Source organism: Trichosurus vulpecula, chromosome 4 (genome assembly GCF_011100635.1).
Source record: "Trichosurus vulpecula isolate mTriVul1 chromosome 4, mTriVul1.pri, whole genome shotgun sequence".
Taxonomy (NCBI): domain Eukaryota; kingdom Metazoa; phylum Chordata; class Mammalia; order Diprotodontia; family Phalangeridae; genus Trichosurus; species Trichosurus vulpecula.
Window position 1 is genome coordinate 397,992,499 of NC_050576.1, and position 288,358 is coordinate 398,280,856.

General features: G+C 39.1%; 2 protein-coding genes across 3 annotated transcripts; one reads left to right on the forward strand and one right to left on the reverse strand.

The window, feature by feature from the left end:
* The first annotated feature begins 19,084 nt into the window (after window positions 1-19,084).
* On the forward strand, window positions 19,085-165,852 carry UXS1 (UDP-glucuronate decarboxylase 1). Of its 2 annotated transcripts, none has more exons than XM_036757720.1 (15): window positions 19,085-19,299; window positions 69,698-69,728; window positions 71,380-71,428; window positions 72,866-72,909; window positions 94,421-94,481; window positions 98,964-99,144; window positions 113,795-113,899; window positions 115,836-115,895; window positions 120,978-121,099; window positions 131,726-131,845; window positions 146,124-146,167; window positions 155,925-155,985; window positions 157,909-157,966; window positions 161,942-162,045; window positions 164,978-165,852. In XM_036757720.1, the coding sequence occupies exons 1-15, from the start codon at window positions 19,203-19,205 to the stop codon at window positions 165,107-165,109; spliced, it is 1,269 nt and encodes a 422-aa protein (XP_036613615.1). In that variant the 5' UTR covers window positions 19,085-19,202; the 3' UTR covers window positions 165,110-165,852. The 2 variants fall into 2 exon arrangements, with proteins under 2 accessions (XP_036613615.1, XP_036613616.1); XM_036757721.1 differs by having other exon boundaries at window positions 19,142-19,299; window positions 69,701-69,728.
* A 37,272-nt stretch (window positions 165,853-203,124) lies between these two features.
* On the reverse strand, window positions 203,125-258,314 carry ECRG4 (ECRG4 augurin precursor). Its single transcript, XM_036756660.1, has 5 exons — window positions 258,177-258,314; window positions 215,916-216,051; window positions 210,591-210,638; window positions 208,225-208,382; window positions 203,125-204,309 (listed from the first exon to the last, which is right to left on the reverse strand). Exons 2-5 carry the CDS (start codon window positions 216,007-216,009, stop codon window positions 204,148-204,150), a joined length of 462 nt encoding a protein of 153 aa, XP_036612555.1. The 5' UTR covers window positions 216,010-216,051; window positions 258,177-258,314; the 3' UTR covers window positions 203,125-204,147.
* Window positions 258,315-288,358: the final 30,044 nt, after the last annotated feature.

Below are 288,358 nucleotides of genomic sequence, written 5' to 3' on the forward strand. Positions count from 1 at the left end.
TTTATTGATATTTTTTATTTTTACATCACCTAGATTTTGCCTCGTATTTCTACCCCTCCTACCTCACTGAAAGCCATCCCATATAACCAAGAATATTCTTTCAAAGAAAAGAGAAAAAGAAGAAAAGAAAAACAATCAGCAAAAAATGATCAATACATACAAATATTCTCAAGATACCTGCAAATGCCATGTTTATGGACCTCCTACCTATGCAAAGGAATCAAGGGAGGTTTCTTTTTTTTAGGTATGAAAATTTGATTTAATAGGTTTAAAAGAGGTATGAAGCAAGCGCCTTCTAACAGAAACTAAGTAAATGTTTGTAAATTGGATTTTTTAATTTATTTATTTAATTTATGTAATATTTTTAGTTTTCAGCATTGATTTTCACAAGAGTTTGAATTACAAATTTTCTCCCCATTTCTACCCTCCCCCCTACTCCAAGATGGCATATATTCTGGTTGCCCCATTCCCCAGTTAGCCCTCCCTTTTGTCACTCTACTTCCCCCCCCATCCCCTTTTCCCTTACTTTCTTGTAGGGCAAGATAAATTTCTTATGCCCCACTGCCTGTATATCTTATTTCCTACTTGCATGCAAAAACTTTTTTTTGAACATCTGTTTTTAAAACTTTGAGTTCCAAATTCTCTCCCCTCTTCCCTCCCCACCTACCCTCCCTAAGAAGGCAAGCAATTCAACATAGGCCACATGCGTATCACTATGTAAAACCCTTCCACAATACTCATGTTGTGAAAGACTAACTATATTCTGCTCCTTCCTACCCTATCCCCCTTTATTCAGTTTTCTCCCTTGACCCTGTCCCTTTTTGAAAGTGTTTTTATTTTTGATTACCTCCTCTTCCTATCTGCCCTCCCTTCTATCATCCCCCCTTTTTTATCTCCTTCCTCCTTCTTTCCTGTGGGGTAAGATACCCAATTGAGTGTGTATGTTATTCTCTCCTTAGGTCAAATCTGATGAGAGCAAGATTCACTCATTCCCCCTCACCTGCCCCCTCTTTCCTTCCTACAGAACTGCTTTATCTTGCCACTTTTATGTGAGATAATTTACTCCCTTCTATCTCTCCCCTTCTCCCTCTCTCAATATATTTCTCTCTTATCTTTTAATATGATTTTTTTTAGATATCACCCCTTCATATTCAACTCATCCTGTGCCCTCTGTCTATATATGTATGTGTGTGTATGCATTCCCTCCAGCTACCCTAATACTGAGGTCTCATGAATCATACACATCATCCTTCCATGTAGGAATGTAAACAAAAGAGTTCAACTTTAGTAAGTCCCTTGAGATTTCTTTTTCTTGTTCTTTTTCTTGATTACCTTTTCATGCTTCTCTTGATTCTTGTGTTTCAAAGTCAGATTTTCTATTCAGCTCTGGTCTTTTCACTGAGAAAGCTTGAAAGTCCTCTATTTTATTGAAAATCCATATTTTGCCTTGGAGCATGATACTCAGTTTTGCTGGGTAGGTGATTCTTGGTTTTAATTCTAGCTCCATTGACCTCTGGAATATCATATTCCAAGCCCTTTGATCCCTTATTGTAGAAGCTGCTAGATCTTGGATTATCCTGATTGTGTTTCCACAATACTAAAATTGTTTCTTTCTGGCTGCTTGCAGTATTTTCTCTTTGATCTGGGAGCTCTGGAATTTCGTGACAACATTCCTAGGAGTTTTCTTTTTGGGATCTTTGTCAGGAGGTGATTGGTGGATTCTTTCAATTTCTATTTTACCCTCTGGTTCTAGAATATCAGGGCAATTCTCCTTGGTAATTTCTTGAAAGATGATATCTAGGCTTTTTTTTTTTGATCATGGCTTTCAGGTAGTCCAATAATTTTTAAATTATCTCTCCTGGATCTATTTTCCAGGTCAGTGGTTTTTCCAATGAGATATTTCACATTGTCTCCCATGTTTTCATTCCTTTGGTTCTGTTTTATAATATCTTGATTTCTCATAAAGTCACTAGCTTCTACTTGCTCCAATATAATTTTTAAGAGGTAGTATTTTCTTCAGTGGTCTTTTGGACCTCCTTTTCCATTTAGCTTATTCTGCCTTTCAAGGCATTCTTCTCCTCATTGGCTTTTTGGAGCTCTTTTGCCATTTGATTTAGTCTATTTTTTAAGGTGTTATTTTCTTCAGTATTTTTTGGGATCTCCTTTATCCAGTCATTGACTTGTTTTTCATGGATTTCTCGCATCACTCTCATTTCTCTTCCCAATTTTTCCTCTACTTCTCTAACTTGCTTTTCCAAATCCTTTTTGAGCTTTTCCATGTCCTGAGACCAGTTCATGCTTTTCTTGGAGGCTTTTGATGTAGGCTCTTTGACTTTGTTGACTTCTTCTGGCTGTATGTTTTGGTCTTCTTTGTCACCAAAGAAAGATTCCAAAGTCTGAGTCTGAATCTGAGTCTGTTTTTCGCTGCCTGTCCATGTTCCCAGCCAACTTACTTGACCCTTGAGTTTTTCATCAAGGTATGACTGCTTGTAGAGTATAGAGTACTTTGTCCCAAGCTTGAGGGGCTGCGCTGTTGTTTTCAGAGCTATTTCTACACAGCAAGCTCTTCCACACCAGTGCTACTCTTCCCCCAAGAACCGCCAACCAGGACCTGACTCAGATCTGAGCTGGCTCTGCACTCCTGCTCAGATCTGCCACTTAATTTCTCCCACCAGGTGGGTCTGGGGCCAGAAGCAACTGCAGCTGTAGCTCTGTAAGCAGCCTCAGAGCTGCATCACCTCTGCTGCCCTTGGGGCATGGCCAAATGGAGAAGTGCCTTCACTCTGTCCCAGAAGCTTTTCTCACTAACCTTCTCTGTTGTCTTTAGTGTTTGTGGGTTGAGAAGTCTGGTAACTGCCACAGCTCACTGATTTAGGGCACTAGGTCCTGTTCTACCCTGCTCCCAGTCTGGTTGGTCCAGGAGTGGCTCACACTGGGCTCTGCCCCGCTCCGCTCCCAGTTCCATGCAATAGACCTTACCCTGCGACCATCCAGGCTGTCCTGGGCTGGAGCCCTGATTCCCTCTGCTATTTCGTGGGTTCTGCAGTTCTAATTCTAGACCTATATCTAGAGCCATTTTTATAGGTGTTTGGAGGGACCTGATGGGGAGCTCATGCAAGTCCCTACTTTCCAGCTGCCATTTTGGCTCCACCCCCTCAAGGGAGATTTCTTTAGACACATTTCATCTTTGGCGTTATGTTTGTTCTTTTTGTAATTTTAGAACATTCGCTATCGATCAGTTAGTTAGTACATTGCTATAGTCACTGTGAAAATGATTTTCTTGGTTCTGTTTACTCTCCTCTGTATCAGTTCATGTAAATCTATCCCTACATCTATATTTATCATATTTGTCCTTTTTTATAACATAGTAGTATTTCATTATATTTGTGTACCACAACTTGTTAAAAGACTGTACAGTATTTCCCCATAAACCTTGTCCTCCTTTTGACTCCAGTATTCCACTCTCTTATTATTTCCCCTTGTCTCTCATGTTTGAAACCTTGGAATTATCTTCAACTTTTCCCTCTCCTAACATGCTCAAAGAGTTACTAAATCCAATTGATTCTACCTTTGCACAGCTTTCTCATATGCCTTTTTCTCTCTCTACTACTTGAGTATCCCCACTTTCTGCCCATTCTCCAATAGATTTATATCTGCTTTATAGTTCTTGCAATTTTTTGTTACACCAAATCTGTTGCTATAATTATTTTTATGTTTAGAGGGACTTTCTTTGTCAATGACTTCCTTGGGATATGTGCCAATAGTGGAATCTCTGAGGCAAGCAGTACAGGCATTTTAATCTCTTTATTTGCATAATTCCAAATTGCTTTCCAAAACTGTACTGATTTGAGGCTCAACCGCCAATTGTCTAGTGTCCCTATATTCCTATAAAGCCTGCAACATTGACTATTTCCATTTTTTGGCATCTTTGCCAATTTTCTTGGTATGAGGTGAGAAAGTTCAGGGTTATTTTGATTTTTATTTCCTTTATTATTAGTGATTTGAGGCATTCTTTCATGTGTTAACACTTTTCAATTCTTCTTTTAAGAACTATTTGTTCACATCCTTTGCTATTTATATATTGGGATATAATTTGCATTTACATATACATAATGTGTGTAGATATACACATGTGTACATGTACACATGTTACATATACATACATACATATATAATATATAAAATAAATATATATGTTATTGTTCTGTTGTTTCACTTGTGTCTGACTCTTGGTGACTCCATTTGTAGTTTTCTTGGCAAAGATACTGGAGTGGTTTGCCATTTTCTTCTCCAGATCATTTTACAGTGTCTGAAGCTAGATTTGAACTCAAGAAAATGAGTCTTCTTGACTCCAGGCCCAGCACTCTGTGCACTATAGCACCACCCTAGTTGTTCAATATGATATGATATGATACGATATAATATGTATTTACATATAAATTTTTTGTATTTACATGCATTTATGTAATAATATTTACATATTTATATACACTTACATATCAGTAAATATGTTTGTGTTTATATAAAACTATCTAATTCTTCATCTGTGTATATATAGTGTGTGTGTAGCATAGCTATGTTATATATATACATACACACATATATTTATATGTATACACAAACACACATAAGTTTCTTGGCTATATATCCTATATGCCAGACTCTTATCTGGGAAATTTCATACAACACATTTCCCTGGTTCAGTAGCTTCTATTCTTATCTATTGATCTATTCTATTCTTTTTTAATTAGTTTTGTATGTAGAAATATTTCTATTTCATGTAATCAAAATGATCTCTTTTATTTTTTTATAAGGACTCTATCCCTTACTCATAATGCACGCTAAGGTTGGAAAAGCACGTCGTACACCTTACCACATCTGAGCCTCACAACAACCCTACGAGACAGCTAATACAGGGATTAGGATCCTCGTTTTGCACAGGAGAAAACTGAGCACAGAGAAGTTGTGACTCGCTCAGTTAGTGTCGGAGGCCAGATGGGAGCCTTCTTCCTACTTCCTCATCTGGTGCTCTCCACCTCACACCATGCTGCCTCCTTAAAAACAGGTGCACATGGAGTTTGTCTCCATATACAATTATAGGATTGTAGATAGAATACTGGGAAGGGACCTTAGAGTCCATCTCATTTAACCCTCTCATTTTACTGATAAACAACCCAAGGCCAACACTAAGTGACCAGTCCAAGGTAGAATGCATGAGAGGTAGAATTCGAATTCAGGTCCTCTGAATCCAAAGTCAGTGCTCTTTCCCTTGTAACTTGCTTTTCAAAAATGAGGAATTTTCCACCTTAACGGGGACATGAATCTTAGACTCTTACTTTAAAAAGTGCCTTTGGAGTTGACCATAGTTGTGATTTCAATCTCATTTCTCTTTGAGAGAACATGGAGTCTTGTAATGACTATATTCCTAGTTGCATCGATGATACCCAGTTTGCACACTGATCTGCCCTCCACAGAAACAGAAACTTCCCAGCTTCAATCCTTCCTCTGCCTTCACTCCCTCTACCCACCACCGCCCTTCCTGACCCTGGTCCTGCCAACTCCTCAAGGTTGGGAAACCTAGGAAGGTATCAGGTTGTACCTTAAAACAATGAGCCACAATTTGGGGCAGTGGTCAATCCCAGTCTCCCCAAGAATGAGAGGCGGTGGGGGGAGGTATTAGGCTGGCACCAAATAAAAAAATTGTGAAGAAAAATAAAGGTCCATTTAAAGGCAAACTGCCTACTTATTAATGTTTTTAAAAGAAGATTTATCTTATTAAATAATGAGTTGTAATCAGGGGTGGGATTCAAATGAATTAACAACTGCAGCAGCTAGGTGGAGCAATGAGTAGAGAGCACCGGCCCTGGAGCCAGGAGGATCTAAGTTCAAATGCAGCCTCAGACACTTAACACATTAACTGTCTGTGTGACCTTGGGCAAGTCACTTAACCCCAATTGCCCTGCCCCCCCCCAAAAAACCAAATGAATTAACCACCATTTCTCCATAGAGCCAAGCTGAGATGCCGCCTCCACTGCTGATGTGGCAGGCGCTAACAACCAGTATGCGGAACTCAACCTAAAATTAAGTACCAGTTCTACTGAATCGGTGTGAACCGGCTGAATCCCACCACTTGTAATACATCCTCTTCCAATTTCCTGAAAGATGGGATCATAAAATTATAGCACCTTTGATCTGAAAGGGACCTTTGTTTTTATCTCCAATACTCTTTATTTTGTAAATGAGGAAAAGGAGATCAAAGAAAGCAAGTAGTTCAGATCATATATCCAAGCAGTGGCAGCTTCAGAACTAGAACTCGGGGCTTCTGAGCTTCAATTTAATTTTTCTTTCCATTATTCCTCCTGCTGATATACAGAGTTAGTCCGATTGCCATTCTCCATACACAATATCTCCATGCTTCTGCATAAGATATCTATCTTTTGTGCTTAGAATGCATTATCTCCTGCCCTACACCTCTCAGAATTCCTAATTAACTTCAAAACTCAGATTGTGTCACTTTCTAAATGAGCCCTTTCCTGATTCCCTTAAATTATCCTATACTTCCCAGCTCCCAAATTACCTTGTATTTACTCACTTATAGATATTCACAAAAGCTCCACCTTTACAATGTAAACTTTCTGAGGGCAGGAATGGTTTCATTTATCCTCACTATCTAGTGTAGTACCTAGCACACAGCAGATGCTTAATAAATGCTTGTTGATTAACAGGCAACAGGCTGTCATAATTAGTGGGAGAAATTATTATTTCTGAGCCTTACAAAATTTGCTGCCATAAAAGGTGGCTTCCCCTTCCATCTTGGTATAATCATAGGACCTGAAACAAGCTCGATCTTGATTCTTTCCTGTTGAAGGATATGAGTAGGGCTGGCATTTCACCAGCCACACAACAGAATTTCAAGTTCAAGTACTGTCATAACATGTCAATCAGAGTCAGAAACCAAAATAGAGTGGTGATTTTTGAATGTTTACATTTTCCCCAGGAAATTCCCAAGAACTATATTTATATCCCTTTCAAAATACACGAAAAATGGGATAATGGAGTCTGTTGATTTCTACCAACGTTCTCCTCAATCTCCATAAAGTCTTGGGACTTACTGTGAAAATGTTATACATCTGAAAAACTAGTCTAGATACAATGTCAGCAGGATCAGACATGAAATTTGTTTTACTAATCTGAGCAATAATATAAGAAAGTAGGAGGACCTCAGAGGATGTGAAGGATTCCAAGAGGCAGTGGTAAAGAGGAAGATCATTCCAGGCCTAGAGAAATAGCCAGAACAGAAACACAGAGCTGGAAGATGGAAGAAGGTATGGGAAAGAGCCAGCAAATAATTTGTATTAGAATTGAGACTTGGTTCAGGAGAGCAATATGAAATAAGACTGGAAACATAGATGGAAACCATCTTGGTGGTTTTTTCTTCACTAGGAAAGAGAGTTGGCAAAATAAGAAGTGTTCAAATTAAGAAAGCCTAAGTCATTTTTAAAAAAGATATATTTCATTTTTCTTGATTACAAGTAAAAAATTTTTTTTTAATTTTGGGTTCCAAATTCTCTCCTTCCCTTCCTCCCCTCCCCCTTCCTTGAGAAAGCAAGCAATTTGATATAGATTATGCATGTGAAGTTATACAAAACATATTTCCATGTTAGTCATGTTGCAAAAGGAAACACAGACCAAAAATGAAGTAAAAAAGTATGCTTTGATCTCCCTCAGTTCTTTCTCTGGAGGTGGATAGCATTTTTCATCATGAGTTTTTCAGAATTGTCTTGGATCATTGTATTGCTCAGAATAGCCAAGTCATTCACAGGTGATCATTGTACAGTACTGCTGTTACAGTGTACAATGCTCTCCTGGTTCTGCTCATTTCACTCCGCATCAATAATATAAGTCTTCCTAGGTTTTTCTGAAACCAATCTGCTCATCATTTCTTATAGCACAATAGTAAGTCATCACAATCATATGCCACAACTTGTTCAGCCATTCCCTAATTGATGGGCATCCCCAAAATTTCCAGTTCTTTGCCACCACGAGAAGAGCTGTTATAATTTTTTTGTACATATAGGTCCTTTTCCTTTTTTTTTATCTCTTTGGGATACAGACCTAAGAACCATCTTGATTTATTCAATAAATATTTAAATGACTGCATGAAAGGAACTGTGCAAGATGGTGTAGAGAAATAACACCTTGCATTTATATAGGCCTTTATGGTTACAAGGATTATCTCATGTCTCCTGTGACAGTCCTACTTCCTAAAATTTCACAAATATGAAAAAAAGTATAACAAGTTTAGTGAATGCCCTGATTGCCTAAGATGGAGGCATCCACATGGAAGAATCACTGTTTCAAAGAACTTGAGTTGTAAAAGCAAACCAAGAGTGATCATATATCTCAGTGGCTTTTAGCAGTTTTACAGTAAGGAGGTCAGAATTAGCCTTGGGAACAGTGACCATATTGTAGGAAAAAACAGAGAGAGGAGCAGCAGGGCAAACAAAGAAGAATTCCATTTGCAAAATCCTATTAAAAGTAGCTTTTTGAAGGTTGGGGCCCAGACCTGGTCCTATGGTTGCATCAGCATTTTAGCCTGCTTGGGAAACGCCCTCCACCAATATGGATCTGTACTTTGTTAATTTAGAAAGTCGTGAAGAACATTGAGAAGTTAGATGAATTTTTTAGTCACATAGCTAGTATGAATCAGAGGGAAGATTTGCATTCAGGTCTTAGTAACTCCAAGGCCAGTTAGCTATTCACTACTCCAATAGTTCTCAAACTTTTTGGTCTCCAGACCCTTTTAAACTTTTAAAGATTATTGAGGACTCCCCCTTCCACAGAGCTTTTATTTGTATTATTATATCGATCAATATTGACTTATTTGAAATCAAATCATATTAGTATTATTATAAAAATCAAGGATCCCCTGAAAGAGTCTTGGGAGTTCCTAGAGCACACTTTGAGAACAATTACATTAAAACTGTTCTGCCTCTCAAAAGTAAATTTTGAAAATGATATCCTAGGAATTCTAGGATACTTGGAGTGGTTATAGTCTTAGGCAGAAAAGTCAGTCCTTAACACTAAAGGCAGGTGATTTTTAGGAGCCTTTTTTTCTGCAGAAAGAAGGAGAAAACAGGAAAATAAAAGATCATGATCGTAGGAAAAAAAATCTTCCTAACAATTTAGTCCAACTTCTCAAGTATCGCAGAAGCCTCTTTAAATAATCGTGCTAAGACAGGGAGAAAGGCGACAAATTCTGTTTTTTTTTTAAATTTTTTATTGTTCTGAGTACCAGCTTTCAGCTCCAAAAAGCTTTCTCTTAGAACAACTCATCTGAGTTGCCAAAAAGTCAGTTTGAGAGTGTAATTGCAAAGCATTTTGGTTACTTATTTAGGATTATAGTTAACTTGAACAGTCTTTCATACATACCCTAAGATACAACTGCTTTTGTAGTTATATATTTTTAAATTTTTTTCGTAATTATATTTGTAGAAGTCAAATTCCATTTTCAATTCTAAGTCAAATTCAATTTTCAAAAAGACTCAGTAAATATAGGGAGTTATAAGCCTGATTAAAGACATCTTACTCGGTTTATTTATTTTTAAATTTATTGAGTCAGGATTTTGAGGGGTTTTTTGTTTGTTTTTGATGCAACAGACACTCTCCAACAATGTACCTTGCCTAAAAATCACCCCATTTTTTAAAAATATAAAAGGCCACAGACATTGCATTTATATCTAAGTCTATGTATTTATAATATCCAGTATATATTTATCTATGATTGTGTTTTATCCTCCAGTAGAATGGGTAATAGAGCTTATCTGTGCTCATCACAGAGCCAAGGCTAACACACTAAAAAAAAATTTTATGCACCAAGGAGGGTGAATCAGAATATAAAAATGGGAGGATGGATAAAATATTCAATTGAGGGGAGAGGAATTGATCAGAAAACGAAGTGCTACATTCAGGGATTCTTTTGCCTATAGGGAACAGAAAAGACTTCCTATTTGGAATACTGAAGAGATGAAGTTCATTGGTTCCTTCCCCTTGGTTTGGCCACAAGGAATGGGAAAGGAATGGTGTTTGTGAGAGGTTCTTACAGTCATTCGTTCTCATGGGCCCTCTGGATATAGGTGCCGGAGAGGAAACAAATCAATCCACTCATTTCTCTCCCTCATGATGGAGAACAAGTCTGGCTCTCTTGAACTCTGTTCCTCTTTCTCTTTCTCTTCTTTTCCCCCAATTTTCCATGAACCAATTCCAGTCATGTAGGCCAATGCATAGCTTCTAGAGTTTGGAAAAAGAACTGAGAGAATTATGAAAAAAGAGTCAACAGTTTGGAAAAAGAAAACAACTACTTAAAAAGTAGAATTGGCCAACTGGAAAAGGAAATACAAATGTGAACTGAGGAAAACCACTCCTTAAAAGTTAGAATTGGGCAAGTAGAAGCTAACAACCCTATGAGACATCAAATCAATCAAACAAATTCAAAAGAATAAAAAAATTGAAGAAAATATAAAATACCTCATTGCAAAAACAACTGTCCTGGAAAACAGATTCAGGAGAGACAATATCAGAATGATTGGACTTCCCAAAAGCCATAATCAAAAAGAGGACCTGGACAGCATCTTCCAAGAAAATATGAGGGAAAATTGCCCTGAGATCCTGGAAACAGAGGGCAAAATACACATTGAAAGAATCCATCAATTATCTCAGGAAAGAATTACCAAAATAAAAATTCCAAGGAATATTATAGCCAAATTTCAGCATTATCAGGTCAAGGAGAAAGTACTGCAAGTAGCCAGAAAGAAACAATTAAATATCAGGGTGCCACAATCAGGACTACACTGGACTTAGCAGCTGCAAACATTAAAGGATCAAAAGTCATGGAATATGATATTTCAGAAGGCAAAGGAGATAGAACTACCACCAAGCAACTACCTGGCAAAATTAAGCATAATACTTCAAGGAGAAAAGTGGTAATTCAATGAAATAGAAAAATAGGCCAAAAAAAAAAAGCAGGGGTAGCAATCCTGATCTCAGACAGAACAAAAGCAAAAATAGACCCAAGTAAAAGAGATAAGGAAGGAAACTACATTCTGCTAGAAGGTACCATATACAATGAGGTAATATCATTACTAAATATATATGCACCAAGAGGTACAGCATCCAGATTCTTAAAGGAGAAGTTAAGTGAGTTACAGGAAGAAAATATAGAGCAAAACTACAGTAGGGAGGACCTCAACTGTCCTCTGTCAGAACTTAGTAAATCCAACCAAAAAATAAACAAGAAAGAAATTGAGGAAGTGAATAGAATATTAGCAAAGTTAGCTATGATAGACCTTTGGAGAAAACTGAATGGGAAAACAAAGAATATACCTTTTTCTCAGCAGCACATGGCACCTACCCAAAAACTGAGCTGGTAATAGGGCTATAAAACCTCAAAATCAAGTGTAGAAAGGCAGAAATATTAAATGTATTCTTTTCAGATTAAAATGCAATAAAAATTACATTCAACAAAGGGCAGTAGAAAGACAAATTAAAAATTAATTGGAAACTAAATAATCTAATTCTAAAGAATAAGTGGGTCAAAGAATAAATCATAGAAACAATAAATAATTTCATTAAAGAGAATGATAACAATGAGACAACATCCCAAAATTTATGGGACGTGGCCAAAGCAATACTTAGAGGAAATTTTATTCCTCTAAATTCTTACATCAACAAAGCAGACAAACTGCAGATCAATGGGGCACACAACTAAAAAAAAACTAGAAAAAGAACAAATTAAAAATCCCCAGTTGAAATTGGAATCCCCAAATTGGAAATACTGAAAATCATAAGTCAGACTAATAAAATGAAGGTTAAAAAAAACAATTGAGCTAATAAATAAAACTAGGAGCTCGTTTTATGAGAAAAACAAATGATAGATAAGCCATTGGTTAATTTGATTTAAAAAAAAAAGAAGAAGAAAACCAAATATCCAGTATCAAAAATGAAAAGAATGAAATCATTGCCAATAAAAAAGAAATTAAAGCAATCATTAGGAAATATTTTGCTGAATTATATGCCAATAAATCTGACAATCTGAGCAAAATCTATGAATATTTACAAAAATATAAATTACCTAGACTAATGGATCAGGAAATAGAATGCCTAAATAACCCCATCTTAAAAAAAGAAATGAACTCCCTAAGAAAAAAATCCCCAGGGATAGATGGATTTACAAGTGAATTCTACCAAACATTTAAAGAACAATTAATTCCAATACTATATAAACTATTTGGACAAAAAAATAGAAAAAGGACTCCTACCAAACTCCTTTTACGCCACAAACATGGTGCTGATATCTAAACCAGGAAGGGCTAAAACAGAGAAAGAAAAGTATAGACCTGTTTCCCTAATGAATATCAATGCAAAAATTTTGAACAAAATACTAGCAAGGTGATTACAGCAATATATCACAAAGATTATACACTAGGAACAGGTGGAATTTATACCAGAAATACAGGGTTGGTTCAATATTAGGAAAACCATCAACATAATTGACCATATCAATAAAAAAAACAACAGAACTGGTCTCAGGCCATGGAAGAGCTCAAAAAGGATTTGGAAAAGCAAGTTAGAGAAGTAGAGGAAAAATTGGGAAGAGAAATGAGAAGGATGCAAGAAATCCATGAAAAACAAGTCAATAACTTGCTAAAGGAGACCCAAAAAAATACTGAAAAATACACTGAAAAAAACAACACCTTAAAAAATAGACTAACGCAAATGGCAAAAGAGCTCCAAAAAGCCAATGAGGAAAAGAATGCCTTGAAAGGCAGAATTAGCCAAATGGAAAAGGAGGCCCAAAAGACCACTGAACAAAATACTACCTCTTAAAAATTATATTGGAGCAAGTGGAAGCTAGTGACTTGATGAGAAATCAAGATATTATAAAACTGAACCAAAGGAATGAAAAAGTGGAAAACAATGTGAAATATCTCAGTGGAAAAACCACTGACCTGGAAAATAGATCCAGGAGAGATAATTTAAAAATTGTTGGACTACCTGAAAGCCATGATCAAAAAAAGAACCTAGATATCATCTTTCAAGAAATTATCAAGGAGAACTGCCCTGATATTCTAGAGCCACAGGGCAAAAGAGAAATTGAAAGAATCCATCGATTGTCTCCTCAAATAGATCCCAAAAAGAAATCTCCTAGGAATATTGTTGCCAAATTCCAGAGCTCCCGGATCAAGGAGAAAATATTGCAAGCAGCCAGAAAGAAACAATTTGAGTATTGTGGAAACATAATCAGAATAATCCAAGATCTAGCAGCTTCTACATTAAGAGATGGAAGGGCTTGGAATACAATATTCCGGAGGTCAATGGAGCTAGGATTAAAACCAAGAATCACCTACCCAGCAAAACTGAGTATCATACTCCAAGGCAAAATATGGATTTTCAATAAAATAGAGGACTTTGAAGCTTTCTCAGTGAAAAGACCAGAGCTGAATAGAAAATCTGACTTTCAAACACAAGAATCAAGAGAAGCATGAAAAGGTAATCAAGAAAAAGAACAAGAAAAAGAAATCTCAAGGGACTTACTAAAGTTGAACTCTTTTGTTTACATTCCTACATGGAAAGATGATGTGTATGATTCATGAGACCTCAGTATTAGGGTAGCTGAAGGGAATATGCATATATATATATATATATATATATATATATATATATATGTTTATGTATATATATGTATATGTGAATGTGTATGTATGTATATATGTATGTGTGTGTGTGTGTGTGTGTGTGTATATATATATATATATAGGGAGAGAGAGAGAGCGGGCACAGGGTGAGTTGAAGATGAAGGGAAGATATCTAAAAGAAATAAAATCAAATTAAGGGATGAGAGAGGAATATATTGAGAGAGGGAGACAGAGAGAGATAGAATGGGGTAAATTATCTTGCATAAAAGTGGCAAGAAAAAGCAGTTCTGTAGGAAGAGAAGAGAAGTCAGGTGAGGGGGAATGAGTGAATCTTGCTCTCATCAGATCTGACCTGAGGAGGGAATACCATACGTACTCAATTGGGTATCTTACCCCACAGGAAAAAAGGAGGAAGAAGATAAAAAAAGGGGGGGAATGATAGAAGGGAGGGCAGATGGGGGTGGAGGTAATCAAAAACAAACACTTTCGAAAGGGGACAGGGTCAAGGGAGAAAATTCAATAAAGGGGGATAGGTTGGGAAGGAGCAAAATACAGTGAGTCTTTCACAACATGAGTATTGTGGAAGGGTTATACATAATGATACGCATGTGGCCTATGTTGAATTGCTTGACTTCTTAGGGAGGGTGGGTGGGAAGGGAAGAGGGGAGAGAATTTGGAACTCAAAGTTTTAAAAACAGATGTTCAAAAACAAAAAAAAAAGTTTTTGAATGCAACTAGAAAATAAGATACGCAGGCAACGGGGCGTAGAAATTTATCTTGCCCTACAAGAAAGGAAGGGAAAAGGGGATGGGAGGCGAGTGGGGTGACAGAAGGGAGGGCTGACTGGGGAACAGGGCAACCAGAATATATGCCATCTTGGAGTGGGGGGAGGGTAGAAATGGGGAGAAAATTTGTACTTCAAACTCTTGTGATAATGCTGAAAACTAAATATATTACATTAAAAAAGAAAAAAAAATAATTTCTGTGTATTAACATATAGCAAAAATTGTACATATCACAGACATTCAGAACTTGTTCACGAACATAAAGCACATCAATAAAATTTAGCAATTCATATCATATAACAACATTTCACATTAGTAGCAGATATATGGGATACCAAGTTAGTCTGTGAAAAAACTTCACACCTTCACAAAATAAATTAATTACTGGAAATAAAGTTTTTCAGGAATAGTTATAGGGAACATAATTTGACTACATAACCAAAAAATGAAATAAAATTGTCAATGTTAAAACAAAAACAAACCCTGCTCACTATAGGGAAAAAATATACAACAAAATTCGAGTTCTAGAATGAAGATGTTAACATTCCCTTCTCAAGCAAAATAACCCAAACAACATTTATGAGACTAAGAAGAACAAAGAAAATGCCGACACACAACAGTCCTGCTGGAAAAACAACTACTGTTGTACTATTGTACCACCAAACAATCTGGTCTCTCAAAAAAAAAAATGAGTCTAATGAAGTGATCGGTTCAAATAAAAACATAATAGCATTTATATTGTACTTTAAGGTTTAGAAAGCACTTTAGGTGTGTTAATGCATTTGATCCCCACAAGAATCCTGTGAGGTGCGTGCTGTTATTATCACTTTTGCAAATGAGGAAACTGAGGCTGAAAGAGAGTAAGTGACTGGCCCAGAAACACACAGCTTGTAATTGTCTGAGGCAGGATTCAACATCAGGGATCTCACTGACTCCAATTCCTTCACTGTATCCACCGCACTACCACTATTCCAAGGTGAAAAAATATAAAATTAGAAGAAGAATCAAAGAAGAGTGAAGAAAAGAAGGTGAATCTCACAAAAGAGTCCCCACATGTACCATAGCTTGGGGAGATGAACCTATGCCTCTCTTGGACACAGGGCAACCAGCGATTTTCTGACTGCAGGGAGCAGGAGTGGATGTCTTGCTTAGCTACAGAAGAGGTGAGCAGTTGATAGCACCTTCCCTCTCCATCTCGCTGAGAGAGAGAGCAAGGGAGAACATCTCCTTCACTCAAAATAGATTGAATCTGTACCACAGCGGATATACCTCCTACAGCCCAGAGGTCAGTTCTCAGAGTCTTTCTTATGCTAGTGCTGGGGAGGAAATAAGCCAGGGGTACCAACTGTACCCCACATGTCTCTATCTCTCAAGATAGAGGGTTCATCTGCTTCACTTGAACTCCATGCCTCTCTCCTCTTCTTAACACAGTTCTCCACCAATCAATCTCAGTCCTACACCCACACAAACCCTGGAATTTTCCCCATAGTTGTGCATTTTGGGAATCTGAACCTCCTTAAACAGGGGCTGCACATGTAAGCTCCTTAAGGACAGGGCTTGTCTCAGTGTCTGGCCCATTGTAGGAACTTAATAAATTTTTGTTAATTGATGGATTAAATTATGTGCCTTTGTCCTACACACAGTATACAGCTGTCTAAAGTGTACAAAATCAAACAAGGCAAACATAATCTCCAACCCCATAAAACTGTATTTAATATATCATATTACACAAAATTAGTTCAATTCCAGGCCCTTATACTAAAAAATAGAAAATATAGCAAAACTTTCATCAAGGTTATAGAATTCAAAGCTTTTCCTTGGGAAAGTTGTGATGGGTAACTTTAAGAAAACTCACTAAGGGAGTTAGGGTAGATGATCTGAAAGATCTCTCCCCATCTAAAATTCTATGATTCTAGACCTTGAGGCTATTCAATAGCTTCTTGAGTAATAGTTCCAAGGACATCTGTTTTGCTGCCATTTTTTCCCTCATTGTAAATTTTTCAGTAGCAAGCACAGATGCCAGAGATGGAGCTGATGATCTTTTCATGTTTCAGAGGGGAAAATCTTCCTTGTTTCTTGAGTTATTACCTCAAGAATGAAACAAGCTACTAACCTTACAGCCTTGATTTTATGCAAGGCATGACTGCCTTCAAAATACATTCACCAGCTTTGGACTGAATTTTCCATCCTATAATTTGTGTTGAAAGGTCTCAACATTTGGCTTAATTATTGACTTTACCTTTATCCCACATTCATAAATTCAAAAGCCCATCTCAGCCACAAGTCTTGTGCTCATCGTCTTATAACAAAGGTTTGTAAGCATTTAATATTTTTGTCTTTTTATCAGATGTTTTAAAAAGTTTTTAGGAATAGTGTGCTTCTGCAACAATAATACATTTTCACCTCGCTTACCAAAAAAAAAAAAGTAAAAACATAAGAGGCAGCTAGATGGAGCACCGTATAAACTGTTAGTCCCAGAGTTAGGAAGACCAGAGTTCATATCCCACCTCAGATACTGCTGTATGAGCTCGGACCTCTGTCTGACTCAATTTCTTCAACTACAAAATCGGGATAATAGTAGCACCTACCTTTCAGGGTTGTTGTGAGGTTCACATGTGTGTTTATGAAGCACTTAGCCCGGTGTTGGGCATATGGTAGATTTAAAAAATGCTTGTTCCTTTCCCCTCCACTTACCTATTCCCATGACTGTCGTCCATCAAAATAGTCACCTTACCCATAACATGTTTGGAGTTTCTTCAGAGTCAGTTCACCAGCCACACAAGAAAGTCAGTAATTTTCTTATTTCCCATATCACTTTCCTCTTCTATTTCTCTTTCCCTTAGGTATGCTCCTTCTCTCCCTTCTCTGTCTGGACCTGCACTTGATAGCAACAGGACTTCCAGGAAGAGACAGCCTGGAGAATGGAGCAATTGGCTCGAACACATCTGGGAGCCAAGCAAAAGCAGAAATGAGTGACTGTTTGGGGTGTATTTCTGTGCTGCCTGTTCCAAGCACCCTAAGTGAGTGATTCTAAGTGGCTGAATTCTAAATAGGAATGAATAGAAGTTGAATTGCTTGAGTTGCAAACATGAATTAGCAGAAGGTAGATTGCCATTATTCAGGAACAGCCCGGAGTATTATCAAAAGTCCCTTGATAGAACCCCCTATCTATGTACTTGAAATCTTCAGTATTTATACTATTTATAAAGAGATAAGGCAGAGCCACATGTATGAGTTTTGAATTATTACAGTTCTTCCACTCCTTGCCCTAATATTTATGGGGCACAGAAAGATTGCAGTTGGGCTTCTTGGGCATCCCTAAGTGGGAAGCCCCAAATTTTCAGCATGCTTGGGACTTGACAGTAAGACCTTACTTTGATCAAAGAGACAGATGGGCAAGCTAACATATAAGCAGGGGATTATTTGTTCTTAATAACCCATTATAACTCATTATCAGAGTACTGGGCTCTATGCCAGGGGGGTGCTGGAGCCAGGTCCGACCAACTCAGGAGAGCTAATTGTTAAAATTCTCAGTGTATTTGCTTTTGGTTTTTTTTTTTTGGGGGGGGGGGTTAAGTGACTTGCCCAAAGTCATATAGCTAGTACATGTGTCAGGATCTGAGGCCGGATTTGAACTCAGGTCCTCCTGACTCCAGGGCCTGTGCTATACTCACTGCGCCACCTAGCCGCCCCCATCAGTGCGAGTATTTGGAAATAGGCAAACTATACAAATTAGTTTTTGAATTACTGTTTTGTTGATTGTCTAAACTTAAGTGATGGAACAAATGTGAATAATGCTCATTAAACTCAAGGTGTCTAGTGTATATTTTTTGGAGAGTTAGTTGTTAAACATTTACAAACACACCCTTATCTCTATACCCCCAATTCCTGGGTTATTTCAGAGTTCAACCCTGACTAGCAAGGCTATCCTTAGTAAAACCATTTATACAGAATGTGATTTGAAGAGTTATAGATAAAAGCCCCTGTCCACAAATCACTTCCTTTCCCAGGCGCAACAACACAACTATACGTTAAATTCTAGCAGTCCCTGTGAAAAGTTTCATTTATCAACTGGGAACCGTGGACCAGATACGCTATGTGTGCCAGGCTCAGGTTTATCCTATTTATGCTGTTATGCTAGAAAGCATGAGGAAAATAATAAAACATAAAAATAAAAACTTTCCTGCGACGTTCTCAAAGGATATGAGTAAATTAACTGCAGAGAGAAGGGGCTATGCAAGGATGAAAAGCAAGCATGAATGCTCAAAAGCTCTGAGTTTCCTCGTGTCATCAGGGAGCATCTTTTCTGAAATTAACCAAAAGTTAAGCTTGCCAGACAGAACCCGCAGGGCTGGTGAAAAAGACAAGACCAGACAGATGAGAAGGCGTGGTCAAGAAGCACAGTTTTACGCATGCGTACACCACTTGAAGTCGGACACTTACCCGCTCCCAACATTCTTTGATGACCGGAGGGGCGGGGGAAAGAGGTGGTTCCTGCGCCTGCGGGTTGGGGGCGGGGAGTAAAGGAGAGGGAGGAACTGAAATTGCGCCTGCGTATTAGTGTCTATCGGCAGGAAGCCTCTGGCGCTGAGGGGCGGAGATTTCAAGGCTGGGTGGCAGAGGGAGGAGTTTACTCGGGCCGCTGCCGCCCTGCCGCGCGCATTGTGCAGCAGGCGGGTCCCCGCGCGCGCGGCAGGGTCCTGGGCTCTCGCTGCTCCCAGGGATGGTGAGCAAGGGGCCGCTGCTACGCCTGCTGACTACCGTCAACCGGAGGAGGATGAAGCTGCTAGTGGTCATCGCCTTTGTCGCCTACGTAGCCTGTAAGCGTGTGTTGGTGGGGATGAACCCCCATTCATTCATTGCTGGGCACTCGTGGATGGGGGGGAAAGGAGGCGGTGGAGGGGAGAGTGGTAGACGAGGTTCTCTTTTCCCCTCTGCTATGGGGAGTCCTTCTGGGCGGGGAGGGGGGAGGGATGGGAGAAGTGAGTGGCACTGCTGAGGCAGGAGGTAGTGTAGCTGTGGTTGCCTACACACTGCATTCTGAGTGGTGGTGGGGAGTGAAGAGTGTGTGTGTGTGTGTGTGTGTATGTGTATGTGTGTATATGTGTGTGTGTGGTGGGTGCATGCTTCACGGGTGCAGGCGCTTTTAGCCTGGAGTGTGCTTTTCCAGCTTTCTAAGGCTTCCTTAACACACCTGGATCTACCTGCTCTTCTCACCCCTCCCTCCCCAAACCTCCTTTCTCCCTCCTCCCCGCTTTCCAGGAGACTCGGCGATTTTTGCTCTCTCCAAGTAATCTGCGAGCAAACTTCAGCACTTCAGCCCAGACCAACTGAGACCGCTTTAGGCCCCGTAGGGAAGAATGCAACCTGTGTAGAGTTAACCGTGAACTTGAGACATGGAAAGGGGTGGGGGGGGAGGACGACAGACAGGAGGCGTGTCTGCATTCGAAGGGTGGTGGAGCAGGGTGCAAGTTGGTATCTAGGAGAGATGGACGCGGAATAGGGGTCATTTAGGGCCGTAATGGTTAGATAGGGGCTTTTTCTTCTATTACCTGGAGCCCTCTTTTTCGAGTATAGACGAATCCGATGGCCACGGAGGACTGAAATACTGTTGCCTCAAATTCCTCATTTTCTTGCTCAGCATCTCCTCCCGACCCCTCATCCCCTTTCAGGAAAGAGAGGGGGTGTTTTTGTGTGTGTGTGTGTGTGTGTGTGTGTGTGTGTGTGTGTGTGTAGAGAAGAGTCTGCTTACTGTGTGTGTTGAATGGAAGTCGAGCAGAGAGTAGCAGAAGAGGCTGGCAGAGCTCAGCTGCTCTGCAAGTGCCCGGTTAATGCCCTTTGGGAGTCTCTCTGGGTAACAGCTCAAAAAAGCCCTCCTTCTTTGTTGTTCTAGTCTAGAGAGAGTTGTGCGGCGCACAGCCACGGAACCCCGTAACACCCGCAGACAGTCATCGGTGTTTATTAAATAGGATAAAAATACTGTGCAGTTGGCAGAATCTACCGAGCTTAGTGTTTACACTGCAGGGAAATTACTCAGCATTTAACTATTCTCGTGCTAAATTTTACTCACCAAGCCGAACTCTCCTTCCTTCCCTGTTCTCTCCCCTCTGGGAGCCAGAGTGGATCACTAATGGTGTGTCCAACCTTTCCTGGATTTGATTTAGAGACTAGGTTGAGCCAGCTGCTAGTGTTACATGAGTATTTAACTTTTTCCTGGGTTCGATTCAGAGTCTTTGAGTTGAGCTGGCAGTTGTGTTACATGTGTATCCAACCTTTTCCGGGGTTCGAGGTAAGTCTCTGGGCTGAGCCGGCAGTTAGTGTTACAGAAATAAGAGTGTGGACAGGCTCTTAGTTCTTCCTGGGGAGCTGGGTTCCTCTATCTGAGTAGCTTTTTCATTGGGTGCTACCTGGTAAGTCCTCAAGTAAGAAAGGAAACATTACTTCAAGGACTATAAAGTGATGGGATTATTTTGATGAGAGATAAATCTTGAAAAAAGGAAGAGTGAAGAGTATTGGGACTGATCAGAGTGTAGGTAGGGCTTGCTTTTTTTTTCCCCCAGTGGCTGTGGTTTTAGTTTGTCATCAGTGTACAGCTCTGCTCAGGAAAGACATCCTGCTGACTTAAGAAATGTGACCGGGGTTTTTGTTGTTGTTTTGGTGGCGGTGGTGTATGTAGGGTATTGGGGGGTGGGGAGCATGACAGTATTGGTTAGAAAGCATTTTTTCAAGGAAGACATTTATCAAGCACCTGCTCTGTTTTAGGCACTCTTGTGGGCACTGGAGATGCATATGCAAAACCAAGAACCAAGAATGAAATGAAAGTAGTTGTCTGTAGTTCCCTTCAAGGAGAAACCACTAGACAGACACACAAACAGACATGAAACCACTTACTCTCCCAACCAAGTGGGTATGGTTCCAGGGGAGACTGCAGATTTGGGGAAGTTGCCTTTTTTGTGGTACAGCCTCTCATGATGGGCAGTGGACAAGATGTGATTAAATGTTCAATTGTGAGGTACAGACTAACCTCCTGTAGGAGTGAGGAGGGGGTGGTTGGAGAGACTTCAAGTCTTCATAGAGAGAATGAGAGGGCCCTGAGCTAGGCTTTCAGATGTGGATAGAAGTGAGACAGGAAAAGTAGAGCATTCAAGGTGAGAACTCCTAGTTCACTAAGGTTTGAAAACAGAAGAGTTTGTTTGAAGAGGTAAGAAATAGGGAGTGATTGAAGATATTGAGCAGACTAAAGTTTTTTTGGTACAGCACCTTGAATATCTGGCAAAAAGAGTTTGAGCTTTACTTGGCAGGTAATAAGGACCCTCTGAGGATTTTGGTGTGGAGGAGTGAAATGACCAGCTTTATACAAAAGAAGATTAATCTGACAGTGAGGTACAGACTGAATTAGTGAAGAAGAGAACCTCTAGTAATGGAGCTAGGCTGACTTTTAGGAGGCTGAATACTTATTTCATTAAATAATGAGAGCCTAGAGTTGGGTAGTGGCAATGTAGAATGTAGATGTATAGTGTAGAATGTAGATGTACAATGTAGAAAAAAATCGAATCTGAGATACATTTTGATGGAGAAATTAACAGGACTTGACAGTGATTGATTTGAAGCTGAGGTATGAGAGGGATGAGTCAAATGTCCAAGACAACAAAGTTGGGAAGGCAGAATCTGGTTTGGAGGAAATGATTTCAGCTTTGGACATATTGAGTTGGAGGTAATGGTGAGACATCCCAAAGGAAGTGCCTTTGAAATTTCATTAGCCATTACCTTGCTTTGACTCTGAATACAAAAAATTGGCAAGCACGTGTGATTCCTCTTTGTGTGAGAAGATCAGGGAGTCAGAGATTTGATAGCTGAGTTTATATCTTGTCCGTCTTTGTTCTTGTCAGTTAATAATTTGTTCCCTTCCTATATTCAAAATCTTTGTAAGGCCTTACTTGAAAACCTCCCTTCAAATACACAGATGACACATCAGTTTTCCTTCTCCTTTCTCATATTTCTCCTGTCCTTTGAGACACTGTTCGATATCATGTTGCCCCAGTGATTCTTTTGACCCACATTGATCTCTTTGTGTCCTGACCTTCTGTGGCACTTATGTGCTGTTTTTCTAAGAGCCTCAAGGTTTGACTCACCTGCTCACTTGAATCTTTGCTACCACTCTTTTGGGGGGGGGGGAACGCGGGGGGAAGCAATCAGGGTCAAATGACTTGCCCAGGTTCACACATCTAGTGAGTGTCTGAGGTTGGATTTGAACTCAGATCCTTTTGACTCCAGGATGGGTGCTCACTCCATTGCACCACCTAGCTGTCCCATGTTAACACTCTTTTCCACCTGAGTTTCTCAGAGCCCAGGTCCCCTGTGGAAAGGGTGACAGGTTTTCATTTCTCACATTTCATGCTGTCCCTTACAGAGACACATGACTCTTTTTAAGTTTTGTTTTAAGGATTTTTACTGCTAGTAGCTACAGAGAAGCAGAAGTTTTAAAATTAAACTTATAAGTAAACTTTTAAAATTGATAGTCTGAAAAGACTTCTTTAGTACATTATCTCTCTGGTCTCTAAGTAAGTTGACCTAACTTGAGTCACTGTCTTCCAGCTGCCTATTGGATGTCTTGAACTGGGTGTCCTGTAGATATCTTAAATTCATCATGTCCAAAACTGAACTCATTATCATTCTTCCAAAAAAAACTCTTCCCTCTTTTTACTCTCTAGGCAGTCTTTAAGGTACTGAGATTTCATCCTCATTCCTCACTCCCTCACCCCACTATATCCAATCTGTTACTAAATTCTCTTGATTTTTACCTTCTCTCATCTTGCCACCACCACCACTGGTGCAGACCAGAATTACATCATCCAATGACACTGGCCTCCTTGCTGTTCCTTACATAGGACACTCCATCTCCCTGACTCCTAGAATTTTTGTTGCCTGTCCCCTATGCCTGGCACTTTCTCCTTTTTTCCTGGCCTTCTGGACTTCTTCAGGCCCCAGCTAAAATCCTACCTTCTGTGAGAAGCCTTTTCCAAGATCCCCTTTAATGTTGGTGCTTTCCCTATGAGATTATCTCCAGTTTATCCTGTCTATGTCTTCTTTGCATGTTGTTTGCATGTTGCCTCCTTTATTGGAGTGTGAGTTCCTATTGGACCATGAGCAAGGGTTATTGTTTGCCTTTCTTTCCATGCTCTGCATTTTGCACAGTATTTGGCACTCAGTAGATGCTTAATAAATGCGTCTGACTTTCTCTGATTCAGTTTCTGGTCTTTGTTTTGTCCAATTCATCAAACATTTATTAAGTACTAATCCCAGTAAGAGCAAACACCTATTCCAGGTGTTTGAGATCTACAAATTTTAGAAAAGACATGAGCCACACCTTCTTCGAACTTAGATTCTCTTTGGAAGATTTGATATATCCAATGTAGCTATAACATAGAAGTTCATTAGAGAGGCACAAGCACAGTACTTTGTGAGAAATTCAAGGAGCGGAAGTTTATAGCTGAGAAAGTAGGGTGTGTGTGTGAAGGGGGAGGAGAATCAGAGAAAGCATCATAGAGGGGATGGACTTTGGATTAAGCTTTCAAAGAGGATTGGAATTCAGTGGTCAGGACTGGGTTTTGAATGCCTGGTAGAAGGATGATGGTAGGCAGTATGAAGCCACTGAATATTTTAAAAATAATAATAACATTATTATAGATCTTTTTTTATATCACCTACATTTCTCAATTGAATCCCCCACCCCCTTGGAGAGATACCCTCTAAAAATAAAAGAATAAAGGTGGGCGGGGGGGAAGTACAATAAAACTAACCAACACGTGGAAAAAGTCTTACATGCAGAGTTAAATACATCACATATATACCCTTTGCAACCTGGCTTATTTGTACCTTTCTGGTCTTATGTTTGAATCCTCTCCACTTACTGTATGATCCAGCAAATATGGACCTCCTCAATGTTCCTTGAGCAATATAAATATACTCTATTGAACTTTTGCCTTTTCGCTGGTTCTCCCCCATGCCTGGAACGTTCTCCCCCTTTATGTCTGACTACTAGATTCCCTGGCTTCCTTCAAGACTCAGCCCAAATTCTACCTTCTGTAAGAGATGTTTCCTGGTTTCTCCCTTCCCTCCTCTCCCCTCTTTGTGACTTCCCTCTGAGATTACTTCCCATTTACTTACATTTTATTTATTTTATATGTATATGATGGTTTGCTCCAAACCCCTTACTCCCCAGAATATGAGCTTCTTGAGGCCAGGGATCTGTTTTTGCCTTTCTTTTTATCCCTAGTTTTTAGCATAGTACCTGGCATGTAGTATGTGACTGACAGATGCTTGTTGACTGACTTTACAGCCTTACCTCTTCAGGAGAGGTACCTTCTCATAATCTATTTGGGGCCAAGCTTGGTCATTGTAATTTCACAGTATTCCTTTTTTGATTGTTATCTTGTCCTTATTTACATAGTTGTAATCATGTATGTTGTTTTTCTGGTTCTGCTTACTTAATATTACTTTAGTTTTTATAAATCTTTTCATGTGCCTCTGTATTCATCATTTCATGATTTCTTACAGGCTATTGAAAATTTTGGAGCAGAGGCCAGGTCTTTGCCTTTAGACTAGCAGTGGTATAAGAGATCAGTTGGAGGTGGGAAGGCCCTTTAGGCCTTCACTTATCTGGGCAGGGGGTAGTGAGGTCCTGTATGAGGGTGCTTGCAGCAGGAACAGAAAGGAGTCAGGAGAGTGAATGAAATTTCCATGGGAGGGAAAGTAGAGAGAGCCAAGAGATCCAAGTGAAGAGGCTTGGAATGGCACCCAGTCTTGATCCCTAAGGGACAGGGAACAATGAATCGAAAGCTAGAAAAGGGAGTATGGTGTCATGGAAGCCAAGGAAGAGGAAGATATCTTCAGTAGTTTGCTGATCTATTTATTGTATCTCATGAGGTCTAGTAGGAAGGGGACTAAAAAAAATACCTGATGACTATTAGATTTGATGATCAGGAGTTCATCTCTTCAAAGAATGGCTTCAGTGAATTGGGGGAGAGATTAGAAGCCAAAATGCCTAGAATTAGGGAGAAAGTAGTTAGTGAGGAAGTGTTGAATTTAGATGACTTTTCAAGACATTTGATTATTAAAGAGGAGAGAAATGGGATCCTGGTTGAATAAGATTGAATGAAGATTGTAGAGATCTAATGCGATCTAAGGGAAAATAAATACTTATTCCAGTCAGGGGACCTGAGTTTGATTCCTGCCTTTGACAGTTACTACCTGTGTGACCTTGGGCATGGTACTTAACTCCATAGGCCTCATTTTCTTTTTGTGTACAGTAAGGAATTAGAACTAGATAACTTTTTGAACCGTCTACCAGTTCTGCAGCTTATAATGGTATTACTCTATGTCCCATGTGTGTGTAGACAGTTGGGGAAGAACCTGTAGAGGAAGAGAGATTGACAGTGTGTATGACCAGGGAAGTGACTCCTGGAGTAAGGCCCTGGAAGAGCGAAACTGGGTGAGAGCAACAGTACAGGTGAAGGAATGTTCCTCACGAAAGAGTAGGGATTCTGGTTACTTACTTACTGTCCTTACTTTCTGAAATTTACTTATCAGAACATGTTTCCTTCAGTAGCTACTTCAGGGCCAGAGACCATTTCATTTATTGGTAAGGAACAGCAAGAAGAATAAATTACGCAAAGGGAAAAAGTACACAATTTCATGGACAAGGGAAGTAATGTGTAATAAGACTGGCAACAAAGAAATTTATATTTGCTTCTAGAAGCAATAGAGAGCCATTGGAATTTAGTGAATAAGGAACTGGAATGGTTAGAGCTACACTTTAAGAAAGTCACTTTAAAAGCTAGGTGGAGGATGGATTGGAGAGGAAAGCAACTTGAGGTAAAGAGACTACTTAGGAGGCTATTGTGATAATCCGGGTGAGATGGGATGAGCATGTGAACTAGGACTGTGATTGCAGAGAGACGGAATCGTATGTGAGAGACGTTCTGGAGCTAGAAGTGATAAGGTTTGGGAAGTTATTGGATATTTGAGGTGAGAGAGTGCGTGACCTTGGGCAGGTCATTTAGATCCTCAATTTCTTCATCTGTAACATGAAGTGATTGATTTCAATTTGGATTACGTTATTATTGTTCAGTCACTTTTCATTCGTGTCTGACTCTTCATGACCCCGTTTGGGATTTCCTTGGCAAAGGTACTGGAGTGGTTTGCCATTCCTTTTCTAGCTCATTTTACAGATGAGGAAACTAAGGCAAACAGGGTTAAGTGATTTGTCCAGGGTCACATGACTATTGTCTGAGGACAGATTTGTCTTCCTGAAACCAGAACTAGTACTCTACTGCATCATCTAGCTGCCCTAGATAAAGCATTTTCTCTAACTCCTATGTACTAGGTATTTATTGTGTTATGCTAGGGGCAAGGGGTAGTGTTCAGGGAAAGGGGAGGGGATACAAAAGCAAGTTAGCAGGACAGTCTCTGTCCTCAAGGAGTTTGTATTCTAATGAGAGAAGAAAGCACATAAGGGAAGGCTCTAAGAAGAGGTAGGACCTGAGGTCTGATGAGGAACAAGAAGAAGCAAAAGCCCTAAGGGTCCTTTTAGCTTTAAATCTTATTATCTATGAAATAATCAAGTTCTGTGTAGCAGGGATCTAATGTGTGGTCACGCTTGCATGTGACTGAGACGTATGAGGAGTGGAGAATTAATGTCTGAATGGCCCTCATCATAAATATTTGAGTCCTGGAGGATGAAGGCAGGCAATGGGGTAGAGAGGAAGTTGTGAACCAGATGCTAAAGTCATTTAGAAATGTGGAAGAATGAGTGACATGGATGTCAGTAGATGACAGAAATAAGAATGGAGAGTGGATGGTATAAATAGACTGGATAGACTTCAAAGGGGGATCAATTATTGAGAGATGTGGCTAGAGGAATGGATTGGAAGTGGGAGGCTGGGAGTTTGCCATTCCTTCTTCCTATGCCTTTGTGTGTAGGGGTGGGAAGTGGGAGGAGAAACCTCCTCTGTAAGTGTTAGAAAGAATGCAGTGTCCTCAAGGGATAGTTAATATTGAGGGAAAGCAAGTAGCTTGAAACGCTGGAGGACCTGGTGTAGAGTTTGAGAGTGAGGAATAGGCACTCATTGGGTCCTGGGTCAAAGACGGGGCTAGCTAGTTAGAATAGGGATGATGATTTGGGGATTCCTTAAAATTTAAGGAAATAAGAATGTATAAGTAGGATTCTGGAAACCGTTTTGGGGAGGTGTATTAGAATGGCCTCTTGGCAGTTGAAAGGAAATACTCTGTCAGAGAATTTAGACAATAGGGCAACTTGCAGTTAACCTAATCACAAAGTTCTAACAACTATAGAATCCTTGTGGTTGAGTTCCTGCTTTTGTCTTGACTGCATCTGTAGGGCTTCCTGGGACGGGAGGGGCTGGGAGCCCTACCCCCAGTGTTCTGTCATCCACCATTCTCTAACCTCTCCTACCACACCCCATCTCTGAGTGGTTCATCTGTTTCCTCTTCCCCAGGGTACTTTATTTCCACAGGCCTTTTACAAATACTCTCTCTGATCACACAAAGCCTTGGGTGAGTACTGTTGCTATCCCCACTTTACAGATGAGGAAAATGAGGCAGAAACAGATAAAGTTACCTGCCTAGGGTCATACAGCTAGCAAGTACCCGAGGCTAGGTCTTTTTGACTTTAGGCAACTCTTCCCTTCCCAGTTCTTTCTCTGGTGCCACCTTGCAGTCTCTAAAAGGGACCTTAGAATGTTTTAGTCCAGTAATTCCCCAGCTTGTGAGCTACAGGTCCGTTATTGCTGGACAGGTTCCTAAACCCATATATATACCGTACATTATCATTTTGATACCTATTTAAATCCAAGAAACTACACTATGTAACATGCTGTTCTAAACATGCATACTTCCTGTTGGTTGAATGAAATTATCTCAGTCATATAGATATTGCTGTTTTTTCAGCTGTTGTTCATAGGTATTGTGGTCAATGAAATATACATTTATTTAAAGGAATTACTGAATTCATAGCAGTTTTCCATCACTAAGGGTTCATTTTCTTACTCATTGGATACTAATAATACAGCTATTATTATTGTGGAGGTCCCCAAGGTTTTTTATGTATAAAAGAAGGTACATATATTCAAAAAGGTTGGTAACCACCAAGCTCCTTTTACATGGGGAAACTGAGTTTTCTCTGAAGTTAAGTGATTTGCCCAAGTTAGACAGGTAAATTAAGTAGCAGAATCAGAATTCCAACTCAGGTTTGCTGACTCCAAACCCGCTGGGGTGTCCTCTCACCTCAGTAACTGTCTTATTTATTTATCTTTGTGTCTGTTTCAGGTCCTTGCACCTCAGTGCCACTACCTAGTGGGTATTTAAATAAATGTTTGCTAAATGAATGAATGAGAGGGCAGCAGGATTTCCTAGGAGAGTTCATTTACATCTCAGACAGACTCCAGCTTGGTGCCTCATTCTCACAGCACATCCTGCTTCACAGAAGCAAGTCACCTTAGGTTATTCCCTGACATTTGGCACTAGATCATAGATATCCTCATGTTAGTCTCAGATTGTTTCATATGCATTTTTTCTCAGTTCTATTTGAGAGCAAGGCATAAGCCATTTTTGTATCCCCGCTGCATCTAGGACAGCATGTAGAAGGCACATATTTGGAGCTCAATAAATACTATTTGGATTAAGTACTAAAAGATGCAGTGTCCTGACTCTCCCAGTTTTCCTCTAATTGGTTCAGAATACTCCTTTCCACTAGCTTGTTCATAACACTGGGTCTCTGACATGAACTCTTGAAAAATGGGGATTTCATTTATTCCGGTGTGCTCATTATGCCCCAGTTCAACTATAAGAAAACAATTTGATTGCCTCATAGCATCTATAATGGAATTTTATCTGTAGCACTTTTTTTTCTTAAATTAAAAAAAATCTAATAGAAAGATTTTAATTTATTGGTCTTTTTTTTTTGCTTTTATATCATTCTCATTTCTAAATATATACTCACCCCCACCTCTATTCAGTAAGCCATCCTTTATAACAAAAAAATAAAGATGGAAAAAAATAACATTTCAGCCAAATTAAACCCATCTCTGCTAAGGAGGGAAGGAGTGAACTCCTTGTTCTCTTTCCTCTTCCTGTGATCATCTCCGTCATCTTACCTAGTTACTCTTTATCTTTCTTCTTTTTGAATCAATCTTAGTCAGACTTGAAATAAACAGAAATCCAAGCGTTGGTCCCCTCTTCCCCTGCTTACAATAAGATCCCCCAAACCTATGTATAAACTTTGTTCACTTTTCAGGAACATATGACTTGCACAACTTGATGTTTATCTGTATGTACTAGATTTTGGGGCTTAGTCTGTTAATTCTCCATTATGCATATTAATGGGAGTAGGCCCATAGTTAATCTAAAAGGCATATTTGGCTTTGGAATGCATTATAATTTTTTTTAAACTGCAGATGAACCTTTTACATTATGTTTAATTCATTAAAGTAAACTTATTCCTTGAGTACACACCAGCTGGGTGCAGAGAACATCCAGGCATAAACTAGATGGCATCTGGGATTTTGGAAAAAAATGCCATGGATAATCTACAAAGTAGAGGGCCTGGATGTAGGTTACAGAGATGAAATTCAACTAGGTTTGTGTGTTTGTTGTTGTTCGGTCATTTTCTAGTTGTCTAACTCTTTGTGACCCCCTTTGGGTTTTCTTGGCAAAGATACTAGAGTGGTTTGCCATTTCCTTCTCCAGCTCTTTTTAAAGATAAGGAGGCTGAGTCAGAGTTAAGTGACTTGCACAGGGTCTCACAGCTACTAAGTGTGGGTGGTTAGATGTGAAATCACAGAGATGAGGCTTCTTGACTCTAGGCTCAGCACACCTACAGCAACTGATGATTTTAAAAGTCTTACAAACATAAGCAGTGTAGGTCTCTTTTCATTTATGGTCAGAATTCTCTAGTATGTTTTGAGTAGAACTTTTAAATGAATAGTTAGGAATTTGGACACTGTGTACCCCATGTACTTGAGTCTTTTTATATAATAAAAGGTATTTAGTTTAGTATGTGATACACACAGGGTTTTTTTGTTTTTAATTCAGGGTCTGTGATTTCATCAATGGGAGAGTACCCAGTGTGGGAAACCCTCCATTGATGCAGGTTGGCAGGTGGCCAGTAATTTAGCTTTTTTTAGACACTAGGAACACTGAGAAGGTAAGTGACTTGCCCACCATCACAAAGCTAGTCTGTGTCAGTGGCAAGACTTAAATGCAGCTGTTCTTGATTCTGATAGTTTTATTAGATTAATCAGGTGTGTTTGTCCTACCTCCATTAAAGTTTTACTTAGCATATCAGTATATGGCATTCAGAGTGGGGCATTAATGTAAGTGAGGGGATGATAAGGGGGAGAACTGCCTGTGAGGATGAATAGTAATATTTTAAAAGAAGAGTTAGCAAGTCAGTCTGCTTACTGGAAAACATCATTTCTAGCTGTGAGCATCAAAATAACCTGATTCCTGTGGAGATGCAGATATTTCTCGATATGAATGCTAGTGACAAACACAAGTTGCCACCTTCTTCAGAGGATGGACCATTTTAAGCAGAAAGACCTTTTGGAATCTGTCTCCTTTCATGCAGTCTTTTTTTTTTTTCAGGAATGTTACTGTTTTTTTTTTTTAATGGATGACTTTTGTCTTTCTTTCACATTCATTTATTTTTTTTAACTTTTTTTAGTAGTATTTTTTCCAATTACATGTAAAGATAATTTTCAACACTTATTTTTGGAAAGATTTTGAGTTCCCAATTTTTCTCCCTGCCCTCCCCCTTCCCCAAGATGGCCAGCAATCTGATATGGGTTCTACCTTCACATTCATTTATGAACATATCTTCCTCACCCTCTTCTCTTTATTTAGCCTTCTCTTGTGCCTAGAATTTAAAAAAAAATGCAGCAAGATCAAACTGACCTTGTTTGACAGCATATATAGCATTCCACATCCGTAGCCTCCTCCCTCTCCAGTGAAAGGGGAGAGGTGTATTTGCTCATCTCCTCTGGGAATTATAGCTGCTGAGCACTCAATTTTGGTTTCATTGTTCCTTTCATTTAGATTGTTTTTATTGTTTTCACTGTTCATGCAATCTTTACAGAAGAGATCATATCTCACTGCTTTGGGCAGTTAAATATGTCATGGGGTTAGTGTGTCTTCACTCATAGGGTTATTTAGTGGGAAGTGGTAGTAAGGTGAGTGAATTATGAATATCTCAAACTCCACATACTTTCTCCTAGAACTCGGTTGGTATAGTGCAGTGTCTGATATTCCCTCCATTTAATTTTTTTTTAAATGACTGAGCTGAAATCAACTAAGGACCTATGAAGGAAGTTGCTATTCACCTTCAGAGAAAAAACTGATAAACAGAATTACACATAGTATAATTATTTTTTATTATGTGTGTGTAATGACAGCCTTAGGGTGGGGAGGGAAGGAGATAGTTTGGAACTTAAAATGTAAAAAAAAAAATTTAAATTAAAATTTTAAAAATTAAAAAAATAGCAGATGACCTCATTGTGCAGCGACAGAAGGTTATGAGGAACAGAATTTTGTCTCTATTAAAAAGTTTGTAAGAAACTTAAATTGAAATAACATACCTAAGAGTTATTGTTCATGCATTGGTATTTTATGAATTTCAACAAAATTTAAGTCCCTAATATGTTCAGGATATGCACAATACGGAGCTAGAGGGTGAAGTCAAGATGTGAAGACTCCTCTGAGGGAGCTTTGAATTCACCATCCAACTTCAGCATTTCTCATTAATAATGTCTGTAGGATTTAGAGTTAAAAGGAAGAGCTCTAGTTGAAACCAAAGAAACAGAGCTGGAGAGTTGAAGTAATTTACCCAAGGGGGGAAGGGTATAAGGAAAGGAATAAGCATTTACACCGCAACTACTACGTGCCAGACACTGCTAAAAGCTTTACCAATATCTCATTTGATTTTAAAACAAGCTTATGAGATAGGTGCCTGCATTACAGTTGAGAAAGCAGTTGAGGCAGACAAAGGTTATGTGACTTGCCCAGGGTCACACAGCTAGTAAGTGTCTGAAGATGGATTTGAATTCAGATCTTCCTGTCTCCAGACTCAGGGTTCTATCCACTGAGCCACCTAGCTGAGTCACACAGGTCCTAAGTAAACAAGGGTTGTAGCTAATCCAGGACACTTGATTCCTTCTTTTGTACAACTAAATCAGTTTCTCCCCCTCATTATAGCTCTTAATGTGAGAATTAGTGTCTAAAATAGCACTGATGTTCCTAGTTTTCTGGATGTTTGTATATAGCTGTACCTGTCATATTGTATACAGTTTATTACTGATCTCTCTCTAACTGTCATCTACACACAGGCTCTACCATTGACTCTCACACATTAAAAAAACAAAGGCCTAAGCTGCCAAAGAATAGCAGAGACTTTGGGCTTGAAGCTAGTCATGATGAGCCAATTCTGTAGGATTACTTAACTCTAAAGCTTGGGAAAAGAAGGGGAGAGGAGCCAGAAGAGCTAATGCTTCTTGGTGGCAAAGAATAGACACAGTTAAAATGGACCTTGGAGTCCCAGTTTATGGAAATCCGAGGTCCTAGCGGGATCAAGGCCATGGGGCTATGGTTGGGACAATCACAGCACAAAAAAATCTTCTTAATTGTAAAGCACCATGTCAACTCTTATTATTAGCCTTTGATCTAATGGGGATGCCTGAAAAACATAGAGGGAGGGGCTGAACGGGTACAGTGAAAAGACTGTAGCCAGAAGGGACCTCAGATTCCATTTAGTCCATTTTACAGATGCAGGAACTGAGAGCTAAGGAGTTGAGGTCAAACTGGTAGGAAGCCCAAGCCCTGCAGCCATTGCCTGGGTGAGAAAGCACTCTACTGTGCCACTTTGCTGCCCTCCCAGAGTCAAGAGGACCTAAGTTCAAATCCGGCCTCAGACACTTACTACTGTGTGACCCTGGACAAGACACTGAACTCTGTTTGCCTCAGTTTCCTCATCAGTAAAAATGAGCTGGAGAAAGAAGTGGCAAACCACTCAAGTGTCTTTGTCAAGAAAACCCCAATCATGGAAGAGTCGGACAAGACTAATTGATTAAACAACAACAACAGCCAATAATGTAATAAGCACTGTCCCAATCAGGGAACCTACAAATAGAAAAGGAAGAAGGTTCCTGCTATCAGAAGGACTCCTGCTTCAGCTGTGGGTTGAACCAAACAGCCTCATATAGGCCTTGCCACTCTTAAGGTTCTTTGATCTTCCTGTAAAGCCAACACTAATGGCTCATGGCATGGCGATGAACATGGATTCAAAAAGGTTTTTTTTGTCTGTGGAATATGAACCTCCAGCAGGTCCTTCCTACCTAGCTTGAAAGAGTAGGGGTCTAGGGATGTTCCACACATATGTGATCATCAAAATGACCAGCTGAGAGAGGTTTATCACCAGGTTGGCCACAAACTGTGTACTAAAATCATAGAGAGGTTTGAATCTGCATGCATGGAGGGCCACACTGATGTCATAGGCCTCTAGATGACTCTGTGAATAGAGGGCAGGACAGTGAATCATATCTGAGTTCCAGCCCTACCTCAGAAACTTGTTAACTGTGTAACCCTGGCCATGTCATTTAATGTCTCCTAGCTTCAGTTTCCTCATCTGTAAAATGGGGATTTTAATTCCACCTACGACACAAGGCTGTGAGGACCAAATAAGGTAATACGTATAAAGCATTTTGTAAAACACCAAGTGCTGCATAAATGCTGCATGTTATTATATTACTGATGAAATCACTGGACCTTAATGTATTGAAGTATCAGAGCTAGCAATGGACCTGACTTAAGAAGATCAAGGTTTTAAATCCTGGTGCTGTTACTAATGGGCACTTGGAGCAAGTCACTAGACTTTGATTTTCTCATCTGTACCTTGTACGGTAGTTGTGAGGTTCAAATGCATTACTTCTCTTTGGAAGCCATAAAGCCCTCTATAAGTGCCAGATGCATTTACAGATATATTTTTCTTTGACAGAGCTTTTCCCCTTCAGTTTTCTTAATGGAAAGATTGATTTTCTTAGCTTTAGGGAAAGTATTTTCTATTGCAACTGTACCAAATCAAAGGTATCATTGCATTTTGTATTTTTTTCCTCTTATCATTGTATTCTGAGGTGAATTTAATTTGAATTCCTTGTAACTAATTCTGTCTTCTCATGTATGTTTACATTTTTTGTTATCGGGAAGTGTTTTTGTCATTAATATTTATCTTCGAAATAAAGAATAGATTTTGTGGGGTTTTTTTTGGCAAAGATCAACAGCAGTCTGCTTCTTGGTCTCTATCACCAACGCAATATTCACAGCACTGATGGTGGCTATGAATATGGTGGCGTACTTCTGAATTGCAAAATATAACAGACTCTCTATATGGAAGACAGAACCAAAACATTTATTCAAACACCAGAAAGCCAAATTCTAACACCAGGAAGCCAAATCCATCACAGCAACAAAGAAGTCCATACACAATAACAATGCAGGGGGCATCACCATCCCAAGGCCTCCCCCGGTCCCCCCTCCTGCCCGGGCCTTCCCACAAACAAACACTCACAGATAGCTGCTGGCTTGCCTGCTTCCTCTCCCTCAGCTCTAACTGCTCTGACCAGCTTCCTCTGTTCTGCTCCACCCTTCCTGTTCCACCCATTCAGGCAAGCTCCTCCCACCACAGACTCATGTGACTCAGGCAGGTCACATGGGCCTATTAATGGAGGGAAAGATCTTCCCATTAAGCAACTCCCATTAAGCAAAAATACATTAACATACAGTCTCTTCCTGTCCTTTCCTGCCTCCTTCCTCCTAACTTTTATGCCTATTCAGATTTAGTGTTTGAGATAGGTTTTTGAATGTTCATTGCTTGGCCTCAGTTTTGTCACCTGTAAAATAAGCTTGAACTAGATGACCTCTGAACTCCCTTCCCTGTTCTGAATTTAAGATTCTGTGAAATAAATATTGATGCCTCTGAGAACTGGGGATGACATGTATGAGAGTGGAATGTGTTTGTCAAATGTTTCCTTGTCCTGCTGTGACCATGCAAAAGCTGGGGAACTTTCCCATGTGAAGAATTGCAAATAGAAGAGTTGCCCTTCAGTTCTGTTTATTTCAGGTTGTTTAGAGATCCTGTTCCCACACTGTAGTATGCAGGTAGTTTTATGTAAATCTTTAGTTAAACATTAAGTTGAGATGGAGAACTTGCTAGTCCGTAACAGTGTATTGGTTCAGGCACAGTACTGAGTGCCTAGGACATAGACAAAGAGGTACGCCATACCAGGAATACAGAAACTGCAAGGAAGTAACACCATGTTAGGGATACAGAATGCTAAAAGTGATACACTGTAGCAGGATACAGACTAGTCACTGTTTAGACCGTCAGGCTTAGGAGGTTCTAAGTATCACTGATGGTTTATATGTTTGTGCTTTATTTTTAGTAAAAAGTGGCTGTCTAATGGGAAATAATTACTTTCCATTCAAACTACTTCATAGTTGCCTGAATTAGTCCCCAACCTTCTCATGGGCATTTTAATGCACACTCTATAACTAAATATTCTGAACTTTCAACACATATATGATAAAGAATGGAACACTGAATTTTCATAATTGCCAAATTAAGTTCACTTCGGGTTATGAGGAAGTACTTAAGGTAAAGGTGTGTCAGCTGAAAGAGAACCCACCTTGTACAGTTTAATAAAAAAAAAAAGCAAAATTTATGTTAGTGGAAGGTGTTCCTTTAGAACAAGGGTTCTTTTAAAAAAATTGATAGCTTTTGTTGTTTATATTGCCAGAATTTTTCCCAGTATTCTTCCCCCTTCTTCTCCCATAGTCATCCCATAAAACAAATAGTATTTTTAAACAGAAAAAAGATAAAGAGGCTTTAAAAAATCATCAAAACCTATTATCGATATAGTGAAAAAGTCTGAAAATATAGTCAGTGTGCCACGCCAGTGAACTTTCCACCTCTGCAAAGGACTGGGCTAGGTGTGTCTTCTCATATCTCTTCTTTTGAGCCAAGCTTGTAGAACAGGGATTGTTAGTCTGAATCGATTTCAGAGTGTTTGTGAATTTGGAAGGGGGAAAATTGCATCTTTACTTCAGTATAATTTATTTCTTTTTATAATTCTATGTATTTTATTTTATGCATTTAGAAACCTTATTCTGAGAAGAGGCCCATAGATTTTACTACATGATTGCCGAAGGGATCCATGTTATACAAATTTAGATAAATGGCTCTCAAAGTCTGATCTGTGTTACTGCCAGTCTTTGAGCATTCCTCCAGGTGGCATTTGGTTTGGCTTGTGGGAGTAAAGTTTACAACATGATGTTTATTATTTTGATTTTAGCAAATTCATTTAACAAGTTTTTATTGAGCAGCTACTATGTTCCTAGTACCATTGGTGCTATGGGGCATAAAAAGTTATTAGATGAAGTCTCTGCTCTAAAGCAAACTCAGAAAGGTTAAATAGCTTTTTTTTTGCTAGGTGTTTGGTATTCATTATGTGTATACCTTATGTCCCCAGGTACCTGTCTCCCTGGCAAGGAAACTTTGATGATGTCCAGACCTTTTCTCCTTCCTCTCCTTTCTGACCCTTTTTTCCTCCCTCTCCCTTCTCCTCACCATCTCCCCATAAAACCTCATACAAACTTGATTTGACAGCTGTACAAGTTCAGTGGTCCATTCTTTATCAAGGATGCATGGAAGAGTCAGGTTGTTTGGAGTCTAAGTTAAAAATGCCTGAGATAATTTTTCATTCATCTAAGAAACTAAAGTATTTTGAAAGCTAGATCCTTTTCCTCTCTCTCCCGCGCTGCCCCACCAGAACAAGTATACACATATATATATTGTGCTTGAAAATATTATGTATATGCATGCATATTTATATCTATTTAGCAAAAATCAAGATATCAAGAGTTTATTTACATATGTATATATATATATGTGTGTAGTATGTATGTGCATGTAAATTAGCATGACCATCTTGGATAGAGACTGGTCTTTGAGTCAGTTTAAGTCACTCCTCTGACACATACTGGCTGTGTGACCCTGGACAAATCACTTAACCCTCTGAGCCCCAGGCAACTCTTGAAGACTTAAATTATTGAGCAAATAGTGCTCTTCATTGGTAGGAGTTTCCTTACGCGAATCTAATTCTCCCTTTCCCTTCCCCCCAAAGTGTGAATATGTATGTGTTTGTGTGTATTAGGCAAGAATGAGAGACAGAGCATAAGAGCAGCTACTATGTACCTAGTACTATTTAGGGTTCGATGAGGCATTGAAAAAAATTAATAGATTGGGAGCTAACAAGTAATTGGGGAGACATAAAATACACATAAGGAAGAGGCAAGCATGTAATGATTGAGTTGCTGGTTCACTATGCATTTCTTGCCTCCCTAACTGCCTAGCTAGCTAGAGTTTATGGCTGTATACACATGTATGTAGAGAGAGTAGCCACTATTCTGTATGTTTCTGTGTGTGTTTCCTTCTGTATGTGTATATACACATATTCACACATAGATATGTAATATAAAATACATTGCTAAATTATTTGGTAAAGAATAGAACAGTATGCTATAAGTTCCCAGTGGAGTGATTCAAATCGTATGTGTAAATGGAGTTACATGTTATATGCTACCATCCTCAGGGAATTCTTCCCAGAGTTACTGAGACTAGAGAGTGCCTAAGGATCTGGCTGACTAGAGGGGAGGAGGGTGAAGATATGAGGGTAAAAAATAATGGTGCAGCATGAATAAAAACACGGTGTGAGAGAGAACTCTAATAAGATGACCTGTCTGATTAGAGAGAAGAGGATGTGTTTTGGGGACTAGTGAAAAATAAGGTTGTATTCACAGGAGAGAGCCAGATTACAGTGGACATTGAAAGCAAGTAGGATTGAAATTTGATGTGCCAGGTAATTAGCAGCCTTTGGCAAGGGGAGTGAACGTGCTAAAATTAGTGATTTAGTTAAAAAAAAATAGATAGATGGATGGACTGACGTATAGAGACTGGCCTAAGAAAGACCAGACAGAAGGCAATTTCAGTAATCTAGGCATGAGGTGATTGGGCAATGGAGAATAGTGGTGGTAGGAATGGAATTGAAGGGATGAAACTGAGACATTTCAAAGGAAAAATCAACAGGACTTGATGACTAATTGGGTTGAGAGTTATAAAGAAGATGCAGTATTCCTGAGTTTGGGCCTAGGTGAAGAGTGATGTATTTTCCATTATTAACTCTTATGTTTTTGTGTTTGTTTGTTTGTTTGTTTGGTCTTTTGGTGGGGGTGTGGGGAGCGTTGCCCAAAACAATCAAGGAGGATGAGAGTGGAGCCTTTTGCTTTGTCCTAATAATGAAAATAGACATTTTATTAAGGAATTTTGTTAAGTTCTGGGGTGGGGGAATGAAAAAAGACATAAGACTGATGGAAAATAATAAAAAAAATTATTAGTGCATAAGAGAGAATTCAAAAATGGCCCAGGAGACTCTAGGAGATAAGCCTCATGGAGGAGGTGCCTCTTCAGCTGAGCCTTAAGAAGAATTTCAGTAGGTAGTAGTAATTGGTGAAGAAGAAGAAGGAGGAGTCCATGGCAAACAGAGGAGATTCAGGGCACAAAAACATGGCAGAGGGAGTAGGCGGAATAATAGCATGTAGGAAGGAAATTACCATGAAATAAGACTCAAAAGGTTGCTTCAAAAGAGGCTATTTGGGAAACTTTTCTTTTGTTATTTCAGTGTCAATTTAATTTTTTCTTCTAAATTTCCTTCTTTTGGTATTGATTTGACAAATATCAGCAAACATGAATATTCCCACAAAGAAGGGGAAAAAGACTTGTACATGAAATTGTAGCTCTCATTTGCATATAGATTGTTTCCTTTTTAAAAGCATATATTTAAATTTAACTTGTTACCCATACTGCCCTGCTTATCTGTATTCCTTCTTAACTTCTGTCCTTTTCTTTGCATTTTTACATATTCCATTGACCCCTTTCTATTAAAAAAAAAAACTATCATTGCTCCCCACAGTACTTCCCAACTAGAAAATAAAACCCCTGCTTTGTAACAAGTATGGGAATAAGGACCAGACCTGCACGTTCACTGATATCCAGATGAGGAAATTCTGAGTGGCACCTTCTCTGCCATTAAGAGTTGCCTAGGGTCATGCAGCCAGTATATGGGGTGGGGGGGTCGCATTTGAACCTAGGTATTCCTGGCTCCAAGGCTAGTTCCCCATCCACTATGCTGCACCGTGTTTCCTCAACAAATTTATCTAGAAACAAAACAAATTCCTGTCAGAAAACAACCCCCGCACCCAACAGTCTGTTGCCTCCTTGCCAGGAGGTAGAAGCATGTTTCATTGTTAGTCTTCTGGAGTTTCATTGTTAACAGTTCTTACATCTTTCCCAGTTTGCCTTTATAATGTATTCATTGTATAAATTGCCCTTCTGGACCTGCTCACTTTCCTGTGCATAAGTTCATACAAGTCTTTTCCTGGTTCCTCTGAATTCATCCTTTCCGTCATTTTTTATAGCTTAGTAACATGCCATTCTATTCATAGACCATCATCTGTTCATTCAGCCCCTAATTGACTTGTGCACCCAACCTCTACCTGGAGATCTCCAAGGAGCCCTCCACCTCTCCAAGCAGGCCATTTGACTTTTGGATAGCTCTAATTGGTAGGAAGTTCTCCGCCCCACCCATGTTAAACCTAAATTTGCTTCCTTGAAACCTGCACCTGTTGCTTTTGGTTCTGCCCCCAAGGCCAAAAGAGAACTGGTATGATCCTACCTCCAAATAATAGCCCTTCAGATACCTAAAGACAGTCTTCATATCTTCCCCAAATCTTCTCTTCTTCAGGCTAAACATGCCCAGCTCCTTAACTGATCCTCATATAATCATGGATTCAAAGGCCTTTCAGGGTCCTGGCTGCCTCCCTCTGAACACTCTAGTTTAGCAATGTCCTTCTTAAACGATGTCGCCCTGAACTGAACATAGTCATCCAGATGAGGACTGACAAGGCAGAGGTACAGAGGAATGCTTTCTATTCCTAAAAGTGATTACCTTGTTAATGTATTCCAAGATTGTGGTGACTTTTCTGGCTACCCTATCATGCTTCTGACTCACTGAGCTTGCTGTCCACTAAAACTCCCAGATCTTTTCCTTTTTTCTTTTTTTTTTCTAGATGTAAAAAAATATTTATTGATAACTTTTGTTTTAACATCATCTGCTTTTCCTGATATATCTTTCCCTCCCTTCCTCCCATCTCCCCAGATCTTTTTCAGTAAAACCGTTCTCTACTCATGCTTTCCCCGTCTTATATCTGGAAAGCTGTTTTTTTTTTTACATCACCTCCTCCCCCCCACCCCTTTCAGTTCCCTCTTATATGTTTTGCTTTTTTGGTTATGGGTTTCCTTTTTTTTAACCATTTGTCAGGCACTACATTCTAAGCACTGTGCTCAGTGCTAGGAATACAAATACAAAAAAAAAAATAGTTCTTACTCTCAAGGGGCTTATAATCTAATGGGGGAAAACAGCACGCAAAAGAAAGAGAGAAAGAAAGAGAGGGTATCCAGTGTCAGGGCATGTTGGAAAAGTCCAAAGCAGTGCTGGTGGGCGAGAAATGAGGAGATGCTTGACCTGAATGCCTTTATCAAATGTGGAGCCTGGGAGTTCTCAACTCTCCAAGCAGAGGGGCTCCTGGGACATAGGATATCGATGAGGTATAAGAGTTCCAGCACTGATGTGCCCTTTCAGAATGAAGTTTTCTGGAGTATGAAGGAAGGAGTGCAGCCAGGTGGGAAATGAATGTCAGCTCCTTGAGGGCAGGGATTGTCTTTTGTTTTGCTGAGTTTAGTCCACTGCCTGGCACATAGTAAGCACTTGACAAATGCTTGTACCCAATAGAATTTCATTTTTAGGTTCACCGAGTTCTCAACCCTATCCTCTTGGGAGGGAAGGGGGACAGAGTAGAGGGAGAAGGGAATAAGCATTTATATGGCACCTGCTATATGTCAGGCACTATGCTAGGCGCTTTACAAATATGCTCTCATTTGTTTCTCACAATCACTTTGAGAGGTAGGTAGTGTTGTTATCCTCATTTCACAGTGTAAGAAACTGAGGCAAACAGACTATAACACACAGCTAGTAGTATGTGTCTGAGGCTGATTTTAAACTGGATTTTAAAGCCTTCCTGACTCCAGGCCCAGCACTCTATTCACTGAGCCACCAGCTACCACTAGCCGGGCAAGATCTTTTTTGGATTCTGATGCTCCCAAGTTTGTGTCACCTGCAGATGTGATGAGCACCAGCATTAGTACCTCTATCCAGGTTTGGATAAAAATGTTAACCAGCACAGGGCCCATCACAGATCCTTTAAGGACATCACACCTTCTGCCACGTAGACATTGAGGTACTTGACAATCCTCTTTGAACCTGGCCCAGTATTCAATTCTGAATCCATCTGATGGGATTATTGCCCAAATCATTTCCACAAGAATAGTATGAGTTGCTTTATCTAAAGCTTTGCTAAAAATCAAGATATTCCCCTCATGTGCTAGCATAATAATCAGGAAAATGGGGTTGGTCTGACATGACCCATTCTTGATGAAGCCGATCTGCTTCATCTTTGTGATTTTCCGGGGTATAATTCCAAATCGCTTTCCAGAATGGTTGGCTCAGTTTGTGGAGACTCATGAATGCCAGGTTAAGTAAGAATCAGACAATAAAATGGCACAGAAAGAATCCTGTAGTTAAAATCATATGACATGAGTTCAAAGTCTCCTCTTCTGAAGTCACACTGTGACTATGAGGAAGTCAATTTCTGGGCCTCCTTTGTGCAGAATGGTAGTATTTTTATTGTATTCAATTAGCAGTAGACAGCTATTGAAAGTTTTGGAGCAAAGGGGTGATGTCACTTTATTGCTGTGACACTGTCTAGCCAATTGCTCCCTGATGTTTTTCCTTCCCTGAGTGCAGCACCCCTCAAGACAGCTAGAATAAGGACCTAGAATCCATCCTTTCAGTGCCCCTTTTTAGTGCCCCTTTAAAATTCTGGTTAGGCAGGAGAATCTCTAATAGACACTTATCTTTTTTATTAATACCTCAGAGTTTGATCCCTAATTGAAGATTCCTTCCCCAAAAGGAGAAAGTCACCTGTCTCCTACCCTCTCCAAATAGCATATTCATTTTTACTTTAGTGTTTAACTTCTTGGCCCTTGGCTTAGACCCACTATTTCACCACTTCCGAGTAGCGGTTCTCAAAGTATGGTATGGTAACCCCCAAGAGACAGTCCCCGAGATCTTTTCAGTGAGTCCACAAGGTCAAAACCATTTTCAAAATAATGCTGAGATGCTTTCATTTCCAAGAGATATAACTCATGTAAACAAAAGTTCCTTGGGGGTGGGGGTCCTTAATTTTTAAGAGTTTAAAAGGGGTTCCTGAGAATAAATGATTTGAGAACCAGAGCCATAGCTATAGACTTCTGATGAAGAGACACCCTTCACCAGTGCACAGCAGCAATTAGTCTGCAACTTTATAGTCTTAGAGTTGCCTGGGACATTAAGTTAAATGACATGCCCGGGGTCTTCCAGCCAAAATTGTGGCACAGGCAGTAAGTGAGCCAGACTGTGTGACTGGCCCTCTAGTTACTGCTCTAAGCTGCCTCATTGTTTTACTTAAGACAGAATTATTAAAATTAATTTATGTTCCCGCAACACAGCCCATTTAGAAGTAGCTCAGAAGTAAATGGGGATGGGGAGAAGGTAAGAGGATGAGAAGCCTGTACAAGATCTTAAAGGTAAGATCTTGTAGGTAAGAATCTGTTTTAAAATAAAACAATAGCCCGTAATTGTCAATGAGTAACTTCCTTCTGGGGCCAAACAACTAAGTGCATTGGACTGGGTGGGTGGGGTGGGGGGGAGGCTACCTGATAAACTGTTCCCCAAATTGATGTAGGAAGACTGTTTTATGTGAAATCATGTTATTAGGAAGGTTGAGAAGGGCATTATTAAAACTTAAAACCATATCCTGGAAATACTTGTCCCCTGAAGGTAGATTCAAGGGAGGAGATATGTTTTATATGTTGCTTGACCTTTAACTAATCTGAGACTCTTCTCTATCCCAAAGTAAAGAATCCTTTAAAAATCTCCAAGCTTTTAAATGTATCTTTTAAAGAAGCTTATTTGTATCGTACTTAATAATTATTTAAATACAGTATGCTTAGAAAGCTCCACAAAAACTCCATTTCACTCCATGGAGGTGACTCTGGCAGGTGGAGCCCAACCCTCTGGAAAACCTACTTAATTGGAAAGCTAGTTTATGCAGGATAGTGCTCTCTAGTTGGAGGATCAGTCTAGCTAACTCATTACCAGGTTGTCTGCCAGGTGATGGATTAACTGTTTGGCCATGGGAACACTTGAAAACTGTCTACCAAGTTATACAGGCTTAAAAACTTATATTGATGAGGAAGGGCCCAGTCCAATTAAATAAATGGTCTTAGAAGTACTGAAAGGCTGATATTTAAATATGCCCTTAAAATAACTATAATCTGTTATTTTTCAAATTACTTTATAATGGATTTGGGGGGAAAAATCCTTCCAGATGCATACATTTGTACACTTGTTTCTTTTAGTTGTAAAGATCTGAAGAACTGACAGATAGAAGTGCTCTTCACTTTAAGGAAAATGTAGGATCATGGAATCATAGATTTAGAGCTGAAAGGGACTTTAGAGGCCTCATTTTACAGATGAGGGAGCTAAGGCTCATGCATACCAATACACACATATATTTAAAATGCATTTAAAAGTTTAGCATTTAAAAGAATTTTATAATTAATTATACCATATATTATAAAAATATTGATATTTATTATATGTCTCAGATAATATATAATTATAATAAAATAATATATGCTATATAATATTAATAATATCGTTAATTTAATATAATATAGAATGGTATAAAAATATTAATAATAATAAATTAATTTATAATTAAAGTGAAAATCTACTACCCCTCACAAGTTCTTAACTTGTAAAAGTTTGTTTGAGTGTATACAGTATTGGTCTGACTGTTCATGGAGTCAGGAAAATCTAGGTTCAAAATTTTACATATTCTAGCTGTATGACCTCGGAAAAATCCCTTAACTTCTCAGTGCCCTAGGTAGATCTCTAGGATTCAACATCACAGAGAGTTACATTGTTGCATTTGGACAGGACATTTTCAGACCTTAATCTTCCACATTAAAGAAATCAAAGGGTAGGGGATCCCTCCCCTACATGAGTTTATCACCTCTCTGCTAGGAGGCTGGTATGTGCTATGTGTGTATGTGTGTATGTATATGTATATGTATATGTATGTGTACAAACATATACATATTATATATACATACATATGCATGCTTATATATACATGCATATATGTGTGTGTGTGTGTATAAATATATATATATATATATATATATATATATATATATATATATATATATATATATATATATATATGTATATATATACAAGTCACTTAACCTGTTTGCTTTAATCTGCTGGAGAAAGAAATGGCAAATCACTCCAATATCTTTGCCAAGAAAATCCCATGGTCCATGGGGTCAATATATTTGTAACCCCAGCACCTAGCACGGTACCTGGCACATAGTAGGTGTTTAGTGCATACTTGTGGATTGATTGAGTCTGGCTTATATTGCAGTGGTACTATTAGTATTATAGAGCCTTCTTAAATCATGCTTATCTCCTTAGGACCTGTAACTACAATATCTAGACTTAAAGCCAAGTTTGACGGATGAACCTGCTGAGTGTGCTACAAGACCAGAGAGGGCAGTGAGCCTTCCTTCCTCTGAGGCTTGTCCTAGTCCCTTAGAAGTCTTCTAGCAGTACCCTTTCAACTCCCCTCATGATCCCCAAGGACTGTTAGTACTTCATTCTGAAACTGTTCCCAGTTACAGAGGTAGCTAGGTGGAACTCACTGTCCTAGTGAGGGAATTAGGCAGGTCTTGCAGCCAGGAGAGGTGTAGATGTAAGAAGGGGGTGGGGAGTATGGAGTTCCAGTGAGAGAGCCCCATTCATGAGCCTCGTGGAAAAGTTGGTTTTGTCCCATTGGGCCATTCTGAATCCATGATCCTACTTTTCTGGGTTCCTTTTCAGTTTGCTATGATGTTTTTTTTATGTTGTGTGTCAGAAGCTCATTTATTTAAATTTCAGGAAAAAATAACACACTTTTCCCGAATGGGAAAAGCATGTTTTTATATGTAATTTCATGTGACTATTTTTCCTCTTTTGCATCCAGTGAATTTTGGCTATTCCAAGCCCATTCAAATGTGTAGCCAGATGGTCTCAGGGGATGTTCTGAAATTCCCATCAAAAACTTTTAGTTCTGTTTAATTTTTAAAAAAATCACATAATGGTTTGGGAGCAAGACAAACAAGCATCAGCAGGTGCTAACCCTCCAAACCAGTTAGGAATTACTGGTGTATATAGAATCATCCCCTGTTTCCTCCTAATTTTTTTCAGCAATGGGAAAATTTGATGTCTTTGAGCATCAGTGTTTTTGTTCTTTGCCAGATCTTGACTCTCTCAGTAATCTAGAGAGATCTGTTTAGCTCTTGCCTCTATTTCTTCCCTTTCAAAGCATAGTTTTCAAGAATTTTAAATGGGAGAATTTTAAGAATTATTTAATACTCATATATGGAAGAGCCCATTTTATTTGATGGTTGTTAAGTTCAGAATTTTTTTTAAAAGGTGAAAAAATATGTATACTGTCCCAAAAGTCTTGGTGCAGTTTTAAGCCATTAAAGCTAAAACTTTTGGAACACCTTTTATAATGGGGAAGTACTTTGGAACATTAAAAAATCCCAAGGTCAAAATGGTGACCGTGATAATAGACCACTGAGAAAGTATTAACTTTTTAAAGATTCTTTGAATTATAGAAAGAGGTGGGTGATGAGATGACAGGATTGATTTACTTAAAGCTATTTTAAGGTTTTTTTTTTTAAATTTCAGTATGATGGAGAGGAGGCAGAGAAGCTTTTAGCTATGGAAAATGATTTTTGTTTTGATCCATGTTCTTAAATTATTATGATAAAACTGAATTCTGTGTAATTCTGTGATATTCCTTGTCTACAAGGAAGAGATGAGAAAATGTACTTCTTTTATTGGCAATGTGGATGTCTGTGGGTATGGAAGTGACAATAGGGAGTTAGATTATGCCAATGCCTCCCGGCCCAGTGTGTCATCAGAAGGCATGAGAGAAAAAAAAAACCCAGTGGCACTGGAAATAGTGTTGAAGGGATAAGATGGGATTTCCCTGATCTAACAGTCTTATAGTAAGCCTTTTAAAAAGGAAATTATGTTTGTCTGGCATAATTTTTTTTTAATGAACCTATGCTGAACCACAGGGATTACCACTTTGAAGTGATCATAATCTACCCCTTTAATATAATGCATGGAAGAACCTTGCCGGCAACCGACAAGTTCTCTTCCCTCCATGGTGACTGGGCCTGGTGACTTGAATTCCTTGAAGGCACCTCTTTGCCCTTTACTATTTCATTTATCCTAGTCTTTACTCCCCTTTAACCATTTTTTACTCCATCATTCTCAGTCTTGATTATCATTTCTTTGATTGTAAAAAAAAAAAAAAAACAAACAGAAGCAAAGTTTTGATTTTCTTTCCATTTTTTTTCAGTCCTCTATCATTGACTAATCTTCCTTAAGTAGTAGTCCTAACCCCTCCTTTTTTTTCACCAATGTTCCAAAAATGCCTTATTGTGTGGGTGTTCTTCAGAGTGTTTCGAAAACTAATGTACGTTATTATTAGGATGATGGCATATAGTCACTTCTCTACCCCTTTATCCTCTTGCTTGTAATTTAATTTTTGGGGGTTGAGGAGAGTGTCAGGGGAAATATTACTACATTTTGGGAATTAGATTCAGGATACCTAAAAAGCACATCCCTCCTTCAGCTCGTTGCAGTGGGTTCCTACCAGGGAATATTTGTATTTGAGCTTGTCCCTTAAAAGAGTAGAATGTAGAACATTCACAGACTTTTTGTAGATTTTAAATGAGTCACAGTAATTCCTACTTAAGGGATTTTTGTGCTACTTAAAAAAAAATTGGTTATAGCAAGGCTTTTAAAAATAATTCCCAAGATTTTCTGTTTTAAAATGAAGTTGGAGTCATAATCTAGGTTTGTGGTTTTCAACCTTTGTATGAGGAAGAACTTGTTTTCATTTCTTGAAACCTCGTAGTCGTTGGGGATATGTGGGGGAAAGAGAGAAAAGCTTGCTAGTGAAGAACTGGGGTAGAACAAGAGAAAGGCTGTGAATATAGAGGTTTGCTCATGGATCTTGATTTGCTCTTCTTCGGAGGCACCTTTGTAAGGCATCCTATGACCTAATATTTCAGGATTTCAGTGTATAAGTGATTTTATTGGGATGATTATTCCCATTGGTGCAAGTCTTATCCCATACAAGTCTTCTTGTCCTGTGTGATTCTTGTCCTTCCATCCTCTAGAGGATCTAACACACTGAAGATGTTCCTCTGGGTCTTTTAATATTTCATGGGTACCACTGCTGCACTAATGCTGCCCATCTGTTCTCTATCACTATTGTGACCAGCCTACTTCCTTTTTTGGTTCCCTGATTTTTTTCCTAGTTTATTTCTTATGTACAAGTCACATGTTTTCATACTTCCCATTGCATTACCTGCAATTTTTATTCGTTGGGGGATATGGTAGTTAATGATTCATAGTCATATAGTATCACCAGGAGAATATTAGTGTTTTAATTTTTTATGTTTTGTTCTTGAAAGTGGGCTTTTCTGGTCAGAGAATAGCTTGGGGTCATTGATGGTACTCCACCATCCTAAATGGAATCCCGCCTTTTCTCCTCTTCAATTGTGAGTCCAGCTTATTGTCCTCATGTAGTACCTGTCCAAGACAGATATACTGATGTACAAACTCAATGGGCTGCCCATCCAACTGTGTATATGTAATATGTATTCTGGACAACGTGCCAATGTTACCTTTTTATTACGAACTTAATTATTGACAGATGTGTATTTCAACATGAAAAGAAGAAGAAAGAACCACGTATTAACAAAATGGCACTCTGGATTCCCTTATTAAATTTATTTTGTTTTGTGTGTAATTTAAAATGTTTTTGTGCTCTTTTTTTTCTTTCTTTTTTCCTTTTTAGCTTTTTAATCTGTTACTTCCCATTGATTCTTCTCTCCTCAGAAGTCCCCTTATGATGAAAAAAAAAATGTTAATACCGTAGTCTGTGTTTTAGGCACAAATCTGCCAGAAACAATTTTATTTTTTACTCTTGTATCTCCAAGTAATTTATAGTTTAGAGAAAAAAATGTTGAAAATGTCATAGGCCTCCTGGTGCTCTTAGATGTGATTCTCTACCCTAAGATTATTTGAGGTCAGGTTTTTAGGAATCTCGAACAAGGAAAAATTTATATGTTATATTAAACTATAGTTGTGAGCTAAACTTTTAAGTTTAAAAGTAGTCACTGCCCTTAGGTGAATTGTGGTGCCCACAAGGTGGGAGGCAATGATCTTAACTAGTGTTAGGGCTGCCTATAACCATTAATCCATTTCCCTAGAAAAGGCCTTCTTGTCTTTTCCTTCTATATACTGTCAAACAGGAAAAAGACTGGAAAGAGTTACCAGACTAGAGAAATATTTATGTTGTAATATCTTCAGTTGAACCAAAAAGGAGGTTCTTAACATGCTTCTACACTTACTAAATAAATGTGTGTGTGTGTGCGCATTAAAGCAAAATAAATCAACACACTAGCCATGTCTGAGAAAGTCTTCTAGAGTGGGGAGGGTATGGGAGGATGTGAGAGAGGAGGCTTGAGGAGGAGGTAGCATGCTTGATAAGTTTTCTGGAATCATTATTGGTTCCCATTAAATCAGAGTTCTGAAGTCATAGGATCTAGAGCTAGAAAGGATACAATCCAGTTTCCCTCAGTTTTGTAGGTGAAGAAACCCAGGTTGAGGAAAGTTAAATGATTTGCTCCAGGTGACACTGGTAGTAAATATCGGAGGCATAATTTGAACTGAGGTCCTTCTCTTTAACATTTGTTATCCTATAAATTGTTGTGGGCATCATGTGGATTGAGTATTTTTAAATATATATATATATATATATGTATAAATAATACTTTATTTTTTCTAATTATATGTAAAGACAATTTTCAACATTCATTTTTTACAAAGACTTTGATTTCCAGATTTTTCTCCCTCCCTCCCCGCTCCCCAAGATGGCAAGCAATCTGATGTAAGTTATACATGTGGAATAGTGTGAAACATATTTCCACAGTTGTTGTTGTTGTGAAAGAAGAAACAAAACAAAAGAAAAAAAAAAGAAAGTGAAAGTAGTATGCTTTGATCTGCATTCAGACTCCATCAGTTCTTTCTCTGGATGTGGACAGCATTTTCCATCATGATAGACTGTATATTCTTTATCCACTTTGTTTTTCCTGTGTAGATTACTAGGCTGATGATATTAAGGAGACCTTGTAGACAGCTAGGTGTCCCAAGTGTCACTTGGCCTGGGGTCAGGAACACCCGAGTTCAGATGTAGCCTCAGGCACTTAATAGCTGTGTGACCCTGAGCAAGTCACTTAACCTTTGCATACCTCAGTTTGCTCAAATGTAATATGAGGATAATACTAGCACCTACCTCACAGGGTTATGAGTATCAAATGAGATAATATTTGTAAAGCATTTAGCACAGTGTTTGGCATACTGTAGGCACTTTAAAAATACTTATTCCATCCTTTTCCTTTCCCTTGTAATTATTCCAGGGCTAGCTAATTTAATCACCACAATTTTATTCACAAACAGAAGGGTCTTGGAACTTTACTATCTTTAAGGAATTCTGCTTCCATTTGGATTTTGCTATCCCTCCCTCTCCCTGGAGCTCACCATGTTATCTCTTATTTACATCCCTTTACATAGGCTATCCTCTTAGCTTCCTTGAAGGCTCAGCTTGGGTGCCCTCTCCTGTGGGGAATCTTTCCTGATCCCCTAAGTGTTATTATTCTCTCCTATTTCAAATTACCTTGTATTTACTTACTTATTTGATATGGCACCACCCAGTAGAATATAAGCTCCTTGACGTCAGACATTGTTTTGTATTAGTCTTTGTATACCCAGGCTAACACAGTACTTTGCATGTAGAAGGCATTTAGTTAATATTGCAATAAAACACACACACACATACCCTGGTAAATCCAAGAGCTCTGGGAATGTCAGTACTCCCCAGATCTCCAGACCCTCCAGCCCATTACCCAGGAGAACAGCCTCTGGGGAGAAGGGGGCCAGCTGTCCCCTCTCACTGATGACCATTTACTTTTTACGGAGCAGTAAAGCCAGGCTCGATTAAGAAGCAAGGTATACAGTGGGAGAGACAGGAGCCAGAATATTCCAAAACAAGTCAAACCAATGCCTCTGCCTCGCCCACTGCCCAGATGGAGGTATCTCAGGACCTGGTGTCCAGGAGTCCTGGAAATGGCAGCAACCTCTAAATCACTGGCCCTGCTTCTGACCCAGTGTTCCCCCATCCCATGTGGAGGTGCTTTTACAAGCATTGCAATTCCTACCTGAGCAGCCACAACCACTGAAGACAGAGAAAACAAAGTTCTTGTCACCAAGTCCTTGGCACTGTCAAATAGTTCAACCTTAGAAACAAATATGGTGAAAATAACATTGAAGAAAATGAATTAGCCCGTTACTTTGGACCTAAGCACCATGGACCTTTCCATTAGTCCTGCAGCTAGAAGCTGACTGTTGTCAGAGCCTGGAACATGTTGGTAAATGGTAACAAACAGCTCTCCAAAAAAGCATGACACACTTTATAAGTTTAATCTGCATCATTAATATTTTCTCTATCACTTTCCTAAGTCAAGAGAGTCAACAAAACAATAAATCAAGTCCTGATTTGCAGCGTTTGCTAATTTCTGCAGCTCTCCAAGAGCTAACACATGTCTGGTTGGTTTCCCCATTAGAGTGTGAGTTGCTTGAGAGAGTGTGTGTGTGTGTGTGTGTGTGTGTGTGTCCGTGTCCATGTCCATGTCCATGTCTCTCACACTCAGTAAAGTGCTTTGGACAAAGTATACGTTTAATAGATGTTTTTTCATTCATTTTATTTCAGCACCTAGATAAATACCTAGGACAGAATAGGTTTTTAATAAATGCTGGTTGATGGACTGGCAAATGTCTTTCCTATTTTATACTTGCTTAATATTAATAATCAGAAAATAGCTGAACATCTAGAAATTAATGTTTGAAGAGTCTGACATTATTATCTTAACAACTCTTTAAAAACCAATGTCTTGTGTTCCTGATGGAAAGCAGTCTTTGTAGAAAACACAGAGAGAAGGCCGGACGCTTGGTGTGACTGGGTTCCAAATGGGCCATTCATTCAGAACTTTGTCCCCATGTATTCTATGGAGGATATCGTTACAGAAACTTGGAGTATATTGTGCTTTGATCATGGCTAAAGGAGCAAATAGTGAGGAGAGATAGGAAGAAAAGTGAGGAGGAAAGAAAAGAAATGGATTGGCAAGGATTTGTTTGCTTAAGCTGAGTGAGTGATTGGTAGAGAATGCCCAACCTGTCCCTCGATGGTTGTAATGCTTTAGGTCGCCTCTGCCTGATTTGTCAAGAGGCAGATACTGTGATACCTTCTTTGTATTTCCTAGCACCTGAGATATGGACAATTTGAAAAAGGTCCAGAAGCAAGCAGCAATTTTGCTTAAAGGGTTGGAAATAGGTCATTTGGTAAAACATGAAAGGAACTGGATTTTGTTTTGTTTTGTTTTTAAAAGAAGAAGAAAAGATGATTTAATGAAACAAACTTTGAGATCACCAAGGACTAACACAGGATATGTCAGCTGTCTAAGCACTTTTACAAATTAACTGTAATAATTATGTTGTGGTAGGAAGCCACTTAGTTGATGCTTTTGGGGATTCAAAGAGTTTGTGAACCTATCTAAGGCTCAGATTTAATTCTCAGCATCATAATTTTCATTGTGGTTTAGTTGTGTCTGACTCTTTGTGACCCCATTTGGAATTTTCTTGGCAAAGACTTTGGAGTGATTTGCCATTTCCTTGTCTTGCTCATGTTACAGGTGAGGAAATGAGGCAAACAGGCTTAAGCAAGTTGCCCTGGGTCACATATCTAGGAAGTGTCTAAGGTCATATTTGAACTCAGGTCTTCCCGACCCCAGCACTCTATCCACTGCACCACCTAGATGCCCAAACATCATACAGTGCAGTGCAAAGAGAAGTGAAGGACTTGGGTTTGAATCTTAGTTCTGCCACTTACTACCCTTGTGACCTTGGACAAAGTACTTAAACCTCAGTGGCCTTATGTGTAAAATAAGAGGGTGAGCTAGATGGCAGTCTCTAAGAAAGGTTCCTTCCAGTTCTCAATTTATTATCTTATTTCTTTACAACCCACTGCCCATGTCCTGTCAAGATCAATTGTTAAAGAAGACTGAAGTAGGATGTCATGCAATAGTTCTTAACCTGGGATCTGTGAATTCTCTCTCTCTCTTTCTGCCCTCTAAGCTTATCATTTATTTATTTTTAACGTTCTTTCTTTCTTAAATTTTGAATCCCAAATTCTCTCCCTCCTTCCAGACCCTCTCTCTCTTACCCGTTGAGAAGGCAAGCGATATGGTAGCAATTATACATGTGAAATCATGCATGCAGAACATGTTTCCAAATTAGCTATGTTGCAAAAAAGAAAAACAAGATAAAGAAAGGAAATTAAAAAACATTACACTTCAATCTGCACTCTTGAGTTTATTGGTTCTCTTTTGAGATGATTGTATTTTTCATCATGAGTCCTTTGGAAGTGTCTTGGATCATTGTATTGATCAGAGTAGCTAAGTCTTTCACAATTGATCATCATTACAATAATTCTCTTACTATATGTAGTGTTCTTCTAGATCTGCTCGTTTTCCTTTGCAAGAGTTCATACAAGTCTCCCCCGTTTTTTTAAAAACCATCACTTTTTGTAGCACAATAGTATTCAATCACAATCATATACCACAGCTTATTCAGCCATTCGCCAATTTATGGATGTCCCCTCGATTTCCATTTCTTTGCCACCACAAAAAGAGCTGCTATAAATATTTTTTGGTACAAATAGGTCCTTTTTCTTTTTCTTTGACATACAGACCTACTGGTAGTATTGCTGAGTCAAAAGAGTATGCACAGTTTTACAGCCCTTTGGACATAGTTCCAATTTGTTCTCCAGAATGGTTGGACCAGTGTGAACTCTCTCCCAGCATGATTAGTTTCCATTGTAATCCTATAGATTTGATTTTATGCATTTAAAAACATTTTTCTGAGAAGGGGTCCATAGGCTTCACCAGACTATCAAAAGGGGGTCATGACACAAAAAAGGTAAGAACTCCCAATGTAGTGGAAAGAACTTGGAGTGATGAAAAACCTGGTAGGTTTGAATCTCACCTCAATATTTACTAGCTTTGTGTATTTTATCTTATCATTAGTAAACACTATTTTCTCTTCTTGCCACCTTCCCACTATTTAAAAAAAAAAAAAGGAAAAAACCCCATGGAATAAATATGAAGATTCAAGTAAAACAAATTGCCACCTTGCCCAGATGTTCACACTTCAAACTGTGCTTTGCCCCTAACTCATTGAACTGCTTTTCCAGCTTACTCCTTTGACTTGCAATTTTCCCAGCTTTTCTTCCTGCTTTTCAGTTCTCTTTTATGTGTTGTTGGTTCCTATTAGAATGTAAGATCCTTGAGGGAAGGAGCTTATTTTTTTCCTTTTATCTGTATTCACAGTGCTTAATGCACAGTGAACACTTAATAAACGCTTGATTTCATCTAACATGTTGGCCCTGTCCAAAAATATCTTTCTCATCCAGTATCTCAAGGCCTTCATTTCCCTGTCAAGAGATAGGTAGTATTCTTCAACGTCTGTCCTCCATAACTATGGTTGATCTTTGCACATATCAGAGTTGCAAATTATTTTCTTGGCCTGCTTTCTTCATTCTGCATCAATCATGCAAGTATCTCTGGGTTTTTCTGAAGCCATCTCCTACTGTCATTTCTTTTTTTTTTTTTTTTGAGATTTTTTATTTTTAGTTTACAACACTCGTTCTACATAATTTTGAGTTCCAGATTTTCTTCCCTCCCTCTCCTCCCCTCCCTCCCCAAGATGGCATGGAATCCGATATATCTTCTACATATAACTTCCTATTGTCATTTCTTATAGCACAATTGTCGAAGGAAAAAAATATATTGCATTCTGCATTTTAGGCACAAGTTTGTCAGAAGCAATTTTATTAAATTTAACATTAATCTAACATGAGCATTTCTAGTTTGGAGAAGGAGATGTCCATATTGGTGTCACTCCACATGCCTGGGTAACATTTATAGGTGAATTAAACAAGGCGATCACAGGTTGTAAAAATGCAGAATTTCCATTCCCTCCTGGACCACTCCCCTCACCTCCTATAGTAAACAAAGAAGTAGCCTCCTACCTGTGATAGACATTAATGTCTTTTCTCATTGGAGAAGGGTGGTTCGTACTATTTCTTAATCGTTTTAATTTTGCAAAAAAAAGGGCATTTAAAAATACGCTTTCACAGCATTTATATACCACAATTTGTTCAGACAAATTGATGGGCACCCCCTTAGTTTCTAATTCTTTGTCACTATACAAAGATTTGTTATCAGCATTTTTTGTACATTTGAATCTTTTCTTCCTTGGATCTTTTAGGGGTATAGGCCTAGTACTGTATAGCTGAGCTAGTTTCAGACTGTCTCCATTTTCTGTCATATTCTAGCCAATCTTAACCTTTTTTCCATCTAACCCCTCTTCACCAGGCTAGTTATTTCTTATTAGTTTTGTCATTACAAGTCACTTGCCCTGTCTCTTTATCTCTAAAATGAGAATATTCATAGTACTTGACCTCAGAAAGTTACTCAGCTTTCTTACTCTTTTGCCTCAGAAAGTGTCAAAGCAAAGACTGACTGAATAAACGATTGAATAATACCAATTTATTTATTTTTTAAATTTATTTTTTATTTTTAGTTTACAATAATCAGTTCCACAAGCTTTTGAGTTCCAAATTTTCTCTCCCTCCCTCTTCTCCCCCCGCCCCCCTCCCCATGCAATCCAATATTGGTTCTACATATACAGTGGTAATATTTAAAATTGAGTTTTATATGTTATTAACCGTTTGTGGTTTGGTACTTTCTTTTCCCTATACTGCTGGTGACTCTTCCGACTTCATTGACCTCATGCTTAAATACCCTTTATGTGGTTTTGATCTTAACTTCTCTGGATCCAGCCAGCTTCCTAAAGTTACTGTAGGAGTAGGAGCCAAAAATACATATCCTCTCAGTGTGTGTGTTTTTTGTTTGTTTGCTTATTTTGGATACCTTGGAAAGCTCAAGAATTATCCTGAGAAGTGAGGAGACAATTCCACATGACTTCATTCAAAAACTAGGAGCAGGAAATTTATCTGAAGGAACACAAAGAATGCCCAGCTCTACCAGAATGAGCTTTGGGTGGAGTAGAGGAGAAAAGAGATCTGTGGATTATTCCCAGAGGAATGCCTGACTTTTAATGACACCAGCCCTCTAGGGACTGATTCTTGCCAAAGATGTCTACCTAGATAGAGGGACATGCTGCATTCCTTTAAAAAAAAATAGAAGGACCTAGGCATGCCTGTGCACACCCAGAATTCCTGCTGCTTGGGAAGGCCGAGGGGTCCAAACACCTATTTGGACATCTTCTCTCATTGGTGAGAGCTCTAGATTTCTGTGCTGTGGTAGGCTACACTGATTGACTATTCCCACTAGGTATTGCAGTGTGGTGACCCCACAGGAGGGATGATTGTATTGCCTTGAGTGGGACTCATTGGCTCAAGTCAGAAATTGAGAAGCCCAGAGCTCCCCTGGTGATCAGGGGTAGGACAGTGCCTGAGCAGTCCCAGCACTTCCTTCCAGTCTGGGCAAGAGAAGACACTTTCTTTAAAATTTTGTTTTATTTTAGACTCAAAGGCCAGAACACAAATACAGAATAAAGAAAAGGAACAAAATGTATCATAAACTTAAATATTGAAGCTTAAATACAACCCTCTTTTAAAAAAAAAGAAAGTGTAGGAGAGCTATTATTTCCATTAAAACTAGCTCTGTGTCTTTTGAATAAGTTATTCATACTACTAAGTTTATTTTAAGATCTCGTTTCATTTGTCAGCAGTGCTGTATCTTAAACTAAACTGAAGCAGTTGATTTATGATGGTGATGGAAGGAAGATTTCCTACTTTGTACTCATCCAGGCTTAGTTCCCTATAACCATGCAAATATAGAGCAAAACACTGTTGAAAAAGGAAGAGATTCCACAGAATTCAGATCATGGAATTTGAGTTGGGAGAGATTTTATAATGTTAACATTTTTTAGAACTTCCCTAATTACAGAATGCTTTACATTATATATCTTTTTTGAATCTTATAATAGCCTTCTTACTTTGGTAATCTCCCTTTAAAAAGAAATCTTAGTTTTATTGATATATTTTGTTTTTATATCATTTTCATTTTTAATATATTCCTCCCTCTGCTGCTACCCAGCGAGCCATCCCTAATAACAAATGTTTATGGAAAAAAAGAGGGGGGAAAGGGTAGGTTAGCAGAAACAATTAACATATAAGTCATGTCTGTACTACATGTCTGTAGTCCTTAATCTCCACAAAGAGTGCATTTTCATAACATAATATAATAAAAAAGATGATTGTACATGAAACTGCAAATCTGTTATCCACAACTTGCTATTCCTTTTAAATCTGTAATGAAGTTATCATGTAAATTTGTCCCCCCTTTTTTTCTTCCCTCCTCCAGTGGTAGAGATATGGCTACCATTAGATATGTTCATTTTCATATTTTTATTCTTTTTCCATTTACATTCTTATATTGTTTTACTGTTTCTACTAATTTCACTCTTGGATACATCAGTTCATGTAATAGTCACTCTTAGATCCATTTAATAGATGAGGAGAATAACGCTTACAATTGAAACCGCTTGCTCAGGGACTTGGCTAAAAAGTGGCGGCACAAGACTCACTCAGGGCCTCTGACTCTAAATCCAGTGCCCTTTGATATCTCATGACACAGCTGCCTCCCCTGAGATCATCTATTTCAACTTCCCAGTTTTACAGAAGAGAAAACCAAAGCTCAGAGGTATTGGTACAAGGTAGTTAGTGACAAAGTTTAGATAAGAGCCTAGGGCTTCTAACTTCCAGACAGACTTTTCTATAGCCTCTAGGTTATTCAATCCCTGTCTTCAAGTTGCTTACTTAACTACTAAAAACTGGAAAGACAACATACATACAATGAAATGACACAAAGCAAAATAATTCTGATCTCTTGTCCACAGGAGAGCCCTTTAAATACTAGCAAACCGCTATCACTGTCATGGTATCAAATTCAGTACCATCCTGACTGCACTGTCCTTCCTCTTGCCTTTCTGAACAACCCATAACTGAACATACTAGTTCACATACAATCTGACCATCATGGGGCAGGAAATCCATTCAGCCTAGCAAAAAGTCACTACTTTTGGACACCATGAGGGGAAGATGGGAGGTTAACATGTGCCAGGCGAGTCAAACCACCACTACAATCACCACCGCCGCTTTGATCATTTTCTCCTCTTAGACTTCATGCAGACAGCCCAGGTCTCTGAAGAGAAGAGCCTTTGGAATAGGAATGTTTCTAGCCCAGTGTGAGATGGTTCAGCATTAGAAACTGATATGATTTTTTCAGTGGAAATGACATTACGGAAGAGGTATTACCATCTCTGCCTTGAAGCTTCACCCTAAGGTCTCTGCAACCTTTCCATCTGACTGGCACCTTTTTATATGTTGTCTTCCTTCCACTAGAATGTAAACTGGTTGAGAGTATAGTCAGTTATACCTTTCTGTTTGCATCCACAGAGCTTAGCACAGGGCTTTGCACATAGTTAGCACTTAATAAATGTGTGTGTGTGTGTGTGTTTTAATCCATTCATGCATTCATTCATTCATTCACCCTCTGCCAGTACTTGGGAACTCTCATTTCCTTCATTTGAATGTCTGATTGTGAAATTGCCTAGAATTGACCTTGACTTGTATCAGGCTTCTCTATCCTACTCACTTAAATTAACTTCTTAGAAAAATTAGAACTCAAAGTAAATCTGTTCTTTTCGAATGCCCATTCCTTAAATTCTCATTACAAAGCAGCAGCATTTAGATTTGGAGTTATGCAAATGAAATCAATCACTTTTCCAACAAAGCTTAGAGAGCATGTTTTATTTGGGAATCTCATTAGCTCAGACTAATTGGGTTCTAAATTTGTACGATTTGTACATGGGGCTCTATAGACTATTAGGGTTGTATAAAAATAACATAGTCAAGAGGCAATTAAAGTGAAGTTTTAAGTATTGGGGGAAGGGGTCCTAAGCAGAGGAACAGTTAATTAGGGAGCGTTTCGTAGAGGAGGAGGCGAGGCTGAGGAGGGTTTTTGAAGCTTACTAGTCATAGATGGAGTGAAATTTGGAACCAAGACACTGAAGCATGAATCACATACAGTAGAATGCAAACAGGTTAGCTTGATTGGAACCTAGTTTCTGAGGGGAAAGCAATGTGTGGTACAATGAGAAATGTTGTACGTTTGAAATGAAAGAACATGGGTTCAGATTCTGACTGTGACTGGGAAATGGGTTCAGATTCTGACTGCCACCTAATAGCTGTGTAACTTTGCCCAAATCGCTTAATCCCTCTGGTCCTCAGTGTGGTTTCCTCATTTGTAAAATGATGGGATTGGATTAGATTGCCTCTGAAGTTCATTCGAGCCCTAAATCTATGTTCCTATAATGAAGAAAAATATGAAGACCTAGACAGAGGAGTGAAAGAAAGGAGTATAGCTTCATAGTCTCTGAAAGCCAAATTGAGGATTTGGAATTTTAAGATAAATTTAAAATAGATTTTCAATGACTGTGTGAAGCCATCTATCTTTTTAACTTTTTTTTTTTAAAGAGAAGAGAATTCCTGGCTTTTCTACTGCAAAAAATGGCTTAAAGAAACTTAATTTACCTGTTGTGTGAATCAAGAAATAGCATGTGTCACGTTCTCTCTGTCCCTAGTAGCATCTTTATTGTGTGACTCTTCCATGGTAGGAGCTCAATAAATAAATATAAATATATGTGTATTTTTCTTGAAGGGGCACAGTTGGGCATTTGTTGTTAATTTTATTTATATATGTATGCATATGTATAAATATATAGTCATAATGAATAACAAATGCATATTATACATAATGAATAATATATACATATATATGCATTTGCACATAGCGTTTAATAAATTATTTAAAAAAATTTATTCACTTACTGCCAATATTTGGGAGCTTTTACTTCCTTAATTTCAATGCCTACGTATATGTATTCTTTATTCATTTTGTATATGTGTCTATCCATATATATATGTGTCTCTGTCTTGCTTTCTCCATATATATCCTTAACTCTATCTCTAAGGAATAACAAAAGCCCAATTATGCCCCACTAGGAAATTTCCATTTAAAGGGAAAGAGGGAAAATGACTAAGATGAACCCTGTAATTTCATCATAGCTCTTCGTTTTTCAAAGAATAAAAATATAGCTGCCCGAAAGGAAGGAAATTATTTAAGAAAGAGTCCTTATGTCTGCCTCTCCCTTTGGCCAGTTGATGTTTAATTGATAAAACAGGTTTTAGACTTTCTGTCACTGGCAGAGTTCATTTAAAACTGGTTAATGTCAATGAATATGATAATGGCCTTGAAATGTTTATTTGGTCCGCAGTCTTCTCATGGGGTTAATCAATAAAGCGCCAGCTATGAGAGGCTTGTCCCACAGGTTCACACAAATTGTTGACTTGTATATTCCTCTTTGGCAGCAGCAAAAGAGGTTTGATGATCATTTTTCATCATTTCCTTAAAAGCAACAGTGAGTGATAGGTCATAACCATCAACTGACTAAAGATGTAGTTAATTCACACTGTCCTTTCATGTAATCTAGAGAGTTTTCATTTCATTGATTTAGAGGTGTCAGGGATCTTAGTGGTCATCTAAACCTCTCATTTTACAGAAATAGAAAACAGGGGCCTGGAAAGGTAAATGACTTGATTAAGATCTCACAGGTTATTGGGGTAGCCATATTTTAAACCCTGGTCCTCTGGCCCCAGTCACCACCCTCTCTCCCCTCTCTCTACAGCATCATTTCCTTTAAATGAGTTGGGAACAGACGTGCACCTTTCTGGTGCCAGTCTGTGCTATTAAGGTATCTACTGCATGTCATTTTATCCTCACAATAACCTTGGGAGGTAGGGGACTGCCATTACCTTCATTTTAAACCAAGCTACGTAGTTTGCCCAAGGTCACACAACTAGTATGTGTTTGAGTCAAAATTTGAACTTTTTGTTGTTACTGAGTTGTTTCAGTTGTGTCTGACTCTCCTTGATCCCATTTGGGTCTTTCTTGGCAAAGATACTGGAGTGGTTTGCCATTTCCTTCTCCATCTCATTTTACAGATGAAGAAACTGAGGCAAACAAAGTTAAGTGACTTGCCCAGGGTCACACAGCTAGTAAATGTCTGAAGCCAGATTTAAACTCAGAAAGAGTCTTCTTGACCCCAGGCCAGCTACTCTATCCACCACAACACCTGGTTGTTTCTATATCATAAAAAAATGATTAATAAGTAAGTCAGCTTTGAGGACATAGAGTACTTAACACGTACCCAGTACAAGGAGTCCTTAATTTACAGATGGGTCATGTTCCCAAAAGTTTTACTGTAAGTTGGTTGTTTTGAAAAGGTAGTGGGTTTTCCTATAGAAACCAAGTTTTAGATATTGTTCAATCACTCTAGATTAGCAGAGATATTTATTATACATTTATAAAGAAAAACAGTCAAAAATACAGCATAGCAGAAAGAGTATTGGATTTTGGAGTCAGGAGGCCTCTGTTCAGTTCCTCACTCTGCCTCTTATTTCCCATGTATCTTGGAGCAGGTTTTTTCTGTTCCCTCTTCCATAAAATGGGCGGCTGGATTAGCTGATCTCCCAAGGCCTAACTTTAAATTCTATGAGAATACTGTACCAAATATGTAGCTATGCTTGATCTCTGAGGTCCCTGCCAATTTTAAATCTGTGACTATTAAGAGAACCTATGACATATTTTAGTTAGAAGATCAGAGATCTAATCTAAGTTCTTAACCTTGTTTATGCTATGTACCCCTTTGGCAGTCAGGTAAAGCCTACGGACTTCTCAGAAGATTGTGTTACATCTGTAATTGAAGACTGAATCAGTCAGTAAGCATTTATTAAGAACCTACTTTATGCCACACTGTGCTAAATGCTGAGAATACAAAACATCTTAAATTTCAGCACTGAGTGAAAATAACAGGTTCCCTTGACTCCACAGCCAGTGGTGTTCTTTTCATACTATGTTCCTGCCTTTTTTACCCATAGGGGTACAGAGTTTCTTACCCCATCTAGACAATTTCATAGTAGCTCTTTTCTAGAATTGATAAAAGGTAGGGGACATTACTTATTGAACCTTATTTGGGTAATTTATCTTGGAGGGCATTGTAAAAAGGAGAGAAAAACCATTGCTGTGACAGCTCTTTATACATAGTAGGCACTTAATAAATATTTAATGAATCGTGGAATGGACCACCATATAATGATAGCCAAGGGTTGACTGTTTTGTGAATTTTTTCTATCAAGAAGTCTCTTACCTTTTTGGAGGAGAGAAGAAAGGAAAGGGGTATGTGTGAAATGGCAGTTAACAGATACTTTTGAATCTTGAATACTTGTGGGCTTCTTCAGCTTGTGTTTTTATCTGGGACACTTCATAAAATGGTCCTTTTGGCTAAATGAAGAGATATCTAAATGTATTAAATGATAATTAATCTTCCTGGATTCATCCACAAAGTAACCTGAACTCTTAAAGAGCAAATTGGGAATGGCACAGGCTTCTCTGATGGCATTGGACTGCTTGGATTGGCTTGGGCTTTTCTGGACTGAACCCTCAGGACATGAGTTTGTTTGGACTGACCTTATATTCATATCAACCTGAACAGGCATTTTACTTGCTTTATTCAGCCCTCTGTAATGTTTCCATACTTACCTTGTTTCCTGCCCCCCAGAAATTTTCTTGATTAATTCAATCATTCACTAGGTGCCTATTATGTGTTAGGCATTGTGTTGGGTGCTGAGAATTAAGAGACAAAATAGTGCCTTCTCCAGGAGCTTGTCGAGGAAGCATTCAGATGAGTAAATATCTGATATCAAATATGAATTTTATATAGAGAAATACAAATATCTGATAAGTAAATAAAAATCAGAATTCAGACAAGTAAATGCAAAATACATATGAAATAAATACAAAACAATTTCTAGGGAGTTGAGTACTAGCAACCAGTGAGATCAAGATAAGCTTCATGTAAGCGGTTAAGGATGCTGTTTCCTTGAGAACCCTTATTGTGCTAGAGATTCTAAGAGGCAGAGGTGATGGAGCATATTTCAGGCTTTAGGAGATAGGCTGTAAATCCTCTTGGCTGAAGCCTGTTAGGAAGCCTATCCAGGTGAGAGGCAGTGGGGGCCTAACTAGGGTGGTGGCTATACCAGGAGACAGAAGGGGATAGATGTTATGGAGGCTGAAAATATATGACTTGGTAACTGATTGTTGTCCCGCTCCCTGGGAGGGGTCTCCGACCGGCGGGACCCCCAGTCAGAACAATGAAGAGACAGGGAGATGAGGATGAAGAAGTCTCGTTTATTTTAGGAAGTAGCAAAGCTTTATCGCAAATTCTGCCAGTCATATGCTAGCTCGGCACCTGAAAGGAGGTGTGTATCCGATCATGAAAAGGTTAGTATTGTGTATGTCCTCGTGGACACCCCGTGCACGGTCGCCTGTCTTAGGCATCGCTGAGAGTGTGGAGACCCGACCCAGTCTGTTTGGTCCTAGTGGAGGACTGAGGCAGTTCCTCTTTTCCCACAGAACCGACCGTGAGCCTCAACAGTACTTAACAGATTGTGGGAGTTGAGAAAAAGAGAAGAGCACAGGATGATTCAGGTTGCAAACCTAGATTACTGAAAAAAGAGTAATCAACAGAAAGAAATAGCGAAGTAAGAATGAGGGAAGAGTTTTAGGAAAAGATGAGTTCTATTTTGGACATAATTAGTTTAGAATACCTATGAGGCACTGAGATGGATATATCCAGCAGCAGGCAGTTTATGATATAAAACTCAAGTCATATAGATAGTATAAGGGATGGAGCAGGGATTCGAACACATCTTCTGACTCTATGGCAGCTAGGTAGCACAGTGGGATGGGAATCAGGAAGGTTCCTCTTCATGTGTTCAAATCCAGCCTCAGACACTTAGTAGCTGTGTGACCCTGGGCAAGTCACTTAACCCTGTTTGTCTCAGTTTCCTCATCTGTAAAATGAGCTAGAGAAGGAAATGGTGAACTACTCCAGTACCTTTGCCAAGAAAATCCCAAATGGGGTCTCAGAGAGTTGAACAACAATGGCAGCTTCTAACTCTTAAGTTGGGTTCTCTTTCTGAGCTGTTACATTCGATAACGAAGATTTAGGTCTTATGACAATTGCGTCCATCATTATTTAGCTTCTTACTTAAGTTAATATAAGCAATCCGATAAGGTTTAATTTTTTGGATCAATATTTATTTCTTATTTTATTATGAAAGGAAACCAAAGCACAGAGGTTAAGAGGTAATTTAAAACTCAGAGAGCAAGTCAGTCATCACAAATGATGCACACACTTGGAAATACTTAAGGTGTCTTAATTTCAGAATTGCAGTGCTTATTCATGTGGAATGGAGAATTTTTAGAGGGTGACAGAGAAAAATGTGGAGTGACAAAGACGTAATACAAAGAATATGAGGAAACCTACTTTGTGTTTGGAGATCTTTCTGACCCTTGCAATAGTTGCTTAAACATTATGAAATCATACACCTTAGAGACAAGACCACCTGGTCCTCGGGCACTTACTAGCTATGTAAGTGAACTTGCCAAGTCATGTGTAAAATGGGGATAGTAGTATGACCTATCTCTAGAGACTATTTTGAAAATCAGATGAGATGATGCTGATAACTATGAGCACTGATACTTCTGAAGGGAAAGCTAAAAGCTTTTGCTAAGGTGATTTCGTATATGAGTCACCCAGAGATCTTTATTTTATTCAGCACTGATGGCCCAAAGAACAAGGAGTGGTCCTTTGGGACTCATCCCAGGGTAGCAGAGTTGAGTGCATTACTAGGATGGGGCACAGTTGAGGCAAAGGTTAGGAATCCTTTCTCCCATATCCCTAATGCAGTATTAGAGGAAATATTTAGGTATGATTTGAATTAGATCGTTTCTGAGGTCATTTCTAACACTAAGATTCTACAATATCTATTTGGTCTCTCTGCCTTAAGTCTCCCTTCTCCCAGCTGCCAAAATTATTTTCCTAAAGTACAGGTCTGAATGTCACTCCCCTTCTCAATAAACTTCAGTGGCTCCCCACTATCTTTGGAATCAGTTTTTAAAATCCTGTTTTATCATTAGAAGCTTTTTCCAGTCTGACTCCATTGTACCTTTTGTCACACATTATCTTCCCTCCCTTCTCTTCCCTCCTCCCCTCCCCCTAGCCCAACCCAAGTGGTTTTTTCATGCGGTTCTTAACATGACTCTCCATTTCCACCTCCTATCTCTGTGCTTTTGCATTGAATTTCCCTCATATCTAGAATGTATTCCCTCTTGACCTTTGCCTCTTGGAATCTTGTCTTCAGAACTTATTTCAGAAGCCACATTCTATACTCTCTGCAAATCACCTTGTGTGATTGTACATGTTGCTTCCCTGATTAAATCTAAGTTCCCTAGGGGCAGGGAATATTTTACTTGTTTCCTTCCCCCATCCCCACTTCTCTTCCTAGCTCCTAGCCCAGTCTGTACCTGGCCCCAAAATAGGGGCTTGATAACTGCAGGGTGGTTGATAGTAGAGATAGTCTTTTATCAGGCGGGAGATTTGGACCAAGTAACTGCTAAGGTCTATTCCAAATCGGAGGCTCTTTGTTGAAACATTTTTCACTTGCCCTCCTGACATGCCTAGAAAGCTCTTGGAATGCTTTTGCCACATACTCCCAGGTGAGTACACATTAAAGCCTGACATCATTCCAGTCTCTTCTACAGTGATTTAATACACAAAGGATCTACGATTTTCATGAGTTTAGGGAATTGTAGTAGATAATGGCCTAGGGAGTTGCCTGAGAAACGTAGAGGTTAAGTGAATTGCTGCATCATATAGTTAGCAAGTATTGGATGGATAAATGATTCAGTGGATGGATGCAGAGAGTACTTACTGTGTGCAAGGCACTATGCTACGAATACAAATGGAAACACAAGAGGTGAGATTTGACCCTACAACTTCTAGAGTCAACAATGATACACATTTATTAAGTGTGTACCGTGTGTTAGGCACTGTGCGAAGCTCTGGGGATACAAAGAAAGACAAAAACATAGGCCCTGCCCCCAAGAATCTCACATTCTAGTGAGGGGAAATTTCAAATAACCACGTACATATAAGTTAAATACGGTGTACATTCTAATAGGGACCAGACAATATACGTGGGGAGGTGGTAGCAAGAGAAAAGGGGGTATAGGTGTTTTGGCTTGGGAAGCCCCAAGGATTTTAGGAAGTGGAGCCTTATGGGAATGGATTGAAACCATGATGGTATTGATTTAATTTAGGTTATTAGAGCAAAAGGCAGAAAATGGATGGGAGCAGAGTGAATGGCAGGGGAGGACATGAAGAGTATAGAAAATTCTACTTCCTACAGCTTTATTTGGCTAGACTAACAACAATGATATGGATCTAGAAAGAATACACCAAGGAGTAATACTCATCTCAAAATGTGAGGCAGGCCACATGATCACAATCAGCCCTGCAGGACCCTAGGTCATGTTTGGAATTTACTCTGAAGCCTTGATTTCCTGATAAGTGAGAAAGTAGATGAACAAACTCTGGTTAGGTACTTTATCTACCTGGCCCCTTATCATTGGTTCACCCTAGCATTCGTTTTGCCCTCCTCCCAGCTCCCATTCCCACCTTTCTACCACCCCACACCCTCATCTACCATCTTGCTCTGGGATCTTTAGTGATATAACACTGCCCTTGCTTCTGGAAGGAGCATGTCTGTTGACTACCCTAGGGCTCCACTCACCACTCCGGTCATGTGCTACATCTGAATACCCTTCTCTAGCTACTTCTCTCCCATATATGTTTTCTTCTCATTAGAAGGTACTCTCCTTGAGAGAAGTTACTACCTTTTGTATCCCCAAGACTTAGTACTATGTATAATATAAAGTAAGTCCTTACTAAATACTTTTTTATTATTCATTCATTCTTTCATTCACTTGACTAAATTTAATTTTTAGCCCTTTAAATTTTATTTTCATTTCACTTTTTATCCTGAACTTAATAAATACCAAATAAAATTAGTATTTCTATATAGATTATAGACTAGGAGAGGATTGTACATTAAATTGTGAGTTTCCATTACATAGAGCTTGTTTTTCTTTTAAAGTATATAATATGTCAAGCAAAATAATTTTCTGTATTTTCCGTGGTCCAAGAAATGTAAGTCTCATTCTGTACCTTGATTCTGCCACCTCTCTGTCAGGAGGTAGGTAGCATGTTTCTTGATCTGTCCTTTGTAGTCATGATTTTTCATGTCATCTCTTAGAGTTCTTAAACCTTTCAAAGTTGTTTTTCTTTACAATGTTGTTTATTTTATGAATTATCCTCTTAGTTCTGTTCACCTCACTTTGCATCAGTTCATACAAGTCTTTCCAGGTTTCTCTGACACCATCCCTTATGCCGTTTCATACAGCAAAATAAAATTCTGTTACATACATGTACAGTAATTTGTTCATACAGTCCTAGTTGATGGATACTCAGCTTGACATGTTGATCAATCTTCCTGAAAAGACTTAAATCAAAGAAATGTTTTTTAAATGTTAGGATATTATCTAACCATTCTGTATTTCAGTTTTAAATTATTCCAAAAAAGTAAATTGTTCATACTCTTTAATCCAGCATCCCACCGTTGGGTACATACACTAATAAAGTCCAAGACAGAAACAAAGGTCTAATATATACCAAAATATTCCCACCAACACTCTTGTAACCAAGGACTAGAAACAAGGTGGTCACCTGTTGATTGGGCATGGCTAAAATAACTATCTGAATGCAATGGAATAAAATAATGTAAGTAATTTTTTAAGCAAAATTATAAATTCAGGGAATATTGGTTTGAATTGATGCAGAGGGAAGCAAGAACCAAAAGAATAGTAGATGTAATGATTGTAACAATGTAAATGCAAAGCCTACTGAAAAGAAGTTGAACTCTGGGTAATGGAAAAACCGGTGAAGATTCTAGAGAAGAGATGACTACTCCAACGTCTACTAGGACGAGGACAAATAATATAATACATTGCTAGACACGTCTTCTGTGTGGCATGTCTTTGCCTTATTTTTCTTTGTCATAAAAAGAGGGGCAGGTATGAGTATAAAATGACTGACAGAATAAAAGGCCAACCAATAAGATATTACTTTAAAATGTCAACATATGGATTGTACTGTCTTAAATTAACTCTGTTCCTCAGAGAAAGAGGGAAAGTCTAATCCAGGACTGAGCGAAACCCCGCAAAAGTGTAGTTTCAGAGAAACTAAGAGGCCCCAAGAGATATATGCAAAAACAAGTGAATCTAATGTCAGGTTGCTGTTGTAAGACTGATCTTAGCAAGGCAGAAATACCCAGAGGCTTCCTTCATTGGATCATCTTCTGTCTCTCTCTACCCCAATCCCCACCCGCACCATGGTTCTCCCTTTTCTGCAGATGCTGTTATCCATTCCATCTCAAGAAAAGTATTCCTTTGGATTCCACCAGGCATACGCCTCCTTATCAATCATCTTAACAGAAAAAGCCTTCCCTTCTTAACCAGGGCAGTGCAGCACCTAGGCTGCCTCTTTGGACACAAGACCATGGGAGCAAAGTCACTGAAGTCTTAGGGCTTGGATTTAGATACTATACCTGATTCCCACTACTTGTAGTTTGACATTACTGGGCCTCAGTTTCCTCATAAATAACACGAGAGGAATGGAGTAGAAGATGGTGGCTAAGGGGTCCCTCCTAGCTCTTGTTTTTAAGTATTTCTTTCCAGTTCCTAGGCAGCGGAAGTTAACAGTTTGTTTTTCTCTCACCTGCCCAGGAGAAGTCATTAGTCACAAATGCTCACCTGTTTAGAGTTGGAGTTAAGATCACCTTAAGCTGGAAGGCACCTTAAAGGCCATCTTGCCCAACCCACTCATTTTTACAGATGAAGAATCCATGACTCAGAGATAAAATGACAGAGGCAGCTGAAGTGGTGCCATAGTGCACCAAGTGCTGGGTCCTGAGTCAGGAACACCTAGGTTCAAATCCAGGCTTAGACACTTCCCAGCTGTGTGACCCTGAGTAAATCTGTCTGCCTCAGTTTACCCAATTGTAAAATGGGGATAATAACGGCACCTACCTCCTAGTGTTGTTGTGAGGATCAAATGAGATGATATTTGTAAAGGGTTTAGCACAGTGCCTGGTACATTTAATAATATGTTTATTCCCTTCTCTTCCTTTGCCCAAGGTCACTCAAACAGTACATGGCAGAATTGGTTTTGAACACAGGTTCTCTGACTCCAAAATCCACAGTGTCTCTACTATATCTGCCTCCCTTGGTTTATTTGATGTGCAAGAGTCTAGTTTGTTATATCACTGTATGATGCCTTCACCATAAATAATTTTAGCCAATGTTATGATGTCATGATATTGTGATATCATACATCAATTACTGTAAATAATATATGTTGAGGATAATTTGTAGCTAATCAGTGGATTGTATATTATAGTTTTCCATGTAGATTTGTTTAAAGGACAGTTTTCTTGAAGATTTGACTTTTTATCTTCCAGCACTGTAAATGGTAAATATTGCATACTTTAATGATTTTTTTTTCCTTTTCTTTTTTCTAGCAGCTGTTTGGGGCAACTTCGTTAACATGAGGTAATTAATTCACTTCACTATCTGTCTGCTGTGGAATTGTGCTTTATAACTAATTTTTCAATTAACCATTTTGTAAATTTGCTGAAAGAAACTTTTAATCTTAGATGGGATTCTCAGTATCTAAGCTGTCTTCTCCATTGTCAGTTGGTATGTGCTCTGGGAAATCAAGCTAGTATTAGTCTCAACATGAAAAATACATCACCAGAAATGAGCAGAATGAGTTATTTCTTAAAAAGCCTAACAGGGTAGGGAAGCGGGGTAGGGTGAGAAGAAGAGCTGACGTGAACTTTTGTATTAATTACCTGCTGTTCTATATTATGCATGGCAGTGTGCGTAACTGAGAGTTTTTAATGTAGGTTATCTTTCTAGAACATAAGAGGAAAACCTTGTAGTTGGGATCGATTTTTTTGTGGTTATTTATAATTCAGGCATAACTTCATACTCTCATTACTATATCTGAATATAAAATTATAAGTTTCTATAACTATAAAGCAGGTGACATTTTTGCTCATCTTTCTGAAATAAGATTTTGAAGATGTGTTCAGATTTAGCATGGTTTCAAACATTATAATTGGTGGGTAAAATATAGATTCTATGTTTAAAGGGCTAGGGGGAGGGAAATATAGTGTTTTGTTTTTTTTCCCAGAAGTCCATTTCACTGATTTAAAAGGCCTTTTAAAAATCTGAATATGGGGAGGGGAAAGAGGAGAAGGGAGGTCTAAAATTGTTTAAATTGCATCTTGTCAGTGCCCCAAATTATATGAGCAAATTCTTGATATATGCAATGATAATACTATTCATCCAGTTTATATTACTGTGTACACTTTTACTGTTGATATAGTGTTTTAGTTAATTAGTAGGCTATTTCCAGAGCTTATGTGGTTATGTATGTATGCCCTTGCATATATATGTGTATTTAGGGAGGAAATGCTGTGTTTTGTTGTTTTAAACATATTTTAGGTTTTTCCGGAAAGCCATTTTTAAATTAGAAGGAAATTCTCATTTCCACGTTTCTTTCTTGATTTTTGAATTAAAGTTAGTGTGGTTATAGTAACCCTTGCTAGTTAAATAAGAATTGATGTTTTTCTGTTGCCTTTGTAGTGACACGTGTAAAGTCTCCAAAGACAAGAGTATTCTTTTCTAACTCAAGTATTCCTTTTTTTTTTTTTTTTACTAAAACATTTTTCCAAAGTGGGTGGGGGAAATGTTGATGTGATTTCTACCACTGTGGCATACGTATATTTCATCAACAAAGAAGCTTCTGTGTGTCTAGGTGTGGTGTGTGCTGATCTTATGTAAAGGAGCTCTGTTATGCTACTTGAAAGGCTCCATTTTGTCTTGGATGCCCAAAAAAGCTCTAGTATACAGAACTCACACCCATAAATATAGTGAAGGGTCCCATAGCATATCTTTTTATTTTTTTTTAAACTAAGTTTTGCTACTTAACTTTTAATTTAAGACTTAGTTGTGGGGGTAATGGGATTATTTAGATTAGGTTAAAAACTTGTAAATTAAAGTAAATAAAGCCTCTATTTAGAAAAATGGCACAAATGACTATTAAGGCTCTGGTAATTTAATTTATACTAAAATAATTGTTTGAAATCATGAGATTATTCAACTGACCTCAGCTTTATAACTTTCTCCTCCATAGGTCTATACAGGAAAATGGAGAACAGAAAATTGAAAATAAGATAGAAGAGGTTAGTTTACTTTCCTTATTCCTCTGATAATAGGATCATAAGGTTTTTTTTAGCTAAAAGGAACTCAAAGGCTGTTTGATGCTGTTTCATTTTACCAGTGAGGAGGCTGCAGCCAAAAGAAGTTGAAAGACTTGTTCAAAGTCAAGTTCTCAGACTGCAAAATCTTAAGTTTCTTTTTAGAGCTCGCCTTGTTATCTTCACTGTGATGGGATCTGGTGGTCCATGCCATTTGGGTTTTTGTTTGTTTGTTTTTTCTTCTTATCCAGTCATACCTGAAGAGGTCATAACAATCAACTGGATGGAAGAGATTTTTCTAATTCTTACTGTTACACTACAAATGATAACCTCCACTTTTAATTTTTTTTAAAAAGTACAGGTTTTAAAATTTTTATTCTTTGGGACTAACTCAAGGAAAATTTAATTCATCACCGTTCAGTGACATCCTTCCTAGGCAGCAAGTGAGAGAAGTTGAGGAGCGAGAGAGAAGGGCAGGGAGGAGAGGAAAAGAGAAGGAAAGAGAAAAGGAAAAAAGACAAGGCAAAGAAGAAAAGGAGGAGAAGAAATGAGGAGAAGAAAAGAAGAAGAAGAGGAAAAAAGAAAAGGAGGAAAAGAAGAAAGAAGAGAAAAAACACAAGGCTGACTTTAGTTTGCCTTCTTGCTTGTTGGACAAGCCAAGGCGCCTACATGATACAGACACTAGAAACTCACATTGTTACATTTTAAAAAGATTTGTGTTTTTAAAAAAATCTATAATTCCTTCACTTAAGGAATTGCTGGGTAGATGAGCATCATTTTTTTGAAGTTTGGTTTGAGGCTCAAAGGGAAGAAAAAAGAATTACAAGTATAAAACAAATCCTTTCTGGAAGACCATGAAAATTGTCCTGACTCACCCCAAGATTTAATGTTTAGCAACACAACACGTGTGAACATGCTGGGGGAACAACTTCTCAGTTGCTCAAACCAAATCACTTGCACAAACAAAATGTTGATCGTTTGTAAGCCAAAGTAGAAAAAAGCTGCTTTGTTAATAAGAGGATATGGCTGGTGCCTGTCTGTTTGGTTTTGAACCTGAAACTCCCCTTCACTGCCCCTGGTGGTGGGTAGATACAGATATTATCTTCTACCAAAGCCCCAGGCATCTCAAGGAGTAGCAGCACCATATGCCTGCCCCTTATTGTTTAGAGTAACAGCTGAATCCAAGTTGTAGTACATTTAGATTTCAGACTGAAAACGAATAGTGGAAAATAATGTTAAACTTCTGTGTTATGTCTACAAGACATTATGCTTACTTGTAAAAGAACAGTCTGTGTTTCAGGGGTGGGGAAAGGTCTTGAGTACTTTAAAATTTATTTCTATCATTTGTTATAGGCTGTTGCACCATTAAGAGAGAAAATCAGAGACTTGTTCATTAAAAATTCATTTCTGTCATTGTTATAGGCTGTCGCACCATTAAGAGAGAAAATCAGAGACTTGGAAAAAAGGTAAGAAAACTTCTATCAAATAAGTTTGACAGTGGAATTATGACTTAATAGTATTGAGTATGTGCCAAGTATACAATTATTAGAAAGGTACCTAGTATAAACTCAACAGTTAAGGAAATATTTCTAAGTGTGTGTGTGTATGTATAAATAAAATATTTAGAGTAAGTTTCTTTTGTGTGTGTGTGTGTGTGTGCGCGCGCGCGCGCGTAAACATAGTCTTATGCTGTCTTGGTATTTCCCTTTTCCAAGGAAAAATGACAAAATAATAATAATAATGAATTACTGAAAGAGCTAACTTGCTAGGCTCTTGGGGGGGGAGGGGAGAAGGATGACAATAATTATAAAAGCAGCAAACATTTTTATACCACTCCCAGTGTGCCAGGCACTGTGCACATTCTTTATGATAATTAATCATCCTCACAACAACCCTGGGAAGTAGGCAGATGCTATTCTAATTCCTGTTTTACAGATGAGGAAACTGAGGCCAATAGAAGTTAAGTGGCTTATCCAGAGTCACCCAGCTAGTAAGTGCCTGAGTTCTGCTTTGATCTTAGGTCTTCCTGACTCTAGGCTTGGTGCTCTACTACACCACCTACTTGCTCCAGTAGAATAGAGAGGAGTGAATAGAAGGCTGGTTGCCAAGTCAGGAAGACCTCTGTTTAAATACTTTGATCCATACTGTATACATAAACCAGGGCAATTCATTGAACCTGTCAGAATCCTGGGCAACTTTCTTAAGATTAAAAACTGCGGAGTACAGGCTAATCTCTGAGTAGAGGAAATTTCTTTCCTGGGCATTCCCTTCCAATTAATGAATTCACAAGTCTTATCCAAAATAATTGTTTGTGTGTGTTTGTGATAGATGTTTGCATGTGTTTAAACATATATCTCTGTGTGTATTACACCCATACACACACACACACACACACACACACACACACACATACACACATACACACACACACACACACACACACACACACACACACAGATGTGGCTTAGCAAAAACAAAATGGACATTGTTTCTCTCCAAACAATGACTCCTAAGAGAGTTTTTCCTTGGTCAGTTATAAGAAAGTTGTCTTCCATGAGAAAACGTTTTAACTTTTTAAATATTAGGGTGATATATGTTTAGTAAAAATAGCTTAAATTCTAATCTTCCTGTTCTCATTCTTCCCTTAGTTGACCATACATATCAACTGCTCTTTTCTAAAAAAGCTATCCCCTATTTCTTCACCCACGTTAAATAATGGAACCTTCTGTAGGCTATGACTAGAATGAATGGCTATTACCTGCTAAATCAGAGCCCTGAGCCAGAAGATCAGACTTACTGATTGACCTCAAATCTTTACTTACTAGATTTCCAACCTGGAGATCTGCTGTTGCCGGGTTGTCTGTCTGACTTGGCAAAATCCTCAATGTGGAGTGTGGCAAGCTGAAGACTGATATTTGCCTTTTTTTTTTTAATTCCTGAAGTTGTTTTCCTTTTTTTTTTTTAAATAAAATTTTATTTTTTCCAATTACATGTAAAGACAATTTTTAGCATTCATTTCCTATCTAAAATTTTGAGTTCCAGATTTTCTTCCTCTGTCCCTAAGACAGTAAGCAATTTGATACAGAATATGTATATATATATACACATATATATATGTGTGTATATATATATACATATATATATATACAGTCATGTAAAACATATTTCCATATTAGTCATGTTGTGAAAGAAGAGACAGAAAAAAAGGAAATATGAAGAACAAAAAATTAAAAAAGTAAAAATAGTATGCTTTGATTTGCATTCTGACTCATTAGTTCTTTGTGAATAGCATTTTCTATTATGAGTCTTTTGGACTTGTCTTGGATCATTGTAGATTGATATTCATCTTGATTCATTCCTTTAACAGATATTTACTGAGCTCCTACCACGTGGGAGGATGCAGAGAAAAATTAACCATGGTTCCTCGTCTCAAGGGGTATGCAGGAAACAGCTTGAGTATAGAAAATTACAAGGCATATTTGGAAGTTTGTGAGAATTAGTGAGAGATAAAGCTAGAAATGTGGATTGAAATCAAGACTGTTAGAAGACCTTAGATGCTGGACTAAGGAATTTGTACTTTATTTAGTAGTCATTGAATGTTTTTGAGCAGGTCTGTGATGTAATTGTAGAAATGATAGGAATCTGGCACTGCTATATAGGAGACACTGGAGGCCAAGAAGATTAATTGGGAAACTACTGGAATAGCCTAAATAAAAACAGTGAAATACTGAATTTGGTTAGTTTCAGCATCATACTCAATATTCTTGGAAAGGAACTTGTAGGCATCATGGCAAATTCCTAAAGCTGATCGCAGTATTAATTCAGACCTAGAAACATGGCTTATTTTTGGGATAGCTAGCTTTGATGTAGAGCAGCCCTGAGTCATTCCTAGGTGACTATCTTTTATTTTTTTGGCCAAGGAGTGGGAGGTGTTAGATTAATTCTAAGTTGTGTCAAGTCAGCAATATTGATTAATCACTTGCTCTGTGCCAGGTTTTATACTAAACCCTGGGAAGATAAAGAATGGGGGTAAAAATGATCTCTGTTCTCAAGGGCTGTGCAGACAACTATATACGTACATGATGTACACAGAGAAAATTAGAGCTAATAGAGGGAAAGCATTAGCATTGAAGACCTCTGGTAGAATGTAGGTTGAGCCAAAATTTGAAGGAAGCTGGGAAGCATGGGGGTCAGCCAGGGAAGGACAAAAAAGTCTGGAGATGGCATGTATGAGAAACCTCGAGGAGGCCCCTGGCTTCTAGAGTACCTTGAGGGAAGTTAGGAAGGGACCAGGTAGTGAAGGTCTGTAAGTTTCCAAAAAGAGGATTTCATATTTGGGTCCTGGAGTTGATCAAGTGGGGCGGACAGATGACATGGTCAGACCTGCGCTTTGGGAAAATCAGTTGACATCTGAGTGGAGGATGAACTGGAGTAGGGAAAGACCTGAGGCCAGGAGACCAACAAGAAAACTATTTCTTGGGTTTTTTTGTTTTGTTTTGTTTTGAGGGGGGAAGGCAGGGCAATTGGGGTTAAGTGACTTGCCTAAGGTCACACAGCTAGTAAGTATGTTAAGTGTCTGTTGCAACAATTCGGCTAGCAGCTGCTGTGGGGGTGAAAGACCAACACAAGCCTGACAACAAGAATGCTGCCAGCACAGATTCTTTTGATCTGCTTTACTAGGGAAAGTAGCGTTAGGGAGTTAACAGTCTTATTTCAAACTAACACACAAATGTTGTTCACTTAGTTTGGGGGAAAAAAGCCAGCACTCTGAACTTCAGAGCAAATATAAACAAATTACAAACACACGTTATAAACAGACCAAATACAATTCATAGTTACCAAGAAGTCATCAACATCTGAGTTCAGGAACCCGGAAGCTCATAACAACAGCTGGCCCAGAGTCACACGCCACTCCTCCTGTGGCTCAGAGCCCCAAGAAAATAGCTCTGTTCTCTCTTTTTATACAGTCTTTGAACATCATCAGACATCATCTGAGCAACCAGAACTTAGGTGCCTACTATTGGCTCTAGTCTTAGCAACTCCCCTGAGTGCCCTGAGGGCTTCATGCCCACATAGGCTTAGCACCTAGTCTATAGGGGTTTGGGCCTAGGGCTTAGCACCTAGTAAGGCTCAAAGAGACTTAATTTATCGTTCTAAAACAGTAAAAAGTCCCAACTTAATTGCTATTACAGTGTCTGAGTACGGATTTGAACTCAGGTCCTCCTGACTCCAGGGCCGGTGCTCCACTCACTGGAGTAAAGACGTAGCTAGGTGGGGCAGTGGATAGAGTGCCTAGCCTAGAGTCAAGAAGGCCTGAGTTCAAATCCGGCCTCAGACACTTACTAGCAGGGTGACCCTGGACAAATCACTCTTCAGTTTCCGCATCTGTAAAATGAGCCAGAGAAGGAAATGGCAAACCACTCCATTATCTTTGCCAAGAAAGCCCCACATGGGGTCATGAAGAGTCAGACAAGACTGAAACAAGTGAACAATAAAAAAAAGTGATAAGGGCCTGCCCCAGAGTGGGATGAGAGAGTGAAATGTGTTCAAGAGATGTGGCCTTGGAACAAACTGGATTTGGGTGGTATGTTGGAGTGAGGAATTGAGGATGACACCCAGCTGTGTTGGTAAGCAAAATGGGCTCTTAGCACTTAGTTCAACCAGTGCCCTGGAAGCGTTTGGTTTGTTTCCTTTGAGTAATTCAGCGTATTTCATTGAGCCTTACTAGGTGCTAAGCCCCAGGCCCAAACCCCTATTAGGTGTAAAACCTATGTGGGTGTGGATTGGTAACTAAGGTGGGACCCAAGGTGGGACTAACTAAGGGAGGGCCTAGTTTACAAATGAGTTTGAGTGATAGGTTTGGGACAGCAGAGGCTCTTAGACCACGTGGGTTTAAATCGCCTCTTTGTGACGATTCTAGGTCACATGGGTGAGTCGCATGTGTAACGCACCCCTGATGCTGAAAAAGACATAAAACCAGGGGTTGGCCTTCTCTTCTTTGGAGCTCTTTCCCACAGCAGTGGTGGCGCGCATGACTCTGGGCCAGCCCTTGTTCTGAGCTCCCGGGCTGAACCTAGATGTTGGTAACTATGAATTGTATTGGGTCTGTCTGTTGATGTTTGTACTTTGTTTGTATTTTGCTCTGAAGTTCAGGGTGCTGGCTTTTTCCCATGAACTAAGTGAGTGATATTTGTATGCTGAATTAAAGTAAGCTTGCCAACCCCTTAACCTTGCTTTCCTTAGTTAAGCAGATCAAAAGAACCTGTGCTTTTGCAGCGTGCTGGTAGCATTCTTGTTGTTGGACTTTCACCCCCACCACAGCTGCTGGTCGGATTGTTGAAACACCAGGTTATAAGCCTGGGTAACTGAGTGGATGGTAGTGCCTTGGTGATAATAGGAAGGTTTAAAAGAGAGGAGAATTTGGGAGTGGCAGGAAAGATAAAGAATTTTATTTTGGACATGTTGTGTTGGAATGTTTGTTCAAGATGTCCGATAGGCAGTTGGAGAAGTGAGACTGGAGGTCAGAAGAGAAAGTAGTGCTGGATAAATAGATCTGGCAATCATTAGCCTTGAGGTACTAATTGAATAGAATTCAGTTGGGTTGGAATAACCTTTAGCATTTACATAGTACTTTTAAGTTTGGAAAGCACCTTGCAAATGCTGGTTATTTCCATTTTACATGAGGCAGAAAGAAATTAAGTCATTTGCCTAGGGTCACATAGCTAGTATTTGAGTGAGGCTGGATTTTAATTCTGGTCATCCTAATTCCAGGTCCAGCAGTCTTTATCTCCTGTGCCACTCAGCTGCCTGGAATGGGATAGAGTAGTTAGCTTTGGCAAGGAGAAGGGCCACCTCTTCCTGTAAGACAGGATCTGAGTGATAGGAGAAGAGGGAACTCTTGGTGAGTAGCCTCAATTTATGAGTCAAGGCCCTCAGCTCAGAGGGGAGGAGTGCCATGGGGGGGAATAAGGAAGAATGAAAAGGTAAGGGAAAGCTAATGTGGGGAACGAGACTGTGAAAGGAGTGCCTTGCTGCAGTGAGGTCCCGTGTGAGATTGTGTAGCATACATTTTCAGTGGACTCAACCCAGTTCCATAATTTTCTCCTTTTTTAGTTTAGCAGCAAATGAAGTGAAGGCTGCATATGATTCAAGAAATCCAATATTGGGGCTTGGCAAAACATAACATACAGTCAATAAAGGGGCAAGACACTCCAGCTTAGAGGGTGATGTAGAGTTGAATTGGATAACAAAGAGGTCAGGATAAAGCAGGAGAGAGAGTTTTGCCAGTGCAAAGAACTGAGGGGTAGAAGAATTGAATGAGGACCAAGAACAGAGTTAGGATAATACACATAGGGAAAGATGAAAGGATAAGAGTTTATGAACATGGAAGTGGAACACTTGTGGGCGATGACCGAGTCCATGGTCTAACCTCGGGGTGGGAAGCCTGCGGCCTTAAGGCCACATGTGGCTCTCTAGATCCTCAAGTGCAGCCCTTTGACCAAATCCAACTTCACAGAACCTCAAGGCCACAGGTCTAATCTCTCTGTGTAGCTGAAATAGAGTGGAAGAGTAGGTCACAGGAAGTGAGTAAACTGAAGAACTGAGAGATTAGGGTGTCTGAGGGAATATCACCTATGTTATGTTGAAGTCTCCTACGGAGAGGGCAGGATTTGGATTTGTTCTAGGTAGTGTGTTCAGGGGAGGCTTTGGAGGTAAGGTAAGAGAGGGAGCTAAATTAGCTTGAATCATCAGATATCACCTAGAAGAAACCTTAGAAATGCAGCTATCCCTTCACATCATGACTTTCCTCATCATGGGGTGGCATGAGAAATTAAATGGGAATTTTGGGGGGAGAAGCTGCAGATGACACAGGATGGCCAGCAGACAACACAGAATAAGTTTAGAAACTCAGAAATGCATAAAATATATGTATGGTATTGTACAATATCAGCATATTTTATCTTTTCATACCATAATAATTCAGACTTCTGGTATGAAAGGAGGACCAAGAATTTTTACGTAGATTTTCCAGATCACAGGGGTGCCATGTCATGGGAAAGGGTGACAGTAACTAGTTCAACTCTTCTTACTTTACATTTGAGCAAACAGGCCCGGAGAGGTTAAGTGTGTTCAAGGTCACACAGCTATTTAGTATCTAGTGTTCTTTCCTCTACATCCAGTAGGGAGGATGCTCCGGACTACACTTGAATGTGCTCATCAGAGGCCAGCACTGTATCCCTGGCATTCCCCTCAATTTCTGTTTACCTTGATAGTTTCTACAGATAAAATCCATAATGCAAACATTACAGAGAGGTGTTTTGTTAAATTTCCAAGGCTTGGCAGAACCTGGTTTGCCAAGATTCCACATGGGAAAAGGTATCTTAGCCAAGACTGGTGCCCCCCTTCTCTCTCAGATGATTAAGTTGATTCATTCATTCAGCAAATATTTACTGAACTCCTGCTATGTAGAAAGGACTATGCTACGGGTGCAGTGGAAGATACAGAGATGAGCCAGACATTGCCTGTGGCCTTTAAAAAAAATTGCAACGTAGAAGGAATCTGAGGCATATACACAATTAAGTATAATTCACAGTTCTTTTCGTTGTTCAGTCATGTCTGACTCTTCATGAACCCATTTGGGGTTTTCTTGGCAAAGATACTGGAGTGATTTGTCATTTCCTTCTCCAGCTCACTTTACAGATGAGGAAACCAAGGCAAACAGGGTAAAGTGACTTGCCCAGTGTAACACAGGTAGCTGCCCTTTTCAGTTCTTTAGGATTTGGCAAACTCAGAGTAACACTGCTTTGTTGATCTGATCACAGCTGAATAAGCAGCATGGTGTTTATTGCAAAGAATATAAGACCTATTATCTAGACCTGACCATCACCCCATCATCCCTCTGTGACCTTAGACTTAACCTCCCACAGCCTTGGTTACGTTGATGATTATTCCATCATGGAAATAATATCCTTGACTTACAGCTCAGTGGTACAGTGGAGAGCGCAGGCCTGAAGGCAGGAAGACTCATTTTCCATAGTTCAAATATGGCCTCAGACAATAGCTGTATGACCCTGGGCAAGTCACTTAACCTTGTTTGCCTCAGTTTCCTCATCTGCAAAATGAGCTGGAGAAGGAAATGGCAAACCATTCCAGCATCTTTACCAAGAAAACACCAAATGGCATTATGAAGAGTCAGACATGACTGAAACAACTGAACAACAGCATTATCAAAATAATAAACCCAGCCCTGATTTGTACCATTTGCCTATTTCTGAGGTGCAAATCATACTCAAAACTTAACCTTTGACTCTTTACATGTTCAAGCTGGCTCTAGCACACCTCTCGTTTTAGGGCAGGGCAAAAATAGCATTTTTCAACTTTATGGGAATTATATTTTATCAACTCCAGGGTTAAAAAGGAAGAGATTGAAAATAATCTTTCCTTTTGTTTTTCTTTTTGCTCTTTTGGCTAAATGATTAAAGGTAAGGAAGGTTGTAATTTAGTTTGAATGAATAAATGAAAAAACATTAAGAGCTTACTGTGCTAAACAAAAGGATAGAAGCACAAAGCAGATACAATTCCTACCCTCACAGGACTTCTGTATTCTAATGAGAGGATATATGTGGTAGTTGTGGCCTGGAGAGGTTATTCTGGTTTGGAAAGTTAAGTTGGTCTCAGTAAGTGGATGTGAGTAGTCTTGATAATGTTGCCTTTTTGCACTGAATTAAGAATTTAATCTCTCCCTGGAGCAAAAGTAGTAAAATATTTTATTCATATTTAAGGATAGTAGCTCAGGTATTATCAATGGGAATTTTCCTGTCATGACTCATGAGTTATTGAAACCTGAACCATTTTGGCCTAAATCGAAGAATAAGCTTCTTTGGAAAGAAAGAAACCACGAATTCAGCAATCAGAGTTTTCTTTGCTGCATGAGCAAGATCAATGGTAGCTCATGTTTTATTGCTTGTAATGAAAAAGAACAGGCAAAACAAACAAAAAAAACCCAGAATGAGATTTCCTATGTCAGGGTATATATAGCTGAGAAAATAAATCTGCCCATCTGTGCTCCTTGTGTTCTTGTCTAGAAATTCCTTTAAGTTTGCGAAACAGTGAACAGACAAACCAGTCATATATCTCTCTTGCTTTATTAGACAGGAAAAAAAAATTACTGCAAATATGAGAAATGGAACATTTCCTTTTATTCTTCTTTGATGACGATCTATATGTTGTTGAAGCCACAAAGATATCTATACTTCTACATATTTGATCCCTAAGGATCTATCATTGACTAGATAGAAAGTCAGCGAGCGGATTTAAGTATTGGCCTTCTGGCAATGAAACACTTTATGAAACACTTATTTTTCAGGTTAACTGAGCAGACATGGAGGGGTGTGTGTGGGCTCAGGTGTGTGGATGTGTGTGTGTGTGTGTGTACACACTCAAGTAATGTGACAAAAAAGACTAACTGCCAGATTATGTGACTGAGAGCTGTACTTTTTTATTTTCCCTGCCCTAGAATCATGGGAATATTTTGACAATGGGTAAATGAAAGTATAGGTAGAAGATACATTTGGCTATTAGATTTGGCTTCTATGTTTATTAACAGAAAAATATAATAACCAGTTTTTAGAATTTGCCTAACCACAGTAAAAAGCAAGAAAAAAAGAGGGTTTTAAAAGTAGAGATTAAGAATTACCTATCAAGAGTAGTTTTAAGGTTAGTATGCTGTATTTTTTTTAAAGTTACTAATAATATCTGCTATTAAAATAACTTCAAATATTTTTCAGTTGTTCATTCATTTTTTAAGGTGTGTCCAATTCTTCATGACCCCATTTGGGATTTTCCTGGTAAAAGATACTGGAGTGGTTTGCCATTTTCTTCTCCAGCTCCTTTTACAGATGAGGAAACTGAGGCAAACAGGGTGAAGTGATTTGCCTAGGGTCACACAGCTAGTGAGTGTCTGAGGCTGGGTTTGAACTCAGGAAGACTCATCTTCCTGACTCTAGGCCCTGCATTCTATCCACTGCCCTACCTAGCCGCCCCTAACTTCAAATAACTCGCACCTGGTAACATTTTAAGTTACTTTCTGATGGTTTAGGGTTCAGGGGTGGTATGCAGATAACAGTAAATTAGAAAACAACTGTGACATAAGGAAATGATAACAACCTGAGTAGCCTTAGAGAAACTTGGTAGATCATATATCTCAAACTGCTGACAGAATGTACTTGGTTCTCTGCTCTTCTCTAGGCACTCTGCCATCATCTTCCAAATATTTAACTTCAACCTTGACCTCTTTTTCTCTGAGCCCCAATGCTGTACCCCCCCACCTGCTTATTCTAAAGGTACTATTTTCTTCTACATCTTCTCTGACCTTAAACCTAAATCTTGTCTTCCTCTCAATTCAGTTCTTTCTCCCAGCTTCTATTTTTTTTTCTAATTATCCAGGACCTAAATGTGGTTATCTTTGGCTGTTTCCTATCTTTGCCAGGTATCTTTCCTCCCTCTAATATCCAATGTCACCTAAATCCTACCAGTTTTTTTTTTGACACACACACACACACACACACACACACACGCATATATCATGCGGCCATGCCTTCATTCATGGTCTTGCTCTCTGCTCAGGCCTTAGCTTCCCTAATAGGTTCTAAATGATTTCCCTGCCTCTGTGGTAATTGGCCTGGTACAGTGAGGAAAAAGATGGAATTATTATTTTTACTTATTAGTAACTTATTAGTTGTATGACTCTGTAAAGTCATTTAGCATTCCTGGACCGCAGCTTCTTTATCTTTAAAATCTGGGACTGGTTGGCTTCTAGTTTGAAATCCAGGATCTGGGTTCCAGGCCCAATTCTGTCATTACTTCTGTGGTCTTAGACAAGATACTTACACCTCTAGGCTTCATTTTACTTGTCTGTAAATAGGGATACTGGGACTGGGTTAGGTAACCCCTAAAGCAGGGGTGTTGAATTCAAATGGAAACAGAGGTCTCCAACCTAACATTTCAACGGTCTAAGCCAGGGCTGTCCAACCTTAGGTTTTTATTGAAACAATAGAAAGTATATTTTGATTTGCCATTTTAGTGAGAGCTCTGCGGTAGCTCAGCTTCATTTACTGAAGCATTTATGTAGATTTCTGTGCTTGTGAGTGGGCCGCATAAATCACCCTGTGGACCACATTTTGGACAGCCCTGGTCTAAGCAAAACGAAGTAATGAAATAGTTTTCATTTTCTAGACATTTCTATGGAATCATAAGGATCCCTGCAGGCCGTATAATGACTTAGAAAGCCACACATGTTTATGTAGAAAATGTGTATGATTATGTATTTATTTTTTTTATTAATATACGAAGAATTAAAATCAGATGGGAGATACATTTGAATCTGGTTCTATATGTACTTAGGAACGTTGCAGCGTATTTGACATCTTTGCCCTAAAGTCTGTCTTAGCGCCAAAGCTATGGTCTTGGTTTCTGTCCCTTCAGCACATCTTGCATGGTGATATTAGATTAGTCTGACCAAAACTCTATTTTTGATCATTCCATTGCTCAAAAATCTCTAAGTGTTCCTTTCAGAGTAAAATTTAGACTCTATGGTATAACTTTCAGCATACTCCGCAGTATGGCTACAACTTAGCTTTCAAGACTTTTCTTCTTCTGTTCCTTTATAAGGAGATAGAGCATTGGGTTCAAAATATAGTTAGTTTTTCACAACATGAGTATTGTGGAAGGGTTATACACAATGATACGCATGTGGCCTATGTTGAATTGCTTGACTTCTTAGGGAGGGTGGGTGGGAAGGGAAGAGGGGAGAGAATTTGGAACTCAAAGTTTTAAAAACAGATGTTCAAAAACAAAAAAAAAAGTTCTTGCATGCAACTAGAAAATAAGATACATGCGCAATGGGGCGTAGAAATTTATCTTGCCCTACAAGAAAGGAAGGGAAAAGGGGATGGGAGGGGAGTGGGGTGATAGAGGGGAGGGCTGACTGGGGAACAGGGCAACCAGAATATATGCCATCTTGGAGTGGGGGGGAGGGTAGAAATGGGGAGAAAATTTGTAATTCAAACTCTTGTGAAAATCAATGCTGAAAACTAAATATATTAAATAAATAAAAAAAATGAAAAAAAAAAGGAATTAAGGGGAGGTATTTCAAGCCTTTGGACAATTCTATGTTATTTGTACTACAAAGAAGTTTAAAAATTCAGGCTCACAATCTAGGTGGGGAGATAAGTTAATAGGACAAAATAACCAATAACACAGAATATTACAAAGTAAGTAGTCAATTGAATAAGATAGCTAGTTAATATGAAAAGGAGAAAAGGAGAGGGGAGGGGAGGAGAGACAAGGAGAAAGAGCTCAGAGGAGAGAGATCACTCTCTCAGGTAAAGTCTATACCAGCAGAGTATTTCAAAGCTGGGCTCTGAAGGATATACAAGATCCTTCATGAGATCTTTTCTATCCTAAGGATATATAAGATTAGGGAAGACAATGAAAGATGCTTTCAATTTAAATGGAGAATTTGGAGGAACATTCTGAGTAGAGGCATGCGGACAGATAGCAGACAGGCATACTGTCAGGACAGTAAATAGACCTGTTTGGTAAGAGCAGAGGGTTTCTTTTTTTTTTTTTTTTTGCAATAACAGAAAAAATCATAAAGCTAACAACAACCAACAGCAGCTCACATGTATCTAGAACTTTACTTTACAAAAAGTTAAGTGACTTGTTCAGTGTCATATAGGTAGTCTAATAATTTTTAAATTATCTCTCCTGGATCTATTTTCCAGGTCAGTGGTTTTTCCAATGAGATATTTCACATTGTCTTCCATTTTTTCATTCCTTTGGTTCTGTTTTATAATATCTTGATTTCTCATAAAGTCACTAGCTTCCACTTGCTCCCATCTAATTTTTAAAGTAGTATTTTCTTCAGTGGTCTTTTGGACCTCCTTTTCCATTTGGCTAATTCTGCCTTTCAAGCCATTCTTCTCCTCATTGGCTTTTTGGAGCTCTTTTGCCATTTGGGTTAGTCTATTTTTTAAGGTGTTGTTTTCTTCAGTGTATTTTTCAGTATTTTTTTGGGTCTCCTTTAGCAAGTCATTGACTTGTTTTTCATGGTTTTCTTGCATCCTTCTCATTTCTCTTCCCAATTTTTCCTCTACTTCTCTAACTTGCTTTTCCAAATCTTTTTTGAGCTCTTCCATGGCCTGAGACCAGTTCATGTTTTTCTTGGAGGCTTTTGTTGTAGGCTCTTTGACTTTGTTAACTTCTTCTGTCTGTATGTTTTGGTCTTCTTTGTCACCAAAGAAAGAATCAAAAGTCTGAGACTGAATCTGGGTGTGTTTTTGCTGCCTGGCCATATTCCCAACCAACCAACTTGACCCTTGAGTTTTTCAGTGGGGTATGACTGCTTGTAGGCTAAAGAGTTCTATGTTCCACGTTTGGGGGGGGATGCGCCAGCTCTGTTACACCAGCACTCCTCCTTCCCCAAGAACCCCCAACCCGGACTGGACTTAGATCTTCAGCAGGCTGTGCACTCCTGCTCTGATCCGCCACTTAATTCCTCCTACCAGGTGGGCCTGGGGCCGGAAGCAACTACAACTGTACTTCTGTAGCTGTCCCACCTCTGCTGCCCCTGGGGCAGTCGCCGAACTGTGAACTCCTTCCACTCCCGCAGCTTTTCCCACTAACCTTCTCTGCAGTCTTTGGTGTTTGTGGGTTGAGAAGTCTGGTAACTGCTGCAGCTCACTGATTCAGGGTGCTAGGGCATGATCCACCCGGCTCCTAGTCTGGTTGGTCCGCGCTGCTCACGCTGGGCTCGGCTCCCCTCGGCTCCCCTCTGCTCCCAGCTCTGTGCAGGATAGACCTCACCCAGAGACCATCCAGGCTGTCCTGGGCTGGAGCCCTGCTTCCCTCTGCTGTTTTGTGGGTTCTGCAGTTCTAGAATTGGTTCAGAGCCATTTTTTATAGGTTTTTTACCTCCTCTTAATTCTTCATAGTTTTGTAACCTTTGGCCAATTACTAAATATCTCTGAGCCTTAGTTTATCTGTAAAATGGGGGTAGTTTCTGTTCCTTCAGCCTCACAGAGTTGTTATGGGAAGGAGCTTTGAACCCAGAAAAGTGCCGTGTAGATGAAAGATAGTATTTTTATTAGTGGTAATAGCGTTATTAGCACTGAACTCTACATACTAGAGTTCAATAAATGTATAATATGTAATATGCATTATATTATATACGTTATGTATATAATATATAAGATAATAAGATATAATAAATATAATTCTCTTGCTTGGACTGTCAGAAGGCCAGGTACATTCCATATCACCCTTCCCCCATGGTTCTCTCCCCTTAAGTGGATTGGGAGAGGTGATTACATACTTCAGGGATGATTTCTATAGTGCATTGCTAGAAAAACATGGTTGACAGCATAGCATTAATAGAAATCTGTGGAACTCAGGTGACCACCTTTTGATTTCTGCAGGGCCTATACTGGAAATCGAGAGAAATGTCTTTTCACTCTGATACTCTCTTTTTCTTTGGTTTCCATGAATTTTTCACTCTGAGTTCTCCATTAGTGTGTCTTACCATTTACACTCAATCCCTTTTGCCGGATCCTTGCCCCTTTGTTTTTCCTAAAAATAGGTGTCTCTCGAAAGTCAGTATTGGGCCCTCTTCATACATATACAAAAGAGAAAATATTAAATATGTGGGAGGGAGAGAGAGAAAAAGAGAAGAACAAGAATCAATATGTGTGTTTATGTATATATATCTAATTTAGTGAAGTCATCATCTCCCACCAATTTAATATCCTGTCTATTTAATTGTATATCAATCTAATATCATGTCATAGGTGATTTCCAAATCTATATACCTATACAGAAAAAAAAATCACCTGTGCCATAGTGTTCCTCCTACCAATTACCTGTTGGATATGTCTGCCTGAATGACTAGGCATTGCAAAGTCAAATGTCCAAAATGGAACTCATCCTCTTTCCTCAAAATTTCCATCTCTTCTTCAGACTTCCATTATTGTTGAGGACAAAACCACCCTCCCAGTCATTCAGGCTGACAACCTTGAAGTTATCTTGAATTTTCGCTCTTCTCCACCCTCCATCTCCAATTAGTTGCTAAGTCTTACTGATTCTGCCTTCACAACATCTTGCTTCTCATATATTCTGTTTTAGTTTAGGCCTAATTAAGTTATGTCTAAACTATTGCTACGGCGTCTTCTCTGATCTGTTTGCTTCTCATCTATCCTCTTTCTTCAATCCATCTTCCACAGCTGACAAATTGCTATAACTAAATCACTGATTTGACTGGGTCATTCTCCTTACTCAAATTTTCAGTGTCTTCCTGTTACCCCAGGATAAAATGCAAATGCCTCAGTCTGCAGTTTAATGCCTTCCATAATGTGGCTCTTTTTTGATATTTCCAGTTCCTATTTCCAGTTTTTCCTTTTCACACTTTCTGTTCTTGTCAAAATGTGCTGCTAGCTGGTTCCTGTATGGCATTCTATATCCCACAGAATACATCCCTTCTTGACCTTTTGTCTTAGAATTCCTAGCTTCCTTCAAATCAAAGCTTTGTAGCAGGTGCTACTTGCTACACACATGAGGCTTCCCTGATTTCCTTCAGTTATTAGCGTAGTGTCTAGCACATAGGAGGCACTTAATAAATGTTTATGGATTAAGTGATTGATCATAAGTGCCGTGTCCTTAAAATTACTTTGATAAGTGCTGTGTTCTTCCCAGTAGTTCATTGTAGGCAGGGAGCATTTTGGCTTTGTCTTATTGTATCTCCAATATTTATTATCTTGTCTGCTTCATGAATTGAATCTTCCTTATATTTTTAAAAGAATTATCCAGAATTTATTTTAATTCCTGCTAATTCACTCCATTCTCTTTTTCAGGGAGTCTACCACTTTGATAAGGTTTTTCATGTTTTGTTCTTCCTTCCAGTCTTTTTTCTCCAGAATCTAACTTCGCCTGTAATTTCATTTTTTAAATTTCCTGCTTCATTCTTTCCATCTACTCATGTAGTCCATGGGGCCAAGTCATTGCTTTTGGAGGCTCTGTGTGTACTTGTTGTGAAGTTACTCTCTTCTTCTGGGTTTAATGCTTGGGTTTCTCTTAGCCTTTATCATTTCTTTGTTTTGATTGCTTTCTCCTGCTTATGTTTATTTCCAGTTTCAGTTCTTAGATTGGGACTTTGTACTTTAGATGGTTAAGCCCTGTTTGGTCCTGTCACCTCAGTGGTCTGCATGCTGCTGCCACTCTAGTTAGGGTGGCTGATACTAGGCCCTACTCTCTCCCTCAGTCCTTGGCTTCTGTCTCCATTTTTTGGTAGTAGTGGTTCACTGAGGGTTCTAGTTTGGACCACTGTCTCTCTTGAACATTCTGTAGTTGGGAGTTGGTTCTGATGCCTTACAGGCCCCATTTGGAATGTTGGAGATCATGTCAGTACCTGGGTTCTTACAGATGACTCTTTCCCCTCTCCCCATCCTTCCTCCCACATCCAGGCATTGAGTTGGCCCTTCCTCCTACTTAGGCCTCCCTGTGCTCCAAGGCACACGCAGTAATGTCCCGTCTCCCTGCTCAATGACCTGTGAAGGATTTCTGTGTCCCTTACTTCTGTTCTGACAGTTCTGACAGGGCCAGTTTCTGGCCTCAGGCCAGCTTGTGCTGGCTTACCACCTCCCCCCACCTCTTTCCCAAGAGCATCAGTGGCCATTAGAATCATTTATAGTAGCTTACATAGGCTTCCTTAGCGTAGTTCTTCTCCCAGAGCTGACCAACCTAAAACCCATTATTTCCTCGCACTTGCTTTGGGTTTTTTGGATACAATTCTGGTTTAGAAAAGGGACTTTAATTTTGTTTCTCTGGTTTTCTTTACACTTCTTCTATCTGGAGCCCTTTTCAGATACTTGCTGGGATTTACCCGTAGACCTAAGCTCTTTACTACCTTTCAATCACCCTCTTAACCAGAAGCCTCTCAATTCCCTCTCATTTAAAAGATAAATAGAAGTAGTTTTCAAGAGGTTAGACAATGAAGTGAATAGTGAGAGGGCTGCAGCATTTTTCCTCAATATTAACTTAAATCCTTGGATTACAATACAAAAAGAGCAAAGGAAAATGTGATATAATGGGGAAAAAAAATTATTTCTAGGTGTCCAAACATTTAGCTGCTAGCCTAGGCCCTCCTGGTGATTCTCTGTATGACTTTGGGGAAGTCACTTAATCTTTAGGCCTCAGCAGCCTCATTTGTTTAAAAGAAGAAGTCTTAGAACTCTAGGTTCCCTTTCAATTTGAACATCCTATGGATCTAGAAAAATAAAAAATGCACTTATAAACTGTATTACAAATTATCACTCTCTTCACTTCTGTCTGCCTCTGTCACTTAACAAAATGGGCATGGCTCCAGCACATTTATTTGTACAATGACAGTTGGACCACATGGCCTCTCACATCCCTTCCAGCTCTAAGTCTATGATGTTATGATCCAGCCCCAGCATTTGAAAGTGTTAGATTGTCTTGAGCAATCCTGTCTTTTCACTGTCTCTCTTTTCTGAAAGAGGTGTGTAGCCAGCCCATTGCTACAGGCAGCATATGCCCTCATTCCTTCCTCCCTTCATGTATGCAGCCAAGGAGGCTGTGAGCATGCTGCTAAAGAGCCTGTTCTGCATGGAAACACAGTTAAACAAAAGCCCTTCAGAGTGGAACCAGCGTTCCTCTAAGCATTATAGATCATTAATTTGGAAATAAAATGCTTCCCCTCATAAAACCCCAGGTCTTTTGCATGCTTTTTGCCTTTCTATTGCTTTTAAACATTGTTAGAGTGGGTTTGAGATTTCTTGCCTTCTCATTGGGTGGGGGAAGGAGTGGAGAGGAGAGACTTTATAACTGAAAATCAAGAATTTAAAAAAAATAATCATTAGAGGCACACTCTTAAAACAAGGGAAATTAGGATTCTTAGGTCATAGTTAGTCAGTAAGCACCTTGTATGTGCCAGGCATTGTGCTGTAGCTCTAGGGATGCAAGAAAAGGCAAAAGACAGTCCTTGCTCTCAAGGTACTCATAGTCTAATGGAGATAACATGAAAGCATCTATGTACAAACAAGATATATGCAGGATAAATGATAAATAATCAACAAAGGGAAAGCAACAGCATTGAGGGGGGTTGGAACAGGTGGAATTCCAGCTGGGACTTGAAGAAATCCAGAAGGTAGAGACAAGAGAGAGCTTTCAAGGTCTGGGAAATAGTCAGTGAAAGTGCATGTGTCTGGAGATGAAGGGTTATGGGTGAGAAGCAGCAAGGAGGCCAATGTCAGTGGATCACAGATTACTAGGTGGGGAGTATAAGGTATAAGGAAGGTAGGAAAGGTTATGAAGGGCTTTAAAAGACAAGCAGAAGATTGTGCATTTTGTGCATTTAATCCTGGGGATTATTGGGAGACCCCAAAATTTATTGAATGGGGGAGAGGTAGCAGGGGGGCTTTGTGTGTGACAGCACTTTAGGAAGATCACTTTGGTAGCTGGATGATGGATGGACTAGAGAGGGAGAGATTTGATTCAGGATGCCCAACCAATAGGCTGGTACAAAAGTCCTGGGGTGAAGTGATGAGGGCCTGTACCAAGGTGGTGATAATGTCAGAGGAGAGAAGGGGGAGCATATGGAAGAGGTGTTAGGAAGGTAGAACTAACTGGACTCGGCAAGAGGTTGGATATAGTGGTGTTGAGAGAAAATAAGAAGTTGAGGATGACACCTAGACTGTGAACCTCGGTGACTAGGAGGAAATAATGTATGTAAAGTGCATCACAAACCTATAAAGTGCTATATGGATATCAGTTGTTGTTTTGGCCCAGACCTGTAATTAATATAGGCAACTCAATGTGAAAACTCCTCTACAATTCAGTTTTAGAAAGCATCTTTGACCACTTGGATAAGTGACTTGGCTAAGTCCACACATCCACTATATGTTAGAAGTAGGTCTTGATGCCACATCTTCCTGATTTATTACCAATATTTCTTCCACTATATGGGGACTGAGAGTGAGGAGTCTGACATTAGAGGTTGCATGCCTTTGGTGACTAGTAAGATGGTGGTACATTTTATAAAGAGTATGGGAGAAGGGAGGGTTTGAGGATGGACGGGGGCGTTAATGAATTTGGTGTTGGATATGGTGGGTTTAAGATGTATATGGGACAGCCAGTTTGAGATACCCAATAAGCAGTTAGAGTGTAAAACTGGAGGTCAGGAAAGAGCTTCAAACCGAAGAAGCCAATTTGAGTATCATTAGCAGGGAGATGTTGATTGAATTCTTGGGAGCTGATAAGATCACCAAGTGAAGAAGAGAGAAGACATAGGACAGAGCCGTGAGGGATACCCACAGTTACCAGCAATGAACTGGATGAAGATCCATCAAAGGATATTGAGAGGAATGACCAGATAGGCAGAAAGACAAGTAGGATGGAGTAATAATAGAGAGAAGAGTGTATCAGGGTGAAAGGGGTGGGTGATTGGCAGTGTTAAAGGTTTTGGAGAGGTCAAAAAAAGAAGATTTGAGAAGGACATGAGATTTGACAATTAAGACATTGGTATCTTTGAAGAAAGTGGTTCTGGTTGAATGATGAGGTCAGAAGTCAGACTGTAGAGAATTAAGAAGATATAGGAAAGATAGTGGAGGGCTTGATTGTAGATAGGCTTCTCAAGAAGTAAAGTCACAAAAGAGAGGAGAGACATAACCTATCAACAGATAATTTAAGTATGGAGCAGGAAGGAGGGTGCCCCAGGCTGGAGGGAATCGCTTGAGCAAAAGCAGGTGGGCAAGAATAACCCTGGTGTGTTCCTGAGACAGTGAGCAAATCTGCTGACTGGAATGGAGGGCGTAGGTTAAGGTGTAGTGCAGAGTAAGACTGGGGTGGATAAGGTAAGGCCAGATTATGGAATGAATTGGTGCTGGACAGAAGCAGATAGTAGGGAACTGTTGTAACTTGTCATGTAAACCAGGCCCAAGGTAGTAATAAGGTTTGGAGAGTAGGATAGCAATGAAGAAGAGAGGGTAAATACAAGAGATATTTTGAAAGAAGAAATGTTGGGACTTGTTTATAAATCTTAACTGTAGGCAAAGGAAGAAAGAGAAGAATCGAAGATGACCCAGTTCATTCAGTATTTATAAAGTTCTTACTGTATGCAAAATATTGTCCTGGGGAAATGCAAAGATAAATTAGACATACTCCCTGCCTCTGATGTTGGAAGAATAATGATACTGTAACAATCAAGTGAACTTAATAGTAATTTACTAAGTGCCTAGTATGTGCTAGGCACTGTGCCAAGTGCTGGAAGGTGGTCATTGAAAAGAGTTTTGGAGGTGATGTAGCAAGTAATATTTGGGGACCTAGTTTGAAGGTGAGTGCAGGACACCCAAATTGATGTGTCCTGCTCAAATGTTAAATGACTGTGTGGGCTCATTGATTTGGGAGTTCCCCCCAGTAATGCTGATTATAGCCTGTGCACACCTTCCCATCTTATACCGCTCTGGTCCATGTTCTCCCATAAGTTCATCGCAGGGAATCCAACACGCTGTTGACTTTCTTTGATTTTTCCTGATTTTAGGAGGATACGAATAGAGCCCTTGGTTCCCTGGTGGCATCATTTACTCCAGTTCAACTTCCAAGTTCCATATTTGTTACATGCTACATTCTGCCCACACCGCTAACATTTTTCTCTGTGACCCTCATTTTTAATTCCTCAGATTCTGGTTTCTCTTACTCATAGCCACAACAGTACTGATAATCCTTTTGCTTCTGTTAGGAGTTTGGGTTCTTTAAAGGAGCTGTGCAATTTCCTATAAGCAATCTAGCCTGCTTTCCTAGTCTGGTTCAGTTACGTGCCCAACTTCCCATGGTATATTTGTGTCTTCTCTCCAGAAGAGGGTGTGTGTGTGTGTGTGTGTGTGTATGTGTATGTGTGTACCCACAACTGTGAGCATGTATACAGTGTGTATGTCTGCTGTATAAGTATGTGTTTTGTGTATACAAGTGTATATGTGTTATATACATGTTCTTACAAGAGTTTCTCCTTGTAACAACTATGTGTTTTTTATCTATACAAGTGTGTATGCGTGTGTGTGGTGACACACACAGTGATAGTCAAGCTCTGTAGCAGAAGGTTTGTAAATTCTTTTTTTATCCCCACGTTTTGATAACTGTATTTAAACTAGCTGTATTTATTTCCTTTCAACCCTATATATTTTCTTTTATGCATTTAAAAATATTGTTCTGAAATGGGTCCATAAGCTTCCCCAGACTTTTATGATGCAAAAAAAGAAAAAAAAGTCAATTGTTGCCCTATAGGAAAGCAGCTGAAACTACAGGAATTAGTTGAGCTTTCCGGGACTTCATACTACCCAGGTGGGCTGGTGGTAGCTGGGGAGGGGAGAAAAAAATGAAACAGGGATTGTTTTAAAACAACAAATAAACTTAATTGGGGGGAGGGAACTAACATTTAGAAAACTGAAAAGAAACATTTCTTTCAATATTCTGTTCGACACAACTTGGTGTTCCTGCCTGCCCTGAGAACTGGAAAAGGATCACTGCTGTTTTCTCCTGTCCAGGCTTATCCAATACCTTGGTCGCACAGTTATTTTAGTGTGTAATTCTCTTGTGTATTGCCTTCACTGTGCATCATGTAGGTGGCCAGCTTCAGCTGCAGATTGACTCCTTGGTGGAGCCCCAAGTCATGCCCAGTTTATTTGTGGACCAGCAAGTTAAATAACATTTATTCAGTGAATTGAATGAACTGTAGAACTCCATATTGGAATTGCCCTAGGTCAGCTCTCTCATTGGCCATTAAGGCTAAGGGCAGAAGCAAAACGTATTTGTTCTGTAGAACTGCTGCTCTTAGTGATTTGGCAGTTAACAAAGAATGAATTAAGAACCCTAATTCTGGCTTTCCATATTTTTGTGTGTCTTCACATTTTGTAGCTTTACCCAGAAGTACCCACCAGTGAAATTTTTATCAGAAAAGGATCGAAAAAGAATTTTGGTAAGTTTGCATATATTTATTCTTCATGCACAGTGCTCTTTTTGATAAAGGAACTCCTTTATCCTGTTAATCTATTATCTTTGACGACTTCTGAATTATAACCCTTCCCTTTCAGGATACTTGAAATTCAATTTAGTACAAGTTTTGTTCAAGTATTTGCAATAGCCCAGTTTGTAGAAACTTGAAAAGAAAAAAAGGAAAAGGAGAAAACCTTGTAAGAAAAATGTTACTTATCTTTGAGTAGCAAACATAAACCATCTTTACATAAAAACTCCTTTTTCTTAGAGTAGACAGATTGGTCACCTCCTGCCTTTTCTGACGAGTCACATAACCCAGATCCAGAGAAAACCAGAAGCTTCCCTTTCAAATGTCAGCTCTCTGCTGGGGTTATAGCTTCTTTTCATAAACTCACCAGAAATATCTGTGGCCCCATCTGAGCTTGAATGGAGTGACCCATGATGAAGTGGCACAGGGCAATTATTTCTCTCCAGTCTTCTGTAGCCATAGGACTAGATGCTGAGTTTTTCTGACTAATGGCATAATCAAGACCATTTGATAATCTTGTGTAAGGTTCTGTAGGAAGGACTAATAGTTTTGGAGAAGCCTTTATTTATACATGATGTGGCAAAGGCCACGGAGTGATGAATGGCAGCAGAATTTATTTTGTTTTACAAATAACTGCAAGGTACTGTCTTTACTGTTTCTAGAGCAATTGCCCTAGGATAAGTTAACTGTGAGAAAAGATAGAAGTTTATCTGTTTTTTGTGGGTTCAAGTTTAGAATGATAGTTTAAGCTTTAAACATCAGCGTCCATTTATATAGTGACCAGCATTTATGAAATGGTTATACACCTTTAATTTAAAAGTTCTTTAGCACTAAAACTTGGGGCCCTTTTGACAGAGAGGGTGTTGGAATTTTCATACACAAGAATGGTCCATTGGCTTAAGTTTTGAAATCATTTTTCCCTATTGCTGAGCAACCTTATGTTTAAATGCCAAGCTTGAACTTAAGCATTTTAGCTGTTTTTGGCACCCTGAACAAACATTAACATTAATTCATCAACTGGAGTTTGTATGTGGAAAACACCCAAAGTTGTGTAAACTCATAATCCAATTTTCAGTGTGAAAGATAACAAGACTTTTCTGCTGCTACCTTTAGATAAATTTACCAAGATTTGTTTCTTATTCATTGTTGACTTCCTTTTCCTGGTGAATTTTTTTTCCTCCTCCGGAAGCCCTCAGCTTGTATCTGTATTCCTTCTATTAGGAATGCTTGCTTAATGGGCTGAATATGATAAGAAGAAAATATTCTGGCTGCCTAGCTAAGTAACATAAAGCACTAAGTGCTCCTGATAGAGGAGAATTACTCCATTAAAGCAACTTTGGTGGGTTACCGCCAAAGCTAAGGGACCTTCTCACAATTTCATGCCACTCCTGAAGTTAATGAAATGCAGAAAGCAAGGCTGTATAGTTCTTAAATACAGTGCATGGCTTCAGGCTCTAGGCTGGTGACTCTGCAGTTTAGATGAAAAGATGATGGTATAATGCAAGGCAGCTAGGTGGTGCACTGGGTAAAGCACGAGGCCTGAAATTAAGAAGACCAGAATTCATATCTGACCCCAGACACTTACTAACTGTGTCACTCTGGACAAGTCACTTCACCTCTCTCTGCCTCCATTTCTTTAGCTGTAAAATGGGCATCATAATAGCAAGTACCTCCCAGAGTTATTTTGAGGATCAAATTAGATTATATTTATAAAGCACAGTGCTTGGCACACAGTAAGTGCTTAATAAACACTCTTTCCTTTCCTGTTCCCTTCTCCATAGGATAAGTGTACATTCATTGCCTAGGCTATTTTTAAAGGTTTGGGAGCTGGAAGAGACCGTGAAAGTCGTCTAATCCAACCCCTCATCACTTTAAAAAGGAGGAAATTAAGACTTGAGGAGAATAATTCCCCCCCACCCCCGCCCCAAACACACACACCATTTACATAGGAAGAAACTGAAGCCTGGAGAAAATGCACACAGTCAGACAGATAATAAGTGACAGAACCAGGATTTGGGCCCAGGTCATCAGACTCCAAATTCAGCACTCTCTATGTGTTAGGGGAACTAGCCATATTATTATTAAACCAGGCTTATTATCTTTTAGCCTTATTTTAAAAAAAGTGTTAAAGTGTTAGACTTAACAGGATTGAAGGAGATTCTAAGATCATTTAAGCAGAGGTAATAATTCCTGCCCTATCTCACTATGTAGATACATGGATGAAATGAGGTAATAAGTGTAAAAGTATTTGGTGAACTTAGAGGGACTGAGACCAAAATAGCAATTCCTTTCCAAAGGTTAGTGTTTTTTTCTTAGTAATCCCTTTCCAGTTACTTTTTTAATACTTCTGTCCCTTCATCCATCACCCGCCCCACCCCACCCCACCCCACCCTCCTCCAAAGTATGGACCAGTAAAGTTAATTCAGATAAAAGGAAGACGTGATCGAAGATCCCAAAATGTGCAGCATGGTCGGGTGGTGAAGGTAGCACTGCACTGGGAACCCAGATCTCATAGACTCTTCAGGCCTTGGTTCTTCAAATGCAGGACTAGATAATGCTACCTTTCCTTTGTATATCTCTTGATGGCTTAGAAAGTGCTTTTGTAGTCATTTCCTTGTATCCATCCCATGAGATAGTCAGGGTAGAAATTACTATGTCTGTTTGGATGAGCCCAACGGCTCTTTCAGCCATGTAATTCTATGGTTCTAAAAGGTTACTGTGAATGTTTTATTAATAGTGAACAAATTTAAGCACATTGAAAGTTAACCTCTCTAGACCTCCGTTTCTGCATCTGTAAAATGCCCCATTTGGACTATTTGCCCTCTATGCTTCCTCGTGTCATATGGTGCAATGAAGAGCGCTGGATTTGGACTCCTTTCGATTTGAACCCTGGCCCTGTAACTTACTACCTATGTGACCTTGGATAATTCACCTAACCTCTTTGGGCCTCAGTTTGCCCATCTGTAAAATGAAAGGACTAGACTAGATGGTCACTAAGATCCCTGTGAGCTCTAAATCTCTGATCCCTTTCCCAGCTCAGGCATTCTATTGTTCCATGATTCTAACATGTGAGCAGTCAAACTCTATGCCCTCTAAGAATGATAATTCAAAATCATTAATAAAATATACATTTATTAAGACTTAGAAAAATGCATAGGCCGTCTGCTTTCTTAGATATTAGATTCACCTGTTCTTCCTCATCACCATCATAAAATAGATGACAATGCTTTGAGATTTGCAAATTTTTTTTTCACAACAGCCATGTGAAGTGGGGAATATGAGTATCTTTATCCACATTTCACAGAAGAAGAAATTGAGACTACGACATTTAGTGGCATAGCTAGGAAGTGTCTGAGCCAGGATAGATAGCTTTTCTAACCCCAAGATCAGTGTTATTTGATCTATACCAAACTACCTTTCATCTTTTTTGGGGGTGGGGGGGATTGCCAAGAGAAGGAGAAGTATTTGAGAAGGGATGGATATTGAGTAAGTAGGAGGGGCCTAGGTGACCTAGAAATTTTGTCTGGGAACTTTTAAATTAAACAAATGAAACTGGTGTTCTATAATAGAATGGAAGTCAGAGTAGAACATGGCAATTTTATTCTTTTTTATGTTTATACCTGTCTGTCCCCTACTTTGTTCCCATACCTCCTTCCCAATCACAAACACACAATATGGTATTAATAGCATCTTTTCATTCAAATATTTTGAAGGGAATTGGCCCTGTGTTTCTGGTGGCTTTTAACTTTAGGAAATTGGCTATTACCGAAGCCCTGTCACAGCACAATAACTACATAATTATATCACTTTTTAAGCCACACATAGTTAGATTCTACATAGGATTTACCTTGTCATGATGATAATCAAGCAGTAGGTTTTTTGTTTGTTTGTTTGTTTTTGTTTTTTTTAGGACTTCAGCCTATGAATAGTCCTTGTTTGTTTATCAACTTGTTCTTAATTTTTTTTTTCTTGGTGAATTGTTGTAATGGAAGCCTCTGTTTACCTAGTACAGACATTCATTGCCCATTCTATGCCTTCTAATGAAAATAATTCTGTTAGGTCTCCTCCTGATGGTTTTGCTGTCCCAGTATTACTCAGGGTATCTCATGTAAACAGAATGCTGTCATGATGTAATGTTCTGTAAGAGAAAGATATTTTTGAATCTGTAACACCTACCTTCCTGAAAAATTGCCTGAGTGATATCTTTTGGTTGTTTTAGAGATTGTTGAGATATTTATGTTTGCTTGCTCTGGAGTAGAAGTAAAGGTATTACCTGAAATATCTTTACCCTCCCATCTTCCCTTCCCACTTCTCCCCCTTCCCACCCCTACCCATCCCCATCCCCAGCCAACTGCAAAAGCCAGTTTGTGAAATCTGTTTTCATCTGATTTCTTTGGTGTTTTCTGTAAATATTTCATACAAACTGTCCTAATGCAGATAACTGGAGGAGCAGGGTTTGTGGGTTCTCATCTTACTGACAAACTAATGATGGATGGCCATGAGGTTACAGTTGTGGACAACTTCTTTACGGGCAGGAAAAGAAATGTGGAACATTGGATCGGCCATGAAAACTTTGAGCTAATTAACCATGATGTTGTAGAGCCCCTCTACATAGAAGGTGAGTGACTATGTCTTATGGAGCGATGCTTCTGGATAGAGTTTTCATTTGGGGGGAAATATTTATTGATGTGTGTGCATCCATGCATCTTATCCTCTTGCTAACTGCTAAAAAGCATAGGCAAGTTTATGTTAAATTTGCAGTTAATAAAGAGGTTATTTTTAAATAGCCTGTCACCATATTCTGTGAAAATATAAGTTTCTGAACAGTAAGAATTGTTTCTTTTTTTGTGTGTTTGTAGCCTAAGTTCCTACACAGTGTCTGGCACATAGACACTTATAAAAAATGCTTGATATGGTGTTAGTAAAGTAATTATAAAATAATAAAATAAACCAATCAAATAACTGGCAAATAGAAATTTGTGGGTTTGTGTGTCATGTAAGATTTGTAAATTGCAACCTATTACCGATGAATAATGTTTAGAAAAGAATCAGGAGAATCATGGTGATTCAGATTGATTTCTTAGCTATTTGTGTGAATTCTTACTCCATTTGCCATATATTGTTATAAGAAAAAAATATATTTGTGTTTTTTTGTTGGCTTTTTCTCTTCTCTTTTCTCTCTCTCTCTCTCTCTCTCTCTCTCTCTCTCCTCTCCTTCTCCCTCTCCCTCTCCCCCTCTCTCTCTCTCTCTCCTTCTCCCTCTCCCTCTCTCTCTCTCTCTCTCTCCTTCTTCTCCCTCTCCCTCTCCCCTTCTTCCCCTTCCATCCCTCTCCTCCCCCCCTCAGCACTTGAAAGAAATAGGGGTTTGGGATATGTCCTAAATAAGTTTTTCAATTCCTTTCAAAAACTGCTAACAAATGATTAGTGGTCTCTTTAGGTTAGCACAGGCATGGTGCAATGAAATATGTTGTAGCTACCAAAAAGTTAGCACTTTCAGATTTATTTTGACAGCTGATGGTTTTGCTTTGTTCGTTTCCTTCGTCAGGGTGGGAGAAGATTGGGAAGTAAAGGAAGAAAATCTTGTCTCCTCCACCCCCTAAAAAGAATACTTGTAATTAACAATATGTTTTTTATAATCCTTTCTTTGCCCTTACAAAAACTAGCATGAGCATGTTTAAAAACATTCTTTAGCCTTGAAAGGTTTTTAGAGTTTTTTTGTCGATGTTTGTAACTTGTTTGGATTAATGAGGTAGTAATTACACTATTTTGTTTTGGAATATCCAGAGCACATGGTTCATGCAATTCCTTCTGTGAAGATTTCCTTCAGCCATGCATGAAGGCCATTTATAGATGAAAAGATGTCTGGAATTTTAGGACTTACAGGTTATTACAATTATGTTTCAAAAGCAAAGAAATTAGATGGATTTCTCTTTGTTTCTTTTGATTCCTTATTGTACAAAGAAGGCAACAGCTGCACTAAGAATTTGGTGTGGAATCAGAAAAAAGGAATACTTAATTAGGGCCTTGGTAGGTAGAACAGGGTTTTGGTGACCGAGTGAAGGTTGGTAAGGAATTAAAATAATTAATTTAGGAGGTTAGTGATGCCGTTGTCTGATCTCTGCTCGTTGCTGAGAATTTGAAGATGAAAAAGACATAGCCCACTCCTCCTTTCAAGGAGTTAATAGTATAGTAGAGCACCTAAGACAGACAGGAATCATAATAATGAAGGTTTGTTTAAAAGAGCAAGTCAGCTAATATATGATTAGTTCATAGGAGAGGACAGAGTAAGTTTTATGATAGATTTGAGAAGGGAGAAATTACTTGAAGTTAGAGGTGGATCTTGAGGAATGGGAAAAGTATTTACGAACAGATGTTGGGGGGTAGAGTTTGGAAAAGAAAGGGCAAGGCCACTGCAGGCGTGAAGGGTAGTAAATGAAAATAGACAGAGAGGGTGGGATGAACTTGAGAATGTTTGGTTTGAAATGTTGGGATGGAGAATAACTGGAGGGCAGTGATAAGCCTGGAAACAGGATGGAACTCCAGGAAAAGTCCCACTCGCTCACCGTGGGTATTGTTATAGAATGAGGAGGGTGTGTGTGTGTGTGTGTGTGTGTGTGTGTGTGTGTGTGTGTGTGTGTGTATTGGGGCTTGCATTGTAATTGTTAGTGGAAAACCACCATGGTCTTATCAATGGAAACAAGAAAATGGAGGTGTAAGTGAAGTTAAGGAAGATACAGTGGGAGATGTTAGCCATTGGAACTGTATCTTCTTGGAGAGATAAATACATTTAATCTATAGTAATCTGTGGACATTGGACCTAGAGAGAATAGAAGGGTAAAGAAGTTATTGACAGTTGTTTTAATCTTGTTCTCATCTTCCTCATGTTTTTTAGAGCTGTCCCAAAGTAACCAAAAGAATTCTCTTGAATCTCATTCTCTTTCATTGCTGACCTATGAGACGATCAGGGCAAATAGGAATATTGATGAAAGGCTTGAACTATTAATACCTGAATAATCATTGTAGAGGGCCAAAAATAGTGTTGCCAAGCAAACCATAATATGATACTTTAAGAGCCTGAGTTGTGCTCTCTCATTGAGCTTGTAGAGTAGAAAGAATATGAGACTTCAGTGTCGGAATACAGGGATTGGAAGTCTGCTTCCATCACTTGAGTCACTGTGTGACCTTGGGCAAGTGACTTCATTTCTTGGGGCCTTAGTTTCCTCACCTGCAAAATGAAGGGAGATCTCTGTGATCTCTTCCAGCCTTAAAGTGTATGATCTCGTGCTATGATTTTAATCATTTAACTTGGGGATTTCTTAACTCTGATTTTCACATTCCAAATATGAAGCACAAAGACCAGTTGTTAGAAGGCAGAGGTCATATCTTTTTAAAATCTTTGGATAATAAAATGTTATAGCTTAAAAAACCTTAGAGATGATGTCCTCCAATCCCTCAAGAACCAAAATCCTTTTCTCTGGTAGATGTGAACTAAGTTCCCAGAAATTATTGTTGTTAGCATAATTATGAAAAAATTATTTAAATGCCTAATTGCAAAGGGTACCATGTAAAAAATAAATAATTTTATCCTCTGTAAAACGAGGACATTGGACTTGATTTTATTTAAAGATCCCTTTTTTCTGATTCTGATATTCTGTAATTCTAAGTGAGAATTGAAAACTTAACAGCACTGAAAGGTGGTCCAGTGGTCCTTTTCGTATTCAGGAGATGTGAACTAAGGTTTAACTGATGTGAAATCAAGCAGTCCCAAGTGCATAGAATAATAGCTCTGGAGCCGGAACGGCCCTTGGAGGCTATCCAGTCATAGGTCAAAAGATGTAGCAAAGTATATCTCCTTTTTGCCAAAAGAAGCTTAGTTTTTCCACTACCTTACAAGTTCTCAAAAATACAGGCGTTGCCTTCTTTCTTCTCAAGACTACTGTGGGGCTTTTGGTATTAGCACAAGGGAGTGGGGTGTGTGTGTGTGTGTGTGTGTGTGTGTGTGTGCGTGCGCGCGTGCGTGTGCGCATGTTCATAATTTTGGACCGGAACTATTTCATTGAGATGCGAACTTCTAACGAGGAAACTCCCTCTCCCAATGTCATATCAGCTTTTTCTCTAAACTTACATCTTGGGTAGTTGCTTGGGACACAGGGTAACAGAGCTAGGATACATCTTTGAGGGTGGTTTTCTATCTATGACTGTGCCATACTGGCTCTGACCTGTGAATATACAGAGATACGTGTATATTCTTCTGTGGATGGTAATGCTGCGTTAGTGGCCTATCTGAGAATGAAGTCTCTAGATTCTGGGGTAGTTTTCTTTCTCCCACTCTTTTATTTTTTAAAACTTATGATGCTGTATCTTACTCTACATTCAGCCATTCATGAATGGAACTTACTGGATAAGGGGAGAATATGATACTGTTCCTGTTTTCTTCCTCATTCTCAGGGGTAAGACATCTCAAATTTTAATTAGCTCTCTTGCCATGGATGTAGAAGTAAAGTAGCTTGGATGTCTGGCTAGAGTTTTAATGGCCTCTGGCGCTGGGGCTGAGTTAAGGCTTTCAGCAGAGAGGAATCAGTGGGGTGTTGTGCAATAGACCATCTATTTTTATGTGCCTTCTTCTTGCATGGTAGGAAATAAGCTGATTTTATTTACGTTCTGGACAGTAGCTGTGGTGGGAAACTTGGAGAAATTTTCCTCCTTAGTTTTTTGCTGTTTTCTTTCCAGATTTTAATAAATGTTTTGTTTGCATAGACTTCAGGCATCGTGAAAGCATACTCTAAAAAGAAACCACAAATAGTCCATATATGGTTAGGCCTCCGTGCCCTCCCCCTGCCCCCCTCTCCCATTTATTGGCAGTGCCTTGCAAGGCATGTTTCTCATATCTGTGTGGTCTACACCATCCCTTTTTCCTTGCTTCCTCCCATTCCCTTGATAACACAAAGGGAACAAAACTCCCGTGTTCTTACAGTGTTTTCTGAGCTATTTTTAGCAGTTCATGAAAAGGTAAAAATAAGCATGTCTTTAAAAGGGGTTAACTAAACTAATTTAAAATTGTTCAGGCTCATTCCCTGAGGGTCATAATTTTACTAGCTGAGATTGCCAGACATTGCAAATGGGCAGTGCTTATGGAAGGTTCATTTAGCGGTCAGTATCATTAGAGGGAAGGAAACTTGTAGCGAATGACTGGTACATACCTGTCTTTTGCCTTCCACTTCCGTCCTTCCCTGCTCCCCACACCCCACCCTCCACCAACCCACTTCAGAATCATTTTTCATTTATATTGCAGGCTGAAGTATAAACAGTCGACATGCTGTGGAGCTAATTCTAGACTAGCAGAGTTAACATTGCTGCTTTATTTACATTCCAGCTCATTGCTATTAATATGATTTAGTGCTTACATGGAAGCAGCTTTCCTTAATGATAATTTGAAGGGTTTTTTTTTCTTTTCTCTTCTCATTTCTCCTCTTCACAATCCCTTAAGAAGTTAATTCAACTACAGCTAAAACAATATCCTTTTTAGGACAGGACTTGGGGTAAGGCTGTCATTTTTTTGCTCTTTTATCTATAAAACTACAGAGGCAGAGAAAGTTGCTTTAGATAAGAAGGCTCGTAGTTGTTGCTTGTCCTTCATTCTGGAAGAGGACCAATGACATCACGAGGGCGATGCCTTGCCCCTATTTTGTCCTAAAAATAGGTTGTATGAAAAGGAAGGGGGTGGAGAATACTCTTTATATTTATCCACCCAACTAGGTACTCTAAGAAATAACTAAACTGAAGGAAGATTAGCAATAATTTCCACAATTTCCTAGGAAGCTCATGCCCAGGAATTCACAGGAGACAAAAATCTAAGAAAAGAGGCATCAAAAAACAAGAAAGGAAAGAAAAAAGAAAGTAAAGAGGGAGTGTGGACAGGTGTCATTGTGGCAGTGGAAAGCGTACTGGGGTTGGTTGTCATGGTGTCACTAGGTGATATGATATCCCTAGGTAAAGTCAAGTGACTTCTCTGAGCTTCAGTGATGATGGCAGGATCATAGATTTAGAGCTGGGGGGCACGTCAGAGACCCACCGATCCAACCCCTTCATTTTACAGTTCAGGAGGTGGTGACCAGTGTCAGGTTATCCAGGCAGCAAACATCTGAAGTAGGTTTAGAACCTAGGTCTTTGCCTCTCCCTAGTAATCATAGCACTTATCTTGCAGGATTGTGAGGATCAAATGAGATGATGTGTTTTAAAAATCACTTGGCCAACCTTAAAAGTGGCAGCTTTTATTTGGCAGGGGCGGGGGGTGTTGCTTCCATGATGCTTTCAGATTCCTGCTTGAATAGGGTGGATAAAATTCATTCAGATTTTTGGAACAGTGCCTTCTGCAGTAGTTAGGGAGCACCAGCAGTAGCAGCAACATTGCTATTCTGCCCGCTAACAAATACAGGGGTGAGAAATCACGACTTGAAGAGAGTGTCAGCTGAAAAATTGCCATTCTACAGTTTATGCTCAAGACTTGTTCTTCAAGATGTCAAATGATCATACGGTTCACCCACACTCTTGAGGGCAGTGTGTCAATAGTCTGTCACCAGAGTGATGTTTAGGGGAAAGTTTTATTCCCAGCAGCCTTTATTCCTTTGCATGTATTATTACTCTAAACATGCAAAGGGTATTTAATATTCATTCTCCAATAGTAGTTCTATAAATCTCAAAATCTGAGAGTTGGAAGAGTCCTCAGAAGCCATCTACTCCAACACTTAGATGAAAGGAACCCCTGTCATTAACATATCTTACAAGTGTCATGAAGCCTCAGTCATTTATACAGAATATCAGAAAACCTTTAAGGGCCATCTTAGAGGAACAGAAAGGAATCACTTCATAAAATAGGATGGGAAGCAAGCCAGGTTGTTAGATCTGCCTTAATTTTATACCAAGATATATCATTAAGACCCATGATAATTTAAAAAATAACTTCAACTACAGATTCAGTTTATATTAAGAGTCCCTGAGAGGCATGGCAAGTGAGAATGATCTGGAATATTTACTGAAACATTGTAAAGGAAGCTACTTATATGATGAAATCAAAATGCTCTAATACTCAAACTTATTTTTAATTATCTATACAGTTAAGCGAAGCAGCGCAATAGATCTGGTGCTGGACCTAGAGTCAGGAAGACTCACCTTCCTGAGATCAAATCTGGCCCCAGCTGTGTGACCCTGGGCAAGTCACTTCACCTTGTTTGCCTCAGCTTCCTCATCTGTAAAATGAGCTAGAGAAGGAAATAGCAAACTATACCAGTATCTGTCAAGAAAACCCCAGATGGGATCACAGAGAGTCAGACACTAGTGAAAAATGACTGAACAGCAACAAAAGCCGAAGAAAACAGATAAATAAAACTTGTATTCACCCCATAAGCTGAAACCAGCCCGCTTTGGAAGAAGCCAGTCTGTTAGCAAATAACCTTCAGAATTAAGTAAGCCAAAGTGAAACTCCATGAAATTTAGTTCAAGAACTTTCAGTCAATTGTTCTTGAACTTGGTGCCTCCCTCCCTTTTTTTTTCTACTCAAAAAGTATTATTTTTTAATTTTATATAAAACAAAAAAAGTATTTTTACTGGAAAAAAGTATTATTCAGCTAACCTAATTGGGCTAGCTTTTAAAAGCCCCATTTCAAAATTTCTTGCTGTGCTTGGGCAGGTCCTGAGTAAAGAGTTTGAGTGTGGGCTGGTTTATGCCATGGGGAGACTGGATTTTTTTACTTGGTTTCTAATGAGCAAGAATTTCATATGAAAATTGGTTCTGCTCTTTGTTTAGTCTAGAGTGGTAGCTTAAGAACTCTGTCATATTTCATGGTTCACAGATTTCTAGAGGAGGAGTAAATGGATCCAAACAAAACCTTGGCATTGCCAATTTAAAATAGAGTGAAGTCTTTCTTTTGATTTTAAGTTTATTAAAATTTGTATCCATGTAATCAGCCTTATCCAGAATCTTTGTCTTTAGCTTTGACTTTTCGGCATCCTCTTGGTAATTCCATCTAACATGAGGTAATGAGCATGTTGAATCTACTGGCTGTTTTTCTTAAAAAAAAAAATTGTAGTCCTATTTTTTGGTCTATCACTGTATCATATTTGAGCATCACTTCCCAAACTAATTTGACCACAGAAGAATATTGGACTCAAATGTATTATGGTAGTGTGGCCTAATGAAAAGAACACTGTTGTGGCTTTTCAATTTCCTCCCTCTGTGACTTTGGGCATGTCGCTATCTCTGGAACTCATTTTCCTCAACTGTTAAATTGACTGAGTTGATGACCTCTGAAGTTGAGATGAACCTATGGTCCTCTTAGTATGAAGACCTGGGCTCTGACATTCATATGAGCATGGGAAAGTTGCCAAAGTTCTCGGGGCTTCAGCTTCTTTATCTGTAAAATGAGGTTGTTGCTTTCTGTGAAATCAAATGTCCCTTCTAGCTCTAATAACAGCCTGAGAGAAGAGATCTTGTAAAGCTGGTCAATGGGTTCTAGGAGAATGGGAAACCCTTAATAAAGAGGAGTTCCTGAAATTTTTAGATCAAAAATTTTAAAATTAAGTTTTTTTTAAGTGATAGATCAAAAAGATCTATACATGATAAAAATTTTGGCGCATATGCAACTTCCTAGTACCTTAGAGATTAAAAATGTATTGAACAGCAAAATTTTTGCACTGAGTACCAGAATTCCACAAAGCATGGTTTGGAAATGTTGACCTAAAGAACTGAAAAGAGCACTCATTAAGACCAAAATATACTCAACAGATGCTGCCAATGGAAGAAAATCTGAGCCTTGCTCTCTCAAACATCAAACTCCTAGGTACATCAGTGAGTTCAGGAATTGTGGGCCTACCCCATCAGGTTCTTGTGGTCATTTAGTCCTGAAGACCTATTCTCAACTAGGTTTTTCTGTATAATCACATGTCCCAGCTGAAGTCTCACCTTCTCCAAGAAGCTTTTCCTAGTTCTTCTCAGTCTCAAGATCTTTTCTCTAAGATTATCTCCAATTTATCCTGTATATAACTTGTTTCTTCATAGTTGTTTACATGTTGGTTCCTCCATTAGAGCATAAACTCCTTGAGAGCAGGAACCGTTTTTTGCTTTTTTTGCATCCCCAGTATGTATCCTGGCACCTGGCGCATAGTAGACACTTAATGAATGCTTTCCCTACTTGAACTTGACTTAGTAGTAGTAATAACAATGAATAATAATGATAATAGCTAACATTTGTATAGTACTCTTGGAGCAGCTGTGTGGATAGAATTCCAGGCTCTTCTTGCTGAGCACAAATTGCTGGGCAAGTCACTTAACCCTGTTGGCCTCAGTTTTCTCATCTGTCAGATGAGCTGGAGAAGGAAATGGCAAACCCCTCCAGTGTCTTTGCCAAGAAAACCCCAAATGGGGCCACAAAGAGTTGGACGTAACTGAAAAACGATTCAACTAAATATAGTCCTCTACAAATATCACCTCATTTGATTCTCACAGCAGCTCTGGGAGGTACATGCTATTATTGTCTCCACTTTATAGTTCAGGAAATGGAGGCAAACATAGTATTGTCTGAGGCAGGATTTGAACTCGGATTTTCCTGACCCCAAGCCTATTGCTTTGTCCACTGTGCCACCCAGCTGCCTCAAGGATCTTTTATTTACTTGGGTGATGTGAGTTCTTTCAAATACTTAATTACCTACTTATGTGATGCTCTCATTGATATGGATATTCTCTTTCCTGGTGCAGACTTCAAAACCTTTATGCTTTCTCATCTTGTGTATTACTTGTCCCTGCCTTTCTGTAAATCCTCCATAAAAGTTCCACCCAACATACCAGAGGCTTCCCTCATGCCCTTTCAATATATCAAGGCCACCAGTATGGCTTTCAGGCTATGTCCAGGATGCCTCATTGTAGCCCACCATGAGCTCTGTGGAAATGCTTTTTTTTATTTTTTTGGTATGGTACCAACCGTACTTGTTGTCTGGGGAGCAACCTACCTAAATGAGAAGAGGCCTATCACCCTAACACTTAGCATAATACCTGGCACATTAAAGAATTATGTTTATTGACTGACTGGGTGTTTGTCAAACAATCAATGAAATCAACCCCCAAAATCATGGAATGCAAATATCTGAAGAGACCTTAGGCTGTGACTATTGGTTGCCAGTGGAAAAAATTTTAAGAAGCCCTACTTCATACAACATCCCCCTAAAGTGGTTCTTCCAGCCTCTTTCCTGAGACCTCCAACTAGAGGAAGCTTTTTTTTTTTTTTTGGTGAAGCAATCAGGGTTAAGTGACTTGCCCAGTGTCAGATGTCTGAGGCCAGATGTGAACTCAGGTCTTCCTGACTCCAGGGCCAGTGCTCTATCTAGCTGCCCCTTCAGTTTTTCAATAAATTAGTCCTAAATCTCCCTCTCAGCTTGGAGGTTGCCTCCATTTCTGCTTCCTAGAACCAAGCCAAATACTGAATGAACAAATGAAAAGGTATTAATTAAGCACTTACTATGTGCCAATCCCTGGAGATGCAAATGCAAAATGAAAGACTGTTTTCACCCTCAAAGAGCTTACATTTTAATAAGTAATGACATGTATACAGAGGTGGTGACCAGGAAGGTACATCTTCTTTTAAAAATTTTGTTTTCACATTAGTCAAGTTGTAAAGAAGAATTAGAACCAATGGGAGGAACCACAAGAAAGAAGAAACAAAACAAAACAACAACAGTACAAAAGTGAGCAAATAGTATGCTTCAATCTGCATTCAGACTCCATAGTGGACAGCATTTTCCATCTTGAATCTTTTGGAGTTGTCTTAGATCCTTGCCTTGCTGAGAAGAGCCAAGTCTGTGAAAGTCAGTCATCACACAATGTGGCTGTTATTGTGTACAATGTTCTCCTGGTTCTGCTCACCTCACTAAGCATCAGTTCATATGTCTTTCCAGGTTTTTCTGAGGTCAGCCTGCTCATCCTTTCTTATAGCACAATAGTATTCCATTACATTCATGTACCACAACTTGTTCAGCCATTTCCCAATTAATGGGCATCCCTTCAATTTCCAATTCTTTGCCACCACAAACAGAGCTGCTATAAATATTTTTGTACATGTGGGTCCTTTTCCCATTTTTATGATCTCTTTGAGATACAGATCTAGTAGTGGTATTGCTGGGTCAGAGGGTATGCACAGTTTTATAGCCCTTTGGGCATAGCCAGGAAGGTATATCTTGATTTGGAATGTCACAGAGATGGTGAGTGAGTGAAGGAAATTGACATACTCTGGCCTAGAAGCAAGGACCATAGATCTGACTAAAAACTGCGTAGAGGGGAAGAGTCAAAGGATATGCATGGAGGCTGTGAGAAATCTGTGAAGTGAAGTGAAGCATGGCTGGAGCTTGGGCCTTGAGCAACTGAGGCAACCCCTCCTCAGGATAGTGGGGACTCCTGGGTAGGAATTCTGAGATGTGCAAAAGTTAAGTGCTCCGTGGCTTAGTTAGCATGGTAGTAGGTGAAGAGAAGTCCTGGGAGTGAAGTCTACTCCCTTTTTTATCCAGCAGTCCTTTAGGCATTGGAACACAATGATTATGCCTCGTAAGTCTCCTTTCTTGGGGCTAACCATTGACTTGCTTCAGTCAATACACATATGGCATATTCTTTGGCCATTGTAGTCACCCTCCCTTGAGTAAACTGTAACTCACCTGTATCATCTCCAAAATGTTGTGGTATCCAGAACTGTACAAAGTATCATAGATGTGATCTGACCGATAAGATATAGTGATGTGTATTGCTTGTAACTTAGGATAACGTTCACTCTTTGGGCTACTAAATCATACTACTGAGCTTTCTCATTGAACCCCTCTCTCCCCCTGGATAATTTTCATTAGGATGGCTGTCTAGCCACATATCTGACATCTTATATTTTTGAAGGTGAATTTGTTCATCTGAATCTACATAGAACTTTCACTTTTATCCCTCTTCCATTTTATTTTAGTCAATTTAACTCATCATTCGAGCCTGTCAGGTTCTTTCTGAATCTTGATTCCCATATCCAGTATGTTAGCTACCCCTCCTAACTTTGTGTCATTTGCAAATTTGACAAGCATGTCATCTGTGCTTTCATCCAATTACTAATTGATAAAAAATGGTGAAGAACACAGGGTCAAAGACAGATCCCTCATATGTTGTAGGAGAGACCACCCTCCAGTTTGACATCAGCCAATTAATGACTGCTTTTTCAATTCGGAAATTCAACTCGTTGAAATTCACCTAACCGGTTGAATTTCCAAACTCAGAAGGTACTATTAGCCAAACCACACAGCTCCATTTTGCCCACAGGAATAACAGGGCAGGCTTTGTCAAATGCTTGGCTGAATTCTAAGTGTACCATGTCAATAGCATGCCTCTTATCTTCCTAGTCTAGCCACATAACACAGAAGAAAAGGAGGGGAGTCCAGTACAGCCTGTCTGTCCTTACTCATAACTAGGAATTTTTGCAACTAGTGCAAATACCACAAGCTATGCTCAGCATGAAACAAATGGCACAAAACCTTTCCTCAGTTACTGGGGAAAGTATATATAAGAAGAGAAAGAATGCATCCTACTAGATGTTAAGCTCTGTTACTTCTACACTGCTGAAGGACTATGAGGGGTCTCAAAAATTAAAAGCTCTCCCCTCCTGCCTGTTTTGGACAAAGTCATGCAAGTTTTTATTCATCAGTGCTTTCTTATCTAAATGCTCACAAGCCATACCTTTAATAATTTTTTCTTTTTTTTTCAATTTTCTATTTATTTATTAAGTCTTTTTTAATTTATTGAATAAGGCAAGCATTTTCATAACATAGTAGAATAAAAAAGATATTTGCACATGAAAATGCAAATCTATTATGTACAATTTGCTATTCCTTTTAAATATATTATAAAGTTATCATGTAAATTTCTTTTTTTCTTTTTTCCTATTTTCCTTCCCCATTACTCTACCCTGGAGATGAGTACCATTAAACACCAATAGATATATATGTAAAATTAATCCATACATACTTATATTTAGAAGTCAAAGTCACTGGCTTACAATTTTGCAGATTCCTGCCGCTTGCTTTTGTTTGAAAATCTAGACATTTGCCCTTCTCCAGACTTGTGGTAACCTTTTTAATTCTCCATATATTTCAGAGATCACTGACAGTGACTCAGCAGTCGTATCTCCCAGTTTTTTCTCAGAATATAAAATGTAATTTAATATACCATTGCCAGGAAACTAAGATGGAGGGTAATAAACAGAGAAAACAGAAAAGACATGATAGAAACCTGCATCCTGACTGTGGAGCTATTATTTTCTCTGTTATCTGAGGATAAACAGTTGGCATATGGTAATCATTGCTGTGGCAAGAGATGTGTTTTTAAGCATTGAACCCTATTTGTTTGCAATGCAATTTCAGAGATTAAGAGTATTTTTAGAAGCAGACTGTGATTTTTTTTTGGTTGATTGTTATGTGAAGGAAAGAGGAAGAAAAGGTGAATATGTTTCAGTGAATTCAATGTCATTTTTGTTTTCATGAAAATGTCCCCAAAGTCTTAGTACAGTTTTAAATTTTAATATCTTAAAACTGCATTAAGACTTTGGAGACACACTGTATATTATAACCTGAATGTAAGTAATAGAGCAGCTGGAAGGAACAGGACTGGATGAAGTGGAGGTGATGAGGAACAGGGATAGGAAAGCCTGAGACTTCTTCATGGGGTGGCAAAGGGTCAGGGGTAGCCTTGTTTAGAGTTTAGAAAGATAAGCTGGAGAGGTAGCATAGCCTTAAGCACAAGCCTAAAATGTTTGGACTTTTATTTGTTATGGCAGTAGGGAGCCTTGGTGCAATGGAAGAAGCTCTGGCTTTGGAGTTGGAGGACCTGAGTTCAAATCTTGGCCCTGCTACTTACTATCTATGCGACCTTAGATAAGTCACTTAATTTCTGTGAACCTCAGTTTCCTGATCTGTAAAATGAGGAGGAAGGGGTTGTTGCACTAGATGACCTTTCAGAGTCCCTTCCACCTCTAAGTCTGTGATCCTGTGATTTTGAAGTGATTTGATCAGAACTCTGCTGTGCATTAGAAAGATGAATTTGGCATCACTATTTAAGATGAATATTAGAAGGGGAAGACTTAGAGGCAGGTGGGCCAGTTAGGACTACATGGTCCAGGGGTGAAATATCGAGAGGTTTGAAATCCGAGAGATGACCATTGGTGGGGTGTGGGGGGAGAGGTGAGGAATAGACATGAGAGATGTGAAAGAGTTCACAGATATCAGTAAGGGGATATAAGGAGTGAGGGAGAAGGCAGAACCCAAGATGTTTCTGATGTTGTAAGAGAGAATGAGAAATGGTGGTGCAGTTTGTAGAAATAGGGAAGGATCAGAGGTGTCAAACTCACAGTCACTTGCTAAACCGGCCAGCAAAATTTCCAAGTGTCACCAGGAACCAGATTAAGGTGTAACTGGGAAATGTTAAACAAAATAAATGAAAATATAATACAATACAGATGATGTTAATTTGTGGTTTTCTAAGTCATCATATGGCAGCAGGGATCTCTTTCGATTTGAGTTGGATGCCACTGTTGTTGAAGGAATACGTCATATTTGGTCAGCAAAATCCTAACAGATAGGTACTAATACTACTTCTGATACTTAGTGGTGGTGATTTATTGGAGTAATAAGCTGATAAGATACAAAGCAAAATAAAAGTGTAGAATACAGAATTAAAATGGTCTTGGCATTTATCGTTTTATAAGTCATCCTATCTCCTAACAGTAATCTCAGTCTCCCCTTTCATGTACAGAATCCATTTAAATTGCATTAAAGATTATTATTTCCTTTTTATGTCTATTTGCTTGTCCTTTTTTCTTCACAAATTGAAAGCACACTTCCTTTTATACACAAGTGACCGCTGCTGTGTCTGGAAAATCAGTGTTCTTTCTATTTCAAGCATTTCTCCTCACCTGGCTTTAAGAGTATTCAATCAAAAAAACACACAGATTATCCAATTGGCTTCAGTTTCAGAAAAACAAGTCTTTTAAAACTGTGGCATATTCAATAAGCTTTGGTTGGTGACATTTGCTTGCTTGTTTAAAACATCACTGTAAACACATAGTTATTTTTATGACTCATAAGATATTAGAGAGTACAGTCTTGACAAAGGGATTAACCAACTTAATGATCCTGCCTTTGTTGTAAAATCTTGAGATTTTTATAGGTCTCTGGAAATCATATTTTCATCATTATATCTCTCATAGTGGACCAGATTTACCACCTAGCATCTCCTGCTTCTCCTCCAAACTACATGTACAATCCTATCAAGACATTAAAGACCAACACAATCGGGACACTAAACATGTTGGGTAAGTTGAAGTTGGTTCCTTGTTTCTTTTATCAGGAATATTTATTTATTCGACAAGATATGAATACATATCATGCGCTCTTGCACTGGCCATTTATCTCAAGCTTGGAATGGCTTCCCTTATGCTGTAACTTCTGAAGGGAGCATGCCCAGTACCATGGTAGTTAACTGTCTTGACTGCCAGCTTATCAGCTAGGACTTCTTTAGTTCTAATGTAGTCCCTAGGGGCCTTTAGTTCCTGCAGTGTCTTTCTCACTGAGTAACCATTTTTATGGTAGAGCAGGTGGCCAGCGTTCTAAAGGTAGGTGTTTTACTTGCAGGGTGTCTCTGCAGATATCCTGTGGTCTCAGCCATCACTTTCCCCTCTGCAACTCTACAGGTCATTAGAGAAATTATCCAGTGCTAGAAATGAATCCCATGCCTTCCATCTTAAAAATTTACAAAGAAGTACTCATGACTTTGAGCCTCAGATCTAGATTGACACAGTACCATGGGTGTGTGGGTGTTAAATGGGGATTACTTAAAGTAGGGGAGGAGAAACTGTCTGATTGTTAGGTAGGTTGAAACTGATCTGTATTACCCGACTCTAGACTAAGCCACAAGATTCATATTAGAGGTAAAGTACCCTTAATGGTGATATTGATGGTGTGCGTTATGGGAGAAAGATGACTTAGCATTTTTGTAAGGTCACATATGGTGCTGAGTGTGCCTGGTTATAGTGTTAATATATTAATGAAGAATTAAGTTATTAGAGAAGGGTTGTTGCTGCTTTTTTTTTTTAAAGGTCTCAGAAACTAGGGTTTCCTAAATATCTACAAAACAAAATTCCTTAATAATGGGTTTTTTTTAATTAAAGTCTTCGGAGGGGAAAGGCAAACTAAAAATTATAAAAGTATTGACAAAGCAGATATAAATACATATACATTTCAGGTCCAAATAGGGCCGAGTGATTTGTCCAAGGTTACATAGATAGCAAATGGTGGAATTAGATTAGGACCTAGGCCCTCTGCCTCCGAAAGTAACAATTTTTTCAGTGTACTACAATACCGAGGTTTGATTTCAAAGGAAGGGTGAGAAGGATGCTAAGAGCAGTCAGGAAAAAAATGGACCTTGATTTTGCTAGATAAGAGATTCAATATTTTTGTATTGGGTTTAGTTAATGTGAGTTTCAGGTGATTTCCCTAAACTGGTTTCTCCTTCAGGTCAGTGCCTGTGTAGCCAGAAAAAAAAAAAAACCTTGCCATTTAAAAAAAGCTAGCTTTTTTTTTTTTAATGACTAACTCAGGAAATGGAGTTCACCATTCTTTTCCCTGGGAAAATAGAAAAGAGCTTTTGTTTTGTTTTGTTTTGTTTTTTAACTTAATCTTTCTATTTGAAAAAAGGAATTTGAGCAGGAGTTATCAGCCCCTTCCACAGGAGCCAAGTAAATCAGAGAATATGACATGATTTCCTCTGTCTACTGCCATGTCTGCTCAGTAGTGGAATGGTAGAGATGCCTCAGCCTTATCATCCTGAGCCTAGCATGCAGCATAAGACTACTACCTCTGAGTTAGGAGCTGTTCATCAAGGACATGAGCTTTGCTATCCCAGCACTGATAATGGGTTACATATTATTCTCAAGAGCAGGACGTTAAGTTCTGGATGGATATAATTACTAATACATAAACAGGAGTTTTTGCTTTTAAGGCAAGGCTAGTTGCCCCCTCCCAACATGGCCTTTTGCCTTCTACTGAACCATTACTACCCCATCTCTAAATGAAACCTTTTTGATTTAGCTATATGGTCTCTTCGCAGCCCGACACTGAAATATGTGTACTTTGTGATAGGACCATCATTTCATTGATTTCAGTATAAAAAGTGCTTGTCTTAATGTTTCTAGAGTTCTGCCCTGTCATGTCAAAAACCACAGTGATCCTTTTACATGTTCACATTTGTAGGATTGGCAAAACGTGTTGGAGCGCGTCTTCTTCTGGCCTCTACTTCGGAAGTATATGGAGGTAAGACCATGGCAACTTGTCTATTGGGGCTAGTGGGGGCAATCCCCCTACCAAAACTTTATAAAAACTTTGGTAGGAGAATTCTAAGGTGGAACTCTGAGGTTCCATATGAGAAGGATGGAACCTGCATTTTCTGTTACTGTTTTATCACTATTATCATTGGTCACAGATAAGTAAGATTGGTAAACAGATAATAGGCTTTGAAGGTTTGACAGCCACCCCAGAAATAGTCTTGTGGCCAGAAGGGGCCTGATTTAAAATATGTCTACTAGACTATCCCCAGTGTAGATTCCACCATTTCTAAGCCTAGAGCAGAAGGGTGTGGATGAGCAAGGAGCCTGCTGTGGGATGGAAAGCAGGAGGAGAATGCCCATAGCTTCTCAGGAGTCCTTTATCTCTAAGTCTCTCTCCTCCTGCTGCACCCTTTTCTTGTTAGACCTATCCCCTAATTCTCCCTACTTGCACCCTTTTACTGCTTCTTTAACTGAATTCTGGGATGAGATAAAAAGATATAGAAAAGAGGAGACTCAAAGGAAAACAGGACAGACAGGTTGTATGTATTTACTTGTTGAGTGAGAACCTAGTAATAGTGGAGAATAGCCCTTAAAAATCACCTTCATAAGAGGGATGGGAGAACCTGGATACATCATCAGGCAGTAGGAATGAATCTGTCTCCACTTTATCTCTCTTTTAGCTAGTGGGCATGGGCTGGACACTAATCAGCATCATTTTATCTAGAAGCTTAATGCCTTCCACCTTCCCAGCCTTAATAGTGACTTTGTCCTTCCAATTTCCTGCCCTGCATTGGTAATCCTTTCTCCCTTATTTTGGACTTCACTGGCACATACCACATCCCTGGATCCAGTACACTTCTTTTCTCAACATCTTTTCCTAAAATGTTCTTTTTCCATAAACAAACAATTGATAGATTGATTGATTTTGGCAGAGGAGGAAGGATTAAAACTCAGCTCCAAAGAGAAATACATTGACTGCTTTTTAAAAATTTTTTCCTGTTGTTCATTGGTTTCAGTCACGTCTGACTCTTCGTGACCCCATTTGGGTTTTTCTTGGCAAAGATGCTGCAGTGATTTTCTATTTCCTTCTTCAGCTCATTTTACAGATGAGGAAACTGAGGCAAACAGGGTTAAGTGACTTGCCCAGGGTCACACACAGCTAGTAAGTGTCTGAGGCTGAATTTGAACTCAAGTCTTCCGGACTCCAGCCTTGGCTCTCTATCCCATGTACCAACTAGCTGCCCAGTGTGTTCTTAGGCATGGAAGTTTCTGACGAAGTATAGTAGGCCCTTAATAAATGCTTTGTTGATTGATTGACTGACCATCACAAAGGGAGAGCCAGACTTGAACTTGGGAAGATGAGTCTTCCTGACTCTAGGCCCAGCACTCTATCCACTGTACCACCTAACTGCCCTTCAGGTGCTCTAAGATGTCTAAAAAGAACCTTCCATAGATTGCACATCCCAAAAATCTATCTCATAAAACTGTTATTGTCTTTTGGTTTGTTTGTTTTTAATTAATTAATTTTTTATTTTCCATTTACAATACTCAGTTCCACAAGTTTTTGAGTTCCAAATTTTCTCTCCCTCTCTCTCCTTCCACCTCCCTCCCAAGATAGCATGTAATCTGATATAGGTTCTACATATACCTTTGCATTAAAATTATTTACACAATAGTCTAATTGTAAAGAAGAATTATAACCAGTGGAATGAATCATGAGAAAGAAGAAATGAAACCGAAAAAGGAGAAAAAAAAAAGAGACAGCAAATAGTTTTCCTCAGTCTGCATTCAGACTCCATAATTCTTTCTCTGGATGTGCATGGCTTTTTCCATCATGAGTCTCTTGGAGCTGTCTTTGAACCTTGCATTGATGAGAAGAGCCAAGTCTATCAAAGTTAGTCCTTACAGATACTGTGCAGTTATCATGTATAATGTTCTCCTGGTTCTGCTCCCTTCACTCAACATCAGTTTATATACGTCTTTCCAAGTTATGATGAAGTCCGTCTGCTCCTCATTTCTTATAGCACAATAGTATTCCATTACATTCATATACCACAATTTGTTTATCCATTCCCCAACTGACGGGCATCACCTTGATTTTCAATTCTTTGCCACCACAAAAAGAGCTACTATAAATATTTTTGTACATGTGGGTCCATTCCCCACTTGTGTGATCTTTTTGGGATACAGCCCTAGATGTGGTATTGCTGTGTGAAAGGGTATGCACATTTTTATAGCCCTTTGGGCATTCATAAAGGTGTTTTACCCAGCAGTAGCATTCTCATCAGCATTGTCACAACAGTGATGTATGTAATAGACTATCAGAGAGAGTTGCATTTCAAATTCATAGTAAAATTATCCTCCATGCAGTCCTATACTAATGTCTCCTCATTATGTGTGTGGAGGTGACCCCTGGGTTCCCAAAGGCTACATCAGGGAAAGCATTTAGCTGCTTCTCCTGAACTGGAAGGGTTTTAAGTATGAACCTAGCAACAGACTGTATGTCTATCGTCCAGGGACCAGATTTGCTATTTAGAGCAGCTCATCACCATGTTGGTTTCAAAGGTGATAAATTATTTTGGCCATAACAACTCACAAAGAGTATATTTACTAGAGCATAGAAGAGTACAACTTGCATCAATGGATAGAAGACTCACACCACTGAAACCATGGCGCTGCAAAATATTCAAATTAAACGCAGCATGTGTGCAGGTATTAAATATCAGAAGCAATCTCACTTAGGTTTAGCGTGAGACTGAAGGTCTCTGCGGTATGTATGTCATGGTGCTGCTCTAGATGAAGTATTGAGAAACTACACAGATGCTAGATGGGGAGAGGATAGGGACATCCACATCTGGAATGAAATCTGGGAAGTATAAGGCCTTTGCTACCTAAACAACTCTCTACCCACCCCATCCCCCAAAATCAAGTCTATGTATAATTTTATTGTTTTACAACCCAGGGAGTAAATGTTATCAACATTTTCCCATAAGCTTAAGGAAACTATACCCCTGTTCTTTCTTGATTTGCTTCTTAAGAATGTATGGTACAGATGAGACACTGCAATGTTCTGCCTTCTATCATATACCTTTTCTCCCCTTCCCCTTATTTTATTTTTCCTTCTTCCTCCCTTCCCCCGCCAATCTCTGAAGAAACAGTGAAACATCATCTGTCCTGTTTGGACAAATGCATAAATGACTGGCTGCTGTCCCTTTAAATTGTCAGGTGTTCTTTTCCTCAACCTCAAAGGCGACATGATACCTTAAAATACCATGTCCAAGAACTGTGCTCTTCGTTCCAAGCTAGTATGCCCCATGGGCTGAGCACTGTCTTAAAAGATTAAAATATGAAGGGAATCTCCCTTGTCCTATCCAAGACAGCATGCTTATAAAGCCCGTGCGGCCTACCTTCCCTTTTCACTTGAATAGCATGTTTGTTGGGAGTTTGTTTTCATGAGATTATAGAAACAATACATTTTCTGAAATGCACCAGCTGTTCCGTTTCATACTTAATTTTTAAAAAAGCTTTCCTAAATATTATTTATAGTGCATCTTTTGTATATAGTATCTCAGAAAGCTAGATAAGACTGTTGTATTGAGATTTTTATGTGGGCATGTCTCCTTTGCTTGTAAACCTTTATTTGGATCATAAATAACACGGAAAACTATCTCGTAAATGAATCTTTCATGTTGGCAGCATTTATCTTGAATAGAGAAATCTTGAGTACACAAGGAAATATTCTTCTGGTATTTGGGATTGTTCTTTGTAACATGATCTTTTATTACTTGATTATTCTGGGATGCACAGATGCCTATCACCAGGAACTTTTCTGACATTGATTCTAATAATAGAATTAATTGGCTTCTACTGCATGAAACAACAGGGCTATTCTGTACAGGTAGCCAGGTCCTCAGCAAAATTGTGTTTGTCTTCATCCTTCTGAGAAACCAACTTGATTTTGTTCCTGTTTTGTTTCCTATATATGGAGTCCTTCCTTTTAGTGTCTCTACTTCCTTCTCTCTATGAAAACTTATTTTGTAGGGGTAAGATCTGATTCATACCTTAGTTCTGTGACACTGTGTTCTTAAGCACACTCTTCTTTCCCTGACGTATTCGCAGGTTCTATTTGATATTTAATTGTGGAATGAAAGGCTTGTCCCTAGGTGATCTTTTGTGCTCCAGGGATACCCCCTCAATAAGTGTCTTTAATGCTTTCTTATTCATTTAAATAATCATACGGTGTCTCTTAATATTTGATTGTTCAAGTATCAGCTGTTACTGAGGGCTAGTTTTTGATTTCCTTCTGACATGCATCTGAACATTTTTACATTCATTCTCATTTGAGTCTCATGATGCCCCCTACAAGAAAGATTGCAAATTTGTTTTCATTTTTCTTTTCTTTTATTTCCATTTACCAGTTAAGAAACAGACTTAAGCTGGTTTGGCTAAGAGCATACAAATAGCAAGAGGAGGCACTGGATATTGACTCCGGTCTTCTGATTCCGAGCCCAGCATTCTTTACATTGTACTTGTCGATAACTACCTTTGGGTAGGTCCCACACACAAAGACATCAGAAATTTTTTTTTATGTGATCATTTTAGATGGAAGCAAAACTCCATGAAAAACATAACATTTGTGATTATTGACTTTCATATAGAAGTTTAGCTTTCTTGGTAGAGCTTTAAGAAAAGTGATGCCCCATAGAATACAAAATCAAATATCCAAGATAAATAAAGTAGGGCACAATTATTCATGTTACCAAAAACAAAATAATTTACTTCAGGTCTCCATCAAAATACTTCACACGTTTTCCTACACTCAAGAATATGAAAACTGCATCTAAGGGGAAAGAGTTCTTACTATACCATCCCAAATTTGTTTATACTATCCTATTCTGCCAGTATTCTGCCCTTCTTATATATTTCTTAATACTTCGGATCAGTCTTAATATAAAAATGTAATACCTTGCCCATCTTCCACACTCTCCTTTTTTCAATGTGAATTTGCCTTGTTTGTAAGCTTGAAATGAGGAGCAAGACAAACCAGTCCTATGTTTCTCTCCACTAGATCCAGAAGTCCACCCCCAGAGTGAAGATTACTGGGGCCATGTGAATCCAATAGGACCTAGAGCCTGTTATGATGAAGGAAAGCGTGTGGCAGAGACCATGTGCTATGCCTACATGAAGCAGGTATGCCCTTGGTTTTTCACAGTGCTTTCTAGTACATGTTTTATTCATTTGGTATTTATTTTATTTACTAAGTATATATCATTCAGATCATGTTTAGTTTAGGAAATTGATCCTCTGGGGGTGGACATGTGATAGGAATTTAGTCTGTGGGAGAAAAGGTATTTTTTAATGTTGATTTTTGAATGCTGTGGGTTTTCCTGATCAGTTTTGAAGCATTTTCCCCCGTCACGTGTATTCACCATTATCTAATGGGCTGGGAGTGGGAAGGTGGTGGGTGTGTTTGTTGTTGTGGGTTTTTTTATTTAATATACCTGCAGTCTTTCCCAGACTTTAGGAGAAATGAGCTATTCCTTTGTCCCTTTGAATGTGATCAAAAGGAAACAGATTTTTTTTTCTCTAATGAACCTGGCTGTTGAAGTAAGAATTTGGAAAGTATGTCAAATGAACTTTGTAAATTATTTTCTTCATGTTCACTTGCCCCTTCATAGTCAACCGAGTCCAACCAGGGGTTACAGAGTGCATGAGACTCACAGCAGGAAACTGTGGGCTTTTGTGAATGGGATGTGCTGGCTTCCTCACCTTCCAAGCCTTATGCCCTTACTCAGCTTCCTCTATGTCTTTAAAATCTGCTCTGATGCCAACAGTCTTACTCGAGTTTCAGAGCTCTGAATAGTTGTTTATAGCCTTGGGGCTGAAGTGTCTTCCCTTGATGTTGTTACTTAGAACCAGAACTCCCTGGCATGCTTGCACATTTCAACAGGGATGCCATACAGCCTGGTAGGTAATGCCAAATGAATGTATGCAGAAAAATCTCACATCCAAATTATGTGACTTTTTTTATACACTTTTTTCTTCATCTCAGAAACCTTTTTACAATGAGTAAATCGTGCCTCAAAAGGTACTTCCAGACATATCAGAATTAGATAGATGTTTGGGCCAGAATGAGTTAACTACTCATAGAAACATGGATTTAAGGTTGAAAGAATTAACCTGTCATTTGTATGCCCAGCACTTAGCACAGTGCCTGGCACGTAGTAAGCACTTAATAAATGCTTATTGATTGTTTTGTTTTCCAGTTCAATTCAACAGATAGTTATTTAGCACCTAACACATACAGTGTACTTGGTGAGTAATGAGGATACAAATACAAAAAATTAAACAGCTGCTGCCCTCAAGGTACTGCAATGGAGGGGGAAAAACCCTAAACAAATAATTAAAAAAACCAACCACAGATCCAGCCCCTACACCTATAAATGTCATTTACTATCATTGTTGGTTATGGTGTTACCTTGCTCAGTGAGTCTTCAGATTCAAAGCATCTTACCTCAGCATCTCAGGCTGGGTGTGACTGTAGAGCTTCCTCCTCCCCTGCACCCCAGCCCTCTCAAAATTGCTTGCAGGTATTTTCCATTTTCATTTTCTTATTTTCATTTATTTATCTGTGTACGTGTTCTATTTCCCCTCCTTGAGGGCAGGTATTATTTCATTTTTGTCTTCATATCTCTAGTGCCTTAAACATTATTGTTGAGTCATCTTTCAGTCACGTCTAACACTTTATGACCCAATTTGGGATTTTCTTGGAAAAGATACTGGAGTGGTTTTCCGTTTCCTTCTCCAGCTCATTTTACAGATGAGGAAACTGAAGTCAACAGGGTTAAGTGACTTGCCCAGGGTCACACGACTAGTAAATGTCTGAGGTCACTTTTGAACTAAGGAAGATGAAACTTCCTAACACCAGACCTGGCATTCTCTCCACTGCATCACCTAATTTAGACATATTAGGCTCTTAATAAATGCTTATTGAATTGGATTGGCTATCTAGTCTGAAACTCCCCCACCACACACACACACACCCCAATTGTATAGATGAAGAAACAGTCTTTCTCCAAAGTCTCACGGTTACTGTAGTTACGGATAGATTAAGAAACAGGCTAGTGAGAAAAAAAAATATTTTTTCCCAACGTCTCCGAGATAGTATAATATCCATGATAAAGTATCTATCATAACTACATGGGTACATAGTGACTGCCAGAGCCGATACTAGATTCTTGCCTCTCACTCGTACTTTTTCCCCCATACACATTTGCCTAGAACATCTGAATTAGGTCACTGCAGAGTAATGAAGCACGTGTTGAGCTTGGGGGTGGCACTGGGAGCGGGGCAGGGAATGGAGTGGGCAGGGGAGGGGTTCAGAATGTACCTAACATCTAAAGAAATCAGAATTGTCTGTGTGTGGCAGCCACAATAATTTGACTATCCCCAGAGTACTGGCCCAAAGCCTGCATTTACATAACATTTGTTACCACTTCTTATTCTGAAGATTCATAACAAAGTTGCCCTAGAAATACCATCTGCTACTCCAAGCATTGAAGTTTTAATCAGCAAGGCAGTAGCTGGCTCCTCTACTAGGATATTTTTGGCCCTTGTGTTTCCAGTCTTAGACTTAGAACACAGAAAGTGTTCATCAAATGATAGGTGAAAGGTGAAGGCATTCAGTAGATCGTGATGGCTCTAGTTTAAAGAAAAAAGATCAGGAAGGAAGTATTAGTTCGGTGGTAAACCAATTGTCATTGGAGCTTTTTTTTGTTCTGAATGTCAAACTCTCACATCTTTGGATTGTTCTGAAGCATAGGCATATCATGTGTACATGGGGACATTCTTCGGCTGCTATCTCTGCCAGAACACAAGCCCTTGTTTTATTGTACAACCCTCTAAATGATGTACAGAGCTGCCTTGCTTTAAACACACCCAAGATGAGACAATCTGCAATTCTTTCTGCCATGAAGACCAGCCAATGTTATCCATTGGGGTTTCTTCTGAACAAGATCTTTCCCTATCCCCTCCTTCTTCCCAATTGTGAATTTAGAGCTGGCTGATATGCCTTGATATTTTTGGTTAATAGTTTTTTTCTTTCCTGCCCCTCCCCTCCCCGAAAGGCCCTGTTATATTTAGAGTTTATTTTAAAATTTTGTTTTCATTTTCTTAAATTTATTTGTTTCCATGTATAAAAATCATCTCTTTCTCTGTCTCCCTCTCTCTCTCTCTTCTACGTCCTTCTGCTCCCCCCCCCCCCCCACTGAAAAAAGGGAAAAACAAAACCCCGGTAATAAATATGTACAGTCAAGCAAAACACATTCCTGCATTGAATATGTCAAAAAAAAGTATATGTCTCAATCAGTTTCTGTTATATTTCATATTTACTTATTGCCCTCCCCCCATTAGAATGTAAGCTGTGTGTGGGGCAGAAATATTTTCATTTCTTTGCCTTTATAACCCCAGTACCTCACACAGTGCATGGAATGTAGTAAGTACTTAAAAATGTTTATTAAATGAATGAATTTAAATTAGCTTGGTCTAAGTATGTTACAAGTTATTATGGATTGTTCCAACCCACCCAGATCTGCTGCATGTGCCTGTATTCAGTTGGGAACAACAGATGTGGAAAGGAGGATACTGAAATCTGCCTCTCTGTCTTGGCTAAACATCATCGAAGTGTAGCTACTGTTCTGAAAGACCTAATTTTTCAATCTCCTTCAGAAGCCAAAATTGTATCCCTTGTAGCTAATTGGCTTTTTGTTTCCCCTTGACTTTTCATAAAGGTTACATCCACTACAGGAAACTTAAGCAGTAAGTGACATTCTGAAGGAAGGGCAGACAATACACTTAGAAACTTCACTTGATACAGTAAGCTTTCCTGAAGTTATGTGTATCAGCCCTATGGGGAAGACTAATTGTCCATCTTATTTTCAAGTTGCTATTTTTCTGGGTGACCTGACAGTCGCATACTCTCAGACATTCAGTATTATTTATTTTTCCCTTGAATTTTTTTAAAAATGTGATGTCTAGAGTGAGATGCCAGTGACTCATCCCCACAATGGTATGTAGCCGCAGAACCCAAAAGTGAAAGCTAGTCATTAGTAACAGTGATTCAGCCATGAGCCTCCTGAATTACTGACTTGTGGACTCCAAGACCTTGGTGAAGAGTGTAAATTTACCAGTGTTGTAGTCAGGAGGGGGTCTGCCACTATAAAACACAGGCTTTGAGGTATGATTCTGGAGTAGTTAGGTTTTGATTTTTTTTTCATTTATTTTTGCCAGAAGGTTTAGAATTGAGAAAGAACAAGGAAAAACTGAATAGAGTTGTCAGCTCAGCATTACAAAATTAATTGCAGGACTTCTAAGAAATGGGTTTTACTGCTTTAAATTGGCCTGTAAAGGAATTTTATTGTTAGCAGATATTTATTATTAGGAGATATACTTTGAAGAATTTGTCAGGTAGTTATGATAACATTCATAAAGCTAGGTGATGTAGTGGATCAGAATGTTAAACTAAGAGTTAGGAAGACGTGAGTTCCAGTCCTACTTTAGACACTGTGTTACCCTGGCCAGATCTCTGCCTCAGTTTCCTCATCTGTAAAAAATGAAGATAATAAATAGTAACTACCTCCCAGGGTTATTGTGAGATTAAAATAAGATAATTGTATTTACTTTGCAAACCTAAAGTGCTATATAAATTCTAGCTATTGTTGTTATCATCGTATCATCATTATTACATTTGCCTACCCAGTCAGTCCTTCTGGTGATCCCTCAGCCCATGGATGATACCGTGTGGCTGGGAAACAGATATCCTCCTTTGTGAGCCTAACTAATCCACCTGGGCTCCAACCTGTGGTGTTGACTTCCTAAACATCACCACACTCTAAACACTGAGCGAAAACAAAAATAACACACTTTAGGGGGGGTCATTTTGTTTTTTTCTTAATTTTTTTAAAATTTTCTGCATAAAATGCCCTGCTTTTTTTTTTTTTAGTATATTGGTTAGTTTTACAAAAAACGTTTTTCTCTTTATTCATATTGGGGTGAAGTGATATGAAAATAAAAGTTATTAATGTTATTCTTTAAAAAGAGAGGACAGTCTGTTCAACTCAGAAAATGACATTGGTAAAGCAGAGAAGATGAAAAAAATGCATTGAAGTCACTGGGCCATTCAGAGTGAAGATTCTATTTTGAATGAGTAGAAACTAGGAAGGTAGTTTTGAGGTTAAATGATTTCCAAACTGAGCCCTGAAAATCAGGGTCCTTCCTCACATAGTAAGTCCAAGAGATTTTAAATGGATAGGAAATATGAGGCAGCTTCAGAGAGAGTTTAGACCTATATTTCTGTTCCACATATGGGATTTAATATTGGGATGTTCTAACCTCAGTGGTAAAATGTTCCTCTGAAAGCCTGAATTCTCAGAAAAAACTAAGCTGATTCTACTGTACGTGTTGAAAAGGGATTTGCCATTTTAGAATCTTAAATCCAGATTTTAAAAAGTGACTATCCTTGAAGTATAGGGCAGTCAAGTAGCACAGTGGATAGAGTACTGGGCCTGGATTCTGGAAGACTCATCTTCCTGAGTTCAAATCCAGCCTCAGACACTTACTAGCTTGTGACCCTGGTCAAGTCACTTAACCCTGTTTGCCTCAGTTTCCTCAGCGGTAAAATGAGCTGGAGAAGGAAATGGCAAACCACTCCAGTATCTTCTCCAAGAAAACCCCAAATGGGGTCACAGAGACTCAGACATGACTGAAAAACTACTCAGTGACAACAGCTATCCTTGAAGTGCTGATCTTTCCTCCCATCCCTTGAGGAAAAATGAGGACCAGAGAGTATCACAATAACATGAGGATAAGGGCAGACCACAATCACCTGTTTCTTAAGTCTCAGAGCTCACTGAAGGATTCAGCCTCCCTTTATTTTAGGCCCCATCTTTCTCCAGAGATGCCAAAAAGGAGAAATGTTCTTTTATTTATGAAGATTTTTTTTTCCTATCAGTCAGTTAAATGATGCAGTGGATAAGAGTATTAGACTGAGAGTCAGGAAGACTTGAATTCACATTCTCCTGCAGGTACTTACTAGCTATGTGACCCTGGACAAGTCACTTAACCTCTTTCTCTTAAGAAAATGGGGATCATAGTAGCAGCTACCTCACGGGGTTGTTGTGAGGGTCAAATGAAATAACATGTTGTAGTAGTAGTAGTAGTAGTAGTAGTAGTAGTAGTAGTAGTAGGAGTAGTAGTAAGGTTTAGTAACCTTAGTAAGTAGTAACCTTTAGTAAGTTTGAGGCTAAGCACTGGCATCCTCCTCTCAAGTCTTGTTGTAGCATGGAGATGACCCTGGGCTTTAGAAAGCCTTGGAAGTAGAATGTAAACTCTGACAGGGCCTTTCAAGTTAAAAACACTTAGAAAATTGAACATGCCCATATGGAGCACCAGCCTAACTTACTTCAGGCTATCCAACGAGGTTGGTTGTGCAGTGATGAATTTTTCATTTAAGGCAACATCTACTAGTGAGCAAAAACAACACTAATTCTGGAGATAGAACCTGAGTTCAGATATCAATTTCTCCAAGGGACTCCCTACTCCAGTCTCTCAGAGAGAGGAATCTGACTGTAAAAATCCATCTATTCTCTCTCCCTTCCCTGTGATGGGAAGGGAATACTTGTGTGATGCTGGGCCTCAGTTTCCTCATCTGTTAAAAAAAATGAAGATATTAGCCCACGTGGCCTCTGAGGTCCTTTCCAACTATAGATCTAAGAACATGTACCACTGCTAACCTCGGTTTGTTGCAGACTTCCTGGGAGCTTGGTATGACTTTTATTCTGTCAGACACACTGGTTTGATTTGTGTAAACTTGCTGAGATTTTATATTTTATTCCTAGAATAAAGCTGCATTCACTGCCCGTTTCTGTGTATCCTTCCTCCATTCTATTAATAAAACTGAAGTTGGTGACTTTTGAGTTATTTTCTATTGAGATCACCATCTCTAGCCTCTTTTTTTTTATCTTCTGTGACTTGTTTAGTGGGGAAAGAGTTTATTTGTTTCTAGGCTACAAATAAAACCACAAGCCTTAGTCATCAACATTTGAGTACCCAGCAAGACAACAATATATTCTGTGTTGGGGGGTTGGGGGGGGAGAGTGAGTGTGAGTCTGTGTGTGTGTGTGTGTGTGTGTGTGTGTGTGTGTGTATGTGTGTGTGTGTAATTAAGTAGCTTTAAGGTCCTGGTTTTCAAGGCTTTTACAATCTAATAAAAGAGACACAAGGACTTTAAAACTCCATAAATACTGCCTAGACTTTAGGCTGAAGTTTGTTTATGCAGTCTCTGAAGAAAGAGTGTGGATTTTTGTTTGTGAAACTGATAGGGAAGCTGCATATTATAGTGAATAAGTGCTGGACTGAGTTTGAATCCTGCATCAGTACCTGTGTCACCTTAACCAAGTCATTTAACCTCATGCTTCTATTTTTTTTAACCTGGAAAAAAGAAGTAGTAACAGCACCTATAGGCAGGGTGTGTATAACGTAGGCTGTTAGGACTTGGAGGAGTCTTCGAGATAATTTAGTTTAATCTCATTTTACAGGTAGGGAAACGGAGAACCCATAGATCTTAAGTCACTTGCCCAGGGTCACTCAGGTTAGTGAGGAGCAGAATTTGGATTCAGTTTTAGGCAAGGGCTGTGACTTCACTTTCAGCACTGTTTCCACATTTTTCCTCCACTCCAGCCATTTTGGATGAGGAAACCGAGGCCTAGAAAGAAGTGACTTGCTCAAGATTAGACATCTTAGACAGCGGGTGTGCTGAAGCTTCTCTAGAGCCCTTTTCATGGTGCCTTCAAGAATATTTTGGTCAGTGAAGGTACTCTCTCATCCATGTGTAGGCTAGACCATTTCCCCCCTACTCTGCTTTGCCTAAAAACGGGGTGTTCCTAACAGTCTCCCTCTTAGCTCCGTGGTCATAGCTTAAGCTTTGCTGGCTCTCCAGAAACAACAGAAATAGAATCAGCAGCTTCTTCACCATCCCACGCACAGCTTGCTGGCTGTATTAGACTCCCTCACTGCTGCTGTTGCTGGCTGCAGCTGGAGCTCGACAAGGTAAGGAAAACAGAGCCTTCCCAGTTGTTCTAAGGACTGCCGGCCTCCTTACAGTCTGTCAGAGAGAGAAACCTGACTGTTAAAGCCAGCTAGTCTCTCCCCTGCATCCCTGAGCTGGGAAGGGATCCCCAGCAGAAATCCCCCCTCCAAAAAGTTGTTTGCAATTATTTTATTTGGTTCTAGGGATCCAGATGCCCCTGGGACTACTGCTCAAGGTTACCACAGGAAAATTTCTGATGCTCTATGTTGGAATAGAAAAAGAGACAAGGGAAAGGCAAAGGAGGATGGAACCCCTGGAGACTGGGATTTTCAAGCTTTCTAGCTGAGTGAGGAGCTATCCTAGAAATGGACTAAAAGGGATCTGAAGAGGACAAGGAAGAAAGCCCAATCTGGATCAGCAGCTTCCTCTTCAGATGGGAAATGCCTACTAAAATTCATTCATTCAGCAAGCATTTATTGAGTGCATCACTTATCCCAGGCATGCCAGAGGAAGGAGATAGCCTAGATGAGTTTTCAGCCAGATTCCTCTTTCTAGGAGCCAGGGGCAGGGATACAAGCTGCCCCTTAAAATGTGCAAGAGTATGCCTCCCATACCTTGGCGCAAGCAAGGGCTACTGCAGGGGAGGCTAGCAGAGGCAGTGTTAGGCCCTTTGTTCTTGGGTCCTAGTACTCTTCTAAACCAGGTGGTACTGGGAACTTTAAATCAGCAAAGACTGGGGAAAAGAGGCTATGCATGAGGTGGTTAGGGCTTGGGCTAGAGTTATGACTGTGGGAATTAAGAGAAAGATGTAGATCTGAATAATTGCTAGGTGGGGGAAGACAGCAGAGAACAACAGACCAGGTTTACTGGACATCACTCACAACTCTTACTTCTTAGAAATGTGTCCCTGGTCATATCACTTAACATTTGGGCCTTATCTTACTTGTCTGGAACATGATAATTGTCCCTGCCTTGCTGTAAGAATTGTATGATTTATAGGGGAGTGCTTTGAAACTCTCAAGTACTGGGCAAATATAAAGTGGTATTATTGATACAAACTTGGTGCTATTAAACAGAAAGAAGTCCAAGATGACCCCAAGAATAATAGGTAATTACAACCCAAGAGTACACCTGTGCCTTTGATCTTCCAGAATCTGGAAGGGCGATGTATTTAGAGAGGCTAATGAATTGGACGAAGTAAAAAGAACCAGAAGACCTGGTTTCATGTGCTGAATTTACTACTTATAATCATGCAACTTAACCTCTTATAACTGCTGTAAAATGGTGATATTTTATATACACATATGCATGTGAGTGTGTGTGTTCAGTTGTTTGTTTTTAGTTGTGTTCAACTCTATGTGAGCCCATTTGGGGTTTTCTTGGCAAAGATACTAGAATGGTTTGCTAGCCATATATACGTGTGTGTGTATGCATGCCTATGTGCATGTTACATGTATATTCACATATATATACAGGTATGTGTGTGTGTGTATGTGAGAGAGAGAGAGAGAGAGAGAGAGAGAGAGGACAAGACTTTCAATTTCACTGGTATAAGGAACTACAAGGACTAAACTCCCTTTACCCATGCAGGTCAATAAATAGCAACTTAGAGTCTTAGAGAATTGACTGGGGCAGTGAGAGTTTAAATCACTTTACTCAGTGAACATGTGTCAGAGGCTGAATTTGAACCCAGACCTTCCCTGAATTCATGTAAAAGGTGGCCCTTGCGGTGAGAATTGAAGGAAAACAGAGAAACCAAGAGATGTTAAGGTAGCAGTAGCTGGAGGGGAAAGAAAGGCCTCCTGCAGAAGGTACGATGAGCTAAGTTGTAAAAGTAAGCCAAGAAACCAGACGGTGAAGTGAGAAGGCAGAGCATTCCAGCCTGGAGAGCTGCCAGTGGAAAGGCACAGAGACTGGACATAGATTGTTGTGTTGGGTGAACTGTAAGTAGGCCAGTGTGGCTAGATCATAGAATGCTTGTGGGGGAGTAATGTGTAAGAAAACTGGAAAGATAGAAAGGGGCCAAGTTTTGAAGAGCCATAAATGCCAAACAGTAGAACTTTTATCTGGAGGCAGCATTTTGTAGACCATAAAGTGTTACGTAAATGTGAACGGTAATTGTTAGTATTATTCATGTGTTCTATTTTAGATAATGGTCCTAAGAGAAACTATCCTGTTGATGGCTAAAAAGAGATAATCAGAGAGAGAACATGAAGTTTAGGGCTAGAGATATAGATCCGAAAGATATCCAGGTGATTATTTAAGCCATGTGAGTTGAATTCCCTGCAGTGGGTATAGAAAGAAATGAACAGAGAATCCAGGGCAGCCTCAGGGCATACCACAGTTAATGTGTGGGCGAGTAGGAGTGCTGATGGACCTGTAAAGGAGCAGTCTGTAACGTGCAATGCTTAAAAAACATGGGAAGGAAGAGACAGACTGGTTCACAGTCTCTAAAACAATAGAAAGGTTAAGATGAGTAAGAAAGCTGTCAGATTTGATTATCTCCACACTTAAAACCCCTGACAATGTCAAGGGATATATACACGAAGAGAAGAAGGTAGTGTGTTAGGTAAGGCATTTTACTATAATAAAATTTAAAATAAAAGCCTGTTGTTCCTAGAAAGAGATTATGCTCTCTCCTTTCCTCCCCCTCCCATTTGTTTTGCCCTTACCAAGAATACAGATGAGAAAGTTAAACATACTATTGCTTTTTCTCATGCTCTTCATTGCAGGAAGGGGTTGAAGTTCGAGTTGCTAGAATATTCAATACTTTTGGGCCACGGATGCATATGAATGATGGCCGAGTTGTCAGTAACTTCATTTTACAAGCTCTCCAAGGGGAGCCTCTCACAGTAAGTATTTGCAACATTATTCTTCACTTTGAACTTTTGTAAGTTTAAAGCTTTTAAGTCACTAGGAGGTCTCTATTTGGAATTTAAGCTACACTGTAGAGGAAAGGAAATTTTAAATTAAAGATAGATATCCCTGAAAAAATATACACCCTGGTGCATAATTAAGCAAATTCTCCTCATCAATTGCTGCTGATTAGAGAGGATTTAGTGTTTTCCACAGAAGCAAACCAACCACTAATACTGAAACCTTTAGACTTTTTATTATGGATACATAGGCAGATAGTTAATTTTAGATAGTTGGACAAAGAGAAGAGGGACAAGGATGCATTGGCATCTCTTTTGTCTAAGAGATGCAGGCATTTAATAAGTGCTTATCCTAGGCACTGTGCTTTGCTGCGGGGGAAGAAAGAAAAGGCTGAAGCAATCCCTTCTTTCTAGGAGTTTACATGCTAATGTGGGGAGGAAGGGGGTGGAATGATGGAGCAACATATACGTAATTGGTATCTATAACATAAATACAGAGTGCATAGAAAGTAACATTAAAGAGAAAGGCACACTGTGGTGGAGTCAGGATATATTAGGTCTTGGCCTTGAGATCATCAGATTTGGCAGGATGAGAAAGAGATTCAGGTGCCCTCCTGCCCTGGCACCAAGGTTGAAAAAAGCTCTGCCACTCCTCTAGTTCTTGGGTGCAAAGCTGCTAGGTGGTCCCACCTAAGAGAACAGGTACAATATGGAAGACCCTTATGTGTTCTCTAGGGAGGGGCAAAATTTCACCCAGATGGGTCATGAGTGGAGGAGGTAGGATGTCAGTCAGCATGGTTGCTAGAAGTTTCCAGCAAGGAAGATTGGGGTGGGGAGATTATTGTGTGTGACGAGCTATCCCAGAGGTCTCATGGATACTTGACAAGTAAAGCAGAGACAGCAGCCAATCACATAAAGTCTAACCTCAGAAAACCGAAAGCTTTTTTTTGGTCTACCACATATCTCTGTGTATATATTTATTCATATATATTCACTCTCAAATCTTAATTATCCATATCAGTAAGAGTTAGCACTGGTATGTATAATTCAAATTTGTGCATAAATGTGTCACACAAATGTGTTTGCAGCAAATTTATGTTCCTAATTGGATCTTGCTTAAATTTAAAATTTAAAATCAGTCTGCCTTTTCTGAACACATACATCAGCTGACCTGCATAAAGAGGTGGAAAAACTAAGCCAGTCTTCATCCTAAAATTTCCATGGGCTATTTCACATGTTGCTAATCAAGCGTTGCCTTCGTATTTATCAGATTATGCGCCTCAAGGTCTGGATATTTTAGGTCATCATGAAAATTTATTCGTTTGGCTAACATTGGTTAGGTACCTACTGTGTGCAAAGTACTGTGAAAGAGATGTAGAATTCTAAAAGTCACATTTCCTGCCTTGATGGAGCTTGTAGTTTATTATGGTGATGTCATAAATACATAGAGAGGGAGTGTGTAGTAATGGGAAGAGCAGAGGACCTGGGTTCAAATTTTGACTCCACAACTTCTTGTTCAGTACATTCATTAGGACCCTAGTGCTGGGGCTGGGGACACAAAGGTAAAAGTGAAGTAGTCCTTGCCTTCAAAGAGCTTACATTCTACTGAAAATATACAACATAATCCACTGAAAAGTAAATAAATAGGAATTACTTTAGAAGGGAAAAAACGCAGACTTCTTGGGTTGGGGGCGGGCTTTTCAGAAAAGGCCTCCTTGAGAAAGTGGCACTGGAGGTGAATCCTGTAAGAAGTAAATATCAGGGATGAACATATTCTAAGGCTGAGAGTTAGCTGGTATAAAAGTGCAGAGAATGGCATCGAGGTTATGACTCTTCTTATAACTGGCTAAGGTGGAGGGGAGTTAAGGAGAATCACCAGTATATGGAATTTGCCATTTAACTGAGGATTAGGTTTTAAATTTGTATTTGTATTTGATAAACCCCACTCACCTCCACATCCCCATTTCTCTATCTCTTCTCACAGTATATTTTGCTGTTTCCCCCCACTCTTCTTTGTCTATGTCCCGTTCTCCTATGCTTCTCTCCAGACACTTTCCTAGACAACATCATAGCTTATTTCTAGCACAGTGCTCTTCTAACCATTGGGGTTTCAGCTGTTCTGATAGTCTTACTCTTCCTACTTTCTACCCATGACTGTTGTTTAAAGATTGTTAGGCTGCATTATCAGAGTTGTATGTTGGTAATATATATATGGTGGGAATAAAATGCTCCTTTGCTTGAGTTGCCTGCCAAGTGAGACACAACATATCCGTTTCTTTTATTGCTTTATTAAATGAATTTTTTTCATAGTGGAGCTTCTTGGTAGTTGAATTGACACTTCTTCAGGGGAACTAAACCAGGGGTTCTTAACCTGGAGTCCCTGAATCCGTTTTATGTAAGTTTCCTTTGTAACCCTATGTACTTAATATTATGCATTTGAAAACATTATTCTGAGAAGAAAGGAATCCAGAGGCTTTACCAGACTGCCAAGAGGGATTTATCATACAGAGAAAAAAAAGTGAAGAACCCTTGATGCAAAAGTCTTGCAGAGCTCAGGAAACAACTAAAGATCACAAATCATCAAAAGTATTGAACTGAGCACAGCACTGAGTTCTCTCAAGATTATGAGAATGGCATATTTCTAAATGGAATCTAAACTAAGCAAGGCTTAAATATGCTCCCGTGCTATTGTGAATGTGGTATTGGACCCACATTGATGAAGAAAAGCATTTAAGCAAATTGCTACATCCAAACCATGGGGAATGGAGAAAAAATACAGTCACCTACCCACAAGGAGAGTTTATATTCTATTTGAGGAAGTGGTGATATATAAATATAAGTAAATACAAAGAAATTTCAGCAGGGAAAGAACACTAAAAATTGGGATCAGGAAAGGTTTCTCATAAGACTACTCATCTGAGTTGAAGGAGCCAGTGTGGAACAATTTGTTTTTTAAAGTCCTGGCTCTGGAGTTAGAGCCAAAGCCTTTGTCTCATGCTTACTACCTATGTGACCTTAGGCAAATCACTGAATCTCTTTAGGCCTGTTTCCTCATTTGCTAACATGAGGGGATTGGACAGGACAGCCCCTATGGTCCCTTCTAGCTCCAGACTAGACTAGTTGGACCCTGAAGTCCCTTCCAGTTCCAAATCTACTTATCCCAAAATAAAGCTAAGCTTTCTAAGATGCAGAAATGATGAAGGATTACCTTCCAGGAATGAGAAAACTATGCAAAGGGAGGGAGGCAATAGTTGGAATGTCAAGTGCAGGGAACAAACAAACAAGTAATCCACTCTGGTCAGAATGTAGAGTATGGGAAAGAGTGATGGGAAATAATTGAGGAAAGGTGAACTGGAGCTGGACTATGAAGGGGCAGTAAGTGCCAAGCTGGATAATTGGTGGTTTTTATGTATATGAAAACAATGGCCAAGTCCCACTGTGGTAAGCCACATCTCAGAAATGATTTCTACTTTAAACGTACTGTTACCCCAAGGTTTGTGATCATGGTCTGTTAGGGAAGAATATTAAGCAATAAGAATGAGTTTAGATCTGTTGTTTTTGTTTGTTGTTCATGAATAGCATCACTAGGTCTGTGCCTTGCTCCAGGGCCTGGTTGCTTGTCTCTATTACCTGAGGCTAAATCACTGTAGCTGCCTTCATAGCTTCTTTCCCATTTGACTTTTCTTAGAGGTTCTGAGCCACCCTTGAATAAGGGCTCTATTGGTCTTTGGTGCCACATAGATCACCAAGTAGACATTCCTTTTTACTTTTTTTCCCCTCATTCTTTTCACCTATTATATACAGAAGCCCTTCTTTTTATGAGATCAGAGCTATTTGGTTTCAAGAACAAACTGCCAGAGATCTTCCTAGAAGCATGGTCTTGATTCATTAGCCTCCTGGCAGCAGTCAGAACCCAAGTGCTAGGCAGCCAAGAGAGCCTCCTGGTGTGTCACAAGACTTAAGATCTATTGTTGGCAGACAGCGATAATTCATGTGTTGTCTTTGTGCCTGGAGAGCTTCCGTAGCGAGGAAGCAAGGATGGCTGGTGCCATCAGTGAGTGCACTCCCGTTCCAAAGCATTCAATAATTTAGTCTGGAAAGGTGAAAAGAAAGCTAATCATCAGGAAGATCATTTGGGAGAGGCTTGCTTTCTTTTTTTTTTTGCCTTTGGATTTTTTTCATTTATCATGATACTTTCCTTCAGAGTAACTTTACAGTATGGTGACTTTTCAAGTAATTCTCTCTCTCTCTCTCTCTCTCTCTCTCTCTCTCTCTCTCTTTTCAAGTAATTCTCTCTCTCTCTCTCTCTCTCTCTCTCTCTCTCGCGCGCGCGCGCGCGCACACACACACACACACACACACACCCCTCTCTTTGAGGTATCGTTTTGGCAAACTCATGCCAACTAATTCTTGGACTATTATCTTGGGAAGGATTGAAGGTAAACCCTTCCCCCAATCCACTTGAAAAAACTTAGTTCCTTAGGGGAAGGAAAATAAAGAGGCACACACATCCTTTCTTTTCTCATGTGTGCTTTCTAAATGTTGTTTCTAAGGGAAAAGGAATATTTAGTATCGATACCAACTTAGCCTCTTTAATTGCCCTTTACAAAGTCACCTGTAAATTATTTTCCAGAGGCCCAATTTTTAGGTCATCTCTTGGTAGTATATCATAATGGAAAAAAAAAAGATATCATTTATAAGTCCTTTTAAAAAATTCCATAACCAAATCACATATTTTATAACCAGGAATTTGAATGGAATCAACTATTTTAGAAATTTCATGTGTGTATGTGTCTCTATATATACATATATACGTATTATATATAGACACACATATTTGATTTTTAGGAACTTTTTAAAAAGGGGCAATAGTTTTGTTTTGTTCTGTTTTTTAACTGGAAGGGTTATCTATTCTGACCCCCTGATTTTAAAGATGAGAAAAATGGCCCAGAAAGTTTAAGCAATTTGCTTAAGGCCACACCAGTAGAGGTGGAATTTGAGTCCAAATTCCGTGATTCCATCACTTTTTCCACACGAGTTTAACTTGTTTCAGATTCAACTGGTTATTCAGTAAAGTTTTAGAAGAATTTTTCATTCATGCCACAGTTTCGGTTTTGAAAAATAAATGGCAGACTGATGTCAGTAGTTCCAATTTGAGGGATAAGGTATGTACGTGTGACTGATTTTAGCCTTTCTTCAGGAATTATCTTCATTCCTTATTTTTGAAAATAAAAATTAGGTGGACACTTGAAGGTACTAGTCAGCAAGTACTTATTATATACCCATTATATTCCAGGCACTATGCTCAGAGCTGGCAGAGAAAGGCAAGACAGTCAGTCCCTGCTCCCTGAGAGCTCACAAGTCTGAGGAGACAAAATGCAGACAACTTTGTGCAAACAAGACATGTGCAGAGGAAAGGCAGTCGCATTAAAGGGAGTCTAGAAAGATGCTTGATGTTACAGTTATTTGATTGGGCAGCCGACTTTTTCCAATTTCTAAATTATAGCTCTATCAGAAAAATAAAAGTTTTTAAAATGGAAACCACAAATGGAAAGTGGCAGCCTGTGGGAACCAGCAGGAGGAGGCAACAGCACATGTGAAAATAATGGCTGAAGCATAACCCCCTGTCCTGGTCTTCACTGTCCCACTCCTCCCTAATCACCTTTAAACTTCGTCACTTACTAAACAATTGCACAGAATGTAATCACTTCTTTCCTCCAGAATCTCTCTTCATTTTTACTTCTCAAAGACGAAATAAGGCAGAATCTTACTGTTAGTGACCTCAAGGATCAAAGCGACATCACCATGCTAGAGTCAAGTTTCAATGTATCCGACTGTGGCTGATCAGACCGATACAAGCTCAGGAATGCTCTACCACAGGTCGGGCACAAATAGTCCGTGTGAACATTTGGGGTGGATACTCCTAACTTGCACATCCTGCATTTCCTTTGAGCTGTTTCAATTCTGCTTTGCTCATAGAGCACAGCACCTTCTCTGATGTGGGCATGCCATGCCAAGCAGTCCTGTGCCAGTATCTCCCATGTCACCCAATCAATTCCAAAGTTCTTAAGAGAGACCTTGAGAGTCTCCTGTACACTTACTAAGGCAGAATCTACTAAAATTTTCACCTCACTGTTGGCATGTTTAGAGGAGAAAATTGGCACATGGTCCAGTCTGACTTTTACCATAAGGCTTTGTGTGTATTTATGCCTGATGTCCCTGCCCCTCAAGCACTCTTCGATTCCTACACATAGAAAGCTTGTGTGTATGAGTTGGAGCAGAGAAATTCAATTAAACCTTTTTTTTTCTCTCTTCTCCCTCTTTTCATACAAAGTTCTTAGCACTCTCATCTTGGTTGTAGGTCCTTGGTTGCCATGGGTTGTTGCTCTTTTAACATTAAGCATATGCAGTTGCTGCTTTCTGGTGCAGGGGGGATTTAGGAGGAAGCTTTCAGACTATAGTTGTGTGAAATGTGTGCAGTTGTCAAACATATGTATGCCAAAGGGACATTCCTATGGGTGATTTACAACAAGATTTGAACAAAGCACCATGCCTGACAAAAAAACATAGCTTTTAGGGATCCCTAATAACAGACAATTTTGCTTTAGAAGTTCTTCTGTTAAATCAGAGTTTGGAAGCTTCTCATAGAGAAATATGTTGTTCTTAACCTGAGATTCATGGATAGATTTTAGGGGATTCATGAACTTGGATGGGGCCAAAAATGTCACCTTTGTTTTCATTAACCTCTTACTGGAATTTAGTATTCCTTCTATTATGAATGTAAGCAAGAATGTAAGAATAATTTGAGAAGGGAGCCATAGACTTCACCAGACTGCCGGAGTGACCCAGGATTCAAAAAAACGTTAAGAATTCCTGCTGTGAATGATTGAGAGGTTCCCTATGGGTGCCATTTAAGTTATATACTATTACTGATCCATGAACTTACCTACCTTTTGTATTGTTATTTCAATGGGACAGTGAATTTTACATTTTAAGTGCAAATCCCTTCCCTACTTCCAAGTTGTAAGGGCAGGAGTTTTCCCCTCCACATATATATATACCTACACCTTTTATGCTGGTCCAAATCCATTGGCAGTGGTGCTCAAGAGACACCCAGAATAAATCATGGAATCATAGAACCATAGATTTAGAATTGAAAAGGATCTTAGCCATTGAATCCAACTTGGTCATTTTAGATTAAGAAACTGAGGCTCATAGAGATTAATTGATTTAGCCAGGGCCACACAGCTAGTAAGGCCATGTGGGATTTGAACTCATCTTTCTGACTCTGAGTTCAGGGCCTTGTCTACTACACCAAAGTGGGGTAGGTTTCCAGAGGCTTCTAAAGAACTGGTGCTTCAATAGGTAGCAGTTAGAATATGGGGGTTCCTAAAGCAACCCTGATAGAGATGGGGTAAAAGCTCAAGTGGGAGAGGGTTATTAGAGACTATGAGGGGGTGGGGGAACAGATGAAGTATTTCTTCCCATGATAGCTGGGTCTATCACTCTATCAGAAATGGACAGAGTGGGACAAGGAAGAGGGACGTTGAGAATAGAACCGAGTGGCCATGCTTGTGTATGAATCATCTGTAAGTTGACTGTTCCTAGATAGGAGACTGCCTAAGTCTTATTGCTTGGCCATAGCATTGCCGATTAGTGCTGTCTTATCCAGTCCTACACGTATGCCCTTTATGTATGTAGATTGACATATGCTGGCGGTGTGACCCAGGGCACATTGTTTAGTTTCTGTGGGCCAATTTTGGGGGGGGGGGGTGTGTCTCTGTGTATTTGTGCATTTGTGTGTGTCTTTGTTTTGTATCGGTCTTGTGATTTCATCAAAGTCAGAAAGCTGTTTTGCAGCTTGTAGCTTTAAGGGATTGCCAGGGGCACTGACAAGTTAGATGACTTGCCCTGGATCACACAGCTAGTAAAGGAAGACTTTCAAGCCCAGGTTTTCGCAACTCCAAAGGCTCTGTGCACTGCACCATGCTGTTTCTCTGTCCTAATGTAAGAATAGCAAATGTTGGGACAACTAAAAATCCTTAGTGATATTTTGCCTTATTGAAGGCTTTAAACCTGCCTTTAGGGGTCCATGAAATTGAAGCTTCTAAATAGCATTTTAGTTTTCTTTTTTCAATGGAGCCCATGGAAACATGCTCTGTACCAATATAAGAAAGGCAAATGTTGGAACAATTAAAAATCATTAGTGGTATTTTGCCTTATTGGAGGCTCTAAACCTGCCTTTAGGGATCCATGAAACTGAAGCTCTCTAGGTAATGGGCTTGGCCTGCTTATTTACAAAGCGTAATCTTATCTGCCCCCTCCCCCCACCTTAAAACATTAACGATGTGTGTCAGTAATTAAAACAAGTGACCACAATATGCAGTCTGAATGTGGTCACCCTACAGGCCAGCAGCCACCCTGAACAATACCACGGCTAAAGGATTGTTTAACATCTTTGGGCCTCAGTTTACACCTCCATAAAATGAGGAGGTTTGTGGTCTCTTAAATTCCTTCCAGCTCTAGGCCTGTGATACCATAATGACCTAGGTTCCATGACCTGGAGAAGCTGTCAGGTAGAGAAGAATACCCAGAAACATGGTATTCTACAGAAGGCCAGCATAGAATCATGTCAGTCATTCTCACGGCATATGAGTGTCCCACACAGAACTCAACGCACAGTGGATGCTCAGTATGTACTGCCACAAGGCAGGCAGCCCAAAGGAAGAGACTGAAGGCCACATGGTGCAATGGAAAAAAGAGCGGATTTTTGGACCTGGGCCCCAGCCCTGCCACTCAGCACCTGTGTGACGTGCGCCACGTAACATCTCTGGTTTCTGAAGAAACCTCTCGGTTTCTTCACCTCTGAAATTAAGGAATTGAACTAGATGGCCTCTGAGATCCTTCCGTGACCCTTCCATTCCTGCCCTGAAAGTTTAGAGCAAACACCAATTAATAATAATGATAATAACCAACATTTATATTGGGCTTTGAGGTTTGCAAAGGGCTCTTTACATGGATTGTTTCATTTGGTCCTCACAACAACCATCTATCATTGCCATTTACCAATGCAGAAGCAGGCTCCACAAAGTTAAGTGACTTGCCTAGGGTCATATAGCTATGAAATTGCAAAGGCAAGATTCAATCTCAGTCCAGCATTCTCTCTAATGCAATTCTTAGTAACTGCCAAAGATTATTGTTGTTCCTCCTTTGTTCTTGAAGAGGACTGATGACATCCCGAGGGTGGTATCTTGACTGGTAAGTTGGATTTAAGTGAGGGGGGGTGGTGCAAAGTTATCAGCCTCACTCTCTCCTCTGGAGTCATCGGAGTCCAGTGACAAGACATAGGTCAGGATGAAATCGTGGCCTTTTTAAGCAGAGGTTTTTCCCAGGTCTTAGGTTGTCTGAAGCAAAGCCCATTCAAAAATTAAAGGCTAGGTGAGAATTGAGGCAAAAGATGGCCTAGTTTGCCTTCACGAAAGAATCAGTCTGGGAGAGGAAGACCCTCCCAAGTTTCTGCCCTCAACAGAGGCAGTTGCTATTTATACTCACTGAGCCATCAAAACTCAACACACACACACACACACACACACACACACACACAGCAAGTTGTGACATCTGGAATGATTTGAGGGACATTGTCACGGATTTAATTAGGATTAGCAGACCCTCTTACCCTTCTCCCCTGAATCGGGGAAGAACCTAGGGAAGGTCATGGAATCGCTCAGAGTCAGGGAGGACCATTCCCCATTTCCCACGTCTGACTTTATGGAGACAGCCTTCACTCATTAGGCCTGTCTTAAACTAGGCCTATAGCTGCAGAGACCCTAGGATATCTAAGGCTAGTTCAGATTCCTGAGTGAGAACTGGAAGGGGGGGTGTAAGAAGGAGGACTCTGAGAGTCCAGTCATGGGGATTGGTGTTCATAATGAACTTCATAGACTCCAGGGCACTTTGACTTAAGCCTTAAGTGCCTTTGAAAGAGAAGAAACCTCCAGGAAGTTAACACTGTCTTCTGGCTGCCTATTTCACAAAGCTTGAGTCCGGCAGGACTTGTCTACTGCCCCTTCTGAAAAACAAGAGAAGAGTAAGTTAGGGATTTTACGTCTCAATTCTTACAATAGAGAAAAGCAACAGTTGAGGATTTCAAGTAAAAAAAAAATAGACGTTTTGCTGTGGGATTACACTTGTCAGGATGACAGAGAGTCTACCATAATTGAACACTAATTGTGCAACTTTCTAGTCCTCTGAGGCCAATGTTATGCAAATGAGTGTCCCTGGATGGGGCAGCTGGTATACTTCTTGTAGTAGTAAAGCTTCCAGATAGAACACAGAATATATCATAGAAAGCATTAAAATGTGCTAGCGATACCGGCTATCTATGTGCATGTATGGACAGCTAGGTGGAATAGTGGATGGACTTGAAGACCTGAGTCCAGATGCAGCCCCCTGACACTAGCAGTGTAACCTTGAGTGAGACACTTAACCGCTTTCTTCCTCAGTTTCCTCTTCTGTAGAATGGGGATAATAATAGCACCTACCTCCCAGGGGTGTTGTGAGGATAAATGTGATGATATTTATAAAACATTATGTAAGCCTTAAAGCACTTTATAAAAGCTAACTCATTGTTATTATTCCTAATTGGCTGGCTAACTTAAATGTATTACTTATTATTAAATCTACATTTGAGTTACATGGCTTTTTTTTTTAAACAGATTTGCTACTGTTGCTATAGGGCAACTAGGTAGCACAGTAGATAGGGCACCAGGCCTGGAGTCTGGAAGACTTCTTGTGAATTGAAATCCAGCCTCAGATGCTTAGACCCTGGGCAAGTCACGTAATCCCATTTGCCTCGGTTTCCTTATCTGTAAAGTGAGCTGGATAAGGAAATGACAAATCAGTATCTTTGCCAAGAAATCATCAAATGTGGGGCAGCTAGGTGGCGCAGTGAGTAGAGCACCAGTCCTGGAGTCAAGAGGACCCGAGTTCACATCCGGCCTCAGACACTTGACACGTATACTAGCTGTGTGACCTTGGGCAAGTTGCTTAACCCCAATTGCCCTGACCTCCCCCCCCAAAAAAAAGAACTCCCCAAATGGGGTCATGAAGAGTCGGACACCACTGAAAAAGACTCAGCAACAACAAAACTGTTATTAGTAACTCTTCGAGCTTGTATTTATGCATCTGTGCTACTTCCTTTGGATCTCACAATGACATTGTAGCATCAGTCGTCTAAGCACTGATCCTCATTTGCCATCCTCATTTTATAGATTATGGAATTAGGGCTGAGGGAGTTAGTAACTTGCCCAGAGTCACACAAGTATTGTCAGAGCTGGTATTCAGCACTAGTTTTCCAGCTCCAAGTCCTTACTTGTCCCATCCTGTTCTGTAGGGTGTAGATTTTTGAGTGTTCAGTTGTGTCCCAACTCTTCATGACCCTGTGGACTATACTGTCTATGGGGTTTTCTTAACAAAGATAACAGAGTGGTTTGCCATTTTCTTCTCCAATGGATTAAGGCAAACAGAGGTTAAATAATTTGCCCAGGGTCATACAGCTAGCAAGTGTCTGAAGCCAGATTTGAACTCAAGTCTTCCTGACTCCAGGCCCAGCACCGTCTTCACTGAGCCACTTAGCTGCCTCCTATGGGCTCTTAGGTAGACCACAAGGGCCAAAAGGAAACTCAAATAGGTATTACCAACTGTTTTCCAAAGTGAAACTCCCAAGAATATATAAAATATTTTTTAAATGTTGGGATGCATGATATTATGGAGGGAACACTGGACTGAGAGCTAAAGAAGCCTGGGTTGGAATCAAGGCTCTCTGCTGCTCACTTTCTGTGTGATCTTAGGAAATTAATTCACTTTGTTCCTTGGCTGAAGAAGGAGAACGTTGGGTTGGAACAGTTCTTTACCTGTCTTTATATCGTAGATCCCTTTGGCCATCTGAAGCCTATGTTTTTAAATGCATAAAATAAAATTCTTAAGATTATAAAGGAAATTGATTATATTGAAATGTAGTTATAAAAACAAGTTGATGGACCCAGATTAGGAATCCCTACATTAGATCATTTCTCCTACTCCTTCCAACCCTCACATTTTTTGATCCAGCATGCAGCTTATTCTAAACCACTCAGCCCCACCAGCTAGCCTTGAGCTCCCTAGAAATTTGGGTGGTAGAGTGAGTGTACCTGTGGCAGCTGGCTATCCCTTCAGAGCTAATGACTGGGGAACAAGGGAGGCTATACCTTGTGGTCGTGGTACTACTAGGAGGCCCTACTACTGTGCGTCTGACAATATTGCTGCTGTGGTTGAGAGAGGAGCTGGTCCCACAGACAATCTTTATTAATAGCCTTCTACTCCCCACCAAAAAACAGAAAGCAAAACCTTTTCAAAGTTGGCCTGAAATATGCTTCCCTCTAAGAATCCTTTAGATCCTTCTGTCCAGTCCAGTGTTCTCTTCACAATATCACACATCCCACATTTAAAGAATATTTAATATATTCTTGGGAATTTCACTTTTGAAAAACAGTTGGTAATACCTTCTTGAGTTTCCTTTTAGCCCTTATGGTGTACCTAAGAGTCTATTGGCCACAGCCAAAGATGGAAAACAGTTGCAAGAAACCTTAACATTGATCTTGCTTTTAAAAAAAAATGTGTATTTCAGGAATATAGCATACATGTATTTAAAACATTTATTTTCTATTAGCAAACATGTACTTTCTCTCCCTCCCTTCCACTCTAACCCTCATGAAAAAAGAAATCTTTCTAACAAATAAAATGCAGATATTTGGCAGAGAAAGTGATTTATCATCATAATACTACTCTACCAAGATGATACCTGTCCCTTCCATTTGAAGACATTTATTTATTTACCATAAAGAAGGCCATGTGGTACAACGGAAAGAGAGCTAATCTCAAGTCTAGAAAAGCTGGGTTCATATCTCCAATGAATACTGATTATATGACCCCTGGCATTTATTAAGTACCTACTATGTGCGAGGTCCTGGGCTAAGTGCTTTTACAGATGTTTCTTCATTTCATCCTCCCTTGCTACAAGCAGTTTTCTAAGATAGTAAATTAGAGAATAGTTGCTGATCTGAGGGTTTCCCTTTACCAATGAAATCACAAATCTGAACCAAAAAAAAAAATTAAGCTGCTACATCATCTCTTGCCCCGATTTTTTCCCCCTTGAGGTTAAATGAACCATTTCATTTAGCTTTTCTTCCTGCTCTATATTCCCAAAATTTCATAAAATGAGTGTTTGAGGGCTTACCTACTATATGCAAACCACCTATGCTAACACATTCCCCTTCTACAGTTTTACTTAAAAAAAAATATTTTAAAGAATTTATGGGCATTTGCAGTAAGAATTTTCTGATCCCCAATATCCTTCTCACTCAAGACTGAAGTATAAGGAAGCAATCATAACCCAATCCAGAAATGGCAAGTGTTGGCTGTCTGGTCTCTATAGTCTTGGCTAGTTATGCCCTAACCGCTTAAAAATAGAGTGCTAAATGTCAGTGCTAGAAAAGGTAATTAAAATAAGAGGACTGGAAAGTTCACACCATTTCATCGGGGAGCCAAGAATGTAATGACCCAGTTTCTCAGCAGTATATAATAATATTCTCAGGTACAAAACATTCTGTGTGGGCCATCAAAAAGAGTACCACCCTGAGGACAGTTCTTAGGGCTGTTTTTTGGGCTGCCTTTGCTAATTACCAGTCAACAGGAGAGAAAGCATGGCATAGTCGATTTGGGTACTGGACTTGGAATTAGGAAGACCTTGGTTCAAATTTCACTTTGTAAAGCATTAGGTAAATGTGAATTAATATTAGCTGCAGTCCTTTTGTCATGGGAGAAAATAATAGAGAAAAACTTTGGTTGAGAGTAAAGAAATCACATCACCAACACTTAGGTGTATTCATTTCAAGTTTAACTTGTGTTCTTTAGAATTTGATCCTCTCTGTTCCTTCTGGAGTGATTTAGGGGTGTATTGGAGCCAAGGCAATTGTTAAATTTTCAGGGCAAGCATTTGTACCTCTAAAATAGATAAAAGCTATAAAACAAGGCTTGACTTACTGTTTTGTGGATTACCTAGACTTAAGGAGGTAAGAAAATGTTAATGAACATTGAACTCAAAGCCTAAGATTGCATACTTTTTTGTTTTGTTTTGGTAGAGCTGGTTGTTAAACATTTACCAGCCCACCCCTGTGCACCATTATGTTCCAAACAAGCTTTCTATTTCTTTTCCCAGGTATACGGTTCTGGGTCTCAGACTCGAGCATTCCAGTATGTCAGGTAAGAGCATATTTGTTTTTTGTTACATGTAATTAATTTGAAGGGTCTGTTATCCAGTACTGGTGTTTGGAGACAGATAAGATGGGGTCCTGAGGAATCTGCATCTTCACTTTGTAAAGTTCTAAGATACACTAGGAAAAGAGGCAGTTTAAAAGATCCATTTCCCATTTTAAAATAAATTCAGATTTTTAAGATTTTTTTTAAAATTGAAAACCTCTATAGATCTTGTCTTTCAAATTAAATCACACTAAATCCAAGTTTTGTGTTTCTCTGTTAGTAATTAACCCACTTTCCCTAGGTTTTTCTCCTAATCCATGCTGCCATCTAGTGTTCCTTAGTTGCATTTGTCAAGTACTAGGTATGACTTTTAATCAGTGTAACTTCTGGCCTTGGCTTTAATGATAAAGGTTTGTTGAATGTCAACAACAACAACCTTGTTGAATGCAGCATATCAACAAATGCTGTGCGTATTATGTCATCCTTTGGACAAGACTTCCTTGGTTTGGATGAGGTAGCCACAAAAACTCTGTAAATTTGACGTTAAATTCGTTATATTTGCAGAACTTGGGCAAATGTTTTTAACCTCTGAAGACCTTATTGTTTGGATTGAAAAATAGTTACATACCTACTTCTGTCTTCAAAAAGCTGCATTTTTCAATGGTTTTTGTGTCTCTGATAAAAAGATACCAACAAAATAGCGTGTGAAAATGGTCACTGAGTATCGTTTATTACTTATAGCAAATAGCCACTATTAAAGTTTTTAAGATCCTAGATTGATTAAAAAAAAACCCACTTATAACTTTAGATATTACATTTTCCCCCTTTGAGTGTACAACAGGATCTTGTAAGTCCCATGTAACCCAAGATTACTAATAAAAATAAACTTTATTATCATTTTTAATCTAAAATAAATCAAAGTGTTTTGCTGTTCATATAAATAATTGTCTCTTTGCCCTTTCCTATGCAGAGAAAAATCAGAAAGTAGATATAGCCAAAGGGTTCTGATTTTCGTTGCCCTATTACCAAAGAATATAAGGTGAACAGAATTCTTAGGAATTATTTAAATAAACAATTTAGTGTACTTGTTTCTTCTTTGCTTCTGGGAAGTCTTTTGCCATTATTCCTAACAAGCATACACAGATTTTCCACCTTGTCAGAAAAATAACTTAGGAGTTTCATAGATCATAACATTGTTTATGTTAAATGACCCTCTTAGCATGTCTCCCCAGAGTTGCTCTTAAACTTATGAATCCTTGGTGTATTGTAGAAGTTCCATCAAAGATTAGCTTTTCATCACTTCCATGTTTTTAGTCTTCCATTTTTCCTTTTCTCTTCCTTCCAATCAACTCTTACATTTTCCTAGGAAACCTTACAGAATTTGGGCACACCAAACTTTTATGAAACATCTAAATGAATGTCTCTCAATCTTCCCTCACTTTGATCTTATGTTGGATACCAATGGAGCTTTGTAACCCAAAGGCCTAAGGAGAATGCCTTTCAAAAGAAAATAGGTTTCTATATATTTATTTTGGAGATTTTAAACAAAAAAAATTAAAGTGGGTAAAAATCTTCATCACAAAAAATATAGAGACCCAGACCTGTGTTTTCATCAAAGTAAGGAACTGCATCAGTACAACAGCAACTCAATCTATAACTTATATAGTTTTAGAGTTTTCTGGGGCACTGAGAAATTAAGTGTCTCGTCCAGGGTAACCTACTTAGTATGTACTGAATCCAGGTATCCCTAACCCTATGGCTAGATTTCTAGCAATTCATATCTTAGTAGATGATTAGATAGATAGACACATACATATATACACACTCCTTCATATATAATTATTTTCTGTCTTAGCTCATAATAATTTTTAAATTATATTGAGCTCAAAGAAAATCTAACAAATTCCATTAATTTTTAAATTTTGTTTCTACAAAATCCTGTGGATTCTGTGATGCTGCAGTTTGCTGATGGTATTTGGTAATTCACTGCATGACAAGACACAGTGTCAGTCATGGTGCAGAAATGACCTTTTAGGCCACTGACACAATACTTCCAGACTTCCTCTCTCTTTTGGTCCCAGCACCCTCTTCCCTCTACAAGCTCTGTAAGAATACAGGCAGCCCAGCAATGACAATCAGTAGCATAATGGAGAGAATACTGGAACAAGCTCTAATTGTTAGCCATATGACCATGAGCAAGTCTTTTAACCCTTTTCTTTGTTTTTGGGGGGCAGAGCAATTGGGCTTAAGTGACTTGCCCAAGGTCACACAGCTAGTACATTTGTCAAGTATCTGAGGCCTGATTTGAACTCAGTACCTCCTGACTCCAGGGCCAGTGCTCTACTCACTGCGCCACCTAGCTGCTCAACCCTTTTCTAATAGTTTAATAAAATCATAGGATTTTAAATCTTAGAGATCATCTTGAATCCCACAATCTCAGAGTTGGAATGGACTTGGGATGTCATTTATTTAGAGTCAGGATGACCCGGGTTCAAATCCTACTGCTGACATTTAACTAGCTTTAAGTCACTTAATCTCTATAAACCTTGGTTTCCTCATCTATAAAATGGGGGGGGGAAATTACCTGTAGCACATACTTAAAGGTTTTCTTGTGGCTCAAATGTGGCTTTCCAACTTTATAGCTTTATATAAATTTCCATCATCATGATAGTGATTTAAGGATCCCTTCCATAATAGCCCTGTAAAAGTAGTCATATACTTGAAGAAATTAGTCCGTTCAGTTTTTGGTTGGCTATATGCATAATGGGCAAGACCATTCCTCCAAACTAACTATTTTATGTTATATACCTTCATATAAAATATATTTTCACAAGTTACACTCTCCCCTATGTATGAAAATTTCTCTAGTCAATAGGCTATGCCCTCTTAAAAGATTTTCCAGTAATTTTATAGCCATGACTATCATAGGATCATCTTCCGAATTTGACCAATGAAGAAACTAAGGCCCAGGGAAGTTAATTGTCTTGGCAAAGGTAGTCAGAAGCAGAATTTGAACCTAGGTTCCCTTCTCCCCACCTCCTCAAGGCAAAACTGTTAATTGGATAGACTTAACCTTTACTCTCTCCAGTGGTCCCTTTTCCCCAGAAGTGAATTTGTACTTTATATTCTCAACGAGTATCCGGAGTACTCAGAATCAGGTCCTGGCTGAAAGTTCAGGGAGAATTCTGAGACTGGGGAACCACCCCCTCACCCACATACATAAATGATCTGTGACCTACACTCTTGGAGTTCACGTGGCAAAGGGATAAGAGCTCCAGGTTACTGGAAGTCCTCTCCCATCCCACCCCACTTTACAAGGTGCTCAAGATGTTCCCCTCCTTGGCTGGGACTTGAGGAAAGCAGGTTTACGTAATGTCGAGGCCATCATAGTGACAAGGAAAAGTTGGTTACAAGTATAACTTAGTGCCATTCCTACACTACTTTCTCTTAGGCTAATAGGCTTGCAGATAGAGAATTCTAAGAGACCTTAGAGGCCATTGGGTCTATCCCTTTCCATTTTGCAGATGAGGAAACTGAGGACTAGCGGAGTGAAAGTGACTTATGTAAGGTCGTACAGCTAGCATAAGTATCTGGGGAAGATTCAAACTCAGGTCTTCTGGATTCCTAAGTACAAAAGAATGACCTCAGCATTCTAGGAAGGGAAAAGACCTGTCTACCAGGCCTTTCCAATTTGGGAAATTCTGGAAGTCATTCCTTATTCTTGAGCTGTTTCAACAATCTGGCTAGCAGCTGCTGTGGGGGATGTAAAACCAACAACAACCAGCTCACAGAAGGCTGCAAGTCCAGGTTCTTTTGATCTGCTTTACTAAGGAAAGCAACGTTAAGGGGTTAACAAGCTTACTTTAATTTAGCGTACAAATATCATTCACTTAGTTCAGGGGAAAAAGCCAGCACCCTGAACTTCAGAGCAAATACCAACAAATTACAAACATCAACAGACAGACCAAATACAATTCAGTTACCAACATCTGAATTCAGCCAGGGAGCTCATTACAAGGGCTGCCCCAGAGTCATGCACACCACTACTGCTGTGGGTCAGAGCTCTGGAAAAAGAGAAAGCCAACCTCTGGTTTTATATCTTTTTCAGGGTCAAGGATGAGTCACACATTCAACTCACCCATGTGAGCTAAAATCATCACAAAAATGAGATTTAAACCCACATGATCTAAAAGCCTCTGACGTCACAAACATATCGCTCAAACCCATGTAAACTAGGCTTTCCCTTGAGGCAAAGAGGTTGTCAAGGACTCCTAATCTAATCAAGGAAATAAAGGCCAAACTCTTCAAGGGCACTTGGTTGAATTAAGTGCTAAGAGCCCATTTTGATTGCCAATACATGAGCCTCAGCTAAGAGATTGTTTTTTGGGTTTGTTTTTTTGTTTTTGTTTTTGTTTTTTGGAGGAGGGAGGAAAGGCATTCGGGGTTAAGTGACTTGCCCAAGGTCATACAGCTAGTAAGTGTCAAGTGTCTGAGGCCGGATTTGAACTCAGGTCCTCCTGACTGCAGGGTTGGTGTGCTATTCAGTGCACCACCTGGCTGCCCCTTTTTCTACTTCTTTTTTTAAGAGACTGTTTTTAAAAATTTGTTTTAATAATATAATTGGAACAGCCCAAGACACATATAAAGTAGAGTGAGTGGTAAAAGGACTCTGGTAGTAGTAATACTACTGTTTAGTACTGTTGAAGTATTATGAAATACTGTTTAGTACTTCATAGGTTTGGAGATAAATATTGAAGTAGGAAATTCATCACTTTCACCCATTTTATTTCCCCTCATCCCACCTTTTTCAGACATCCTCATCAAATCAAAGTCTAATGATACTAACTAACATTTATGTAATGCGTTATGATAAAGGTGCTTCAGATAGGTGGTACAAGTATTACTTCCATTTCACATATTAAGAAAATTGAATACCAAAGAGTTGAACTAATCCTGGCCATGGATAGCTAAGTGGTACAGTGGATAGAGTGCCTGGCCTGGAGTCAGGGAGACTCATCTTCCTGAATTCAAATCTGGCCTCAGATACTTAACAGCTCTGTGACCTTGCGCAAGTCACTTAACACTGCTTCAGTTCCTCATCTGTAGAGTGAGTTGGAGAAGGAAATAGTAAACTGCTCTAGTGTCCTTGCCAAGAAAAGCCCAAATGGGATCACAAAAAGTTGGAAATGACCGAAATGAGTGAACAGTAACAACAAAGGTCATGGAGCTACTTGGTGGCAGCTCCAGAACAATACCCCAAATCTTCTGATTCCAGTGCCATTTTTCTTTTCAGTAGAACAGCTCTTAAATCATTTTGATGCCGTCATCTCTTAAAACCATGCCAACAAACCAAGATCTTCTTAGTTTACCCTCTTTATATTCAGTGGCATTCTATTTACATTTTTCACCTGGTATGTTTGACATTTTAAGTCTTCACAACATTGAATCAATTGGTAGAAGAAGAGAGTCTTTTTTATTTTTAAAGAAATAGTTTTCTTTCTTTGATTTCATCTAACTGCCAATGTAAAAGTATGACTCCTGAGTGAATGAAGAAATTCTGGTGTTGCCTCATTTTACAATTTACAAATGCTTTTGTCACAAAAACCCGTTCTGTATAATACCCATTTTACAAAAGAGTTTTAAAAACCTAGGCTCAAGATTGAGTTTTGCCCATGTTCACATGACAGTGACGGTGATAATATTCATGAGCGTATAGAAGATGAGCTTTACATATTCAGTGTGTTAAGTTTTGCTATTTCTACTTTCCCAGAATCTCTTGACTCCTTCCCCTCCTCACATAGTGGTCACCCTGCTGCACCCTCATGACCCATCCTGTTGCAGTAGCCTGCTAGTTGATCTCTGTGCCTCAAGTCTTTCACCACTCCAATTCACTCTCTAGTCAACTGCCAAAGTAATTTTCGTAAAGCACCCATCTGATGATGTCAATTCCTACACCTCTCTACCTCCTGTAATTGCTGTTCTTCATACAGGACCCTATCCCCCAGGCTTGAAATGCTCTTAGTCCTCACCTCCACATTCTTGCTTTTCTGGCCTCATTCAAGACTCTGCTTAAATCCCACCTATTGAAAGAAGCCCTTCCCCATCCCCACCACTGCTAGATCAACTCGCATTTATTCTAGACCTGTCTTGTATATATACATAGTATTTTTGCATGTTGTCTCCCCCTTATTAGAATGTGAGCTTCTTGAAAAGACCATGTTTTGTTTTATTTGTTACCTTTTTTTTCCTGATCTCTAGTGTTTAGCACAGTGACTGACATATGGTCAAGTGCTGATTGAATACTTACATTTATTCAATTACAAAAAGGAATCATACTACCTACCTGCCCACTGAAATTGAAGGACAGTCATATGGTAGTTAACTTTCCTAGGACTATTGCTATTGGAACTCAGTTGAATATAAGATAAGGAGAATGGTGGTGATCATGATAATAACGACTATGGAGAAGGACAGTGTGAACCATAGCTGATAGAGAGCTAGCCTTGGGGCAGGGTGAGCTGGGTTTAGGTCCTATCTCTAGCACAGATTGGCTGTGTGACCCTGGGAAAGTCACTTAATCTCTAAGTTGATGATTTGCAGGGCAGTGGTGGATCTGCATTGGTGAAGGGAGTTTCCTCATCAGGAATTAGCTATATTGTGAAATCATAGATCAAATCCAAAAGATGATGATAGTGATAACTGACATTTATGGAAAAAATTTTATTTTTATAAAGATAACAACTGACATTTATATAACTGACATTTACATCCTTTATCATTGACTCCTAACTACAAGCTTGTTAAGGTGGAATTGCAGATATGTTATCCATATTTTACACATAAATAAACTAAAGCTCAGAAAGGTGGACTTGGACATCATCTTATAGGAACTGAGGTTAAAGGAGCAGGATTCAAAATTCATGGTCCAGTGTTCTTTCCACTATAACATACTGCCTCTAGCCAAAATAGTAAAGTATGCCACTCCTTTTCAGGTTACTCTATCTTGAGTTTGCCTTTCTGTTTTAATATAGTTTTTATACATATATACACACATACATACATACATAGTTATATATATTTATAGTTTTAGTATAGTTCAATATAGTTTTACAGTATATTATAGATATAAATATTTAGTTTTAGGGGATTATACTTACAATAAATAAATAAATGAATAACTCAAGTAAGCAAATAAGTAAGAGTTTTAAATGTCACCCCCCCCAGGATAGGGCTCATCCAGTGTAATAATAACAGATGAAATTTATATAGCGTTTTAAAACTTATAAAGCCCTTTACATATGTTCTCCTTTAAGTCTCACACCAAGCCTCTAAAATAAATACTTACAGGTATTATTATCCCATTTGGTAGCTAAGTAAACTGAGGCTTAGAGACATTAAGTAGCTTCCACATAGTCTGTCACCATCACACAGGTAATAAGTGTCAGAGATGAGATTCCAACCTAAGCCTTTGTGGCTTCAAATCCATTGCTTTCTCTCTCCTAGGCCAACTTGCCTCTTAAAATGATAATAACTAATATTTTTATATAGCACTTTAACATTTGCACAGTGCCCTACCTATATCATCCCTTTGGGTCTTCACAATAACTTTTTTCAGTAGGTACTGTGGATACCCATTTTACACATGAAACCTATGTGAGACCCTTGCTCAGGGTCACAACAGATCAGAAATGGTATTTGAACCTCTCTTAACCTTTGTCTCGTCCTCATTCCAAGTCCATTTTGCTTTGTATTTTGCCAAGCCTCATCTTTTAGAAGTCTTTATATTTCAGGGCATTCTCTTCTTTGGAGGGATCTAGCTTCATAATTTTATCAGTATAGGGCACTTCCGGGAAGGAAACTCCTTCCAATGAAGATCAGAAAATTTCTTTTAACTTAGAGGTATAGAGAGTTTTCTTTAACTTACAGCTATAGAGACTTGAGAAGGTTAAGTGACTTTCCTGGGGCTACCTAGCTAGCAAATGTCAGAGAAATGACTTAAATCTAAGTCTTTATGCATTTAGGCCTACCCTCTATCAACCATACCATCCATCCATCTCACATTTTATATTACAATTAGGACTGGCTATGTTTATTACAAGAGAAGAAACTATATAGAAACTGAGAAAACCTCTAACCAACAGTCTGTCGTTCTCACAGTTTGCTGTTTCTGACTTTTGGGAATGATGTTACCTAGTCATTATAATGCAAAATTAACTTGTTTTCCAAAGATGTGTCATCTAAGTAAGGGATATCTAATAATCCAAATGATCATTACCATTGACATTTTACCATTGCTGTGGATGATATTGTCATGATCGGGTTATGTCCTCATATACATTAAAGCCATGTTATTTTTAAAAAAAAGTCACTTTGTCAAAATGACACTTGATATAGAACTTTAGGTTAAATATAAGGGCGATCTGTGCAGGGTTGACCTTAAAAGTTGCCAGTTTATGTTCTAAATGATCTGTCATTCAAAGCATGGTGACCAGAATCCTGTTAGCTTTATTATTTGATAATAACTTGAATAGCTTTCCGTCTCTCCCCCACTCCCCCTCCAGTTTCAGGCTGATTACAATAGATAGTATTGAATGGCAGCTTTTAATGTCTGAAACTGTGAATCTTTTCAGGCCACTTTGCCATAAGAAAACACATCCATTACAAAGAATGTTATGATGGTACCATGATGCAAATGATTCACTGCCATAGTGATGAAGTGACTTTTTTTGGTCAGTTTCTCTACAATAGAGAAATAATCAAATGGCTGGCAATTATTGGCATGAGTGCTTGATTTGTGAGAAAAGAATGATTTGATTATGTTAATGTAAATATGCCCATTGGTTGTAAATGGAAAATTGAAAAGCTTGCCAAAATAGCCCCAAAAGAGGTTCCTTTGTTTAAGAGAAAAAAAGCAAGACTGTCGATAATTGTCTTTTGCTTTATACAATTACTTTATTTAAAGAAAAAAAAACCTGTAACATGTCCCATAATGCCCTGCTCTTCAGTGGTAACAATGCACAGAGGAGGATTGAAATATTTTAAAATTTGCGTCAGTCAAACCTCCCATGCAGAACTGAGAGCTTTCTCTAGGGATATGCTGTCTCTCAAATAGGAATAGGGGACATGTCTTTGTGTAGCACTGAGGTGTCATTTTTACAGAGTAACTTTTTTTTAACAGAGCCACACTTTAAAGCTTCTGAAAATAAGAACCAAATCTTGGTAAGCGGAAATTTGCTTACTTCTCTTCACTTTTCATGGACCAGTCAATCACAATCCATCTGAAACATTTGCAGTTTTCTGACCTTTTTGTGTGGATGTCTGAGATTGTTGGTTGGGGAGAGGGAGGAGGCTGGAGTGTTGGAGAACAAGACATAATCATATTTCAATGACCAGGATTATTTGATTTGTCTTTGTAACATGCCAGTGTGGGGACCTCCATGCTTTGCACAATTTTTTCATCTCAGCAGGCTTTTATTTATTAATAACATTCATCTGGGTAAAAAAAATGATCATCAGTGTCCATGGGAGCCAGATGGCTGGGGACACATCAGACATGGACTATAGGGACTTGTTCGTGTGAACATCCATCTTAATTGCAAGATTTGGTTTGGTTTTTTTGTTTTTTTTACATTCTTCATTTTCCAATTTATTTTCTTTTATGGAAGGGAGGGATTGAGGAATTGTTTTTAAACTTGTAAAGTGTATTCAACCATCATTTATTTTGAGGAAAAAGACAATGTGGCCTTTCCTTCTTTTGCAGTGATCTAGTAAATGGACTTGTGGCCTTAATGAATAGCAATGTTAGTAGTCCTGTCAACTTGGTAAGTCCTTCTTCCCATTAGTTAACAGAAGTATGAATTTCTGGCAGAGGTCCTTTAAGCTCTTGAGTTGTAGTGTCGACCTTTTCTATCAAAAAATCTGTTGGGACCTAAATGGTTTTTGGTTGGTGAAGATGCATTGAGTAAGAAAGTTTTACAAGCAAAGAATTTCTGCAAAGATGTTTTACAAAAAACCAGAATGAAGAAACCTAGAACTCCTAAGTGAGATAACCTAGACCTATTCAATTTGTGCAGCAACATGCATAATCAGTCACTATTAATAAAAGCTTTTTGATAATACTTGTAATTTATGGAAATTACATGGATAAATTTGTGTGTCCCTGGTTTAGTGCATGAATGTCCCTTGTGTAAATATCCCTGAGTGGTAACATGGAAGAGGGAGCTTTTGCAAAGAGAATATCTCACTGGTGAGAGTGGTTATAATATAATTGTGAAAACAGCCTTCTTGCCACCTGTAAAGCTTCTGTGTTCAGTAAAAAAAAACATTGGCTGAGGAATCAGAAGACATGGGTTCAGATGCCAACTCTGATACTTGCTACCTGTGTGATTTTGGGCAAGTCATTTAGTTTGCTGGGACTTCAGTTTCCTTAGGGCAGTTAGGTGGTGCAGTAGATAGAATATTATGCCTGGAGTCAGGAAGACTCATCTTCCTGGGTTCAAATCTGTCCTCAGATACTTATTAGCTGTGTGACCCTGGGCAAGTCACTTAACTCCGTTTGCCTCATTTTCCTCATCTGTAAAATGAGCTGGAGAAGGAAATGGCAAACCACTCCAGCATCTTTGCCAAGAAAATCGCAAATGGGGTCACAAAGAGTCAGAAACTACTGGACAATAACAACAGCTTCCTCCTATGCAAAGTAAAAGGGTTGGACTAGCTGCTCTGTTGAGATCCTTTCCAAGTGAACATCTATGATCCTATGAAAGCCTGTTTTCTCTATGATCCTTGGGCATTTTTAATTATTATCAAAGTAAGGCCATAAGATGCAGTTAAAATTCATCAAAATACCCTTCAGAAATATCAGAAATTACTAGAGATATATGGAACTTAAAAGTTTATTTTCTCAGATTTAAAAAAAAATCAAAAAATTCAGCTTGCCACCTTATATTTAGAGATTCCATTTTAAAGCAGTTAATGAAAGTGGACATGATTTTTCTTATCTTTTCATTATTAGATACAAAGTCTGTTTGGGTTTGGTTTATTTTTTTTTTGGAAGGATTCTAGTTATCAAATAAATCTCCACATCTTGTATCAGCGTAGATTTCTGATTCTCTTTTATGTGGACTTCTATATCCAGTGTGTTTGACATTAGATATTATCTGATTTAAGCAGTAGGTTTTGCTTGTCTCTAGTATTTATGTCCCTGCCCTCATTTAGGGGCTATTAGCCCATCAGAATTACTTTTTATAGCAAAGGAGAAAGGAAAGGAATAAGCATTTATTAGTGCCTACAGCATACCAAACAATTTGACCCTCACAACAAATCTGGGAGTTAGGTGCTATTGTTACCTTTATCATACGGTTGTGGAAACTGAGGCAGACAGGTTAAATGACTTGTTTGCAGTCCCAGTAAGTGACCAGTAAGCGTCTGAGACTGCACTTGAACTCAGGACTTTCCGACTTCAGGCTCAGCACTGTCTCTATAAGCCATCTATATACAGTGGTAGCTGCTACTATCATACTTGGAAGGTGTGGTAAATAGATACAATGTATCATCTTGCCAGATTCAGTAAACATGATTTTGATGTGTTAACATCCCTGAATGAAAATTGCAATGGTGGTGAAATTAACATATGTATATCCTAGAAAGCCTGTTGCCTTCTTCTGTCAGTGAGCCTATAAACATCTTACAGAAGATTAATGTGATTGCTTAATTACTCTCATAACCAGTAACCATTTCTTCCTTAGGGGAACCCAGAAGAACACACAATTCTAGAATTTGCTCAGTTAATTAAAAACCTTGTTGGTAAGTAGGATAAGTCATTTCACGGGTGAACTTCAGCATGAATGTTTCCTATCAGTGGTTAATTCCTTGATTAGTAAATGTGTAATTAATATAAGCTAATTGAATTGGATAAAAGCAGCGCTTTTATCAGAGACGTTTGTCTTCTGATGCTCTAATTAAATAACAGCAGGAGAGAGGGTGTCTTTGGTTTTGTTTGGGATTGTAATTGTAGGCTTGTTCCTGTGATAGATCTTTTTTGTTCCCCAAAGGTAGGTCATTCTGTGTAGGTGAAAATGATTTGTTCCAGGAGCCTTTGCTGGGTGAGAATGGAATTTCAGAGGGTGAAGGAGAGTCGCATAAATTGTGTATTGTTTGGTGTAGAACATATCACCCAATTCTAAGTACTATTTACAATTCTGACCAGCTTTACTGTGAAACTGTAAGAGTCAACATAGAAATCAGGGCAGGAGATAATAAGCCAGCCAATTGCACCACATGGTGACCCAGAGCTTTGTCTGATTCCAGACTTAGTTTGGGCCCAAGCAATCTCTCTCCTGTAAACATAAGTTTAGTCCCAACCCTGAGTAATCCTTCTCTGAGAACCCATCACTGGAATCTCTGGAATTTTTTTCCCAGCCCTGTACACATATGTATAGGGAGACTAAAGATTTATGTTGGACAGAATATGGCGCTGAAGTAATTAGGCTTTGCTGACATCAAAGCTTTATTTTAGAGTCACTTCTTATTAGCCACTCTTAGATATTCCTGAGGTCCTGGAGTTTAGCTGCAAATGAATTTGACTTGGAACCAGAGATAGCCAAAGACGGGCCTGCACAACATAACGGCCTGCCAAAGGATTTCTGGGGGGCCCATGAAAAATGTAGAGGATATAAAAACTAAAGATGTAACAAGTGCTTTGTCCATGCCCCACGTGACCCCCCTTCCACTAGTCACTATCGTGCCCGTCATGTAACTTGAGTAGGTTGCTACTGCATACTCTCTCCTGTTTGTCACATGACCTGTGGCAACCAGCCATCTTCAGTCTGTCTCTAGTCTTGAGAGGAGCGATTTCATGATAAAAATCTTAAGTAATAAGTGTAATTAATTGATATTAATTGAAATTTCCCCTTTTTTATATGGCTTATTTGCATAATAGTTTAATCATTAATTATACCTCTACTTGGAGAGTGCTAAAGACCCATCTGCAGCCTGAAGAAGTTTAGCTATTTTAATTTTGGCCCCTACCCACTGCCAAGTTGTGCAGGTCTGGTCTAAGTTTAAAACAAAGGTCAGTGTTGTCCACCCACCTGATCTGAATTCTTGTCTTATATGTACTTGTCAGCAGCAAGGCTTTAGAGCTTTGGTGCTGAATCTGACCTATGAAAACTTCAAATCTCCCTATGTTAACATGCAACCATTTTGGAATTTTGATTTCCAGTCTAAGGAATGCCTCTAGTGTTTTCCCTGTTGGCCAAGCTGAGGAGATGAATGGGTCCCAAGCTTAGTGGCTCAAATCGCCTGCTTCGCTCAATTCCTATGTATTCTCTGATCCCTCAGTTAACTATTCCCTCCCTCTTCTCCCCAGCATCCAGCATCCAGCAAGGAGTCTTTTTTTTAATTTAATTATCATAGGATCAAAGATTCAGAGCTAGGAGGAAACTTAGAGGCATCTAATCCGACCTCTTCATTTTACAAATAAAGAAGAGAGGTCTAGGGACATGTCCAAGGTCACATAGGTAGTAAATAGCAGAGATGGGATTTGAACCCACATCCTTTGACTCCATATTCTGGATCCTATTGACCACACTGCTCTTCTTCCTGAATCCTTACTTGAATTTTTCAGTATCAGAGTTACATAAAACAACAAAGGTTTTCACCATCAGTAAGAAAGAGGCCATTTTTAAGTATCTCTTCTCCGATACGTGAATAGATGTATATGTGTATGTATGTATGTATGTATGTATGCATGCATGTCTGACTTCTAGCAAGTCACTTAACCTCTCCGCCTCAGTTTCCTCATCTGTAAAATATGAAGTCGGACTTGGTGTCTTCTAAGGTCCCTTCTGGGTATACATCTATGATCCTATGACCCCTGGGAGTTGCCTGCATGCCACAAGGAGGCATTGGAGTTAGACTGTAGTGTGTAACAGAAATAAGTTTTATTTCCATATTTTTAAGAGGGCCAAAACTTCAGTTTCAGTATCGGGAGGGCTAGGTGAGGACATCACTCTAGCCATGAAGATAAGTACTTGCCCTACAATTTGCAGACTTAGAGAATTCCCTGAGTGGCCAAAAAGTCAAGTGACTCCCCTAGTCTCCCAAGTGACTTATCTAACTGATAGCAGTATTCATAATAACCTTCATTTAGCTTATAAGAGGTTGTTATTTAAATTACTTCCAAGCAAAGTGATGACCCTAGGGTATGCAAGTGGAACAGAATTTATGAGGCCCTATCAAAATGGAAGGTCAAGCAGCCTGGGCCTGGAGTCAGGAAGACTTGAATTTCAATCCAGCCTCAGACATTTACTAGCTGTGTGACCCTGGGCAAGTCACTGAACCCTGTCTGCCTCAGTTTCCTCATTTGCAAAATGAGCTGGAAGAGGAAATGGCAAACCACTTTAGTATCTCTGCCAAGAAGATACCAAATGGGGTCACAAAGAGTCGGATATGACTGAACAACAACAACCAAAATGGAAAAGCTTTTCATCACAGATGCTGAAAAGGTTTGAGTTTAGATTGATGGGAAATTATGTAGGAATTCTGGGTGCTGTGGGTAGAGAGAAATAGCTTAGTATAGAGGATAGACATCTGGTCTCAAAAGACTTCCATCCCTGCCTCTCACCCATGTTGGCTGGTCATTTAGTCTTTGTGCCCTTGGTAATTTTCACAGACTATAAATCACAAAATTCAGCATTAATAGAGGGAGATTCCTCCCTAGGGATTTTTCCTACACCAGTAAAATCATGTGTCTGCCAAAACTTTTTTACTCATAAACAATAATGATGATAATGATGACGATGTTGATGAGATGATAGCGAGCATGTATGTGGCGCTTAAAAGTCCACAAAATGCTTTATGCATATTCCAAGTCCAGCAGTCCATCCACAGTGCTACCTTAACCTTCCTGGTGCCCAGTTGCTTCATCTGTAAAATGGGGAAAACATCTCATGCATTGTGGGTTAAAGGGAGAGCTTTTGTATATTTTCTTGCTGTTTGTTGCTGTCGATTCAGATGTGTCTGACTCTTTGTGACCCCATTTGATGAGGAAACTGAGGCAGATAGGGTTAAGTGACTTGCCAAGGTCACATAGCTAGTAACTATCTGAGGCTGGATTGGAACTCAGGTCTTCCTGACTCCAGGCCCGGCTCTCTGGCGCTTTATCCACTGCACCAGCTAGCAGCCCTCACATATCTTAAAGCCGTATAGAAATGAGAGTTACTGTCCAGGAGGCTGTTGTCATGTAAAAATGGTGCCCTAATTTTCTTAAGCCTTGGGAGGAGGCAGGGAAAGACCCTTTCCTAATGTGGCTAACTGGTTTAAGAAAATATATTTCTGCTGATCATAGTGGTACTGTAAAACTTGCTGCTGGGAGGCTGGCCTATTGGATCGCTTGTGCGTGGGAGTTCTAAACTGAGATAGACTAAACTACTCAGTTGTCTCTACCGAGTCCTGCACCAACGTGGTGGGGGTACAGGAAAGGAGGGTGGGCTACCTAAGAAGGGGTGAAGAGTTCCAAGTCAGAAAACAGAGCAAGTCAAAGCTCCCATGTGGAGGCCCATGAGAAACCACTACTGACTACACTTACAGCCTGGATGTGATAGGGACACCCAGTCCTCCCCCCAAAAAACCTCTAATCATCTGGGCCCCCGACTCTGAGGCAGGATTCGAACTTTTGTTTAGTTTTGTTTGTTTCATTTTTAAATTGTCCCACATCACATTACAATGATTTGTTCTCTTTATATCTGTGGTTATGTTTTGGTTTTGGTCTTTAAACAGGTAGTGGTAGTGAAATTCAGTTTCTCTCAGAAGCCCAAGATGACCCACAGAGAAGAAAGCCGGATATCCAAAAGGCCAAGCTAATGCTGGGGTGGGAGCCTGTGGTAAGTGAACCTGAAGGAGAGGCGGTGTCCCCTGGAAAAATGAGTACCTCTGTTGTACATGACCTTCGCCACTCCCCTCCTTTTCTGTGTGTTCCATTCACCAATGAAGAGCCACACCAGCTGGATTCAGGCAAGGCCTGGGCAGGCAAAGGGGAAGAAGGGGTGGAGTTTTCCTCGCACCATTAAGTGACTTTTCATGCATCATTTGAAAATTGCTTTCTGTTACCAAGGAAATAACTTTAATGGCCCTGCCTGGGCCAAAAGCAATGATATGCACACGGTTGTACTTCCCCTCTGCAGACACCTTGGCCAGGGGCCTGTTTGGACCTTATAGACGCATCATGACGTTTGTTGCTGTTGCTTTCTTAGATCCACGTTTAGAGTTTCTAGTGAAGCAGAATGCCTCCATTTAACTCTGTCTGCACCCTTTCTTGGATGCATGAAAGCTTACCTGTAAGGCTGCATAACCTATTTAATATCTATGAATCAGAGAGACAGCAAATTCATAAGCCCTAGGTAGGAAAAAATTCTCATGCTTTGGGGCTTTAACTAATCTATAGAAGATAACTGCCCCTTGCTGTGAACTCCCAAGTTTGTTATTGCAGCTTGGGAGGAAGGTTGCTATCTCCTTTGGAAGCATGTAATGTTGGTAGCTTTGGGGCAAGAGGCTGGTGGCGGAGATGATGAGGGATGCCCTTGTTGTCACTCCCACTCATTGGTCTATCCTGGACCCCAGCTGCCAAGGGCACTTATGAGGGTGGGAGCCATATAGACTTTCCTCAACATATTGCAAGTAAATCCTACTCTAAAATGAATTTCAAATCCCCAAAAGCCAGTCTTTTGTTTTACTTCCATCTAACAGCTTACATTCCTGGCTGTTGTTTTTTATTTTGTTATAAGATTTTGAGTTCCAAATTTTTCTCCTCCCCTGCCCTCTAATTTCCCCAAGACAATAAGGTCTGATGTGGGTCATACATGTGCAATCATGTAAAACATATTTCCACATCAGTCATGTTATGAAAGAAGAAACAGAACAAAAGGAAAAAGAAACATGAAAAAAAGAAGTAGTAAAAATAGTACGCTCCGATCTGCATTCAGGCTCCATTTTTTCTGGATGTGGACAGTGTTTTCATCATGAGTCTTTTGGAGTTGTCTTGGCTCATTGTATTGCTGAGAAGAGCTAAGTCATTCATAGTTGATCATCACACAGTGTTGCTGTTACTTATATTTCCATTTTTAACGATTAAAGATGTGCTTTTCCTCCCTTCCCTTCTCCCATCCTTTTCCCTCTTTTCTTTTCCTTGCAAAATATCTGCATTATATGAAAACATTCTAGGATGACTTCTTACCTCACAAAAGGATTCTTTTTTCCCCGAAAGGATTTTCTCTGGGGTTTCCACATTAAATAGCAAGCTTTTCTAGTGCTTGTCATTTGATTCAGTTTACAAAAAAAAATTTTTATTTACAACACATCTATCGCATAAGAGGAAGCATGGCATAGTGGAGCGGGCTGGCCTTAGAGTAAAAATGACCCGGCTTCAGGTCCCGACGAACATTTTAGATCACTCGGCATTGTTGTGGCAAAGTTGCTTAACATCTCAGTTCCGTAATCAGCTCCTTGAGGCTAAGTGTCACAGACCAATTGCCAATCTCTGCATTTGTAGAGAGAGAATCCGTCCCCCACCAAAGTCAGAAGTTCTAGTCTCCCCCTTCCCGTGACATGAAGTAATAAATCCAGACATTACGTATTCTAAAGACTAGAGGCAAAATTAGGTATTTCTAGTTGAAGGCTGTGTAGTACAGTGGGAAGTATATTGAATATGGAGTCAAAGGACCTGTGTTCAAATCCTACTTCTGATACCCCTCTCACCTTGGGCAAGTCACTTAACATTTCTAGGCCTCAATTTTCTCATCTATAAAATGAAAGGGGGTCAGACTAGGTGATCACTAAGGTTCCTTCCCCTTCTAAATTGATGATACTGTGATTCCAGGGACCCATCCAACTGTCCAATAATTACCAGGTTCCTTTTTCTCTCAAGATTTCTTGTCTTGTAGGGATTTTGAAGGGAGCTATGCCAAAAGAACCTTTGGGGCATGTGCCACTTCCACCTTACCCTCTAGGTTCATAAGTGAAAGCTCAGCTGTTATTTAAAGCGAGCTGATAACTAACACTGAGGTTAAGATAATTTTAAGCTGTACCATTCCAGGTCGTTTTTCAGTATTCTGTCCCTTCAACCAAAAGTAGATGAAAGTAGCCCATCCAGCTTAATGTGAAACATGTACAGGTGCTTGGTACATAAAGGGGCTCACTAGCAAAATGCCGACTGTATTTTCACGTATGCTTTCCCTATCCCGTGGCCTTCTTCCAGAATCAGTTCTGGAGGTAGAAGGGAGCCTGGAGGCAATCCAGTCAAATCTCCTCGTATTCCAAACGAGGAATCTTGAGTCCTTGAAAGGTCAAATGACTTGCCCTTTTAAAAGAAAATGAGTGTCTCCCCAAGTGGCATTTTTTTCATTGTTTAATCAGGAATAGAAACTACTAGGTAGAAGCAAAAAAGAAGGAAGGAAGGAGAAAGAAAGGAAAAAAAGAAAAGTAGGTCAAGAGTTTCAGGATTTGACATTTGTTTTAGAGTAGAATTTTACTTATGATAAATAAGCAAGGATGAAATATAAAAACAAAACTGTATTGCTGCTGCTGGACTCAGCCACATTGTGAAAGCAACAAGCAAGGTATTCTGTTTTTCTTGGGTTGGCACTGGTCCTATGGCCAGTGTGTGGTGCTGTGAGCGTTCCTAGCAGACACTTCATGTTGAAAACCAGCATTTCCTGCAACAGTAAGCCCCTGAGGATAAGCACAATTATTTATTTCATTAGAAAAGAAACCCGGTATTGATGTGACCTTGTCTCTCTCTCTCTCTCTCTCTCCAAACAGGTCCCTTTGGAAGAAGGCTTAAATAAGGCAATTCACTACTTCCGTAAAGAACTTGAGTACCAAGCAAATAATCAATACATCCCCAAACCAAAACCTGCGAGGATAAAAAAAGGCCGAACACGACATAACTGAAGGAAGGATTTGCTTCTCTGGACAGGAGAATTCCCTCTTTTACATTTGACAGGATGTAATTTTTTTTCCTTTTCCTTTTTTTTTAAAAGAAAGACTTAAACAGGTGTCATGAAGAACAAACTGGAATTTCATTCTGAAGCTTGCTTTAAGGAAATGGATGTGCCTAAACCCTTCCCCAACACACACACACACACACACACACACACACACTCAAAAAAAACTGCAAATCTTGCCTTGCACTTTTTAAAATCTGTCTTTTTATGTACAAATAGAATAGAAACATCTTTGAGTATTTTCAAGTTTTTTATCTTGCTGTGAGATCCTTTGTTGTTGACTGTCACTGACAGTTTTATTTACTGGTTTCTTTGTGAAGCTGAAAAGGAAGATAAATGGAATGGCAAATGCCAATTTTATTTATAAAATATGGGTCCCATAGTCATACTATGCATAAGAGAAGAACTTAACAGTATTTTTGGGCAAGTAAAATGCTGGGATTGCGTCTGCAGGAGTATATGAGAGAATTCTGTTTGAAACCTTTATGTTTCTTTGGATTCAGAAATTTTTCAAGGTTTTAGTTTTAGTTGCTCACTTGAATTGGAGATATTTTCATTGATTATCATGGATAAGGATATTTTAAATCACTACTGTGTTGTGCTGCGTACTCTGGGAAAAATAAAAAAGTTATTGTATTATTGGTTGACAGTGGTTGAATATGCTATTTTAATAAAATATTATAACTTAAACTCATAGGCTTTTCAATTTTTAATTAAAGTGGACATCTTGTTTCTGCACAGTGCAGATAGATGGTGGAAAAAGGGAAAAATTAGTTTATGTATTTGTACAAGTCTATTGAAAAACCAAAGTTATTATATATGCTACATAATTGAGAATGATGGCCTTTGAATTATTATGTGCAGCCCAGACCAAATTTACAGAAATAATGAAGGGCATTCTGGGAAGACATTAAGCTTCTTAAAGGCTGAACTAGAGTTTTATCTTGTTCTTGTACACTCATGAGCATATTGTGCTTCATGATAGGCATATAGTTCAGTAAATTTTTATTGATAAAAGTATGGAGACCAGAAATGGACCATTTGCCTTATATGGTATGATTTGTTAGACTGATTGTATTTTTGTGGTATTTTCCCCAAGGAAAAAATGAAGCTGATGAGACCAGAACTTTTCAAGCCAGAGCATGCATTTAAAAGTTAAATGAAAAGAAACAAATCTATAGCCCTCCCTTTCCCCATCTCCTCACCCATCCAAAAAAATAGACAGTGTTTCTTGCATTTATGTAATTTTTTTAAAAAATGAGATTGTGATGTTAAACAGAGATGATATTTACAGCATGGTAAAATAGAACTCTGACCCTTAGAATTCTGAATCACAAAATATCAGAGGTAATCGAGATCTCTGAGGCCATCTGTTATTGTTGTTCAGTCATTTCAGACTCTTCATGACCATATTTGGGGTTTTCTTGGCAAAGATAATAAGAGTGGTTTGCCGTTTCCTTCTCCAGCTCATTTTTACAGATGAAGAAAATGAGGAAAACGGAGTTAAAGACTTGCCCGAGGTCACACAGCTAGTAAGTGTCTGTGGCTGGATTTGAACTCAGGAAGATAGTCTTCCTGGCACCAAGGCCATCTAGTCCAGCTTATATCTGAACAAGCATCCCCTTTCAGATGTTCCCAGGAAAGGAGTCAAACAGCTTCACTTGATGTCAAAATGTTGTTCCAATTGGAGTCTCCCTCATTATACTCTGATCTAACCCATATTTCTCTACCTTGTCCCCAAATACAGTATTTATCAAATATTTTGCTGATATGTAAGTGACTTATAACTACAGTATTTCTTTTTGATGTGACTACCTAATAATCCTCTCAAAAAATGAACGCACTCTTTCTGAAACTTTGCTGTCTGTCATTGCTTATTTTTTCTAGCTATTCAGTAAGCATCTAGAACAATCCTAGACTTCTTTTTTAAAAAAAAGTTTCATTTTTATATTGCCTAAATTTCCCATCCTATCTTTTTTTCTTCCCGGAAAGCTATCCCATATACAAGAATTTTTTTAAAGCCCAGAAAGTCAAGCTCCTTGATGCATCATTTGCACCTTTTGCCTCCTTCCATTTTTATTTTCAAAAACCATGACATTTGCCCTTCTCCAAACCTCATTGCCCCCATTCTCCATGATCTTTCAAAGTCATCCCACAATGGCTTAACAATCCCATCCACCAACTTTCAGGACCCCAGTAATGTCCTAAATTCATCAAAGACAGCTAGATACATGCTTATTTTCTCCTTACTTATCTTGGGTTTTAACTTGTTACCCATTGATTTTTCTCTTTGGTCCAAGAAATCAAACAAAATAGCAACCAAGCAGTTCTGTTTTCTCTGTTGGTCCCATCTACCCCAACTAGTAATCCCCTCTCTTCTTTAATCCTACCTAACTTACTCCTTATATTGATTAAAAGCCTCCTTTGTTGGTCTTGGCATTCCTCATCAGACTTGACCAGTTGCATGTTTTAGCAATACCTATACCAGATCATGACACTTTTGCATTCATCCCATTACCTGTTCTTCATGCATCTTCTGAACATCTCTTAAAAGGCAAAATTGGTTTAAGAGCAAGTTCCATGCACATATACAACAGTCTGTTTTAGAGACCACCTCAGTATGATGTGTCTTCAGAATTTCATTCTTGAGAGCATTCCATCTCTCCTCAGCTAACTTGCCCTGTGCAACTTGAGGCCTTAGCATCCTATCTGATCTCTTTCTGAACCCTTTGAAATTTGCTCACCCCAAATCTAGGATGCAGGTCAGGCTATGCTCAGTTTTGAAAGTGTAGTCTGAATGTTCTCTGCGTAATAAGACCCAAGACTTACCTTATACATAGGAAGGGTAGAAAGTTGACTTCATTCCATGGTTCAAGGAGCACATAAAAAGCTCTATATCTCAAAGATAGTTTTCTCCCCATATATTGGAATATGAAATTTTATAATAACAGCTCATGTTTACATAATGCTTTACAGTTTATGAAATACCCTCCTCATGGCCACTCTATGTAGATATTTTCCCGATTTTACAGATAATAAATATTTATTAAGTGCCTACAGGCTCAGAATAGAAGTTACAGTGGCAAATTTTGGTTCATATAAGACAGATCTTTATAATTAAATCTTCATGAAAATTGAATGGATGCCCATACAGGTAATAAGTTCCCTATCAGTGGGAGCATTTAAGAGAAATTGAATATGTTGTAGGGTAGATTCCTGCATGGAGTAGGAAGCCAACTTCTGTGACTGAAATCGGGTGAAAAAAGACCTCAGAAAGGAAGGTGAAGGATGCTAAATGTAAATAGCTCTGTTCATAACTGACCCCAGGGTCAGCCATTATTTAAAAACACACACACACACACACACACACACACACACAATACAGGAATAGGTTCCAATGATTGCGTCATAACCTAGGCTTTCTTGATGTGCCTTTCTGGGATAAGAATGGCACATCTTTGTGCCAAATAGAGGAATATGGCATCCCCATTACAGTTATTCTGTGTGTTCTCATGGTTGGAGGGCATGTTTCCTTAAATCTAGGGGTTGCTATCTTAATGTATTTGTGGATGTGGATCCCAAGCCATTGGCCCTGAGTATTTTTTTGAAACTGGCCTTGAGCAATGCCTTTGATTCTTGATCTGGCAAAGATATGGGTTGCTCTCCCTACTTAGTGGGGTAACTATTTCTGGGTAATTTACCAGGATAGTCCAATGGCATTTTATAGGGGTGCATAAATTACTTCAAAAGAGGGAATATTCTCCAAGTGTGGATTTGTCAACTATACAGTGATGTTCAAGGGTCAGTTGGATTTGTCTGTGATAACAGCTTTTCTGCTTTCTTTTCTTTGAATTCTCTTGGGTTAATTGCTACAGTTGGAATGTTCTGTTATCATGAGCACTGTTTGAACGCAAATCTGTCTAAAAAAAGTTATTTATGTGAGGTGGACTTTATCTCTCATTTCCATGGTAATCCAATTGGGTTCCTCAATTTAATTGATTTCTATAACAAAAATACTCAATATCGTTCAATTACCTGAGTCAGGGAAGGAAAAATGGTGAAATTCTTGTTCTCATCTTGACTGTGAAAGCTAAAAGAAAAGAATTTCATCTTCACAGGCTATAATTTGTTCTTAAGATGAACCTTTGTGAAGAGTTGACACAACTGGGAGCATAGCCAAGATGGTGAAATAAAGACAGGAACTCCAGATCTCTCCCTCAAACCCCTCCAAATACCTGTAAAAAATGCCTCTAAACAAATTTTAGAGCAGCAGAACCCACCCAAAAAGCAGTGAAACAAATGTCCAGCCCAAGACAACCTGGAAAGTTGACAGGAAATATCTGTTGCACCAGGCTGAGAGAAGAGTGTAGTCCAGCGCAGACCATACCAGCACAGATTCAGCCCCAGCAAAACCCAGAGCAGGCCTCAGAACTGAATCACTTGCAGCTGTGGTTGGTTTCCAGACTTCTCAACTCATAAATGCCAAAGACAACCTAGAAGATTAGTAGGAAAAGGCTGTCGGACCTAAGTGAGGAAGGAACACAGTCTAGCCCCAGTCCCAGCACAGCCCCAACAAACCAGGAACAGGCCTTGGGAGTGACTGAATCAGCAGTGGCGGTGGCAGCAGCAAGGGCTGTTTCTGAAGCTTTCAACCTACAGAGGGTAAAGAGATCAAACAACTGGTCAAAAGGACATTAAAGGGATCTCTTTGCTGGCACTGAGGCAGGACTCTGTTGCTTTGCCCATACTTGGATCTAGGTCGCAGTTCTGGGGCGAGGAGGAGCACTGGCATAACAGAGCTAGTGGCAGCAGTGGAGAGGGAACCCTCCTCACAGTTCCAGGGCATGAAAGAGTACTTGTGGTCACTCACAGACCAGAGCATAGGCCAGGAGAGGACACCTCTCCTTAGATCATACCACCTTGGAAAAACTGAAAACTTGCAAGTCCCTAGAAGTATCTAAAAACAGCTGCAAGAAACCCCTGAAGCATGGGACAGTGTGCCTTCCACCCTGGAAGCAGAGTCTTACTTTAACAAAGAGTTAAAAGTCAAGTAATAGGCTGGGAAAATGAGCAAACAGAAAAAAAAAACCTGACTATGGAAAGTTACTGTGGTGACAAGGAACATCAAAATTTACACTCGGAAGAAGACAACAAAGTCAAGGCTTCTACACCCAAAGACTCCAAGAAAAATATGAATTGGTCGCATGGCCATGGAAGGATTTTGAAAATCAAGTAAGAGAAGTAGAGAAAAAATTGGGAAGAGAAATGAGAGTGATGCAAGAAAATCATGAAAAAATGAGTGAACAGCTTGGTAAAGGAGACCCAAAAAATACTGAACAAAATAACACCTTAAAAATTTGACTAACCCAAATAGCAAAAGCGGTCCAAAAAGCCAGTGAGAAGAATAACTTAAAAAGTAGAATTGGCCAAATGGAAAAGGAGTACCAAAAGCTCACTGAAGAAAGCAATTCTTTAAAAATTTGGATGGAGCAAGTGGAAGCTAATGACTCTATGAGAAATCAAGAAATTATAAAACAAAACCAAAAGAATGAAAAAAATAGAAGACAATGTGAAATATCTCATTGGAAAAACAATTGACCTGGAAAATAGATCCAGGAGAGATAATTTTAAAATTATTTGACTACCAGAAAGCCATTATCAAAAAAAGAACCTGGACATCGTCTTTCAAGAAATTAATCAAGGGAAACTGCCCTGATATTCTAGAACCAGAGGGCAAAATAGAAATGGAAAGAATCCACCGATCACCTCCTGAAAGAGATCCCCAAAAGAAAACTTTGAGGAATATTATAACCAAATTCCAGAGTTCCCAGGTCAAGGAGAAAATATTGCAAGCAGCCAGAAACAATTCAAGTACTGTGGAAGAGTTGGTACAACTCTAGAACATTCAAAATTTTGTTTCCTAAATAATAATTGCCTTTAAAATTGGTTATTTTTAACAGTACTTAAATGGATTTGTGTTCTCACTATGGAAGTGAAGGACCTCTCCAGGGTTGCAAATCATATTACTTTTATCCTTATATATCTGATGCAAATTTTTCCCAAGGGATCCACTTAGCATGCTGTGGTCCTTTCTTGATTTCTCCTGACATCACTCAAAGATACTAGTGGAACATTAGTTATTCTTTGATCTTGCTATGTGGCCTTTCAATAATTCATTTCTTTTACTCTTAACCATTTTTCATAGTGCCTTGTTTATTATGTTAAGGATAGCCTGCTCACACCCACCATGCATGCTTCTAAATGATAGTTCTTCTAAATGCCTTCTAAATGATAAGTCAATTTTAATTCTTCAGAGATCATAGTGTGTGCCATGACATATCCATTCAACAATCCTGGTAGAATATTAGCTTTTAAAAGATGACGTCAAGGAAATTTAGGGGTCACTAAAGGAATTTTCTGCACTTTCTGATGAGCTTTCCTGCCTTCCCACCTCCTCCTGCATAATTCTGGACCCAACTTATCCATTTGCGTTCTCTGTCCCAGATGTATTGGCGAATAAGCTCTGTAAGTTATCCATGTAACATCATTATCATAGTGGACAATAGACATTCTTCAACCAATTGGTTGTTTTGGTTGTTGTTGTTGTTGTTGTTGTTTGGTGGGAATGGTAAGGCCAAACTATTCTGAGTGTTGATAAGAGCTCATCCAGGAAATGGTGTGGTATCCTGGAACTTGATCAAAACAGTACAAGATCATCTTCAGATAGGACCTCCTTTATGAAGTCTTTTCACAACTTTGATTCTAGACTGATTCTATCCCATGACGATGTCAAACTCCTTCAGCAAGCATGTGTTTTATGACATCAAGAAAGATGGAGCCACCACATTGATGACCACAGTCCTAGATGTTCTTAAAAAGAAGTAGAAATTGAACAAAGATGGGAAAAAGCAGAGGGATAGAAGAGATCTAAATCAAGGTCATTTGTGCAGGAAGCAATACAATTGTGTGTGCACTGAAGAATTCATTCACAAGTTTTCTGATGGAAGAGAAGATACCAAAGGTATGGAGAAAATTCCCAAACCTTATGAATACTCAAAAGAGAGCACCTCAGAGAACATCAGCTTCTGTCTTCTACACCTATTTTCCCACTGTAGAAGAGAGAAGCTTCACTCTGCATTTTGGTTGGTGTCTGTCAAGGACAACCTTCAAATTAAAAACATTTGCAGAGAAGGCACCAGTTGGTCTACAGGGTTGATAAACCGAATGGGATCTACCTAAAGTAAGTTCCAGCCAGCATTTTATTAATGATGATATTGCATAAAACGAAGCTATATCAGCATTACATAAATGAGGTAACAGATAATGAGATAGGATCTGCAGTTGTCAGAAACTATTTTGATCCCTTGTGTCCTAAACAGTGATTAAGTGTCTGGCTCAGTCAAAATTTCCTGATCCTCCCAAAAAGCTATTAATGCCCTCCCCCCAAAAATTTTCTTTGTTTTTAAGTAATATGCATTTATATAAGTAATCATAACTAACATTCTATACTACTTTACATATCTCATTTGGTCCTCGAAAGTACCTTGTGATTGAGATGCTACTCCTATGCTCATTAGACAGATGCATGTATCTCCCCCAAAAGAATGTACCAAATAGAAGACCTTTGAGGTCAGGAACATCAGTTCAGCACCCAGCACAATGCCTGGCGCCTATTGGACACTGAATAAATGCTTGTTCATTAATTATATTTCCCAAAAGAGGACCACTGATAATGGAAGCAACATTGATGAGGCATCAGGAGGTTTTGGTTTATCAGAAAGGCAAGGATACCTATTCAAACCCAGAGTGTTCACAGCACTTAGAGGGCTCAAAGATTTTAAAGCTTCGTCGTATTTATATAAACTCATGTTTATACTATACACTTTTTGAAGGCATCTTTGATGCAGACTTTAGGAGGGAAAAATCAGGCTTTTTGAAAGTGACATTCCACAGTTAGCCACGACTTTACCATCACACAGTTGAAATGTGTTGAGAATTCACCTTTCCACTATGCTTATTGTTTTTTAACAATTTAAAAAAATAAAAGCTTTAGGTTCAGTAGAACACATTGCCACCTAAAAGTCTCTTTCAACAAGGTGTCTCATAAATGCATAATCATGTATGGTATCATTGACTTAATTCATTAAATTAAAAAAAATTTTAAAAGATTTCAATGATACAATTTGAAACTACACAGCATAGGTGTGAACTAAAATGGATGAGTTAGCAGCTCCATTTGAAGTTTTCTTCTGTCACTTTGGGCAGCTAAGTGGAGGATGGAATGAAGTGATGAAAACACTAGACAGGGAAACCAACCAGCCGGCTATTACAATAGACTAGGCATCAAGTGATAAGAGCTGGCAACAGGATATGGCAGTGTCAGAGGAGAGAAGGGGGCACATATGATAGTTATTGGCAAAAGTAGAATTAACAGAATTTGGAAACAGATTGGATATGTGGGATGAGTTAGAGGAATCAAGGAGGACACATTATGGGTCCGGGTAACTGGGAGGATGGTGGTACCCTTCTTAGTAAAGGGGAGTTTTCAGTATGATCTGCATGTTGAGTTTAAGATATCTACAAGCCATCTGTCCAGCAGGCAGTTGGAGACATAAGACTGGAGGTCATGGTTAGGGCCGGACACAGATCTGAGAATCATCTGCATATAGATGGTAATTAAAACCATGGGAGCTAATGAGATCACTAAGAAAAATATTAGAGAGAAAGAAGAGCAAAGGACCCAAGACAGAGATGGGGCACACACAGGCAGGCATATCATGGTAGATAAAGGGCCAGCTCCAGAGTCAGGAAGAAATGGGTCCAGATCCCACCTGGGTGACCCTGGGCAAGTCACTTAACTAACCTCTCAATCACCCAGACAACTCTTTGAGATTATAAAAAACAAGGTGCTGATCTTCATTGTAGTTAATGAAATTACAGGACCAGCAAAAAAAAAAAAATTTACTTGCTCATCAGAAATTAAAAAAAAATTGTTCATATAGCTTTGTTCTTTCTCACTCTATCACCTGAATCATCCATTTTTGCATTCTGTCTATCACCTGTCAGGTAGTAAGAGATAGAGTTGGTCTGTCTTCAAGTTGGTAAAAGCACCAGTTCAGCACTCTGAATCAGTCTTTGGCCTCCCTTCAGGATCTGGTTATGCTCAGTGGCACTTTCCAGAAAATGTGCTTCTCAGCAAGAAGGGAAAGGGATGGAAGCAAACAGAAATAGGTGTAGAAACTCAGTCAAATGGCACTGATCTATTTCAAATGGACTTGAGGTCCCCAATAATGTTGCCTCACACTGCCCTTCACGAGACACCATCAGTTGTTTGCAGGGTCACAGCTGAGCACTTTCTCCTGACCATTGAGGAACAAGGCATCACTCTTCCTTGCCTCCCAGGATCTCTCCCTTAAATGAGTGTCTTATTAAGAAATAAGAGCAGAAAGGAAAGTGATTGAATTGTAGAAAAGACAGCATTGGAAAGACAGGAGCCCCATCCTCTTCCTATAAGAGGGCTCTATATATTTATCAGAAAAACGTATTTTATTTTCTTTCTTGCACTAATAAAATTGTTGTTTAGTTGTTTCTGACTGTGACTCCATTTGGCGTTTTCTTGGCAAAGATATTGGAATGGTTTGCCATTTCTTTTTGCAGTTCATTTTACGGATGCAGAAACTGAGGCAAACAGGGTGAAGTGACCAGCTAGTAAGGGAGACCAGATTTGAACTCAGGTCTTCCTGACTCGAAGTCTAGTGCTCTATCCACTATGACGTCTAGCTGCCTTTAATATTAATATTAATAATAGATAATAGCATGTATATAGTACTTTGTAAAATGCTTTATGTATGGTATCTCATTTGATCCTCATAACAACTCAAAGGGGTGGGTTATTATCTCCCATTTTATAGGAAACCAAGGCAGATAGATGTTAAGTGACTTGCCCAGGGTCACACAGATAGTAAATGTCTGTGGCAGGATACTAATTCAGGTCTTCCTGACTCCAGCTCCAACTTCCAGTTCCAGGTCCAGTCCTGTTGGACTCCATGTACAATAACAATGTGTCTCTTAGCTGCCCCATAGACAGGCATGAGGATAAGGATATGGGATGTTTCCCATTGCCCAAATGAAAATTCTCAAAACTTTCCTGGCTAACAGTGTGACATTAGGCAATCCATTCCTTTGGTTTTTAGTTTCCTACTAGAATCATACTATTTTAAAACAGGAGCAGGAACTTAAAGATTATTTAGTCTAGCCCTCCATTGTTTACAAATGGGAAGGTAGATTTGGATTGGTTTTTTTTTTTCCACCCTCCCATTGGTTGCTCACACACTCTGTAAGGGTCAAGTTGCAGACTACCAAGTGGCCACAGCCAGCAGGAAACAGGCCAAACAGGTGACTTGCGCATGGTCACGCATTTCAATAATGGCAGGGCCGGAATTAAAATTCAGGTATCCTAGAATTATAAGCTTTGCGATCATAGATCGCAAAGTCATCTAGCCCAACATCTTCATTTTACAGACGAGGAAACTGAGACCCAGGTTCAAGAAACCCCTAACTCAAAGAAGCTGAAAACAACCAGCTTCATGGCTCTGTGAAGTAGTGGAAATGGAAGGAGCCGAAAAGTGAGCAGGGAAACCAGAGACAAACGAGAGGGAATAAGAAGTCAAAAAACCAAGGCCAAAGGAAAGAGCCTGAATAAAAATCTAGTTAAGTGACTTACCCAAGATGACACAGGTAGGACTCAGATCCTCAGACTTCCAAGCCTGGATTTTTTCTGTTGAACCACATTTCCTCCAACAGATTAAGTTGGAAGAGAACTCAGAGGTCTTTCAGTCCACCTGAGCATGAATCTCATGTATAATGTCTCAAACCAGTGATTATCCAGCTTCTGCTTGAAGACTTTCACTGACTAGGAGCTTATAACCTCATAAAACTCCCCACTCTACTACTGGATATGTTATAGGAGAAATATCTCCTTTCTGAGTTATTGTGGTAGGTAATTGCTGCCAAAATTGATCTACTGCAATGGAGAAATTATAGAGGGAAGAAAAACCTAGGTTTTATTATTATGCTTAAGCATAGGTTCAGATCTCAGACAAAAAAATAAATCTGAACAACCATTAGGATGCTAAGAAGGCCTCATATAGACAAAAATACATCAGAGTGACAGAGAAATAATTCTTTTACATATTGCAGTCTTACACATTCCTCTTAGGCTGTAAAAGTTAAAGAAAGACAAATTCATAATCCCATACTTTCTTCAATATTATAAAAGTTGAATCAACTTAGCTAAACAGACTCATAAACTCACAACTAACAAACCCAGTTAAACAGACTCTCTAGGTAAACTAATTCAGGTTATAGATTAAACTACATTCTTGACTTTTATCTTGCCACCAGACTTCGATGACTCTGGAAGAGGGGGTGAGACCAACAACTTCCTGCAACTTCCATCAACTGGCTAAGGAGTTGATGCATACTTGATTGGTCCTCTTCAAAACAAAGGTTGAACGATACATATCAGCAGTCCTCAAAGTGGAAGATGTGACCACTTGACAGTCTGCAAACTGATCCTCACAAAGTGTATGTGCAACCAGGGGGAGGGTGGAAAAATCAATCCAAATCCACCCTCTCACCTCCATAGTCCATCATGGGCTTTCAACGATCACTTCCCTGGTTCTGGTAGAGCTGTTCACATATGGTGAGGCATATACCAGAGTGAATGAGAGAGTAAACCAATTGGGCTTTTAGCAACAAGAGTCAAATGGGAATCTGTGCTTTGCATCTTTAAGAACTGTTCTCTGAAGATGATAAATGTAAAACTGTCATTTATTGAATTTATATAACTCTTGTATTTGGCGATGATAATGATCTCCAGAACCACCTCTTGGTCTTCCCCAGGAGACCCTTCTAGAGACCCTTCTAGAATCAGAAATATTCATCCTAGTTAATCCTCTGAGAATGGAGGGAGAGAGGAGGAGAAAAGAGTGGACTGCTATATCCATTTAAAAGGAGAGGTATAGTCTGCATTCCTAGGGACTGAAACTCTTCATCTCTTCTGTTTTAAACTTCAATTTTAAAATTCTGAGCTTAATACCAAATGAAATCATCATTTGTCTCCATATACAAAGGAAAACAGAAAAAAAAAAAGGCTTGTATAGGAAACTGGGAATCTTGATTGCATACAGCTTGCTTTTCCTTTTAAGTATATAATAAATTCAAAACGTAACTTTCAAAGCTGTCTTGCTTGTGTGTATTTCCTTCTAGCCTTCCTTCTAGCCCCTACCCTGCATTAAAAAAAATTAATGACCTTCTTTCTTATTTGGGGGGAATGCCTATCTAGAGACTCCTTTTTCCTCCTACTCCACAATCCAAATTAAAAAAATAAATAAATAAAACACTTGTAACAAATATGCCTACCCAAGTAAAACAAATTCCCACATTGGCCATGTCTGAAAATGTAAGTCTCTTCCCAGCTCTTGAGATCATTACCTCTCTGTGGGACCATCAAGAGGTGGGTAGCATATATGTAACACTTTTCACACAAATAAAGTCAGATCTAAATAAATGGAAAAACAACAGTTGCTTGTGGTTAAGATGAGCTAATATAATAAAAACAACAATTTTATCTAAATCAATTTACTTATTTGGCACCATACCAATTAAATTACCAAAAAATGATTTTACGGAGCTGGATAAAATAATAAAAAAATTCATCTGGAAGAACAAGAGGTCCAGGATATCAAGGGAATTAATGAAAAGAAATTCTAGGGAAGGTAGCCTAGCCATACCAGATATTAAACTGTACTATAAAGTGGTAGTCATCAAAACTACTTGGTACTGGCTAAGAAACAGAGTGGTAGATCAGTGGAATAGGTTAGATACACAAGACACAGTAGTCAACAACTATAGCAATCTACTCTTTGATAAACCCAAAGAATCCAGCTTCTGGCCTAAGCATTCACTATTTCACAAAAACTGCTGGGAAAATTGGAAAATGGTAGGGCAGAAACTGGGCATAGACCAATATCTTACACCATATACCAAAATAAAGTCAAAATGGGTTCATGATTTAGGAGTAAAGGCTGATACTATAAGTAATTTGGGAGAGCAAGGAATAGTTTACTTATCAGATTTATGGAAAAGAAAAGAATTCATGACCCAACAAGAGATAGAGAGCATTACAAAATGTAAAATGGATAATTTTGATTATGTTAAATTGAAATGTTTTTGTACAAAAAAAGCCAAGCAACAAAGATTAGGAGGGAAACAGAGAATTGGGAGAAAATCTTTACAACCAGTGTCTCTGATAAAGGTCTCATATCTAAAATATACAGGGAACTTAGCCAAATTTATAGGCATACAAGTCATTCCCCAACTGAGAAATGGTCAAAGGATATAAACAGGCAGTTTTCAGAGGAAGAAATTAAAGATATCTATGGGCATACGAAAAAATGCTCTGGATCACTACTGATCAGAGAAATGCAAATCAAAACAACTCTTAGGTACCACATCTCTCCTGTCAGATTGGATAACATGACAAAACAGGAAAATGATAAATGCTGGAGAGGACGTGGGAAAATTGGAACATTGTTACATTGCTGGTGGAGTTGTGAACTGATCCAGCCATTTTGGAGAGCAATCTGAAACTATGCCCAAAGGGCTATAACAATGTTCATACGCTTTGACCCAGCAATACCACTTCTAGGGCTGTGTCCCAAAGAGATCACACAAGTGGGAAAAGGACCCATATGTACAAAAATACTTACAGCGGCTCTTTTTGTGGTTGCAAAGAATTGGAAATCAAGGGGATACCCATCAATTGGGGAATGGCTGAACAAGTTGTGGTATATGAATGTAATGGAATACTATTGTGCTATAAGAAATGGGGAAGATACAGACTTCACAATAACCTGGAAAAACCTGCATCATATAATGCTGAGTGAATGGAGCAGAACCAGGAGAACATTGTACACTTCCACAGATGTATTGTTTCTGTGGTGACTAACTTCGATAGACTTTGCTCTTCTCAGCAATACAAGGTTCAAAGACAGCTCCAAAGGATTCATGATGGAGAGAGCTATCTACATCCACAGAAAGAACTATGGAGTCTGAATGCAGATTGAGGCATACTTTATGCTTGCCTTTTTTTTCTTTTTTTTCTCTTTTTTTCGGGGGGGGTGTTGTTTCTTCTTTCTCATGATTCATTCCATTGGTCGTAATTCTTTACAACTTGACTAGTGTGTAAATAAGTTCAATGCAAAGTTATATGTAGGAGATATATCAGATTCCACGCCGTTTTGGGGAGGAGGGACAGGGGAAGAAAATCTGGAACTCAGGATCATGCGGAACTGAGTGTTGTAAACTAAAAATAAAAAACCTTAATTTAAAAAAAGAGAAGTGGGTAGCATAACTCATCATCAGTCCTCCGGAATTGTAGTTAATTATTGCATTGGTCAGAGTTCTTAAGTCTTCAAAATTGCTTGTCTTCGTAGGGTTGTTGTTGCTGAATAAGCCGTTCTCCTGGTTTTGCTCACTTCACTTTGCATTCAATCATATAAATCTTCTCAGGTTTCTCAGGAGCCATCTCTTTTCACTATTTCTTATGGAATAATAATATAACATCACATTCATATACAATAATTTATTCAACCATTCCACCATGTAACTCCCTTTCTCTCTGAGACCCCTGGCAGCAGTTTAGGTCTCAGGTGCCCTCTGTTATCCTGGCAGAAACAGTGGCCACATCTTTTGTTGTGTCTCTTCTCCTGAGGGTAAATGGAAAATCCTGATATGGACATTCCTAACCTCGTGGCAGCCTTATAAGTTTGAGAATTAGAGCTCCTGGGACCCCTCAGTCAGAACAGACTGACAGGAGGAATTTCATGTACCAGGGTGTCCACTGAGAGGAGGAGCCTAAGCCTTTACAAGAGCCCCTTAGAGTTGCCTGAGCCATCCCACATGCCTAATTTGACCATACCAATGTGCCCACAAGACACAGCCCAGGATGAAGGGCAATGCTAAGTCTGGCACTGGTGGGCACTGGGAGGCCCCACACAGGGGGCAGCATCATGGAACCCAGTGACAGAAAGCAGGAGAGCAGCTTAGACTCCAGAAGCAGCTGAGCAGGCACTAGTATGGACAGCAGTTTTTGCTGACTGTAACTTGGAACCGATACAGCCCCTTTACATTGTTTCTATAGACATATAATACCTAGTGGTCCATAAACAACCACCATTTGCTTTTTTTCTGGTGGGAAAGAGTGAATGACACAGGATGAGCAGGCTTGGATGTGTTGTGATTATCTGTCCTCTTCCAAAACTTCCTGTTTCAGGTGAAGGCACCACCGTCCATAGGCTTGCAACCTCAGTGTTATTCTTGGATCTCCATTTTCCCAAATACCCCACGTATTCAATGAGTAGTCACATCTCTTCATCTCTGCCCCTCTTTTGCATCTGCCCCTTTCTCCCCTCTCATACAACCACCACTCCAGTTCAGCGCCTCATCACCTATTACTGAGCCTGCTGCAACAGTCTCCTCAATTCTCTCTCCTCTGTAAATCATCCCTTTGTACATCTGTAAGATTATTTTTCAGAAGCAAATATCTGACTCCACTACTCCCCTACTTAGTAAACTCCAGTGGCTCCCTGTTCACTCTCTGATTAGATATTATTTCATGTTTTTAAATTTCTATTTTTGTATAAGTTTTACAATGTCCATAATTATTAGGACACTAGCACATCAATGCGATTCACAAACAGGTAAATACACACATTGGGATTACAGGATCAAACATTTTTACAAATGGGGTACATGATAAAAAAAATTGGCAATCCCTGCTCCACTCTGTTCTGTTCCCTAGTACTCACTACAGAACTTAGCACAAAATAAATGTTTCTCTTCCTTCCTTTCTTCCTTCCTTCCTTCCTTCCTTCTTTCCTTCCTTCCTTTCTTCCTTCCTTCCTTCCTTCTGTCCTTCCCTCTTTCTCCCCTTCCTTCCCTCACTTTTCTTTTTCTTTCTTTCTTTCTTTCCTTCTTTCTTTCTTTCTTTCTTTCATCCTTCTTTTTTCTTTCCATTTCTTCCTTCCTTCCTTCTTTATTTCTTTTCCTTTCTTTCTCTCTCTCTTTCTCCCTTTCTTTCTGTCTTTCTTCCTGTTCTAAACTACTATATGCTATTTTTGTGTTTGTGTTTTTTCTCCTTATGGCTTCCCTGGAAGCCATTGGGACAATCTCTTCAAAGGAGCATTCTAAAGGGAAGCCACTTTGTATAATAGCCTCGGGGATTCTGTAAAGTTAAAAAAAAGGGGGGGAGGGAGAGGAAATAACTGCATGCAGAAATCAAATTAGTGAGACATTTTCTAATTAAAACTCAGAAAGAAAGCGTGAGGAGATAGTCTAGCAACTACTGAGATAATGATGTGAAAACCATTTGTAAGCTGTCAAATGCTATAAAAAAACATAAAGCATTATTACTGCTGGATTAGGAGAGGTCTTGGAGGTGAATGGAAAATAGAAAAAGTTAATGACTTTTTTCTTTTCTATGTAAGCCTATCAACTCATAGCAGCTGACTGATAATCAGTATCATTGTATCCTAGAATCTAGGATTTAAATTCCAGCATCACCTACATCACATGTAAAGCTCACATGAAAGCAATGAAAACTGTTTTATGAACTATAAATTTAAGCTATTATTTATTAATTCTGAATTAACCAAATAAATTGATACACTGACAGCCATGTACCATGACCCACAGAATCAAGAATGCTCTGTCAATTTATCAGTGATTTCCATGTCCATACCGGGTAAAGTTTCCTTTATTGAGCTAGATTAATCTATAGACATAGCGAATAGTGAGCCAGGAAGACCTGGGTTCAAGTTTCACGTCTGACACATGGTTGGTTGGTTGTTGTCTTTCATTCTTGAAGAGGACCAAAATGACATCACTATGCTAGTGTAAAGTTTTGGTGTGTCCGATTGTGGCTGATCAGACCAAGATGAGCTCAGAATGCACTACCACAGGTTGGGCACAACCATGTGAAAATTTGGGGTGGATACTCTAAATTTCCACATCCTGTGTTTCCTTTGAGCTTTTTCAATTCTGCTTTGCTCATAGAGCACAGCACCTAATGTATCAGGAGGGCAGAGTTTATAATCTCGAAGAGGATCATAAACATGTCTGAAAGGTTCGGAATCGCCGGATATAAGAAACTCTCAAAGTAGAAGGCAGAAGAATCAAAACATTTATTTAGGCTCCACAGTAACCAACCCATGAACCAGCAGCCCCATTTTGATATGTTGATCATAATCTTCCAGGCCCAATAAGTACGCCTTGCAAGAGTAACCAGGAGGCTACAGAGAAGCATGATTGCGTAAAGCAAAATCATGCTTCCCCCTCGATGGTAATAAGATTACCCACTGGCCTGAAGTCTTTGTTCAGCTTCCTCCCGTAGATCAGCTCTGCTACTGGCAGCTCCTGCCTCAGCTGTGTCTGTGGCTGAAACTGACGTAACTGTCGTAACTGCCTCTGTAACTGCCTCTGGCTCCAACTGTCGCTGTAACTGTCGCTGTAATGGCCTGAAGTCTTTGTTCAGCTTTCTCCCGTAGGTTAGCTCTGCTACTGGCAGCTCCTGCTTCAGCTGTGTCTGTCGCTGTGGCTGTAACTGACGTAACTGTCGTAACTGCCTCTGTAACTGTCGTTGTAACTGTCGCTGGCTCCAACCGGAAAAGGAAGAGAGAGTCTTCAAGCTGTCCTCTCCCCTCTTATAGGGTTTTTGACATCATCAAGCTCCGCCCGAATGACCAGGGCCGATTGGTTCCTGAGTTGGCTCCTCCCCCTAGGGTAGACCAGGTTCTGGAGCTAACACCTCCCCTCAGCCAGCCCCATGACTCATCACACAGGAAGTTCTGGTCCTGCCCCGGAAGAGCAAGCCCCAGCGTCCAGGGAAGCTCAATGAGGTAAACTGAGTCATTCAAAGAAAACAAAGGCCATTCTGGCTACACTCCACCCCTTGTTATAGGATACATAATCTAATCAGCCATGTATCCTAGAACATACATTGTGATCCAATTACAAAGGAAACTAAAACATATCATTCATTATAAAGCAAAACATATCATTCAGTGACATTCCCAAACATTGGTTTACGATTCAAATGTGATCCACCCCTAGGTCCCAGCAAGATAATCTCTTCAATCAATCATCCCCAAAATAATTATTAATAATTCAAATGTCCACCCCTAAATCCTTGTATCCATTACATAGGATCAATAATATCATAACAATAAAACAACACAGCAAGGATAACACAAAATAAGTAAACAGAACACTATCATCATTTCCACCCCCCTTGAACGATTTGGGGCTCAAAATCTTGGGGTGAGGGGTGAAGGTCTCATTTTCCATAGCTTCTTCATGCTGAAATTGGATGTAGAGATGGCCCTGCCCCCAAAAAGTCCCATTCCAGAAGTCATTTCTTTAACAAGCTGGCAGGAATTCCAAGAATGCTACATGCTTAGGCAGTCACCGGAAAGTGCAGGGTGCTTAAGCCTGAAGGAAACAAAACTAGCAACAAGGTTAGCCAAAACAAAGGACAAAAAGAATAGTCTGTGAATCTATTATTATAACCTATTCACGGTAAAATATATGGTTCAGGGGTACGATTTGGTAATTATTTTCCCCTGAATAAACAACTGTTACAGTGTTGTCCTTCCCATGGGCTATAACTTCTGCAGCCTTTGGAATATCATCTGGCTTCCGTTTTACCCATACCTTAGCTCCTGACTTTATTCTATCAATGGAGCAAGACCCTTTTGCCCCTCTAGTAGTTATTTTGGGAGGAGGGTTAGTTTTCACAAAGGGTATTTTTTCACAGGGGATAATAATGACTTGAACCATCCTATCATTTCTACAAAATTGTACAGGTTTTTTACCCATATTCTGGAGTGTCACAACAATTTCTTTTTGATAATTAGAATCTATCACTCCAGCCAATACATGTATTCCTTGAGCCGCTAATCCTGGTTTAGGTAATATCCATCCAAGATGATTCTTGGGGATTCTCATACATACTCCAGTAGGGGTTTTTCTTATCTCTTTCCTATTTAACCTAAAATTCTCTATACAATGTAAATCATATCCTGCTGAACCAGGTGTTCCTGGACTTGGTAGTGGGACATCTTTCCTCACAGTCCAAAATTCAATGTTTTGGATCTCACATGTTTGCTGTTCTCTGATCTGCAGATTTGGGGTCATCATTCTGGCTAGAGGTGTACTCCCCCCTAAGGGCCTATTATTCAAATTACGTAAGGCAATAGACAAATTATCCTTCCAATGTCGATATGAATTATTTGAGCTTAATTTTCTCAGCTGTTCTTTCAACAATCCATTCATTCTTTCAATTAGCCCAGATGCTTGTGGGTAATATGGAATATGATATATCCATTCTATATTATTCAACACACAATATCTTTTCACTTCTTTGCCCTTGAAATGCGACCCATTGTCACTTTGAATCTGCATTGGGGTTCCATAATATAAACTTACAATATCTAGAGTTTTACAGGTGTTTTTCTGAGTTGCGTCTTTATAAGGACAAGCCACTAGTACACCTGAATAGGTGTCAACACACGTACATACATATTTACATCCTTTATCCTGGGGTAGTGGGCCAATATAATCTATCTGCCAAATTTGGGCTGGAACTTTTCCCCTTGCTATTTCTCCAGTAACTATCCTAGGAAGAGTTCGTTCTTTTTCTAATTGGCATATACAACACTCCTCTGTTATTTGTTTTAACAACGCATGAGAAATACTGATACCTCGATCCTGTGCCCATCGATGGGTGGCCTGGACCCCTAAATGGCCAGCAGTCTGGTGGACCCATCTTGCTAAGGCTGGGTCATCAGTTGGAGTTGGAGTAGGGACAATACATTCAGTAGCAATCTTTGCTAGTCGATCCGCATGTGCATTGTACTCACGTTCTGGTGTGGTCAGTGTTGCATGAGCATCAACATGAAAAACTGACAGATCTGTAACCAAAGACATGTCCCATATATTTTCCCATAACTCTTTACCCCAAACTTGTTTGCCATGAATCTCCCAATTCTGATTCCTCCATATAGGCATCCACGTAGCTAATCCATTAGCTACCGCCCACGAGTCAGTAAATATATGACACTGTCCTCCTTTCTCTGCTCTGATGGCCTGATGCACTGCCATCAGTTCAGCATATTGGCTACTTCCACCTATCCCAGAACTTTCCAGAGTTCTCCTTGTACAGGGGTTATAGGCTACTGCTTTCCAATGTCTCTTCTGTCCTAAATATTTTGCTGTCCCATCAGTAAACCAAGCATGTTTCTTCTGTTCTTCATTTAGTCCGTCATATCCATTATTCCATTTCACTAAGGATGGTACCATCTGTTGCTTAGATTCAAGGGGCTTTTCATTGCTCTCAGTATCAATGTTCGCCACAGATTCATGTAGAGCAGAAACTCCATTTTTGCCTGCTCTGGACCTATTCTGAATATACCACTTCCATTTGATTATGCTTGCCTCTTGTGCATGTCCAATTCTGTGAGAAGCTGGGGTACTCATTACCCAAGTCATAATTGGAATTCCAGGCCTTAATACCACTTCATGACCCAGAGTTAGTTGCTCAGTTTCTACTAAAGCCCAATATGCAGCTAACAGCTGCTTCTCAAAAGGTGTATATTGCACTCCAGATGAGGGCAGTTTCCTTGACCAAAAGCCTAAAGGTACACTTCGGCTTTGTTGTTTTTGCCACAGACTCCAATTTGCATAGTCATCTTGTACAGTCACTTGTAACTCCACTGGCCCATTTTGCATAGGCCATAAGTCTAGAGCTAATTGAATAGCAGCCTTTGCTTCCTCAAAAGCTCTACTTTGTTCAAGTCCCCAGTCAAATTCATATTTCTTTCTGGTGACTTTATACAAGGGTTTTAAAATCTGTCCCAAATGTGGGATGTGGTGTCTCCAATAACCAAACAGCCCTATGAACTTTTGGGCCTCTTTCTTATTGGTAGGGGTGGGAAAATCCTGGATTTTTTGTCGAGCTTGTGGGAGAATTTCTCGCAGTCCTCTATTCCACTGTATCCCCAAGAATTTTACAGTTTGAGCTGGCCCTTGAACCTTTGCGGGGTTGATTTCCCATCCTTTGCTTTTCATATGGTCAATTAATAATGCTAAACTCTCCTCCACCTCCTTTATATTCTTTCCCTGTATCATGATGTCATCTATGTAATGTGTAAGCTGTACACCAGGTAACTTTAATTCATCCAAATGTTCAGCTACAATCCTGTGGCAAATAGTTGGGCTATGAATATATCCTTGCGGCAGGCGTGTAAATGTATACTGTCGGCCTTGCCAAGTAAAAGCAAACTGATTCCATTGCTTGGGGTCTATTGGGATTGTAAAGAAGGCATTGGCCAAATCAATAACTGCATACCAAGTCCCTTCATGTTTTTGTATTCTCTCTATTAAAGTAACCGTGTCTGGGACAGCAGCATACAAGGGAGGAGTCACTTTGTTCAGCTGTCTATAATCTACTGTCATCCTCCATGTTCCATCTGATTTTCGGACTGGCCAGACAGGGTTGTTCCATTGAGTAGTTGTAGGGACTAACACTCCTGCCTCAACACATTCTCTTATAGTGTTGGCAATTTCATCTTGCCCACCTGGCACACGATATTGCCTCAAAGTAATTACTTCAGAAGGTTCGGGCAAAGTGATTGGATCCATCTTGATTTTCCCCACTAAGACTGCATTAATGCCTATTTTCCTCACAGCAAATTGGTATTTCCCTTCAGGTAAATTTAAGGTCATACCCTTCAAAATGTCTATTCCAATGATGTATTCAGGAATAGGCACAATAACCACACTATATTCTTTCTTGGGCAACTGTCCAATTTTCATCATCAATTTAACTTGTCTGGCTGATATTTCAGTCCCTCCTAGTCCTGTAATGGTAATAGGAGTTCCATGGCTGAACTTGTCTGGATTTCCATAAATAAGGGTGGCCTCGGCCCCAGTATCTATTAATGCCTCAGTTACCGTACTTGACCCATTTTTCCAATATATGGTCAAGTTAATGTGAGGTCTGCAATCCAGCCTGTGTATTTCCTTAATTTGGGCTGGGGCCTGGCCTGTTCCCTAGTATTCCCTTTCATGTGATTCACTTGGGTATGAAGGTTCAACATCTGTAGCATTTGCAGGAGCAGTTCTGATTTCCCTATCTCTCCTGTTATCAAGGCCTTTATCTCTGTACATTCTATATAATTCATTGGTTGGAATTCCATCTATCATTTCAAAACCTACCCCTGCTCTCAATAAAGTAGTAAACATTTCTTTCCTTGTTACTCTCCTTTGGCGCCAAGTTTGCTGGTTATTCACCCTTCTCTCTTGAGGAGATCTATCCCTTCCCCAGTCACCTAAGTCATATAACTGTAAAATCTTATTTATCACTGTTGTAAGACGGCTCCCTACTTCTCCAAGTAATAAATTCAAAATTAGTTGTTTATAAGCAGGGGGAGCTGTCCTAATTATTAAATTCCTATGAGGCAGTTCCATTGAATCATTGTAATATTTGTCTGCAGTTCCTGTCATAATGGCAGTCTTCATTACCTCCTCCTTTAGTCTCATGATACAATCTCTAAGTGAATACCAGGGTCTGTGCTCAGTGGGCCACATAGAATCAGTAGCATATCTCTTATTGCATCCCACAGCGGCTAATGCCAACAGAGTAGTCCCGCTATCACCATCTCCTTGCTGATGATGTTCCCTAAAAGCTTGTTGAACTAGAGGATCATGGCTGATACCTATGAATCTCATGCAGTCTGTCCCATCTACTGATATTCCACCGGCCCCTTGATCACTGAGTCTTACCATCCAAGATATCAATGGTTCTCCTATTCTTTGGCTGAATCTACTCAAAATATCTGTGACCTCTTGCGGTGAGAAATCTTCCTGAATTTCCCTTGTAACTGAATCTTCACCTCGGGTTTCTGTCTTCCTCCTTTGTATGGGTCGAGCCCTTGTCTGATCATTTAACCATCTCCTATTCTCTGTGTGAGGCACATCCTGAACCCCAGTAGTGTTTTGTGCCTCAGCCCCTAACATTGTCTCATTCTCTCCCCACTCACTTCCTCTGCCACCATGGCTAGGACGAAGCAGGCAGTCAGGCTCTTTCTGGGCTGGGTTGAAATGCACTCTGGGCTTTTTTGGTCTCCTGTTGCTCTTAGCCACATTAATAGAAAAGTTCTCATTTGAGTCAGTTTGGTCTTCTGCTATCTGAGATTCCCCTTCTTCCTGTGGGGTAGGAGTGCCCCCATGTCTTTCACTTAATCTCAATCTTTCGTATACTAGCCGGTAGGCTGATAACACTATCCAGCTTTGCCTAGATAGTGATGCCCCTGACTGAATCCCAACTTCTCGTAAACACTTTTCCAAATCCCTAGGATCTCCTTTCCGTAGCCTTGGTTCCCAGTTTTCACAGGGTCCAGCTTTTTTAGCCAATTCTTTTGCTAGGGAGGAATAAAATGGATCCTCCCATCCTGGGATATTCATCTCTTCCTCTGAAATTGTTCTGCTTCTAAATAGAGATCTTATACCTAGCGATCCTGTTCGTGACGCCAAATGTATCAGGAGGGCAGAGTTTATAATCTCGAAGAGGATCATAAACATGTCTGAAAGGTTCGGAATCGCCGGATATAAGAAACTCTCAAAGTAGAAGGCAGAAGAATCAAAACATTTATTTAGGCTCCACAGTAACCAACCCATGAACCAGCAGCCCCATTTTGATATGTTGATCATAATCTTCCAGGCCCAATAAGTACGCCTTGCAAGAGTAACCAGGAGGCTACAGAGAAGCATGATTGCGTAAAGCAAAATCATGCTTCCCCCTCGATGGTAATAAGATTACCCACTGGCCTGAAGTCTTTGTTCAGCTTCCTCCCGTAGATCAGCTCTGCTACTGGCAGCTCCTGCCTCAGCTGTGTCTGTGGCTGAAACTGACGTAACTGTCGTAACTGCCTCTGTAACTGCCTCTGGCTCCAACTGTCGCTGTAACTGTCGCTGTAATGGCCTGAAGTCTTTGTTCAGCTTTCTCCCGTAGGTTAGCTCTGCTACTGGCAGCTCCTGCTTCAGCTGTGTCTGTCGCTGTGGCTGTAACTGACGTAACTGTCGTAACTGCCTCTGTAACTGTCGTTGTAACTGTCGCTGGCTCCAACCGGAAAAGGAAGAGAGAGTCTTCAAGCTGTCCTCTCCCCTCTTATAGGGTTTTTGACATCATCAAGCTCCGCCCGAATGACCAGGGCCGATTGGTTCCTGAGTTGGCTCCTCCCCCTAGGGTAGACCAGGTTCTGGAGCTAACACCTCCCCTCAGCCAGCCCCATGACTCATCACACAGGAAGTTCTGGTCCTGCCCCGGAAGAGCAAGCCCCAGCGTCCAGGGAAGCTCAATGAGGTAAACTGAGTCATTCAAAGAAAACAAAGGCCATTCTGGCTACACCTTCTCTGATGTGGGCCCACCGTGATGAGCAATCCTGTGCCAGTGTCTCCCGTGTCACACAATCAGTTCCAAAGTTCTTAAGAGAGACCTTGAGAGTGTTCTTGTATCGTTTCTTCTGACTACCATGTGAACGCTTGACCTGTGTGAATTCTCCACAAAATAATCTTTTTGGCAAGTGTATGTTTTGCATTCTGAAAACGTGGCCAGCCCATTGGAGTTGTGCTCTCTGAAGCAGTCTGAATGCTTGGTAGTTTAGTTTGAGTAAGGACCTCAGTGTCTTGTACCTTATCCTACCAGGTGATCTTCAGAATCTTCCTAAGACAATTCAAATGGAAACTATCCAGTTTCCTGGCATGGTGCTGGTAAACTGTCCAGGTTTCACAGGCATACAACAACGAGGTCAGCACCATGGCTCTGTAAGACCTTCAGTTTGGTAGTCAGTCTAATACCTTTTCTCTCCGATACTTTGCTTCAGAGCCTCCCAAACACTGAGCTAGCTCTGGCAACGTGTGCATCAACCTCATTATCAATGTGTACATAACTGGAAAGTACACTACCAACGTAACTGAACTTATCCACAGCATTCAAAACTTTTCCGTTTACTATAACCAATGGTATCAATGGTGTGGTGGTGGCTGATGGAGCACCTGTGTTTCCTTGGTGTTAATTGTTAGACCAAAATTAGCACAAACAGCAGAGAAGTGATCCATACTTTGTTGCATCTCAGCTTCAGAGACTGCATTGAATGCACAATCATCTGCAAGCAGAAAATGATGCACCAACGCTCCCTTCATTTTGGTCTTGGCTTGTGGCCTTTTCAAGTTGAAGAATTTACCATCATTGTGGTAGCTAACCTTGATGCTGTGTTCATCTTCATTGAAAGCATTTGACAATGTGGTTGAAAACATCATGCTAAAAAGCTTGGGAGCATACACACAGCCTTGTTTCACTCCATTGGTGACTGGGAAAGCACAAGAGCATTGTCCATTATCTAGAACCCGGGCAAGCATGCTATCATGAAATTGACATACAAAGCTGATAAATTTTTCCAGGCAACCAAATTTTGACATAATCTTCCATAAGCCCTCATGACTAACAGTAGCAAAGGCCTTGGCCAATGCCTGTGACACATACTGGCTATATGACCCTAGGTTAATCACTTAGCCTCTCACTGCTATAAACAACCCTTTAAGACTGTAAGTTACAGGGATCAGAGTGGGGGGGTAGAGAGGGAAACCGCTTAATCAATCACCCCAAACCCATTTAAATTAATGAATAAATCCTCTAGCCCTTAAAGTATCTATCAAAATACTCTAGCCCTGATAGCTTTACCTACACTCTGTTGAATCAGTAAATCAAGGGCATTGAACTAAGCGCAAACAATTTAATTAATTCAGTCAGAAAGCATTGCTTTCAAACACTGGAGGAAATGAAATGACACTACACCAGAAGTGTATTGAGATTGGTTGAAGAAATGGAGTCATACAAGTTAATTCAAAAACCAGGAATCAAGTGCCTGGTGGTAGAACCTGTTACAGATAAATCCCTGAGAGGAAATAACTTGCCAGGAGTGGTGAAGGACAAGAGCCTCTGCCTCTACTCCCCAACTCCCAGATACCTACCCCTACCATCTTGACCAGAGGAAGATGTTTCGTACTTCAAAAACTCTGGAAGACATGGACCCCATGGGCATCCAAGCAGTGTGCTAGGAAAGGTGGATGGCAGTGTCCAAATCAAGAGTTGAAGACTAAATAGAAACACTGAGGAAAATCAAATTTGGGACCGAAAGAAATTATTATTAAATAAGCAATTATTGGGAGATCCAGGGTTTTTTCCCTTCCTATTTCCTTATTCTCTACTAGGTCAAGCCAACTTCTGAAGGACATTTTTGATAGCAAGATTGGATTGAGTTTCTCCTCAATCTTGTTCAGACCCCATCCAAGTGGGGAAGCCTATTGCATTCTACTCAGGCTTGGGGGGCAGGGAAGGGGTAGATCTTTTGTCTAGATTGTGGGAGCTAAGAGAGTGGTCTGGAAGTAAGAGTGTTGGGAATCACAACTCCCAGCGCCTCATTAAATAGGTCCACCTCTCATTATAATATTCATTCTTTTTATTAATTATTAACCAATCAGAGTTGATTGCCACCCTCAGGAACACCCACTCTTCCAAGAGCATATAAGCATTGAGTGGGTTGTTTGCTCTTAGTCCTTAAAGAGGACCATAACATCAGGAAGATGATGCCATGACTTGCAAGTAAATTGGATTTAAGTGAGGGAGGACTGTGGAAGGTTACCAGCTTCACTTTCTCTTCTGGAGCCATCTGGGTCCAGTGGCTAGATATGGATCAAGATGACTGGAGATGACCCACTTGAGTGGGTTCCATGAGGGGTATTTGACATTTGAGAGTGCCACTGACCTCTTTTATTAATTATCTCCTAGTGTAATTAATACCATGATTAATTATCCAGAAACTATGTCTCTCGAACTTGTTATACATCACAGGATTCTACATGAAGCTTAGTAGAAAGCTATACCTTTCATGAAGGGGAAAGAAAGGACTTCCCCTTTGCCACATATATTCTTTTTTTTTGCAGGGGGGAAGGCAGGGCAATTGGGGTTAAGTGACTTGCCCAACGTCACACAGCTAGTAAGTGTGTCAAGTATCTGAGGTCGAATTTGAACTCAGGTCCTCCTGACTCCAGGGCTGGTGCTCTACTCACTGTGCCACCTAGCTGCCCCTGCCCCATGTATTCTAATCTTGATCTTACTTCCCATTGGACTTTGTATGTACGTAGGGAGGAGTATGCCCCTAGTGTGGGGAAATGTTTTATACCATCTGTCCTTAGTATGCCACCTTAGTAAGTAGCTGTTTATGAAAGCTAATTGTCTGCCTGGCTAGCTGATATCAATGGATAATCATTTGGGAAAGCATAGTTGTGGAGGCTTTCCACTATGAATACCACAATGAATAATAGTGTTAGAAATAGTGTCCTCTGAGTTACTCCTAGAGTCCTGAAGGGCAAAAGTGACCCTTTAAGTGACCCAGTTTGCCAGTGCAAAAGGAAATTGGGATAGTATCTGCAGAGGCTGTCCTTTACAGAGAATGTGCCAACCTGTGTTGCTATAGGGAGTTTCCACATCTGAGAGTTCCCTAGAGTAATGAAATAGGAGATTCTATCTCTATTCTATCTCTATTCTTATGTATTCATTCATCCAACAACCATTGATTTAGGACCATGGTGCAGAGCACTGTTATAGTCGCTTAAGGAAATGAAAAAATAATTAAGATATGGCCCCTGTCCATGAGGATCTCACAGTGTAGCAGAGGGTATATGACATCTCCATAAATAAACTTGCCATAGTTACAGAATAATGGTGAACCAGTGTCTAATAGAAAAGTATACTAAGATATAAAGCTCTAAGGGAGGCTTAGGAAAAGATCATTTTGTGATGTATAAAAACAGGCACTTTTTATACTATTTTCTGGATTTTTGCACCTAAAGAAATATTAAAGGTAAGGGATGAGTGACCTTGTCCCATTCTAACCCAAATTTCTCAACTTCTGTGGAGCTTGTTGTCGTTTGTTTGTTCTTTGTTCTCAAAGAGGACCATGATGTCGGGAAGATGATGCCATGACTTGCAAGTGAAATGTATTTAAGTGATGGAGGGCTGCGCAAGGTCACCAGCCTCAATTCTCCTCCAGAGCCATCTGGGTGCAGTGGCAAGATACAGATCAGGACAACTGGAGATGGCCCCCTTTTGTGGGGCTAAATCTCTGATTTAACTGCCATAGGGAATTGGGGGTGATTTAATTGGTATATGAGATCCCTCTATCAGTGCAGACTCCCTTGTGTTCTCTTCCAAATCATCTCAGAAAATTGTCTTAGACACTGTCCACCCTCTTCAAGGAAACAGAAGTATATAGTAAATGCCTAAGGGTTACCACTGAGCTTTGGATTATACCACCCTATTCAAAAAGATTTCCCAGTCAGATGTCACTTAAGATTTCTGTCTCCCTGCTTATGGTTTCATATTAATTTTTCCACCAACTGAACAAGGAAAGCTACAGAACTGAGAAGGATAGCCTCTGTTCATAAAGTAGGAGGTAATCAGTTTCATTTTTTATTCAATCAATTGCCATTAATGGAACTGGAGCTAGGCAGCCAAGAAATGGCTAAAGCATTTCCCAGATTGCAGCACCCAGCTGACTGGCCTGTGCTTTTACTTTCATAAATATCATTATGTTAGGGCTTACAGATGTGAGCATTCAGAATTACTATTTGCAGTTTCTCCTCAATTCAATCAGAATTCACTCTCTACCTTCTTCTCCCTATCTATGAAAAAAATCACACAATCAAAATCAGGTTATTCTAAAAGCCATAGCAACTCTCCTATCTGAGACTACAATAAGAACTGAAATATATTGTGATGGTTTTAACAAAGGTTTACAAAGCATTTCCTTCTGATAATGTGGATGATTTCAGAAAAACCTGGGAAGATTTATGTGAGTTGATGCAAAGTGAAGCATGCCAAACTAGAACAATGTACACAGTAACAGCAACATTGTAACAATGAACACGACTTTTCAAAAATATGGATATGATGTTAGATTGATGAATATATAGGTTGAGATCTTCCGGCTCATGACTTGCATAGTCCTCAGCTTGATTTTATCCACTGCTAGTGGTCTGGTTATTTCTGAAGCAATTCCAAAGATTCCTCCCCTTCACCTCAATCAGGAATGCTTTTACAAATACGTAGAAAATGAAACAAGACAACACAGGTTCCTGAAGTACAGGCAATGCAACTCTCTATACTCTTTTATTTGGTGACATCTGGTTTCATGGGTTCAATCATCATCTCTGTGCAGATGACTATCAGCTCTAAATACCTAGCTCTAGTCTCTCTCCCCGGTTCTAGTCTCATGTCACCAATTGCCTCTTGGATGTTTCAGACTGGATGTCTCCTAGGCTTCTCAAACTCAACATATCCAAAAAAGCACTGACACACATATGTAAAAATACACGTGTGCATATCTGTACATGTGTTTGTATACATACAATATGCATCTATACACAAAAATATATATTTTTTAATCAGCATCTGCCTTCTTACCCTCCTATTCCAAATGCTCCTACACACGCACACACACACACGCACACACACACGCACACACACACTTTAGTTCACAGCTCCATCTCAACAGTGCACTAGTGTCCTTGTTTTCCTACATCCCTTCCAACATCTATCATTTTTTTGTCATATTAGCCATTCTGACAGATGTGAGGTGGCACCTCAGAGTTGTTTTAATTTGCATTTCCCTAATCTGTAGTAATTTAGAACATTTTTTCATATGACTATAGATACCTTCAATTTCTTTGTCTGAAAACTGACTGTTCATATCCTTTGATCATTTATCAACCGGGGAATGACTCATATTTTTTATGAATTTGACTCTGTTCTCTATATATTTGAGAAATGAGCCCTTTATCAGATATACTTGTTGCAAAATTTCCCCCCAGTTTTCTGCTTTCCTTTTAATTTTGGTTGCATTGGTTTTATTTGTACAAAAACTTCTTAATTTTATATAGTCAAAATTATCTATTTTGTATTCTGTAACGCTCTTTATATTTTCTTTGGTCCCAAGTTTTTCCCTTATCCATAGATCTGATAACTAAACTATTCCATGCCCTCCTAATTTGTTTATGGTATCACCCTTTATGTCTAAAACACGTACCCATCTTGACCTTCTCTTGGTGTACAGTGTGAGATGTTGGTCTATACCTAGTTTCTGCCATACTGTTTTCTACTTTTTTGAGCAGTTTTTGGTTAAATAATGAGCTTTTGTTCCAAAAGCTTAGATCTTTGAATTTATCATGTACTAGATTATTGTGGTCATTTACTACTGTGTCTTGTGTACCTAATCTATTCCATTGATCCACCATGCTATTTCTTAGCTAGTGTCAGATTGTTTTGAAGACTGCTGCCTTATAACACAATTTGGGATCTGGTACGGCTATGATTTTCTTTTTAAACACGTTTAAAGCTATGCTGGCGATAGGAAAAGAGGAAGATAAAATAATACTAGGGTAGCATTTGCCTAGCCCTTTAAGGTTGGCAAAGCACTTTACAAATATGATCTCACTTTATCCTTACAACAACCCTAGGAGGAAGGTGCTATTAACATCCCCATTTTGCAGAATAGCAGATTGAAGCAAACAGAAGTTAAGTGACTTCCCTAGAGACACACAGCTAATAAGGGTCAGGGGCAGGATCTGAATTCAACTCTTCCTAACTGCAAGTCCCATCCCCTATCCGCTGAGCCATCTTGGCCGTTTAAATTAGAAGAAAACATAGGACCACTGTTCATTTGAATGGCACAAGGATAGTAGGTATTTGGGATAGGGAAGTGGACTTGGATTCAGGAAGACCTAGCTTAACCTAAACCTGTACTTAGTATCTGGGTATTGGGGTATGGAACTCACTTAACCTTGTATACCTTAGTTTCCTCATCTGTAAAATGAGCTGGAGAAGGAAATGGCAAACTAATCCAATATCTTTGCCAAGAAAACCCCAAATGAGGTCATGGAGAGTTGGACACAATGGATAGCAGTTAAACACAAAACACTGGGCAAGGCACATAACCTCTTCTTGCCTCAGTTTCCTTGGCTGTGAAACTTAATGGCCTCTAATGTTCTTCTCAACTTTAAAGATATGACCTTATCTATGATGGAGAGAAGATAAATAGTGGGAATCAGACTAGTCATAGGATTATAAACTTGGAATCAGAAGGTCATCTAGGTGAAACCTTATGTTTAACAGATGAGGAAACTGAGGTCCAGAAAGCAGAAAGAACTTGCCTAAAGATATATAGGTAGTAATGCATAGTACCACCATTCAGTGGAACTGTTTATGGACCAGCTTAACTGCCAGTGCAAGTAATAGGGTATTAATGCTGTCCTGCCCCATCCATTCCCAGCCAAATAATCCCGAGGGACAGCTCCAAATCCACTTATTCCTGATTCTTGGACTCAAACATCCAAAACAGCATTCCAGGTGTCAATGTTGTCAGATTCATAGGCCTCCTTGACCCATTAACTTGTTTCTAGGCTTCTCTCAGAGAAAGAGAAAGTGTCCCTACAGCTCTATGCTTCCCAGGTAATAGCTGAAGCAGTAGACGGGGGTCCCTTTTGGACCACATTGGTACTGTGGGAGACTAAGCCCTCATGGGTCAGAATAAGGAGTGAGTACAAAGTGTTTATTCCAAAAGTAACCCATTTCCCTTTCTCTCTTAGAATTCTTAGAATCCATTGGCCTCCACTGCACAATCCAGCCACTGTGCAGTTCTTGGGGGAGGCCAATTCCACAACCAGCATTGCTGGAATAATAGTCTGAACAGGCGTGTGCCATATTTAACAATGGCTCCCAGTCAGTCCTGGAGCCAAGAAATGTCTTTAGTGTTGTTGGAGTGGAAAAATTAATTCCAGGTAAGCCATAAGATTATGTAAGTAACTTAATTTTAAAGAGCATGGGACCCAATTTGGATATGGAAATTAAGACAGTCTTCCAAACCAGTATTTTTGTTGTTCAGTCATTTTTAGTTGTGTGCAACTTTTTGTGACCACACTGGGAATTTTCTTGGCAAAGATATTGGAGTTTGCTGTTCCCTTCTCCAGCTCATTTTATGGATGAGGAAACTGAGGCAAACAGGGTTTGCCCAGGGTAACACAGCTAGTAAGTATCTGAGGCTGGATTTGAACTCACAGAAAGGAGCTTTTCTGACTCCAGGCCCAGCACTCTATGCCCTATGGTGCCACCTAGCTTCCTCAAACCAGTATGATCTGTATGAATAGGATCCTAGTATGTAGGATCATAAGCTAATAGTGACCTGAGAGACCATGTAGTCAAAATGCCCCCATTTTACAGATGAAGAAATTGAGGCTAAATGCTTGGGCAAGGTCGCACAGGCAATAAATAGCAGGACTGGAACTCAGGTTTTTGTGACTCCAAGTTCAACTTTCTTTCCACTCTGTTGCCATAGAGAAACAAACAAACATAAAACTGGCCAGTTATACAATAGTACACTAGCTGCAGTTTTCCAGATATTCATGAACTCAGCATTTTAAGCATGATTGGACTCAGACTGCTCCCTCATCTTGATTCTATCTTCATTTGCTTCCTAGACCCCACTCAGTATGTGAAGTGGGTTTAGGCCACCTTCTAGTGTCCGCATCAGTGCTAGCTATTTGCTTACTTGGGGACAGATCCATTTGAGAAGGAGGAGATAATGTTTCTGGGGTATAATGGTATAATGAAAGGACAGCTGACTTCCAAACCAGGAAGAGCTGAGTTCAAGTTCTGCCTTTGACACACTGTCTGTGTAACTCTGAACAAGTCTTCAAAACCATAAGTGGCACCTGCACTAGAAAAGGAAGTTACTTCCTGGAAGTTCCTTATAACAATCACAGGTTAAGTCCTGATCGTTATAGCAGACTGATGGAGAGTTCAAATGAATTTAACTAAGAAGAAAGTCACACTACCATGGTGGACCCCTGAACTAATGAAAGATTTAGTACCAATCCTCAATTCCACAGCATACAACCATTGCTTTGTCCCCACGTTTTCTCCAGCTGAGACAAGCCAGTGCTTTCTAAGAGTCATTGGAAATGAAAACTGCCCCCTGAATTCCAAAATTTGGTGAGAAGTGTTGACATGAGGAGGGATGCTTCCCAAACAGTGGGGGTGAGAGTAGGCAAACAAGACTGACTCCATCGTCAGGCATTGATATGAAAATAGATTCATTAGGATAGTACAAGAAGGACAGTATTATCATAACCCCCTTAGAAACTCTTGGTGTGAGAAGGCAGAGGTTATAGGACTTAAATGTCCCCAGTAATGTTTATAGGAACACTCTGACCTTGCTTTCAAACGGCATACACATTTGGTCCAAGGAGATGCCCTAGAGTGGTCTCGTCTCGGGGGTCTCAGCTTCTTTTCCTCTCAGCTACACTATGGAAGATGGGGCTACAGCTGTGCTCAGAGGGAATCACAGGAAGTGAAGCTACAGAGGATCACTGATCAGAGTCTATGAAGAGCGTACACCATCTGCTGGAAGCTAAGGGGAAGAGGGGGAGAGGGCAGAAGAGAGAGTTATAGGAAACAGTGACCAGTCATGCCCAGTAAGAAATTCCAGGGAAGGAACATGAAGGGGGCCTGATAGAGAGGCTTGGAAGGGAACATTGACATGGAGGTTCAGACATTGGTTTTTTCCCCATATAGGGCAATAATACACGTCATGAGAAGGGTGACTGGCTTTCTGTAATCTCTGACAATGTAACTCTACACCTGGGTTGTGATACTGCTGGATTTTCATAATGAATTTGCTTCTATTCTAGGGGCATGACACCATTTTGGTGGTAGTATATACTGTGACCAAGATGTCTCACTTCTGCCCCTTTGCTAGAACTTCTGTCACTGCTGATGAGACCCTCTTGTTCCTGAAAAAAGTCCTATCTCCCTGGTATCCTGCTTCACAGTCATTTCTGCCTCATAGTCACTGCTTTCCCTCTTTTTTTTTACTCCTCCTTTCTTCTTTCTTATCCCCTCTAGAGGCAACCTCAAGGCCACATGTGGCCTTCTAGGTCCTTGGGTGCAGCCTTTTGACTGAGCCCAAGTTTTGCAGAACGAATCCTTTTATTAAGGGAATTTGTTCTGTGAAGTTCTGTGAAATCAAATAGAAACTGAAATTTAAAATTCTATTGTTTTACTTCCACCAAGGTCCTAACACAAAGCCTGATTATGGTGTGTACGCAACATAGGTGGGCAGCTAGGTAGTGCAGCGGATAGAGTGCTGGACCCTGGACTCATCTTCCTAAGTTCAAATCCTGCCTCAGTCACTTACTAGCTGTGTGACCCTGTGTAACTCTATTTGACTCAGTTTCCTCATCTGTAAAGTGAGCTGGAGATGGAAATGGCAAACCACTCCAGTATCTTTGTCAAGAAAACCCCTAATGGAGTCACCAAGAGTAGCACTCAACTGAAACAACTGAACAATAACAACAAAACAAAAACACAACAGTGGATCAGTAAAGGCTGTGCCAACAAAGCACAAGCCTTGGGTAGCCCTTCTGAGCTTGGAGGACTCTGAGAAAAAGAAAAGATGTGGAATGCAGGACTATTCTCTCTAATGGGAATATAAGGGAAACCCCCGATTGACTAGACCGAAAGCTGTATTGAACTGGAGCCACTCCTGGGGAGACATGTGCCAAAGCTCAACATTGAAGGACTTGCACTTTGGAATAATCCTTTGTTAATCCCCTTGGTACTCTTATAAAAACATGGTTGTGCCAAAGTCAGTTGGAAGATCCACCTAGTATTCTTTAAAAGAGCTGACCTCATGGGGGAGAAGAGGTGTGGGGTGGTACATAACTCATGACTTCTCAGGAAAGACACTGCTTCTCAGCTCTGGACCACTATTGTCAGCAACAGAAATTCCCAGCAAAGGTGATGCACAGCATGGGAATAGAAGGCACAGTCCATTGTGCTGGCTGGCCATGGACTATGACACCCAAAACAGAAGACGTCCCTGCTCCACTTCTCCAGAAGTATCTCTGACAGTAAATTTCCACCCACAAAAATGATGAATTCTGGGGTTGTCTCATGTCTTTATGGCAACTCTTGCAACAGAGGTGGCCTAGAAGGTAAGGGGTCATATGAGGATGAACTTACCTACGATAAGAAAGTCAAGTTGGCTGTGAAGAGGATAATGAATTTTTTAGCCACAGCAACTCGTGTGGACAATCTACTGAGGCACAGAGAGCCAGTGAGCTATAGTAGGAGAGGGCATTGGACTTGGAGTCAAGAAGAACTGAGTTTAAATCCCACGCCAGACACTTACTAGCTGTGGGACCTAGGGCAAATCACCAATCCTTCTTCACTTCATTTTCCTCATTAGTTAAATGAAGACACTGAAAACTCGGTGGTCTCCAAGGTTCCTTCCAGCTCTAAATCTATGAGCTTCTAATCTTGTAGTGATAATGTGTGACAATGAAATATGCACCTGCCCTGACAAAGTCACATATGTTTGGAAGTATTGTCATTATATGTATATGTGTATGTATTTATATACAAATGTATGTATGTATATAGAGTATATGTGTATATGTATACACAAATACATGTATACATATGAATTAAATACAGTTGCTTGTTCCCTTTTCTTAATTTCAAAATTTAGTTTAACCTTTGTTATGTCTCCATTAAAAAAATGAAACCTAAAATAGATTGATTTTTATTCTCATATAATCCTAGATCAGTGTTTCTACTCTCTTGCATTAGGAGCCATATTTAGAAAAAAGCATCCCCATCTGCCGTAACTATTTATAAAAATTATCAAGGATGTTGTATTTTCTTGCCCTTCCCCCAATTTGCTAGGTGACAGATCAGAGAACCATAGGATCATAGATTTAAAGGATGTCAGATTACTAAAGAGACTTTTCAGACATGTACTTTTCTAATCCTCTATTAATTCTCCATCAAGATTTATTAATTCTATATCTAGCATGGGCTATATGTGAGTCTAGGCCTAAAACCAATGAATCATCTCAGACTATTTATATAAAAGCATCATTCCAGGAAAAACTCACCGATGTTTCCGGTTGGGAGAAGCCGGATTAGAGAAGCAACAAAGCAATGAGGAGAAACATTTTAGGAATGCTTCTTTTTTTGTGAAATGTCCATCTTTTCATTGGTGATTAGACTAAGGGTTTGCAGAACCACCCCACCCTGCCCCCTGCCTGTCTAACTATTTCCTCCACAACCAACTTCCCAACCCACAAAGAAACTACAAACTGGAGAAGCTTCCATTCTAGAGTACCATTCAACTATGTCAGAATAAGCCCCAACTATCCTTCACTTTACTCTGACCTCTCTGGCCAGCTCCTCCATAGCTTCCTCAATCAACTGACTATCAAAGGTATTCTTTTCTCTCTAATGTCCTCCAGGTGTAGAACCATGAACCATGATCCAATCAGTTTTGCTCTTATTCTTACATGGGGTGAGTCGATTTTTTTCCCTATGCCTTCACTTACTGTCCCAGGAACATTCTTGGACAAAGAGCCCATCCCTGGCCACCACTCTCCTATGATTTCCTCCATTAGAAAGTAAGCTCCTTGAAGGGAGGGAGTTTTCTTTTTAATATGGATCCTTAGCACATAGTACAGTATTCATTTATTCTATCTAGCATGGAAAAAACAGCATAGTTTGGATTTTAAAGTCAACTATTAAAGTGAAGAATCTTCCCATACAACACTCTATGTGTAATGCATTATGCTGAAGACTTGGAAGCATATAGGGGAAATCCTAAGTGATGGAATCCTAATAAAACTGCCCCCAGCCCCAATATTTTAACTTCCTTATTATAGGCCCTACTGAACAGCATGCCCACTGCCCCTATCTAGCCACTCACACCTCCCCACCCCCACCCAACACACACACACTCAATATCGCCTCACTGCTCACTAGAACAACAGGTGTGTCCATGAACTCATATTTCTCATAGAACAGCAGGCATGTCCATGTGATGGGATCCCAGCCACTCCCTCTAACTGGCCACTGCCCCCAGACCCATTCCTCATATTTCCCACAGAAGCAGCAGATGTGTCCATGCACTCAACCATGACCACATCCATCTTGTCTCAGTCAGGACCACAATTCTTAGCCAATCAGAAAGCAGGACCACCAGGATGCCCAAGCAGGATGTGGACGCCGAAACAATAGAAGGAACTTTCCCTAAGTACGCACCGGTGCAGTAACAGTAAAGAACTGACCTAGAGCGAACTTATTACATAGAGATACTTATTATAATATCATTATCATACATACATACCCCCCCAATGGGTTTTTCTGTATGCCTTGTGGGTAATTGCATGCACAGTTCCACTGTGGCTAGGACCCTCCCCTATTACCTAATACCTTAACAAACCTCTACTGCCTTTTTTAATATTCATAATTTCTGGTATGTAATTACATCTTTACCGTATAAAAATCCAACTTGCTTTCTCTGAAGTTACTGGTTCCTCTTGGAACTTAGCCCACTTCATGAGAGGCGCCAATCTCAATAAATACCTCTACTTGGATTAGAGGTGGTCTGACTGAATTCTTTGAAACGGTTCCACCGCAACATATCATGAAACAGCAACAGTTTCTGGAGTCCCTGGGTGTGCAGAGTTTAAATTTCAACAGTTTTTGGTGTCTCTGGGTGGGCAGAGTTGAAACCACAACACTAATCATAGAATGGGAACAAAAGAGTCTTGACCTGTTGCTGTGGTGTCCCACAGCCATCTCTGAAACTTCTGAAATATTGAATGAATTAATGACAAAGTAATTAATAATGAAATGAACTAGATTTTTAACCAAGTGAAAGCAGCAAAAAGCATTTTTAAGCAAAAGTTTATTTCTGGTATAAGATATAGGATATCAATACATACCTACATCAAACTTCAGATGACATTTCTATTATTCTTTAGCAATTGCATTAGAGTCATAAACAAAAGGATATACATGGATTAAAATAAAACAGAATCATAGCAGGAATTAGAAAATACATCAGAATGGATTATGGTACCATTCAGAAATGACAAGTATAAGAGTACAAACATGGCAAGATCTATAGAAAGAGATGTAGAATGAAGAATACAATATCAAAACGAGTACACTTGCTATGATTATTTTTTTAAAAAGGAGCAACAAGATCTGATAAAAGATACACACAAGAAATAGAGACACAGAAGCGAATAAAATACTACTCAGATTATTTCTTTAAAGTTAATACACAGGGTGTCCCAAAAAGTTTTAGGGCTGTATTAAGATGCTGCCCTAAGATTTTCTGGCATCCTCTGTACCAGCCTTGATGATTGTTGTTTGTTTGTTTTTTGTCTTTTCTTTTTTTTTGAGGGGGGAAGGCAGGGCAATTGGGGTTAAGTGACTTGCCCAAGGTCACACAGCTAGTAAGTGTGCTAGTAAGTGTGCCAAGTGTCTGAGGTCATATTTGAACTCAGGTCCTCCTGATTCCAGGGCTGGTGCTCTACTCACTGTGCCACCTAGCTGCCCCTGTTTGTTTTTTAAATCAAACTTTAGACTTTTTGCATAATTTCATTTCTTCTTCCATGACAGAAAAATGACAGTTATGTGGAGTGGACCCCAACACTGAACTTATAGAAGGACATGGACAAGTTTTTTTTTTTGTTTGGCAGTGACTAAATTTATAACAAACAAACAAAATCTCTTTCAAAATGCACTAGTAAAATAGGAATAATAGCTCACAGTTATATGGTGCTTATGGTTTGCAGTGCTTGACACACACATTATTGCCGTTGATCCTCACAACAACCCTGTGAGGTAAATTAAAAACTTAAAAAAACAACCTGGTGCCTTATCCAGAACATCAGAGAAGGCACTCAATAATCGTCATAGTTGACACTGGCTCCGTGCCTGTATACGTGGGGATGCCGAGGTCCAATGGCTGCATCTTCATCATAATGACGCTGGTAGTAACCTCCATAGTAGTCATGGCCATCTCGGCCTCTGTTTATCCAATATGTAACATCATCTTCAAATTTCTGAATCAAGAAGAATTTCAAGAATATTGAATTGGGCTAACATAAGAGCCCCCTCCAGTTCCTTTCCCCTTGAAAACTATCCCCCATCAAATTCAGTGATTTCTCCCAGGTATTTTTCCAAAATAAGGTTCTTTAATTTTTTTTAATATTAAAGACTAGCACTGATGAAAAACATCTGAAAGTACGCCATTATTCTTGTGCTCAGAAGTAAATAATAACCAACTGAGAAGGAATTTACTTCAGCATTTTTCAAATTGTCTGTTATGAGGACCAATTTTAAGTCCAGTGTTAGATTTGACTTTTTTTTGACACCGTTGTTAATATAAAATTCTGGGAGTTCATCAATATAACAGTAAACTCCCAATACCAATGTAGGCAAGTGCCTGGTCCTAGGGCCTCAAGCAGCTAAATGACTCGCCTTGGATTACACAACCAATATGTGGCAGTGGCTGGGTTTGAACTCAGGTCTTTCTAACTCAGAAACTTCAAGCCCTTCGTCAAACACTTTACCATGACTGCCAAATGTTCTACTAGCTAGGACAAGGTGGGGGAAGTGAGTGTTCTTTGCCATCATTTTGTCACTTGTCATGGACAAACACTGTTTTGAACTTAGAAATAGGGTTCTCGTGAAATCCGGGAGATAGGATCAAGTCGAGTCAATGTGGGATTATTAAGCACTTACTGTATACTAGGCACTGTGCCAAGTGTGGGATAAAATACAAGGAAAGTGGAATACAAGTGGAATTAAAATACAAGGAAAAATCCAAGTCTTGCAAATAGCATTTTAATTCTCTTTCTAATGAATTATGGTGGTACTCCAATCACGTTAATTCTAGGTTCAAAAACCTTTAATAGTTCCCCTTGCCCATTACACTTAGTCTTAACTCCTCTGTGTTACTCATGGTGCAAATCTCCTTTTCTAGCCTTCTCTTTCTCATTGTGTTCCCATCAAATTCTGCTATGCTTCACTGTTTTTTAAATTAGTCCTGATAACTTTCTCACCTCCATACTTTTACTTACATTCCTTCCTTTGCCTAGAAGAGGGCACCTTTTATCTCAACCTATTGAAATCCAATTCATCCATAGAGACTCAGCTCAAATAACACATGTTTCACGATATTCTCCTGGGTCCCTTAAATCACTATGAATTCTTGTTCCTAAAAATCTTGTGACACTCTCTACCTCTCTATGACATTCTTCATTCTGCCATGTCTATAGCTATGTGTCCCCTTGTCTTATTCTCCTCACTCAAATGTAAATTTCTCAAGATCAGGGACCATTTTTCTTATATTTGCCTTTACCAATGTCTTGCATACAATAAGAGCTTGAAGTTCTTTCTTGAATTGAAGTAAAAATTAATAATAGCATACAAATAAGTGATACAAGTGTGGTATTGGTTGAGGTAGCTAGGCGGTACAGTGGATTAAAGTGCCAGACCTAGAGTCAGGAAGACTCATCTTCCTGAGTTCAGATGTGGTCTCAGATACTTGCTAGCTATGTGACCCTGGGCAAGTCACTTCACCCTGTTTGCCTCAGTTTCTCATCTGTAAAATGAACTGGAGAAGGAAATGGCAAATCACTCCAGTATCTTTGCCCAAAAAACCCCAAGTGGGGTCACAGAGTGGGACACAAATGGGGACACAACTGAAACAATTGAACAACAACAAATAGGTTACACGTGTTATGGGAAATCAAAGCAGGAAGATATCATTATAGGTTGAAGTACAATTGTTGGATATCTTCATAGCATTTTAGGTCACTGGAGTAAGTAGGTCTTGAAAGAGATTATAGAAGTTATGTAAAGGACATCAGGTATATCTCTCTAGGAGCTTGATTATAGAATCATAGCTAATGAGCTGCAAGGGACTGTAACCCCCTCATTTTACAGAGGAGGAAATTAAGGCTCAAAGAGGTTATGACTAACCCCAAGCAACAGTGGCACAGCTGAAATGTGAACCCCAGTTCTCTGATTCTAAATCCACTATTCCTTCTACTATACTTTTCTGTGCTTTTCAGAACCTATGTAAATGTGAGCTCTTGGATCTTGCTTTCTTTGTGGCCTTTTCGGGGGTATCTGGAAGGAAGCAGGGAAGTGCTAGCTCTCCCCCCTGTCCCATGTTTCTTGGCTGTTGTTGAGTCATTTTTCAGTCATGTCCAACACTTTGTGACACCATTTGTGATGTTCTCAGCAGAGATACTGGAGTGGTTTGCCATTTCCTTCTCCAGCTCATTTTACAGATGAGGAAACTGAGTCAAAAAGGGTTAACTGACTTCCCCAGGGTCACACAGCTAGTAAGTGTGTGAGACAAGATTTGAACTCAGATCTTTCTGACTCCAGGTCTAGCTCTATCTGCTGTACCACCTAGTGGTCCCTGTACCACGTTGCTGCCCTCGGTTAATTTTGCTATGTTCCAGTTTGGGTCCGAAGTACTCATAAGGAAAGAGAAGTGGTACAATGAGGTAAGTCACTCTTCAAGATGTCCTGGTATCCTCTTTTTTGTAAACTGTTTTTTTTGCACAATTGCCTTTTATATCCTCATTTAAATTTAAGCCTAATCCTTGTTTTTCTCATTCCTAGGCTTAGGTTGGAATTTAGGTTTAAAATACATTTTTTTTCATCATTTCTACTGAGTACTTATGTTGTACCACCCACTCCAAAATGGGAGTCAGATTCTGAGTTCTCCTGTCGAATATTTCCAGTGGCTCCACTCAGAGAGGCCATCCATGGAGGCAAAGGGCATTCAGTTCCATGACTTTCCTCAGTCTCCCTCCACCTTCTACTAGCATTAGCTAGAGTTTTTCCTATGAAGACTTCCTCTACAAGCCTAACAGTGTTTTCCATCTGATGTATAATATGCACAACTCTAATGATGCTGAGTTTATTTTTGCCAATTCATTCTCTGCCAAAATATTCCAGAAGCCAGGAGGAGCCAAGTTTTTAACATATCTCTAACTTTTCCCTGCTACAATTATTCTTTTAAAAAGTTCTAAAATAGAGGATACCATGTATTTATTTTCTATGCATGAGGCAAATATATATGTTATGTCAGGGAATCTTTCAGCTACAGACTATGTGTAGATGGACTAAAAACTGCTTTTACTACAGCCTTTCTGGAAACCACCCTGTAAGCAGCTATGAATGAATCCCTGTTTTCTTTTAAATGTCATTTTCTCTCCCTCCCCCATTCTCACATCCCATGGCCCCAACTTTGTTGTTTTTGACATTTTTGAGGTGAAGTTGGAAGACTTTTTCATGCTCATGATACTAGATACTCTCAGGAGATCCAGGCAAAGACTGAGAAATGGAGGTAAATGCATGCCTCAGCAAACCTCCCTCCCAGACATGTTGGATGGCAGTGTCTCCTGATCTAGACAGACCAGTACAAAGATATTACTCTATTACCAAATCACAGTTAAAAGCTCCAATTGAGAGTCTTACATTGTTAGGAGACAAGTGATTTGTAGAACTTAGGTTAAAGGCAATAGTCAACATTAGTTCCAGAGGGTAAATGGAAAACATGCACACACACACACACACACACACACACACACACACACACACACACACCCAACACACACTTCCCTTATTTGGAGAGAGATGTGGGGGATTACAGATGCAGAATAGGGCATCTGTCACATCAGACACAGTCCCTATTTTGCCCAGTTCTATTCAACTGTTTTTCCCTATGATAAGGCAAGACTCTAAAGATAGAGAGAGAGAAATATCAGAAAATGTCTCATATAAAAATTTTTTAAAATATCAATAAAACTTTTTTTTAAAAAAAAAAAGCAACATACACAAACTAAAGAAAACCAATAATTTATGTTCTGGATCCTCAACACCCTCATCTCCCCTTTCCCCCATCCTCTATATGAAGGCAGAGTATCCCAGAGTTAAAAAAAAAGTATACCTACAGTTTCATCAAAACCCATGTAGAGAAATTGCTGATACCACTGCTGCACATCTGGCTGACTTCGATCCCACAGCTGGCGTTTCTGGCGTTTCAAGTTGCTTAAAAATTCCTTTGCTTTGCTTTCACCTACTGAAACTTCTGTCTTAGTTGGATCAGATGCTGAAATGATCAATTCCCCCCATCCCCCAAAGTACATGACATGATTTTTCTCCCTCCTGGCATGAATCAATATAAAAATGCATTATATTTCCTTCACAACTCCATTCCTACCATGCCATGCTGAAAAATACAGCCTCAATATTCATGACAAATGGTTCCATCACCTCCATGCTTCTACATGTTGGTCTATTAAGTCATATTTCTTTGGAGGACAAATTGGAGAGGTTGAAGGGAATATATGTCACTGAAGAGCTTCCAGGGTCCAGGAAGTCTTCAATCCCTGGATAGAACTGCTATTCCACTAATGATCCCAGGGGCCTATGCAACAAAGCTTGACCACAAGCCTTCTGCCACCATAAATGAGCTACATTCAGCCTGTGGGCACAAAAAACTCATTAAAGGACAAGCATGGAACCTTTCAGTTACAGGCATAGTGCCTAACCAAGTACTTTGTAGGCCCATGTCTTTCTGCCCAGGATGCAAATCAGAAGAAGCTTCTTCTCTTCTAAGAAAGCAAAAACACAATCCAATTCAATCCAACAAGAATTTAAGTATCTGACAGGCACTGTTCTGCGGGGGAAGCATGAATAACTAGGGGAAATTAAGACAGGCTTCCTATAATAGATAACACTTGAGCTGAGCTTTAAAGGGAACTAAGGACTGCAAAATTTGGAGGTGAAATAGGAGAATATTCCAGGAAACAGTGTAGGGAGTTACCTATACCAAAAAATAAAAATAAAAATTACAATCTTTTAAGGTATAATAGGGGTTTGGCATCCATTTAGATCACCCAAAATGATTTCATCCACCCTGCTTCCCTAGGAATTGCTAATCCTCCATCATAGATATGTTTGTAATATAGGACAAAGATCACTGATGTCTAGAAGCTTAGAAATATAAAATTTTAGGCCCGAAAGGAACAATTTCAGGGCTCATTGGGTCTAACCCCAATTTACAGATAAGGAAACTCAGGCCCAGGAATGTGGGTGGCTCTCCCAAGGTCATAATAGAAGAACTAGGTCTCTGGATCTAGAGGTACTGCAAGATTCTGAATGAGAGAAGAAAGATCTCACTATCAGTTAATCAATAAGCATTTATTTAGCTTCCACTATGTTCCAAGGACTGCACTAGGTACTGAGGCTATGAATATAAAAAAGTGAAATGATCCTTCACCATATTATATTTACTAAGCCATAAAAGACTTTAAAGAAAAGCCTTAAAAAAAGATATCAAGATTGCTTCCAGTGTTTTTTTTATTATTATTACATTACTGTTACTGAGAATCTTTGAGCTCTTGTTTTTTATAACATTTTTAGGTTATATTTCCAAACATAGGGAAGTGGTTAAATATATTGTGGCATTGCAGAACAATTAAATCAAATAAGTCAATAATTATGAGAGATACAAAGAAGACTCAGGGGGAAATTTTCTTTGAAATACTGCAAAGAAAAAAATAAAAAAGGAGAACCAGACAGAAGAATGGAATACACGTTACCTATGAACAGAGGAGGAAAAGTGAATGAAAGTGAATGTATTGATGGAAGCCTGGCAGGAAGGACTGAAAAAAATGTAATGAAACTTTATGAATAGAAATTAATTTAGATGTAAATGTCACTAAACAAGTATAGTTTATGTTGCTGTTTAATGCTGTTATTTCTTTCTTAACTGTTTTTAAAATATATAAGACTAGATGATCTCTCAGGTTGCTACCAGGTAAAAGCAATGTGATTTAAGGAATATTTTCCATAACAATGGCTGAAGACAAAAAAGGGTTTTCTATTTAATCTTCAGCTCATAGAAAATTCAACTAACCAGAAAAGCTGCATTCCCTAAGTATTCCATGAGATTGAAATTTTATTGCACTTTAAAGAACAATAGACTAAAAAAGAAATATACTTGAATTCAAAGAGACACACCCTAAAATGTCCCATGGTTTTAAAAAGAATCAAAATTCAATTAACACTGAAACATTGTGGTTCCTTTTTTCTCAGTACACACTGGCAGATTTCTAGAGGAACAACCTTTATCAATTTATCGGCAAGATTATTAAGCTAATATAACACTACATACACACCTTCAAATTGACTAAGCAGAAACACTTTTGATTTATCAAAAGCATGTCTCCAGGTGAGAGAGCATTCACAACTTTGTTTTGATATGCTTCAATCCTGCTAAGAACACAAAACTTGAAAATTTCAGTCTATTTACCTTCTCGTTTTTGAAGCATGAGCTTGAGTTTGTTTCCTCTTGTGCCATCTAAAAGGAAGAAAAATAAATATCAGCTGCAGGAGTGCATGGTCCCCTTTATTTACTCTAAAGCAAAGATCAAAGCTTGGAAAACAGAGGGGGCAGCTAGGTGTCAAAGTGAATACAGTGCTGGACCTGGAGTCAGGAAGACCTATCTTCCTGAGTTTGAATCTAGCCTCACACAGTTACTAGTTGTGTGACCCTGGGCAAGTCACTTAACCCTGATTGCCTCAGTTTCTCATCTGTAAAATGAGTTGGAGAAGGAAATGGCAAAAGACTCCAGTAAAGACTCCAAGAAAACCCCAAATGGGGTCATGAAGAGCAGACACAACTGAAATGGCTGAATAACAATCTTATTATGAGTCAACAGTCTGACATAACAAACAGAAAAAAAAGTAAATTCAAACTTAGAATGTTTTAAGAGAGATGTGATACACGATATAAAGGAACGGGCAGTCCTACAGTACTCTACTCTAGACGGACCACATATGGGGTATTGTGTTTGAGTCTGGGCACTAACTTTTGGGAAGGACACTGATCAACTACTAGAGGAGAGGTGGGGAACCTGTGGCCCTTTTGCAGTCTTTTGACTGAGCCCAAGTTTTATAGAACAGATCCTTTGATTGAGGGATTTGTTCTGTGAAGTTTGGATTTGGTCAAAGGGCCACACTTGAGGACCTAGAGGACCTCATGTGGCCTTGAGGCCACAGGTTCATCACCCCTGAACTAGAGCAAGTCCAGAAGAGGGAGACTAGGATGGCTAGGAAACTGGACATCCTGCCATAAAAGGTCCCCTTAAAGAAACTGGAGATGTTCAGCTTAGATAACAATTAGGGGAGACAGGACAGCCACCTTCAAGTATTTGAAGGGCTGTTATACAGAAGGTGTGTTAGATCTGGGTTTGTTCCCAGAGGAAAGAACCAGAGGAACAGATGGAAGGTGCAAAGAGGCAATTTTATGCCAAATGTCAACAATCCAAAAAAGTAGAATGGGTTACCTTGGGAGGCAGTGGCTTTACTGAAAGCCTTCACACAGATTGAATGACTACTTGTCATGGATTTTGGAGAGGTGGTTCCATATAGGATAAAGTTAAATTTGATGACTTTTAAGAGCTGTTCCAACCGAGATTCTGTGAAAAGAATTATCTTCCTGATCCCTTCTACATAGACAAGCAGCAAGGAGCAAATGTTTCCAAACAGGAGTGTACCAATGACAAGAGTCATTTAAGGCAGAATATATTTGCATCTTATTATGGATCAGGATATTTTCATGAATTTTTCTCCAGGTGGTACCTTTCCCCGCTGTCTTTCATTAAAATGATAAACCGATTTTTTTTCTCCCAAGTTTTTCAGAATTTTTCTTAAAAACAAAGCTTGTTTTTCCAACTTCTTCTAGCATGTCACTCTATCTGATCTTTTCTTAGGGTCAGAGATTTAAAACTGGAAGTGACCTTAGAGACAATTAAACCCAATCCCCTTATGCTACAGTTGAAGAAACTGAGTCTGAGAGAGAATGAGTAACTTGCCCAGGGTCATGCTGATAACTATCTGAGGGAGATCTTTCCGACTCCACACCCATCACTCTGATCACTATACCAGTGATGTACCATATTTTGTATGTTTATCCTGTAGTCAAATAGTGTTCAAATAAAATGACAGGGGAGATTAAATTGGGGAAAACCATCGTTCTGAGGTCACTAAAAGTTTTATTTAAGTTTGCCAGTCCTGAGACAGGCTAGGACAGCTCCAACAAAACATTGATTGCAGTAATGATTGCCAGAATTAGTTCAGTTCTGAAGGTGTTTCTAGGTCCTGGGAACATTTTGTTAGGAAATAACAGGCCTGGCCTGATGGAATGATGTCCAAGAAAACATTTAGAGGATTGGTACTATAATTTACTTTGAAATGTTTGACCAAGTCCGCACAGTCTGGCTTTCGATCACCCACATGATAATCCATCAGCTTGTCATTTAACAGATCGTGTTCACAACTCCTGGGTTGACATATATACAAAATTAGATGGCCCCAGGTACTGTTCACTTCTTGTGTGGAACATTTGAAGATTAAGGAACAGGACATAGTCTTGATTTTCAAATTTGACCTGGTTTTAGGGGCTGATGATTAGGTTGTACTTTCTTAAAATTAACATAGAATCACCTGCCAAAGAAAATGTAAGTACTGAAAAAAGCACTAGACTGGCAGTTGCTTTGGGTCACATTTTAGCTCTGTTTCTTAGTACTATATACGCACAGTATATAGTACTCTGTTCATATACACATATGTAAAAATATACACACATATAATGTATATTTTAAGATATTTCACTATAACTTATTTCCTTGATAATCCTTTTTGTTATTTATAGATACATAGAGAAATTATATATAAACATACATAAACATATATATATAATTATATATTTAAATAACCATTTCAAAATAACTGACTTCCTTTATAATCAAACTTACTTTATGTTATTATTATGCATGTATGCATATGCATATGTATACATACATATATATACATGTACAATGTATATACATTTTATCTAAATATACAGAAATTTGGACATATTCAAATTATTTATTTTAACAGCTATTTCAATATAATTGATTTTTGTAACCCTATTTACTTTGTTACACACACACACACACACACATGCACACACATTTTTCATATCCAAGGTTAAGGTCTTCTGGATTCAGTGATGTGTTAAAGATCTCCTAGTTCTAAATTCTATGATCAGTTTAAATCCCAAGTTCTCAAGTGAACAGTTATTATCTTTACCCTCATTCAATCAGTGCAAAGTGAGCTATAAAATTCTATCACAGGTAATTTTAATTGAACGATATTTGTCATAAAGAAATGAAGAATAAATAATATTAACTATTTTTCCTCTGTATCACAGATTTCCCATCTCAACACTATTTGTTAATGTCATCAAGGGTGGTGGCAACTAGGTGGCACAGTGGATAGAGCACTGGGCCAGGAGTCAAGAAGACTCATCTTCTTCAGTTCAAATCTAGCCTTGGACTCTTGTGACACTAAACAAGTCACTTAACCTTCGTTACCTCAGTTTCTTCATCTGTAAAATGAGCTGGAAAAGGAAATGGCAAACCACTCCAGTATCTTTGCCAAGAAAACCCCAAATGGCACCAAGAAGAGTGGGACAGGACTGAAAAATGACTCAACAACAGAGGAAGATGGGATATGAAGAGTCAGACATAGCCAAACAACAGCATCATTGAAGTAGGATAGTAAAGCATTGTCATCTTCGTTGGCATTGAATCTCCCAAGGAGTTCAAATTTACTTCTTGGTGACAGATCAATATTAATTGTACTAGTAGGTTATTCAAGTATATGTATATGTAAATATAAATGCTCCCAAAGATTTCTGGGAAATGTAGGATAGACCCTTTTAATTTATAAATATATGGGAACATTTCATTACCAAATACCGAATTTTTTGCACTAACTTAACAAATAACAATTATTGAAAATAACAACTCATAGCTAATATTTAATCAAAATAGCCTCTTTTTAAAAAGTCAGGGAGGCCAACTATATGAGGAAATTCAAGTATTAATAATGCTGGGTGTCTTCACAACCCTCTTTGAGTTCCAGTGTCTCCAACCTATCTCATGAACTTTGATGAGAATGTTGTATAGTGAAGTGAGCATGGGGTCTGGAATCAGGGATCCTGGGTTCAAATCCTACCTCTGACTGTGAGGAAGTCACCTCATCTCCCTAGGTTTTAGTTTCTCTCACTAAAAAGTGAAGTCATTAGACTACAAAACCTCTGAAATCACTTCCAGCTCCAGAGCTATGGTCCAATGTATAAAATCTCAAAATAGGAAGCAACCTCCAAAGTAATCTAATGTTATTCAAACAGGAACAACATCCATGAGATGTTGTTATCCAGCCCCTGTCAGAAAACTTTTAGTGATGGAGAACTCACTGCCTACCAAAGTTGTACATTCTACTTCCTAATTGAAAGAACTTTTTCCTTACAAGGAGCTGAAATCTACTTTTCTGCTCCACCCACTGATCCTAGCTTTACCTACTGGGTTCAAATAGAACTTGAATGGATTCTCACTCTTCTTCCCAGAGGACTTTGTTCCTGATCTCCACTTGGAACACAGCCCTGAAGTTCAGACCAAGCTTGTACTGTCCACTGCCTTGTTAATTACCAAATATATTTTCATAGCTTCTTTCCTCAACTAGGCAGAATGAAAAGTAAAATGACTCTCAGAAAGCCCTTGTAAACCTCAGACTTGGGCTGCTACTAACCTGTGCTACAGAAATAAATTTTTGTATGACAAAAGAAATGAGGAACCCCAAAGGTGATATGATTTTACCTCCACTGTCACCCACTCACTTAATGACAAAATTCTTTAGGGGCACGTGGTGTAAGAAGAAGAGGGGAACAATGGGAAGTGTCCAAACAGGGAGTGATTCTCAGCATCTCCACCTGCTCATGAACATACACACCTGAAAACCTAAAATGGACTCCTAAACGTTCCCTCATCTTTGTCATCTTCTGTCCACTAGAAGACTCAGAATTGCCATACACTTTTGCTCACTTTCTTAAAGTTTACAAAGAACTTTCCTCACAATGACATTGTGAAGCAGGTAGCACATTACCCCATTGGGGCATTCTGGGGAGTGGATTGTGGACCTGAGATTTCACCTATGTTGAGAACTCCTGCTCTGCAATTTATCATTTTAGATAGCCATCTAAGAGCAGGGAGAAGTTAAGTGACTCACCCACAGTCACCCAGACAACAGGAGTCTGAGGCAGGTCTCAAACTTAGCTCTTTCTGATTCAGAAGTGGACCCTCAATCCACTCTGCCACCTGCCTCTTACACTCAGATGAACAAAACCAAGGGTCAGAGGTGTTAAGTCACTTGTTTGTGGTCACACAGGCATGAAGAGTCATATCTCTTTCATGGCTCTTTTCTCTACAGCACCTGCTTGTCTAACCTAGACCCACTTGCTGATCTAAAGTTGTTGCCTGAGCTTTCTGTCTTTTCTCCCTCCCACTCTGGGCACAACATAAGGAGACTGTCTTCTTGACGACCTTTTCCTCCCAATATTCCACCCCACCCCACCCCACGCCATCCCATCCTATCCCACCCCATCCCACCCCATCCCATGTCCCTAGCACAAGCAGCTTCCCAGGTTGCAAGGTCAAGCGCAGTGCTATCGGGCACTCCCTCCGGCCCTCCTGAGTCTCTCCGCTTCCCAGCCCCGGACAGCGCCACACAGTGCAAAGGTCTCACTCACTTGGCCCCAGGCACAGCAGTAGGACTAGCGCCAGGGCAGCCAGAGCTAGTACCCGGCTGGAGGTGAGCTGGGAGCTGGAGGAGGCAGAACCCATCTCTGCTGGCAGCTGCTCGCGGCGATGCTCTCGGACTCTCAGCTGCAGGGACAAAGCGAGGTGCTAGTAAGGGGGACGGAGAACAAATAGACTTACACACGCGATCCCCCCCACCCTCCCTCCTCACTCCAAGACCCCCAACTGGTCAGACCCAAACTGGCCGGCAGTCATAACAGGAAAGAGTATTGTGCAAACACGCGCACAAACCCAGACATACACCCGCGGCTTCTGCTGCTCAATTAGTTCTTTTCAGCTCCTGCCTGGAAGTTGATTGAATAATCCTCTAGGCTCCCGCTCCAAACAGAAAAATTGGCCCAAAGCGAAGGGGACCGTGCCAAAGTGCACACAGTAGTACATAGTGGTCCACTATTCCTTTCCTCGCTGAATGAAGCCTTTTCCCTCCTAGCCCTGTGGTTGTTTTTGAGTTTTTCCCCATCTTTTGCTGTACTCTCTCTTGGCAGTGGAATTCCAGTAGATTTTTTTTTAAAGAGCATAACTGCAAACACATACTGTAAGGCTCAAGCTTCAAGAATACCAAGTCTCCGGGTTATACAAAGTGGTTCCCTACTCCTGCTTCCCCTCTGTCTCCCTTTTCCTATCCTCAGGATCTAGAAACAGGCAGATGCCTAATTTATACCTTCTGTCCCTACTGCATACCTGGCCATGAGAGTACTTATGTTTTACACCTGTAAAGAGGGTCCCTACACCAAAGAAATCCAAGGCGCATCTAAGTAAGGATAAGTAAGAAGTACACTTGTGTAGTGAAAAGAGCATTGGTCTAAAGGACTGACCGATTAATCAATTCCAAATCCAACTAACTTTCTACATTTAGTCCACTAAAAATAAGGAAATCATGAGAGAGTTGGTCAGATCCATCCAGAAATCCAGGAATACTATGTTTTTCAGCTAATCAATCAATAAGCATTGATTAAGTGCCCACTAGAGTGTAGGAAGTGATGTGTAATAAAGTTAGAAAGGTATTTGGGGCCCAGATAAAACAACAACAACTGAACAGAGGATGTTCCTAATGGCCATAGGCAGTCATTGGCATACAGAGGAAATGATATGGACAGAGCTGAACTTTAGGAAAATCACTTAAGCAAGTATAAGGAGGATTCTTTGGAAAGTTGAGAGGTTTCAGGCAAGGAGACCAATTAGGAGGCCATTCCTATAGCCTAGGAAGGAGGTGATGAGGGACTGAACTGAATGTGGGTAATGGTTGGCTGTGGGAGTTTAGAAAAAGGTTGTGAGAGTTGCTGTGGAGGAAAAAAATACTGTGGAAGGAAGATTTAACTGATAGGACTGTGTGCATCATTTTACAAAATCTGAAAAGGCTCCTTGATTGAATTATAAGCAAAAGATTGGTCATGCCCCAGGTGGCCCTTAAAATACAGTAGAACAGTTCCAGAGCTTGTCAGTTCAAGAGAGTTTGAGGCACAGTTAAAATATTTCCAACAGGAAGCAGAGACTCACATTTTCCATGGAATCACAAACACAGAGGAGAGTAGAATTCAAAACAGAAAATAATTTCAAAGCTGACTATGGGTTTAAGAGAGAGCTAGCCCTGGCAATGGAGTGATGGAGAGGAGCAGACTCAGGGAATTTATCTAGCTGATCTCCCTAACAAAGATGCTGGACTGAGAAGGGCACAGCAAAAGGACTCCACGAGAAAAGAATGTGTGTACCAGAAGTATGAATGACCCCAGCCACAAGTGTTTCTGAAGTGTGTACCTCTATACAACAGACTCTAAGTCTGTGCTCACACAGATGCTTTGTGTATTTGTGTATTGTGTATTTGTGTATTATATATTTGTGTATATGTGGGAGAACATACCCCAGGTGTAGGAAGAGGGGTGTTTGAAGCTTTTGTTCTAGCTAAGCCATCTTAGAAACTGCCTTTGCTTTGAGCTAAGTGTGTCTACTCATTATCTTTTAAAGGCAAATTCAATGGTGGGGGCTTGTGTGCTACGAACTATACCTTTTGATCTAAGATCACATCCACTAAACCAAGAGATGCAGACTGTAAGTCTGAATTTTTTGTTTTGTTTTTGGTGGGGGGAGACTCCATGAAGAAGATGCTATAATAGATTGCATTACAAATGTTTGATTGTATTCAGCTACTTGGAACTTGTAACACATTTTCCCATAGAAACAGTATTTCTATGTTTCAGTTATTTATATGTCAAGTTTTCATAAATACAAAACTTCCTTTTAGGATGATACTAAAAAGTATTAGTATCTTTGAACAGTTTTTCAGAAAAAGAATTATAAGGCAGCAATGATTATAGGAAATTTACAATCATTAATAATAAGAGAAAAATAAATTAAAATAACTTTGAGGCTTCACCTCACCCTTAGCAAATTGGCAAAGATGTACAAAAAAAGTCAGGGTTGGAGAGACTATGAAAAAAGAGGCACACGAGTATACCATTATTAATTGGTCCTACTATTCCAGAAAACGATCTGGAATAATGTGAGAAAAGTGACTTTATTATTTGAACCTACCACAAAAAAGATCATATATAATCCAAGAAGATCAAAGGTATGAAGAAATACCTAAAGTATACTAAAATATTCATAGCAGAACTTTGTATGGTAACAAAGAATTGGGGGCATATGGTTGCCCATCATTTCAGGAATGTGTGAACAAACTATAGGGTGTGAAAGCAATGGAATATTACTGTGTACTAATCAATGATGAAGTCAGAGAAGGATGAGAAGATTCCTGTGAACTGACCCAGCCTGAAGTAAGTGGAACAAGAAGATAATGACTAAAATAAGGTAAATTATAAAAGCAGTAAAAGGTAGTCAGACTCTGTTAATTGTAGTAACTAAACTTGGTCCTGGATAACAAATAATGAAAGCTATCTCTAAAGCAGAGAGAGGAAGTACTTCAAGGACAGAATGTTACATATAAGGTCACTGTATTGGTTATTTTTTGCTGGACTGTTTTGCTTTTGTATATGAGGAAGTTCAGTTTGTTGTAGGGATATAGAAATTATTGTAATGTAAGAAAGGCATAAAACTTATTTTTTAAAAAAGTATTAGTAGCCCCAATTATTTGACTTACTGTAAACTATTGAATGCAACTTGACCAATGTAGAACTTGTGGTCTTTTTTCAATAGAATACCACTGAATATTTTGATAGCCTAAACCATTACGATACCTTTAGAGGAAAGTAGAAGTTTCATGAATTCTTTCCAACTACCAGGAAACTAATTTTTTTTAATCTTTAAATATGTAGGAGGGAATGGCAAGGGGAAAAGCAGAATGAAAGTTGAGTTGCATTCTCTTCCCAGGAGAGATAATATGGATGGTATAATTCAAGCCCTATTCCTTTGAACAACTCAAGTGTAAATTTTGCTGATGAAAGGAAGTCTGGCAGAGAAAATAACTGCAGTGGCATCTTTAAAAATGAAGGGCAAGGGTATCAGTCATTGGCAGAAGAGTATATTGGTTGTAGAGCTGTTTTTTGATGCTGAGAGAGAGCTTACGATATTTTATCTTCCAGGGTAAAAATTCCGACTTGAATAAGCTCAATATCTTCCTGATTTTCAGAAGGCATTCTTTAACCTGGTGGACCAGCATGATATTTCTGCATAATGAGGGCAGTTGCCAGGAGATTCTGTGCTTCTTGGAAAAATAAAAGTATAACCAGACCAAATAATTACTGAACTTCCTGACTTCTACCACTTGTGAGTCAATCTTGTTTCAAAAGCATTTGCCCGATAATTATATTACTTCTATTTTATTTTTCAATTTTCAAACCCTAGCAAAAAAAAAGATATATGGTTACCATTGGGAAGACTATAATAAAAAAAGAACAATATTAAAAGCTTGAGACTTCTAGACACTTACTTGTTCAAATATTTATTTAGGGAAATGTAAAGGAAACATCTATTGCCTTAAAGAGACTGTAGAGGGGGTTGGTTTATCACTCCTGGTAGTCTTCAACAGCTCGCATTCAATAAATGCTATCATATGATTGACTGTATTCAGTGACCAATTAGTTCCTTCTCTTCATTAAGCTTAGGTTGTCATTTGGTGGTCAAAATTGAAAGACATTATCCCCTAACCACGGCTCTTTGGGTACACATATTTCTTTGCAGTATGTTTATATCCTGCCCTTGTAGTCCAATAGTGCAGATGCATGTAGATGCGTCATTTACAAAAGGCAAATAGATGGTATAGATATGGTATAGATAGATGGTATAGATATGGTACTGGGCCTGGAGTCAGGAATTTGTTCAGTCATTTTCAGTTGTGTCCGACCCTTCATGACCCCATTTAGGGTTTTCTTGGTGAAGATACTGGAATGGTTTGCCATTTCCTTTTCTAGCTCATTTTTACAGATGAAGAAACTAAGCCAAACAGAGTTAAAGGACTTGCCCAGGGCCAAATAGCTAATAAGTGTCTGGGGGGTGTATTTGAACTCAGGAAGATGAATCTTACTGAATACAGGTCCTGCCCTCTACCTACTATGCCACCTACTACGTCCATGGAGTCGGAAGGTCTTAGATACTTACTAGTTCTGTGACCCTGGGCATGTCACTTAACCTCTGTCTGCCTCAGTTTTTACAACTGGGAAATGGGAATACTAATAGGGTTATTGTGAGGGATAATATTTGTAAAGTGCCTAGTCCATAATAAATGCTTGTTTCCCTCTTTCCAAAAGGCATTCTGGGATATCACAATAGCAATGGCTCATGGAACAGAGAATGCTCACCAAAATGCAAGGATTAGAAGTAATTTAAACACATATGGATTCAATTGAACAAATACTGAATAAATCAACAAGGCAAGTCAGTAAGTATTTTGTTTTGTTTTGGGAGGGGGGAAGGCAGGGCAATTGGGGTTAAGTGACTTGCCCAAGGTCATGCAACTAATAAGTGTGTCAAGTGTCTGAGGTCGGATTTGAACTCAGGTCCTCCTGATTCTAGGGCTGTGCTCTATTCACTTTACCACCTACCTGCTCCAATAAGCATTTATTAAATGCCTACTATTTACCAAGTCTTGTACTAGACAGTAGGGATACAAAGAAAGGCAAAAACAAACAGACAAAACAGTCCCTGCTTTCAAGGAGCTAATAAGTCTAGTGGGCGAAACATCATACAAATAACTGTACAAGTGAGATATTGACAGGACAAACTGGTAATAATAACAAAAGGAAGATACTAACATTAAGTGTCTATTGTAGGCAGTACACTATGCTAAAATAGCAGAGGTAAAAAGATAGGACACACCCTCATCTCAAGGAATAGTCTAATAGGCAGAAACACATTAACTACAATGCAAAGAAGTATGGGAAAATTTCAAAAGAAATTTCTAGAAACATTGCTATGTATGCTTAAATTGAACAGGGCAAGTTCAATTTCACTTGGCAAGGAGCAGGCTGGGTGAATCATGAAACTCTGCCTGGAGAAAGTGACACCTAACTTGGGCTCTGAAGGAAGAGGGGTAATCTAACTGATAAAAATAGAGGAAGCTTATTCTAGGTAGTGAGGAAGACAACATGACAGGGTGTGAGAAGGGGAGTAATATGAGGAAATTCTAGAACGGTAGATTTGGAACCTGATTACGTTGTCAGTGTCATGGCTTCGAGACAGTTTTTGGCAACTTTGTGAGAGGTGTGTGGGTTTTGCCCCTTATGAGAGGAAGGCCATGGAATTACTAAAGGTCTCCAAGGATAAATGAACTCTTAAATTTAAAAATAAAAATGTGGGAACTCACATCCCCGCCAAGAAGAGAGAGGCTCTCAGCAACGTCCTAGCTGCCTTGAGAAAAGTTGCTGCCAAAAAGAACTAAACTGGACTCTCTTCCCCATTTACCCAATAAAATTTTTACCCCCCCCCAAAAAAAAGTACATTGGGGCAGGGGAGGGAGGTAAGGAGATTTAATTAATGGAACAAGGACCAAGATGGAATCAAGGGCAAAGCCAGAGAGATTACATTTTTCTGGAGAGGATACACTTAATATTCTTAGTAATTAATAGATAAATCATTAACTGGCACTGAGGAAGAAGCAATTTGAGTTGGGGGCTAGAGCAGAAAATAGATGGAGAAAAGCCAGTGCAGAGAATATAATACCGAGTTAAGAAATAAAGATTGCCATGCAACAATGTTACAAACTAGAGATAGCTTGTATCAACTTAGACAGGACCTAGTCAGCAAAATTCCTTAATTTACTCCAGCAGCATGGAAATGAGAACCGTGGGGGTTGGTGGTAGGAGTTTCCCAGGACTCATCAGATTAATGGGACAAGGGAATCAACGAATTTGAGGAATAGCAACAACAGGATTGAGTTCTCAAAATCAATGAGGAATATAGTCTTCCTTTTTGTTAAATCAAGTTTCCATTTTAGACTTTTAAAAACTTTTGCCATGTGTAATAAATGGTGAAAGGCAAAAAGGAAAAAAGATGTGAGAGACTTCCCTCTCCATCTGAAGAAAACTGAGAAACACAAAGTATTCATTCTCCACAGACTGCAGGACACTGGAGGATTCTGGGAGTTTGGTTCCCAGGGGGATTTCCAGAGCTCCAACAGGCGGATTTTGCTAACTTGACAATTGCCAAACTGGAACACTTAGATAGCTGTTCTTTAATAAAGTTGAAAAAAAAAAGAGGAAAGAAGGAAGGAGGAAAAAGTTCCTAACAAAGTAGCCTTTTAAATAATAAAATTTAAAGTACCTCTGATAAAATCATCAGCTGGTTATAGATTATATTGAGACGATATATTTTCTGCCCTGTTTTCAGTCTGGTCTGAATATGATTTATGATATTTTAAACAAAAAAAAAGTGTTTCAAAAATAGGTTGATATAAACCAGGTCTCTACAATTAAAGTGAAAGGGGAAATCATTACTTTAAAAAAAAATCCTCAAAACACCTTTCATCTATGAGGTCTATAATTTCTTCTAATTCAAAGTTTCCTGGAGAACTTTTTCCCTTCTCCTTCACTTCTATTGCACTCTACCTTGTATTATATTTGTGTTTATCTAGCTTGTGGTGCTTCTAGTATTATGAGTGTATTTTGGGCAAGGTCTATGTTATTTTCCATCTCTAGAAAAGATAAAATCATTATATGAAGCCTATAGGATTTGCATATAACTGTTCTCATTAATGGAGAGAATGATGACTTGACACTGCTTACATGAGGGATGGAATTGCAAAGACATTCCTTTTTCTTTCTGCTTTGAGAGAGAACACACATAAAGTTTCAGACTCTCCTTAGAATGACTGTTGTGGGGTGGAAAAGACTTTGGAAGACATATAAAGGAAATAGTTCTTCAATATGTCTCTGATTTCCATCTTACCTCCCTGGAGACAAAGGGGAATTTCTCCTTGGGAGAGATCAAGGATGCTCTTTGGGTTAATTTGAGATATTTTGCTCCCAGAGAGAGCGTTCATTCGCACTGTGCATTATCTGGTATATTCCTTTTTGGTTATATTTAAATTTATTTTAAACTTAAATATAAAATAAGAAAAGGAAAAAAAAAACATTGCCATGTTCACAGAAGAAGATAAGAGAGGAGTTAATATAAAACAATACATTTCCATTTCAGGAAAACCTACATAATAAATCCTACACATTATTTTCAGTTGTCCATCTTTGCTTCCTTGTATGTTTTCATTTGTCCTCTGCTGTGCACTTTTTATTTTATTTTCCCCCTTCCTCTCCTTTCCCCCCCAAGAAGGCTACAATTAAGTGCACATATATGTATATATGTATGCACATATATATGTGTGTGTGTGCATGCATACATATATACATCCATATATAGACATAGCTCTCCATAAGCATACACATATACACTCAAAAGCATATACATAAGACCACATTATGCTTATTTGCACTTGTCATCTGTTTTTCTGTAAGTGGATGGCATCTTCTTTTATATGTCCAAGTCTTTGTGTATTTTTCTAAATCTACCAACTAATCATTTTCTACACCACAACAATATTTGGACCCAATCACATTCTATCTGGGACATTGTCTGTAAGAGTCCCACTCCTCTACCAATTTTTCAGCATTCCCTCTATTCTTGGCTATATAGGTTTCATTTATACAGGAAATTTTTAATTTAAAATAATGAGAATTATCCATTTTATACTTGAACACTGCTCTCACCTTGTGATATGGTTTAAGGTTTGATATTACTGAACCTGGTTTCTTCACATCTTTTTTTTTCCTGGTTTCCTTGAAGTTCCTGACCCTGTGCTCTTCCAAACGAACCCTGTTATTATTATTTCTGACTCAGTAAGATCTTTTTAATGATTTAATTGGGAGTGTATTACATTAATAGTTAGGCAAAATTATTATTTTTTTAAATTATATTAGCTTTATTTACCCATGCACAATAAATATTACTTCAATTATTTAAATCTAAATTTATTTGTATAAAAGGTGTTTTGTGTTTATATTCATATAGTTCCTATGTCTATTTTGGCAGATATACTCTCATTTTTTATACTATCTACTTATTTTATATGGTCTAAAACTATTGATTAATATGGCTTTCACATAATATAGTTTCCCTATCTCTCCCTTTTGATTAAATCTGATTTTAGCTTTAACTTTGTCTGACTATATTCTAATATGTACAACTTCTACTTCCATTTGCTATCTGCTTGGATAAATGGGTCGAGTCCCTAGTCACTATTTGTGATAGTCTTTTGTGTAACTAGCATTTGGTGGGAAGGGATCAAGCCTTCAGATATAAGCTTGGAGTTGTCTCTTCTTTAAATCATAGAGATCAGGAAAGTGGTTTGAACCTAAAAACAAAATCATTCCCCTAGATTAGTACTATTCAGGGTGGGGATGGGGTAAAATAGATATAATTCTAGTCTACTAACCTCTCTCTAAATGGTTCAGAGCAGCCAGATTCATGACTTTTTCTCCTGCTTCCCTCCAGATGGGAATCAGTTTCCCCTTGAGATACATCCTTTGGAGAGGAGTGGGCAAAATACCCAAGATATCTATAAAAGCTTCCCTGTGAGCTGCATTTGGACAAACTCATGTGACAGACACAAAATCTACATAGGCAACACACATCACCTATACGCAATAGGTACTTATGAAGTTTGCTGAATTGCACTAAACTAAATCTTTGTCTGAACTATTTTACTTAGCCAAGAAAAATTGGCTTCAGGGGGAAACAGGATTTTTTTTCATTAATTCAAAAATTAATTCCTAAAATAGCATCTTCCTCTTCACCTGCAAACATTTGGAGTATCTACTAAGTTTATTACATTTTTGCTCTATGGCTACAATGAATTATAAAACATTGTTTCTGCCCTCAAGATAATTATATCTCTTGGGGAGATGGGAGATAAACATGAAAGGATAGGCAGCACGGAACTTTAATCTGTTCTCATATGCAGGTTGAAAGCTATTCTAGAGCTGTCATTTGGCTTTAATGATAGACTAAAAATAGTTTAAAAATTGTAAACTCCAAATTCAAGGTTGCATTCTCCTCTCCCTGAAAAATCATGTTACCATCTTTCAAAATCCTGGTTCAAACACTACCTGCTCTAAGTAATCTTCACTGGCTAGTACCAACACTCTGCCCAATCACACTCCCCTTTCTAGATTTCAGGGACTGCTGGTTTTCTTTGAGCAGCCTCTTCATTATCAAACAGAACTAGTCTTGTAAACCCCTGGCATCCCCCAATATTTTTTATTATAGTGCATCTTGGCATATAGTACTCAATAGATTTTACATGAAGGTTTTTCTTTATAAAACAGGAATGCATACTTTTAATTATATAGAATTAAAACACCTTTGATTAATTTGGGAAATTTTTTAGCTTAATAGCACATATGATGGCTTGCCAAACACCACAAATATATGGAACAATTTAATTCTAATCCCAAAACCTGATCCATTCATGATCCAAGGAAGTCAAGCCAATAAGCACTTATTAACCATGTGCTGGCACTGTGCTAAGCATTGGGTTTACAAAGAAAGCTTCCCTTCGCCCTCAAAAGAAGTCCCTGTTCTCAAAAAGCTCACAATCTAATGCCGGAGATACCAAACAGATAACTTTGTACAAACAGGTTTTCAACAGGATTCATTGGAAATGATTAACAAAGGCAAGAAAATTATATTTCTCCATGGCATCCTTATGGACTTTTAGACACCAGGCCTTGAGAAAGCCTTAGATAAAGCTAAGGAGAAACTTATAGGATAAGAGGATGATAGATTTAAAGTTGGAAGGAAACCTAGCGGTCATTAGCTAATCTCCATCATTTTACACATGAAGAAAGTGATACCTAGAGAAAGAATGGGATTTGCTCAAAGGTCACACAGGGTATGAACCCTAGCCTTCTGTCTTCAGATTCCTAGTTCATTCCAGTATTCAAGATGAATATGGATGAGAAGAACCTGAGTTTCTAAAGTTCTTCCCCAAAGAAGCAGACATCCTGCTGTTGTTGTTACTGCTTTACCCCTCCCTCCAACATCTGGTCTGGCAAAGACCAGGACCTCCTTTGGTTCATCCAAGAAATCTTCTGCCTACAAGCCTTGAGCTCAACACTTCCAATCCTCCAAAGTTCACAATTCCCCTGGCCCAAAAGTCATAACTCTTTCTACCATTTTTGGACACCAGCTAACTTTCTGCAGTTAAGTTGATTCAACTAAGCGTGGAAATATGCTGGCAGTTCAGAAGGGTGTCTCAGCCAACCAGATGACCAAAGCATGGCACCGAAGTCTCACTAATCCAATAGACCCCATCTTTTGACCCTCTTCTGTCTATCCTCTGCTGACCAATCCCTTTGAATGCGGGTGCAAATTTAGCTTAAGCCCCACATGCTATAGTTGTGGCCCTGTGAAACATTCTGTTAGACAGGTGAAAAGACTCTCACCCTCCCTAGGACTGATTTCTGGTGGCTTTGATCCTGCCTCTGTATTAGCAAGTCTTCCACCTCACACATCCTGAGGTCAATCCCACTCTACAGTTTTCTCCCATGGCCACAACCCTGGGAAAGGCTACATAAGACAACGCACATAGGATGGGTTAAGAGAAGTAGAAGAATAAGGAGAAGGGGGCAGAGCCAAGATGGTAGAATATAGGCAGAAACTCAGCTGAAGTCTCCCAACATTCACAACTTTAAAATAATGTCTCAAATCAAATTCTGGAGTGGCAGAAGCAACAAAAGGTCAGGGTGAATATTTTTGCAGCCTAAGACAACTCAGGAGGTTGGCAGGAAATATCTGTGACACCAGTAACAATACGAGCAGTAGGTCTTAGAGGCAGCTACAATAGCAAAAGCAGTAGATTTAGGAGTTTTCAGTACAGAGATAGTAAGGGAGACTACAGGGGACCCTTTGCTGACACTGAGTTCAGGACCCTGTTGCATTGTCTATATTCAGTATCGGGTCACAGTGACAGGGCTAAAAGGAGCAATAGCATTTATGGCTGCAGTGGACCAGGTCACAGTTTCAGAATGGAGAATAATGTTTGTGATCACTCACAAGGGAGCAGGGTCTCAGTTCCAATGCAGAAAGGATTACTAGCTCTTGCAGTTGTAGTGGAGCAAGGTCCCTTCCTGGATAAAGACCAGAGCACAGGCCAGGAGAGCAGTGACCACACCTCTTCTATCATACCACCTTGGAAGCATGAAAAATGTACAGAACTAATGCTGAAAACAGCAGCAAAAAACAAACAAACAAACAAACAACCCTGAAATTTGAGACAAGACTCCCTCTGCCCTGGGAGCAGAAATCAACTTTAACACAAAATTAAAAGTCAAGAAACAGGATGGAAAAATGATCAAACAACAACAAAAAGAACCTGACCATAAAAAACTACTCTGGTGATAGGGAAGATCAAGACACAAACTCAGAAGAAAACATTGATATCAAAACAGGTGCAAACAAAACATCAAAGAAAAATGCAAATTCTACACAAGCTCAACAAGAATTCCTCAAAGAGCTCAAAAAGGATTTTTAAAATCAAATAAGAGAGGTACAGCAAAAATGGAAAAAGAAACAAGAATGACGCAAGAAAATTATGAAAATAGAGTCAACAGCTTGGTAAAAGAGGCACAAAAAATACTGAAGAAAATAACAACTTAAAAAAGCCAGAATTTAGCAAGTGGTAAAAGAGTCCCAAAAATTAACTAAACAAAACTCCCTAAAAAACAGACTTGGACAAATGGAAAAGGAGGTGGGGGGGGAGCCAAGATGGCTATTGGAAAACAGACACTTGCTTAAGCTTTCCCCTAAATCCCTCCAAATATCTGTAAAAAATGGCTCTGAACAAATTCCAGAGCTGTGGAACCCACTAAATGGCAGAGGGAAGCAAGTCTCCAGAAGAGACTAGATGGTCACTGGGAAGGGTCTATTGCACAGTACTGGGAGCAGAGCTCAGTCCAGTGTGGGCTGCACCAGCATAGACCAGACCAGGAATCAGCCAGTCCTGGGGGTGGTGGAGGTGGTACAGCAGTGGCAGCAGCAGCAGCAGGAAGGTCCTGTGGCTGCTTCCAGAGTACCTGGCTCACATGGTGGAAGGAATCAAGTGATGGACAAGAGCAAGAGTGCAGGGCTTGTTTGCCCTACTTGGATCTGGGTCGCAATCCTGGTTGGCAGTTCTTGGGAGAGGAGAAGCACTGCTGTGGCAGAGCTTGCAGTGACAGGGGAGTAGAAGTAGCTCTGAAAACAGCAGTGCAGCCCCTAAAGCTTGGGACAAAGCACTCTCTACACTACAAGCAGTCATACCCTGACAAAAAGCTGACAAAAAAGGTCAAGTAGTTGGCTGGGAACATGGCCAGGCAGTGAAAAAGGATGCAGACTCAGACTCAGACTATAGAATCTTTTTTGGGGGACAAAGAAGACTAAAACATATAGCCAGAAGAAGTCAACAAAGTCAAAGAGCCTACATCAAAAGCCTCCAAGAAAAATATGAACTGGTCTCAAGCCATGGAAGAGCTCAAAAAGTATTTGGAAAAGCAAGTAAGAGAAGTAGAGGAAAAATTGGGAAGAGAAATGAGAAGGATGCAAGAAAACCATGAAAAACAAGTCAATGACTTGCTCAAGGAGACCCAAAAAATACTGAAGAAAATAACACCTTAAAAAATAGACTAACTCAAATGGCAAAAGAGCTCCAAAAAGCCAATGAGGAGAAGAATGCTTTGAAAGGCAGAATTAGCCAAATGGAAAAGGAGGTCCAAAAGACCACTGAACAAAATATCACCTTAAAATTTAGACTGGAGCAAGTGGAAGCTAGTGACTTTATGAGAAATCAAGATAGTATAAAACAGTACCAAAAGAATGAAAAAATGGAAGACCATGTGAAATATCTCATTGGAAAAACCACTAACCTGGAGAATAGATCAGGAGAGATAATTTAAAAATTATTGGACTACCCGAAAGCCATGATCAAAAAAAGAGCCTAGATGTCATCTTTCAAGAAGTTATCAAGGAAAACTGCCCTGATATTCTAGAAGCAGAGGGTAAAATAGAAATTGAAAGAATCCACCGATTGCCTATTGAAAAAGATCCAAAAAAGAAAACTCCTAGGAATATTGTCGCCAAATTCCAGAGTTCCCAGGTCAAGGAGAAAATACTGCAAGCAGCCAGAAAGAAACAATTTGAGTATTGTGGAAACACAATCAGAATAACACAAGATCCTAGCAGCTTCTACATTAAGGGATCAAAGGGCTTGGGATATGATATTCTGGAGGTCAAAGGAGATAGGACTTAAAACCAAGAATCACCTACCCAGCAAAACTGAGTATCATGCTCCAAGGCAAAATATGGATTTTCAATAAAATAGAGGACTTTCAAGCTTTCTCAATGAAAAGACCGAAGCTGGAATAGAAAATTTGACTTTCAAATACAAGAATCAAGAAAAGCATGAAAAGGTAAAGAAAGAGAAATCATAAGGGACTTATAAAAGTTGAACCATTTTGTTTATATTCCTACATGGAAAGATGATGTGTGTAATTCATGAAACCTTTCTCAGTTTTAAGGTTGTTGAAGGGAATATACATATATATATATATATATATATATATATATATATATATATATATATGTATATATAGACAGAGGTCACAAGGTGAGTTGAATATGAAGGGATGATATCTAAAAAAAAATTAAATTAAGGGGTGAGAGAGGAATATATTGAGAGAGGGAGAAATGGAGAGACAGAATGGGGTAAATTATCTCACCTAAAAGTGACAAGAAAAAACAGTTCTGTTGGAAGGGAAGAAGGGGCAGGTGAGCGGGAATGAGGGAATCTTGCTCTCATCAAACTTGACTTGAGGAAGGAATAACATACACACTCAATTGGGTATCTTACCCCATAGGAAAGTAGAGGAAAGGGGATAAAAAAGGTGGGATGACAGAAGGGAGGACAGATAGGGGGAGAAGGAAATCAAAAACAAACACTTTTCAAAAGGGACAGGGTCAAGGGAGGAAATTGAATAAAGGGGGACAGGATAAGATGGAGCAAAATATAGTTAGTCTTTCACAACTTGAGTATTGTGAAGTGTTTTATAAAATGATACATGTGTGGCCTATGTTGAATTGCTTGCTTTCTTAGGGAGGGTGGGCAGGAAGGAAGAGGGGAGAGAATTTGGAACTCAAAGTTTTAAAAGCAGATGCTTTTTTAAAAAAAGTTGTTTTTGCATGCAAGTGAGAAATAAGATTCATAGGGAATGGGGCATAGAAATCTAACTTGTCCTTCAAGAAAGTAAGGGAAAAGGGGATGGGGGAGAAGTGGGGTGACAGAAGGGAGGGCTGACTGGGGAATGGGGAAATCAGAATATATGCCATCTTGGAGTGGGGGGGGAGGGTATAAATGGGGAGAAAATTTGTAACTCAAAATCTTGTGGAAATCAATGTTGAAAACTAAAATATTAAATAATAAAATAATTGTTAAGAGGAAAAAAAACAAAAAGAAAAAAAGAAAAGGAGGTACAAAAGCTCTCTGAAGAAAATACTTCCTTAAAAATTAGAATTGGGCAAATGGAAACTAATGACTCCATGAGACATCAAGAAACAATAAAATAAAGTTGAAAGAATGAAAAACTAGAAGAAAAATGTAAAATATCTCATCAGAAAGCCAACTGACCTGAAAAATAGATTGAGGAGAAATAACTTAAGAATTATTGGATTATCTCAAAGCTGCGACCAAAAAAAGGAACCTATAGATCGTATTTCAAGAAATTATCAAGGAAAACTACCCTGATAGTGTAGAACCAGAAAGTAAAATAGAAATTGAAAAACTGCACCAATTACCTCCTGAAAGAGATCCAAAAATGGAAGCTCCCAGGAATATTATAGCCAAATTCCAGTGCTCTGGGGTCAAGGAGAAAATGTTGCAAGCATCGAGAAAGAAACCATTCAAATATCATTGAGCCAAGTCAGGATTACATGAGATTTAGCAGCTTCCATATTAAAGGAGTGAAGGGCTTGGAAATATAATAATTGGAAAGGCAAAGGAGCTAGGATTAAAACCAAGAATAACCTACCCAACAAAACTGAGTATAATCCTTCAGGAGGGAAAAATGAATATTTAACAAAATAAAAGACTTTGAAACATTCATGATGAAAAGCCCAGAGCTGAATAGAAAATCTAACTTTCAAATATAGAATTCAAGAGAAGCATAAAAAAGTAAACATGAAAGAGAAATCATGAGGAACTCAATAAGGTTAAGTTATTTACAGTCCTTTATGAAAAGATGATACCTGTAACTCCTAAGAACTTTCTCATTATTAGGGCAGTTAGAAGGAATATACATAGACAGAGGACATGAATGTGAGTTGAATATGACGAAAGAGTCTTAAAAAATTCTAAGGGGTAAGAAAGAAAGATGCACTTGGAGAAGTGGGAAGGGAGAGAATAAAAGGGCAAAATTATCTCAGATAAAAGAGGCATGCAAGAAAGAACTTTTATCATACAGGGGATAAGAGGTGGTAGGCAATGCTTGAACTTCATTCTCATTGGAATTGGTTCAAAGAGGAAATAACACACACTTAAATGGGTATAGAAATCTATCATACCCAAGGAGGAAATAGAAGGGAAAGGGAATTGGGGTGGGGTGGAGTGGGGCTGATAAAAAGGAGGGCAGATTGAGGGAGGCAGTGGTCAAAAGCAAAACAGACTTTTGAGTAGGAACAGGGAGAAACAGAGACAGAGAGAGACAGAGAAAGACAGAGAGACAGAGAGAAGGATGTACAGGGAAAAAATAAGATGGAGGGAAATACACAGTTAGTAATCATAACTATGAATGTGAATGGGATGAAATAACCCATAAAACAGAAGTGGATAGCAGGATGGATTCTAAACCATAATCCAACAATATGTTGTTTACAACAAACACACTTGAAACAGATAGACATGGAGTAAAAATGAAGGGCAGAAGCAGAATCTATTATGCTTCAGCTGAAGTGAAAAAAGCAGGGGTAGCAATCATGATCTCAGACAAAGCAAAAGTAAAAATGGACCTAATTAAAAGAGATAAGCAGAGAAACTATATCTTGCTAAAAAGCACCAAAAACAATGAAGTAATGAAAATCTTAAACACATATTCACCAAATGGCAGAGCATCTAAATTATTAAAGGAAAAGTTAAATTATTTAAAGGAGGAAATAGTAAACTATACTAGTGGGGGATCTCAACTTTCCCCTCACAGAACTAGTAAATCCAACCATAAAATAAATAAGAAGGTAAGAAGATGAATAGAATGTTAAAACATTAGACATGATAGACCTCTAGAGAAAATTGAATGGAAATAGAAAGGAGGATGGCTTTTTCTTAGCTGCACATGGCACCTCAAAAAAATTCACCATGTATTAGGGCATAAAAACCTCACAGTCAAAGGGAGAAAGGCAGAAATATTAAATACATCCTTTTCAGATCATAATGCAATAAAAATTACATTCAATAAAGGGTTGTGGAAGCTTAGATTAAAATTAATTGAAATCTAAAGGATGAGTGGATTAAAGAACAAATCATAGATACAATCAATAATTTCATTAAAGAGAATGACAACAACAAGACAACATTCCAAAATTTATAGGATGCAGCCAAAGCAATACTTAGGAGGAAATTTATCTCTAAATGTTTACATCAAAAAAATAGAGAAAGAGTAGATCAATGAACTGGCCATGCAATTAAGAAAACTAGAAAAAGAACAAGTTACAAATCCCCAATTAAGCACCAAATTGGAAATCCTGCAAATAAAAGGAAAGATTAATAAAATGGATAATTTTGATTATGTTAAATTTAAAACATTTTGCATAAGCAAAATCAATGTAGCCAAGATTAGAAGGAAAACTGGGGGAAAAAATTTGCAGCAAGGTTCTCTGATAAGGGCCTCATTTCTTAATTATATTGAGAATTGAGTCAAATTTATAAGAATATGAGTATTTCCTCAATTGATAAATGCTCAAAAGATATGAACAGGCTGTTTTCAAAAGAAGAAATCAAAGCTATCTATAAACATGAAAAAATGCTCCAACTCACTATTGCTTAGAGAATTGCAGATTAAAATATTTCTGAGATACCACCTCATACCTACCAGATTGGCTAATATGACAGAAAAGGGGAATGACAAATGTTGGAGGATGTGGAAAAATTGGGACACTAAGGCTCTGTTGGCAGAGATGTAAATTACTCCAGCCATTCTGGAGAGCAATTTGGAACTATGCCCAAAGGGCTATAAAATTGGGCATACCCTTTGACCCAGCAAAACCACTACTAAATTTGTATTCCAAAGAGATCAAAGAAAAAAGGAAAAGAACTTATATGAATAAAAATATTTATAGCAGCTTTTTTTGTAGTGACAATGAATTGAAAATTAAGGAGATGGCCATCAACTGGGGAATGGCTGAACAAGTTGTGCTATATGATTATGATGGAATACTATTGTGCTATAAGAAATAATGAGCAAGGTGGTTGCAAAAAAACCTAGGAAGACATATGAATTGATGCATAGTGAAGTGAGCAGAATCAGGAGAACACTATACACAGTAACAGCAATATTATAATGATGGTGTATAACCTATATTGGATTGCTTGCCTTCTCAATGAGGGTGGGTGGGGAGGGAAGAAGGGAGAGAATTTGGAACTCAAAATTTTAAAAACAAATGTTAAAAATTGTTTTTACATGCAATTGGGAAATAAGATATACAGACAATGGGATATAGAAATCTGTCTTGCCCTACAAGGAAGTAAGGGGGAAGGGAATAAAGGGGAGGCAGTGATAGAAGGGAGGGCAGACTGGGGGAATGGGTAATCAGAATGCATGCCATCTTGGGGTGGGAGGAGGGGAGAGATGGAGAGGGGATTTGAAACTGCAGAATCTTGTGGAAATGAATGTTGAAAATTAAAAATTAATTTTAAAAAATATTATGATGATGGTTAGCTATGAACGATTTAGCTATTCTGATGATTACAATAATCCAAGACAATTCTGAAGGATTTATGATGAAAAATGCTATTTATCTCCCGAGAAAGACCTGATGGAGTCTGAATGTAGATGAATCATAATTTTTTCACTTTTTAATTTTTTTCCCTTTTTTTGCAACCTGGCTAATATGGAAATTTGTTTTCCATGATTTTACATGTATAATTGATATCACATTTTCTTGGCTTCTCTGTGGGTGAAGAAAAGGTGAGGGAAAAGGAGAGAATTTGGAACTAAAAAAATTTTTAATGAATGTTTAAAATAAATAAATAATGATTCTTAAAGAAGAAGTATAAGGAATATAAGGGGTATAAAGAAAGTATAAGAAAAGTCTAAGCAATATGAGGAAAAGGTGCCCAAGACAAGTATTTTCTCATAACATCAACGTTTGATTTCAATTCACTGATTAAAAATAAATACCACAAACCCCTTCCTTCCTTGCCTTCCTTATTGTTCAGCAAGTTTCCCTTCAGGCTCAGCATAAGGTAAAATGTGGGTGAAATTGCACTTCTCTCCACTTCTCCCTCTTCAAATCTATGATGCATTAGGTTTGGGAGTGCATTACATTGTCTCACTCAGGAGACAAGATAATTTGAGACTGTACGATACCTGTTCCATCTCATGAAATGTCATTTCTTTAGTTTAATTATTCTGCTACACATTCCCAGCCAAATATCTTTACTCCATCTAAAGGATGCCCCAGTGAATAACTAGAATACAACAAGGTATTAATTAATCCCCTTGTGGTCATTGCAGATAACTCTAAGCAAGCAGCCTTTCCTCTCTCATTCACCTTGACTCCTCCTCTTCACTCAAACTCTTATCAGGCACAATCACAGGATCCCAGAATTTCAGAGTTAGAAGGGAGTTGTCATCTGGTCTGACTTATATTCTTTTTTTTAAATTTATTTTATTTTTAATTTGTGGAATGAAACGAGCATTTCCATAACATAATATAATAAAAAAAGATATTAGCACATGGAACTACTAATTTACTATGTATAACTTGCTATTCCTTTTATACGTACATATATATGTATACATTTATATATACATATACAAGTTATCTTGTAGATTTTGCATGATTCATATTCAGAAAAGGAATCCACATCATAACACACCAAATGGTCACTTAGCCATTCTATTTATTGTTTGGAATTTTTTTTGGAACTTACAAAGAGTATTAGTATTAATACTACATAATAATATAGCATAATGCTATTTTGTTAGTACATCAGTGTATCAGTAGCCTCCTACTAAAGTCTAACTCCAAAATCTCATTGCATCACTGAGGTGATCCTTAAGGGAAACCATACACAGAGAATCTCAATGGCTATGTCAACAGAGGAGAAGCTCCGGCAAATCCTGCCAAGTCAAAAGGGCTTTGAACATGGGCCTGATGCAGGACTGTGTGCCTGTAATTAAAGGACCAGCTTAACTTGATGACACTGACCATCATCTGATAAGCCTTTTCATGACAGCAACTGAAGAAGACATCAACTAAGGCAAAAATTATAATACTTAGCATTTATATAGTGCTTTAAGATTTGCAGAACACTTTACATGTCTCATTTAAACCTCATAGAACTCTGGGATAGGTGTTATTAGGTGCCTATTCTTACAGAGGGAGAAACTGAGGCCCAGAGAGGCTATGTGATTCACCAGGTTCACATATCTAGAAAGTGCCTGAGGCAGGATTTGAATTCAGGTCTTCCTGACTCCTCATCTAGTGCTCTAGCCAGCTGCCTCAGTGGGGCATTGTGATATCCATAGGTGGGAGAGTATCTATGCTAATGAAATCACAGGAGTTTTGAGAATTATTAGTGTCATCGGTAGTGTAGTAAAAGTAGGACAATGAAGCAAATTTTATTTAGAAAAAAATAATTGTAAAATCAATCTTCTCCAATTTAGTTTTCTTAGTTATTTCAAATTTAGAACCAAAGCATATCATCAATTCGAGTCTACAAGAGTAATTTCATGCCATTGAAATACCTAAAAGTTTTCAGGAGTTTGGTAAGCCAGAGGAGGTCGCAGACTTCCAGTCCCCTAGCAGATGCTAACTCAGCAGAAAACACTGGTTTGGTGGCAAGGTGCCTTTTTCTTTGACCTGAATAGAGCTGGCCTGCTAAGAAGTCAGAAAGGCATCCCTCCAGCCTTGTATTTATGAGCTGCATGGTGGCCTAGAAACATTTGAAAGTTATTTCTTAGTTACTAGTCCTCCTTTGGGGTTCTGCCCACCCCCCTGCAGAGCAGGGCTTGTACCAAGCAGCCCCTACCCAACAGCAGCAGTCAAGAGTCCCTTTAGCCATAGTGCTACCTAGAAAATTAAATAAGGGCTTTTGGCCTAATGCCTCAGTCACAGGGCTGCTCTCACTATTTTCCTACTATGCAGAGAAGCAGAGGAAGGAAAAAAAAATTAAAAAGAAGAGAGAAAAGGCATATAAATGCCCTAGAAGGGACCTTAGAGATTATCTACTCCAGATCTAAATTTTATAGATGAAAAAGCTAGATCCAATTGAGTTATATGACTTATCCACCATCTTTCCAGTTATATCAGTTTGCAACCTTTGAGTCATCCCGGACTTTTCGTTCTCCCTTATACTACAATAGCCAAATCTGGTCAACTCTGTTTCCATATTTTCCTTATCCAATCCTTTCTCTTTTGTAGGATTAATGGAATAGGAAGATCTTCCCTGTCCATTAATAAGCCTATGTGACCACATGTGTCCCCTTTTTTCCTAGAACAGGGGCTGTGTTCCCAGATCTAAAGGTACACAGGTATTTCAATCATGGATGTCTTGCTGCTTTGAGTTCTCACAGCTCACAGCTGTGATACATCCTGAGTCACATAGAGTCCACTGGGAGAGGAACTTGCCTAAGGGGAGGCTTGCTTAAGGGGAAGCTTGCTTAGGGGAAGCTTGCTTGCAGAAAGGTTTTCACATTTTTTGATACTAAGCTAATTAGGTGCTAAGTCACAAGGGTCATGATGCCTTCTGGCTCTGAGCCTATTAGATGAAAGTATATACATATACATATATATATATGCATATATATACATAGAGAGAGAGATATGTATATAGAGAGATATAGATATAGATATAGATATAGATATAGATATAGATATAGATATAGATATAGATAGATAGATATAGATAGATATTCTGAGGTGAGATTTTGCTTTGGGGCTCACTCATGGGAAAAATGTTCATGTGATGTGGCTGTTGTTAAGGAGCCCCCTGATTTTGTGAACCCAGATGTTGATGCTCCCTAGTCTGGTGACTATGTATCTATTGCTTTGTTCAGACAGTTGGAGCCCTGTCTGTTGGATCTCTATGCTAATTTCTCTGCTTGTATTGTTTTCCATGTTCAGGGTGCTGACCTTTCCCCTGAACTAGAGAATGACTTATACACGTTTAATTAAAGTAAGATTGTTGACCCCTTTGAAGTTGTCTTTCCTTTAAAAAAGCAGATCAAAGAACCTGTGCCAGCAGGCCATCCTGGGTGTGCTAGGGTGCTTGCTGTTACATCTTTTCATGTGGCCATCTCCGTAGGTCAAATCCTCATCATCTCCTACCTGAACTATTGTAATAGCCTCCTCACTGGGCTCCATGACCCAAGTCACTCCATCCTCTACAAAACTGCCAGAATGACTTTTTCTAAAGTGCAGGTCTAAGTATTGCCTGCCAGCATTTACACAGAGGTCAGAAGAAGCGATACAAGGACATTCTCAAGGTCTCACTGAAGAACTCTGGTATTAATTGTGAGGCATGGGAGACACTGGCACAGGACCACACAGCATGATGTGCTCACATCAAAAAAGATGGTGAACTCTATGAGCAAAGCAGTAGCACAGTAGCACAAAGGAAATATGAGATGCGCAAATCCAGAGACATCCCCATCTCTAATTTTCATATGGACTATTTGTGCCCAACCTGTGATAGAGCCTTCTGAGCTTATACTGGTCTGATCAGACAAGTTGGACACACTGTACAATGACCCTGACATCATAATCTCATTTTGGTCCTCTTCAAGTATGGACAAGAAGTCTAAGCATGTCATTCTTCTGTCCAACAAACTAGAGTTTCTACCTATTATGTCTTGGAGCCAATCCAAACTCTTCATTTAGTATTTAGAGCACTATGTGACATCATGTGACCCACCTTCTTGACTTTATTATAGATTATTCTGCTCCAAGGATTCGTTGATATAGCAAAACTAGTTTTTTTTATTCTTCATATATTTTACATGCTACCTTCCATTCCCCGTATCTAGAATGCATTCCCTCATTACATCTGCCTTTCAGACTCCCTAGCCCCTTTTAAAGTTTAAACACTACTTCTCTCATGAGGCTTTTCTTGATCTCTCCTACCCCCAGCCTTGTCCACCACCCACCCAGTATTGTATTCCTCAAATTACCATGTATTTATTTTGAACATCCCTTTGTATATAATTTATGTGCATATGTTGTCTCCCCCTATACGATGTAAGTTCCATGAGGTAAGTGATGTATGTAAGTGATGTAAGTATCATTACATCCATTACATAGCACAGTATTGGCACATAGAAAGAGCTTAATTGTTGCTGTTTGTGGTTTGTCCTTCATTCTTCAAGAGGACTGTGACAGCAGGAAGGTGATGCCATAACTTGCAAATGAATTGGATTTAAGTGAGGGAGAGCTGTGCAAAGTCACCAGCCTCACTTTCTCCTCTGGAGCCATCTGGGTCCAGTGGCAAGATATAGATCAGGACAACTGGAGATGGCCCCCAGTGAGAGCTTAACAAAAGCTGGTAGATTGATTATCAAAGTCACACAGATAGTAAGTATCACAGAAACAAAATCGTCTAACTCAGAATCTAATGGTGATTTCATTATACCATAATAGTGTTAAGGAGTGGCAAACCGTAGTGTCAATGGTATGTATTGTATATGGTAAATATACAATATGGTCTATGGTATATATTACATTACAATGTAATATTAATAATCTTGAGGTAAAAAGGAGAAGAAAGTGGAGTGAGGGTAGGACTATGAAAACTATATATAGATCTTCAGGGGAGGAGAGATGGTGAAAGAGATATGGAAATTCAAATGTCCGTACCAATGTAGGATTTTTTAAAATGTCTCCCTGGACAATTGTTGGCAAGACACAATCTCTTTTAATCTCAGTTTCCTCATCTGTAAAATAATAACAAAGGAATTGTAAGAAAAGTACTTTGGAGACCACAATATGCTATAGATGTAAATTAATACAAACCAAATCTGTATTTCCTGGTACTTTGCCTATTGGACAGCTGGGTTAGCACTGAGGCAGCTATAACTAGGGAGAAAATCCTTACAAAAAAAAAAAAGGCACCCATGAAAGATGAAATAGAACATTCAGATTACATAAAATTAGAAAACTTGCACAGAGCTAGTGCATCCAAGATAAGGAAGACAGTCAATTGGAAACATTGCAAAACTCAGAAAAATTACTAAGATGAACCCTTATTGAGAAATGTTAGTATCTAAGCACAATGGCTACATTTAATTTTCTGTTTCTTTCTTCCTTTTTTTCTTCCTTTCCTTCTATGTTTGTTTTTCTTCCTTCCTCCCTTTCTTTCTTTTTTCTTTTCTTCTTTCTTTTCTTTTTCTTTCTTCCTTTCTTCCTTCCTTTTCATTCTTCTTTCCTTCCTTTCTTCCTTTCTTTTTCTTCCTTCCTTTCTCTTCCTTCCTTCCTTTCTTTCTCTTTCTTCCTTTCTTTCTCTTTCTTCCTTTCTTCCTTCCTTCCTTCTTCCTTCCTTCCTTCCTTCCTTCCTTTCTTTCTTTCTTTCTTTCTTTCTTTCTTTCTTTCTTTCTTTCTTTCTTGCTTTCTTTCTTGCTTTCTTTCTTCCTTTCCTGCATTTAAAATCCTTACTAGCTTGCTTTCTTTTTTCCCAAAAGAAGCTAAGTTCAATAGCAGGTATAATGTGACTTTGGCTCACCAGTTTGGAAGCGGTTTTCCTTCTTATAATTATTAAATTAATATCGCCTTTGCCCTTTATTGCCTTGCCTTGTGGGATACCACATAAATTAGGCCAAAAAAATCCTGTTTTGTTCTTGCCATAGTCAGTCTAACTAACAGTTGAATTGGCATATTGTTTGCTAGGTTTTTGTTTTTTTTTTAAGTACAATAAATGAGTTTCCTCAAAGGAATCAGAACTGGAAGGAAGAAACATTATAGACCATTCAGTTTATGGGTTCTTAACGCAGGATCTGTGGACCCAGGGGGTAAATGAACTTGGAAAAGAAAAAAATTACATTTCTATTTTCACTAATCTTTATGAAATTTGACACTTCATTCAATTACAGATTAAAAATAAAACAATATCCTGAGAAGGGGTCTCTGTGCTTCACTAGACTTCCAAAGGGCTTTATGACACACAAAAAAGTTAAGAACCCATGATCTAGTCTAACCCTCTCATTTTATAGTGAGGGAAACTGAGTCTCAGATAAATGAAGTGATTTGGATTTGAACTCAACTCTTCTGTCTTCAGTTGCAGTGTTTTTTCCACTATAGCATGCTATCTTTCAAGCACCAACCCCCAGTATGACACTTACTAGGTTTGGACAACTTCTACAAAAAGAACTTGCAAATTCCCGTCATGCCATCAGAGAAATTAGACTGGACAGCAGCTGAGATCCCCTCCAGCTTTGGAGTAATGTGATTCTTCCAGGCAATTTTGAATCCACGGGTCACTGGGGCCCTCTCACCTAGCCTTAAAGGCAGTGGTCACTCCATAGTATACACTCTCTGTGGTAGCTAATCCCTAATATCTGGGCAGAAAAAATCATTTTGCATTTCCTGTGCTACCCCCACAGAGACTGACATCTGGGAGGTTACCAATACTTTGAATAGCAAATGACCACTAATGCTGGATCTCAACTGTGAGAAATATGAGAATCAATTTCCATTAATAAGAAGCAACAAGCCTCAGTATAATTTTAACATTAGTGTACTTTATTCACATTAGGGGTTTGCCCTTTCACTCAATGCCCCTTCTCCCCTCACTTACCAACCCACAATCCACTTTACCGAGCTTTAAGCTTTGACTACATGTAATTAACAGTTCAGCCTTCTCTAAAACCACCCGTGGTATCAGCTCAAGCAACATTTTTGAGAGGTATTTTTGTTCCTTATACAAGCTGCCTTTTATCTGGAGCAAGTCATGTCTAGCACAGCATGAAAAAAAAAAAGTATTCCAACCTTTCAACCACACGGCAAGAAATCTGTCTCTCAATAAAATATTTCTGGAGGATAAATTCTTCCCTCCAACTTTAGGCAGCTTGATTTGTCACCTCTGTTTCTACTGCAGAAAGAAACAAAATACTTGGGAATGGAATTTAAAAAAAAAATCCATTGCCTCAGATTTTTCTTTGTGTCTAAGGAACACTTCTCTAGCTCTAAAGTCTACTACTTAAATCCACAGAATAGAAAATGGAAGAGGGATGAATTGTTCAATATTTTGAAGGCAAGGGGTCCTCTGGTTAAATAATACCATAGAATTAAGGGTTTGAGCAAAATTGATCATTTGTACAAAGCTTTTCTACAATTTTTTTATGGTTCAGAATTGGTTTTTATTTGAATTCCTGATAATGGCAACAAAGGAAGAGAAGCTTGCTAAAGTCGACGTTAATCATTCATGTCATGTTATTGCACTTCTGATTATTATAGGCTGACAAACAAAGTCGGAATTTCTCCACATGCATTAGAAGTTCAAATAGCTGAGAGATTATTTAAACATCAGTTATTAAAGCCAGATAGAATGTGCTTTATAGAGGACCTTGGGAGGTGTTGGGAGTGGGGGTGAGGAAATAGGCATCTTGTTTCCTGTAGAAATAGAATAATGTGCAGCTTGTTAATTGATTTCACCAACTGTATATCAAACAAGTATGGCAAAATGTTGAGAATTCTCAGCCTCTTTCAAGACTGTGTGTTGACCTTCCACATTTCCCTCCATTCTTTTCAATCTATCCTTCATTGCCCTTGACTTCTGATGACCAATATGACTTTGACCATAGCATAAGTGGTAGGCTGTAGGAAAGGCAGAAATCAGGTTGGCCTAACCAGTAGTTTTAATGAGAATTTAATGAGGTCCTGGTACAGCCTCTCCCTTGGTCCCATAAACCCTGCCTCAATGCTGATAATTTCCAACAAGAGTTATCATTGCTTTGAGTTCTCCACTGAAGGCAATGGTTAATAAACAAATGCTCATTTGGCATAGTCCCATGCTTAAATGAATCTGTGATCTTATTGAAAGATGCACATCATACCTTGCCCTACCTACCTATCCTGCATAACTCCATCCCATATCCTTTCCAAAAATCCAACAGAAGTAGTCCACACAATGTGTTGGGAGTCCTTCCCAATTTCTATTATCTTTAAGCATACAAGAGGAGCATATGGATTGTCTGTTGGCTACCCCTGCTCTCAACATATGAGTAACCTGGTTTCTTTTCCCCTCATATATTTCTTTGATGATAGCCTTTATTCCAGTGTGTAATTTCTTGTTTGTGATATGCATACCAACTACTTAGTCATCATAATAAAACATTAAAGACATCCTGATACAAAGAAATTATTTTACATGAGCAGAAGTCCAAGAGAATGTAGAAAAAGAGAGTTTGACCAGTAAGAGAAAAGTCAGCATCAGTAGGAACTGCTAAGTTCCTGTTAATTGCTGCTGTGGGAAACACTGAACAGCCTCAAAGAACAGTATGAGTCAGTAAGAAAATAAACATTTATTAAGTGCCAGGCATTGCGTTGAGTATATAAAGAAAGGCAAAAGAAAGATCCTGCTCCCACAGAGCATATAGTCTAAGCATTAGACTATGCAAGTGTACTGGGGGCCCAGCACAGAGTAAGAGATCCTAACGACAAAGAAAAGGAAGCACTGAAAAGTGGAGAGAAGGATGAAGCTCAGTTTGTTAGTAATTCAGTCAGTCAAAAAGCATTTAGTAATCCTTTACTATGCTGTGAGTTGCTGGATTTTTCTTTTCTTTTTTCTTTACTTTAAAATTCATTATTTTTGACAAAATTTGACAAAATTACTGGCTTTAGAGTCAGAGGAAGTGGGTTCAAATCCTCATTCTATCACTTCAACATATGTGACATACTCAACATATGCTAGGTACTTTGCTGAGTTCTAAGGATACAAAAGATCTCAAGGAGCATAAATTCTAATGCAGGAGAAAACAGGTAGATAGGTTGGTACATACAAGATATATGAAGTTACTCTGACAATGGAAGGCATTCACATCTGGGGGTCAGGGGAGTGGCTGGGAAGAGCTTCCAGCAGAAGACGGGGTTTGAGCTGATTCTTGAAAGAAGCCTGGGAAACTAAGAGGCAGAGACAAGGGGGCAAAGCATTCCAGGAATGAGGGGACAATCCATGCAAAGGTGTGGAGGTGGGATATGGAGTACTGTGGCAGGACAGAATTCAGGTAAACTCTTCATTTTGTATCAGCAGTTTTGCTTAGTTTTGAACATTATGCTGCCTCCAGGAGAAGCCCATCACCTGAAATCTCTCATCACCATGCTGACTGACTTGGGTTTTTGATACTCAATACTCTCTCAGATACCCTCTGATTGGAGGGCTGGAGGATGGAGCAATAAATTCCTCTCAAAGCCTTCCTTTTAGAGAGGGCTCAGAACTTTCAGCTTTTAGCTTAAAAAGGCCAAGATTTCCCACTGCACTGGGGCTATCTCCAGTCATCCTGATCTATATCTTGCCACTGGACCCAGATGTGTCTAGAGAAGAAAGTGAGAGTGGTGACTTTGCACAGCCCTACCTCACTGAAATCCAATTCACTTGCAAGTCATGGCATCACCTTCCTGATGTCATGGTCCTCTTTGAGAAAGAAGGACAAACATTTAGAACTTTCCAGGTAACACTTTGTAAGAAATAGTGGAAGGGATATTGTTTTCGTAAGAGGTTCAACAAGCCCCAGATTAATAGGATGATGGAAATCAGCTAGAACTGGTTCTATGGTTAGGACATCTCCAGGTTGGTCAAAAGTCACAGCTAAAAGGCAGAAGTGCATGCTTAATGATCTTATGAATATTATCTCCCTCCACCCCGGGTGAAGCAAAGACTTAATTGGAATACACATATAATGTATGTATGGGAGGGAGGGACATATTAAGGGGGCTAGTATGAACAAGATGGATTGGGAAGTTGTACACCTCTGAGTACCAACCAATGGGAATGGAGGAAGGGACCTCATGTCCAGGACCGAGATAAAGATACTGTCGTTCACCACTAGGGGGTGTGTCTCTTTGTAGAACACCCGATCTTGCAACTTCACATTAAAAACTAAAAGCTTTCCTGGCTTCAACAATGAGTTCTTTCTAGAGCTAGCACATTTCTCATAACTTTATTTTCCATCAGCAACTCTGCTTGGTTTCAACTCTGTGGGACCTCACACTCTCGTGCCAGATGCCCTCCTTTCAGCTTCCTTTCATGTGTTATCTAGATTGTAAACTCCTTGAAGGCAGGGATTATCTTTCTTTTTCTTATTTGTATCTCCAGCACTGGTGCTTAATAAATGTTTGAATTGAATTGAACAAACCAATGTTACTTGTCCTTGGTAGGTAAGGAGTAGAGGTAGTGGGTGGAGGGGGAAAGTTAATAGAATCATAAAATTGTAGCTCTAGAGTTGGAAAGGACTTCAGAGACCAGCCTGTCCAACTCTTTCACTTTACAGAAAAAGAAACTGAGGCCTAGGGAAGTTAAGGTCACATATGTTGAAGTGATAGAATGAGGATTTGAACCCAGTTCTTCTGACTCCAAAGCCAGTAATTTTGTCAAATTTTGTCAAAAATAATGATTTTTAAGGTAAAGAAAAAAGAAAAGAAAAATCCAGCAACTCACAAACATGTCAGCTTCTAAAGCTGAAGAAAAAGGAATAAAGTAGCAGCAAAATTCAGTGAACACAAGACAGCAAATTCCATGTCACAAAGAGAACACTATCACTGTTCCTATTCAAGGCAAGAAATCATTTGTGAAAAAATGTGCTCTGCAGATGTTGACCAAGCAACTCATTTTTTATTTGTTTACCTATGTGATTAATGTGAAGAGAATTATCAGCCACCATTCCTTCGTACAACAGTCTCAGCTTAGACCAGTGCATTTGCACATATTAATCCCCTATTTAATGTTTGTCAAACTTTTTTAATGTAGCACTATGCAAATCAGACTTCATTATGTCAGATTCTCAATTTTTTGGTCACCCAGGAAGTTGGTAAAGAAACCGCCTATTTTTGATTTCAAGGCTCAGATCTGGGAAGCTAGGTGGTACAGTGGATAGAGCACTGGGGCTTGACATCAGGAAAACTCATCTTCATGAATTCAAATCTAGCCTCAGACACTTAACAGCTGTGTGACTCTGGGCAAGTCATGGTTAAACCATGTTTGCCTTAGTTTCCTCATTTGTAAAATGAGCTGGAGAAGGAAATGGCAAACCACTCCAGTATCTTTGCCAAAACAACCCCCAATGGGGTCACAGAGAGTCTGAAATGACTGCACAAAAAGAACCAGACCAGCTATAGATATCCAAATTCAGTTATTGAACCTATACATGGTACCAAAAGGGCAACCTCTTCATTAATGGATTAACTGCCTGCTATCGGAGATTTTTTTTTTCATTTATTGGGATTTGTTGTGTCTATGCGAACAAAAGTAGGCTAAGGTCATCTTTTGCTTCAAGTGTGAGCTGTCAGTTGGGGCATGAAGACAGCTTCATTCAATAGAAATGGGGGAGGGGGGGTGCATTGAATGAGATTCTTTAGAGAAGAGGTGTGCCCTGATGGATAGAGAGCAAACCTGGGAGTCAATACGACAAGGTTTTATCAGGGATGCTACCCACACCTATTATCCCTGTTATTATCTTAAATAATAGCTCCTACCTCAAAGAGCTGTTAGGAGGATCAGAAGAGATAAATGCACTGTGATGCACCATGCAAACCTAGAAATGCTATTACCATCATCATCATTTTAAAGTGACTTTTAGGATAGGCTTTCCCTGAGGCAGAGGGCATGTGGAAAGACCAAGATAGGTACCCAAGAGATCTGGATCTAGAGCTTCCCTTCCTGTTGAAAGTTTCCCTGGTGGAAGTTATGAGGCGCTACAGAAAAATCCCTCTTGGTGATGAGTGGACATTCACAAAGAGGCCGGTGCATCCTTCTTAAAAGACAGCACACTCTAGGAATAGCAAAAGAAAGAAATACAGTTTGAAAATACTTTTGAGTGAGGGAGGCAGGTGAAGAGACAATACATTTCAGATAGCTCAGTTACAACTTCAAAGTCCTTTTCTGAATCCATTCTGGATACCTTTTAAAACCCCTCTTAGAATCTGAGGGTGGGCAGGGCTGACCATTGGAAATAGCAGGGGAACGTAAATTATGAGATATTAATCAAATGAGTATGTTATGATTGAATATACTTTGTAAGCTTATAACATTATGCGTTAATTATTCTCTTTAGAGCAATGCCCGTTAAAATGATGATAAATTTTAATTTCAACAACAATAATAAAGCACATTACAATTACTAAGAAGTCACTATGGCCTTTACTCATTCCAGGCCAATGACAAACTCTTCTCGAGCAATAGATAATTAAGCTGACCTCTTTAGTATTCTTTTAGGCTAGTTCTTTGGGTCCCACGTCCACATGAAGCTGTCACGCTGGTGAAAAGAGAATCAGCAAAGAATCCAGAAAAATTCTGGAAGCAGGGTAAGAAAAAAGGATCATTCTTTCCTCCCCAGGAGACCACTGACCAGTTTTCAATTGTCAGTTTAATTTGAACTTTGTTGTCTCCCACACTCCACCAAAAAAAAAAATTCAATTGTCCATTACTAATGAAGGTACAATGCACCTATCTGGTGGTGTGAGGATAAATATTTATCAACCAGATCTCTGAAAAAAAAAAAGTACACCAGACACATTTTTACATTTAATCTACATGACTGACATTTTTTTCCCATCATTTTCTTCAGTCTAGACAATCAACAAGACAATAAACCAAATCCTGGTCTTTAATTTGCTCATTTCCAAAGTATAAATGCTTACACTGAAAATTTTACAATCTGCTCTCTCAAATTGCTCCAGCATATCAGTTAGTGTCTCTCCCCAGAGGAAGCCAAGAATAGAAAAGTACAGAACTCTACTTTAGGGTGGGGAAGGGAGAAGGTAGTCCATTAGCCCTGGAGTTTAAGGTTAAGAGTCACTCTTCCCAGTGCCCCTTCTACAAAAGGCTGGAGGAATAGAGCAATCATTGGGACTGTGACTTTGGACTTGCATTAAAAACTTACCAATTCTTTTGCTTTGTTTTCTAGAGGCAGCTAGGTGGAGCACTTAATTCAATGCCTCTTTGTTTGTGAAGCGGTTTCCCGCAGATTGAGTCTGGCCCTTCTAAGTGAACTGTTTGCTTGAAGTGTTTAACATCTCTCTGAGACTTAATTTAATGCAGCAGCAAATTCAACAAGCATTTATTAACTGTCCACAAAGTACAAGGAGGAAAGGAAAGGGGCTGACGGGACTCAGAGCATTTGGTATTTTTCTTTGTTTCCCTGGTTGCCAGGGCCAAAGAATTCATCACCAAGTGACCAGCCTGGTGATTAGGCAGGTCCTAGGATGGCAAACTTAGTCTGCTGCCAGGACTGTATGCTTGATCTCTATAGTCACTGATGTGTTAGATCAAGGCTTGAAGAATAAATTACAAAAGAGAGAGAGAGAGCATTTGCAATTCAAGCAACTACAACCCAACCTATTTAAACAAGTTATTAATGTTTAAAAAAACAGAAAATGGATGAAAGAAATTATAGATATCAATAAAATTAAAATATAAAATTAACCAAAGTATATCATTACTATTAATGAGGAAATCGAAATGGACTAAAAATCATTTTAGCCAGCAAATGCTTGACTACTTGGTTAGAGCACTGGACTTGGAATCAGGAAGCTCTGAATTCAAATTCAGCCTCAAACAGTTACTATGTGACCTGACACAAAAACTGTTAATATGACAGAAATTGTTAATATCATATGTAATATAGACTGCCAATGATCCTTGTAAGGTCAGAATTTCAGTAATGTCCTTACCTTCCTACTCTTGATTGGGTTGAGCTGAACCACACCCTAAGTCCCCCCACCCAGAGATTTTACCTTGTAAAGGAGCCTAGCTTAAACTGGATCTCAGCTCCTAATGTCCTTGTCCCCTTCCATTGGGATTCATGGTGTGAAGGACTAAACAGCCACAATGAAGTGGTTTTCCTTGCTTGGATCGCCAAGGGCCAAGAGATCTCATGACCAGGACTTGCTACCTTATTCTACCTCTTCTTCCTCTCCTCCTAAACACATAAGAAGCTTTTGCTTCTTGGGGTTGGGAAATCCATTGTGCTCAGAACTCATGAGACAATCCTCCAAAGGGGCAGGTTTGCTACCCTGTTGTTTCAATTAAAGACACTTTATTCCTCAACTCATGGCTTTGATTTATTTCAGGACTTGACACATCCTAGATAAACCAGTTAATCTCAGCCTCAGTTTCCACACCTGCAAAATGGGGTTCATAATAATAATACCCACTTCATATTGTTGGGGATCAAATAAGATAATATATATAAAGCACTTTACAAATCTTAGTAATAAATAAATACATGCCAGTTGTTACCATTGTTATTAGTGGAGGGATATAGTGGAGGGATACAACCACTGAGGGTAAGTTAGTTAAGAATATTAATTCATTTATAGAATTTTATAGAGAAGGATGATAGAAGATTATGAGTAATACAACCTCACAAATCAGAGAAAAGCAGTAGAGGAGGAAACTATTTAAAGAAAAGTTGACTAAAGACTCAACAAACAAAGACAATTAAGGATCATGAAGCTGGCAGGAAGGTAGCAAACTGACCAAAGATAGAAAAGGTCAGCAAGAATTTTTATAACAAACTCTTTTCACCATAAGGAAGTGTGGGGCTAACATGCTTGGACTCTGACATCACAGTCTGAGATGTGCTTATTAGAGCAAGTGAAAGTAGCAGCAACGAGAACAAAGACAAGGAAGGCAGCCAGATTAAACCAATTGTAGAGATATTTGTGCTAGATGCAACACAAGTTGTGACGGCATCAAAACCAATACATAAGGAAGGAGAGGAAGATACCAAATATATAGGAGGAAAAACTCAGCTCTTATTAATATGGTGAAAATGATAATAGGAAATATCAATAATGGTTCTTTGTAATGCCTACTATCCCATCTACGTAAAATTTCATGAAAATAATACACACACACACACACACACACACACACACACACACACACTGAGGGTGTCCTGGATGAGGGGTTTAGTGGCAATAGTAGGCAGTCTTTTGCGAGAAATACCCATTACACTAACTCTTTACCATCACGCAGTTGACTGAAGACTATAGAGAATGTAAGACCCTACTGTACTTCTGGTTTGTTCTACATTCATGAATTCTGAAATTCCTTTATCTTATAATAAGCTATTGTTATTCTACCTCTCCTTCAGCCTTACAATGCCAAATCCTGTTCTTTATCCTTACCACAACCTGCAATCCCTCCACCCTGTCAGTTCTTTCCCAGGCCATCATCTTTGTATCGGCTATACTCTCCTTACTTCCCCATCTTGGCCCCTTGGTGAACCAGTTTAATTCTACCCTGCCCTCTTCTCTTGAGTCCCTTCCTCCTATTCTATCAAAAATCTTACCTTGTCAAATCTTGGCTTTGGATTCCTCCCGCCATTTAATGTCTTTGTGTCTACTCATGTATTGCTGTACAAAAGCTACAGAAAATTAGAAAACACTATTGACTGGGTCCTCTACAAATTTCTGTTATACAATCTCAATTGGGCACTCACCATGGCAAGGCAATCCTTTTACTCTGTCCTAATTAATTCACTATCCCATTTATCACAGCAGACTTTCCAAGCCTTTTCTCCACCTTCTCAGCTAAGAACTTCACTCCATAATTCACTAAAAATTTTGAGGCCATTTATTGCCAATTCCCTCTTTTTCCTTCCTTCTCATCTCATATCACTCAGATAACTTCACTACTATCTCCTCCTTCACCCACATCTTATGTGACAAAAACCCCTTTATATGCACAAGTGATTCTATTCCATCCCTTCATCTCTAGCAAATTGCCCCCTTTATCATCCTCACTTTCTCATTTATCTTTCACTGATCGACTACTTCCCTGAGGTCTACAGACATGCCCAAGTCTCCTTCATCCACAAAACATCCTCACTTGATCTACCCATGCTCTCTCACAAGCCTCCTGTAATCTCTCTTTCCTTTTATAGTCCTTGAGAAGGCCATTTACAATCGTTTAATGCCTCTATTTCCGCTTCTCTCACTCTTTTTCTGAACTCTCTGAGGATTCCTACCACATCATTCCACTGAAACTCTCTCCAAAGTTGCCAATAATCTCTTAATTACCAAACCTATTGGCTTTTTCTTAATCTTACTTCTTGATTTCTCTGTAGCCTTTGATACTGCCAATCTTGCTCATCTTGAAATTCTCTTCTCTTTAGGTTTTCATGATGCTGCTCTTTCCTGGTTCTCTTCCTACCTATCTTACAACTCCTTCTTAGTCTTCTTTGCTGGATCTTCATCAACATCATATCTGCTAACAGTGGGTGTGTCTGTCCACAAGGCTCTGTCCTGAGCCCTCTTCTCTGAACCCTCTATTCTATTTCTTATGGAGATCTTATCAGATCCCATGCATTTAATTATCATCACTTTGCAGCTGATTCTCATATCTATTTATTCAGCTCTAACCTCTTTCATTATCTCCAACCTCACATCTCCAACTGCCTATTAGACACCTTGAATTGGATATATTGTGGACCTCTGAAACTTATCATATCTAAAACTTAACTCATTATCTTTTTCCCAAACCCCATCCCTTTTCCAAACTTCTCTATTACCATTGAGGATACCAACATTTTTCTAGTCATTAAGATCTGTTAAGACTATGATGTGCAGTTAGATGGACAAGCTATAGAGATTATCCATCAGTGTGGATGATTAGACAGATACTACAAATGGACAAAAAGTTGGGCCTAGAATAAAATGGTAAGAGGAGAGTAAACTGGATTGCTTATGGAAAATTGCAAAGATCCTTTAATGACCCTAAACATCTTCCTGAAATCAAGACACATCTCTTTAATGTCAATATTCTACTATTTTTGTTGTTTGTTGAATTTTTAGTTGCAATTCATAGAACATCACAATCTCCAAAGAATTAAAATTGAGTATCGCTAAATGGATATGATCAGGTTACACCACATATGAAACAAGGAACTATGAAGAAGAGATAGAAAAAAAGGCTATCTTCACTGAAGAAATGTATATGTGATTGAAAAAGATGATTTTCCAAAAGAGAAGGATAATCATTAGAAGGTCCATGGGCTTTACTATATCATTACCATGTTAAGAAATGGTGAGGAAGTCCTAGAATGTTAGATGGATATTCTTTGATGAATTTGTGAGCTCATAGACAGCAGTCACAGGATGAGCAAGTATAGATGGGTTGCAATCAGAATGTCCACAGATCTATTAAGTATGCATAGGGTACTATGCTAGGCCTGGGCATACAGAGATTTGTTTTTTAAAAAAGGATATAGTTTCTTCCTTCAAAGAGCTTACAGTACAGTAAGGGGATGAGGTATATACACAAATATTACATCCACACACATAAAATGCACAGAAAATTCATCAAAGAGGTCAAAAAGGGTAGACATTCAAGGAAGTATGAAAGCCTATAATCACTAAGGTTTCCTTTCAAATTTTCAAAGGCTGTAACATAGAGAAGATATTGGACTTATTCTTTTGCCCTTATGATTAATGTCTCTATACTTTGCCTCTGAATTTCAGCAGTCTTCTCCCTTTGCTCCTGTGCCCCCCTTTCTCCCATTGGTAAGTTCTCCCTTGAACCTCCATTGGAAGAAGGTCCCAAACCAACCATCCTTTATTCTCAAGACATTGTCATATGAGTACATTCCCCTGCCATCTTTTATGTCCCTTTTATGGGTTGACTTCTTATTAGAATATAAGCTCCTTGAGGGTAGATGTTTTCTTTTTGCTTGTATTTGTATCCCTAGCACTTAGCATCGTGCCTGGCACATAGTAAATATTTACTAATTGCTTGTTGACTTGACTTTAAAAACTTCTTTAAAGTTTAAGATATCTAAAAGTGGGATAAACTTCCTTGAGATGGGATGGTTTCCTCCTCCATGGAGGTCCTCAGAAGCTGAAAGACTATCTGTGTTTCAACAGTTATGAATTAGTATTTTAATAATGACAGTGCCAATAATCTCCTACAAGGTCAGAACCACTGACCAGATCTTTCAAAGGATGCATTATCACTGTTCCCTTTATGTTAGATATGATAAAAATCAATCTTGAAAACTAAATAATTTGCCTTTTCCGCTGATTGAGTACCCTCATCTTTTGTAATATTGTTATCATCAAAGATCATTCTAACTTATTAAACAAATCTTGGTTAGGAAACAGTGTTGGTCATTGTCACTTTGCCTGAAATTGTTTGTTTCATGAATAAAATTTTTATGAAAGACCAGCTAAAATGCAGAGTGACGTTTGTTTCTTCCACAGAGGGAAGAGCTCCTTTTAACTAGGGAGGTCAGCGAGAATATTATGCAGTTGATGGTGTCTGATCTGGGACTTGAAGAAGGAGAAATATTTCAATAAACTGACACAGGAGCATGGATGGAGAGCCCATTACAAACATAGGAAAGAGAAGAGGATGGGATCATGGAACAATGAGTAGTCCATTTTGGCTAGAGAGCAGAAGAGTCTCATAAAATATAGATAGAAGAATAGTTTGGAACCATTCTTTAAAGCTGTAAGTGTCAGGTTTAAGAGTTTGTAATATTTTTGTAGGCAATCAGGAGTCACAAAAGATTTTTGAGTATGTGTTTTTTGTGGCGGCAAAGAATTGGAAATTGAGGGGATGCCCATCAATTGGGGAATGGCTGAATAAGTTGTAATATATGATTGTGATGGAATACTATTGTGCTATAAGCAATAATGATCAGGATAGTTTCATACAAACCCGGGAAGTCTTACATGAACTGATTCAAAGTGAAGTGAGCAGAACCAGGGGAACATCGTACATAGTAACAGTAAGGATGATCAACTGTGGAACATTTGGTTACTCTGATCAAGACAATAATCCACGATAATTTTGCAGGACTTAACAATGAAAAATGTTATCTACCTCCAGAGAGAGCACTGATGAACTCTAAGTACTAATTGAAGCATTCCTTTTAAACTTTCTTTATTTTTCTTATTTCATATGTGTGTGTTTTCTTTTGTAATATGACTAGTATGGAAATATATTTTGCATGATTTCATATGTATAATTGATATATATTGCTTGCCTTTTCAAAAAGTAGGGGAAGACAAGGGAGGAAGGGAGAGAATTTGGAAGTAAAATTTTAAAAACTGAACATTAAAAACTTTACATGTCATTGGGAAATGTTTAATGAAATAAATAAAAATATATTTTTAAACAGATTTTTGAGCATGGTGATGTGGCTGTGTCATTTACTAATTTACGTAAGCTCTTGGAAAGAGAAAAGGTGTGAAGTTCATGGCAGAGATGATAATTAGTAGGCTATTATAACAGTACAAGTGAGAGGTAATGGGGTTCAACTCACTTGGGGGCAGTGTGAATGGAAAGAATGGAATTCAGCTCCCTTATAAACTAGCTGTGTGACCTGGGACAAATCATTTAACCAGTCAGAGCCTTGCTCAGTTTCTTAATTTGTAAGATGAGTGTAATAATGCTCGCCTGTTTGAAAGATCAAACGAAATAAAACATGTTCAACTTTTGCTCATATTTTGAAAAGCATAATTCAGTATAAAATATAAAATATTAAAACTATTCTATATGACTTTATAAAACTTAAAAGTTAAGGAATGAATGGATAAGAGATATTTCAAAGTTAGAAACAAAGATCTGAACCTGGGTAATAGAGTATAGTGATGACATCAACAGGACTTGGGAAATGAGGAGGGCCATATTTTTGAAGGAAGATGCTCCCTTAGGAGCATGAGTTTTCTAATGGTTTAATTAGGGATGAAGCCCTAAATCTTTCTTCAATGGCATGGGAATCTGTCAGAGATTGTACTCCTGTATGTATAGGGGCTGAGAATGATTCTCTTATTTGCGCTTTCCTTGTTATTTACATTTCTATTCTATATGAATCAAATACTTTGCTGTTTGACTTTTTTATTTCTTCCTTGACCTTTAGCAGAGTAGGTACTGTTTGGGGACTGGAGCTATATATTATCCCTACATTGATCCCAGTACTCTAGAGAAATTCCAGAGTGAGTGGAATACCGATATCGTTAACAACATGAAAAACTCCACCAAATTTATAAATTGTGATCATGAGAATAGAACATTTCATAGTACAGGATCTGGGAACACTACACTTTAAAAAAATTGCTCAAGAGAGAGATTGCTATCACCACCTTTCACCACCTCTTTCTTCCTATTACCTGGCTTCAGCATGACAGGGTCTGTCCTAAACCACTTCAGTTCCCATCCTTTTCTTTTAACCTCATGTTCCTCCTGCTGGTTTTACATATTCATGCCTTTTTCAAAGGCTCCACATTCATTAGCTTTCCTCCTATGTATGTATGCAGGAGACAAGCTATTTTTAGTCCATTATCTTGGATAGTGCTTACATAGGCTGAGAATATGGCATATGAGATTTCTTGGCTGCTACATCTCGGGAATCAGAGAATTTAAGAAGGGAGAAAAAAAGGAATGTGAAAGTTCTCTAACCTGCCTTCTGTCAGAAATTTTTTTCTCTACACTTCTTTGGATAAGAAAAAACATGAAAAGAAAAGTAGCACTAAATATTATTTTTAAAGAGTTTTATGTTTTTTACCCCTTTACATGTTGTTTCCTTGATTTTTTTAAACAGGAAACATAACTTATCCCCAGTGAATTAAATGGGCCTTTTTTATATATTTAAGTTACAATGCAATGTTTCATCCATCACTTTGATAAATCTAAATCTGATTTTGGTCTCCTATTTTATAGTATGCTTTTCATAGGCAAGGCATTTCCTAAACTATCAGTAGTAATGACTTAGGATGGGAGAAATAATTTCCCCACAGCTTCATAATCGCAAACTTACAGAAATGACATTAATTTCAACTACATTTTGTGAATTTGAAAATTTTGGAGGACAAAAATTGTGACTTCTCATAAAAATAGTTGTAATATTATAATTTTGGTCTCAGATTGAGTCCAAATCCTGTCCCTAACACTTGTTAGCTTTTGACATCAGGCAAATCACTTACATCTATTTGTTGAACATGATTTCCTAGGACTCTATCTAAGTCACACAAGGGTTGAAATCTGTACACCAGATGTCTTCGACCAGGTATGAGCAACTCTACCTACTAAAGCCATTGCTTTTTGTTTGTTCATGATGATGGTCCCAGTCAAGACATGATTAAATTAGCTTCATTATATTCTATTTAAGGAAGCTGAGAACAAAGCATAATCTACATAATTTAAAGAAAAATTTCCACCCTGGAAAGAAACAATGAGGGCTAGTTTCATTTGTCAGGAAAATTCACCCGTGAAGAGCATCTCATTTTCCCGAGTGATGCCAGATAAATAAGGCAATTCGGGACTTTTACAATTGAGGTTCAGTTCAGGTTACATTTCTTTTATATAAGTTGGACTTTCCTCCTTCATGACCGTCATTAAAAGTAGAAGTAGGTAACCAGGAGCAGTTTTAGAATTTCTGGTCCTGGGGAAAAGAGATTTCCCATTTCAGTGATATGCTCTCAGCATTACCTGTCTGGAAGGCAAAGAAATGACTAGACAGTTTTCTCCTCCTTCTAACTCCACCCCCTTCTACCTCTTTGATTTAATGGCTTTCAGTGAAACCAAGTATAAATGAATCACCTGTTTTGTTTTGTTTTTTTCTTCCCTTTAAATTTCCCTTGGTTTTAATATGAAAAAAGAATGAGGCACAAAGTAAATTCCAGGGCCAGTGTAATATATAAACCATTCATTTCATTTTTTTTTTTATTCCTTTCTTCATTTGCCGCAGTCATACTGAGGCCTGTTAAAGATCTTAGCTTGGAAAGGCCAAGATATCCCACTGCATCTTGGGCCATCTCCAGTTGTCCTGACTTATATCTTTCCACTGGACCCAGATGTATGCAGAGGAGAAAGTGAGACTAGTGACTTTGCACAGGCCTCTCTCATTTAAATCAAATTCACTTGCAAGTCATGGCATTACCTTCCTGATGTCATGGTCCTCTTCGAGAACGAAGTACAAACAACAACAATCCTTTCTTCACAGTCAGAAGATTCTCTAACAATGGTGCCTCTGTCAGACCACATAAATTATGCTAAAATTCTATGATTCTACGATTTTTTTTTCTATTTGAAAATCAGCTGAGTCCTGTTCAAGGAGCAGTGATACTGGACATATAAATGCCTGCTGGAAGCAGTATATGTTGACAGAGTAATTCTCCCTAAAAATCAAAGCTTTGTTGCCACTGTGGGCAGAGCATAATTATGGTTAGCCTTGCATAGTTTCCCAGAGCAAATACCAATGTAAGTCAAACAAGGAGGGGAAAAAACAGAGTGGATTTCATTCATGTTACTACAGTTGCGGTCTCTATGGGGGAGATCCAGTGATGTAAGCAATTAGAAGTTTTGTTCTTAATTACAGAGCTGGCTTGATTTTTTATTTAAGCATCCTGGTGATTTTAGCCAGCTAAGGAACTCCCAGTGTGAAAACTCCCTCTACTGAACAGATCAGCCATTGCTCTACTATTTACAGGTTTTAACAGTTGCCTAGCATATGGTAAAGATAAGTGACTTGACCAGGGTCACAAGTATTAGAGGGAAGACTTAACCCTGATTCCAAGACAACAAGCTTGGATTAATATCATACTTATTAAAGTATTTAATGTTGTATGATCAAAGCTTTTAGGGGCAAAAATAAATGTTTTACCCTGGATTATATAGTATTTCTGCCTTTAATTAAGTTTCAGTCACAAAAAACCAAGAAAGTTATGCATCTTGCTCTTCCGAATAAAACATTGGTAGTTCTCCCCCAAGATGTACTGTATGCTTGATGGCACCACTTACATTGCATTTCCAATGATAATATTCTCTTACATAAAGACATCCTTTCAAATAGAGCCAATTATGGCAGATGCCATGAAGTACCATGTGTTATTTACATACTAACGATGCCACAATATAAACTTTGACTGTGGAAAGTTTCTCATTTACATTTCAGCAGAGGCTTTTAATTGCTATCCTCTTGCTGCATATATAAAAATGGGAAGCAAAATTGGAAGGAGGAGCAATTTCACAACATGATCGTCTCTAAAAATGCAGTGGAACCTGGGTTTGCATCTTGGAGAAAGCCATTTTCCACCTTTTCTAACTCCTGAGAGTTCCAAGAGAGGTAGAAGAGGTAATATACCTGCCATCAGTGCATACAGCCTCCTATCTGCATAGTTTAAGCCCCTAGGCAATTGAAGCAAAATCCATCTCAGCTCCTAACTGCCTGCTCTTTCCATCAGGGTAAAAGCAAGAGGATGGAGTCATTCCCCGCCCTGCAGGATAGAGCAGACCCCAAGGTGGGTTTAAGCCATGCTGCCTGTCCCTTTGGTAAGCAAATATTTTATCACTTTACCTTTTAAAAATAATACGCTTCCTGTCTCCTTTCCAAGTGGCTGGCCAGCAGAAATGACCTTTTCTGTCACTGAACAAGTTGCTCTTTATGTGAGTACTCCTTGACTTCAGAAAAGTAGGACAAGCAATGACTAACTGATGGAAGAAAAGCATTTTCAACCTCCTGAGCCAAGGCCCCGGTGGTGAAGTCATATGAAAGGCACTCTTATCTAACTTCCTTCAGCTTCCCAGATCCTCTGCTGGAAACGTCTCCAAAAGCAGCCTATGAACGCAGAAAGGGGAGAATCAGGTTTCTACTTCTCCAGAAATACAGCTTCCTCGGGGAGGATGATTGCAAACAGATGTCCTTGCAGCCTCGTGTAAAGATGATTTAATTTCTGATGCACATGGAGTGATGATCAACAGATTGGGGGAAGGAGACATTTTAAGTAATTTCTTGCAGGTGTCAAGAAGGAAATAAATATTCTCTCAGAGATAAGTCTGACGGTGGTGTTTTGATAAGGCACATAGCAAAGGGGCTTGACTTTGATGATCAGTTTCTCTATAGAACAGCTAGCTCCCTCAGTCATTTCTTCCATCTTGGTACACTGTGGTGTGGTGTGGTATGGTGTCATGAGTGAGTGTGCATGTGTGCGGGAGAAAGGGAAGACCACTATATTTGGCTATTCTTTAAAGTACTACTGTGTTCTAAAAGTACTGACTTGGATTTTATCCCAGCTCTTCCACTCCTTAACTGTATGATTTTGGTTAAATCATTTAACTTATTTTGGTCTCTACTTCCTCACTTAAAAAAGAAAGGAATAAAGAAAAGTCCAGTCATTATTAGACCTGTCTCCCTTTCCTCCCCACCCCCTTTTTTAGTTCTGTAGGTTACTGTGTGTCTGGGTGGACTGGCCTGTGAGAACCAGTCATTGAAGCTCACACAGATATTCTCTGAATGCTTCCCTTCCAACCACACAGACATTTTAGGGAACTAGTGTCTAACTATGAATGATTCAGGTGCTGGTATTGTGTGATGATGTAAAGTCTTCTGACTGGTTGATGAACTGGAAGAACTTATAACTCAGGAGCTGATGAGCCAGAACTGTGTGCAGACATCTTTCCATCACTCAGTCTCTTTTCTTGGTAGCTACAAGGAAGCAGGACTCTTTTGAGCAGCTGGGTAGAGGGAAAGGTAGCTGACACATCTCTCACCTGCCTCTGGCAACTATAAGTACATGGCTGCCTCTGTCTCTTTGTGTTTATACTTTCCTTACTTTCTTTCCTAATATTAGGTGAATAAGTATTCTGAAGAGGACGTGTCCATTAATGGACCATATGAGTTTAGGAGATTCAGAGGTCACCTCAGAGGTCCCACTGTTCACTAGCATTAGTAGCATAGTCCACCAGAGCTAAGAGCACTAGCCACAGGAGTTAAGAGGTGACCAAGTAGCATCCAGCCATGATGTACTCAGGCAGAGAATTTGTGAGCATTGTAAGATCTGGAGAAATTGTGAGTTGCCAGGTGAGCAGCTTGGCCCAGCAACAGTTTGGTACAACCCAGCAGTTATGTCAGTCAGAGAGCAACTAGATGGCACAATGGATAGAGTGCTAGGCCTGAAGTCAGGAAGACTCATCTTTGTGAGTTTAAATCTGGCCTGAGATACTTACTAGCTGTGTGACCCTGGGCCAGTCACTTAACCCTGTTGGCCTCAGTTTCCTTGTCTGTAAAATTAGCTGGAGAAGGAAATGGCAAAGTATTCCAGAATCTCTGCCAAGAAACCACAAATGGGATCGTAGAGAGTTGGACATGACTGAAAAATGACTTAACAACAAACAGTGGATCTACTTTAGTTGAGTTCACTCTCCCCAGGAATCTTCTGTATGCAAAGGGAATGTGTGCCCCAGATTTGTAGAGAGAAGTTTTATACCAAATGTTCTTACTTTGCCACCTTAGAAAACACCTTTTCTAAATGCTAATTTAAGGCTGACTGACTGATTGGTAATGAGAAGTGCACCAGTAGGGGCTTGAGCAACATTACCAGAAATCCTGTACCCTTATTGTTATAACTAGAACCCAGAGCACAAGAGTAGCAGCTGGCCTGAGTGTGACGTAGTGAATATATTGTTGGACTTGTAGCCAAAATTACCTGGGATCATATTCTACTTTACACACTCACCAGTTATGAAACACTGGGTACATCACCCAAACTTTTTCAGCCTCAGTTTCTTTATCTTTAAAATGATGATTGCAATAGTATGTACCTCATAGGGTTATTGTAAGGATGTAAAAATATAAACATTACATATAAAGCAATTTAAGAACCTTAAAGACCTATATAGCCCTAAAGCACTATATAAATGCTAGCTATTACTATTTTTATTTTTTTGTTTTTTTTTACATTTATTTAATTTTTTAATATATTTAGTTTTCAGCATTGATTTTCACAAGAGTTTGAATTACAAATTTTCTCCCCATTTCTACCCTCCCCCCACTCCAAGATGGTGTATATTCTGGTTGCCCTGTTCTCCAGTCAGCCCTCTCTTCTGTCACCCCACTCCCCTCCCATCCCCTTTTCCCTTACTTTCTTGTAGGGCAAGATAAATTTCTACACCCCATTGCCTGTGTATCTTATTTCCTAGTTGCATGAAAAAACTTTTTTTTTGCTTCTGAACATCTGTTTTTAAAACTTCCAAATTCTCTCCCCTCTTCCCTTCCCACCCACCCTCCCTAAGAAGGCAAGCAATTCAACATAAGCCACATGTGTATAATTATGTATAACCCTTCCACAATACTCATGTTGTGAAAGATTAACTATGTTTTGCTCCTTTCTAACCTATCCCCCTTATTGAATTTTCTCCCTGGACCCTGTCCCTTTTCAAAAGTGTTTGTTTTTGGTTACCTCCTCCCCCTGTCTGCCCTCCCTTCTATCGTCACCCCTTTTTTTATCTTCTTCCTCCTTCTTTCCTGTGGGGTAAGATACCCAATTGAGTGTGTATGGTATTCCCTCCTCAGGTCAAATTCGATGAGAGCAAGATTTACTCATTCCTCCTCACGTCCTCTTCCCTTCCTAGAGAAGTACTTTTTCTTGCCACTTTTATGCGAGATAATTTACCCCATTCTATCTCTCCCTATCTCCTTCTCTCAATATATTCCTCTCTTATCCCTTAATTTGATTTTATTTTTTTAGATATCATCCCTTCATATTCAACTCACCGTGTTCCCTCTGTCTCTCTCTCTCTCTGTGTATATATATATATATATATATATATATATATATATATATATATATATATATATACATATATATATATATAAATGTGTGTGTGTATATACCTACATATATACATACATAGACACACACATATGTATATATATGCATATATATATATATATATATATATGCATATTCCTTTCAGCTACCCTAATACTGAGGTCTCATGAATCATACACATCATCTTTCCAAGTAGGAATGTAAACAAAACAGTTCAACTTTACTAAGTCCCTTATGATTTCTCTTTCTTGTTTACCTTTTCATGCTTCTCTTAATTCTTGTGTTTGAAAGTCAAATTTTCTATTCAGCTCTGGTCTTTTCACTGAGAAAGCTTGAAAGTCCTCTATTTTATTGAAAATCCATATTTTGCCTTGGAGCATGATACTCAGTTTTGCTGGGTAGGTGATTCTTGGTTTTAATCCTAGCTCCATTGACCTCCAGAATATCATATTCCAAGCCTTTTGATCCCTTAATGTGGAAGCTGCTAGATCCTGTGTTATCCTGATTATTTTTCCACAATACTCAAATTGTTTCCTTCTGGCTGCTTGCAGTGTTTTCTCCTTGACCTGGGAGATCTGGAATTTGGCGACAATGTTCCTAGTTTTCTTTTGGGGATCTATTTGAGGAGGCAATCTGTGGATTCTTTCAATTTCTATTTTACCCTCTGGCTCTAGAATATCAGGGCAGTTCTCCTTGATAATTTCTTGAAAGATGATATCTAGGCTCTTTTTTTGATCATGGCTTTCAGGTAGTCCAATAATTTTAAAATTGTCTCTCCTGGATCTATTTTTCAGGTCAGTGGTTTTTCCAATGAGATATTTCACATTGTCTTCTACTTTTTCATTCCTTTGGTTCTGTTTTATAATATCTTGATTTCTCATAAAGTCCCTAGCTTCCACTTGCTCCAATCTAATTTTTAAGGTAGTATTTTCTTCAGTGGTCTTTTGGACCTCCTTTTCCATTTGGCTAATTCTGCCTTTCAAGACATTCTTCTCTCATTGGCTTTTTGAAGCTCTTTTGCCATTTGAGTTAGTCTATTTTTTAAAGTGTTGTTTTCTTCAATATTTTTTTCAGTATTTTTTGGGTCTCCTTTAGCAAGTCATTGACTTGTTTTTCATGGTTTTCTTGCATCATTCTCATTTGTCAGTCCCAATTTTTCCTCTACTTCTCTAATTTGCTTTTCCAGCTCCTTTTTGAGCTCTTCCAGTGGCCTGAGACCAGTTCATGTTTTTTTGGAGGCTTTTGATGTAGGCTCTTTGACTTTGTTGACTTCTTGAGGCTGTATGTTTTGGTCTTCTTTGTCACCAAAGAAAGATTCCAAAGTCTGAGACTGAATCTGAGTGTTCCCTGGCCAACTTATTTGACCCTTGAGTTTTTTCGTCAGGTTATGACTGCTTGTAGAGCAAAGAGTACTTTGTTCCAAGCTTGAGGGGACGTGCTGTTGATTTCTATTTCTATACAGCCAACTCTGCCACACGGCACTCCTCCTTCCTCAAGAACCACCAGCCCAGACCGTGACTCTACAGTCTCTAAGCGGACTCTGCACTCCCACTCTGATTTGCCACTTAATTCCTCCCACCAGGTGGGCCTGGGGCCAGAAGCAACTGCAATTGTAGTTCTGTCCTCAGAGCTGCACCACCTCTGCTGCCCCCTGGGTGGTGGCCTGAACTGCAAACTCCTTTTACTCTGTCCCCCCGTGGTTTTTCCCACTAACCTTCTCTGTTGTCTTTGGTGTTTGCAGGTTGAGAAGTCTGGTAACTGCCACAGCTCACTGATTCAGGGCGCTAGGTCCTGTTCCGCCCAGCTCCCTGTCTGGTTGGTCCTGCCACTGGCCATGCTGAGCTCCGCTCCCCTCTGCTCCCCTCCGCTCCGTGACTGATAGACCTCATCCAGCAACCATCCAGGCTGTCCTGGGCTGGATTCCTGCTTCCCTCTGCTATTTTGTGTACTCTGCAGTTCTAGAATTTGTTCAGAGCCATTTTTTATAGGTTTTTGGAGGGACCTGGCAGGGAGCTCACACAAGTCCCTGCTTTCCAGGCGCCATCTTGGCTCTGCCCCCTATTACTATTTTTAAAAATAGAATATGTATATGCACATGATCAACATTATTAGTAATATTTCATATTCACATAGTGTTATGGTTTGGTTTGGTTTTTCAATAGCAAAGTTTTTCAAAGCAGACAGAATAGCAAAGTGAATGGAAGCTAGCTGTGGCACAGTAGATAGTATGGTGGGCCTAAAGTCAGGAAGACTCTTCTTCCTGAGTTCAAAACTGGGCTCAGACACTTACTAGGAAGTGACCCTGGGCAAGTCACTTAACCCTGTTCGCCCCAGTTTCCTCATCTGCAAAATGAGCTAGAAAAGGAAATGGCAAACCACTCCAGCATCTTTGCTAAGGAAATCCCAAATGGGGTCACAAAGAATCAGACATAAGTGGAACAACTGAACAACAACAAACAGAAAAGTAAATAATAGAGAAAAATTAAATGATAGGATAATTCTTTTTTAAAATTTATTTATTCATTTTTAGTTTTCACTTCCATAAGATTTTGAGTTCCAAACTTTCTCCCCATCTCTCCCCTCCTGCCACCCCAAGACAGTACGTAATTTGATATATTCATTTTGGACCTATTTTTGCATTAGTCGTGTTGCAAAGAAGAAACAAACAAACAAAAAAGAGAGAGCAAATAATATGCTTCAATCTGCATTCAGACTCGGTAGTTCTTTTTCTGGATGTGGAGAGCATTTTCATCATAAGTCTTTCGGAATTGTCATAGATCCTTGCATTGCTAAGTTAGTCATTGCACGCTGTGGCTGTTACTGTGTACAATGTTCTGGTTCTGCTCACTTCTCTCAGCATCAGTCCATATAAGTCTTTCCAGACTTTTCCGAAGTCTGCCTGCTCATCATATCTTATAGCACAATAATATTCCATTATATTCATATACCACAACTTGCTCAGCGATTCCCCAGTTGATGGGCATCCCCTCAATTTCCAATTCTTGGCCACCACAAAAAGAGCTGCTATAAATATTTTTGTACATGTGCATCCCTTTCCCATTTGTATGATCTTTTTGGGATACAGCCCTAGAAGTGATATTGCTGGGTCGGGTCAAAGGGTATGCACATTTTTATGCCTTTAGGCATAGTTCCAATTTGCTCTCCAGAATGGCTGGATCAGTTCACAACTCCACCAACAATGCACTAGTGTTCCAATTTTCCCACATCTTCTCCAGCATTTATCATTTTCCTGTTTTGTCACGTTAGCCAATCTGATAGGTGTGATGTGGTGCCTAAGAGTTGTTTTGATTCACATTTCTGTGATCAATAGTGATTTAGAGCACTTTTTCATATGACTAAAGATAGCTTTAATTTCTCCACCTGAAAACTGCCTTTTGATATCCGTTGACCATTTATCAGTTGGGGGATGACTTGTATTCTTATAAATTTGACTCAGTTCTCTATATATTTTAGAAATGAGGCTTTTATCAGAGATACTGGTTGTAAAAATTCTTTCCCAGTTTTCTGCTTCCCTCATAATCTTCTTTGCTTTGACTTTGTGCAAAAATTTTTCAATTTAATGTAATCAAAATTATCCATTTTGCATTTCATAATGTTTTCTATCTCTTGTTTGGTCACAAATTCTTCTGTTCTCCATAAATGTGACAGGTAAACTGTTCCTTGCTCTTCCAGTTTGCTTATAGTTATCAGCCTTTATATCTAAATCATGTGCCCATTTTGACTTTATTTTGGTATACAGTGTAAGATGTTGGTCTATGCCTTGTTTCTGCTATACTATTTTCCAGTTTTCCCAGCAATTTTTGTCAAATAGTCAGTTCCTATCCCAGAAGCTGGACTCTTTGGGTTTATCAAAGAGTAGATTACTATAGTCATTGACTACCGCGTCTTGTGTACCTAACCTATTCCACTGATCCACCACTCTATTTCTTAGGTGGTACCAAGTAGTTTTGATGATTGCTGCTTTATAATACAATTTAAGATCTGGTGTGGCTAGGCCACCTTCCCTAGCATTTCTTTTCATTAATTCCCTTGATATTCTGGACCTTTTGTTCTTCCACATGAATTTTGTTATTATTAATAATAGAATAATTCTAAGCCTTCCCTGTTCTACACGATGATAATCCCCCACAGATGCATGTATCAGTGGGGAAAGATTTGTGCTATATTCTTGACATTATCCAGTGTGGCTGTTATAAGTATAGATCATGCCTAGGAAAAATAGTCTACACGCCTTCCTTAATGCTCACTGATTCTACCTCTGAGCTGAAACTGCTCTTTTAAACATTGCCAGTGATCTCTTAACAGCTAAAACCAAGGCCTTTTCTCAAGTTCCTAGATTCCTCCATATCTTGGCAGCTTTTGAATTTGTTAACCACCCTCCCTGGCTTCTGTGACATTCTTCCCTCTTACTTCTCCTCCCACCCATCTGACTACTCCTAGTCAGTTTTCTTTGTTGTTTGGCATCATTCCCCAGTCCCCTAATATGATTGCCCCACAAAAGGAAGGGAATAAGCATTTAGTAAGTGCCTACTATATGACAGGGTAGCTAGGTGGTGCAATAGAGCACCTGGAGTGAGAAAGACCTGAATTCAAATCCAGGCTCAGTTACTTACTAGCTGTGTCACCGTGGGCAAGTCATTTAATCCTGTTTGCCTCAGTTTCCTCCTCTGTAAAATGAGCTGGAGAAGGAGATGACAAACCACTCCAGTATCTTTGCCAAGAAAACCCCAAATGGGGTCATGGAGAGCCAGACACACCTGAAATAACTGAACAACAAATTGATGCAATTGTGATTTGGAGTGGGTTTTTAAAATATGATCATATATATATGTATATATACACACACATATATATTGACATATATATATAATCTAAGTATAACTGGGTCAGAGCAAATAGTTTCTTTGGACATACTGCTGTAGTCTTGCTAAGATTTTATTTAAATATTTGTATCAATATTCTTTAGTGACATTAAACCATGGTTTGCTTGGTTTTTTATCTTTCTGTTCCCCTGGCCTGGGTTTTAGGATCATATTTGTCATTTGTCATAACAAATTTTTGATAGAATGTGCTTTTTTCCCCCTCTTAATGTCTGGGAATAATTTGTGTAGCATGGGTGTTATTTAATTAATCTTTAAATGTCTAAAAGAATTCCCTTGTAAATCCATCTGAATAAGATAGAAATTGGACCTGTGATTTTGTTGGCATAAGAAATCCCAGATAAGGAAACTGCCTTCTATCAATAGTGGGTTGACAGCATCTATGCCACCTTCAGGCCTAGTAAGTTGCCTAAAACATTGCTAGGTTAATGTGACTTGCTGAGGGTCACACAGCCAATAAATGTCTGCTTGGACTTAAACCAAGGTGTTTCTAAGGCCCACTTTCTTTCTGCTACTCTGTGCTGCTATTCCAGATCCATCTAGACCAGGGTTTCTTTTTTTTTTGCTTGTGTTTGTCTTCCCCGTTGATAGTTCCTTTAAAACTTATTCACTGATGATAATTGATTAATACATGTTAAGTTCCTCACAAACCTTAAAGTATTATATAAATTTCAGTTATTGCTATTATTATCATTCAGTTTTATTTTGTGGAAATGTAGTCATTTAAAATCTTATTTGCTTTCTGCTAACTTGGGTATTTTTAACTTTGGGTATTTGGGTATATACTTATAAATGTAATTATTCATTACCTTTAAATTCTCAACTTTTTCAGCACGTAATTATGTACAAGAGGGTCTGATAATTCTGTTTATTTTTTGTTTTATTGTGATTACACCTGACATTTTTTTTTGGTAAGTTGATCTTTCTAGTTCTCTTTTTTCCATCATTTTCTCTTTTCGGTTAGATTAGCTAAAGGTTTATTGATTGTATTAGTTTTTTTAAAAATTAGTTTTTAATTTTGTTCATCAATTCTTCAGTCTTTTTGTTTTCTATCTTAACAATTTCTCTTCTAATTTTCCAGATTTCCTCTTCTGTGCTTATATTGCATTTATTGACTAATTTTCTAGTTCTTAAAATTTTATGTTTATTAATTTTCTTTTTCTATTGTTAGTATATGTTTTCAGAGATAAAGTTTTGTTCCCTTAATGCATCCAAGAAATCTTAGTCTGTTGCCATATTTTTAATCATTCTCTTTAATGTAATTATTGCTTCAATGATTTGTTCTTTGAATCACTCATTGTTTAAATTGCCATCATTTAGTTTTTTTGTTTCTGTTCTTTGTGCAAATCACTATTTTTATTATGACCTATTTAATATTTATGCTTTTAAAATTGTATTTATAATTTCTCTTTTCCGTAGCACATGGTCTATTTTTGTAAAGATCCCATTGGTTCTTTGAAATGTGAATATTCTTTAATTCTCATTCAAAAGACACCATAAGCCATACAGATATAGATTCAACAGTTTATCCAGTCCTTACTTTCCTTTTGGTTTATCTTTCCATTAGCTTAATTCAACTTTGAGAGAGGTGCATTAAAATCTCCCATAGTTATTGTGTTCCTTTTATGTCTTTTTGTAATTCAGGTAACTTATGAATTTAGATTTATACTGTTTGGTCCATAAATGTTTAATGTTGATATTATTACGTTGTCCATACTACCTTTAAGTATAATGTACTATATTTAACCGCATAATTGTTGCTCTGCACAATCATTGCACCCTGTTTTTTTCAGTCTAAAAATTGGTTTATAACTTTTCATTGTATAATCGTGGCATAGTATAATTCTGTTTGTCACGCTGTTTAAAAGATAAACAGAACAGCACTGTATTCACCAGTGGCATATGGTTATGCATTTATCTCTTGAGCGTTGTGAGCCACGAGCCTGGAATTCTCAGCACACCAGCATTGTCAATATACTTCTGAGAGCCGACGTGCATGGTTTCTTATAGTGCTGCAGTGGTAATGGTATTGTCACTCGACCCAATGAAGAATTGTAGGTGCAAGGGGAACTGGAGGGTGGGCCAAGTCACCATGAGTAAGTCATGTGATATGATAAGATTTGCATCCTTCTGCACTAGCAAGACTGTAGTTCATCTGCCAGTGATATATTAACATGCAAAGCATTTCTTTCTGATTATGGGTAAATATAAAACTATTCTGTGGGCTTCAAGCTGAAAGTGATTGTGTTTACTGAACAGCGTGGAAATAGTTATCAAAAGAGAATTTTCAGTGAGTGAAAAGTTGGTGTGAAACTTATGGAAACTAAAAGACAAGTAATATCCCCACAAATTTTTTTAAGCTTCACATAATGGTCTCAACCTACTCTTTTTTGTGCAAAAAAAATTTGTCATAAAATCTGTAATAATTATGCAGTGAAATATGGTAGTTTTTCTATTTATTTCTCCACATTATCAACTTGTTTATTTTGTCTAATAACAAGATTACAATTCCTCCTTTTTGCAAACAATTTATATGAAGCAAATTTTATTTCAGCCTCTCATTTTTCAAGCTGTATATGTCTTTATTATATAAATGCGACTCACCTATGGGAAATTTGGGGTTTTTTTAATTCATTCTTTCACTCATTTTGCAAGATTGTTTAATCCATTCAAATTTAATGTTTATGTTTTCTTCCCATTTTTTCTTCCCCACTGGTTCTTATTCTTTCCTCTTTTAAGTAAGTTATTTTGCTCCTATTTGTTTCACCTACACTATTGTGTTGCTAGTCTATTATTACAGACTACCACAGTCCTGTTTACCTGTTCGATCCCAAATTATTTGCCTTTGCTTAATTTGTTAATTTCCTTTTCTTTATCTATTTCTCCTCATCTTTTGGCCCTTCTCTTTCCATGACCTACTAAGTACCTGGGTCAAAATCTCCATTCCCTGCTGTCTTCCCCTCCCGCATCTTATTTTAAGTAATATTCCTTTGTAATGCCCTTTCCCTAGATGTTTTCATTTGTTTTGTTCTTTTACTTCTCTTTTTTCCCCTCTGGTAAATTCTGAACTCTATTCTTCCCTTCATTACCCATTTCTTCTTTATTCTCTTTATCCTTCCTGAGGGTTCTTTCTAGAGCACCTTCTAAACCTGCTGTTTGTGCTATGTGTTCATTTATAATATCTTCTTTCAAAGTGTTCTTTTTTTCCCCTTTTGAGCCACCCAGAGTTTCTTCTTGTTTCACGATCTCTTCATGTAGAATTCTTCTTGTTCAAGGAATTCAGGTTCATATTCCTTCACATCACAGTATAATACTTATTCATAATATTGTGTCCCTTTCTTTAAATTTTTACTCATTCTCCTTTCTGTCTTTATAAGCCTCTCTATTGGTTTATCTACTTTTGTTCTATCTTTCTAAATATATATTCAGATTCTCTCCCCTGAATTTCTAGTCTTTCTGCCTTTTCCTTGTATTTAATCAATAAATATTCATCAAGTACCTACTGTGTACCAGGTACTATACTAAGTTCCAGGAATACAAAGAAAGACAAAAGACAGATGCTTATATTTAATTTTCCTTCTTGGTCTTTGATCCATTTTCCTTCCACTATTGCACAGGCCCCAGTGGCTGCACGCCCTCAGCCCCCCACTTGGCTTGAGTCCCATCCCAGAGTGAACTCTGGTGGTGAGGACTGGCCCCAGATGTATTTCTAATCCCCTTTCCCTCAGACCAAGAAGCTCTTTTAAACCCCTCTATTTGGCTCTGCACTGTGGATTGCACTGTACTCTGCCCTGCTTATATTTTCTGCCCCTCCCTCTCTTCCTGTTTCTCTTTTTCTTTGGCTGCCAAATCTTGTGGGGAGAGGGAGAATAGGTCAAACAACCAGTGCTGTTGGCACTGTGTAGGGCCTTCCAATGATGGACCCTGAAATAGAAGCTTGTGAAGTTACTTGAATGGGTTTGGCTGTGGGGTTCCTAAGAGGGAGTTATCTAATACTATGATATAATCATGGTCTCCTAGATAAAGAGTTGGAAAGAGATCTTTGAAATAACCTAGTTCGCATCCTTATTTTACGGATGAGGAAACGGGCCCAGAGAGGTTATATGACTTGCCCAAGGTCACACAAGTAGTAGTGGTAGACCTAGAATTGGAATTGATGTCCTCTGGCTCCCAATGCAGAACTCTTTCCACTCTGTTGCTTTTTAAAAATCTTGTGCAATGTTTATGTCTTTTTGTCCCATGGATTCAGCTTGCTGCTCTATATCTGATGATTTCTTTTTCTGAAATTTTTGGGTTAGAGGGATTTAAGGAAAAACTATTCTGCCGTCTTACCAATCCCCTAAGTTTCTTCTGTGTTAATGATTTATTAGACCTATTTTCCTTAGCACCAGAGGAAACTAGCAGAGAGAACCCTGGAGGTGAAGAAGGAGAAGGAGGAGAAGGAAGAGTGAGAGTAATGTTCACGCAGCAAGGCAGACAGTGAAAGGAAGGAAGAGGGCACAGAGTGAACAAATGTTATCTGCTTCACAAGGTAGCCTGACAATAAGTGTTGAGGTTTTCTACAATTCTGATCACCTCCAGAATGAAAAGCAACATTAACTTGAAAAACTGGATGTTCTACCTTTGCTAAAGATGGCAAATAGCCACCTACAGGGAGTGGCAGCAATGTACAGAAGAACTATCTTTGACTCCTCTAAAGCCAGGGTCTAAATCCTACAAGGAAGTCAGAAATCAGAGCAGAACCTTGGATGGAAAAGGAGGACAAATGATATCTGAATACAAATGAGGGGATACAGGAATATCTAGGAGATAAAATAGGACACGAAGCCAGCTGTAATTCAGGCAAAAAAAGGAGATGTGATATCAAATAAGTACTGATATTCAAGAAAGGGGCATCTTTGTGTGTGTGTGTGTGTGTGTGTGTGTGTGTAGGGTATAATGATTCCTAAAAACAAAACAAAAACATCCCTCCCCCAACACTTTCTTTTACAATTACAATACACAGTCACATGAAAGTTAGAAATGAATTGTGCAGAAGGCATTGTCTCTTGGGAAATGAATCATAGACCATGAATTGGCAGATGTGGGTCTTAGCTCAGGCTTTGCTACACATTCACTAGAGGAAATTGCTGGAAGTATGATAGGTAAGTCATTTGCCCTCTGTGGGCCTCAGTTCCTCAAGATCATGAAGAAGAGTCAACTCCTAGGAATAATGCAAGGTTAAATGATATCACAGGTGAGGTTAAAAAAACAAACAGACAAACCAATAACCCTGTCACAAGTTCCTTATTATGTTTAAATTCTTGTTTGCATGGTGTATGCCTTTAAGTTAGTACTCAGACTGATGTGTTTTCAATCAGTCCTATATTGAAGACATAAGCTATTCTATTTTAGGAAAATTCTTCCTGTTTTCCAACAGCCTCTGCCTCAATTGGCTCATCTCCCTCCCTCCTTACATTCCAGGCACAGATCTGTTTACACAACTGTATTTCATCTCTGAGAAAACACTATATATGAGAAAATTATGAGAAAGAACACATTCCTGTTGCTCTTGTTCCCTTGGCTTACCATTTCTGTCAAAGATTTTCTTTGAGGCCTGGAATCAACAATAGATTCTTTTCCTGAAGCTTCAGCAATAATTCCCAGATCAGCAAATACACCATCTCCTATTAATGCCAGAAATAACCCCAATTTCTGATGTACACCATGTGTGTTTATACACAAATTATACATATGCACATGTGCATACATATATATACATATGAATAATTTTCCATTTCTTAGTGACTACATTTAGATTTTAATAAAAATTTTTGGTTGCGGACCAGTGATTTTGCCTTTTTCCAATGTAGATCAATGACGGTTCTGCAGCACTTAGGCTTTGAAAGTAGCCTGGGACAATTAGAGTTTAAGTGACTTCCCCAGGGTTACACATGTCTTCCTTCTGAGCCTCATTCTCTTTCTGCCATAACATGCTGCCTTTCCTAAATCAGGCTTTAAATACTTGCTTAAAGCAGATGGACTCCTTTAGCAATCTAAGTGAAGCCTATATACCTTTTCTCAGGGTACCCTTTTTAAGTACATAAAATAAAATGTACATTATTACCAAGGAAAACAACATCATCAAAATATGGTTATCAAAACATTTGTAGTAAAACAAGTCACAGATCCCAGATCAAGAGCCCCTGGTTTAAAGGAATTCTCCTTTCCCTCTGCCTTGGTCTAGACAGAGCCATAAGTTCCCAAAGTAGGCAATATCACTGCCTGGGGGGCACTGGAATGATGGGGGAGGGGTGGTAGTAGCTTTAGGTGCAATTGGAGGGTGCTCAATAAAAATAAGGGAAAAGAAGAGAAGAGAAGAGAAGAAACTTTTGAATAACCATTGGTCTGTGTTTCATCTGTTGCATAACATAGTTAAAGTCATAGTGATTACATTATTTTCCAAACACACAAAATGCAAGTCATAACCAGTCAGTGGTCAAGTCTGCCAACAGGTCTTAATAAGCGAGTGTTGGCATGTGAGCATAGTATGCGTCATTGGGAAGTCCAGCATGCATTGGCAGGAATATGTACATGTAATGACTTGTTTATAATATGATACTATATGGTTACATAATGCAATATTGCATTATCAAGATTTCAATGCCAGAAAAAACCCACAAATTTACAATAAATTATTAAATTTAAGATGCATCATTTAAAAAAATTCTACATTTTTTTAAATGATGCAAATTTTAAAAAAAACATTAAAAGGTTAAAGAAAGTAGATTTTCAGGAGGCACTGAGTAATTTTTTTTAAAGGGGGTGGTAGGCCAAATTAGTTTGGGAACCTCTGGCTTTAGACCTGTCATTTCATGAGTATAATGGCCTCACAATGCAGAAAATCCCTAAGCTGTTGCAGGTACTCAGCTCATGTGTAACTTTTGATCCTAGAGTGTCATTGAAAGAAAAAACAATATGCCCATGGTCACATAATTAGGATGTTTCTGAGGTAGGATTTGAACTTGTTTTCTAGACAAAAAGCTAAATTTGATCTTGAGTATGCCACTTTGCCCCTCTTTTTATATTGTGCCCCACTGATTACTAGTCTAATTCCCACTAGCATTGGCAGGTCAAGTCTCCCAAGGGAAACTAACTATTATTCTCATAGTTCTAGGGGTAACCCTGAGGGGCTAGTTTTCTAGTACTGCCATTCATGAGCCCCCACCAGTGTGCTTCACATGAATCATCAGCCAGATTTAATTAGCTTTATGGAAAGAGTTACTACTAAGATGGCATACTAAGAACAGGTGGTTCAAAATATTCCTCCAAATAGCATAGTGTATAGTTTCCCACAAATATGCACAGAATAAATGAGGAATGTGGGTACAAACTTAAAGTACAAAAGTAGTGAGGCATACACATAAAGATCACTTGTGTTAAATGTTGTGCTAGAAGAGAATCTTTAGTAACTGTTGGTCCCAGGTTATTTAGTCTAATATTTACCATCAAGTTACTAGAAGTCCAGTGTGGTAGAAGTTCTCTTCTCCCTTTGTAGAGTCCTTACGAAATTTCCCTCAGGTTTAGCTCTCTGGCAGGCTCCAAAAGTTGGTGCCGAGAGAAATGATTATTAAACAACCAATTACTGGGGAGATCCAGATGTTTTTCTCTTTCTAGATCCTTATTCTCTAGTAGGCTAAACCAGCATCTGAAGGACATTATCGATGGCTGAGGTTGCCCAAATCCAAGGGGTATAGCCTTTTGATCCTGAGTGGGAGACCCCACTTAACTAGAAAAAATTACAAAGAACTTAATCTAAGGTGAATTCTGGCCCATTACGTTCCACTCTGGCAGGTTTGAGCAGGGGAGTAGGTCCTTTGTGTGGATTGCCTGAGGGTAATGGTAGTCTGGAAGCAAGACATATCAGAGTCACATCTCCTAGCCCCTCAATAGAATAGGTCCATCTCTCATTATAATAGTCATTCTTCTCATTAATTGTTAACCAATAATAATTGATTGCCATCCTCAGGAACATCCACTCTTCCCAGGGCATGTAAGCATTGAGTGGGTTTCATGAGGGATCTTTGGCATTTGAGAGTGCTACTGACACCTTTTATTAATTACCTGCTAGCATAATTAATAAAACTATTAATTACCCAGAAACTGTGCTTCTCGGACTTTTTATATATCACAGTGCCTTTGCAGAAGCAGATCTCTCTACCATGAGGAGTCATAGTCCTTGAAGCTATCTTTCTTTGGTTGACTATCATTCCCATTTGGATATGTTGTCTCCTATTGGTCTAGTTGCATGCATTGTCTGCTTTTGGCCCGCTCTTTCTAATTAAATGGTGAAATGACAAGAGAGAGACAAACTCTCACCTTCTCTACTTCTCCCACACACAAAAAAAGCTTAGCTCCATTTCTTGAACTGACTCTCTTCCAACTCTAGACTAGTTTGATGTTTCCCTGTCCAACTCTGAACTTGCTAGCTGTTTTTACCATGAAGTGTGATTTGATCTTCTCAACCCATCACAAGAAGCATTCTTTTCCTCAACTAGTGCCAAGATACCACCCTGGGATGCTCTCAGAGCCAAGACCAGTTTTGCTCTGGTGCTATTTCTCTTGTCTTCAAGCTGCTAAAGCCTGGCATCTCTGCACCCATTCTTTTCCTTGTCTTCTTAGTGGTCACCATCTCTACTGGCCTTGATTGCTGTCTTAGATTTGTTCTGACATGACTGGCTATGCAATTTCTCTTTTTTCCTTCTTCTTCCTTCTCTTACCCTCCTCTCCCCTCCTCTCCCCTCCTCTCCTCTCCTCTCCTCCCCTCTCCTCTTCTCTTCTCTTCTGTTCTCTTTTCTTCTCTTCTCTCCTCTCCTCTCCCCTCCCTTCCCCTCTCCTCCCCTCCCCTCTTCTTCTCTTCTCTTCTCTTCTCTTCTCTTCTCTTCTCTTCTCTTCTCTTCTCTTCTCTTCTCTTTCTCCTTCCCATCTTTCCTCTTCTCTCCCCATCTAGGAATTGAGAAGTCCATGGATTCTCCTATCTGAGCAAGCCCTGCTAGCTTTTGGACATGTATCAGTTATAATCCTTTTTATGTAATATGCTTCTAGGGTTATTATTAAGGATTATATCTTATTATATAATTACATAGAAGTAATTATTGATAAATTTATATGCTGTTGAACTGTTGATTCTCCCTGATCAACAATATTATGGTTATTCAACTTCCACTAGATTGGTATTTTCATTATTGAGCCAGTATTCTCATAGTTCCTATTAAATACCTTTCTCTAGAACAAAACTAGGTAATTATTTTGTGGATTCAACATTTTTAATCTAAGATCAAGGCTAAAAATTCTAGGAGTCTTGGCATCTCAACAGATTTTGGGGTACAGCATACTAAATAGTGGGTAGAAGATGGAGGGATTTTCCTCTCCAACCCCGTTGACAGCAAGTGTTCTGACTTCAAATCTAGTGCCCTTACTTATTCACATATCTGTCCATTACCATTCGCCCTTGAGGACTTCTCTTAGATAAGTCTCAGATCCCGAATTTCTCCCATTTGGAGACAAGATCTAGCTACAACTCCCTGAGATGATCCCTACCAATGAATCAGGAAACACAAGGGGGCAGAAGGGGATGCCACACACTTTGCATTGGCACATATTTGCAAGATGGCTGGTGGAGGTAAGTCATCATTCTTGGGCCATGATACAGAAAACCTAACTTATTCATAGGGAAACCAAACTAACATCACACTTTAACCAATCTGACTATGGACAGGTTCTAAGATAGAAAACTGAAGATGTAAGGTGACCCAATCCCTACAATGTACATAAATAATAAAGATTACCCTAATGACCTACATGAATTCATTATCATGGCTGTAAACTTATGTGCAGAATCATGTATATATTCTTGCATAGAGTTGCACATTGCTTTCCAGGAATATGCAATACATTGCCCTGATATATTTAGGGTGAAGTTTTGAACTAAAAAATATTTCTACCATAAGACTTCCTTCAAGACTCAATTCAAATCCCACCACTGCTAGAGGCTTTTTCTGTCCCTGTAACAACAATACTACTTGCCACTACTTTGGCTGTGTAAGGCCAATAACACCAGCAAACAGGAGGGCTGCTAGCACAAGTTCTTTGATCTGCTTTTCTAAGGAAAGCAACTTTAAGGGGTTAACAATTTCAGTTTAATTAAACATACATATATCATTCACTTAGTTCAGGGGAGGAAATCAGAACCCTGAACTTCAGAGCAAAAACAAACAAAAAACCACAAATAGATCAATAGACAAGCTTTGTCTGATCAAGACATCATATACAGAATCACCAAAAAGAGAAGCACCAACATCTGGGTTTTCAAGCCGGGGAGGGGTCAGGGGAGGGAGTCCTTAACCCAGAGTCTCATCTGGTCAAATCACAGGTCACTCTTCCAGTGAGTGAGAGCCCCAAAACAAAATGCCAACCTCAGATCTTATATACCCTTCTCAGGGTCAGAAGGCATCACAACCATGGGACTCAAACCTATGTGAAGGAGGCTTTCTTGTTTCTTAAGCAGCTCAAAGACTCTTGATTCAGTCAAAGAAACAGAAGACAACAAAAAGTCCACTTTGCTTGCCATTACATTTGAAAGGCAAGACTCATTAAAGGTATTTGATTACCTTGGCATTCTAAAAGAGAAAACAAAAAAAGTCCCACACTAATTACCATAACAGTCCCCTTCCCCCATTCCTCTCTCCACTTTTAGTGCCTTCCTTCCAAAATTATCTTCCAATTACACATTTCATATCTTGTAGGTAGGACCACATTTTTGTCTTTCTTTGTATATGCAGTACTGAGCTCAGGGCCTAGCACACGGTAAGTGCTTTTTAGGTGCTTATTAACCGACATTGACTATCGTAGTTAGTATGTATCAGAAAATGGACAGGTTTTCCTGACCAAGGATGTCTTTCTAACTACTGTGAACATGATGCCCCATTTTATATATTGGGAAACTGAGGCACAGGGAAGTGAAATGACTTGCTCAAAATCACACAATTAGTAAGTAGCAGAGTCAGGATTTTAATTCATCTCCTTACTTGAAATCTATTACTTGTTCTACTACACTTACACTGCTTCCATATCTATAAAGTAAGAGAATAGGGCTAGATGCTTTCTAAGGTCAATCCTTCATAGCACCATGATTCTTTGACTGTGACTTTACTTGGGAGAGAGAATACATTCATATATTGAAGAGTAGAGAAGAGTTGTTCAGTCATTCCAGTTGTATCTGACTTTTCATGACTCAATTTGGAGTTTTCTTGGCAAAGACATTGGAATGGTCTGCCATTTCCTTCTGCAGCTCATTTGATAGAAAAGAAAATTGAAGCAAACGGGGGTTAAGTGACTTGCCCAAGGTCACACAGCTAGTAAGTTTCTGAGGCCAGATATGAACTTAGGTCTTCTTGACCCTAGACCCCAACAAGGCAGTAAATAATCAGCCACAATCCCTGGATAGGCCTAGGGATAGGCAGGATAGGAAACCATCTAGATGGATGTAATTTGAGAGGTTCTGAAAGATTCTTCTACCACCAAATCACCTTGCTTCATGGAAACATTCATCATTAGAACCACCCTTTTGGATTAAGATAGCACCCTAAAAGATGCCATCACTGCTTTAAGTTTCCAGAATCCCACTGAAAGTGTTAGGAGAAAGATTTCTGAAGCCCTTTGTTAATACAAGGGATGGTTATTTTTGTTTCATCTAACTTATCCTAGCTCTTTTCCTATATTATTCAAATATTATTAAATGAGATATTTGTAAAAAGTGCTTAGTACAGTGCCTGACATATAGTAGGATCTATATAAATGCTTATTCCCTTCCTCTTCCCCTCCCTCTGCTCTAAGCTTCCAGATTCATATCGACAATGTCAGGAGAGAGATTTTCTGAAGCCTTTTGTTAAAGAAAGAGGGGGTGGGGTGGGGAGGGATGGAGAGGAAAGGAAAAAATGAAAAAGGCACACACAACAAAAAGACTGGAATGGGGGGAAGGGAATAAATCCTGGCCTATAAAAGAAAACTCTTCAGCAAATTCAGCTGCCTTCCTGAAACAGACCTCAGGAAATCTTTCCATGTCCTATATCTGCAAGCTATTTTATCTCTACAGATTTCCTTCTAGTTCACAGAAGATTCCTCCCACAATAAAAACCAGTTGTCAAGAGACACATTTCCTGCCTGGTGTGTTTAGTGTATGGTACATCCAAATTTGTTATCGCCAGACCATTAATTTCCACATACATCTGCTTGAGGATTCCTTCCTGCCTCCATTGCACATTCATCTTCATCTAATTCACATTTTATTGCCCTTGTCTTAATGCTAGCAAGCTCTATCAAGTACTGTAAACATTCGTTAACTCCATGAGCTTGCCAACATTCCTTCTCTTCTCCGACACTCCTGTTGTTAAAATCTCAGCTTACAGCTTTAATTTCCGGTAAGCTATAATGTAGGACCACAAATGGCTAAATTGAAACAATTCACTTACATCCAAAAAAGCATCTCACCAGTAGCTTCTCATTTACTCAGAATGAAGTAGAAAAGATACTGCCTTACCTTGGGAAACAGCAAAGGCTGACGAATCTGTCTGGGCTCATTTCTAGTACCCTGGGTCATTTAACAATCAGAAGCACACTTACCTTGGTCTGTTTCTGTTTCTACAGAGAAGATGGCATGGTTCCAGGCAAGTAGCCTCCATCTATGCAAATATTTTGTTTGTGGATTCAGAATTCCAGAATTCCAATGTTCAAATAAACCTCAGACCCATCTGTTCTACCCCATATATGACCAAGAATTCTCTCTTCGATATCCTCAGGGTAGTTATCCAATAGGCATGTAGATAGACAGGCAGAGACAAACAGATACATCGATACACATACAATACATAGATAGATAGATAGATAGATAGATAGATAGATGGATGGATGGATGGATGGATAGAGTAAACCAAGGCCAATGCTCTCTTAAGGGAATTTAGATCTCTCCCCCAAAGGGGAAGACCCCCAGAGAATTCAAAGACCAGTTCTTAAGATTTAGATCCCCCTTTTCCCTAAAGGGAAGAAAACCAGAGGAAGATAATGCCTATGAAATTTAAAAAAGGTTTTTATTAAGCAGGGAAGAAAAAAAATAACATACACACGGGCATTATCCAGCCTGTGCTGAATAGGACACAAGGTGATATTTGGGAAGAGTTTATATATCTTTTAAACAAAGGAAGATAAGAAGTTTGGGGGGAAAGGTGAGCTTAGAATGAATGAGTCAGTGAAACCCTTCCCCAAAGGGAGCAGGGAGTGAGAAATTTGAGGTGCCAAATTTGTGCCCCTTTGATACACAAATCAGAAGGCATCCTTGGTAACAAGCAGTCCATAGTTCAAGACTTGATAAGGAGATGTCTCCAAAACCAGGATAATTCTGAGAGATAATAACCAAAGTCAGAGGAGTATTTGGAGATGAGGTTGTCTCCAGAAACCATAAAACAGGATATATCCATAGTCTCATAATGGGCAGTTAGGAAAGTCTCTGAAGATAGAGATATCTCTTGAAGGTCCTTAAACCAGCAAGTGGCTCAAGGTCTATTTCAAATTTGGTATAGTCTTAATTGGCTTTGGAGTTGCTGATTTCCTGCATGTCCAGCTGGGTTTTTTCTTGGTCACTGCAAAGAATTGTTGCTGTGTCAAGCCCTTATGCTTCTTAGTTCATGCAGCCAGTCCTCATACACCTCTTCTCGGTTACTTGGATAACTGGAGAGCTCAAGCAAGTCAAGGTAGTTACTGTACTCATTTACAGATGCATTCATACGATAGATAGATATACATATGTTAGATAAGTATGAATATACATATAATCTATATGCCTACAGATTATCCAAATTAAGGATATTTGAGAGAAAAAGAGAGGCATACAGATAGACATATGTTACATAAATAGGTATGAATACATATGGATTTATACCTATCTGACCTATCTATCTAACATATAGTCATAACTATCTATATGCCTATAGGTTATTCAGATTTATATATAAACATGTGTGTATACACACATACACACACACATATTAAGAGATACAGATAGATAGGTAGATATGCATATATATTCATACCAAACATTCATAGCTATCTATCTCTCTATATGCCTATAGGAGACATATATATATATGTGTGTGTGTGTGTGTATGTACACATACATACATACATACTCAATATCAATATACCCAAAACATAATTTATCATGATATCACAGTTGGAATGGACCTTAGAGTCCAGCTACTTCATTTTATAAATGAGTAAACTGAGGCCTAGATAAGTAAAACGATTTATCCAAGGTCACAAGAGCAGTAAATGGAAAAGCCAGGATTCAAGCCCACCCAAATCCTCTGCCCCCAAGTCCAGCCCCCTTTGCACTGTACTATGACTCCCTCTGTCAAACTTCCTTATTCCTTTTGAGGACACCTAGGGTAGTTATGCAGGAACGTAATCCCCAAGTCATCTCAGAATCCTCCATTTTTCTCATCTCCCATATCAATTGAGTTGCCAAGCCCTGTAAATTCTATTTCTACAACATCCCCCAAATCTCTGTTTCACATTAACCATCCAGACTCTACTCCGAGACCAGTCTCAGAAGAAGAGCTGTGGTACTAAGACACAATGACACAGGAAACTTGTGCCAGGGGCAGCTAGGCGGCGCAGTGAGTAGAGCACCAGCCCTGGAATCAGGAGGACCTGAGTTCAAATCTGGCCTCGGACACTTGACACATTTACTAGCTGTGTGACCTTGGGCAAGTCACTTAACCCCAATTGCCCTGCCTTCCCCCCTGCAAAAAAAAAAAAAAAAAAAAGGAAACTTGTGCCAAATAGCCTCTAGAAGGAGTACCTCACTTTCACAATTACTTGGGCCTCTCAGCTGTCTATCCTTTATTTTAAGGCCAGTCTCAAAAGTGGGCCTAGACTTTGAACCTTCAGACTCAACAAGACAGAATCAAATAAAGGGGTTCCCATTGATTGGGGAATGGCTAAAGAAATAGTAATATATATTGTAACAAAATACTATTAAACTATAAGAAATGATGAATATGAGTGATTCAGAGAAAAATGGAAAGATTTATGTGAAATGATATAGAGCAAAGTAATGAGAAACAGAAAAACAATACAGTCTCCTTCCTCTTCATCGAGGCCATTTTACGTCCACCTGCTGCCCATATCATTCCCTTCCCCTGCCTGCCCTCCTATGCCCTGCGAATTGTAATCAAATCAACACTCCCACTGTCTCTGGAAAGGGAAGGAAACACACATTTATTAAGCACTTAGTATGTGCCTGGCACTGTGCTAAGCACCGGGGTAAAAATTTTACTAAAATTTTAAAAATTTAGTAATTTACCTAGAGTAAAAAATTTACTATAGGTAAAAAGAAAGACAATCCCTGTCCTTGAGGAACTTACATCCTAAATAAAGCAGAAAGAAAATATCCAATAAAAAAGCTGAAATGGTGGCAGGGAAGCTGGGGAATAAAGGAAGTGTGTTTTTTTGAATTTCAGAAATCAGAAGCTGGCGTGGAAGAGGAATGAAAGCTGTATAACATGGGTTCCTTCATGAAACGGAGGCTACAGGAGGAACTCACCAATGGGAAAAGGAGGCCAGCTTGGTGGAGGAATAATCCAGGGTGAGAAGGCCTCACAGATAGTTGCAAATTGTTGGGCAAGGAGACCTGGGGGCTGAGGGAATTTTCAGGATGAAACAGCAGCTGAGGCATGCTTCTGAAGACCAGAAAGTCTGGAGTAGGGAATGAAGGTCAGTTGACTGCCCCATTTTCCCACTTCCCACCTTTGTAACTCCTTTCCTTAGCTACTATTCTCCTATATGTATTGTCTCCCTCATTAAAATGTCAGCTCCTTAAGGACAGACACTATGTTTTTATCCCTAGCACTTATAAATGCTTTCTGTTCATTCATTCGTTCGTTCATTCATTCATTTGTTCCTTCATTCATTTATTCATTTGTTCATTCATTCAGATTCTGAATAAATGTAACTTCCAACCTAGGCCCCGGATAAGAACACATAAGCACCTTCCTTCAGGATTGGTCAGGGACTATGGATGTATAATGTTGCATATACTGTCAGACAGGTCACCACGTTCAATAGTTTTGCTTAACTGTTGTGTTGCTGTTATGAATGAAATTTCAGGGAAGGAGGATGGTTACATGGAAGTGACCATGTTGTATCAATAAGCCTCCTACAAGTAAACAGATGTTACAAAGAATATGTTCTTTATTCCTCATCATAAGTGGATGGCTGATCTCTTCCCTTCCATTTCCTTTAAATATTCTCCTCAATTTTCTCAATCCAGCTTCAACCGCCTAAATCCCCCCAGGTTAAAGGGTAGAGAATTAATATTTATATGGCATGCTACACTGTGCTAAATGCTTTTTACCAATATCATCTTATTTGATCCATACAACAACCTTGTCAGGGAGGGTGACCCCATTTTATAGTTGGGGAAAGCAAACCAAAGTTAAGTGACTGGCCCAGGGTCACATGGCTAATAAGAGTTTGAAGCAGGATTTAAACTCAGGTCTTCCTGACTCCAAGCACCAGTATTCTCTCCACTCTGTGGCCTCCATGCCTCTAGGCTAAACTATAGTTTCTATTTCACTGCTAATGGTGATGACACTAAAAACAATAATAATAATACATTTTGGAGCTTATAGGGAGGTGAATTTTGGTTCAATATAAGTAAAAACTTCCCAATGATGGATCAGAGTTGGCCACAAGTTATTTTAGGAGGTAGTGGATTCATCTTCCCAGGAGAACTTCATGTATGGGCTGGAGGACCCCTTGTCAGGGATGTTCCAGAGGGAATTTTTGTTTTAAATACAGTGTCACACTACATGGCCTGTGAGTGGGATGGTGAAGACCTCTCATAAAATCTAAACCTCAGCCTTTCTGTAAATTGAGTGGGATGAATGGGGGTGGGGACCTTTTGGCATGGCTCAGGGCTTCTGATTGACAGCTAGGCCTAAGTTTCGAGTTATTAAAAATCACCTCACCTGTAGGACCTGTAGGAATCCGAAACTTAGAGCAGCCTGACCCACCTCGGCATGAGCCTTGCCAAATAAGGATAAAAGTGTTCTTAAGAGTTGGTATTGGCTAAATTAGCATTTCCTTGTTCCTTGTACCTGGAGTAGTAGATTTCTGGGTTTAGATTGTGAGCCTGAACTCCACCAATGAGAGTAAAAAGGTCAGTGGTGGGGTGGGAGTTGTTTGCTCGAAGGTATATAACTGAGTTCTGCCCCTGGGCGCGCCTTTCCTTACTGATTGTGAATCGGTTCCAGAGACCGCCCTTTCCCTTGGAATCCCAATAAAATTCCTTTTCTACTTTCTACTTGAGAAGCCTCTGAGTTTAATTTTGGGTGAAGTTGCTGTCCCACACAGTCTGCAAAGAAATTTTCAGCTTTGAGATTCTTGGATTTTGTGACGTCAAACTCTAGGATTCAAAAGGTATTTGTTACATTAGCTTAACTAAATGGACCAATATCTTACTGTAACTGGCAGCCTAAGGGCTAAGCTAAAATTCTTTACATAGGAATTTTGTAAGATAGAGTTAGGAGGCATAAAAAAAAATGTAATTTCTGGGGGCATGGAAGGAAGGAGAATCTGAGTCCTGAGCATCCCTAAATAGACCAATGATATGTGATTATGGCCCTGATGGAAAAAATTATATTGGGTACCTCCCCCCACTTCTCTCTGTGGGCCGTCTTTTAGAAAATTCTAATCAAGTTAACAAAGATTGCAAGACAAGGCAGTGTTTGGTTCCCACACAACTATAAGCTGAATGGATTATGGGAACAAGGACACACATAAGCTCAATTTTCACACGGGCACCTAGGGTAGGAAAAACTCCCAAAGTGAAAGGGGAGGGGAGGAGGCCCTATTTAAAAATTAGAAAATCAAAGTAAGAGGTTGCTTTTGCCCTCAAAGAACAAAAGCTATTTAGAAATAAATGTTTTCCTTGTGGCTCTCCTGTGTAAAAACTGCAGTTTAACAAGATCTGCTCCAGAGTTAATTCATTTGGAAAAATCCATTGCTAATACCTGAGGCCAAATTCACATGGTCAGGTACATATCTCCACATCTGGAAACATAATTGGATTAGCCCTTTTTATGCCTGACCACCACAAATAATTCCCAAACCTAAATGGATTAGAGCCATAGCTTAAGACTGAATGCCCTAAAGCCAAACAGCTGCTTTTTGAGTAGGCTAAAAAGTGCCCACTTCAAAGGAGAAAGAAATGTTTAAAAAGCCTCTAAAAGTATATAATTAGATCTAGTTTCTTCAAAAGCACAGCACCACAATTAGTAAATCAGCAAGTATTTATTAAACACTTACTATATGCCTTTAAGTTTCAGAGAAGGTACCCTCCTGAATTGGTGGAGGGCTGGATTTTCCTCATTTGGAAGTTCTCTAAACTAATAAAATCACAGATTGAATCTATTTCTCTTTTTGGTGCCTTTCACTGGCTATTTTTCATGTTTAAAATGCACTCCCTCCTTACCTCTACTCCTTAGAATCCCTTGTTTCCTTTAAAACTCAGCTCAAGCAAAACCTTTTCCATGAAGCCTCTTCAGTTCTACTGCTCTTGCTACCCTCTTTCTCCAAAATTACCTTTAATACACTTTGCATATCCATGTTGTGTGAGGTAAATAAAATGTGAAGACTTCACAGGGAAGATATGTATAAATACATATCTATATCTATACTAAGAAATGTTTAAAAATCAAGAAATAGGGAAGTAGAAAATTTTGAGGCCATAAGAAGTCTGATGGCTCAGCCTCTGGGAAAGTTTACCCTGAACCTTTTTGTTCTTTCTTCTGGTTCTGGTTTAAAGATTAGCTTAGTAAGAACAGGGTCATAATGACCTGTTTTTCTCTACTGTAAAGAATGGAGAGGGTCTCCCCCTCCCCTTATCCTATTCTCCTTCTTTAGATTTATAGATGTCACCTCAGTTGTAATCATTAACTAAGGGAATGGGAATTGGAGTTTCTGTGCCTCAGTTTCCCGGCTCTTTGTCTCTTTATGGTCAGATTGTAAGCCCACCTCCCAGCCAATGGTGAGAAGGGTCAGAGGTGGGTGGGAATTCTCTTGTGTTAGGTATAATTGTGTGTGCCTTGCCCCTTGTAAAGTGCCTCCCTTGCTGGATTTGTTCTAGTAGGGAATGCCCAGTTCTCAAGAATTGAATAAAATTTATTTCTGTTCCCATCTTGAGATGGCTCCTTATTAACTTTTAATTGGTGAGGGTCTTTTATCCCACACAATGTTATCTCTCTCCCAGAGCGTAAGCATCTTGAGGGCAGGAACTGCTTCATTTTTATCTTTGTACACCCAGTAGCTACTATAGTGCTTAGCACAAAGTAGGTGCTTCCTAAATGCTTGTTGACTATATAATAGATTGATAGTAAGGGGCATTGTCAGCTGGGGTATGTTTAGTGTGAGCATTTACACCTCAGAAGTTGCAATAGGTCAGAGCTCTATTTATTGTTGTTGATTATCTAGACCAGAGGTGTCAAACTAATGGCCCACAGACTTCATGGGACCGGATTCAAATGTAACTGGGAAATGTTTGACAAAATAAATTAAATTACAACAGAACATAGATAATGTTCATTTTTGGTTTTCTAAGTCAACAAGTAGGCATCAGGGACCAGACTAGACCGGTGGTGTCAAACACATAGAAACGGGTCACTAAACCTTATGTAATAAGGATTCCTGGGGACAGAAAGCCAGTGCATTATCTCCATGCTCTTGTATTTTAATTTATTTTGTTAAGTATTTCCCAATTACGTTTTAATCTGGTTGAATACCTCTGGCCCAAACTTAAGTGTTAATAATTCAGATTAAATTTTAAAGTGTGTGGATACATCCTATCCACCCCCACCATGTAGCCCAATTGTTAAATATTTATCAGCACATCTCTGTATTTCCCTATAAACATTGCTTGAGCTCAGCAGGAGTGTAATAGAAGCCTCAGAGAATGAAGTCATCACCAGATTGGAGGTCTAGTAACTGTAGGCTGATAATAATAATCATAGCTGGTATTTATAGAGGCTTTAAGGTTTGCTAAAAAGCTTTACATCCATTATCTCATTTCAGTCTCATAACACTCCTGCATTTTGGCCTGACAATAGTCTCTCACACCTTGGAACCAGGAAGGCCTGGGGTTGGAGTCTGGCCTCTGGAACATAGGAGCTACATAACCATAGGCAAGTCATTTAACCTTTTAGTGTCCCTGGAAACTCTCTCAGGTTATAATTTTCGAAAGAGTAGGAATAGCTGTTCTTCATTGGTGAAGAAAGTTTCCATGTCAAGTGTTCCCTACACAGATGAAATAAGCATTCTGGATAAAACCAAACACCGCCCCCCCCAAGATAATAGCCTATCTAAGATAAGTAAAATATGATGCGCTAACACAGTGTAGAAGAGATCCTGGGGGTCTGAAGGATATGCCAGTGGAATTTTAAGCTCTGGACTGACTTTAACTACAAGTGCAGTGACTGGGCTCTGTGTGTACTATCCAAGGATCAAACTAGATAAGTGAATCTCCAGAAAGTCAGTCTTTTTTTTTTTTCTTTTTAAGTAGGGGGAGTGGGGAAAGAAGCCAGGGCTATGGTAACTCATGAAGGTTTTTACTTGTGGCTAATGGGTGCTGTCTGTGTCAAGGGTGTGGGAGTACCCACACCAATGTAATTATGGATTTTTGGAGGTATTGAATAGTATTTAATCTAGTGCTAAGTACTAAGAATACAGTAGAAGTTCAAAGCCTGGGAAGTAGCTAGGAAAAACTTGTTTTTTCCTTTTTCTTTATTTGTTTTTAGTTTTCAACACTGACTTTTATAAGATTTTGAGTTCCAATTTTTTCCTCCCTCCTTCAGTAATTGGGAAAAATCTTAAAAGGAATAGGCTTTAACCTGGTCCTTGAAAGATGGGTAGGATTTGTTTTTGTAAAGAGGAGTAGAGAGGGTTGTTTTTTTTTTTTTATAAGAGGAAACACACAGGAGCAGGAATTTTACACTGTTTCACACTGTTTAAAATGAAGAGCCTGATTGCAACAGACGGCTTTTGTTAGGTAACCCTAGGAAAGGCAGCTAGGTAAGTTGTTGTTCAGTCATTTCAGCTGTGTTTGACTTTTTGTGACCCCATTTTGGGGTTTATTTGTTTGTTTTTTAATTAATTAATTTTTAGTTTTCAACATTCACTTTTATAAGATTTCATAAATTTTTTCTCCCTTATCCCTCCCTTCCCCACTCCCCCAGACCGTATGCAATCTGATCTAGACTATACCTGTACAATCATATTAAACATTAATCATGTTGTGATAGAAGAATCAGAACAAAAGAGAAAAAGCACAAGAAATAGAAAACAAAAAACACACAAAAGAGAGAAAAAATTGTAAGCATTTGATGTTATGCATCAAATCTCTGCATTCAGACTCCATAGTTCTTTCTCTGGATGGGGATAGCGTTTTCCATCATGAGTCTTTTGGGATTGTCTTAGATCATTGCATTGCTGAGAAGAACTAAGTCTATCAAAGTTAGTCATTGCGCAATGTTGTCGTTCCTGTGTACAGTGTTCTCCTGGTTCTGCTCACTTAGCATCAGTTCATGTAAGTTTTTCCAGGTTTTTCTGAAATCCACCAGCTCATCATTTCTTATGGAACAATAGCATTCCATTACATTCATATACCCCAACTTGTACGGGATTTTCTTGGCAAAGATACTGGAGTGATTTGCTATTTCCTTCTCTAGCTCATTTTAGAGATGAGGAAACTAAGGCAAGCAGGGTTACATAACTGACCTAGGATCACACAGCTAGTAAGTGTCTGAGGCCAGATTTGAACTCAGAAAAATGAGTTTTCCTGACTTCAGGTCCAGGTGCTGCCAAGCTGCCCACATAGATAAGTTGGCTGGTTCTCAATTATGGAAGACCTTAAAGCCAAGCTGAAAAGCATAGATACAGAG

What these genes read in the sequence shown, in the direction of transcription:
- ECRG4 (XM_036756660.1), bottom strand. Translation starts at nt 216,009, where the DNA reads ATGGGTTCTGCCTCCTCCAGCTCCCAGCTCACCTCCAGCCGGGTACTA. An exon ending in CATGCTTCAAAAACGAGAAG is followed by an intron (nt 208,383 to 210,590) that starts GTAAATAGACTG and finishes TGATCATTTCAG; the next exon opens with CATCTGATCCAACTAAGACA. An exon ending in ACATGGGTTTTGATGAAACT is followed by an intron (nt 204,310 to 208,224) that starts GTAGGTATACTT and finishes TTCTTGATTCAG; the next exon opens with AAATTTGAAGATGATGTTAC.
- UXS1 (XM_036757720.1), top strand. Translation starts at nt 19,203, where the DNA reads ATGGTGAGCAAGGGGCCGCTGCTACGCCTGCTGACTACCGTCAACCGG. An exon ending in CGGGACACTAAACATGTTGG is followed by an intron (nt 113,900 to 115,835) that starts GTAAGTTGAAGT and finishes TCACATTTGTAG; the next exon opens with GATTGGCAAAACGTGTTGGA. An exon ending in TACTTCGGAAGTATATGGAG is followed by an intron (nt 115,896 to 120,977) that starts GTAAGACCATGG and finishes TCTCTCCACTAG; the next exon opens with ATCCAGAAGTCCACCCCCAG.